The sequence below is a fragment of the Pristiophorus japonicus genome, chromosome 1, assembly GCF_044704955.1.
Source record: "Pristiophorus japonicus isolate sPriJap1 chromosome 1, sPriJap1.hap1, whole genome shotgun sequence".
NCBI lineage: Eukaryota > Metazoa > Chordata > Chondrichthyes > Pristiophoridae > Pristiophorus > Pristiophorus japonicus.
In genome coordinates this window covers 225966343-226238114 of record NC_091977.1, presented here as the reverse complement: position 1 = coordinate 226238114, position 271772 = coordinate 225966343, and the positions used below count along the sequence as shown (strand labels likewise).

The 271772-nt window shown below is 45.0% G+C and overlaps 1 protein-coding gene and 1 pseudogene across 2 annotated transcripts; both read right to left on the bottom strand.

The window, feature by feature from the left end:
• Positions 1–42344: 42344 nt before the first annotated feature.
• Positions 42345–249314, bottom strand: pip5k1ba (phosphatidylinositol-4-phosphate 5-kinase, type I, beta a). 2 transcript variants are annotated; one of them, XM_070887204.1, is made up of 16 exons: positions 249202–249314; positions 148086–148165; positions 144319–144408; positions 143255–143385; positions 138793–138910; positions 136944–137096; positions 125516–125815; positions 120457–120668; positions 109452–109535; positions 108337–108385; positions 105499–105583; positions 104263–104421; positions 95934–96078; positions 69181–69298; positions 66516–66620; positions 42345–43540 (listed from the first exon to the last, which is right to left on the bottom strand). In XM_070887204.1, the coding sequence occupies exons 3-15, from the start codon at positions 144406–144408 to the stop codon at positions 66558–66560; spliced, it is 1707 nt and encodes a 568-aa protein (XP_070743305.1). In that variant the 5' UTR covers positions 148086–148165; positions 249202–249314; the 3' UTR covers positions 42345–43540; positions 66516–66557. The 2 variants fall into 2 exon arrangements, with proteins under 2 accessions (XP_070743305.1, XP_070743310.1); XM_070887209.1 differs by lacking the exon at positions 66516–66620.
• Positions 249315–257622: 8308 nt separating this feature from the next.
• Positions 257623–257861, bottom strand: LOC139279357 (U2 spliceosomal RNA; annotated as a pseudogene).
• Positions 257862–271772: the final 13911 nt, after the last annotated feature.

The following is a 271772-nucleotide window of genomic DNA, read 5'->3' as shown; positions in this document are numbered from 1 at the left end:
TTGGTTAAAAATCTATCTGTGACTTGAATACATTCAATGAGCTAGCCTCAACTGCTTCCTTGGGCAGAGAATTCCACAGATTGACAACCCTGTGGGAGAAGAAATTCCTTCTCAACTTGGTTTTAAATTGGCTCCCCCGTATTTTGAGGCTGTGCCCCCTAGTTCTAGTCTCCCCGACCAGTGGAAACAACCTCTCTGCCTCTATCTTGTCTATCCCTTTCATTATTTTAAATGTTTCTATAAGATCACCCCTCATCCTTCTGAACTCCAACGAGTAATGACACAGTCTACTCAATCTATCATCATAAGGTAACCCCCTCATCTCCGGAATCAGCCTAGTGAATCGTCTCTGTACCCCTTCCAAAGCCAGTATATCCTTCCTTAAGTAAGGTGACCAAAACTGCACGCAGTACTGCAGGTGCGGCCTCACCAATAACCTGTACAGTTGCAGCAGGACCTCCCTGCTTTTTTTGTACTCCATCCCTCTCGCAATGAAGGCCAACATTCCATTCGCCTTCCTGATTACCTGCTGCACCTGCAAACTAAATTTTTGGGATTCATGCACAAAAGGCGGAGTGCATCATCACGCCCGGCAACCAAATTTTAATTTGATTTTACGTTTTAAAGTTTAATTTGTTTTAATTGCCGGTGCTTTTAGTGTCCCCTTCCCTTTTATAGGGGGCACTGGGGAAAAATTGTGATTTTAGTGCCCAAAAAAAAAACAAAAAAAAAAAAAAAGAAAAAACACAAAAAAAAAAACACAAAAAAGGGGGAAAAAAAAAAGGGCCTTGTAAATGTCTGGAGTGTCACCCAGGTCGGGTGGCACCGTTTAATGTTTTATGTTTTCACAGATAAACTCAAAAGAGTTTCATGCACAAAAGGCGGAGTGCATCATCACGCCCGGCAACCAAATTTTAATTTGATTTTACGTTTTAAAGTTTAATTTGTTTTAATTGCCGGTGCTTTTAGTGTCCCCCTTCCCTTTTATAGGGGGCACTGGGGAAAATTGTGATTTTAGTGCCCAAAAAAAAAACCAAAAAAAAAAAAAGAAAAACACAAAAAAAAACCAAAAAAAAAAAAAGGGGGGAAAAAAAGGGCCTTGAAAATGTCTGGAGTGTCACCCAGGTCGGGTGGCACCGTTTATTGTTTTTATGTTTTCACAGGTGAACTCAAAAGAGTTTCATGCACAAAAGGTCCAAAAGAGTTTCATGCACAAAAGGAGCACGACCCATCTCCTCTATCTGGGAGTCTACCTTAGCCACGACGAGGAAGCCTGGCCGGCGAACTGACAGGAGCTGGGGGCCAAGGTCGCCGCTCGCCTAGGGCGCTGGACAGGACTGCTCCGAGTGCTGTCCTACAGGGGTCGAGCGTTAGTCATAAACCAGCTGGTGGCCGCAATGCTGTGGTACCGGCTGGTCACTTTGACCCCTCCCCCTGCGTTTGTCGCCAAGATACAGAAGAAGCTGGTGGACTTCTTCTGGAACAACAGGAAGCACTGGGTCTCTTCTGCGGTCTTGAGTCTCCCGCTTGAGGAGGGCGGTCAGTCGTTGGTGTGCGTCAGCGCCCAGCTCGCGACTTTCCGTCTTCAGACCCTGCAGAGATACCTTTACGTCGAGCCCCCTCCTAGGTGGTGTGCTCTGGCGAGGTATTTCTTCCGCCAGCAGCTCGACCTCAATTATGACACGCAGCTCCTGTTTGTGAACTTGGGGGGTGCCAGGACCGCCCTCCGGGAGCTGCCTGTCTTTTACAGGGAACTCATCAGGGTCTGGAACAAAGTCTCCACCAAGCGCAGCTCTCCGCCGGCTGGAGTGGCGGCCGTCCTGCAGGAACCGCTGCTCGGGAATCCGTACCTCCACGGCCGAGGCTTTATGTGGCGGTCGGAAGAGAGGGCTGTGGCTGGTGAGGTGACCAGGGTCAGGGACCTGCTCGATGGCGGAGGAGCGGGCTGGATGGCGCCAGACACGCTGGCGCGGCGCCTAAATTCTGCCAACGTCCGCCACGCGGCCGATGCCATCGAGTCGCTAAAAACAGCTCTGGGCCCTGACTCCGTTAGGTGCATCGAGGAGGCTCAAGCACGTGGGGAGATCCCGTCCGAACTGACCCCCGTCCGGACGGAATTCCTCATCGGCGCCAAACCCCGGAACCTCCCTCGGGGGCCGGCGCCTCACAACTTGAGCCGCCTCGGGGAAATCCCCTCCGTGCCTTTCAGTTCCGCGCGGAGGGGTTTCCTGTACGGGCTGCTCCTGCACACCCTCAACTTTGCCATCCTCGCCGGCCGTCCGGACACGCCATGGCGTACCATCTTGCCGTCCGGAGGAGGCGGGGGTCCCCGATGGAGGGCACTCTACGCAGGGGTCCTCCCACTATTCATCGGGGACTTGGCCTGGAGGGTGGTGCACGGAGCAGTGCCGTGCAACAAATTTTTAAGCCGGTTCACGGACTCCCAGGCCGCCTGCAATTTCTGCGGTCTGGAGGAGTCCGTGTTCCATGTTTTTATTGAGTGCACAAGGTTGCAGCCCCTGTTCCATTATTTGAAGGGGCTGCTCCTGAAATTCTGGCTGCACTTCAGTCCCACTCTCCTGATCTTTGGGCACCCTGTGCGGAGGGGAGCGGGTAGGTCCGAAGGCCTCCTCGTAGGACTGCTCCTGGGCACGGCCAAGGGTGCCATCAGCCGGTCCAGGCAGCGGGCGGTCGAGGGGGTCGTTCAACCTGACTGCCTGCCTCTCTTCCGCTCTTACATCCGGTCCAGGGTGTCCTTGGAGATGGAGCACGCGGTGTCCACCGGTACGCTCGCGGCCTTCCGCGAGAGGTGGGCACCGGAGGGACTGGAGTGCATCATCACGCCCGGCAACCAAATTTTAATTTGATTTTACGTTTTAAAGTTAATTTGTTTTAATTGCCGGTGCTTTTAGTGTCCCCTTCCCTTTTATAGGGGGCACTGGGAAAAAATTGTGATTTTAGTGCCCAAAAAAAAAAAAAACAAAAAACAAAAAAAAAACACAAAAAAAAAACCACAAAAAAGGGGGGGAAAAAAAAAAGGGCCTTGTAAATGTCTGGAGTGTCACCCAGGTCGGGTGTTTTATGTTTTCACAGATAAACTCAAAAGAGTTTCATGCACAAAAGGCGGAGTGCATCATCACGCCCGGCAACCAAATTTTAATTTGATTTTACGTTTTAAAGTTTAATTTGTTTTAATTGCCGGTGCTTTTAGTGTCCCCCTTCCCTTTTATAGGGGGCACTGGGGAAAATTGTGATTTTAGTGCCCAAAAAAAAAACCAAAAAAAAAAGAAAAACACAAAAAAAAACCAAAAAAAAAAAAAGGGGGGAAAAAAAGGGCCTTGAAAATGTCTGGAGTGTCACCCAGGTCGGGTGGCACCGTTTATTGTTTTTATGTTTTCACAGGTGAACTCAAAAGAGTTTCATGCACAAAAGGTCCAAAAGAGTTTCATGCACAAAAGGAGCACGACCCATCTCCTCTATCTGGGAGTCTACCTTAGCCACGACGAGGAAGCCTGGCCGGCGAACTGACAGGAGCTGGGGGCCAAGGTCGCCGCTCGCCTAGGGCGCTGGACAGGACTGCTCCGAGTGCTGTCCTACAGGGGTCGAGCGTTAGTCATAAACCAGCTGGTGGCCGCAATGTTGTGGTACCGGCTGGTCACTTTGACCCCTGCCCCTGCGTTTATCGCCAAGATACAGAAGAAGCTGGTGGACTTCTTCTGGAACAACAGGAAGCACTGGGTCTCTGCTGCGGTCTTGAGTCTCCCGCTTGAGGAGGGCGGTCAGTCGTTGGTGTGCGTCAGCGCCCGGCTCGCGACTTTCCGTCTTCAGACCCTGCAGTGATACCTTTACGTCGAGCCCCCTCCTAGGTGGTGTGCTCTGGCGACGTATTTCTTCCGCAAGCAGCGCGATCTCAATTACGACACGCAGCTCCTGTTTGTGAACTTGGGGGGTGTCAGGACCGTCCTCCAGGAGCTGCCTGTCTTTTACAAGGAACTCATCAGGGTCTGGAACAAAGTCTGCACCAAGCGCAGCTCTCCACCGGCTGGAGTGGCGGCGTCCTGCAGGAGCCGCTGCTCGGGAATCCGTACCTCCACGACCAAGGTTTTAGGTGGCGGTCGGACGAGAGGGCTGTGGCTGGTGAGGTGACCAGGGTCGGGGACCTGCTCGATGGCGGAGGAGCGGGCTGGATGGCGCTAGACACGCTGGCGCGGCGCCTAAATTCTGCCAACGTCCGCCAGGCGGCCGATGCCATCGAGTTGCTAAAAAGAGCTCTGGGCCCCGACTCTGTTAGGTGCACCGAGGAGGCTCAAGCACGTGGGGTGATCCCGTCCGAACTGACCCCCATCCGGACGGAATTCCCCATCGGCGCCAAACCCCGGAACCTCCCTCGGGGGCCGGCGCCTCACAACTTGAGCCGCCTCGAGGAGATCCCTTCCGTGCCTTTCAGTTCCGCGCGGAGGGGTTTCCTGTACGGGCTGCTCCTGCACAATCTCAACTTTGCCATCCTCGCCTGCCATCCGGACACGCCATGGTGTACCATCTTGCCGTCCGGAGGAGGCGGGGGTCCCCGATGGAGGGCATTCTACGCGGGAGTCCTCCCAGTATTTATTGGGGACTTGGCCTGGAGGGTGGTGCACGGAGCAGTGCCGTGCAATAAATTTTTAAGCCGGTTCACTGGCTCCCAGGCCGCCTGCAATTTCTGCGGTCTGGAAGAGTCCGTGTTCCATGTTTTTATGGAATGCACGAGGTTGCAGCCCCTGTTTTATTATTTCAAGGGGCTGCTCCTGAAATTCTGGCTGCACTTCAGTCCCACTCTCCTGATCTTTGGGCACCCTGTGCGGAGGGGAGCGGGTACGTCCGAGGGCCTCCTCGTAGGACTGCTCCTGGGCACGGCCAAGGGTGCCATCAGCCGGTCCAGGCAGCGGGCGGTCGAGGGGGTCGTTCAACCTGACTGCCTGCCTCTCTTCCGCGCGTACATCCGGTCCAGGGTGTCCTTGGAGATGGAGCACGCGGTGTCCACCGGTACGCTCGAGGCCTTCCGCTAGAGGTGGGCACCGGAGGAACTGGAGTGCATCGTCACGCCCGGCAACCAAATTTTAATTTGATTTTATGTTTTTAAGTTAATTTGTTTTAATTGCCGGTGCTTTCAGTGTCCCCCTCCCCTTTTATAGGAGGCACTTGGAAAAAAAAAATTCAATTCTGTGCCAAAAAAAAAAAAAAAATGGCATTGTAAATGTTGGTGTTTCCCCCAGATCGGGGGGCACGGTTTAATGTTTCTCTGTTAACTCCTAAAAGAGTTTCATGCACAAAAGGCGCACGACCCATTTCCTCTATCTGGGAGTCTACCTTAGCCACGACGAGGAAGCCTGGCCGGCGAACTGGCAGGAGCTGGAGGCCAAGGTCGCCGCTCGCCTAGGGCGCTGGACAGGACTGCTCCGAGTGCTGACCTACAGGGGTCGAGCGCTAGTCATAAACCAGCTGGTGGCCGCAATGTTGTGGTACCGGCTGGTCACTTTGACCCCTCCCCCTGCGTTTGTCGCCAAGATAGAGAAGAAGCTGGTGGACTTCTTCTGGAACAACAGGAAGCACTGGGTCTCTGCCGCGGTCTTGAGTCTCCCGCTGGAGGAGGGCGGTCAGTCGTTGGTGTGCGTCATCGCCCGGCTCGCGACTTTCCATCTTCAGACCCTGCAGAGATACCTTTACGTCGAGCCCCCTCCTAGGTGGTGTGCTCTGGCGACGTATTTCTTCCGCCAGCAGCGCGACCTCAATTACGACACGCAGCTCCTGTTTGTGAACTTGGGGGGTGTCAGGACCGCCCTCCAGGAGCTGCCTGTCTTTTACAAGGAACTCATCAGGGTCTGGAACAAAGTCTCCACCAAGCGCAGCTCTCCGCCGGCTGGAGTGGCGGCTGTCCTGCAGGAGCCGCTGCTCGGTAATCCGTACCTCCACGACCGAGGTTTTATGTGGCGGTCGGAAGAGAGGGCTGTGGCTGGTGAGGTGACCAGGGTCAGGGACCTGCTCGATGGCGGAGGAGCGGGCTGGATGGCGCCAGGCATGCTGGCGCGGCGCCTAAATTCAGCCAACGTCCGCCGCGCGGCCGAAGCCATCGAGTCGCAAAAAACAGCTTTGGGCCCTGACTCTGTTAGGTGCATCGAGGAGGCTCAAGCACGTGGGGTGATCCCGTCCGAACTGACCCCCGTCCGGACGGAATTCCCCATCGGCGCCAAACCCCGGACCCTCCCTCGGGGGCCGGCGCCTCACAACTTGAGCCGCCTCGGGGAAATCCCCTCCGTGCCTTTCAGTTCCGCGCGGAGGGGTTTCCTGTACGGGCTGCTCCTGCATTCTTTCAACTTTGCCATCTTCGCCGGCCGTCCGGACACGTCATGGCGTACCATCTTGCCGTCCGGAGGAGGCGGGGGTCCCCGATGGAGGGCACTCTATGCGGGAGTCCTCCCACTATTCATCGGGGACTTGGCCTGGAGGGTGGTGCACGGAGCAGTGCCGTGCAACAAATTTTTAAGCCGGTTCACGGACTCCCAGGCCGCCTGCAATTTCTGCGGTCTGGAGGAGTCCGTGTTCCATGTTTTTATTGAGTGCACGAGGTTGCAGCCCCTGTTTTATTATTTAAAGGGGCTGCTCCTGAAATTCTGGCTGCACTTCAGTCCCACTCTCCTGATCTTTGGGCACCCTGTGCGGAGGGGAGCGGGTAGGTCCGAGGGCCTCCTCGTAGGACTGCTCCTGGGCACGGCCAAGGGTGCCATCAGCCGGTCCAGGCAGCGGGCGGTCGAGGGGGTCGTTCAACCTGACTGCCTGCCTCTCTTCCGCTCTTACATCCGGTCCAGGGTGTCCTTGGAGATGGAGCATGCGGTGTCCACCGGTACGCTCGCGGCCTTCCGCGAGAGGTGGGCACCGGAGGGACTGGAGTGCATCATCACGCCCGGCAACCAAATTTTAATTTGATTTTATGTTTTTAAGTTAATTTGTTTTAATTGCCGGTGCTTTTAGTGTCCCCCTCCCCTTTTATAGGGGGCACTTGGAGAAAAAATGTTTTTTGTGCCAAAAAACCCCCCCCAAAAATACCACAAAAAAAAAGGGCATTGTAAATGTTGGTGTTTCCCCCAGATTGGGGGGCACGGTTTAATGTTTTTTGTTTACTCCTAAAAGAGTTTCATGCACAAGGGCCAATGGTAGAGCTTTGGAGGAGTGGCCTAAACAGTTGGAGCCTGGGGCAGTGAGGGAAGGAGCTACCTGCTTTTGCTCCTGTTTGGAAGGCCTTGAGAGCCCTGAGACCAGCCCAGGAAGAGGAGGAAAGAGCTGGCTTACTACAATTCAACTTCCAGAGGGAGAGGTGGAGAGCTGAACAATTATCATTTACTACAACTACAGAGAGTTGGAGAGAGGGGGAAAACAGCAACAATCTGTGTGGAAGGAGGGAGATTCTACAACATTCTACAGGTGGGTGTTGGTGCATTCCCCGAAAGACATTGTTGTATCGGTGGGGAGAGGAAAGAAGATCTTTTGAGGGCCGGAACATCGCGGGGGGTGTGTGTGTGTGGAAGTGTGTGTGGGGGTCTTGCTTACAACTAGGCCCCACACACCACTGAAGCACCCCTCCCCCATTGCCTAGCCTGGGATAGCTGGAGCTACCTGGCTGAAAACTATTAATCACCCTATTAAAGATCATTGGGAGTGTGTGCCTGGGTGGCTCCAGCTACCCCAGGTGAAGACATCTTCTCCCCCCACCCGAAGACCATTCTTAAAAGACTTTTTTTTGCCATCTGGGGAGTGCACTCCAAGAAGCACCCACCCATTGCTGTGAGGGTAGACCTGCCCTCGCAGCCTCCCTCTTTCCCACACCCCCTCACTCTATCTCTCTCTCTGTCTCTCCCCTCTCTCTCTGAGAGCCCTTTCCTCCTAATTTTTTAAAAAACAATTAAGACAACTGAGCAGAGGGAGCAAGGCCCCTCCCCAATTGCCAACTAGGGGAGAGGTGAGCCTCTTTCAGAGCTCCCTCTGTTCAAATATTAAACGAGGCCATTTAAGACCATTAAGGCCTGTGACTTTGGGGTGGGTGTAGCCCTTAAAGGGACCCCGTGATGGCGACCCCATCCACGCCGGTGGCAGGGCCAGCAAGGACATATACGCAGGCGGCGTCCACATCCACGGCACCTCCTGCGCCACCTGCTGCCCTGCCACCTTTCAGACTGATCACGAAAAAACACGGGGTCAAGAGCTACACTCACCCCACAATGAGCATTGAGGAGTGCATGCGGGCGATGGCTGGGGTAGTCGGCCCCTCGGCCATTGTCGCAGCCTCCAAGATGTCTGGGAAGGCCGTGTTCTTCCTGGGGTCGGAGCGGGCGGTGTCCCTGGCCATTGAAAAGGGGCTCACGGTGGGCGGGGCATTCCTGCCGGTGGACCCTCTCGAGGCCACCGCGCAGAGGGTCATCATTTCAAACGTCCCGCCCTTTGTTCCCGCTGAGCTCCTCCTCCCTCACCTACACCAACTGGGGGAGGTAAGGTCGGGGATCAACCCCATACCGCTTGGCCTCAGGGAGAACAGCCTGCGCCATGTGTTCTCCTTCCGCCGCCAGCTCTTTGTCCGGCTGGCGCGGGAGGAGACGACGGAGGGAAATTTTAATGTGGTGCACGAGGGGACTGCCTACCGCGTCTTTTGGACGTCGGACGGCGTGCGGTGCCATGCCTGCAGGGAGGTGGGGCACGTTCGCAAGAACTGCCCCGCCTCCAAAGCCGCCAAACCACCGAGGGCGGCCAAGGCTGGCGCCGCCGCCACCCCTCCCCCTAGTAGCGTCCGCGTGCCGGGAGCTGTGGGTGCGCGGGCATCGTCGGGGGCCTTTGTTTTCACGGCCTCCGGCGGGGGGGAGGGAGAGCGTCCGGCCGGAAAGAAGGCGCGGAAGAAGACGAAACATCTAGAGGCGGGTCCCCTCGGTGCGCCAGACAAGCTGTTTACCGCGCTCGGCCCAACCCCGTCACCGGCGAGCGCGGGGTGCCCTGAGCCCGTGCCCGAGCCCTTGACTAGTATCACAGAGCGGCAAGATAAGAAAAAGGGGGGGGTGGAGCGGGAGGCCTCGGCAGACATGGAGGTCTCCCTGCCTCCGCGCACCCCCAGGAACAAAAGGAGGCGCCACTCCAATGAGGCGGAGGGGGAACAACATCCCTCCGGGGAGGAGTCGGTGCCCGCCGCGTGTCCCGCGTCCCCCACCGGCGCCCCCAAACCGCGCCATAGGCGCGAGGAATCTGTCCCCGGGGAGGGTGAGGCAGTCGAGGCTGCCCAGCCGCTGCCTCCCTGGAATGGCGTGAAAGATCTGCCTGTCGTGGGGGGCGTGGGGCCAGCGGAGGAATGCGTTGCCGCCGGGTCGAGCATCCCGGGGACTGAGGCGGGCGGGCCCGAAAAGGCCGTACCTGAGACCGTCCAGCTATTGTCCAACTTCCCCCGGGTGTCGCTCGGCCCGGAAGAAACGGCAATGAATGATTTTAACGAGTCTGTACACGCTGGGCCGGGGAGTGGCGGCGGGGAGGAGGAAGAACAACAACCCTCGCCCCCTACTTTGGAGCTGGGGTACTTGGTGGACCTGGAACATTACTTTGACCAGGTCTCTCCGTGTTCCCCGGTTCCTGGGGCGGAGGAGGAACCCCTTCCGCTGTCGCTTCCCAACCCAGCACCAATTTTAAAAGAGCCCAGTGGGGACTCCTCTGCCGACGATCCTGGGGGTGGGATCGGGGCGGAGCCAGGGCCAGATGGAGCGGCCGGGCCGTTTGCCGTACCTCGTGCGGTCGACGAGCCGGCTGCTAGCGGCGACCTCCCGGAGGAGGACGGGGACTCGGTGGAGGACGCGGGTGAAGATCTCGAGTCCATCGCCAGTGAGGCGGTGGATCTCCTCGTGCCCGCCGCTGAGTCCCCCCTCATTCCCGTAGAGGATCTCCGGGACTTTTTGGTCCAGAGCCAGGGTCGCTGCAACCGAACCCATCTGGCCCGGGAAAGATGGCCTGAGCCGGGGCTGCTCATCGCTTCCGTCCGCGCCGCCGCTAAAACTATGGCCGCGGGCGGGCTATTATCAAAGGCGCAAGGACTTGAGCTGCGCCGGCTCAAAAAGTTCCTCGCTGGGCTGCTGAAGGAGTGGAGGTCAACAAACGACTCCACTCCCGCCCCCACAATAGGTTAGGTAGAGGTTGCACTATGCTTTTCCCGCCCCCACAATAGGTTAGGTAGAGGTTGCACTATGCTTTTGTCATGAAGATAACCATAGCCAGCCTCAACATCAACGGCAGCAGAGAGGCACACCGTAGATTTAACAATTTTTCGCTCCTGCGGGAGGGGAAATATGCGGCGTGCTTCCTGCAAGAAACCCACACCGTTCCAGGAGACGAAGCCACGTGGCTCCTGGAATCGCAAGGAGAGGTCCGCATGAGCCACCTCACCGCCACTTCTAGTGGGGTGGCCATCTTGCTGGCCCCGCATTTTCAGCCGGAGATCTTGGGGGTCGAGGAGCCCGTGCCAGGCCGCTTGCTGCACGTAACGCTTCGCCTGGGGGACGTGCCGCTCCATCTCGTGAACGTGTACGCCCCTCAGCCCGGCCCGCAGCAGACGCGCTTCTTCGAAGAGGTGTCCGCTCTTCTTGGCTCCGTCGACGTCGGCGACTGCATTGTCCTCGGGGGGGATTTTAACTGCACCCTCGAGGCGAGGGACCGCTCCGGTGCCCCGCAGAGCATGACGGCGATGGGGAAGTTGAGGGACCTGGTCGGGTCCTTCGACTTGGTGGACGTCTGGCGAAATCTCCATCCCGACTCCAGCGCCTTTACTTGGGTGAGGCCTGTAGTAGGATGGTCCAGAACGACCGCCTTTACGTGTCTCGGGCGTACGTTTCCTGCGTCCCGGCGGCCTCCATGCGGCCGGTGCCGTGTTCGGACCACCACCTGGTGTGGGCGGAGCTCGCTTTGCTCCGCGCGAGGGCGGGGTCCGCGTACTGGCATTTTAACAACCGGCTGCTGGAGGACGTGCGGTTCCAGGACTTGTTCCGTCGTTTCTGGGCCGACTGGAGAAGGAAGCAGGGGGGCTTCCCCTCCTTGAGGCTATGGTGGGACGTGGGCAAGGCTCACGTCCGCGTCTTCTGTCAAGAGTACGCGAGGGGATCGACCAAGAGGCGGGCGGCCAGGGTCGGGCGCCTAGAAAAAGAGGTGCTCGACTTGGAGTCCCGTCTCGGTCAAGTCGTCCGGGACCCGGCCCTGCGGACGGTGTACAAAGCAAAGAAGGTCGCGCTGAAGGGCCTGCAGCTCGTCGGGTCCCGAGGCGCGTTCGTGAGGTCGCGGATCCGGTTCCTGCGGGATCTGGACCGCGGCTCCCCCTTCTTCTACTCGCTGGAAAAAAGACAGGGTGTCCGTAAGCAGCCGACGACGGCTCTCTCGTCTCGGATCCGGAGGGCGTCAACAACAGAGCCCGTGAATATTACGGGGCCCTGTTCTCTCCGGAGCCGTCCAGCGAGGAAGCGTGTAAAGTTTTGTGGGAGGACCCTGCCGAAGGTCAGCCCGGAGGGCGCCGAAAATCTGGAAGCTCCGCTAAGCATGGCGGAGCTGACCGGCGCCCTCGACCGGCTCTCGAGGGGAAAAGCCCAGGGGCTGGACGGGCTGACCGTGGAGTTCCACAGGGCGTTCTGGGACGTCCTGGGGAGCGACTATGCGCGGGTCCTGGGGGAAAGTCTGGCGACCGGGGAGATGCCCCTCTCTTGGCGCAGGGCAGTCATCGTCCTGCTGCCTAAGAAGGGCGATCTCCGCCTCCTTAAGAACTGGCGCCCGGTCTCCCTTCTTAGCACGGACTACAAAATCTTCGCCAGGGCGATGTGTGCTCGCCTTGGTGCTGTGCTGGACCACATGATCCACCCCGACCAGTCCTACATGGTCCCGGGCCGGACAATCCACGATAACATCCATCTGATCCGGGACCTCATCCATTATTCCATTGGTCTGTCGGTTGCCTTCCTATCCCTCGACCAAGAGAAGGTGTTCGACAGGGTGGATCACGACTATCTGCTCGGAACTCTGCGCGCTTTCGGGTTCGGGACGCATTTCGTCGCCCGGATCCGACTATTGTACGCCGCCGCGGAGTGTCTGATTAAGGTTAATGGGTCCTTGACGGCGCCCCATCGCTTTGGGAGAGGGGTGCGCCAGGGATGCTCCATGTCCGGCCAGTTATATGCCGTCTGCGTGGAGCCTTTCCTGCGCCTCCTGCGGACGAGGTTGACGGGACTGGCTCTGCAAGGGCCGGGCGTGGAGGTCGTCCTCTCGGCTTACGCCGATGACGTGCTCCTCGCGGTAGAGGATCCCGCTGACCTGTGGAGGATGCGTGAGTGCCAGGAGATTTACTCGGCCGCATCCTCCGCCAGAATCAACTGGGAAAAATGTTCCGGACTCCTGGTGGGTCAGTGGCGGGTGGACTCCCTGCCGGAGGAGCTCAGGCCTTTTGCCTGGAGCACAACCCATCTCCTCGATCTGGGAGTCTACCTTAGCCCCGACGAGGGAGCCTGGCCGGCGAATTGGCAAGAACTGGAGGCCAAGGTCACCGCTCGCCTCGGGCGCTGGACAGGACTGCTCCGAGTGCTGTCCTACAGGGGTTCAGCGCTAGTCATAAACCAGCTGGTGGCCGCAATGTTGTGGTACCGGCTGGTCACTTTGACCCCTCCCCCTGCGTTTGTCGCCAAGATAGAGAAGAAGCTGGTGGACTTCTTCTGGAACAACAGGAAGCACTGGGTCTCTGCCGCGGTCTTGAGACTCCCGCTTGGGGAGGGCGGTCAGTCGTTGGTGTGCGTCAGCACCCAGCTCGCGACTTTCCGTCTTCAGATCGTGCAGAGATACCTTTACGTTGAGCCCCCTCCTAGGTGGCGTGCTCTGGCGAGGTATTTCTTCCGCCAACAGTACAGCCTCAACTACGACACGCAGCTCCTGTTTGTGAGTGTCGGGGGCGTCAGGACCGCCCTCCGGGAGCTGCCTGTCTTTTACAAGGAACTCATCAGGGTCTGGAACAAAGTCTCCACCAAGCGCAGCTCTCCACCGGCTGGAGTGGCGGCTGTCCTGCAGGAGCCGCTGCTCGGGAATCCGTACCTCCACGACCGAGGTTTCAGGTGGCGGTCGGAAGAGAGGGCTGTGGCTGGTGAGGTGACCAGGGTCAGGGACCTGCTCGGTGGCGGAGGAGCGGGCTGGATGGTGCCAGACATGCTGGCGCGGCGCCTAAATTCCGCCAACATCCGTCGTGCGGCCGATGCCATCGAGTCGCGAAAGACAGCTCTGGGCCCCGACTCTGTTAGGTGCATCGAGGAGGCTCAAGCACGTGGGGAGATCCCGTCCGAACTGACCCCCGTCCAGACGGAATTCCTCATTGGCGGCAAACCCCGGAACCTCCCTCGGGAGCCGGCGCCTCACAACTCGAGCCGCCTCGAGGAAATCCCCTCCGTGCCTTTCAGTTCCGCGCGGAGGGGTTTCCTGTACGGGCTGCTCCTGCACACTCTCAACTTTGCCATCCTCGCCTACCGTCCGGACACGCCATGGTGTACCATCTTGCCGTCCGGAGGAGCCGGGGGTCCCCGATGGAGGGCACTCTACGCGGGAGTCCTCCCAGTATTTATCGGGGACTTGGCCTGGAGGGTGGTGCACGGAGCAGTGCCGTGCAATAAATTTTTAAGCCGGTTCACGGAGTCCCAGGCCGCCTGCAATTTCTGCGGTCTGGAAGAGTCCGTGTTCCATGTTTTTATGGAATGCACGAGGTTGCAGCCCCTGTTTTATTATTTAAAGGGGCTGCTCCTGAAATTCTGGCTGCACTTCAGTCCCACACTCCTGATCTTTGGACACCCTGTGCGGAGGGGAGCGGGTAGGTCCGAGGGCCTCCTCGTAGGACTGCTCCTGGGCACGGCCAAGGGTGCCATCAGCCGGTCTAGGCAGCGGGCGGTCGAGGGGGTCGTTCAACCTGACTGCCTGCCTCTCTTCCGCGCGTACATCCGCGCCAGGGTGTCCTTGGAGATGGAGCACGCGGTGTCCACTGGTACGCTCGCGGCCTTCCGCGAGAGGTGGGCACCGGAGGTACTGGAGTGCATCATCTCGCCCGGCAACCAAATTTTAATTTGATTTTATGTTTTTTTAAGTTAATTTGTTTTAATTGCCAGTGCTTTTAGTGTCCCCCTCCCCTTTTATAGGGGGCACTTGGAAAAAAAAATGTGATTCTGTGCCAAAAAAAAAAAAAATTTGATTCTGTGCCAAAAAAAAAAGGCATTGTAAATGTTGGTGTTTCCCCCAGATCAGGGGGCACGGTTTAATGTTTTTCTGTTTACTCCTAAAAGAGTTTCATGCACAAGGACCCCCAGGTCCCTCTGCACCGCAGCATGTTGTAATTTCTCCCCATTCAAATAATATTCCCTTTTACTGTTTTTTACCCAAGGTGGATGACCTCACACTTTCCGACATTGTATTCCATCTGCCAAACCTTAGCCCATTCGCTTAACCTATCTAAATCTCTTTGCAGCCTTTCTGTGTCCTCTACAAACCCGCTTTCCCACTAGTCTTTGTGTCATCTGCAAATTTTGTTACAGTACACTCTGTCCCCTCTTCCAGGTCATCTATGTATATTGTAAACAGTTGTGTCGGGATTGTTTCTTAGAACAGTATGTTACAGAACCTACAAGAGAGCACGCTATCTTAGATCTGGTCCTGTGTAATGAGACAGGAATAATAAACGATCTACTAGCAAAAGATCCTCTCGGAATGAGTGATCACAGTCTGGTTGAATTTGTAATACAGATTGAGGGTGAGGAAGTAGTGTCTCAAACGAGCGTACCATGCACTATAATGGGTCGAGGGCAGAGTTGGCTAAAGTAGACTGGAAACACAGACTAAACGGTGGCACAATCGAGGAACAGTGGAGCAGTAATTCCAGAGCTTAGGGCCTTGGTGGCTGAAGGCAGGTGGAGCGATTATAATTGGGGATGCGCAAGAGGACAGAATTTGAGCAGCAAAGCTATTTCGGAGGGAGGTTGTAGAGACTGGAGGAGATTAGAAATGGGGAGTTGTGAGGACATGAGGGATTTGAAAATAAGGATGAGAATTTTGAAATCAAGGCATTACTTAACCGGGAGCCAATGTATGTCAGTGAGCACAGGGGTGATGGATGAACGCAGGCGGAGGATGGTGACAAACCTTTGAGGGCAGCCAAATCAGAGGAGGACGCTCCCTAATCCCTCACGGTTGACAGTGTCAAAGGCCTTTATGAGGTCAAAGAAGGCCGTGTACAGGGGTTGGTGCTGCTTCCTGCATTTCTCTTGTATTTGCCACGTGGTGAAGATCATGTCTATTGTGGCCCTTAGTGGGTGGAACCCGCATTGTGACTCTGGGAGGAGCTCTTCAGCCACAGGGAGAAGGCAATTGAGGAGGATTCTTGCGATGACTTTCCCTGTGGTCGACAGCAGGGAGACTCCTCTGTAGTTACCGCAGTCGGACTTGTCACCCTTCTTGAAGATGGTCATGATTACTGCGTCTCTGAGATCTCCTGGCACGCTCCCTTCCGGATAAGAGAAATGAGGTAATGAATTCGCACCAATAGTGCTTCCACGCCATGTTTTAGTGCTTCGGCAGGGATTCCATTGGTTCCTGATGCCCTGTTATTCTTCACTTGACGGATGGCCTTTTCTACCTTGTGCTGGGTTGGGGTTGTGCTGAGATGGTGGCGGGTGGGATGCTGCGGGATGGAGTCGAGGACTCTCACATCAAAGACAGAGTCTTGGTTAAAGAGGTCTTCGAAGTGCTCCTTCCAGCGGGCACTGACTGCTCTCTGTCCTTGATGAGCACCTCTCTGTTCTTGGCCAGCAGTGGGGTAGGGCTTTGGGTGCTTGGGCCATAGGTGGTCTTGACTGCGCTAAAGAATCCTTCGCCGTCGTGGTTGTCGGCTAGCTGCTGGATCTCCTGTGCTTTCTCCACCTAAGTTGGACGGGCCACATCGTGTGCATGTCTGACACGAGACTCCCAAAACAAGCACTCTACTCGGAGCTTCAACACAGCAAGCGAGCCTCAGGTGGGCAGAGGAAACGCTTCAAGGACACTCTCAAGCCTCCTTGAAAAAGTGCATCATCCCCACCGACACCTGGGAAAAGGGCTCAGCAGTTCGGGGAGTCGTTGAGTCAGCGAGAGGCCTACTGGTGCAGCTGCAGCAGTGAAGCAAAAAAGAATTGGAAGAAATCGAAAGGTGACGTCACAGCCAAGGGGGTAAGTGATTGGCTGGTAATTGGTAAGTAGTTTTTCTTTTTCTTTTCTATATCAGTAAGTAACCTTTCGCATTATTGTTGCCAAATTAAGTTTATCTAAGGTTTAAGTCATGGCAGGAGAGCTCGAACACGTGTTATGCTCCTCCTGTACTATGTGGAAAGTCAGGGACGCTTCCAGTGTCCAGTGTCCCTGACGACTACATGTGTGAGAAGTGTATCCACCTCCAGCTCCTGACGGACCGCATTGCGGCACTGGAGCTGCAGGTGGATTCACTCTGGAGCATCCACGAGGCTGAGAATGACGTGAATAGGACGTTTAGCGAGTTGGTCTTACCGCAGGTAACGGGTACACAGCCAGATAGGGAATGGATGACCAACAGGAAGAGCAGTGGAAGGAAGGCCCCCTGCAAAACAGATACACTGCTTTGGGTACTGTTGAGGGGGATGACTCATCAGGGGAGAGCAGCAGCAGCCAAACCCATGGCACCGTGGGTGGCTCTGCTGCACAGGAGGGCAGGAAAAAGAGGGGGAGAGCGATAGTGATAGGAGATTCAATTGTAAGGGGAATAGATAGACGTTTCCGCAGCCGCAACCGAGACTCCAGGATGGTATGTTGCCTCCTTGGTGCAAGGGTCAAGGATGTCTCGGAGCGGGTGCAGGACATTCTAAAAAGGGAGGGTGAACAGCCAGTTGTCATGGTACATATAGGTACCAACGATATCGGTAAAAAACGGGATGAGGTCCAACGAGACGAATTTAGGGAGCTAGGAGCTAAATTTAAAAAGTAGGACCTCAAAAATAATAATTTCAGGATGGCTACCAGTGCCACGTGCTAGTCAGAGTAGGAATCGCAGGATAGCTCAGATGAATACGTGGCTTGAACAGTGGTGCAGAAGGGAGGGATTCAAATTCCTGGGGCATTGGAACCGGTTCTAAGGGAGGTGGGACCAGTACAAACCGGACGGTCTGCACCTGGGCAGGACCGGAACCAATGTGCTGTTTGGGAGGAGTTAAACTAATATGGTAGGGGGATGGGAACCTATGCAGGGAGACAGAGGGAAATAAAATGGAGACAGAAGAAAAAGATAGAAAGGAGAATAGTAAAAGTGGAGGGCAGAGAAACCCAAGGCAAAAAACAAAAAGGGCCACTTTGCAGCAAAATTCTAAAGGGTCAAAGTGTGTTAAAAAGACAAGCCTGAAGGCTCTCTGCATCAATGCGAGGAGTATTCGGAATAAGGTGAACGAATTAACTGCGCAGATAGCAGTTAACGGATATGATGTAATTGGCATCACGGAGAGATGGCTCCAGGGTGACCAAGGCTGGGAACTCAACATCCAAGGGTATTCAACATTTAGGAAGGATAGACAGAAAGGAAAAGGAGGCAGGGTGGCGTTGCTGGTTAAAGAGGAAATTAATGCAATTGTAAGGAAGGACATTAGCTTGGATGATGTGGAATCGGTATGGGTGGAGCTATGGAATACCAAAGAGCAGAAAACACTAGTGAGAGTTGTGTACAGGCCTCCAAATAGTAGTAGTGAGGTTGGGGGCAGCATCAAACAAGAAATAAAGGATGTGTGCAATAAAGGTACAGCAGTTATCATGGGCGACTTTAATCTATATATTGATTGGGCTAACCTAACTGGTAGCAATGCGGTGGAGGAGGATTTCCTGGAGTGTATTAGGGATGGGTTTCCAGACCAATATGTCGAGGAACCAACCAGAGAGCTGGCCATCCTAGGCTGGGTGATGTGAAATGAGAAGGGACTAATTAGCAATCTTGTTGTGCAAGGCCCCTTGGGGAAGAGTGACCATAATATGGTAGAATTCTTTATTAAGATGGAGAATGACAAAGTTAATTCAGAAACTAGGGTCCTGAATTTAAGGAAAGGTAACTTTGACGATATGAGGCACGAATTGGCTAGATTAGACTGGCAAATGATACTTAAAGGGTTGACGGTGGATAGGCAATGGCAAACCTTTAAAGATCATATGGATGAACTTCAACAATTGTACATCCTTATCTGGAGTAAAAATAAAACGGGGAAGGTGGCTCAACTGTGGTTAACAAGGAAAATTAAGGATAATATTAAATCCAAGGAAGAGGCATACAAATTAGCCAGAAAAAGCAGTAACCCGGAGGACCGGGAGAAATTTAGATTTCAGCAGAGGAAGACAAAAAGTTTAATTAAGAGCGGGAAAATAGAGTACGAGAGGAAGCTTGCCGGAAACATAAAAACTGACTGCAAAAGCTTCTATAAATATTTGAAGAGAAAAAGATTAGTGAAGACAAACGTAGGTCCCTTGCAATCGGATTTGGGTGAATTTATAATGGGGAGCAAAGAAATGGCAGACCAATTGAACAAGTACTTCGGTTCTGTCTTCACAAAGGAAGACACAAATAACCTTCCGGATGTACTAGGGGACCGAGGGTCTAGTGAGAAGGAGGAACTGAAGGATAAAAAGGGAGGGAGAACAGCCAGTTATCGTGGTGCACATTGGTACCAACGACATAGGTAAAAAAAGGGATGAGGTCCGACGAGACGAATTTAAGGAGCTAGGAGCTAAATTAAAAAGTAGGACCTCAAAAGTAGTAATCTCGGGATTGCTACCAGTGCCACGTGCTAGTCAGAGTAGGAATCGCAGGAAAGTGCAGATGAATACGTGGCTTGAGCAGTGGTGCAGCAGGGAGGGATTCAAATTCCTGGGGCATTGGAACAGGTTCTGGGCGAGGTGGGACCAGTACAAACCGGACAGTCTCCACCTGGGCAGGACCGGAACCAATGTTGTTGGGGGAGTGTTTGCTAGTGCTGTTGGGGAGGAGTTAAACTAATATGGCAGGGGGATGGGACCAATGCAGGGAAACAGAGGGAAACAAAAAGGAGACAAAAGCAAAAGACAGAAAGGAGATGAGTAAAAGTGGAGGGCAGAGAAACCCAAAGCAAAAAACAAAAAGGGCCACTGAATATAAACGGGCTGCAGGAGGAGTCAAAACTAAAAATCATGGTTTAAAAACTAGGATTAAAACACTCTACCTAAACGCACGCAACATTCGAAATTAAGTAAATGAGTTGACGGCACAAATCATTACAAATGGGTATGATTTGGTGGCCATTACAGAAACATGGTTGCAGGGTGGCCAAGACTGGGAATTAAACATACAGGGGTATCTGACGATTCGGAAAGATAGACAAGAAGGGAAAGGAGGTGGGATAGCTCTGTTAATAAAGGATGATATCAGGGCAGTTGTGAGAGACGATATTGGCTCTAATGAACAAAATGTTGAATCATTGTGGGTGGAGATTAGAGATAGTAAGGGGAAAAAGTCACTGGTGGGCGTAGTTTATAGGCCCCCAAATAATAACTTCACTGTGGGACGGGCAATAATCAAGGGAATAATGGAAGCATGTTAAAAAGGAACGGCAGTAGTCAAGGAGGATTTTAACCTACATATCGATTGGTCAACTCAAATCGCACGGGGTTTATGTAAATGTAGATTCTTTTCTCTCAATCTGGTTCAGTAAAATTACTGAGTCGAATACCTCTTGTGCTTTGAACAAAGCAGTCTTTATTTTACCGGCCGGCAAGACTTATCAGACAGAAGATATACTTTCTCGATCGAGCGTACACACTCCCTACGGATAAGTGACCTTACATTGTCAAGGCACAATGGTTATACATTTTCGGCAAAAGATAACAAGATAGGGCTAGAGTGACATCCCAGCTCAGCCCATCTCTTTTGATCCCTCCTTCCCTTTGTCCACTCATAAGCCGACTCAAGCATGGTCCGATTTTAAACGAAGACTTTCTGTCAATGTTTCAGGTTAATAACATGATTTAATAAGACCTTGAGGTTTTTCTGCAAGCTGTGGGTTTTGTTTCAATATGTGTTAGTGTTGTAACATTTCGCAGTCTCGAGTCTGAGATGTCATGGCTATTCCTCCATGAATTGTTTGTTAGCTTATACTGTCCCTATACAATTCCCACGTTCTCAACTTCAATGTCTCTATACATTTTTAAACATTCACATTCCCCCCTTTTATCATTCCATGATAACACTTAGGATCATTCTAGGAGTAAAATGTATAGGGAACGTGAACACACCCAACATCCAGAAAAGTTCCCATTTTGCGCATAAACATAAGACATGTAGCTCTCGTCTCTGTCTCCCCTCCCATGCGCCGAAACTGTCATATATCAACAATATTATACAGACTGTGGCATACAGACAGTTTCATCTTATGGCTCAAGATTCAGATAAATAGTCCAATTATTTTGCTGATTAAAAGAGTTCAGTTTTCCCGTCTCTCTTCTCAGGTCACCGTCGGTGTAGCTGGCTGTCTATCACTACGGGTAAAAGTTCAAACTGGTCCACGTTCCAATTAGGATGCCAACGGCCTTGTTCAGCTATGGAGAAGAGGAAGTCTGGAACAGAAACAGGAATTAGAATAACCAGCAAAATAGGTTCGTTAGGGGGTGGTGAGATTGCAGTGGTGCAGGTGAACCCAGGCACTTTTCCCCTCAACCTTGGCTGCAGTGGGGGTAGTGAGTAACACCTGAAAAGGCCCCTCCCATTGTGGCTCTAATCCCTTCCGAATCCATACTTCCCTGGTGCCACGAGGGACAATTCGGGTAAAACTGGGAGGTCGAGGTGAGCATCTTGAACCTGGTTGTGAACTAGTCGCAGAGCCTGAGTCAGAGAAAGAACATAGGTGGTCATCAGTCGAGCTGAGATACCTTATCTAGGAACAATTTCCCTCATTAACACCTTAACAACAGTTTGAGCCTTATTGTCCAGGGTAGGGTAGGCTTCAATCCATCTGCTAAACACATCTACTATTACTAACACATATTTGTAACACTGAACTTTTTGCAACTCAATGTAGTCCAACTGAAATGTCTCAAAGGGACCTTCAGGTAGGGGCGTTTTACCCCAATCACAGGGGACTCCCTTCCCTGGATTATGTTGCTGGCAAACCAGGCAACGACTACTGATGTTCTGGGTGAGCGCCTGGAGTCTAGGGTGCCACCAAGTAGCCAAAAGTGTATCACTCGTGGTTCTTGCTCCACAATGAGTAGCAAAATGCATACAATCAATAACCCATAGAGCCAACTCGTCAGACATGCAAGTCTGTTCCGCGGGAGTGGTCCAGAGTTTAGAAACATTGTCATAAGTACATCCATAATATTTCCACAACAGTTTATCTTTTTCAGGAGCGTCCTCCTGTGCTTTTATAACATTTTGGATGGTTGGCATTGGTTTTTCCGAGGCTAACTTATCCTTCGCAGGATTTTTAGTCTGACTCATAATTTTGGGCACTACCATCTGTTGGTCACGAGAGGCCTGTTTGGCCTTTTGGTCAGCACAACGATTCCCTATATCAACCAGAGAATTTCCGGTAGTGTGGGCGGTACATTTGACAATGGCAATGCGTTTGGGGAACATGAGGGCTTGCAACAAATCAGATACTAGCTGTTTATGAGATATCTCATTCCCCTGTGAGGTTAGGAATCCCCTATAATTGTCCGAAATCATGGGCCACCCCAAAGGCATACCTAGAGTCGGTATAGATATTGACTTTGAGGTCTTTGGCCAAGATACAGGCTCGGGTGAGGGCGAATAGTTCAGCTTGTTGAGCAGAATAGGCAGTTTCAAAAGCGGCAGATTCCAAGACCTGATTCTCCTGGTTTACTATGGCATATCCTGAGATTCGTGTACCTTCTGGATTAATTCCGTCAACATACATAATACAGTCTGGATCTTCAATTGGTACATCAACAAAATCTTCCCTGACTGATGTGGCCTCTTAAATTAAAGATAAACAATCATGACTGGGTTCTTCCTCATCTTGGGGTGGCTCAGTAAGAAAACAGGCCGGATTAATTGCAGTACAGTGCCGAAAGGTCAGCTTAGGATTGTTTAGTAAGTAGATCTCATATCTGCTTTGCCTGGCCATGGTAAGGTGTTGAGTCTGCAGTTGGCCCAGGAGGGCAGCTACGGAGTAAGACAACGGTAGCACAGTCTTTCAGAATTGTACAATACAGTTGAAAGGGCCGGTCATAGAGGGGCCGGCCCAAAGCCGGAGCTTGCAGCAGGGCTGTCTTTAGTTCCTTAAAGGCTTGGACGTCTACGGTTTCTATTTCAAAGCTGCCTTACTTATTTGTATATGGGGTGAGGTGCTTAGTCATCAGGGCAACATTAGGGATCCAGGATCTGCAGTAATTGATCATCCCCAAACACTGTTGCATTTGTTTAGCCGTGCTAGGGACTGGAAACTGGCAAATTGGTTTGACTCGGCTAGCCTCCAAAGCTCGGTGGATACTCGGTATTGCCTGTGATAACCCACTTGGGAGGGGTCCTCTGCCCACACATGAGGAACCACATAGTCAGGTATGTCAGAGCCAGTATGATGCTGCAGAGTCGTTAAGACCTTCTCGGGGTCCCCGTGGAATTTGCACATCCCGGCTGGTAGGGTCAGCCTCGTCTATTGCCTGGTGCATCATAACTCCCAAATCTTTAGCGTGGTGGGGAGGTAATACTTAGAGTAATATGTGGTGCCACCATTGGGGGCTGTCCATTTCCACAAAATCTGCCTTCCCTTCCGGTCCAGTCACTCTAGCCCTTAATAGAATTTCCTTCACTTCCCCTTCGTGATCCTGATAAAAGTTCTGCAGGTCCTGATTCTTTCCACTGGGATCGTATGCTAGGGTCACGTGATAGGGTGCCTGCGGCAGGTCCAGAGACCACCACTGAGGGGTTCTAGTGGTATAATACTGCCGCTTAAGGGTTCCTTGTTTTACAATAATCCCATCATTTCCACACTCCAAATGCAACTGGAATTTGCAGAGGAGGTCTCTAGCCATCAAGTTACAGTCCAGATTGGTTGTGATAACAACTCGATGTTCCACCGATTCTTCCTGGTAACCCATTTTAACCGGTTCTGACACTGGGAATGTCGAGATTTGTCCCAGGAATCCTGAAAGTTCCTGTGTTTCAGTAGAGGCAGGGAGTTTAAGCTTTGATTGTACAGAAGACATGAAGGCTCCCGTATCTATCAAAAAGGGTTGCCGCTCTTTCAGAATTTTTAACAATATCATTGGTTCGTCGTCCGGGGAGGATCCCTGCACAATCAAGCTGCGTAGTCAATCGGGGGACAATTGACCAAAGGGGTTGTTCTGGGAAAAGTTAGTGTAAGATCCTCCTTTCCCCCCTTGCCCCCCTCCTCTTCCTCCTCTTCTTTTTCCATGCTGACGGTAGGGGCAATTTTTATTCCAATGTCCTTCCTGCCCACAATTAAAACAGTCAATTCCTCTTACCCAGTCCCGGCCTCTTCCCATACCATGCCGGGGACAATAGGGAGGTTTATTAGCAGGGCTCGGGCCGTTTGGTTGTTTAGTATAACCGTATCCTTGCTTATCCATCCAATCCTGTATGCAACACTGCGGTTCTATTGATCCTTCCTCCCGAGATGGCTTTTCCTTTCTAGTCACGTATTCAGTCTTGACCCGGGTTGGGGGCGCACCTCCCCCCTCCCCTTTCTTTTCCTGCCAATAATATCTAACTGCCCTTTCCATTTGTCCGGATAGCGTGAGCAATCAAATAGTTGTTCGAAGATCACATAGACATCGAAAGTGGGGTGGTCTGCAGCTTGTTGTACATCAGGGTTTGGCATTGGTCTGACAGGGAATTGGTGTCAGGATTTTGGGATCTTGGAAATCATTCCTAGGTCGGAGGATGTTTCGGAGCTGTCTGACTGCTTGACAGTTCTGCGTCTCGATCGGCGGGGGTGTTTGCTATGTCTTTCACAACTTGGACTGGTAGATTGACTAGAAGATTTACGGGACTGTCTGTGATATCGAGTGTGAGATCTGGTCCTTTCGGCTATATTGCTTGTGAACTGGGGATCCGAATCGCTATCAGAGGATGAGGAGTCAGTTTGGGTTTGTTGCTTTGGTGGTATGGGGTTATTTTTAACTCCTCTCGCCAGAGTGTAAGGTGGAGGGTGTTGGGAAGAGGACTGGAGCAAGGGGCCAGGGGGTGCGGGAGGCGCTGTTGGGCGCTGAGTCAGTGATCACTCATCAATTTCATCATCAGCCTCGGTTAACACAAAGCCAGCCATTTTACTACGTAGTCGGTCAATACCTTTCTCAGAGGTCCCAGAGGATCTCTTAGTAAGTTTCTCGTGCGCACATTCTTTTTTTTAAGACGTCGACAGTTTTAACATGTGTTCCCTCAGTCAATGAAAGTCCTAATTTAATAGCATTTATTTGCCAACTTGACAGAAGTGATGCATCTTTTAATTTTTTTTTTTGACAATCCCTGTGCTTTTTTTTTACTACCTCTACGCTTCTAGTGCCACCGAGAGGCCATTGGTCATCTCCTAATAATTTGTTCAGGGCTCCTGATAATTTTCTAAAGTCTTCAGCTCTTTCAGGGAATTCCTCACATAACTTTTGTAGCGGACTATCAGCATCCGTTGTTTTATCCAACTGATTACCCATTTTCACGCTGTCCCTCGTATTACCATGTCGTTACGCGTTCACGTCGTCGTGCGATTTGAACAAACTTAAAACAAACAGACTTTACTAAAACTAACACAAAGCCGCATCACCCCGCGGCTTGCAACGTCACGCAATTCAAAACACTTGAAGTAAACAGACTTAACAGACTTTACTAAACTAACACAAAGCCGCGTCGCCTCGCGGCTCGCGTCGCAGCGCGATTCAAAACACTTGAAGTAAACAGACTTAACAGACTTACTAAACTAACACAAAGCCGCGTCGCCCCGCCGCGCGATTCAAAGTTGAACAGACTTAACAAACTTACTAAACTAACACAAAGCCGCGTCGCCCCGCGGCTCGCGTCGCCGCGCGATTCAATATAACAGACTTAACAAACTTACAATAAACGGACTTACAAAAATCAGCACTGACTTGATATTATTTCGTGGTTCGCGTCGCTGCGCGTTCGCGTCGGCCCACGTTCACTCGGGCGCGCACTCGCGCCGCTGCACGTCTCGCGTCACCACGCGTTAGCGCCGCTGCGCGTCTGCGTCAGCCCTCCTCCACTCGGCTGCCCGCTCGCGCCGCTGCACGTCTCGCGTCGCTGCGCGTTCGCGTCGGCCCTACCTTCTGAGTTGCTGCGTGATTTAAATTCAATCAGTGCCTAGACGGGCCAAGTGATATACGAGGTCGATGTCACACCTGATTTGAACACCTATCCTCTATTTAATTCCCCATAAGCCTTACTTAATTCCCTGTGAGCCTAATTTTCTAAATTTGATTTCTTATGAGCCTTATTTAATTTCTTTTAGTCTCCATATTTCCCTATCCTTTCGCGTCACTGCGCAGTTTAAATCCAATCAGTCAATGAAAGCCCTAATTTAGTACGTTACTTTTTTTTTGTCTTTTCCATAACTAGAGAGAAGTCTGGCACGTAGGCTGTGGACTGCTTTTCGTTATCTCAGTTGTTCCAGCCTCAAGGTTGTGTTATTTAATATAATATTTTTTTTTGAATCCTTTTGAATCCATCTCAGTTGTTTTGCTGTGCCTTCACTGAATGTTTTCTTTCGACAATTTTTTTCTTTTTTTTTTACTCAACAAACCTATCCTTTGTGCATTTCCTGGCTCTGTAACTTATCATCCTAATATACGTAATTCAATAAGGTTCACACTCTTAAACTTCCCACATACAGGACAACACTACGAAGGGTTAAAAAAAACTTTCATGGATGGTCTGTTTGAAAAAGTAGGTGGAGATAAAACAAACCACAACTCCCCGTTTTTTTTTACAGTAAAAATCACAGAAGCATTTCTCATTTAAACAGACGTTCACAAGAGTCTCTTTTCTTTCCTATTAATTTTTAGATCCATGATTGATCATCTATCCCTATCTAGCTCTAACTATAACCTATCTTTCCAAGTCGCCGCTTGGTTTGCGTCATCGCGCAATTTCCCTATCTCTATCCCTATTCTAAGTTTGAAAGGTATTCACCAGATTGTCCTGGATCTCGTTTAGACACTACCTGAGAACCAGCGATTGGCTAAACTTTCCTCAGACTTTTGAAACCGGGGGAAACTGGAGCAGTATTGAAATCATACTCACTCCAGTGGCCACTTTCTCCTTGTCTCGTCCAAGGCTAGTCTGGCTCTTAATTCGCAAGTTTTCGGCAGTCGTCCGTTGAGATCCCACTTCTGACACCAAATGTAAATGTAGATTCTTTTCTCTCAATCTGGTTCAGTAAAATTACTGAGTCGAATACCTCTTGTGCTTTGAACAAAGCAGTCTTTATTTTACCGTCCGGCAAGACTTATCAGACAGAGGATATACATTCTCGATCGAGCGTACACACTCCCTACGGATAAGTGACCTTACATTGTCAAGGCACGATGGTTATACATTTTCGGCAAAAGATAACAAGATAGGGCTAGAGTGACATCCCAGCTCAGCCCATCACTTTTGATCCCTCCTTCCCTTTGTCCACTCATAAGCCGACTCAAGCATGGTCCGATTTTAAACAAAGACCTTCTGTCAATGTTTCAGGTTAATAACATGATTTAATAAGATCTTGAGGTTTTTCTGCAAGCTGTGGGTTTTGTTTCAATATGTGTTAGTGTTGTAACATTTCGCAGTCTCGAGTCTGAGATGTCATGGCTATTCCTCCATGAATTGTTTGTTAGCTTATACTGTCCCTATACAATTCCCACGTTCTCAACTTCAATGTCTCTATACATTTTTAAACATTCACAGCCTGGAATTCATAGAATGCATATGGGATTGTTTCTTAGAACAGTATGTTACAGAACTTACAAGGGAGCAAGCTATCTTAGATCTGGTCCTGTGTAATGAGACAGGAAAAATAAACGATCTCCTAGTAAAAGATCCTCTCGAAATGAGTGATCACAGTATGGTTGAATTTGTAATACAGATTGAGGGTGAGGAAGTTGTGTCAGAAACGAGCGTACTATGCTTAAACAAAGGGGACTACAGTGGGATGAGGGCAGAGTTGGCTAAAGTAGACTGGAAACACAGACTAAACGGTGGCACAATTGAGGAACAGTGGAGGACTTTTAAGGAGCTCTTTCATAGTGCGCAACAAAAATATATTCCAGTGAAAAAGAAGGGTGGTAAGAGAAGGGATAACCAGCCGTGGATAACCAAGGAAACAAAGGAGAGTATCAAATCAAAGACCAATGCGTATAAGGTGGCCAAGGTTAGTGGGATACTAGAAGATTGGGAAAATTTTAAACAACAGCAAAGAATGACTAAAGCAATAAAGAAAGGAAAGATAGATTACGAAGGTAAACTTGCGCAAAACATAAAAACAGATAGTAAAAGCTTTTACAGATATATAAAACGGAAAAGAGTGACTAAAGTAAATGTTGGTCCCTTAGAAGATGAGAAGGGGGATTTAATAATGGGAAATGTGGAAATGGCTGAGACTTTAAACAATTATTTTGCTTCGGTCTTCACAATGGAAGACACAAAAACCATGCCAAAAATTGCCGGTCATAGGAATGTGGAAAGGGAGGACCTTGAGACAATCACTATCACTAGGGGGGTAGTGCTGGACAGGCTAATGGGACTCAAGGTAGACAAGTCCCCTGGTCCTGATGAAATGCATCCCAGGGTATTAAAAGAGATGGCGGAAGTTATAGCAGATGCATTCGTTATAATCTACCAAAATTCTCTGGACTCTGGGGAGGTACCAGCGGATTGGAAAGCAGCTAATGTAACACCTTTGTTTAAAAATGGGGGCAGACAAAAGGCAGGTAACTACAGGCCGGTTAGTTTAACATCTGTCATGGGGAAAATGCTTGAAACTATCATTAAGGAAGAAATAGCGGGACATCTAGATAGGAATAGTGCAATCAAGGAGACGCAGCATGGATTCATGAAGGTGAAATCATGTTTAACTAATTTACTGGAATTCTTTGAGGATATAACGAGCATGGTGGATAGAGGTGTACCGATAGATGTGGTGTATTTAGATTTCCAAAAGGCATTCGATAAGGTGACACACAAAAGGTTACTGCAGAAGATAGAGGTACACGGAGTCAGAGGAAATGTATTAGCATGGATAGAGAATTGGCTGGCGAACAGAAAGCAGAGAGTCGGGATAAATGGGTCCTTTTCAGGTTGGAAATCGGTGGTTAGTGGTGTGCCACAGGAATCGGTGCTGGGACCACAACTGTTTACAATATACATAGATGACCTGGAAGAGGGGACAGAGTGTAGTGTAACAAAATTTGCAGATGACACAAAGATTAGTGGGATCTTATTGAATGGCGGAGCAGGCTCGAGGGGCTAGATGGCCTACTCCTGTTCCTAATTCTTATGTTTTTATGTTCTTATGATATCCTTAATAGGTGGGAAATTGTGTTAGGGAAATTGATGGGATTGAAGGCCGATAAATCCCCAGGGCCTGATAGTCTACATCCCAGAGTACTTAAGGAAGTGGCCCTAGAAATAGTGGATGCATTGGTGATAATTTTCCAGCAGTCTATCGATTCTGGATCAGTTCCGATGGACTGAAGGGTTGCTAATCTAACACCACTTTTTAAAAAAGGAGAGAGAGAGAGAAATGGGTAATTATAGACCGGTTAGCCTGACATCAGTAATGGGGAAAATGTTGGAATCAATCATTAAGGATGAAATAGCAGCGCATTTGGAAAGCCGTGATAGGATTGGTCCAAGTCAGCATAGATTTATGAAAGGGAAATCATGCTTGACAAATCTTCTGGAATTTTTTGAGGATGTAACTAGTAGAGTGGACAAGGGAGAACCAGTGGATGTGGTGCATTTGGACTTTCAAAAGGCTTTTGACAAGGTCCCACACAAGAGATTGGTGTGCAAAATCAAAACACATGGTATTGGGGGTAATGTACTGACGTGGATAGAGAACTGGTTGGCAGACAGGAAGCAGAGAGTCGGGATAAACGGGTCCTTTTCAGAATGGCAGGCAGTGACTAGTGGAGTGCCGCAGGGCTCAGTGCTGGGACCCCAGCTCTTTACAATATATATTAATGATTTAGATGATGGAATTGAGTATAATATCTCCAAGTTTGCGGATGACACTAAACTGGGTGGCGGTGTGAGCTGTGAGTATGATGCTAAGAGGCTGCAGGATGACTTGGACAGGTTAGGCGAGTGGGCAAATACATGGCAGATGCAGTATATTGTGGATAAATATGAGGTTATCCACTTTGGGGGCAAAAACAAGAAGGCAGAATATTATCTGAATGGCGGCAGATTAGGAAAAAGGGAGGTGCAACAAGACCTGGGTGTCATGGTTCATCAGTCACAAAGTTGGCATGCAGGTACAGCAGGCGGTGAAGAAGGCAAATGGTATGTTGGCCTTCATAGCTAGGGGATTTGAATACAGGAGCAGGGAGGTCTTACTGCAGTTGTACAGGGCCTTAGTGAGGCCTCTCCTGGAATATTGTGTTCAATTTTAGTCTCCTAATCTGAGGAAGGATGTTCTTGCTATTGAGGGAGTGCAGCGAAGGTTCACCAGACTAATTCCCGGGATGGCTGGACTGTCATGAGGAGAGACTGGATCAACTGGGCCTTTATTCACTGGAGCTTAGAAGGATGAGAGGGGATCTCACAGAAACATATAAGATTCTGACAAGACTGGACAGGTTAGATGCAGGAAGAACGTTCCCGATGTTGGGGAAGTCCAGAACCAGGGGACATAGTCTTAGGATAAGGGATAGACCATTTAGGACTGAGATGAGGAGAAACTTCTTCACTCAGAGAGTTGTTAACCTATGGAATTCCCTGCCGCAGAGAGTTGTTGATGCCAGTTCACTGGATATATTCAAGAAGGAGTTAGATATGGCCCTTACGGCTAAGGGGATCAAGGGGTATGGAGAGAAAGCAGGAGAAGGGTACTGATGGAATGATCAGCCATGATCTTATTGAATGGCGGTGCAGGCTCGAATGGCCTACTCCTGCACCTATTTTCTATGTTTCTATCCCTGGCCCAAGACCGCTGGAGGAAAAGCATCCGGGAAGGTGCTGAACACCTAGAGTCTCTTCGCTGAGAGCAAGCTGAAGCCAAGCGTAGACAGCGGAAGGAGCACGCGGCAACCCAGGCACCCCAACCTCCTGTTCCTTCAACCATCTGCCCCCACCTATGACAGAGACTGTAAGTGCTGCATTGGACTCTTTAGTTATCTGAGAACTCCAAGGGACTGCCTAAGAGAGAGAGAAGAGATGGGTGAACGGGACTTGGTGCGAGTTAGGACATGGGCACCCAAGGTTTGTATGATTTCAAATTTACGTAGGGTAGAATGTGAGAGGCCAGCAAGGAGTGCATTGGAATCATCAAGTTTAGAGGTAGCAATGGCATGGATAAGGGTTTCAGCAGCAGATGAGATGGGACGGAGATCGGCGGTCTTAGTTATGCCGTGGATATGTGGTTTGATGCTCATTTCAGGGTCAGATATGACACCAAGATTGCGAACAGAGTGGTCTAGCCTCAGGCAGATGTTAGGGAGAGGGATAGAGTCAGTGGCGATGGAATGGAGTTTGTGGCGGGGGCCGAAGACACTGGCTTCAGTCTTCCCAATTTTCAATTGGAGAGCATTTCTGTTCATCCAGAACTGAATGTTGGACAAGCAGTCTTAAAGTTTAGAGACCGTGGAAGGGTCTAGAGAAGTGGTGGTGAGGTAGAGCTGGGTGTCGTTAGCGTACATGTGGAAACTGACACCATATTTTCGGATGATGTCGCCAAGGGGCAACATGTAGATGAGAATAAGGAGGGGACCAAGGATAGATCCTTGGGGGACACCAGAGGTAACAATGCAGGAGCAGGAAGAGAAGCTGTTGCAGGTGATTCTATGGCAACAATTAGATAAGAATGGAACCAGGCGAGTGCAGTCCCACCCAGCTCAACGATGGTGGAGAGGTGTTGGAGAAGGAAAGAGTGGTCAACCGTGTAAAAGGCTGCAGACAAGTCAAGAAGGACAAGGAGGGATAGTTTTACTTTTTTTGCAGTCACAAAGGCTATCATTTGTGACTTTGAGAGCCGTTTTGGTACTGTGGCGGGGCGGAAACCTGATTGCAGGGATTCAAACATGGAGCTGCGCGAAAGATGGTCACGGATTTCGGTGGTGACAACACGTTCAAGGACTTTGGAGGAAAGGGAGGTTGGAGATGGGGCAGTAGCTTGCAATGACGGTGGGGTCAAGGGTTGTTTTTTTGAGGAGAGGTGATGATGGCAGATTTGAGGGAGAGGGGGACAGTACCTGTCGAGAGAACACTGTTAATAATGTCAGCTAACATGGGAGCCAGAAAAGAAAGTTGGGTGGTCAGTTTGCTGGGAATAGGGGCCAGGGAATAGGAAGTGGGTCTCATGAACAGGATAAGCTCAAGAGAGATCCTGAGGGGAGATCAGAGAGAAACTGGAGAAAGATGTGAGTTCAGGGCTAGGGCAGGGGGAACCTTAGAGGAAGTTTGGCGCGGTGGGCTAGGGGAAGGAAGGGAAGTGGCTGAGGCAACTGAACGGATGGTCTCAATCTTGGAGACAAAATATTCCATGAGCTCCTTACTTGTTGTCGGAGGTGACTGTGGAGACAGGAGAGAGGGGTTCAAGAAGACGGTTAGCAGTGGAGACTAGAAGCTGGGGTTTATCTTGCATTCCAGAATGATTCTGGAATAGTGTGAAATTTTGGCAGACGAGAACAGGACCTGATAATTCTATAAGTGGTTGAGCGAGATCTGGCGGTGCAATTCAACTGAACAGGAAGAAATTAGGGTCTGAATGCCGAGCTTGCATTTCTATCGCGCAATTCACATCCTCAGGGCATCCTAAAGTGCTTTACAGCCAAACAAGTACTTTTTGAAGTGTAGTCACTGTTGTAATGTGGGAAATGCAGGAGCCAATTTGTGCACAGCAAACCTCACAAACAGCAATGTGATAATGACCAGGTAATCTGTTTGTGATGTTTGTTGAATAAATATTGGCCCAGTACACCGGAAGAACTCCCCTGCTCTTCGCTGAATTGTGGCTGTGGGATCTTTCGCGTCCAACTGAGAGGGGCACCCTTGGTTTAATGTCTCATCGGAAAGACGGCACCTCCAGCAGTGCAGCGCTCCTTCAGTACTGCACTTTTGTGCCCAAGTTTCTGGAGTGGTACTTGAACCCACAATCTTCTATGGTGCAAGACCATTGTGCTACCAGATCAGCCAAGCTGACACATTGGGGTAGATTTTAACATAGGCCCGGGTATTAATCAAACAGGAGTGGCTTTTAGTGGAAGATTGTGCATGGTGTAAAATGGGTGGTTGATCCGTTACCCCATGTTTCCCAACCCATGGTAAGTTTAAAAATGACCTTTTTAGTTAAATTACTTTTCACCGTCTGTTTACTTTTTGTAAATTTACAGGTACTCAATCAAAAAGGACAGCCTGGTCCAAAACACTACTTAGGGCTGTGAGTTTCGTAAAACATTACTTTTGTTTTTCTGCATCATGTGGTCTTCTGTCTGAAAGAATGATCTACTTAGTCTTATTCCCCTACGCATACTCTTTTTTTTTGTTTTCAAATATTTAAAAGCTATCCATTTTGGATTCTGCTTCCATCAGGTAGGGTATTCTATGTTCTCACAATTCTCCATGTAAAAGCAATCTCCTACCCTCTCCCATTGTTCTTTTATTCATCTTAAATTCATGCCTTCTAAGCTACCATCACCAGCCAATTGAAATAGTTTATCCCAAATCCACTAAAAGTTCTGAAAGACACCAACAGAGTTCCCCAGTTTCTCTAGTGCCTCTTCATAACTAAAGCTTCTAATCCTTGCTATCAATTTAGTGAATGTGGTGTATGTAGCACACAAATCACTGACTCCACACGGTCTGGTGTAAATCTAACTGCTGTGACCTTCGTCCTTTATTGTTCAGCTCCAGAGTGCCTCTCAGGTGTGGTGGTCAGCCTTATATAGCACCTGTTGCAGGTACTACCAGGGTTTCCCACCACAGCACCCTCTGTGGTGTGGCATAGTGCTTACATTACATTTAAGATACCAGGACGATACATACATCATTACATAACATCACCTTCCCCCCCCCCCACCAGGACGCAGGACAATGATACACACATCATTACATAACATCACACTTGTCCAACGGAAGGCAGGTGGGCATAGACAGTTAGCGTTAGTATGGTACATATTATCAGGTACATTAACTGGTTATTGACTGGTAACGGATCTTTGATTTCCTTGTTAGCCGTTATCATTAATTGTACTTCCTCCATTATTTTACACAAATACAGTGGCCATTCAGCATTAAAAAAAGTAATTCTTATTATAAATTCACTATCTCACATTAACATAGCTCATTTTAGACTCGCTCTGCCTTACAGAAGTCCTTTGTGGGGACCACCTCTTGGTAAGGCCCTTTTAAGATTCCCGGGTGCATTTCCTTTTTAAGGCACCATCTCTGATGCAGGAGGATTCCACGAGGCTTCTCCTTGGGCGCCGCCATCTTTGATGCTCTGCTGCTCCGACACGATGCCGCCGCCATCTTCTTCTCTGCCGCTCCGGATGCCCTCCGCCGTCGCAGCCTCCGCTCCCCTCCGCTGCCACCTGACTTGCCGCCTCTCCTGCAGCCGTCGTGGCCTCTTCAGCGGTCGCACTTGCCATGGCCTCCGTAGCCCCCGACCTCCAGCTGCTGCCGCCCGACGCTAGCAGCTCCTCGGCGGGGCTCTTCTGAACCGCTGGCCATCCTGGATCCCTCGCACCCCGCCGGCTCACTCCCCCCCCCCACTAAGCCCCTTTGTGCAGGGCTGCTTGCCTGTGGCGGCTGAGGCTGCGGGACCTGTGTGTGAGGTCCGGGGCTGGGGCTTGCTTGTGGGGGCTGGGGCTGCAGGATCTCTGTGTGAGATCCGGGTCTGGGGCTTGCCTGTGAGTGGATTGAGACTGCAGCTCCAGCTCGGTCGGCGCTGGTCTCTGGGGACCCAGGGCAGCAGCCTGTGGAGTGATGAAGTCTTCCCAGTTCCCACGGACCGTCCGCATCCAACTCCGGCCGAGGAGCGTCGGCCCATCGCCTGCAATGACCCACAGAGGTAAAGCATGCGTCTTGTCCCCGTGGGATACCTGCACCATCGCTCTGCCAAGAACAGGTATTAGTTCCCTGGTGTAGGTACGCAGCTTCGCCGTGACCGGGACCAGCCAGGGTCGTGCAGCTGGGTTAATCCACAGTTTATCAAAAGTTCTCCGACTCATCAACGACGGACCCGAGCCCGTGTCCACTTCCATACTCACTGGGACTCCGTTGATTTTTACTTCCCTTATCACTGGGGGCGAATTGTCAGTGCACGTATACAGTCCAAACACCTCATCTTCTTCTACCTGCTCCTCGCTGAACAGTGGATCATCCCCCATCTCCTCAGCCACATGGTGAGTCTGATTTCTTTTACACATACGCTGAAGGTGGCCTTTAACGTGGCAGGTATCGCACGTGTACTCCGCAAACCTGCACCGGTGAGCCCCATGGCTTCCTCCACAACGCCAGCATGGTGCTGCTTGATTGGCCCCCCTCAGCGGACTCTGAGTTCCAGGACCCCGAGGTCCGTGCTCTCTGCCCCGGGCAGAACCACGTTCTGCAGTTTTGTCCGTGGTGGGCGCTATCCTGTGGACAGTGCCTGCCGGGTTCGAGACTGTGTGGATCATTTGCTTGGTGCTGCAAGTCGAGGTCATATATGCCCGGCTGATGGCGATGGCCTTTGTCAGAGTGACTGTGGGTTCCATGGCCAGCAGCTTGTGAAGGAGGCCCTCGTGGCCAATCCCCATAACAAAAACGTCCTGCAAAGCCTCGTCAAGGTGTGCCCCAAAATCACACAGCGCCGCGAGTCTCCTGAGGTCCGCAGCATATTTGGTGATATCCTGGCCCTCAGATCTGCAGTGATGGTAAAATTTGTATCTGGCCGTGAGGATGCTCTCCTTCGGTTTCAACTGGTCACGAATGAATTCAGTCAGCTCCTCGTATGACTTGTCCCTGGCGTTCCCAGGTGCCAGCAAATCCCTGATGAGACAGAAAACCTCATCTCCACAACTGGAAAGCAATATCGCCTTACGCTTCTCTCTCATTGCGTATGTGTCCTCCGTCAGGTCGTTTGCTGTGAAGTAGTACTCGAGCCTTTCCGTAAAGGCCTCCCAATCATTGCCCACGGTAAAATCCTTTAGCGAGCCCAGAGTAGCCATGGTTGCGTGGAGTTTGTCCGCTTCCTCGTTGCCAATGTGGTGTATGTAGCCCACAAATCACTGACTCCACACGGTCTGGTGTAAATCTAACTGCTGTGACCTTCGTCCTTTATTGTTCAGCTCCAGAGTGCCTCTCAGGTGTGGTGGTCAGCCTTATATAGCACCTGTTGCAGGTACTACCAGGGTTTCCCACCACAGCACCCTCTGCTGCACCCTCTCCATGGCCTTCATTACCACCTTACTAAAGTATACTTGGGTTACGTAGGATCATAGGAACAGGAGCCAGCCCTGTTCCGCCAACATTTAATTAATCATGGCTGATCTGTATTGCAACTTCATTTACCCTTGGTTCCGTAATAGGCTTGCCTAACAAAAATCTATCAATCACTGGGTTTAAATTTTCAATTGCCCTCCAGCCTCAACAGCTTAACTTTTAACTGGCCACCATTTTTATCAGCAGCTTAACCCTCTTTTGCGCTCTGTACCCCTCTTTATAAAACTACTAAAAAAAAAGCTTTATCAACTGGTCCTCTCACTTTAAAGACCTCTCAGTCACTCTGCTCCATTAGTCCTTTTTATCATTTAGTGTAACTTCCTCTCATTCTTCCAACAGATTAAATATCATCTTGTCTATCTAGCCAGTCTATTAGCCTGTTTAGATGCCCACCTAAACAGCTGCACACTTGTGATCACTTTAAAAAAAACAAGTGACTGTCATTCTCAATGGCTGCTACAAATGCAAAATATTGCGGATGCTGGAAAGCAGAAATGTGGCTGATGTTTTTGATCCTCTTGACGGAATTCCAGGCCAGCCGGTTACTTTGACACCTGAACTTAGGAGGGCCAGCAGCAGCAGTGAATGGGTTTGAGAGGTGGAAAAGGAGCATCGATGTGTCAGTTATAATTAATTAATGACGCTTACTTGTTTTTGTTTTAAAAATGTGACCTATTTTGATATGTACATTCAGAAAAGTAAACCGATCCCGCATATTTAAATGAGTTCAAAAAAGAGTAGATCATTACTAATACTGACTGTGAAGATCACTCCTAACATTACAGCGATATTTGGTAGCAGTTGGCACACCACCCATTCAAACCACAAAGAGTTCTCCTCCGTATCAGTATCCTAGTTTGCGACTCTTTGAGAATGGCAATACGTTGTTGTATATCCTGCAGGATGTTGCTCTCGTACTCTCTTATTCCCTGAAGAAGATTAAAAAATTACTTGTTCAGAACCAGCACATCATTCGTCTGCTTTCTCGGTGAGCTGACGGGTTCTTCAAAGTGATCCAAACTCAGTCTGGAACCCTGTTTGTGAACGTTTGTATCCCGCCAAATTCAGTTCAGGGTGGGCTGCCCTGCATCTGGTGGTACTTGATAAAGAATCTTAACTTTCTTTCCTGGAAATCTAAGCTCAACCTAGGTGGGGTGTCTCGTGAGTGTGGCCCAGTACGAGGCATTCTGCGCAAATGCTGTTACCGTTATTTCTGAGAAACTGTGCCACGCTTTGAAACGACAGTGCATATTAAAACAAAATGTTGCAGAGCTACTCCGAAATATGTTGCTGAACTAGTAATCCCAAGGCCCGGACTAATAATCCATTGAACACGGGTTCAAATCCCATCCTCATGGTCTGAAAATTTGAACTCCGCTTAAAAAAAAAGTTGGATACAATAGGCCGATACCAGTAAAAGTGACTATGAAGTTGTCGGATTGTCAACCCCAACTGGTTCACTGTCATTTTAGGGAAGAAAACCTACCGTCCTTATCCAATCAGATTGCCCTCTGAAGTGACCGTGCAAGCCATTCTGTTGCATCAGGATAACTGGGATGAACAATAAATAAGGCCATTTAAAAAAAAAAGCAAACCAAGCACCAGGGTTCATTTCTGGAGGGATGGAATTGTAAAGCCGAGACATTATGTTAAATTTGATTAGACCACGCTTGGAGTACTGTGCACAGTTCTAGTGAGGGTGCAAAAAAGATTCACAAGGATGCTATTAGAGCTGAAAGGATAAACTTATCAGAAAAGGGATGAACAGGCTGAGGCTATTTTCTCTAGAAAAGAGAAGGCTGAGGGGTGACCTGATAGAGGTCTTGTGTGTGTGTGTGTGTGTGTGTGTGTGTGGGCGCGGGGGGCAGAATTAGGAGCCACACGTATAAGATAGTCACTAATAAATCCAATAGAGAATTCAGGAGAAACTTCTTTATCCAGAGAGTGGTTAGAATGTGAAATGTGCTACCACAAGGAGTGGTTGAGGCGAAAAGCATAGATGCATTCAAGGGGAAACTAGATAAGCACATGAGGGAGAAAGGACTAGAAGGATATACTGATAGGGTGAGATGAAGTAGTGTGGGGAGGCAGTTCATGTAGAGCATAAAGCACGGCATAGATCAATTTGGCAGAATGGCCTATGTCTGTGCTGTAGACTCTAAACATTGACCTTGCCAGCAATGCCCACATCCGAAGTATTTTAATAAAAAATCATCTCATAAGGCTTACCATGCCTTCAGGGCAGTGGCCCAGAGGCTTAAACTCAAATCTCCAGTATGCCTTAAGATATCCAGTTAAAGTTATCTCTTAAATAGAGTATCAGTTCAGGGGTTATTTCAAATACAAAGAACCACAACTATTTTGGGTGTCATTGACATGGGACAAGGCAGTATGGTTATAAAGCTAGACAGAATATCCAATTTGTCGTCACAAAGAATCTTGCTTGCTCTTTATGCTTATTATTAATGAACCTATTGAAAAGATGAGACTTCAATGAATTTACTTGCTTCTGTACAGCAATAATGCCATTCCAGCTTATCTACCACCTCCAAACTGCGGCGGTGGGTAGTCTTGTACGTTGTAGAATTTAGTTTAGACAGCATGGTGGTCCCAGATGATTGGCAAGAGTCATCAATCAGCAGAGAAGATTCCTGTTCCCAAGAGCTGCACTAAAGATTTAATTGGTATAAGGTCATCAATTTGTTTATGGGGTTCACTTACAAGGCAATATACTAATATGTGGAAGCTTTTGTGCTCCCAAGATATGGTAGGATGTGGGAAGGCGATAATCGTGGAATGGCTTCTCCCAAGTCATTGAGGATTTTATCTTATGCTGGATGTTGAACCTCTCAAAGTTCCTTTACAGAGTCTGATAATGAATACTTTATCTATTTGTGATCAACTTTTTAAATCAGCATTAAACATACCTTTGGCTGTCTTAATGACTCAAAATGGGGAAGGTTCTCCTCCATATATTACCATCCAACAAAGGAAAATGTGGCAGGAGATTCTCCTGCTGAATCCCCGCTCCTAAAATTGGGCCGCTCTAATAAAAGCCGCCATATGTTGCCCGTCCTGCTGCATACAATGATTGCGAGGGGACAGGGCTCAATAACGCAGTAGATGTCACCCTGCCTCTGCATTTTCAATGGAAGGGAAGACCAAAAGGGGGAATGGTGATGGTGGACACCAGGGGCCATTCATGAAGATGCCAGCAGGTTCTCTCATCCTTTCAGCTGCTTTCTGCTCCTCCACATGAAAATTCCTTGCAGCAGGATTAAAAATGTGCTTGGTTTCTCTGCACTTATTAGCCATGCAGTTGTTGGTTGATCCCTTTAAGCTGCTGCAGCAAAGGCAATGCTACAACAGTACACCAATTCCCTGCCCTGCAGTGGAGGACTGCTGTTTCAAGGATGGCTAAATGGACATGCAGCTGCAGGAGATGGCAGCAGGATCAGCACTGTGCACAGTACCTGCAGGGCCTGGGACCAGATTGGGAAGATAGTATACTAAGAAATCTGGCTAGGAAACCATACCTTGCAGTATCATGTGTCTAGTCCAAGCCAAAAGGTTGCCACAACGTGTAGCATAAGAACATAAGATATAGAAGCTAGTCAGCCATTTGGCCCTACGAACCTGTTTCGCCATTCAACAAGATCAGATCTCATCTACCTCATCTCCACCTTCCTACACTATCTCCATATCCCTTAATTCCCAGAAATTTAAATGGACCTTTGTCTAGAATATACTCAACGACTGAGCATCTACAGCACCCTGGAGTAGAGAACGCCAAAGATTCACAACCCTTTGTGTGAAAACATCTCATCTCAGTCCTAAATGGCCGACCCATTATTCTGAGACTGTGACCCTGCATTCTAGATTTCCCAGCCCGTGGAAACATTTTCTCAGCATTAGTCCCATAAACCCCCTTAAGAATTTTATGTTTCAATTAAGTCACCTCTCATTCTTCTGAACTTTAGGAACTATGGGCCCAACAGTGCCCAACCCCTTTTTTCAGTGCACTGACCTGAAGCGCACTGACTTTATACCAGAAAAAAGGGCCCCCATCCTGGCCACTCTTCGGAGTCCCCGGCGTTGTGACGTGGCGTGGAGGCTGGAGGAGGGGGCGGAGCAGCAGGCCAGCACACAAAGCACTGCCGGCACCTGCTTGGTGAGAGCTGTGCTTATGCTCCTGCCCTCCAAGCACGTCCTGTGGGCTATGTGCAGGACCCGATGCTTGCAGCCCCAATCCCTGGCCGAGTGGACTCCTGCACCGGCCGGCCAGCCCGTTGAGTTCCCGGGCAGGTAAGGACTTTGTATTTATTTATTATTTAGTGGCTGTGCTTGAAACTTTTGACTGGGAGAAGGAGAGTTATTTTTTTTGGGGGGGGATGGATGAGGAGAGGTTTTTTTTTGGGGGGGGGGGGGGAAGAGAAGAGGAGGAGAAGTTTTTTTTGGAGGGGGGGGGGGGGGGTGGAGGAGAAAGAAAAGAGATGTGACTTCCAGACCCACAAGCTGTGATTCTTCCGGTTGCTCAGCCTGCCCCGGTGCAAGTCTTCCCTTCCCTATCCCAGGCCGCATGGCTTCACGCACAGGCCAGCCCAGCCCGCTGCCTTTCCTGGGCAGACTTTAAAGATAAGGTGGAATTAACTTTTTTTATTGTATTTTAATGGTTTGAGCTTTTCCTTAATGTTTGCTGCTTGGTCATCTCCAGTTCCCTTCCCTCCCCTATCCCTGCCTTAATGTCTGCCAAATGTGCGCTGCTTTTTCTTAACTGCCTGCAAGGTTTTTCAGAGCTGGCCACATACACTGACCTAAGTGGATTTGGAGTACGTTTTTTGCTGGCTAAAGTGGCATAAATGGCCAAAACTGGTGTAAGTGTCTGGGAACACCCCCTTTTGGAAAAAAAAATTGACTTACTCTGGAGCAAATTTTTTGGGGAAAATGGCATTTTCAAATTTCACCAGAAAAAACTTACTCCAAAAAATTGATGCAAGTCATGACCAATGTTGGGCCCTATAGACTTAGTCTACTCAATCTCTCCTCACAGAGCAAGCCATTCATCACAGGAAGCAGTCTAGTGAACCTTTGTTGCATTCCCTCTAAGGCAAGTATGTCTTTCCTTAGGTAAGGAGGCCAGAACTATACACAGTGGATATAACCTATGCCACATCTACTCTACACCCATACCAAAGGCAGATGCAAACTTCCAGCTTGGACTTTGCAGCTCATACCTACCCTGTCTCAGAATGGTACACCTTCAGGACACAGTGTAGAATTAGAATCTTTGCCACACATGTTCGAAGCCATTTTAGAACAGCCTACCTTGTATGATGCAATGACTTAGTGAACTTTGACTAAGTGACTTGTTAGACATGGGGAGAACCTGTATGTCACTGAGCATGCGCTTGTTCAACTTCCAACCTCTGGAGACAATATTCTGCTGGGACATCCAGATGCCACTTTGAGAGCAATCTTCCTTGTCGAATCTCTTGCGGCATGCCCAGGAAGGTCCCGTGAGATCTATGGATCACCATACCTGGGTATTGATGTGTCTGTGTCACTATCTCGGGTACAAGCAGACTTAGGACATCCATTTGACGAATCCTCTTGAAATCCTTCTCGTCCTCCTGCTCCCAGATTGCAAGATAAATCCCAAAGCAATGTCCATTGTATCAGCATAGACTGTTACATATGACTGAGACTCTTGATTGGTATGTGGCAAATAAAACAGTAAATGGAACTGAAAAAAGACCAAAGTAAAAGTTTGCTTCAAAAGTCAAACAAAGAAAGCCCACAAAATATATCCAATGGCAATACAACTTTAAGAAGCACTTTGGCCTAGAAGTTCGATGGTGCGATGCCAGCATGAAATGGCACCCAAGGGTCCTATATTGCACTTAGCATGAAACATGCTAATTCAATGCTGCTTGCCCTATTGGTTAGGGCTGCTCAGCAGACGTCCAGGGCATGTGCTTGAAATGGGAGTTAGGTGCCCAATTTGCATATGCAATGGGCCTAACTCCCGTTTCAGACCTTTTGCCAAACTGCCTGCAAATAGACAGCAATACGTGGCATGCATATTGTGGTCAGTTTCTTCAGGTACAGCCAAACCAGGGACAGGTGGAGGCTGCCACCCAAAGGCAAGTTTAACGCTAAACGTACCTTATTGTGGAACACAGTAAAATGCACAGCCGACCAGTGCTGGTTCCCCCTCCCGATTGCCTCCCCAGGATGTGTTTGCTTCAATGGTGCAAAGCAGCGCAGTCTCCTACGACGCAACCTGCCTTCGGATTGCCCCAAGGCTAGTGACACGGCGTGGTGGAAGCCTCTTTTCCCCTATTTTTCAGTCGAAGAACTAGCACAGGTGTTAAAATCCTGACCTTTTTCACTCGACGATAAGCAGCACAATTTCAGGCTCTTAATAGTATAATGGCGCATGACGTGGCTGTTGACAATGTACTGGATTCTCTCTGACTCATAACAAGGACATTATGTAGTGGGTTAAAGGGCACACCTAATCATTAGAGGAAAGCAAGCATAGCAGGTTACAAATCAGCAAATTTTCTAAAATCAAGTTCAACTTTCTTTTATTAGTTCTCTGCTGGTGGTTTCTTTCTAAGTGCTTTCTATTTGATTCAAAATATTGGTCGACAAAACTGAAATTCAGATTGCCCTAGATGCTGTGCAGTGCTTTATAAACCATGTCCACCAGGGGATGCCAAACATCTCCCCATTTCATAAATTCTGTCCTTAAAGAATGGCTGCAGCAAGACATAATTTAAATAAACGTAGAGGCTCAAAAATTATGTAACATTTAAATAATCTGAACATGATTGCTTAAAGAAAAATTTACAGGTGATTCTGCTTCAGAATGGCAGCAAAACCCAAGTCCTATACAATCTACATACATAATATGCAGCATAAATTTTAGCAGGCCATTTGACTTATATTATACATCTCAAAAGAACATAATTTTGTCAGATAATTCCTGTACAATACTTCTGTTAAGTGGACATTTAAGTTATCGGAAGCATCTTTCAAGCAAACTCCTTACAATTTTAAAGATATTTATTTACAGAGACCTTTAAGACCATCCCAGATAGAGTTCATTAAAATAGACCTTTTGTCATTTTTAAAATAGATATCGAGATGAAGTACACACATTTCTGTAAACTTTTTTTTTTAAACTGACAGGTAAGCAAAATGAAGGTTTCTCGAGTCTGTTAATGTAGTCATGTGCAAACATTGCAATTCAATGCAAGTACAAAGTTGACAATTTTATCCATAGGCTGGTTAAAAGACTGCTTAAGAAATTTAGCAAAATAGAATGATTAACCTTTATGTTTTAGGCATAAGTGTTTTTTGGCATCTGAAAAAAAAAATTTTACATTTTTTTTTAAACTGCCAGATACTGAAATGTATGCAATCAAAACTACCAAAAGTAACAAAATAGAAATCTGGTAGAATTTCAGAACCAGTAAAAATGACAAACTCTTTTCCGTTGATCAGGTGGGATCACAAAAAATAAACAGCCATTTGTACAGCAAGCAATACAGACTTGGTGCTGAAGTGTGAAATGTTCCTTGTGAACCCTGTATTGTTCAGTGTCTGTTGACAAAGTCCATGGCATGTACCAGAGTTTATACAATCCGCTGATTACGAAAACAGGACTCCCATTTTAATTCTTCATGAGCCGGAGTGTAGAAAGTATCCTTCATTTCCAGGTGAAGGAATGTTCAAGCTGAATTTAGTCTTCCTCTGCCACCATCTGTTTAACTAATTTTTCAAGTTGATTTACTAGGTAAAAAGAAAAATCTTGAGTTTGCAAAGGAAGGCAGTTGTATTAAAGATTGTAATGTTGCAATAACCTTCATTGGATGCAGTTCTGTACAAGTTAAAAAAATACACATTTTAGCATCTTAAAATAATTCATTATAGGAATATACTTTGCAGATCCCTAGACCAAGAAATGCCAACGTAACACTTGAAAAGACAAGACCGAGGGGTGACCTAGTAGAGGTCTTTAAAATGTTTGGATAGAGTAGACGCAGAGTGTCCGCTTGTGGGAAAGAGCAAAATTCGAGGCCATTAATACAAGATAGTCACCAAGAAATCTTTACGCAAGAGTGGCGAGAACATGGAGTAGTTGAGGTGAGTAATATAGATGCATTTAAGGGGAAGCTAGATAAGCATGAGGGAGAACATAACATAAGAAATAGGAGGAGTAGGCCATTCAGCCTCTCGAGCCTGCTCCGCCATTTAATACGATCATGGACTCAGGTCCACTTTCCTGCCCGCTCCCCATAACCCATTAACTGGCCAGTATACCGCGGCTGGCAGTTCAACCCATTCTGCGGTCGAAAATATAACAGTCGAAAACTTCATAACACAAGAAAACTTCTTCTCGGACAATGGAACGTTCACACACTCAGACAGAGCTGACACTACAAAACCGGAAAGAAGGACTGCCTTTATTACAAGAGAGCTGCAGCGTTATAACATCGATATAGCGGCTTTGAGTGAGACAAGGCTTGCAGAAGAGGGCTGCGTGAGTGAACAAGGTAGCGGCTACACCTTCTATTGGAAAGGCAAGGCAGAGAATGAGAATAGGATCCATGGAGTTGGCATAGCAGTGAAGACTTCTCTTATGCAACAGTTTCCGAATCTGCCTGAAGGGATTAATGAAAGACTTGTGAAACTGCATTTCCCCCTGAATGCCAAACGCCATGTCACCATTATAAGTGCTTATGCACCCACCCCTCCAAGCACCGATGAGATGAAAGAGAGGTTCTATGAAGATCTAGACAGACAGGTCAAGTCCACACCTGCTGGGGACAAGTTGATTATCTTGGGTGATTTCAACTCACGAGTGAGTTGGAAAAGACAGCAAGCACTGGAAGTGAGTTATTGGACAGTACAGTACAGGAAAATTAAACAGTAATGGCCTCCTCCTCTTGAGGTATGTGCGCGGAGAACGACTTGACTATCACAAATATTGTATTCAGGCAGACCGACAAGTACAAAACAACTTGGATGCACCCAGGCCTAAGCAATGGCACATGATAGACCATGTCATTGTAAGGCGGCGAGACATCAAGGATGTAAAAATCACAAGAGCCATGCGGGGAGCAGAATACTGGACAGATCACAGTCTAGTCAGATCCACTCTCCAGCTGTACATTGCTCCACTTCAGCGCAAGCGTCCAAAACCGAGCACAAGTGCCTTTAATACAGCTAGGCTGAAACATCAGTGCTACCGTGAGCAGTTCCAGGATGACCTCGATAACAGGCTGATGTCTCACGGACCGCTCATCAGCAACACCACACAGAAGTGGACAAAGCTCAAACAGATGGCGACAGACTCAGCAAAGACAACTCTTGGACTTAAAAAGAAGGTACACCAAGACTGGTTCGATGAAAACAATGTTGAGATCTGCAAGACGCTGAATGAAAAGAAAAAAAACATACCTAGAATGGCAAAATGACCCTCCCTCAATTTCCAAGAGGGACCACTACAGACACATGCAGAGCAAAGCACAAAGAGACCTTCGCCAGATGCAAGATAAATGGTGGCAGACGAAAGCAGAGGAAGTGGAACATTATGCTGAAACTCTCAATACCAAGATGTTCTTCAGCTCCATCAAGTCAGTCTATGGACCATCAAAACCCAGCACTACTCCACTCCTTTCAGCAGATGGCAGCACTTTGATCAAAGACAGGACTGGCATAAATGAGAGGTGGAGAGAACACTTCAGTAATCTTCTGAATCGACCTTCAACAGTGAACGAAGAAACACTTGACTCCATACCCCAACAACCTATCAAAGATGCTCTGATCTTCCTCCCAGCACGGACGAAGTAAAGAAAGCCATCAACCAGATGAGTACTGGAAAGGTTCCAGGAAAGGATGGAATCCCTGCCGAAATCTACAAGGCAGTAGGCCCAACTCTCGAGGCCTTTCATGACATAATAACTAGTATATGGGAAGATGAAGACATGCCACAGGACTTCTGTGACGCTATGATTGTTGCCCTTGTTCTTGTAGAGGGAAACTAAGCAGACTGTGGCAACTACAAGGGAATATCGCTTCTGTCCATTGCTGGGAAAATCATTGCCCGCATAGTATTGAATCTACTCATAGCTAGTGTCGCAGAAGTAAATCTTCCAGAAACACAATGTGGCTTTCGACCTGGTCGGAGCACAGCGGACATGATCTTTGCACTCAGACAAGTGCAGAAGAACTGCATTGAACAGAACATGGACCTGTACGTTGTATTTATTGACCTTACCAAAGCCTTTGATACAGTCAACAGAGCAGCGCTGTGGTCAATCTTGACGAAACTTGGGTGCCCAAGGAAGTTTGTCCACATCATCGAGCTGTTTCATGACAACATGACAGGTGAAGTGCTCTCAGACGGCACAACCACGGCCCCATTTGCCATCTCAAATAGAGTGAAACAAGGTTGTGTACTCGCTCCAGTTCTGTTCAACCTATTCTTTACCTGCATCTTGAACTATGCCATAAAAGACTTGGAGTTTGGGGTCTACCTGAAATAGCGTTTAGATGGTTCAGTTCGACCTCCGCCGCCTTGCTGAAAAGACCAAAGTACGGAAACAACTCATCCTAGAGGCACTCTTTGCTGACGACTGCGCCCTTATGGCACACAAGAAGAGTGACCTACAATTCATGCTCAGCAAATTTGCGGAGGCAACAGAATTGTTTGGCCTAACCATCAGCCTTAGTAAAACCGAGGTTCTCCATGAGCCTGCCCCTGGCACCACAGCATCTGCTCCCACAGTCTTCATCGGCAGTATACAACTAAAGTCAAAGGACAGCTTCATGTACCTTAGCAGCACCATATCAAGTGATGGGTCCTTGGACAAGGAGATAGATGCCAGGATCTGTAAAGCCAGCCAGGCACTTGGTCGCTTGCGCACTAAAGTGTTGAGTCACCACCACATCTCACTGTCAACTAAACTGTTGGTGTATAGAGCAGTCGTTCTCTCATCTCCTTTTTGATGTGAGACCTGGACACCCTACAGGCGTCACATCAAAAAGTTGGAAGCTTTCCATATGCGCAGTCTCAGATCTATACTCCACATACGCTGACAAGACCGGATGTCAAACTTTGAGGTTCTGGAGAGAGCACAATCAACTAGCATCGAGGTGATGATCATGCGAGCCCAGTTCCGCTGGGCTGGACATGTCATCTGCATGGATGAGTCAAGGATCCTCACGGCGAGCTCTGTGAAGGTCGAAGACACCAGGGGCGCCCCCGCAAGCGCTACAAAGATTGCATCAAGGCTAACCTCCAGTACTGTGGCATCCGACCAAAGGGCCTCGAGAATACAGCAGCTAATAAAATCCAGTGGCGAACCCTCACGAAGACTGCCTGCCAGACCTTCGAAGAAAGCCGATGTCAACGCCTGTGGGACACTAGAGATAGACGACATCAGGTGGCAGTACTGCCAACATCAAGCACATCGAACTTCTCTTGTCCGACGTGCAAGAGACTATGTGCATCCAGAATTGGCCTATACAGCCACTTGAAGACACATGCCATTGATGATTAGCTCATCAACGTCTTTGTTGGATATGACAGACTACCAAGAGGGACTCGGGTCCACTTTCCTGCCCGCTCCCCATAACCCCTTATCGGTTAAGAAACTTGTCTATCTCGGTCTTAAATTTATTCAATGACCCAGCTTCCACAGCTCTATGAGACAGCGAATTCCACAGATTTACAACCCTCAGAAGAAATTCCTCCTCATCTCAGTTTTAAATGGGCAGCTCCTTATTTTAAGATTATACCCCCTAGTTCTAGTCTCCCCTATCAGTGGAAACATCCTCTCTGTATCCACCTTGTCAAGCCCCCTCATGATCTTATACATTTCGATAAGATCACCTCTCATTCTTCTGAATTCCAATGAGAGGCCCAACCTTCTCTCATAAGTCAACCCTCTCATCTCCGGTAGTAGAGTTATGATGATAGAGTTAGATGAAGGGGCTCAAATGGAGCATAAACGGCATGGACTGGTTGGGCCGACTGATCTGTTTCTGTGCTGTATATTCTATGTAACATTTGTGGAATTTGGGTATGATACAAAGTTCATTTTTTTAAAAATTTAAAAAGACATTTTTCTTCAAAGCCAAGTTTGACCAGTTAGATTTTTGTAATTTTAATGAAACTGTAAACACTTTGGATACCATTTTTGGAGCATCCTCATATCTCAAATACGGTGGGTGATAACTGAGGTGAGGCTATAGCTAGGTGGAAAACTGCAGCTGCAGTATATAGCCATGCTACTCTGCTTGGTTTCAATTTAAAATATACTTTATGCATTTGGTAGCTTGTTGTTGGCAGAATCAGATTAATAGCTCCCTAACTAACAAATACAGACCATAAGAAAGTTACAGTTCTAAAAGAAATTAAAATAACCATTCCATTTTAATACAAAATTAGATATAAAAATATTCATTTATAGTAAAATAATTCTCATCATATCTCCGAGTGCAATTACAATTTGAGTATTATGCTTCTTTTACTTATTCCACGTTAAGAACAAAGTAACAGAAGCCAGTGTTTCCAGTCACGACACCTTGAATCGCGATCGGCACACTGACCGATTCCCTTCAATTGTTATTTATTTTAAAATAGGACAGTTTCAAGGTGAGGCTCACAATCTGAACCTAATAAATGAAGCACATTCTTCAATTCAAAAAATGGACTTCCTAATTAAATAGTGAAGCTGCAGTGATTTCAGAAAGACCTGACTCTACTGCAGCTGAATCGGCTTCTTTGCCCATTTCATCAAATTGTCAGTTGCCTTAAAATATCAGTGTGTCTGGACTCAATCCAACTTTTGCCAAGAATCCCACTATACGACATAATTCTGAACAAGAACTTTTGCAACCACTACGCAGTTTTGTTATTGGGGGAGGGGCGGATCATTACCCTATTAAAAAATAAATTAACCTCCATCTCAGCTCCAACTGTCTGAACATCTACGACCAAGAGAGTAGGCATCTTTTCTCTTGTCTCTGAAGTAATTGCCAGGTAGATAAGTGACAGTAGAGGGTCATCTCTCCCTCCCAGATAGCCTTTACTCAGACCCCTCTCCAAAGCAACGCATCGAGTCAAGCAGTCTGGAGTGGAGGCTATTCCGCCATTGTTAAGCTTCACGTTGGTGTTCTAGAATGCTGCAGCAGTTTGCTGCCCTAACCACATTATTCTTGGAATAAGTTATCTATGGGCAAACCACATCATTCTTTATCATGCATTGCATTATGTAACTTGCTTTGCACAATGTATTGGCTGCCAAGTTTCCTACATTACAAGTGACTACACTTCAAAAGTACTTCATTGGATGTAAAACGCTTTGGGAAGTCCTGTGGTCGTGAAAGACGCAATATAAATTAAAGAATGGTTACAGTATAGGAGGCGGTCATTTGGCCCTTCGAGTCCGTGCCGGCTTTCTGCAAGAACACTGCAGCTAGTCCCATTCCCAGTAGCCCTGAAATTTTTTTTCCCCTTCAGATATTTATTCAATTCCCTTTTGAAAGCCACAATTGAATCTGCCTCCACCACCTTTTCAGGCAGTGTATTCCAGATCCCAACCACTCTGTAAAAAAACGGTTTCCCTCATGTCACCTTTGGTTCTTCTGCCAATCACCTTAAATCCGTGTCCTCTGGTTCTCGACCCTTCCGCCGATGGGAACAGTCTCTCTATCCTACTCTGTCTCGACCCCTCATGATTTTCAACATCTCTATCAAATCTCCTCTCGACCTTCTCTGCTCTAAGGAGAATAATCCCAGCTTCTCCAGTCTATCCACATAACTGAAGTCTCTCATCCCTGGAACCATTCTTGTAAATCTTTTCTGCACCCTCGTCAAGACCTTCAAATCCTTCTTAAAGTGCGGTGCCCAGAATTGAACACAATACACCAGTTGAGGCCAAACCAGTATTTTATAAAAAGGTACATCATAACTTCCTTGTTTTTGTACTCTATGCCTCTATTTATGAAGCCCACGATCCCATATGTTTAACCGCTTTCTGAACCGGCCCTTCAATGTTCCTGCTTCCCCTTTAGAATTGTACCCTTTAGTTTATATTGTCTCTCTTCATTTTTCCTACCAAAATGTAGTTTTTCTGTGTTAAATTTCATCTGCTATGTGTCCGTCCATTTCATCAGTCTGTCTATGTCTTCCTGACATCTATCACTATCCTCCTCAGTTTATTGTGCTTCCAAGTTTTCCGTCATCTGCAAATTTTGAAATTGTGCCCAGCCCACCTGAGACTAAGTTATTAATATACATCAAGAAAAACAGCGGTCCTAGTACCAACCCCTGGGGAACCCCACTGTACCTTCCTCCAGTCTGAAAAACAATCGTTCACCACTACTCCGTTTCCTGTTACTTAGCCAATTTTGTATTCATGATGCCACTGTCCTTTTTATTCCATAGGTTTCAACTTTGTTGGCAAGCCTATTATATGGCACTTTATCAAATGCCTTTTGAAGGTCCATGTAATCCACATCAACCGCATTGCCATCATTAACCTCCTCTGTTTCCTCATCAGATAATGAAGCAGTCCATGCTCAAATGCTGCAAGACCTGGATGACATTCAGGCTTGGGCTGATAAGTAGCAAGTAAGATTCGCATCACACAGGTGCCAGGCAATGATGATCGCCAACAAGTGAGTGTCTAACCACCGTCCCTTGACATTTAATAGCATTACCATCTCCAATCCGCCACCATCAACATCCTGGGAATCAGCATTGACCAGAAACTAAGCTGGACCCGCCACATAAATACTGTGACTACAAGAGCAGGTCAGGGGCTGTGTATTCTGCGGAGAGTGTCTCACCTCATGACGCCCCAAAGCCTTTTCACCAACTACAAGGCTCAAGTCAGGAGTGTGCTGGAATACTCTCCACTTGCCTGCAGCTCCAGCACTCAAGAAGCTTGACACTCGCCAGGACAAAGCAGCCCACTTGATTGGCACCCCATCCATTACCTTAAACATTCACTCCCTGCACCACTGACGCACCGTGGCTGCAGTGTGTACAGTTTACAAGATGCACTGCAGCAACTCGTCAAGGCTTCTTCGGGAGCACCTCCCAAACCCACGACCTCTACCATCTAGAAGGACAAAGGCAACAGGTGCATGGGAGCACAATCACCTGCAAGTTCCCCTCCAAGTTACACACCATCCTGACTTGGAAATATATTGCAGTTCCTTCATTGTCGCTGGGTCAAAATCCTGGAACTCCCCAATAGCACTGTGGGAGTACCTTCACCACAAGGACTGCAGCAGTTCAAGGCAGCAGCTCACCACCATCTTCTCAAGGGCAATTAGGGATGGGCAATAAATGCAGGCCTTGCCAGCGATGCCCACATCCCAGGAACGAATAAATTAAAAAAAAACTCAATCAAGTTAGTTAAACATGATTTGCCTTTGCCTTTCTATAATTAATCCACACTTGTCCAAGTGACTTAATTTTGTCCTGGTTATTGTTTCTAAAAGCTTCCCCACTACCAAGGTTGAACTGATTGGCCTGTAGTTGCTGGGTTTATCTTTACACCCTTTTTTGCACAAGGGTGTAATATTTGAAATTCTCCAGTCCTCTGGCACCATCCCATATCTAAGGAGGATTGGAAGAGAGCCAGTACCTTCGCAATTTCCACCTTGGCCTCCCTCAGCATCCTAGGATGCATCCCACCCAGTCCTGGTGACTTACCTACTTTAAAGTACAGCCAGCCTTTCTAGTACATCCTCTTTACAAGTTTTATCTCATCCAGCATCTCAATTACCTCCTCTTTCACTATGACTTTGGCAGCAGCATCTTCCTTGGTAAAGACAGATGCGAAGTACTCATTTAGTATCTCGGCCATGCCCTCTGCCTCCATGCATAGGTCTCCTTTTTGGTCTAATAAATGCAAGTCTTTAAAAAGCAAAATGATCTTAAACTTAAATTACAGTACACGGTACTGGATATGCAAAAGGGACTTTAGTTTTAGAAATGAACAGCACGCGAATACATTTGTGTCCGAATTGTACCAAATTCAGGTCTTTGTACAGTGAAATGAACTAACTGAACTTTTGCTACTCAGTTTAATTTGATTGGCCTTAAACGGTGATTTTATTACAATTGACTAGTGTAAAAGGAGAGTCTTAAATAATAGTTTATGGTGTTGATCTTAATTTTCAACTGTTGCATTAGGAGAGTTGTGCTCTTTCGCGAGAGCTACATTATCAGCCAGCCATTTTTAGCCCCCATCCGTGCTATTTGCCTTGGGCGGGCAGGGAAATACTGCGCATGTGCGAGAGAAATGAACCACCCAGGATTGCGACAATTAGAAACAGTCCCGAAACAGCTGCCTTTTCAGACCTTGAGTGAACCAGGGCGAGAAATGTCCTAAGTGGACCTTTTTGAGTAGAAAGTGCAATGATTAGTGATTCCTGCAAAATCATCAATATGATTTGGCCACCTGTCTCTAGACTTTCATTCCCTCACAAATTCCTAACATTTATAGTTCTTGGTTTTAACTTTGCACACAATACATGCAACCCTGAGAGTATTTGTCCAAGTATTCAGACACTTGTGACTTCCAAAACTTCAGTGCATTTCAGGTTGTTGCAACATGTAAATTGGACAAACAGCACTTTCAGTATTCATTTTATGGGTTTTGTGGGTTAGAATTTTAATTTATTTTTCCCTCTTCAAACAGCAGTTGTGGAATCACAAACCTAATTTGGTTTATCTCCTGTATCACTTCTCTAGCGGTTAAGATGAACGGAAAGATTAGTAGTAAAGAAGGAAAACAAAATCAAAATAGGTTGTGGGTCCATGTTCCACTCCAGAGACTTGAGCACATAATCCAGGCCAACATTCCAGTACAGTACTGAAGGGCTGCACTGTCAGAGTGACGTTAAACCAAGGTTCTGCCTGCCCCTAGGTGGAAGTGAAAGATCCCATGGCACTATTTCGAAGAGCAGCAGGTGAGTTGTCCCCAGTGTTCTGACCAATATTTATCCCTATACCAACATCACTAAATACAGATTATCTGGTCATTATCACTTTGCTGTTTGTGGGCAAAAGTAGTTGCCACATTTCGTGCATCAAAGCACAGTGACTACACTTCAAAAGTAATTCATTGGCTATGAAGTGCTTTGGGACAACCAGAGATAATGAAAGGTGCTATATAAATGCAAGTTATTTTCTTTCAGCACAGAAGAACATGTGTTCTGGAGGGAATCCTTAACAGTATGTGCTGAAACATCACTATTTACCAGATCGCCATTGACAAATTTAAACATTTTAACTGCATTTTTATTTTCTACAGGCACTCCTGATAGTCACAGTGAAATACTACTCAAATACTCAACAAGGAAATGACCTTATTGTTGCATGTAAACCTATAAATTTCCCCCATAAACACAACTGCCTAAACAGTCCACCGTAACATATTTAAAAGGCACTTATTTACTGGGAAAAAAAATTCTCGTCTCAGGAGAGGAGCAAGCCACTGTGTGCTTTGCTCCGCATTTTGCATGTGGGTGCTATGCTCCAATGGAGACCTGATTGCTTGAGTGTAAACACCTTGCTGCAGCACAAATCCTCAAGTCTGACAGCATATTTATACACCCAAATTTCTGCAGCTGATAACAGGGGAACCGCCATCAGAAAAAGCACCTAAAGAGGACATGCAAAATGGGATATTAATGCATCTGGCTTAGTGTGGCTATCTGAAGTTGGACTTAGCATAATTTGCACTGATTTAGACAATTATCCCATTTATACCAGGGGTGGCAGGTTGGAAAATTGTAGTCACTATTTTCTTCACCTACCCAGTCCCTGCGACACATGGACCAGCCCAAAAGAGGGCGCGGAGAAGTGAAAAATTCTGCACCCGAACAAGCACTATTCACATTCGCGCAAACACATTATTTGTGCATGCATAGCTTGGTTTCCTTTTGGTTTGTTCAGCTGGACCTCATACAGCAGTCAAGTTTAGTAGGTAGGATCTGACATGGGAATGTAAACTAGCTACCTGTGCAAAGAAATGGTCAATGAAATACTGGCCTGGTTTCCAAAAGATGCAAGATTCAGAAAGGAAGGCTGAATGTCATTACTGAATGACAGAACAGTTTCAGGTCTCAAGTGTACCCAGATGTACTTGAAGTCATGGCAGAATTCAATACATGTGGTATAAAGTTGTGCACTGGTTGCTCTTTAATCTGTTAATCATTGCTTATTTGTCATATAAAAACATTGGCTCTGAAATTATGCTGTGGGAGACTAGTGTACAAATACACATGGTCATCTGTATAATGTGGGGAAATGTGAAATCATCCACTTTGGTAGGAAGAACAGTAAAGCAACATTTTTTTTTTAAAAAAGGTGAGAAACTAATAAATGTTAGGATTCAGATGGACGTGAGTCGTGTTCCTTATACACAAATCACAAACTTAACATGCAGTTACGGAAGCAATTCGGAAGGCTAATGGTAGGTTAGGCTTCAATGCAAGGGGATTGGAGTACAAGAGTAAGGAAGTCTTGCCGCAATTATATAGGGCTTTGGCAAGACCACACCTGGAGTACAGTTTTGGTCTCCTTACCCAAGGAAGGATATAGTTGTCTTAGAGGGTGTGCAATAGAGGTTCACGAGATTGATTCCTGGAATGGGAGGGTTGTCCTCTTTGGAGAGATCAAATAGAATGGGCCTAAGAATGAGGTGTGATCTCATTGAAATGTCTAAAATTCTTAGAAGACTTGACGGGGTAGATGCTAAGAGGCGGTTTCCCTTGTGTGGGGAGTTTAGAATAGGGGGCATTATTTCAAGATAAGGGATCGGCCATTTAGGACTTAGAGGAGGAGAAATTGCATCACTCAGAGGGTTGTGAATTTTTGGAATTCTCTACCCGTGCATTATTGATGTTCAGTTGTTGAGTATATTCAAAACTGAGATCGAGAGTATTTTTGACACGAAGGGAATCAAGGGATATGGATATTGGGTGGGAATTCTAAAAGGAGAAAGTGTTTTAAAAAAAAGCCTGAAGGCTCTGTCTCTCAATGCGAGGAGCATTTGTAATAAGGTGGATGAATTAACTCCGCAGATAGCTGTTAACAGATATGATGTAATTGGGATTAAGGAGACATGGCTCCAGGGTGACCAAGGCTGGGAACTCAACATCCAGGGGTATTCAATATTCAGGAAGGATAGACAGAAAGGAAAGGGAGGTGGGGTAGCGTTGCTGGTTAAAGAGGAAATTACCGCAATAGTAAGGAAGGACATGAGCTTGGATGATGAACCTTTGTGGGTAGAGCTGCGGAACACCAAAGGGCAGAAAACGCTAGTGGGAGTTATGTACAGACCACCAAACAGTAGTAATGAGGTTGGGGACAGCATCAAACAGGAAATTAGGGATGTGTGCAATAAAGGTACAGCAGTTATCATGGGTGACTTTAATCTATATATAGATTGGGCTAACCAAACTGGTAGCAATATGGTTGAGGAGGATTTCCTGGAGTATATAAGGGATGGTTTTCTAGACCAATATGTCGAGGAACCAACTAGAGAGCTGGCCATCCGAAACTGGGTGATGTGCAATGAGGATTAATTAGCAATCTTGTGCGAGGCCCCTTGGGGAAGAGTGACCATAATATAGTAGAATTCTTCATTAAGATGGAGAGTGACAGTTAATTCAAAGTCTAGGGTCCTGAACTTAAAGGTAACTTCGATGGTACGAGACGTGAATTGGCTAGGATAGACTGGCAAATGATACTAAAAGGGTTGACGGTGGATAGGCAATGGCAGACATTTAAAGATCACATGGATGAACTTCAACAATTGAAAATCCCTGTCTGGCGTAACAATAAAACGAGGAAGGTGGCTCAACCATGGCTAACAAGGGAAATTAAGGATAGTGTTAAATCCAAGGAAGAGGCATATAAATTGGCCAGAAAAAGCAGCAAACCTGAGGACTGGGAGAAATTTAGAATTCAGCAGAGGAAGGACTAAGGGTTTAATTAGGAGGGGGAAAATAGAGTATGAGTGTAAGATTGTAGGGAACATAAAAACTGACTGCAAAAGCTTCTATAGATAGGTGAAGAGAGAAAGATTAGTAAAAACAAATGTAGGTCCCTTGCAGTCAGAATCAGGTGAATTCATAATGGGGAACAAAGAAATGGCAGACCAATTGAACAAATACTTTGGTTCGGTCTTCACTAAGGAAGACACAAATAACCTTTCGGAAATACTAGGGGACCGAGGGTCGAGCGAGAAGGAGGAACTGAAGGAAATCATTATTAGTCAGGAAATTGTGTTAGGGAAACTGATGGGATTGAAGGCCAATAAATTCCCAGGGCCTGATAGTCTGCATCCCAGAGTACTTAAGGAAGTGGCCCTAAAAATAGTGGATGCATTGGTAATCATTTTCCAATATTCTATAGATTCTGAATCAGTTCCTATGGATTGGAGGGTAGCTAATGTAGCCCCACTTTTTAAAAAAAGGAGGGAGAGAGAAAACAGGGAATTAGCCTGACATCGGTAGTGAGTAAAATGTTCGAATCAGTTATTAAAGATGTAATAGCAGCGCATTTGGAAAGCAGTGACAGGATCGGTCCAAGTCAGCATGGATATACGAAAGGGAAATCATGCTCGACAAATCATCTAGAATTTTTTGAGGATGTAACTAGCAGAGTGGACAAGGGAGAAGAACCAGTGGATGTGGTGTATTTGGACTTTCAAAAGGCTTTTGACAAGGTCCCACACAAGAGATTAGTATGCAGAATTAAAAGGTATTGGGGGTAATGTATTGATATGGATAGAGAACTGGTTGGCAGACAGGAAGCAAAGAATAGGAATAAATGGATCCTTTTCAGAATGGCAGGCAGTGACTCGTGGGGTATCGTAAGATTCAGTGCTGGGACCCCAGCTATTTACAATATACATTAATGATTTGGACGAAGGAATTAAATGTAACAGCTCCAAATTTGCAGATGACACTAAGCAGGATGCCAAGAGGCTGCAGGGTCACCTGGACAGGTTAGGTGAGTGGGAAAATGCATGGCAGATGGAGTATTATGTAGATAAATATGAGGTTATTCACTTTGGTGGCAAAAACACAAAGGCAGAATATTATCTGAATGGTGACAGATTAGGAAAAGGGGAGGTGCAATGAGACCTGGGTGTCATGGTACGTCAGTCATTGAAAGTTGGCATGCAGGTGCAGCAGGCAGTGAAGGCGGCATGTTGGCCTTCATAGCGAGGGGATTTGAGTACAGGAGCAGACTGCAGTTGTACAGGGCCTTGGTGAGGCCACACCTTGAGTATTGTGTACAGTTTTGGTCTCCTAATCTGAGGAAGGACATTCTTGCTATTGAGGGAGTGCAGCAAAAGTTCACCAGACTGATTCCCGGGATGGCACGACTGACATAAGAAAGACTGGATCAACTAGGCTTATATTCACAGGAATTTAGATGAATGAGAGGGGATCTCATCGAAACATAAAATTCTGACGAGATTGGACAAGTAAGATGCAGGAAGAATGTTCCCGATGTTGGGGAAGTCCAGAACCAGGAGTCACAGTCCAAGGATAAGGGGTAAGCCATTTAGGACCGAGATGAGAAACTTCCTCACTCAGTGAATGGTGAACCTGTGGAATTCTCTACCACAAAGTTGTTGATGCCAGTTCGTTAGATATATTCACAATGTAGTTAGATGTGGCCCTTACGGCTAAAGGGATCAAGGGGTATGAAGATAAAGCAGGAATGGGGTACTGAAGTGGCATGATCAGCCATGATTATATTGAATAGTGGTGCAGGCTCGAATGGCCTACTCCTGCACCTATTTTCTAGGTTTCTATGAAAATGGAGTTGCGGAAGATCAGTCATGATCTTATTGAATGGCGGAGCAGGCTCGGGGCGGCCGATGGCCTACACTTGCTCCTATTTCTTATGTTCTTAAACTGATTTCTTTTATATTTTAGCAGAGGCACTAACCCATTTCATTGAATCATACAGCACAAAAGAGACCATTCGGCCCATCGTGCCCGTGCTGGCTCTTTGAAAGAGCTATCCAATTAGTCCCACTTGCCTGCTCTTTCCCCATAGCCCTGCAAATGTTGCATTTTCATGTAAATATCCAATTCCCTTTTGAAAGTTACTATTGAATTTGCTCATCCCGCCTTTCAGGCCGTGTATTCCAGGTCACGACAACTTGCTGCGTAGAACAATGTCGACTCATCTCCCCCAGCTTCGTTTGCCAATTACCTTAAATCTGTGTCCTCGGATTACCTGCCCTTCTGCCACTGGAAATAGTTTCTCCCTCCCTACTTTATCAAAACCTTTCATCAATTTGAACACTTCTGTTAAATCTCCCTTTAATCTTCTCTGCTCTGAGTACAATGTCAATGTAGACTTAAAATAAAAGGAATGGAATTTCGATAATACATTAAACCTTTTTATGTTAGTATGCCACAATGAAATTTCAGGACCATTGTTTCTTGCAACAGATAAGAACATGAGAACATAAGAATTAGGAACAGGATTAGGCCATCTAGCCCTTTGAGCCTGCTCCGCCATTCAACAAGATCATGGCTGATCTGGCCGTGGACTCAGCTCCACTTACCCGCCCGCTCCCCATAACCCTTAATTCCCTTATTGGTTAAAAATCTATCTATCTGTGATTTGAATACATTCAATGAGCTAGCCTCAACTGCTTCCTTGGGCAGAGAATTCCAGAGATTCACAACCCTCTGGGAAAAGAAATTCCTTCTTAACTCGGTTTTAAATTGGCTCCCCCGTATTTTGAGGCTGTGCCCCCTAGTTCTTGTCTTCTCGACCAGTGGAAACAACCTCTCTGCCTCTATCTTGTCGATCCCTTTCATTATTTTAAATGTTTCTATAAGATCACCCCTCATCCTTCTGAACTCCAACAAGTAAAGACCCAGTCTACTCAATCTATCATCATAACGTAACCCCCCTCATCTCCGGTATCAGTCTAGTGAATCGTCTCTGTACCCCCTCCAAAGCTAGTATATCCTTCCTTAAGTAAGGTGACCAAAACTGCACGCAGTACTCCAGGTGCGTCCTCACCAATACCCTGTACAGTTGCAGCAGGACCTCCCTGCTTTTGTACTCCATCCCTCTCGCAATGAAGGCCAACATTCCATTCGCCTTCCTGATTACCTGCTGCACCTGCAAACTAACTTTTTGGGATTCATGCACAAGGACCCCCAGGTCCCTTTGCACCGCAGCATGTTGTAATTTCTCCCCATTCAAATAATATTCCCTTTTACTGTTTTTTTCCCCCCCCAAGGTGGATGACCTCACACTTTCCGACATTGTATTCCATCTGCCAAACCTTAGCCCATTCGCTTAACCTATCTAAATCTCTTTGCAGCCTCTGTGTCCTCTACACAACCCGCTTTCCCACTAATCTTTGTCATCTGCAAATTTTGTTACACTACACTCTGTCCCCTCTTCCAGGTCATCGATGTATATTGTAAACAGTTGTGGTCCCAGCACCGATCCCTGTGGCACACCACTAACCACCGATTTCCAACCCGAAAAGGACCCATTTATCCCGACTCTCTGCTTTCTGTTAGCCAGCCAATTCTCTATCCATGCTAATACATTTCCTCTGACTCCGCGTACCTTTTTCTTCTTAGTAACCTTGTGTGGCACCTTATCGAAGGCCTTTTGTAAATCTAAATACACCACGTACATCGGTACACCTCTATCCACCATGCTAGTTATATCCTCAAAGAATTCCAGTAAATTAGTTAAACATGATTTCCCCTTCATGAATCCATGTTGCGTCTGCTCGATTGCACTATTCCTATCTCTATGTCCCGCTATTTCTTCCTTAATGATAGTTTCAAGCATTTTCCCCACGACAGATGTTAAACTAACCGGCCTATAGTTACCTGCCTTTTGTCTGACCCCTTTTTTTTTTTAAAAACAGAGGCGTTACATTAGCTGCTTTCCAATCCGCTGGTACCTCCCCAGAGTCCAGAGAATTTTGGTAGATTATAACAAATGCATCTGCTATAACTTCTGCCATCTCTTAATACCCTGGGATGCATTTTCTCAGGACCAGGGGACCTGTCTACCTTGAGTCCCATTAGCCTATCCAGCACTACCTCCTTAGTGATTGTCTCAAGGTCCTCCCTTCCCACATTCCCATGACCAGCAAATTTTGGCATGGTTTTTGTGTCTTCCACTGTGAAGACCAAAGCAAAATAATTGTTCAAGGTCTCAGCCATTTCCACATTTCCCATTATCAAATCCCCCTTCTCATCTTCTAAGGGACCAACATTTACTTTAGTCACTCTCTTCCGTTTTATATAAATCGGTAAAAGCTTTTACTATCTGTTTTTATGTTTTGCGCAAGTTTACTTTCGTAATCTATCTTTCCTTTCTTTATTGCTTTCTTAGTCATTCTTTGCTGTCGTTTAAAATTTTCCCAATCTTCTAGTTTCCCACTAACCTTGACCACCTTATACGCATTGGTTTTTAATTTGATACTCTCCTTTATTTCCTTGGTTATCCACGGTTGGTTATCCCTTCTCTTACCGCCCTTCTTTTTCACTGGAATATATTTTTATTGAGCACTATGAAAGAGCTCCTTAAAAGTCCTCCACTGTTCCTCAATTGTGCCACCGTTTAGTCTGTGTTTCCAGTCTACTTTAGCCAACTCTGCCCTCATCCCACTGTAGTCCCCTTTGTTTAAGCACAGTACGCTCGTTTGAGACACTACTTCCTCACACCCTCAATCTGTATTACAAATTCAACCATACTGTGATCACTCATTCCGAGAGGATCTTTTACTAGGAGATCGTTTATTATTCCCGTCTCATTACACAGGACCAGATCTAAGATAGCTTGCTCCCTTGTAGGTTCTGTAACATACTGTTCTAAGAAACAATCCCGTATGCATTCTATGAATTCCTCCTCCAGGCTACACCGTGCGATTTGATTTGACCAATCGATATGTAGGTTAAAATCCCCCATGATTACTGCCGTTCCTTTTTCACATGTCTCCATTATTCCCTTGATTATTGTCCGCCCCACCGAGAAGTTATTATTTGGGGGCCTATAAACTACGCCCACCAGTGACTTTTTCCCCTTACTATCTCTAATCCCCACCCACAATGATTCAACATTTTGTTCATTAGAGCCAATATCGTCTCACAACTGCCCTGATATTATCCTTTATTAATAGAGCTACCCCACCTCCTTTGCCTTCTTGTCTATCTTTCCGAATTGTCAGATACCCCTGTATGTTTAATTCCCAGTCTTGGCCACCCTGCAACCACGTTTCTGTAATGGCCGCCAAATCATACCCATTTGTAATGATTTGTGCCGTCAACTCATTTACTTTGTTTCGAATGCTGCGTGCGTTTAGGTAAAGTGTTTTAATACTAGTTTTTAAACCATGATTTTTAGTTTTGACCCCTCCTGCAGCCCCTTTATATTCATACATATTGTCCCTTCCTATCACCTTGTGGTTTACACTTACCCCAGTGCTACTCTGCTCTGTTGCCTCCTGCCTTTTGCATTCTTTCTTGGGGTTCTGTTCATCTGAGCTCTCACCCACTCTAACTAGCTCAGAGCTCTCTCCTGGGTTCTCATCCCCCTGCCAAGCTAGTTTAAAGCCCTCCCAACCGTACTATCAAAACCACCCGCGAGATAGTAATTCATCAACAGCTGTAGCATATCCTATTATCGTAAGGAGGTAGCATCTTTAAATAGGCCTCTCTGTCACATGCAGTTTGAACTTTGCACTGTTTATGCATGTGACTCGTTATTCTCTATCATACTCAGGTGCCTGGATCCTCAGGTCCAAAGGTCATACTGGTTAGTCTTTTGCCATATTTCTGTTTGCTCATTATTATGCTAGTTTTGTTGATGTGTACTAATAAAAAAAGGTTTCCTGCAAAGATCGCACAGTCTTTCTTTGGGTTCATAGAATCATAGAAAAATTACATAGAAACATAGACATAGAAAATAGGTGGAGTAGGCCATTCGGCCCTTCGAGCCTGCACTGCCATTCAATGAGTTCATGGTTGAACATGCAACTTCAGTATCCCATTCCTGCTTTCTCGCCATATCCCTTGATCCCCCTAGTAGTAAGGACTACATCGAACTCCTTTTTGAATATATTTAGTGAATTGGCCTCAACAACTTTCTGTGGCACAGGATTCCACAGATTCACCACTCTCTGGGTGAAGAAGTTTCTCCTCATCTCGGTCCTAAATGGCTTACCCCTTATCCTTAGACTGTGACCCCTGGTTCTGGACTTCCCCAACATTGGGAACATTCTTCCTGCATCTAACCTGTCTAAATCCGTCAGAATTTTAAACGTTTCTATGAGATCCCCTCTCATTCTTCTGAACTCCAGTGAATACAAGCCCAGTTGATCCAGTCTTTCTTGATAGGTCAGTCCCGCCATCCCGGGAATCAGTCTGGTGAACCTTCGCTGCACTCCCTCAATAGCAAGAATGTCCTTCCTCAGGTTAGGAGACCAAAACTGTACACAATACTCCAGGTGTGGCCTCACCAAGGCCCTGTACAACTGTAGCAACACCTCCCTGCCCCTATACTCAAATCCCCTCGCTATGAAAGCCAACATGCCATTTGCTTTCTTAACCGCCTGCTGTACCTCCATGCCAACCTTCAATGATTGATGTACCATGACACCCAGGTCTCGTTGCACCTCCCCTTTTCCTAATCTGTCACCATTCAGATAATAGTCCGTCTCTCTGTTTTTACCACTAAAGTGGATAAGCTCACATTTATCCACATTATACTTCATCTGCCATGCATTTGCCCACTCACCTAACCTATCCAAGTCATTCTGCAGCTTCATAGCATCCTCCTCGCAGCTCACACTGCCACCAAACTTAGTGTCATCCGCAAATTTGGAGATACTACATTTAATCTCCTCGTCTAAATCATTAATGTACAATGTAAACAGTTGGGGCCCCAGCACAGAACCTTGCGGTACCCCACTAGTCACTGCCTGCCATTCTGAAAAGTACCCATTTACTCCTACTCTTTGCTTCCTGTCTGCCAACCAGTTCTCAATCCACGTCAGCACACTACCCCCAATCCCATGTGCTTTAACTTTGCACATTAATCTCTTGTGTGGTACCTTGTCGAAAGCCTTCTGAAAGTCCAAATACACATCAACTGGTTCTCCCTTGTCCACTCTACTGGAAACATCCTCAAAAAATTCCAGAAGATTTGTCAAGCATGATTTCCCTTTCACACATCCATGCTGACTTGGACCTATCATGTCACCTCTTTCCAAATGCGCTGCTATGACATCCTTAATAATTGATTCCATCATTTTACCCACTACCGATGTCAGGCTGACCGGTCTATCATTCCGTGTTTTCTCTCCCTCCTTTTTTAAAAAGTGGGGTTACATTGGCTACCCACCACTCGATAGGAACTGATCCAGAGTCAATGGAATGTTGGAAAATGACTGTCAATGCATCCGCTATTTCCAAGGCCGCCTCCTTAAGTACTCTGGGATATAGACCATCAGGCCCTGGGGATTTATCAGCCTTCAATCCCATCAATTTCCCCAACACAATTTCCCGACTAATAAGGATTTCCCTCAGTTCCTCCTTCTTACTAGACCCTCTGACCCCTTTTATATCCGGAAAGTTGTTTGTGTCCTCCTTAGTGAATACCGAACCAAAGTACTTGTTCAATTGGTCTGCCATTTCTTTGTTCCCCGTTATGACTTCCCCTGATTCTGACTGCAGGGGACCTACGTTTGTCTTCACTAACCTTTTTCTCTTTACATATCTATAGAAGCTTTTGCAGTCCGTCTTAATGTTCCCTGCAAGCTTCCTCTCGTACTCTATTTTCCCTGCCCTAATCAAACCCTTTGTCCTCCTCTGCTGAGTTCTAAATTTCTCCTAGTCCCCGGATTCGCTGCTATTTCTGGCCAATTTGTATGCCACTTCCTTGGCTTTCATACTATCCCTGATTTCCCTTGATAGCCATTGTTGAGCCACCTTCCCTTTTTTATTTTTCCACCAGACAAGGATGTACAATTGTTGTAGTTCATCCATGCAGTCTCTAAATGTTTGCCATTGCCCATCTACTGTCAACTCCTTAAGTATCATTCGCCAATCTATCCTAGCCAATTCACGCCTCATTCCTTCAAAGTTACCCTTCTTTAAGTTCTGGACCACGGTCTCTGAATTAACTGTTTCATTCTCCATCCTAATGTAGAATTCCACCAGATTATGGTCACTCTTCCCCAAGGGGCCTCGCACAATGAGATTGCTAATTAATCCTCTCTCATTACACAACACCCAGTCTAAGATGGCCTCCCCCCTAGTTGGTTCCTCGACATATTGGTCTAGAAAACCATCCCTTATGCACTCCAGGAAATCCTCCTCCACCGTATTGCTTCCAGTTTGGTTAGCCCAATCTATATGCATACTAAAGTCACCCATGATAACTGCTGCACCTTTATTGCTTGCACCCCTAATTTCCTGTTTGATGCCCTCCCCAACATCACTACTACTGTTTGGAGGTCTGTACACAACTCCCACTAACGTTTTCTGCCCTTTGATCTTCTGCAGCTCTACCCATATAGATTCCACATCATCCAAGCTAATGTCCTTCCTAACTATTGCATTAATCTCCTCTTTAACCAGCAATGCTACCCCACCTCCTTTTCCTTTTATTCTATCCTTCCTGAATGTTGAATACCCTTGGATGTTGAGTTCCCAGCCCTGATGATCCTGGAGCCACGTCTCCGTAATCCCAATCACATCATATCTGTTAACATCTATTTGCACAGTTAATTCATCCACTTTATTACGGATACTCCTTGCATTAAGACACAAAGCCTTCAGGCTTGTTTTTTTTTTTAAAAACACCCTTTGTCCTTTTACAATTATGATGCAGTGTGGCCCTTTTTGTTTCTTGCCTTTGTTTACTCGGCCTTCCACTGTTGCTTTTTACCTTTCTACCATCTGTTTCTGACTCCATATTACTTCGCCCTGTCTCGCTGCATAGGTTCCCATCCCCCTGCCATATTAGTTTAAATACTCCCGAACTGCATTAGCAAATGTTACCCCCAGGACATCAGTTCCAGTCCTGCCCAAGTGCAGACCGTCCCTTTTGTACAGGTCCCACTTCCCCCAGAACTGGTTCCAATATCCCAGAAATTTGAATCCCTCCCTCTTGCACCACTGCTCAAGCCACATATTTATTCTAACTATCCTGCTCCCTCTACTCTGATTAGCATGTGGCATTGGTAGCAATCCAGAGATCCTACTTTTTAATTTAACTCCTAGCTCCCTAAATTCAGCTTGTAGGACCTCTTCCCGCTTCTTACCTATATCGTTGGTACCTACATGTATCACGACAACTGGCTGTTCACCCTCCCTCTCTAGAATGCTCTGCAGCCGCTCCAAAACATTCTTGACCCTTGCACCAGGGAGGTAACATACCATCCTGTTGCAGCCGCAGAAACTCCTATCTATTCCCCTTATAATAGAGTCTCCTATCACTATAGCTCTCCCACTCTTTTTCCCGCCCTTCTGTGCAGCAGAGCCACCCATGGTGCCATGAACCTCGCTGCTGGTGCCTTTCCCTGGTAAGTCATCTCCCCCAACAGTATCCAAAACGTTATATCTGTTGGAGGGAGATGACCGCAGGGGATTCCTGCACTACCTTCCTGCTCTTGCCTTGTCGCTTGGTCACCCATTCACTATCTGTCCTAACCCTTACCTGTGGTGTGACCAACTCACTAAATGTGCTATCCATAACATTCTCAGCATCGCGCATGCCCCAGAGTGAGTCCATCCGCAGCTCCAGTGCTGTCGTGCAGTCTGTCAGGAGCTGCAGCTGGACACACATCCCGCACACATTGTAGTCTTCCAGTGTCCCTGACTTCCCACATAGCACAGGACGAGCATGACATGGGTCAGAGCTCTCCTGCCATGACTTAACCCTTAAATTAATTTACTTATTAAATTTACTTCAACACCAAACAGCTACTTAGTAGTTCGCTGCCAATTAAACCAATCTAAGTCAGTCTAAAAGAGAGTTAATACTTACCAGTCGAACAGCCAACCACTTACCAGCTTGGCTGTGACTTTACAACACAGGAGGCCGCCATTTGGCCCATCGTGTCCATGCCGGTTGCTGAAGTAGTCTTTCACAAGTTAGGATAGGTGGTCCCCAAGAGTGTGCCAATATTTGAAGATTGTCCCTTCAAATAAAGCTTGAAAACCATTACGTCAGGCTCAGTAGGTAGCATTCTCGCCTTGGAGTCGGAAGGTCATGGGTTCAAGTCCTCATTCCAGAGGCTTGAGCATAAAGTCCACTCTAGTGCAGTAATAAAGGAGCGCTGCACTGTCGGAGGTGTTGTCTTTCGGAAGAGACGTTAAACCAAGGCCTCGTCTGCTCTTGCCGCTAGGTGTAAAAGATCCCATAGCACTATTTCGAAGAAGAGCAGGGGAGTTTTCCCTGGTGTCCTGACAATATTAATCCCTCAATCAACATCACATTGCTGGTTGTAGGAACTAGCTGAGTGCAATTTGGGTGTCGTGTTTCCTATATGTATGCTATATGAATGCAAATCTTTTCTTTCTTTCTAAACGGCAAAATTAAGGCTCATTAGAGTCAGTGCCATAACTGAGAACAAAACAAATTAAATTCTGTATCTCATGGAAACACAAGCTGAAGCAGCAAATAAAAAGCAAAACAATATTGGTGAATTACCATAAAATCCAAATTCTAAATCCCAGTGTACAAGTCGTTCCCCTACTTTACGGTCGATGTTTCAGTAAAAATTCCAGGAGTCACATTCATGAATAAGCTGTTCCCCTATATTTGCAGGACATAAAAATATGCATGAAGGTGTGACTTATACACCAGATTTTATACTGCATAAAAGCATGCAAATATATCAGAATTTATGCGCTTATGACTAATGTAGAAACAGGCCACTCAATGTAAAAAAGTTAATCATTCAACAAGCACTTTCTCTAAAGTTTGAAGAAAATCAAGAGGCTGCAGAGTACACATCTTCATGCAATTTTGAATCAGACTGCTTTCAATTACATAGATTTTTCATGCACAAGTGAAAAAGGTTTCTGAACATTTTATGGGGTCGATTTCATTTCTTCATTACTTTTAGGAAACATTTAAAAAAGAGAATATTGAATGTGGCACACTTCTAATAGTGGCTGTGCACTGTTTTGAACACTGACATCATGTGAGATTCCATGGTGACTATTTAAAGACCACAATTCTACAAGATGTCTCTGTTCATATTTATGAAATCTGATTTTTGTCATGATCACATCACCCTTTGGAGATGCAGTGCTGCATCACATTGACACAGCTACAAATTGCACCCACAGAGATAGGACACAAGTTGTCCATCTGACCAGTTTGAGCACAAGCCAGAAGAAATTAAAAGGTAAAAAAATCAAGTCATTCAGACTGATGCAAGGAGAAATGCAACCTCAAGATCAATAGCAGTTGAGGTGTGCAAGTGGGTTTCTATTCACCTGTACCAGATCTCTCTCTCTGACTGTGTGTTAAAACTCTCATCTAGCTCGAGTTCCAGTTCTGACTGACAGGATAACTAAAAAAGATCCAAATGAAACTGAGACACAACTGGGTAGAGAAAGTTCCTCTTCATCTGTGCATCCTGGTAGGTCACCAGGAGCTAGTGCTAGAGGTGCCCATACCTTAGCCCTTCCTTCCATTCTGATCAGAGAATAGCATTCATAAACAGGGATAAAGAACACAGAAGTGTGTGTCACACACATCAAACTCACGTACAAATATTCGCATAAATGATTAGCGAAAGAACATTTTTATTCCCAATGGGCCATTGGTTATGCCATAACCGGGACACCATTATTTGCAGTATTTTTTGTCAAAAATTATGTGCTGTTTTCAGCACACTTGTGACAATACTCTGAAAGACATATGGAAAATATCAATTTCCATGCAAGCTGTATTAAAGGATTAAAGTATTATGCATGACAAGTACTTTAGGTGTCAGCCGTGGCTCAGTGTGTAGCACTCTCGCCTGAAGCAGGTGGTCATGGGTTCAAGTCCCACTCGAGACTGGAGCATAAAATCTAGGCTGACACTCCCAGGGAAGTGCCGTCTTTTAGATGGGATGTTAAACAGAGGTCCCATCTGCCCCCTCAGGTGATCGCACGGGAATATTTCGAAGAGGAGCAGGGGAGTTATCCCCGGTGTCCTGGCCAATATTTATCTCTTAACCTACATCACTGCAACAGATAATCTGGTCATTATCTCATTATTGGTTGTGGGAGCATACTATGCACAAATTGGCCACCGTGCTTCCTACATAAACAACAGTGACTACACTTCAAAAGTGCTTTGGGACATCTGGAGATTGTGAATGGCGTTATATAACTAAGTTCTTTCTTTACTTGCAGTCATACATAATTTTCTTAGAATGTGAAAAGCCACTGACATTGGTCTGTTTACAGGACAATGATGAGCAGCTTTCTTCTCTCGGTACTTGCTTTGTGTTAAGACTTGTACGCTCAACATTTTGTGTTATAGAATATTGTTGAGCTCCATTAAAAGGAAAAAAGATTTTCCAAGGCAACACACTGAAAACCAAAAGTCATTTGAAACTGAGCAGTTTCTTCTCAAAACAGGCACTCTTCTCCTAATTGAGAGAGTTTACAATATGAAATAAAATCAAACTAAACTAGAGCTGCAGTAAGCTTCTCACAACATTTTAAACTAATCCTGAATTTTTCATATTTGTGGAAGTTGTAGAAACTTGACATTGTACTTAACTGTAAATAGCTTTCTTTTCTCCCCCATTACTCTGAAAAGTCACTTCTCCATCACCGTTCACGCTATGTGTTTAATGTATTTGCTCATAGGAGCTGAATTAAGTCAAAACAATTCATTAGTGTTCCAGTATTTTCAAAGTGTTTTATTCTAATTTACCACCTGCCTGGCAAAACGGGTCAGGATTCACTGGGGCAGAAGTAGAGTTGCTAAGTGCCTGCGCTGGCACTGATTCAAACTGGTTGACTTGGCAGTGAAATAAAATAACTTAAAAAAACACATCTCAAATTGATCCATTAATCTTAGTTCACTTTTCATAATTATTCATACACAGGAGGAAAATAAACAGTGGTCTGTGTACATGTCATTTACCTCAAATATTTTGTAAATGAAGATCATTTGACCAAATTATGAATTCCATGAAGAATGGATTTGTAAACAAGTCATTTATCATTGTGAATTACAAAGATAAAGCAGCACTTTAATAATTATTGGCACAGAGGTATCATTTGTGATTCAATCATGCGATCATGCTGCAGTAAAAAAGCCACTGTTCCTGTTGAATAGGACATTCCTGTTCATAGGTACTTACCAAATGAATGTCAAATTCAGAATCATCATCATTTTCTATTTCCAGTGTACTTTGCTCCAATGTCAGACAGATTGCACTGTCTTCCAAAGTCACGGTGGAGCTTGTCGGGTTCCCTTCCCTGAAATTACATTTTTTTTAAATTAAGATAGCTTGCCAGTAACATATTTAAGAAATTTTGAGTTTGCACCTGATGTTGCACAAAAGATTTCTGCATATTCTATAAACCAACCGCATTTGATGCTGGGTGAATATCAATATTGGTTTGCAGAAAAGGAGGACATGCATGAAGTATCTGAAGCTGTACAGTATTTGAACCGGCTCAAAAGGACAAGAATGGAAGTAGGTTTTAAAGCAACAAGATTTAGAGGCGCTAAATATTTTCCCAAGTACTAAGTGGAATATATATTGGTAAGAGAATGTGTGCTAATGTAGCAGACATAACAACTAACATTTCCTCAAATATAATATTTATCTGGAACATACAAATTTAGTTACAGGGGTGTTTGATTGAGGCGCATTAGAACAGAAACCTGGTTAGGAAAAACACTTCAAATAAAAGATCAAGCTTTGAATTGACTACCGTCATTGTGTGCAGTTCTCAACATTTGTTCATTGTGTAAAAATTACAGTGTACTAAGGCTAACGAACAATATACTTTAAAAACAGTAAACAGGACTTGCACAGCGACAAAGTACAAAAACAAAGTTGAAATAGTAGATAATCATCTGAACCAACAAATAAATTGTTCATTTTGAAATGATTCCAGTATATCTACTTTTTTGTCCAACCTTTGCTAATTACTACTGACTGAAACCTGCTGAATCCAAACAAATGGATTTTGAGAACACTGGATGGGGGCATTTGACAGAACGCAAAATCTCTGTCCGCACACATTTTTAAATTTATTGAATGTGTTGCCATAGAAGATGATGTTGTAGAAATTACATCATGGAGTAACTGTAGCAATAAAGTCATTGTGGTTTCCTTCACCAGCTGGGACCACACTCTTTCCCCCACCACCCCCAACCACACCTGGCTGGAGATTTTGTGAATGCTCCCTTCTACTTTTGTATACCCAACACAAGGATCGCATAGCCCCTCTTTCAATCTGCAGACTAATTCAACACCAACACAAAACCAAAATTGCATCACTTGCTCATTTCAGGAAGCCTTCGATAGTTTTGAAAAACTGAATAGCTCTTCATCCAAGTGGGCACATAAGATTTTGTTCTAAACTAGTCTTCTTTATCTTATAATTGAATGGGTGAGCCTGCAAACTCCACACTTAATTACTCCCTCCAAGTAGTGAACGCTGAAACCCAACAGATGATTCTTTGTATCACTGTAGCAGCTGCCTTCAGAAACAAACCGAGCATCGGGAATTTCTGTTTGGTATCAGAATACCAAAGTAATGCCAACATCTATGTGTAATTGCAAGTCACGAGCGAGTAGAAACAATAGGGAAGTACCATTGCAAATCGGAAAGGAGTTACTGTGACCTAGTAAATGCAACGAGCGGCAAAACTGGGGGCGGGGGGAAACTTACAGAACCCTTTGAGCATTGAATCTTGTAAAGAAAGTTACAGTATTCATATGTAAAATATCATTTTTGAGCCACTTTGAAACAAAAGATGTACACATTCTACAGAAGCACGAGTGCAATAAGAATTAGTAACAGGATATCATAGTCCTTAGTTACCACAATTCTTAGCTTTTTTTTGTTTAAAACAACAGCTCCACCGAGTTTGCAATTGTTCTCATGTTCGCATGAAAGGCAGAAACCTCGATAACGTGGAATTCCTTCAAACAAGCCACATAGGACAATCTCCTGGGATGCAAAGATCAGTTTCAGCTCCTATTAAAAACTTAATGCCTCAAGGAACAACTAACTGCCTGTTAAGAAGATGCAAATTATGACAGTGCTTTCCCAAATATCAAAATTATCTTAAGGAAAGAGTCTCACCATTAGGTCCCCTTTAAGGATTAAACAAAGTAAATTAGGATTAAGCATTAGGATTTACTGCAACATTCTATATTCTCTGCCCTATCCCAAGTCAACTGTTACTGACACCAACACTGGATCAAAGCAGAATTATTGAAGACAGTCATTAACTCAGTGTGCGTCAATAGTCTTATTTTAAATGGTGAGCATACTATACAACAACTTTTATTTATATAGCGGCTTTAACATAGTGAAATGTTCCAAGGCACTTCACAGGAGTATTATGATATAAAAAAATCTGACACCAAGCCACATAAGAAGAAATTAGGGCAGGTGAGCAAAAGCTTGGTCAAAGAGGTAGATTTTAAGGAGCGTCTTGAAGGAGGAGAGAGGCGGAGAGGTTTAAGCAAGAAATTTCAGAGCTTAGGGCCTTGGCAACAGAAGGCACGGCCAACAATGTTTGAACGATTATAATCAGCAATGCTCAAGAGGGCAAAATTAGAGTAGTCCAGACATCTCTGGGGTGGGGGGCAGGGTTGTGGCACTGGAGGAGATTTACAGCGATAGGGAGGGGCGAGGCTATCAAGGGATTTGTAAACAAGTATGAGAATTTTGAAATCGAGGCGTTGCTTAACCATGAGCCAATGTAGGTCAGCGAGCACAGGGATGGTGAATGACCGGGACTTGGTGCGAGTTAGGACACGGACAGCCGAGTTTTGGATCACCACTAGTTTACGTAGGGTAGAATGTGGGAGACCAGCCAGGAGTACATTGGAATAGTCAAGTCTAAAAGGTAACAAAGGCACGGATGGAAGGCTTCAACAGTGGATGAGCTAAGGCAAGGGCAGAGACCGGCGATGTTACGGAGGTGGAAATAGGTAGTCATAATTATGCTACGGAAATCTGGTCTAAAGCTCATTTCAGGATCAAATATGACACCAAGATTGCGAACAGTCTGGTTCGGCCTCAGACAGAAGTTGGGGAGAAGGATGGAATCAGTAGCTAGGGAACGGAGTTTGTGGCGGGAACTGAAAACAATGGCTTCGTTCTTCCCAATATTCAATTGGAGAAAATTTCTGCTCATCCAGAACTGGATGTCGGACAAGCAGTCTGACAATTTAGAGACTGAGGAGGGGTCGAGAGAAGTGGTAGTGAGCTGGAGCTGGCTGTCATCAGCATACATGTGGAAACTGACGCAGTGTTTTTGGATGATGTCGCCAAGGGGCAACATGTAGATGAGAAATAGGAGCGGGCCAAGGATAGATCCTTGGGGGACACCACAGGTAATGATGCAGGGGCGAGAAGAGAAGCCATTGCAGATGATTCTCTGGCTATGATTAGATAAATAAGAATGGAACCAGGCGAGTGCTGTCCTACCCAGCTGGACAACGGTGGAGAGACTTTGAAGGAGGATCAAGTGGTCAACCATGTCAAAGGCTGCAGACAGGTCAAGGAGGACGAGGAGGGATAGTTTGCCTTTGTCAGTCACAAAAAAGCCATTTGTGACTTTGATGAGGGCCATTTCGGTACTGTGGCAGGTGTGGAAACTGGATTGGAGGGATTCAAACATGGAATTGTGGGATAGATGGGCACGGATTTGGGAAGCGACAACTCGTTCAAGAACATGAGAGGAAAAGGAGGTTGGAGATGGGGTGGTTGTTTGCAAGGTCGAGGGTTGATTGTTTTGAGGAGAGGAGTGATGATGGCAGATTTGGGGGAGAGGGGGACAGTACCTGAGAGAGAACTGTTCACAATGTCAGCTAGATGGGAGCCAGAAAAGGAAGTTGGGTGGTCAGCAGTTTGGTGGGAATAGGGTCAAGGGAGCAGGAAATGGGTCTCATGGACAGGATGAGCTCGGAAAGGTCATGAGGAGCGATCTGAAAGAAAGTGGAGAAAGATGCGAGGTCAGTGCTAGGGCAGGGAGGATGCGTAGAGGAAGTTTGGCCCAGTGGGCTAGGGGAAGGAAGGGAAGAGGCAGAGGTGGTCAAACGGATGGTCTGAATCTTAGAAACAAAGAAGTCCATGAGCTCCTCACATTTATTGTTGGAAGTGGGGAGAGGGGTTCAAAAAGATGGTTTGTCAGTGGAGAATAGAAGCGGAGGTTTATCTTTACATTCCAGAATGATTTTGGCAGAGGAGTGTAGGACCCGATAATGCTTTGTGGTCCAGCCAGATCTGGTCCCCTTAAAATACCTTTTTGGTTCTGCCTCTCAGCCCTTCTGCTGAAGTCTGCCTTTTCCTGATGTTTGGGGTGGATGTTTGGGCGAGTGGCGAGCTCAGAGGGCTTGCTGGTCACATCTTCCAGGGGCGAGTAAAGTGTGAACTGCAGCTCTCGGTGGCTCGCGTCAGTCACTCCCCATCACACATACATCCCCAGGTCTCTCAGCTGAATCACATCTCCTACCCCTTCAGTTGTCCCCCATCTTCTCAACCTCTTCCTACCAGCTGATTGCTCCTACTACTACCCCTATAAACTACCCACTGAACTCCTGTATCCTCCCCTCACCCTTGGTGCCCAGTTACCCAAGCCAGTATTTGGATAGGATATCATAGATTCATGGAATGACACAGGACAGGTGGTGGTCATTTGGCCCATCGTATGTGCAGAAGATGTCTGAAGAATAGCAAAACTTTACGTTAAAGAAGTGCGACAGCCAAACGTAACACATACTTTAACATTGGGAGGGTGACGGCAATGTTGATACTTCATACATGTTGACATGCATCATCTGCAGTCCCTCGAAATCGAAGAAGACTTGTTTCCACTTTGAGTTCTCGGGTGACTGAACAGTCCAATACGGGAATTAGAGTCGGTCACAGGTGGGACAGACAGTCGTTGGAGGATAGGGTGGGTGGGGAGTCTGGTTTGCCGCACGCTCCTTCTGCTGCTGCGCTTGTTTTCTGCATGCTCTCGGCGATGAGACTCGAGGTGCTTAGCGCCCTCCCGGATGCTCTTCCTCCACTTAGGGCAGTTTTATGGCCAGGGACTCCCAGGTGTCAGTGAGGATGTTGCACTTTATCAAGGAAGCTTTGAGGGTGTCCTTGAAACATTTCCTCTGTCCACCTGGGGTTCGCTTGCCGTGTAGGAGTTCTGAGTAGAGCGTTTGCTTTGGGAGTCTTGTGTCGGGCATAGAAAAATAGAAAGTAGGTGCAGGAGTAGGCCATTCGATCCTGCACCACCATTCAATAAGATCATGGCTAATCATTCACCTCAGTACCCCTTTCCTGCTTTCTCTCCATACCCCTTGATCCCTTTAGCCGTTAAGGCCCATATCTAACTCCCTTCTGAATATATCCAATGAACTGGCATCAACAACTCTCTGCGGTAGGAAATACCACAGGTTAACAACTCTGAGTGAAGAAGTTTCTCCTCATCTCAGTCCTAAATGGCTTACCCCTTATCCTTAGACTATGTCCCCTGGTTCTGGACTTCCCCAACATCGGGAACATTCTTCCTGCATCTAACCTGTCCAGTTCCGTCAGAATTTTATATGTTTCTATGAGATCCCCTCTCATCCTTCTAAACTCCAGTGAATACAGGGCCAGTCGATCCAGTCTCTCCTCATATGTCAGTCCTGCCATCCCAGGAATCAGTCTGGTGAACCTTCGCTGCACTCCCTCAATAGCAAGAACGTCTTTCCTCAGATTAGGAGACCAAAACTAAACACAATATTCCAGGTGAGGCCTCACTAAGGCCCTGTACAACTGCATTAAGACTTCCCTGCTCCTATACTCAAATCCCCTAGCTATGAAGGCCAACATATCATTTGTCTTCACTGCCTGCCGTACCTGCATGCCAACTTTCAATGACTGATGTACCATGACACCCAGGTCTCATTGCACCTCCCCTTTTCCTAATTTGCCACCATTCAGATAATATTCTGCCTTCGTGTTTTTGCCACCAAAGTGGATAACCTCACATGTATCCATATTATACTGCATCTGCCACTCGTTTGCTCACTCACCTAACCTGTCCAAGTCACCCTGCAGCCTTTTAGCGTCCTCCCCACAGCTCACACCGCCACCCAACTTAGTGTCATCTGCAAACTTGGAGATATTACACTCCATTCCCTCATCCAAATCATTAATGTATATTGTAAATAGCTGGGGTCCCAGCACTGAGCCCTGCACACCCCACTAGTCACTGCCTGCCATTCTGGAAAGGACCCGTTTATCCCAACTCTCCGCTTCCCGTCTGCCAACCAGTTCTCTATCCACATCAGTACATTACCCCCAATACCATGTGCACACCAATCTCTATGTGGGACCTTGTCAAAAGCCTTTTGAAAGTCCAAATACACCACATCCACCGGTTCTCCCTTGTCCACTCTACCAGTTACATCCTCAAAAAATTCTAGATGTGTCAAGCAGGATTTCCTTTTCATAAATCCATGCTGACTTGGACCGATCCCGTCACTGCTTTCCAAATGTGCAGCTATTTCATCTTTAATAATTGATTCCAACATTTTCCCCACTACTGATGTGAGGCTAACCGGTCTATAATTACCAGTCTTCTCTCTCCCTCCCTTCCTTCTTAAAAAGTGGTGTTACATTAGCTACCCTCCATGCGAACAATGTGGCCCGCCCAACAGAGCTGGTGAAGTGTGGTCAGTGCTTCGATGCTGGGGATGTTGGCCTGATTGAGAACACAGACATTGGTTTGTCAATCCTCCCAAGGAATTTGAAGGATCTTGCGGAGTCATCGTTGGTGGGATTTCTCCAGAAATTTGAGGTGTCTACTGATATGGTCCCGTCTCTGAGCCATACAGAAGGGCGAGTATCACTACAGCCCTGTAGACCATAAGCTTCGTGCCAGATTTGGGGACCTGATCTTTGAACATTCTCTTCCTCAGGCGACTGAAGGCTGCGCTGGCGCATTGGAGGCGGTGTTGAACCTCGTCGTCGATGTCTGCCCTTGCTGATAATAGGCTCTCGAGGTATGGAAAGTGGTCCACGTCGTCCAAGGCCACACCGTGGATCTTGATTTTGGGGAGGGGGGGGGCGGCAGATTGGTGGAGGAACTTCGTCCTACGGATGTTTAGTGTAAGGCCTATGCTTTTGTACGCCTCGGTGAAGATGTTGGCGATGGCTTGGAGTTCAGCCTCAATGTATGCAGACGCAAGCATCATCCACGTACTATAGTTCGACGACAGAGGATGGGATGGTCTTGGATCGGGCCTCGAGGCGATGAAGGTTGAACAGGTTTTCATTGGTTCTATAGTTTAGTTCCACTCCAGCGGGGAGCTTGTTGAGCATGAGGTGGAGCATTGCAGCGAGGAAGATCGAGGAGAGAGATGGCGCGATGACGCAGCCCTGTTTGACCCCGGTCCAGACGTGGATTGGATCTGTGGTGGATCCGTTGGTCAGGATCACTGCTTGCATGTCGTCGTGGAGCAGGTGGAGGATGGCGACAAACCTTTGGGGGCAGCCAGGAGGATGCTCCATAGTGCCTCACCGTTAACAGTGTCAAAGGCCTTTGTAAGTTTAAAGGCGGCCATGTACAGGGCTGGTGCTGTTCCCTGCATTTCTTTTGCAGTTGTCACACCGTAAAGATCATGTCCATTGTACCCCATAGTGGACAGAATCCGCACTGTGACTCCGGGAGGAGCTCCTCAGCCACAGGGAGAAGACGGTTGAGGAGGATTCTAGCGATGACTTTCCCAGTGCCAACAGGGAGATTTCTGTCGTTGCCGCAGTCAGCCTTGTCCCCTTTTTTAAAGATGGTCACGATCACTGCATCGGAGATCTCCTGGTATGCTCTCCTCCTTCCAGATGAGAGAGATGAGATCATGCATTTGTGCCAATAGTGCCTCTCTGCCATACTTTAGTGCCTCAGCAGGGATTCCATCTGCTTCCGTTGCTTTGTTGATGTCAAGCTCGCGGATGGCCTTTTCTACCTCGTGCAGGGCTGAGGTTTTGCGGAGATTGCTGCGGGATGGAGTCCAGGACACTCGTATCAAAGGCAGAGTCTGTATTAAGGAAATCTTCGGAGTGCTCCTTCCAGCGGGCCCTGACTGCCTCGGTGTCATTGATGAGTGTCTCCCCATTCTTGGCCAGCAGTGGGGCAGTGCCTTGGGTGCTTGGGCCACAGGTGGACTTGACTGCACTAAAGAATCCTCGCACATCATGGCTGTCAGTCAGCAGCTGAATCGCCTGTGCTTTCTCCACCCACCATCTATTCTTTAGGTCGTGGGTTTTTTGTTGGACCTCAGCCTTAAGCAGTCTGTAAAGCTGCTTTGCTGCTCCAGAGTTGGGTTGTTGTTTTAGTTTCAGAAATGCCCTGCGCTTGCGATTTCTTAGCTCTTGGATCTCCTGGTCCTTCTGATCAAACCAGTACTGATGTTTCCTGGTTGAGTGACCGAGCATCTCTTCGCAGGCACTGGTTATGGTGACCTGGAGGGCAGACCAAGCGCTGTGGGCACTCTGCGTCTCAGGGTCATCGGTTAGCATAAGGTGCTGGCTGTATAGGGCTCTCTTAGCTGGGTCTTTGAATGCCCCGGCAGTGATTATTCTGCGGCACTGCTTCTGTTGCTGTCGTCACTTTGGGGCTATATTGATGTTGATGACGGAACGGATTAGGCAGTGGTCCGTCCAGCAGTCGTTGGCTCCAGTCATGGCGCAGGTGATGCGCACGTACTTGTGATCCCTGGCTCGAACGATGACGTAGTCGAGCAGGTGCCAGTGTGTGGAGCGAGGGTGTTGCCACGATGCCTTGTACTTGTCCCTCTGGCGGAACAAGGTGGTGGTGATGACGACAAGATCGTGTTCTAAGGCATTTTATCAGGAGCAGCAGAGCATTACTCAAAGATCATGACACTGGAAGTAAGTTTAGAGCGCACAGGGAGTGCACACCACACACAACTCTCAATATCAAGAAATTTTAGAGCCAAAAATTCTCCTGCTGTGACAGCCCTCCTGTGGTGGAAATCAGCTGCTGAAGCTGGGATATCTGATGGGACTTGCTCAGAATCACACCAATTACAAACTTACATAGGGACCTGGAGATGATGGAACATCCATCTGCCCCGATATCGAAAAGAGGGAATTCCCACACCTGGAATTTCCTTGGCTTCAGCCTCTCTGCCGCAACGCGAGCTTGGACATTGGGATGAAGCCAGCGTAAAGGTAGTTTGAGCAGGTAGGGCCCACCTGGGGGTCCGGGCCTCCCGATCGGAGTGCCAGAAGCAGTGGAAAGGTTTTGAAGTGCTGTCTTGCCTGTGCACTAGAGGGATCATGTCGCTGCTGGAAATAGCATTTGCCCTAGTTCTGGAGCCCCCAATGTATTTGCATGAAGGTGTACCTGACTCGAAGCCGATGCGGAGGTCGGGGAAAGGCTTTGGTTTTCTTGCAGCAGCCGGTCGCAAAGGGATTGGCTACCTATAAGGAAGGTGGTCTTCCAGGAAAGAGGCCCTAATTGTCCCCATTGCTTTGTTCTTGTGTCAGGCCTTGGAACATAGCAACACAAGGCGGCCATTCAGCCCCTCGAGTCTGTTCGCCATTCAACTCCAACATGGCTGATTTGTATCTTAATTCCATCTATCCACAGCCCTTTGCAAAAATCTATCAGTGTTGAAATTGTCAATTGACTCCCAACCTCAACAGCTTCTTTGATTGCGGGGAGGGGGCGGGATGAGGAAAGAGTTCATAGAATCATAGAAATTTACAGCATGGAAGGAGGCTATTTCAGTCCATCATGTCGACCAAGAGCTATCCAGCCTAATCCCACTTTCCTGCTCTTGGTCCGTAGCCCTTTAGGTTACGCCACTTTAAGTACACATCTTTTAAATGTGGAGGGTTTCTGCCTTTACCATCCTTTCAGGCAGTGAGTTCCAGATCCCCACCATCCTCTGGGAGAAGAAATTTCCCTTCATATCTCCTCTAAACCTCCCCCCAATTAATTTAAATCTATGCCCCCTGGTTGTTGACCCCTCTGCCAAGGGAAACAGGTCCTTCCTATCCATTCTATTCAGGCCCCTGATAATTTTATACACTTCAATCAGGTCTCCTCTTAGCCTCCTCTGTGCAAAAGAAAACAGACCCAGCGTCTCCAATCTTTCCTCAGCCAAAATTCACCAGTCCAGGCAACATTTTTGTAAATCTCCTCTGCACACTTTCCAGTGCAATCACATCTTTCCTGTAATGTGGTGACCAGAACTGCACACAGTACTCCAGCTGTGGCCTAACCAGTGTTTTATACAGTTCAAGCATAACTTCCTTGCTCTTGTATTCGATGCCTCGACTTATAAATTACAAGTATTCTGTATAACTTCTTAACCACCTTATCTACCTGGCCTACCTTCAGAAATCTGTGGACCTGCACTTCAAGGTTCCTGTGTTCCTCTATACTTTTCAATGTCATACCATTTAATGTGTATTCCCTTGCCTTGTGACCTCCCCAAATGCAGTACCTTACACTTATCCGGATTGAATTCCATTTGCCATTGTTCTGCCCACCTGACCAATTCATTGATATCTTCCTGCAGTCCGCAGCTTTCTTCTGCATTATCAACCATGAAGCCTATTTTAGTGTCATCTGCAAACTTCTTAATCATACCTCCAACATTCAAGTCCAAGTCATTGATATATACCACAAAAAGCAATGGACCCAGCACTGAGCCCTACAGAACCCCACTTGATTCCAGTCACAAAAACACCCATCAACCATTACCCTTTGCTTCCTGCCTCCGAGCCAATTTTGGATCCAACTTGCCATTTTTCCCTGGATTTCATGGGCTATTACTTTCATAAGAACATAAGAAATAGGAGCAGGAGTAGGCCATTTGGCCCCTCGAACCTGCTCCGCCATTCAATAAGATCATGGCTGATCTGATCATGGACTCAGCTCCACTTCCCTACCCGCTCCCCATAACCCTTTACTCTCATCGCTTAAAAATCTGTATCTCTGTCTTAAAAATATTCAATGACCCAGCCTCCACAGCTCTCTGGGGCAGAGAATTCATAGATTTACAACCCTCAAGAAATTCCTCATCAGTTTTAAATAGGCAGACCCTTATTCTGAGACTATGTCCCCTAGTTTTAGTTTCCCCTATGAGTGGAAATATCCTCTCTGCATCCACCTTGTCGAACCCCCTCATTATCTTATATGTTTCAATAAGATCACCTCTCATTCTTCTGAACTCCAATGTGTATAGGCCTACCCTACCCTCATAAGTCAACCCCCTCATCCCCGGAATCAACCTAGTGAATCTTCTCTGAATAGCCTCCAATGGAAGTATATCCCTCCTTAAATATGGAGGCCAATACTGTACGCAGTACTTCAGGTCTGGCCCTACCAATACCCTGTACATTTGTAGGACTTCCCTACATTTATGCTCCATCCCCCTTGCAATAAAGGCCAACATTCCATTTGCCTTCCTAATCAGGAACTTGCTGTACCTGCATACTAACTGTTTTATGCACAAGGATCCCCAGGCCCCTCTGTACTGAAGCACTTTGTATAATTTAAATGGAGAAAAATTGCAGTGTCCAAAATCTGGAGTTCCGGAATCCGGGACGATCCGTGGCACAGTTGTCCGGAATCCGTAAAATGTTCCGGAATCCAGACCAGACGACCCTGCTGACTTCGGGGCTTCGCCTTGCTGCCCTTACCTCGAGGCCTCCTCGCCAGCCTGCCAGAACAACCCCTCGGTAGGGCCCTGCCTGAATAGCACCACGACGGCGGAGCCCGACCGAACAGCACCACGGCGGCGGAGCCCAACCGACGACATCCTTGGTGGGGCCCCGCCCAACGACCTCCTGGACAGGGCCGGCGACCCAAACAGCTCCTTGGAGAGCAACCATCCCTCCTTTGACATTCCGAAATCCAGAAATACCCGAACCTGGGCACGAAGTCCGGAAAAACATGAAAACCGGCTCAGCCTCAGTTGCCGGATTCGGAATGCTCAACCTGTAATTTGCTTTTCTATTATTTCTGCTGAAGTGGATAACCTCACATTTTCCCACATTATACTCCATCTCCCAAATTTTTACCCACTCACTTAGCCTGTCTATATCCCTTTGCAGATTTTGTGTCTCCTCCTCACAATTTGCTTTCCCACCCATCTTTGGATCATCAGCAAGCTTGGCTACATTAGTTGGTCCCTTCATCCACATCATTCATATTTCGTGACTAGTCTGCCATGTGGGACCTTATCAGAAGCTTTGCTAAAATCCATATACACTACCCCATAAGCACTGCCCTCATCAACTCTCCTGGTTCCATCCTCGAAAACTTCAATCAAGTCAGTCAGTCATGACCTTCCCTTGACAAATTCATGTCATTGATTAATCCATGCCTTTCCAAATGATTTTCACTACCTATCTGCAGCCACTTGCTTCTGTGGCTGGTCAACACTGCACTCTCTAGCCAGATGGCATCCCAGTTGTGGTAATACTGGAGAACCATATGCATACCCACACACTTTAAATAACCTAACTCTGGGAATTCTGACTGGGTCAGGCGCTTAAACGTTATTGTCTGGATATCGTGGACTTTCAGCCTCTGTCTTTATAACAAATACCTTGGGACGTTTTACTACGTTAAAAGGCACTATATAAGTGCAAGCTGATATTGGCATGCCAAAACTTACTAAGGACAGTTGTTTTGCAGTGAATGGAGTTGTGATCTCAGTTACTGGAAAAGTAAGAATTGTGCAAAACTAAGCAGCTTGAGGGGCACACATGAAGTAGCACCTTTTTAAATTGCAGTACCTTACGAAAAATGTAGGAACACCAGTTATAATGGAACAAATTTTACATAACTGCAAGTAATTTCATAAAGTTTGGTACAAATGTATTTTGTTCAAATACAGTAGGCATGCAGGTACAGCAGGCAGTAAAGAAAGCAAATGGCATGTTGGCCTTCATAGCAAGAGGATTTGAGTATAGGAGCAGGGAGGTCTTACTGTAGTTGCACAGGGCCTTGATGAGATCACACCTTGAGTAGTGTGTGCAGTTTTGGCCTCCTAATCTGAGGAAGGACATTCTTGCTATTGAGGGAGTGGAGTGAAGGTTCACCAGACTGATTCCCAGGATGGCAGGACTGACATAAGACAACAGACTGGATCGGCTAGGCTTATAGTCACTGGAATTTAGAAGAATGAGAGGGGATCTCATAGAAGCATATAAAATTCTGATGGGACTGGACAGGATAGATGCAGGAAGAATGTTCCTGATGTTGGGGAAGTACAGAACCAGGGGACACAGTCCAAGGATAAGGACTGAGATGAGGAGAAACTTCTTCACTCAAGAAGAGCAAGGGAAGGCAGGGTCCCCTGCAGTCACCTCCCTCCAACATAGATACACCATTTTGGGTACTGTTGAGGGAGGTGGCTCATCAGGGGAAGGCAGCAGCAGTTAAGTCCATGGCACCAGGGGTGGCTCTGCTGCACAGCAGGGCAGGAAAAAAGGAGTGGGAGAGCTATAGTGATAGGGGATTGTATTGTAAGGGGAATAGATAGGCGTTTCTGCGGCCGCAAATGAGACTCCAGGATGGTATGTTGCCTCCCTGGTGCAAGGGTCAAGGATGTCTCGGAGCGGCTGCAGCGCATTCTGAAGGCGGAGGGTGAACAGCCAGCTGTCGTGGTGCATATAGGCACCAACGATATAGGTAAAAAAAATGGGATGAGGTCCTCCTAGCTGAATTTAGGGAGCTAGGAGTTGAGTTAAATTAAAAAGTAGGACCTCAAAAGGTAGTAATCTCATGATTGCTACCAATGCCACGTGCTAATCAGAGCAGGAATCGCAGGATAGCTCAGATGAATACGTGGCTTCAGGAATGGTGCAAGTGGGAGGGATTCAAATTCCTGGGACATTGGAACCAGTTCTGGGGGAGGTGGAACCAGTACAAACCGGACGGTCTGCACCTGGGCAGGACTGGAACCAATGTCCTAGGTGGAGTGTTTGCAAGTGCTGTTGGGGAGGGTTTAAACTAATATGGCAGGAGGATGGGAATCTATGTAGGGAGGCAGAGGGAAGTAAAAAGGGGGCAGAAGCAAAAAGTAGGAAGGAGAAAACCAAGAGTGGAGAGCAGAGAAATCAAGGGCAAAAATCAAAAAGGGCCACTTTACAACTTAATTCTAAAAGGACAAAGAGTGTTAAAAAAACAAGCCTGACGTCTCAAGAGTTTCAATGCGAGGAGCATTCGTAATAAGGTGGATGAATTAACTGCGCAGATAGCTGTTAACGAATATGTCATTGGGATTACGGAGACATGGTTCCAGGGTAACCAAGGCTGGGAACTCAACATCCAGGGATATTCAATATTCAGGAAGGAAAAGGAGGTGGTGTAGCGTTACTGGTTAAAGAGATTAACGCAATAGTAAGGAATGACATTAACGTGGATGATGTGGAAACTGTATGGGTAGAGTTGCGAAACACCAAAGGGCAGAAAATGTTCGTGGGAGTTGTGTACAGACCACCAAACAGTAGTAGGAAGTTGGGGACGACATCAAACAGGAAATTAGGGATGCGTGCAATAAGGGTACAGCAGTATCATGGGTGACTTTAATCTACATATTGATTGGGCTAACCAAACTGGTAGCAATACTGTGGAGGAGTTGTTCCTGGAGTGCATTAGGGATGGTTTTCTAGACCAATATGTCGAGGAACCAATTAGAGAGCAGACCATCCTAGACTGGGTCTTGTGCAACGAGAGGGGATTAATTAGCAATCTGGTTGTGCGAGGCCCCTTGGGGAAGAGTGACCATAATATGGTAGAATTCTTCATTAAGATGGAGAGTGACAGAGTTAATTCAAAGACTAGGGTCCTGAACTTAATGAAAGGTAACTTCGATGGTGTGAGACGTGAATTGGCTAGGATAGACTGGCGAATGATACTTAAAGGGTTGACGGTGGATAGGCAATGGCAGACATTTAAAGATCACATGGATGAAGTACAACAATTTTACATCTCTGTGGCGTAAAAATAAAAAAAGGGAAGGTGGCTCAACCATGGCTAACAAGGGAAATTAGGGATAGTGTTAAATCCAAGGAAGAGGCATATAAGTTAGCCAGAAAAAGCAGCAAACCTGAGGACTGGGAGAAATTTAGAATTCAGCAGAGGAGGATTAAGGGTTTAATTAGGAGAGGGAAAATAGAGTGAGAGTAAGCTTGCAGGGAACATAAAAACTGACTGCAAAATCTTCTATAGATATGTGAAGAAAAGAAGATTAGTGAAAACTAATGTAGGCCCCTTGCAGTCAGAATGAGATGAATTCATAATGAGGAACAAGGAAATGACAGACCAATTGAATAAATACTTTGGTTCTGTCTTCACTAAGGAAAACACGAATAACCTCCCAAAAATACTAGGGGACCGAGGGTCTAGCGAGAAGGGGGAACTGAGGGAAATCCTGGTCAGTCAGCAAATGGTGTTAGGGAAATTGAAGGGACTGGAGGCCGATAAATCCCCAGGGTCTGATGGTCTGCATCCCAGAGTACTTAAGAAACTGGCCTTAGAAATAGTAGATGCAATTTTCCAACATTCCATGGACTCTGGATCAGTTCCTATTGATTGGAGGGTAGTAATGTAACCTCACCTTTTAAAAAAGGAGGGAGAGAGAAAACAGGGAATTATAGGCCAGTTAGCCTGACATCGGTGGTGGGGAAAATGCTGGAGTCAATTATTAAAGATGTAATAGCAGCGCATTTGGAAAGCAGTGACAGGATCGGTCTAAATCAGCATGGATTTATGAAAGGGAAATCATGCTTGGCAAATCTTCGAGTTTTTTGAGGATGTAACTAGTGAGTGGATAAGGGAGAACCAGTAGATGTGGTGCATTTGGACTTTCCAAAGGCTTTTAACAAGGTCCCACACAAGAGATTAGTGTGCAAAATTAAGGCACATGGTATTGGGGGTTATGTATTGACGTGGATAGAGAACTGGTTGACAGACAGGAAGAGTGGGAATAAACGAGTCCTTTTCAGAATAGCAGGCAGTGACTGGTGGGGTGCCACAGGGTTCAGTGCTGGGACCCCAGCTATTTACAATGTACATTAATGATTTAGATGAAGGAATTGAATGTAATATCTCGAAGTTTGCAGATGACACTAAGCTGGGTGGCAGTGCGAGCTGCGAGGAGGATGCCAAGAGGCTGCAGGGGGACTTGGACAGGTTAGTGAATGGGCAAATGCAGTATAATGTGGATAAATGTGAGGTAATCCACTTTGGTGGCAAAAACAGGAAGGCAGATTATCTGAATGGTGACAGATTAGTAAAAGGGGAGGTGCAACAAGACCTGGGTGTCATGGTACATCAGTCATTAAAGGTAGGCATGCAGGCACAGCAGGCGGTGAAGGCAGCAAATGGCATGCTGGCCTTCATAGTGAGGGGATGAGAGTATAGGAGCAGAGAGGTCTTGCTGCAGTTGTATAGGGCCTTGGTGAGACCACACCTCGAGTATGGTGTGCAGTTTTGGTCTCCTAATCTGAGGAAGGACGTGCTTGCTATTGAGGGAGTGCAGCGAAGGTTCACCAGACTGATTCCTGGGATGGGAGGACTGACATATGAGGAAAGACTGGATCGGCTAGGCTTATACTCACTGGAATTCAGATGAATGAGAGGGGATCTCATAGAAACGTATAAAATTCTGACAGGACTGGACAGGTTAGATGCAAGAAGAATGTTCCCGATGTTGGGGAAGTCCAGAACCAGGGGACACAGTCTAAAGATAAGGGGTAAGCCATATAGGATGGAAATGAGGAGAAACTTTTTCACCCAGAGAGTTGTGAACCTCTGGAATTCTCTCCCAAAGAAAGTTGCTGAGTCCAGTTCGTTGGACATATTCAAAAGGGAGTTAGATGTGGCCCTTATGGCTAAAAGTATCAAGGGGTATGGAGAGAAGGCAGTGGTGGGATACGGAGGTTGAATGATCAGCCATGATCATATTGAATGGCGATGCAGGCTCGAAGGGCCGAATGGCCTACTCCTGCACCTATTTTCTATGTTTCTCTGTTTCCAAGTCTTTCTTTCTTGCCTCCAAAAAAATATATATGTAGAGGAATTCCGAATGGAAAACCCGAAGTGACACTATGACAACAGGAAGAGGGGGGGAAAGCATGACACCATAGCATTAGCCACAAAGGCCTTCTTGACAGAATAAAGTTTCAGCAATGGCACTGTAGCATGGCATGTGTCTTGAACAAACTTCCATATCAAGCTCAGCAATCCTGAATGTTCGCTTTATATGAATGTGTACAGGAAAGAGTGCAAAATGGATGGAAGTGAGCAAAACATGCATGGCTAACATCTTGATTTTATTACGTAATTATTTGCATGTATCCCCAAACTGGTGGATGTTTTCTGCACCAATTAAAATCTCAATTAGAAAATTGGAATACGTACAAAATGGGCAGAGATCTGTCAGAATGGATCTCTGCCTAATTGTCCATTCAGGAATGCCCCACTTTATACTCTAAAATGGGGTGTTTTTGAATGCACCAGTGCTTCAACACCATAGAGACAAAATACTTTAAAAGGCATAAAGACTACAAAAAACAAATCAGCCTTTGTGTTTAAATATTTTTTGAACAAAAACAAAATTGCTGATTTAAGATCTAAATTGAGGGTCGACCCAATTGAACATTTAAGAATGATTTTAATGACAGCAACAAAGTAGCAGTTAATAAAAGCTTAGAGTCATTAAAAATAGCACCATGTCCCCAAAAACAAGTGAATGGCGTCATGTTTGTGGCAACCCAACCACAATTGTCAAATTTCTAAGGGTTGGTATAGAAACATGGGCTCAATCTTCACCAGTGGGCACTGGTTTTTTTGAGCAATTTTGATTTTACAACTTTCCTCAAAGTTTGTACACCAGTGGCAACTGTTGGCGCCGGATGTTTTGTATGCCGGATTTTTTGGCGCAGGTCTGGGTGAAAACTGATTTCCGCACCGTTTTTGGCCATGTAAGGGATTTTCCACAACACTGATTTTTTAAAAAAAACAGGACGGTGCTGAGTGGCCTTAAGTACCGATCAGAAAAGCCCCATGTTAAGAAAATCGTCGCGCAGGTCTGTATCAGAGCTATTTCTTTGCAGTTTAGTCTTGTTCATAAAGTTTATAATGATTATGTTTAGTGTTATATATGTGGACTTGTATTTACTCTGTACAGCCACCAGAGGGCTCATTCCTCGGAGTCCCAAGGGATCCCATAATCCCTTGGGAGCACAGGTATTTAAGGCGGCTTCACAGGTTGGAGGCGCACACTGGAGACCTGCAATAAAAGACCAAGATCACACTTTACTTTGAGCTCACAGTGTTCAGCCTGACTCCTTCTCCACACACAATATTTAGTACGTTCCTTGCATCTCTTTACATTAAAGATTGTTCTGGTGTTTGGCCCCATCGCTCCCGACCCCACTGCAATCCCGGGCCGATCTCCTTCAGCCCACAACGCCCTCTCTTTTCTTCCACCTCCCCACCACTCTCCCAGAGATGTCTGCGCTCCTCTAATTCTTCCCTCTTGAACATCCCTGATTGTAATCGCTCAACCATTGGTGGCCGTGCCTTCTGTTGCCTCGGCCCCAAGCTCTGGAACTCCCTGCCTAAACCTCACCGCCTCTCTACCTCTCATTCCACCTTCAAAACACTCCTTAAAACCTACCTCTTTGACTAAACTTTTGGTCACCTGCGGCTGTGTGTCAAATTTCTTCATCTCACAGTATTTGTGAAGCGCCTCGGGACGCATCAATACGTTAAAGGCGTTCTATAAATACAAGTTTTATCAGACAATATTTGACACCAAGCCACACAAGGAGGCATTAGGACAGATGACCAAAAGCTTGTTTAGAGAGATATCATTTTAAGACATTCCTTAAAACCTGAGGTGTAGAGTACAAACTTTGCTACAGCAGAAAAAAGTAGATTCAAACTCCAAAAGAGCACTATGGAAACTTGTATGTGTAGGGTATCCATATAAAAAGCACATTGGCCCAGATTTTGCGATCAGCGGTGAGTGAATGGTGTTTGTTGTTTATTACACTTGCCCACAGACATTTTGCGCGGCTACACGAGATCGGGAACCTATGAACAGGGCAAGCAATGGCATGTCTCCTCAACCAATAAACAATGGCGAGAACTTTAATTCTCATTGGAAAAATTGGACCTGCAATACAAAATGCAACACGGCTAAAGGAACAAGAATTTTTACAGGATGAAGGAGGCACTAGTTACTGTGATTGAGGTCAGATGGCACAAGCTGGACACCAGCAGAAGTCATAAAAGTTCCATCTAAAAGAAGAAACACTGGAACCAACTTGCAGTGGAATGGTGACTACCCTGAGGTCTGGAGGCCAGTGCAAAAAGTGGCAGGACCTTGGTCAAGTAGGTAGTGCAAGTGATATTTTCACTTTTCAATGAAATTGCAATTGTAAATATGTGACCATCTGTATATGTCCCACCCAGCAGAAAGACACCCTCTCTAAAAAGTTATATTTTCATCTTTGCAGAGGAAAGTGGCACATAACAAACAAGAAAGAACTCGAACAGGAGGAGGCTCGACAAATCTGTACCACCGACACCCTTGCTGTTTTGATGGGGTCCTGCCTGGAGAAAAGCAACCACCACTGCACATGCCGTCGAGGGAGAGGGCAAGTCCTGCAAATTCCAGACCGGCTTTCCTAAATGTTAAGCCATGCTTCGGTTCATGGGGATGTCTGTCAGCTACGCTTCGGTTGATGCAATGTGCTATCATTCATCATGGCCCTTCAAATCAGCCTGCTGCCTGCACTGCGAGATCCTGTGTTGTGTTATATTTTGCAGAACTTGAGGCCAACCCTGATGATGCAAAAGATTATTCAGATGAAGACGAGCCTGAAGAGGAGAACATCTTCCAATCCCATCTTCCAGACTAAGAGCATAGGGGTGAGGGGGAGGGGATGGATGAAGTCTCCACTGTTGTAATCACTTTGGAGGAGGTGCAGGTGCCAGCCTCTTCCCCAAGTAGTGGTTTGAGTGTTGGTGGGACATCCCATGGTTTCCCACCGTCCGAGGCTGCAGGTCCCAGTGAGGTGCAGCGAGGCACACCCAGGAGCCCACCGTCCAAGGCTGTTTGTCCCAGTGGGATGCAGCAAGGCACACCCAGGGTGAGGAGGGGAAGGAGAGCTCGACAACGCTCTCTTGAGGTGCAGGATCTAACAGATGTGGTTCAGATGATGGCAATGAGTGCGGAGAGCATTGACCTTACACGATCACTCATGGACACCATCAGTGGGGGGGTGGGGGGGGGTGATGAGGCATCGATCTGTTGGGAGAAATAACTACACGGTCACAAAAAATGGGGATGATGTTCGGGACCATGAGGGAGGGAATATCTCAGTCAGCTGAAACCATGAAGGTGCACGAGGGAGGGAATGTCACAGGTAGCTGAGGCACATGAGGGAGGGAATTTTGGAGTTAGCTGCTGCAATAAGGGAACACGTCCAGACCCCACGCACATTGACAGAATCAACTGCCGCTCCCACTTCAATCCTCAGACCAGCTTCTGAAGAGGCCCAAGCTGGCCTTCCACATTACCACCTGCTCCACACCCCCCCACCGAGAAGTACGCATTACCCTAGATGTTCGAAAGAATAAGCTTGGCGCCAACCCGAGAAATGCTGCGCCACCGCGTGTGGGCAGGGGTGGAGTCAATAAGACCAATAGCAGCGGGCGGTCTTAGAATAAGGTGGAGGAGAGATGGGTGAAGCCTTTCTTTGCTGTTATTATTGCTACTGTTCTCAAATTAAAAGTTTTTTGTAAGTTATGTAAATTTACAAGTTTAAAAGTTTGTAAGTGATCTTAAGTGAAAACTTTAAAGTTTGATACAAGAATACGTTTACTGAAGTTAAGTACAAACAAATATTCGTTAAACTTTTGAATAAAATATATTTTAAATTATAACTGAATCATTTCCATTATTTGTTCCATTAACACCACAACTTTTGAAGTAAACAAGAATCAATTCCATCATTTGTTCCATTAACACAACACAACATTACGGATCAGGTCCAAATAGTAAACATGGTCCATTTGGAATAGTTGCCGCTGAGCCTTCAGGCAGCAAAGCGTTCACGGATGAGCTGCTGGTGCAAGGCTCAAGCAATCGTTAAAGCGGCAGGATGGTCCGCCCTCCTCTGCCGTTGTGCTCCAGGTTCAGCTAGTTGCTTGGCTTCCTCATCCTCCTCCTCCTAGTCATCTGCATCTTCATTATCAGCCACTCTCACCTCAGGTGGGACTACTTCTACCATCTGCTGCTGCCTCATGATGGTCCAGGCATCGGAAACGCTGTTTCAAGATGCCAATGGTCCTCTCAATGATGCTGCGTGTCGCAATGTGCGACATGTTGTATTCCCGGTCAGCTTCCATCCGGGTTACGCGCGGGGACGTCATGAGCCAGGTGGCGAGGCCATACCCTTTGTCTCCCAGTAGCCAGCTCTGCCATTCTGGCTGCTGCTGAAACGTGGCTGATATAAAACAGTCTCGCGTAGGATGAACGCATCATGGGTGCTCCCGGGATATCTTGCATCAACTGACATGATGCGATGTATGTCGTCACACACGAGCTGCACATTAATGGAGTGGAAGCCTTTTCTGTTCCTGTACATCTCGGAATCCTCCAAAAAGGTGTTTGCAAGGTGATGTGGGTACAGTCAATGCAGCCCTGTACCTTTGGGAAGTCAGCAATCCTGGAGAAGCCCACAGCCTAGTCATGCATTGCCTGGGCAGTAATGGGGAACTTTATGTAGTCATTCTTCCGGGCATATAATGCAGCAGTCACCTGCTGAATGCAGACATGTATTGCATGTTGAGAAATGGTGCACACATCCTCAGATGTAGCTTGGAATGATCTGGATGCATAGAATGAAAGTGCAGCTGTAACCTTCACTTCAACTTACAAAGCAGTCCTCCTGATGCTTCTAGGTTGCAGGTCTGCTTTCACCAACTCACAGATGTGAGTTACAATTTCTTTGCGACAACACAGCCTTCTGACACAGTCTGCATCAGTCAGGTGCAGGTACGAACGCCTGTCTCGATATACCCGATGTGAGTAAGGCCTCCTGCCCATCACCCTACGGGCTCTGAGGTTCCTCATGTGATAACGCCGAAACAATTGTCTCCTCCGCAGCACCACCATGCAAAAGGCATGCACAAGGTATGAAATTTTCAACATTGCCCCCATGCTTATATTTTATCTTTGCAAGAAGCTCAAACTGGCAGGCAGGCAGGACCAGGTTCTTCGTTCTCTCTCCCCACAGGTCTGCACGGACGACACCCAGGTCTAAACAGGCGCAGTGATCGGGAACCCTCCCTCCGGCTACATTTGATGCGTAGAGCAGTCTTGTGATGCCTTTCGATCGCGTTCCACAGCACAGCCCCCCACCCACCCAGGCTTGATTTAATGGGTGGTACAGTCTTGTGATGTCTTCCGATCATATTCCAACCCCCACCTCCTCCTCCGGACTTCTTTTGCAGCCGAGCCCGTGTCCGGGCTTGGGACGTATTCTGCTGGCCAACGCTTCGACCCTCCAGCCCTGTTTGCAGATGTTCGGTGGTGGAGTCAGTTGAAAAGATATAAAAGCTTACGGCATTCCATCAAACTTCCATTTACTTACAGAATTCCATCAAACTTCCATTTACTATATTATAAAAAAGGTAAAAAAAAATTAATCTTTATTATGCATATTTACGTCTTTTTGACTCCCTCCAAAACTTTGCTGGCTGAAAAACAATAGCATCTTTTGGTGCCGATTTTTCAATGTGCGCTGCTTTTTAAAAAAAAACTCACCAGAAGGTTTTTCGGGAGTGGTCACATACACTGACCTAGGAGAAAATTTTTTGGGGCAAATTTCCATAATTGACAAAACTGGCGCAGACATCAAGTTATGACGTAAAACAAAAAGCTAACCTAAAAAAATCATAACTAACTGAGTTACACTAGCATACATTCCTTGGGGAAACTTTAATTTTTTTAAACTTACGCCCAAAAAATAGCACAAATCACTGGGGAAAATGGAGCCCATTGAGAGGGGAAAAAGATTGGATTAAGAGAGAGAGATTAAAAGGCAAAGAAAAAATTAAAAAAAATATATATACTTAAAAAATCTCCAACAATAATTAAAATTTGAAGGAATGAGACCACACGTAAAATTTAATTTTCAGTGCCAAAGGTTGTTTGGTAGTAATTAAGACTGACCACGCCGTTAAAATCTCACTTTTACTTGAAATGGAGCAGCCCCAACTTTTTCTGGTGTGGTTTAGTGGGCAAGTACCATCTATCGGTGAGGTACCGGTGTAGGGAAACTTGCAGAGGAGCAAGGCAACTCGGACAGCAATTTCCAGATTTCCGTGTTTAACTATGAATGTGCGGTCGCCGGAAGTTGCTGTCCGATTTACTCCTGAATAAACGATGAATGCCAATGGCCTCACCGTTATCCCGACCGCAAAATCAAGCCCCTCATGTGTTTGTCAAATTCTCTTGATGTGCTTAAATTAGATAAGATATTTGGGTACCTTCAGCAAAACTAATGTACCGGGACCTGAAGCAATCAGGTTTTTAAAAAAGAAATTGTGCAAAACATGATTTTATATCAAAGTTTGAGATAATTGGGACTTAAATAAATGAAAACATATACAGAAGTACAAAAACCCTGCATCCAATTGATATGGCTTTTAATTTTTTTTTAAAGTCCCAGCGAGCAATATGAACAGCAACTTTAAAAGAATACAATATGCAACAGATATTTAATCATAAAACAAATAGTTACTGAAGAATTTAGAACACAATGGTGCTTCAATTTTCAATCAGATGATACTGTCTGTGCAACACACTTTTGTCCATATAGATGATGCAATAGGAGCCAATTAGTACTCGACGACTTCTTTAAAAAGTGTTCAGTACCTGGCAGTTGGAGGCAGATTCCGAACCAATTGATTTGAAGAACTTTAGTTAATTATGCATTTTGATAGTTTCTTGAATGTTGACTTGTTTGGGATTTAGTCGTGAAGCACTGAAGTGTTATTTTAGGGAATGAATCCCAGTTTTGATTGTCATTCAAGCTCCATCACCCTCAGAATGAAAAACTGATAGTTCTTTGGGTGAAACAAATAAATTGCACTCATGCACTCACTAGTGGACTGTTGAACTATCCTGACATGCGTGTGTGTCCTGGAGCGAAGGTGGGAGTGGGAAAGCTTTAATACAAGACATCTAGTAGCTGTCCGAGTCGCCTTGCTCCTCTGCAATTTTCCCTACACCGGTACATCACTGATAGATGGTACTTGCCCACTAAACCACACCAGAAAAAGTTGGGGCTGCTCTATTTCAAGTAAAAGTGAGATTTTAACGGCGTGGTCAGTCTTAATTACTACCAAACAACCTTTGGCACTGAAAATTAAATTTTACGTGTGGTCTCATTCCATCAAATTTTAATTATTGTTGGAGATTGTTTTAAGTATATATTTTTTTATTGCCTAGAGAAGATTGTTAGGGTATAAATATTTTAGTGCGATGCCAGCTAGACATCGACATATACCGGCCCAGTGTTGGAGTCTTCTGGTCCCAGTTCTAAGTGTCTAATATCCATCTCCCCCTTTCTTTGCCGACATTGTATCTATGGGAGCTCCAACCCTACCAGCTGAGGTTAACACCAAACCCTGAAGGAGATGCGACAGAAAGCTCTACTGTTGGTGGAAAATGTTACTTGCCAGCCAGCAATCAATGTGCTTACCCCTGCAGTTTTTCTTCTTCATATTGAAATTCAAGTAACTCGTCTCAGATTGGAAAGTTAATTGAAGCTAGGTAAGATTCCTAGTCAGCAAGAAGCAAGTCATTCAAGCATTTCACAGCACTGATTATTGGCCACTATTTAGGCTGATCACAAAATGTCTCCAATTGCATTTTTAACGCTGTATGTTCCCCCACAGAAACTACCGATTTCTTCTTTGCAAGTCCAGGACAATGGTACACAACAGGATTGGTTTATGTGATTGCCAGAATTCACTCAAATCCAGGTCTCTTAAAAGGAAAGAAACGTTTGGAGGGGGATGTCTCTTTTTGGTTTTCCGTTACATGGAGCTTGACTTCCTGAATCCCTTCCTGGGATTTGATGAGGAATAGAAAGAGATACTGCTATTCACGGTCTAAAGATTACAATGTTGCATTGGTACCTACATTTCATTGGTGTAACTGTACATTACCTTGACTACTGGTGCACATTCGTTCTGGCTGTTCTCTGGATTTTAGCTGACAGATTCCTTCATCCCAGCTTGCTGCCTTGATCCTGGGTTATCTTTTATGTTAACCTATGACTTACCAACATCACCCAAGCGCTTCTTCGTATTCTGGCTTAAGACTTTTAGAGCCTGCTTATCCCAGGATTTGGGCTGATTTCAGGTGGTAAGGTTCCCTCCAACGGTTGGTATATGCATTTCAAAGTAGACTAATCTTTTCTTTGTCCTTCTCCTCCATCATTCTGTTTCTTGTGGCAATCTGTGTCCAATTCTTCTGGTTTGCAGAGGTGTTATTGTTACTGTGATTGCTGCCCAGGCCTGTGCCAACTCTATACCAATTTAAATTAGGCAGCCTAATGTAATATTTCGTGCTCATGTAGGTAACTTTCCATCGAGTATCAAGCACATCAGGTAGAGTAAATCTTCCTCTGCATTACCTCAGCACATGCCTTAACCATAACCAGAGATCAGCAACACCTGTTTCATCTGATACATTCCCCACACCAAACATTATTGTGGCATCTTTCGGTGTGAATGACAATTGAGTGCTAAATTAAGGGCACTTTCGTGCTGTGGAGGCGCTCCAGATCCTCACAGAACAATGAGTTAGACCTCTGTGCCACCCAGTGTCTCAGTGTTTGATACCATTGAAGAGCTCCATTTTGGCTTTTCCCTTCACATTCCCAGTTGCTACATTTGTGATAAACTTTTGTATCAGCATGCAGAACCTGATTACTGGATAGAAGATGTGTTTTATTCTTTTTTTATATAAAAAAAATGTACTTTGGCAAGCTAAACACAAAGCATGCTGAGTGATTGTGAAGTTATAATTGCGCACTTATAATTGTCAATAAGTGACCAGGCAATATCTAAAGCACCCCAACAGTTCCAGTATAGTACACATCATCACAGGCCATTTTATACATTATTTGTTGATTTTGAATATTTAAGTTTTAAAGAAAAAGGCTGCAAGGCACAAAATGCAGGCCATTGCCAAGCCAATCCTGTTATATGGGGGGGGGGGGGGGGGCGGGGGGGGAAAGTATTATTAGCAATCCAAACAGAAAATCCAACAAAGTCCCTGTTCTTTTGATATGGTTAGTTAACGTGTGAAATTATTGATTTTGAAATTCTTACTGGATATAATCCATCACATCAAGGAGGGCACTTACAGAACAGTGAAATATAGTACATATTTCTCTGCTACTACCAGCTTTCAATCTCAAGAGAGTCAGGAGGAATGGCAGCAGAAACAAAATACACAATAAAATGTACTGATCTGTTATCTTCTCCCTGCTCGGCAAGAGGGAAGAATATATCAGTGTCAAATATATACCCTGCGGGGTTTCACATCAATGTGCCACTTCAAAGCAATGTGGCGTACTCATTGCCATCTATAGCAGCATCAATATTGGAGCCCACATTAAACAGTCTGGTAATATTTGTAAAGATATGTTGGAGGAGGATTTCTTTAAAACCAGACATGAGGATTCCATATCAATGCAATACTTGTAGATTCAATTTTTGTATATTCTACATCCTAACAATCTAGAGTACAATATTCAACAGCCAAGATACTCTACAAAGTAATGAGACTCCTACTTGTATGAAGAATCTGCTGTTCCTTCAGATGGCGTCTGTTCATTCAGAAATAATGAAGTAGAGGAAAGTGTTGTTGCTAAGGAGGCCGCTTCAAATAAAGATATAGTGCTGGGGAGCAGGTCTGGTCGTCTACGATATCCTATTGCTAAAAGCAAGAAAACAAAAGTTATTCCAAAAGTTTCATTTTATTTTAAATTAAATGATTGAGTACCCGATCAGGCCTCAATTTTAAAATTCACATCCTCATTTTCACGTCCATCAATGGCCTCCCCCCTCCCCATCTCTAACCTCTTCTAGCACTATGACCCTCCAAGATCGCTGCGCTCTTCCAATTCTGGCCTCCCCAATGTCCTTTGCTGCGCCATTGGTGGCCTTGCCTTCAACTGCCTAGGCTCTTAGCTCTGGGATTCCCTCCCTAAACCTCTCCGCCTCTCTCTCTCTCTCTCTCTCCTCCTTTAAGATGCTCCATAAAATCTACCTCTTTGACCAAGCTTTTGGTCACTTGTCCTTGTGGCTCAGTGTCAAATTTTGTTTGCCAACGCTCCTGTGAAGCGCCTTGGGACATTTTACTGTGCAGGTGGTTGTTGAGTAAGTAAACACACTGCTGTGACAAATCACTGATGCGATACAGAGCCATACTGACCAGGAAAATTTCATGTTTGTTCCCTAGCCTTTGTAGAGTTATCTGATGTCAGCCAGGGATGTGCATGGTTACATGACAATGCTCCTTAGCAATGAGGGAGGGGACAAGAAGCCAAGGTATTCTCACGTGATTAATGACCAGTGACTCCCAGCAGCGAACTGGTAATGGACAGAATCAGACCATTATGGAACACCTTGTTCCCTTTGCTTGGCCTGCTGCACAAAACTTTCTCATCTCAAGATTTGCATCTGCGCAGAATTGCTAACTCTGGTTGGACATATTCCTGGGAGGTTGTATCACACCTCCAACCACCCCATCCGGTTATACAGCCTTTCTCCCCCGCTCCCATCTCTAATAATGTAACAAAAAATTCAAAGAAAAATGAAAAACACACCTTTTTTTGTAAGGCCCCTATAATTTTTCTGCCCTGTTGCTTTCGGCAGTGACCAGGAGATTATTCTTTAATTTATGGAGATTCCAGGACAACCCTGGAAGATTGGCAACCCTACCTCTGTGTGAGGTACCGGATGGCAGCCAGCACCGCAGGAACTGTAGGGCTGCACAACTCATCATTTTCTGTGGGGGAGGGAAAGAAGGGGAGAGAGACTGAACACAAGTATTTGGTGGTTGATTTTGGATCAAATGAATTCAACTCCCCTCCCTCAAAACACAACTGTAGGAGGAAGAGAAATGATTCTGGTCTCAGATATTTTACTTGGTTGAGCCCCCTGACTAGGGAATGCATTAAGGCTGGTCATTATTTTGAGTCCTTGCCTTGGATCCCAGCACTTGGGCCGACATCCAGGACCAACAAGAACCTAGATGCAGATTGTTGCTCATCCTTATCAGCAGACAGCTGAAGTTGGACTGGGCAGATATATAGGCACTGAATGAGTCTGTGTCAGTGGAGAAACTCAACATTGTGAATCTCTCAAGACTACTCGCAGACCCATCCCCAATTGAATTGTCAGGAAGGAAATGCAGAAAAATAAGTAAAACAAAAGAATTATTTTGGTGGGTGGGTGGGGTGGGGGCAGAATCACTTAACATTAAAAATACATCTGTTCTCCCAAACTCATCGGAACCGGAGTAGGTCATTCAGCCCCTCAAGCCTGTTCTGCCATCCAATTTAATTTTAAAACTTTCACCATGTTCAAATCCCTCCATGGCCCTTGCCCCTCCCCATCTCTATAACCTCCTCCAGGCCTCAGATCTCTGCGCTCTTCCAATTCTGGCCTCCTGTTCATCCCGGATTTTAATTGCTAAACTATTGGCAGCCGTGCCTTCAGCTGCCTAGGCCCTGAGATTTGAAACTCCTTCCGGCAACCCCTCTCGCCTCCTTTAAGATGCTCCTTTAAACCTACATCTTTGACCAAGCACTTGCCCCAATATCTCCTTATGTGGCTCAGTGCCAAATTTTGTTTGATAACGCTCTTGAAGTGCTGGGCAACATTTTACTATGTGAAAGGCACTATATAAATACAAGTTGTTATTGTGATAGACCATGGCTGACTTGTACCTTAACTCCATCCACCCACCTTGGCTCCACATTCTTTAAACCCCTGCGTGACAAAATTCTATCAATCCCAGGTTTAATTGACCCCCAGTAGCTTTTTTTTTGGGGGGGGGGGGGGGGGGGTGGAAGTGGTGTGGAGAAGAGAGAGAGAGAGAGAGAGAGCACGAGAGAGAGAGTGTTCCAGATCCTGTGTGTGAAGAGTCATGTTCCTCTCAAACAAAAGTTTTGTGCTTTAGGATGTTATCAATTTACCACATGAATGCAGAGTTGTTGGAGCATGGAATTGAAGCTGAAACGAAAAATCTTGTGCGAAAAATGGATGAAACATTTTAGGCATTGGAAGACACAAGTTGTAGGGGAGGTGCTGGCGCAGTGGAATTAGTTTTGCACTGATTAGTTCAGCAAGTAACCAGCGCAGACATGATGTGCTGAATGGCCTCCTAATGTATCCAGTAATTGCGATGGTGCCATCTGGGTCTTTTCAATAAACAGCCTTTTGATGAAGCAGGAAAACTAATTTTAGCTGCACGATTAGGCGATACAAATGTGCACTGAAATAGTAATTGCAAACTAAAAACAAATGTTCATCATCTTAAGCACATGTGCTGACATTAATCTTTCAAGTGTAGTTTGCCACCATGTCTTTAGATTAGCTGGATAGTCACAGGATGGTCATCTAAATATTTAAGCCTATTTAACAGAGTTTGATTCAATATGAAAGGATTGTAGATTCAGAGGCAGAACTTTCAGCTTTTTTGGGGGCATAAAACGGGCGATAGCGGATTGGGCACTCACTCTATATCCCATCTGATTCTCCTTCCACTGAAGCCGATGGGGAGAGGGTATAACAGGCCCACTACTGCCAGAGTTACACCCCCTGCTCAAGTAACAACTTCCATCAGAGTTTGTTTAAAAAAAATGCTAACATTTATAACAAACCAACTGTGGCCTTTTACTGACATGGGATACTCACATTTTTGAAGTATTTGACATTATTACATAGAATATACAAGCACATGGCCCAACAGGTCTATGCCGGTGTTTATGCTCCACACGAGCCTCCTACCCCTCTTCATCCCTCCCTATCAGCATATTCTTCTATTCCTTTCTCCCTCGTGTTTATCTAGCTTCCCCTGAAGTGCATCTATACCATTCGCCTCAACTACTCCCTGTGGTAGCGAGTTCCACATTCTCACCACTCTCTGGATAAAGAGGTTTCTCCTGAATTCCCTATTGGATTTTTTGGTAACTATCTTATATTTATGGCCTCTAGTTTTGGATGCTCCCACAAGTAGAATCATCTCTACATCTACCCGACTGAACCCCTTCATAATTTTAAAGACCTCCATCAGGTCACCTCTCATCCTCCTCCTCTTTTCTAGAGAAAAGAACCCCACCCAGCCTGTTCAGTCTTTTATTAATTTGCTTTCCACTGACTTGATTATACATTTTAAATTAAAATCATTATTTTTCTCAATATCATGCTGCAGTTTTCAAGTTTGTTTTTGAAATCAATTATTAAAAGACATTCCCAAGTATCATAATAGACTCGGAGCATAATTGAAATCCGTGGGATTAAAGGGGCAGTGGCAGCATTAATATGAAATTGGCTAAGGGATAGAAAGCAGAGTGTCGTGGTGAGTGGTTGGTTTTCATAGTGAGGGGGGGGGGGAGTACACAGTGGCGTTCCCCAGGTGTTGGGATCACTGCTCTTTTCGATATATATTAATGACCTGTACTAAGTTTGCAGCTGACACAAATCTTGGAAATGCAGTAAACAGTGAGAAGGATAGTAATAGACTTCAGGAGGACATAAGACAGACTGGTGAAATGGGCAGACATATGGCACATGACATTTAACGCAGAGAAGTGTGAAGTGATTCATTTTGGTAGGAAGAATGAGGAGAGGCAATATAAACTAAAGGGTACAATCCTAAAGCGGGCGCAGAAACAGAGATCTGGGGGTATATGTGCCCAAGTCTTTGACGATGGCAGGATAAGTTGAAAAAGCTGTTTTAAAAAAAAAAAGCATACGGAATCTTTGGCTTTACAATTAGAGGCATAGGGCCCAAATTTGCCCAGGAGTTGCAGTTTTTTTTTTGGAGCAACTTGCTTTTTCTGCAGTATCTTAAAAATCCCCATTCTGCACATTTAATTTGCGCCAATGAGTTAGGATTTTTTTTAAAGTTTATTTTTTTTCCCCCCCCAAAAGGAGGCGTTACAGCCACCTATGCCTGTTTTGGCCATTTAAGCCAGTTTGGACAGCTAATAGTTTCTCCAAACTAACTTAGGCCAGCGTATGTTGCCACACAGAAAACCCTTGGGGAGTTAAGAAATCAGCGCAGGTAACGGTGGGGGGGGGGGGGGGGGGGGGGGGGAAAGGAAGCGGAGAGGACCTTGCAAAGCACTAAACACCTTCACAACAACATTCAAAGAAGCATAAAAACCATCAATAATAAATTAAAAATAAAACTTAAGTCCTACCTTCATAAGTTAGCGGCCTGCCGGTGTGAGAGGCCACTCGGCCTGGGATAGGTGCGGGTGGGAGGGACACCCGAGCGGGAGAGCGCCTGCAGGAAACTGGCCACACACAACACACAGCAGGCTGGGCTCGCAGAACACGGAGGCTACAGGAACCAGCCAGTGCGAGAGGCCACTCTATTGGGGATAGGTGTGGGTGGGTGGGACGCCCGGGCGGGAGAACGCGTGCAGGTAACAACACACAGCAGGCTGGACTCGCAGAACGCAGAGGCTGCAGGAGTCAACTCTGATGGGTGGACTTCCCCCTCCAAGGGTCCGGTGGACTTCTCTCGTGACGCCACTCGGCCTGGGATAGGGACGGGACATTGGGTCTCACGCTGCAGAGGAGCTACTGCACATGGGCGAAACCTCTAGTGCGCATGCGTTGAGTGGTCTCCTTTTGTGCCGTAAACATTTATGATTGAGTTTATTTGCAGACAGCATCACTCAGGTTCTCGACTCTCTCAAGGAGCTGACAACAACTTACTGTGCAAAGCAACTGCCTCGCTTGTACATGAAACAAGAGATTATGGGATTCAATTCTTAAGTGGACTGCATTTGAAGAAAGGGAAATTTTAATTAAAAAATGTAAAGTAATTGTGTAATGACCATTTCAAAGCAGGATAGTAAGATGAATACAACACACAAGTGCTGGGAAGAGCTATAGTCAAGTGTTGTCCGCAGGTATGGCTCCATAACCAATGCATGAAGCACGTCAATAGCTGCATGTGGCTCCTATGTACTGTTATCCATTTGCAATGGGTGCAATTGGCTATTCTTCTCCTATTGGTGGCGTTGCTTGATTTCCAAACTGGTCTTTTTTCTGGCTGTAGAGTTATGGCTTTGACATATCCAGCCCAATGAACTGCATCTGTACAACCAGGACTGCAGTGCCAATTATGTTACATGCTGCAGGCACTTTCGTGTTTATCATTCTGTCTTGCCATTTAATTTTCCTGAAAAGTTGTACGAGTCTTCAGTGGATTCCATGCTGATGGTAAAGAATTACAGAATGTACAGCACGGAAACAGGTCAGTTGGCCCAACTGGCCCTTATGCTCCACACCAGCCTCTTCACACCCCTCTTCATCTCCACCTATGAACATATCCTTTTAATGAGTCCAGGTTTTGCAGCCGTATGCACGTATAATGCGCACAATCGCAGTCTACATCTACAGCCTAGCGTTGAATTGCACTGGCTCCAAACACGATGGTGCAAACAGCCATTAATTTAATTGTTGTAGCTGTTGATTTTCTGCTCCAGCCACAGATCGAGTCCAAGTACGCAGCTAAATTTGTCCGTGGCATTTAGCTTTGTGGCCCTATCGTGATCTTGAACTGACTGCAAGGCTAACTCCAGTGCAGTCTCCTGCATGACTTCAACCCTTTTCTTTCTAAGCTGATGATCAGTCCTCAACAGAAGTCCAACTGAACAAGCAATCAATAGCGTTTTGTGGATCAGCTTCAAAATGAGCTGCCATAAGCAAATAAAAGCTGGCAAATTGTTGCCTTCATCTTAGTTTTGGCCTTTAATTTACTGATTGTTGAAAATGCTGCTATCCGTTTGGAATTGCCTTTGGGTAGCCTTGTTTAAATCTGTTGCACCATCATCCAGGTTGCAGCACTGCTTCACACCATGTGTCATAGGGATGCCCCTTTAGTAATTACTGCACATTCGTGGAATTGCTTGATTATTTTAACGATCGGATCAAGGATCTCAAACTTGCTCAACAGCTGGCCATGTCCTTTTCTATTAACCAAGGCAAAGGTCTTTGTGACGTCAATGAATATTAAGATCAAGGTTTCTCATTTTCCTAGACTCTTCTCCCACGGTCTTGCCATATTGAACGGCAGGACTGGATTTAAATTTTTGAAACAGGTTTCCCGGCCGCAGTCAGCCAGATTGAGAGGTTGGATGGCTGTCAGGTGGGCAGATGGAGAGCTGGACACGGCGGTTGGGTGGGGGGGGGTCGGACATCAGGTGTTAGATCGCCGGGAATTTTATAGGTTTTCTTGCAGGGTCCAGGGTGGTGGTTGTGGGTGTGAGGGAAGCACTCCTGCTCCTCATGGCCTACAAACAGTGCTTGAAAAGGTTCTTTGCCTGCTCCATCCAGCCATTCTCACTTACCTTCAGCTGCCAGATTTCCCCAAGGCCTGGAAATCTTAGCGCCCCCCCCCCCCCCCAGGAGTTAAAAGCCAAATTTGAGGCAAGCAGCTACATTAAAATTTTTTACAAACGGACCCACCTCTGGAAAGCAAGTCAGTTGCTCCCCTCCCCCGCATCCCGCCTCTGCTAAGATCAGAACTGAGCACGTTGGAGGCAGGCTGGCCCTTTAAAACATTTTTTAAAGCCCCACCCACCTGCCCTTGGGGTTTAGAATTCCTCCCCCTGCCCCACAGTATCAGGATGAAACATTCCCAGTTGCAGAATAAAGCTCCCTCTGACCCATGTCATTTCACATTGGACCTTTACAGTCTATAAATCCATTCTGGATACAGACACTGACCCCAGATGACGAAAGAGCAGTGTTGTAAGCCACTGTGCCACCTAGCCGCTGAGAAATATAGGACTGGAATTTCGGTTGTCGGCAAAAATGGTAGCTTTGCGCCAGATTACCGTTTTTAGGCCTAAATTTCAGTCTTTACGTCTCGGCAGAGTCGGCGTTGAACAAGGATTCGCGGTACAAACCATGTGTTTCGGCAACTTTAGTCTGAGGCCAGTAGCGCTGGAGGGGCGCCTTTGGGCGGGGGGAAACAAAAAAAAAATTGCAAAACACATTCACAAAACCCTTACCTACTAAATCACTGAAAAAGAATGAATAAAAACTTGAACTTACCTTTTTAGCAGGTCTTCATACTTACCGCTGCTGGCAGGGCTGCATCGACAGGTTTGCCTGTCGGTATTCTGGGCGTGGCGGAGTACCGAAAGTACGCCGGTTACACAATCTGCGCCATTTCTGGTCAGCGCACTTCTCCGCCGTACTTGGAAGCACCGCCGCAAAAAGGTGCCCGGAGGGTCAAATCGCGGCAAAAACCCGGGCGCAAAGTCACTGGAATTCTAGCCCATAAAGTTTTACGTTGAAGTCGCAACTTATTTCCGTCCGAAGTCAATGGACACATACTCACAAACATGTACAGGAGTTTGACCTCACCAAATACCATGGAGACCTTTTATATGAGGAAGCTCATTTCCAAGCTCAGTAAGGTTACAAGCTAGTGTTCAAATATAAAATGTTTACAGGCACATGGCTTAAAGCAGTTATACATCGTAGAATACAAGTTTTCAAAATGAACCCAGAAAATGAGAAAGAAAATCAGCTACCACATTGTATGAAAATCCAAAATGGATATTAAAATGATTGATATGTGACTGCTTCATACAGGTATGTAGCAGGTGGGACAGCTCCAAGCATACCCACTGTTTAAACTAAAAGGAAAGTTTGATTAAAAACCTACTGAATATTTTAAGACTAAGGCTGCTATGCTCCCACATCAACAATTTCATAATCTAAATTCTAGTGGAAAGGAGGATTAAACAGCCAGAATCTCCCATTTAATTTGGGAGAGCAACTGCACATTACCCTTAGACCAATTAAGCTCTGGATAACAATGAATATCAAGCTGAAGTTAAACACAAGTACCATGCATTACCTTCATCATCAAGGCTACAATAGCTCCTGGTTCCAGTTAGCATCTCGTTCTTCCCTTCAGTTGGATCCTGTATCGGTCCAGAGGCTGGAACTTCCTGTCCTATATATTTAACAACCGGAATGGAATTACGAGCCTTCTTCGAAGGAGATGATCGCAAAGCTGTGTCAATGAAAACAGGACAACTATACAATTTCATCTGAAAGACGACACATAAAATACTTAGTCATTCCAATCTATGGCAGCATTGATGACTTCCCTCAGAGAAGGCAGCAGTTCTCAATGCTACCATATAGTTGTACTAACTTATGCAGGGTACAGTTCCACATGCCTTTTTTTTGTAAAATTTGATTCAGAATGAATGTACAAGACTTTCTTTCCACAAGTAGCAGTACAATTGCAATCTAACCACACGCAGGTTTGAAACGGGAGCAGTCATTGAATGATCGCCCAAGAGTAACCCTGCGTCGTTGCTGACAATTTCTCTGCATGTGAGAATGAAAAAAAGTTAGTGTTCCCTTCCTTTCAAACTCGTCGTAACCATCACAAGCTCTCAGAAGAGTATCGCTTACTGTGCCACTGTGATGCTTCCATTTCAAGGTGAAACAACCTCTATTCCTGTGATACATCAATCCTGTAAAGCCTCGACTGGACTGAACCCATCAAATGGTGACTTCTTTCAAAATAGTGGATAACAATAAAACTATCTTGTGAAATAACTTCAGTTATGTGGAGAGACGAGAGAAACTGGGATTGTGCTCCTTAGAGCAAAGAAGGTTAAGAGATTTAATAGAGGTGTTCAAAATTATGAAGGGTTTTGATAGAGTAAATAAGGAGAAATTGTTTCCTGTGTTAGTAGGGTTGGTAACCAGAGGGGACAGATTTATGGTAATTGGCAAAAGAACTAGAGGGGAGTCGAGGAGATTTTTTAAAAAATGCAGCGTGTTGTTCTGATCGGGAACGCATTGCCTGAAAAGGTGGAAGCAGAATCAATAGTTACTTTCAAAAGGGAATTGGACAAATACTTGAAGGAAGCATTTGCAGGGCTATGGGGAAAGAGCAGTGGAGTGGGACTAATCGGATAGCTCTTTCAAAGAGCCGGCACAAGCATGATGGGCCGAATGGCCGCCTCCTGTGCTGCATGATTCTATGAAAAAGCATCCAAATACATTCAGCAGTTATCAGCATATTTAAACAAGCAGGCACTAGCAAAATATCAACAATTTTCCTGATACTCACACAAGGTCTTCTTAAATACTCTACTGCTCATGAATTTCAAGAACCGATCAGCATAGAATCCTGGCCGATGGACTGAGACAGAGTCCTATGAAAAGATAAACGGGACGTGTAAATAATTCATGACCCATGTTCCACCATACAATGGCTCAGCAAAATAGTGCCCTGAGGAGCTTATGGCCGGAAAATAAACTGCATACCATGATGGCACAGGGATCCAAATAGACATTATTCTGTTTCATTTCTCTTAACATTGCTACTGTGTAATGATCACATAGGGACATTCTTGCTTGTTGTGCAATTTGCCCTCCCTCCTCCTCCAACTAAGTCATTTTTTCAGTCTGCTTGGCTTCATGCTTTTGCTTGGCTTGCACTAGACATCTGCTGAAGCCTTTTTTGGGGGAAAAAGCAAGAAATACCATCGAGACAGAACATGCCAGTTCAGTTTCCCCTGCTCTTTGCAAGATGCTGCCACAGCCTCCCGTTTCCACAGCAGAGATCAGGAGTAGGGTGGGGTGGGGCAAATTGAACCCATGTCCTCCAATTTGTAGAAATATATTTTTATCTAAGCTGATACCACACGGTATTTTTGTGCCCTTTGCAATATATAACAAAATGGAGTCCTGGTCCTTCCAGAAATTTCTGCATAAAGCAGTCGGCTTGCATAAACAGCTAAACCTGGCTTGAAATGGCTGATAACCACCAGACAAGCTAGGAGGCAAGGCCTGCTGAGACAAGTACTCCCCATGGTGCTCTCCTATTGTCTATACAACACCAGTTGCACTCCACCCCACCCTTTTCGAAGTACTCAAACCACCAGCCATTATCTCTTGTAGAGACCTCATCCATTTGATGCAAATAGATAACTGACCAGGAAACTGGACCATCCTGACACAATACAAGGCAGATAATAGCTCATTACCACATTCTCATCGAGTAATGGCCGGCTGGCCAACTAATAACCCTGACAAAAGGAAATATCTGGAAACCACGTCAGGACAAGGATGTAGTAATTAACTCTTTATCTGTATTCACTGACTGCGAGACAGAGCTAATACACAGGGAGAGGCCATAACTTGGGTTTTACTGTATAAATATCTCTTGAAACTGTACCATTTCGAAGGTGTTCACTTAGCCATTGACTGAGTGTGACCTTTCCCTTGCTAGCAAGTAAATTAAAGAAACTTCTGCCAGAGCGGAAGGTGTCTGAGTCATTTATCGGAGGTCAAGATTTCGACAAATTCCATGATGCTGTGTGTTTGTGTTTCAGTGCCAAAGAGCTTCACTCGCCAAAGAATCGGCACATCTGGATGGTTAGACTCTAGTGCCAAACTCAAACAAATAATGCAGTTTGGAGAGATGTAGTGCTATGAATTGCTTTAAATGATGGTCTTAAACAGATTACATCAGTAAATACCATTATACTCCTGCTGTCAGACTATATGAATGTCAATAGTCTTCCATTCTCAATCTGTGTACATATATACCATCATAGCCCAAGAAAATATTTCCACTCACAATGTCATCACTTGTACTGATTGGAACTAATTCCTTACTAGTTTCTTAATCTCAATCGCCTTCATTGGAGTCATGGAGCTAGTTTAAAATTCTAGTTACCATTTATTAAATTGCCCTCTTGATAGAACGAGAGAGTAACTACTCCACATTTCAATGAAGGCCACTTTGTCTGCAATGAATGGAGTACATTGAGAATGGCCTCCACTGATGTACCATATTTGGACTTGGAACAGGAGAGTAGAAATTCTGATCGGTGAAGTTCATATACAAACACTTAACACGCTCGTATTACTTCTCCAAATGGGCTATTTTTATACAGATGGTTAACCAGTTTATTTTAAATGGGTTAACACCTGAATATAAATAATGCAGGCTTGAATGTATGAGTGCATTGAGCTTGCTGATAGTGAAAGCAGCAAGAGTGGTATATCATAAGCATCTCAATATTTAAAGAAATATGGTGGTGAAGTTTCTGTGGTTGATCATTTTGATGAAAAAGTTGGCGAGTACGATGAAGGATCCCACTTTATATTCATGCCAATTTATTCCACTAGCGTCTTTGAAGATGTCGGTTGGTCATAATCAGGAAGAGGTAAAAGACAGCTTGCATGACATTATGAACAATTGGTAAATGACTGTTATCCTCGCAAACCACCATTACAAAGACTGCAGATTAGAAAACAGCAAACTGGTCGATATAAATATATATACACATGCGTTAAAAAGATCCACACACAATGCTAGCTAGAACTTAATCATTACACCTCTCAGCTCATCCCCTCCCCCCCACCCTTCCCCAAGCAAGAAACAATGTTGCTCATGGGTCATAAATAAAAGATAGTCACTAATAAATTCAATAGGGAATTCAAGAGAAACTTGTTTACCCAGAGTGCTGAGAATGTGTAACTTTCTGCCACAGAGGCGAATATCATAGATGCATTTAAAAGGGGAAGCTAGGTAAGTATATGAGGAAGAAAGGAATAAAAAGGATTGGCTGATAGGGAGAGATGAAGTAGGGTGGGAAGAGGCTCATGTGGAATATAGACCAGTTGGGCTGAAATGTGCTGTAGATTCTATGTAAGGTAGTTGTACATCTAGCTCATTTGTGGAATAAATCCATATACGGCTCGGAGTTTGAATATTTTCATATTCTTACAATTTTACGCAGAATTACAATAATGAAAATATGCTGACTGTTTCCTCCTACTTTCCCATTCTCCGTGGGCCACTTTCCTTTTGTCTCTGCTGTTAAGTACATTTAGTAATTACATCCTTTCAGTTATTGCTTCTTTGGTCATAAAGATTAATGAAATGCAAACGTACTCCATCATAGACAAGTGCTTTCCAAGAGTGTTCTAGCTTCTTGATGAACCTTTTGGGGGAAAAGAAAAAAGTAATCAGTTAAGTATTTGAAAAATTAATTGCAATTACGGCTCACTGGTTTGAATTTATATATTAAAAAAAATTAATGTCAGATATTGCACCAGAGATTTAACATTGGAGTATTGTCATTTGAAAACGTGAAAGCTCGATCTTTTTTCCCCCCCAAAGTGAATTTTTGTGCTCAAGTTGAGGAATACAAACATCTTCCCATTTCAGGCATCCAGTGTTATTATTAAACACTTCCACGTCAGCACACATAGCAAAGGTCCCCTTTTTCTGCCCCTATTATACTTCAATCTCGGAGGAACACGTCCCTTCCCTAGTGCAGCAGTGTGAATGTTCTCTCGGTTGGCCACAACAGGCACCCTTTTGCATGTGGGGATGAAATGGCCAATTTGGTCCCATTTAGCAGGTTGATGCTGAACCCTGTGTGGGGAGTGGTCTATTTGCTGGCCCCAAATGCCAAATAGTCCAGCCCCAGAGGTCTTGGCAACTCAACGCCATTAGCATTCTTATTTCTTATCGGCTGACTTGTCTTGCTTGAATTTTTGTTGGCCTCATTTCCCTGCTGGATAAATCCCATTAGGAACTCCGGCATCTGCGTGTCAGCAATTTGAGATAGATGTGCAAATTAAATGGAAAGAGTCATTTAATCATTATAGGTGGCCCCCATGGTTCTAGGTTGCCCCCAGTGAGAGCTACTAAGGAAGAGCTTGGACACCCCTACCGTAAACCAGTAGAAACTAGAAGCATCCAGGATATGTACAGTTATGGTGGAGGAGGGGGGGGTGGGGAAAAAGAGGAAAGAGGGGGGAAAAGGTCTGCATGCGGTCAGTATGTACCAGATTCAAACACTAGTGATCAAAAGGGTGTTCTCATCCAATGTGCATCCATTTGCCAAGTGAAACCTTTGAGAGAAAGGCACTGGCCAACTCACGGCTAAGCTACACATGGAACCCCCATTACTCTTGCTGGTGTGAACAGCCAGCCTGGGACAGTGAAAATACGAACAATTTCCCATGAAACAAAAATAATTACACTCATGCAGTCAATACCTGTAGGACTGTAGAATATCAATAATGGCCATATAAAGTAGGAGTCTCTCTCCTTTACTATTTTTGGCTGGTATGCCACCCATTCTATAAAAAGAAAAGAAAAATAAGTAATGTGAAAAAATAATAATGGCTAAAAATAATTAACAAGGAAGGGTGGTAGGAGAAATAAGGGAACCAATTTTAACTTTGGCAGATATCGAATTGGCCACCAGATTTACATCCCACCGGTGTACAAATCAGACACGGTGTATAATGGGCGGCTAACTCAATATTGCCCAATGTTAAAGTTATATCCCAGGAGTCCTAGGATCTACAATAACTACCAGAAAAGCACTGAACTCCTGGTTAAATACATTCAGCAGTAGTTTATTTTTGAAAATAGTGTGGTCTCAAAAATGTTTCAGCATATGGTTCTAAAGGCTTGCTTGGTTAAAGCTGGCGACTGTTGAAGTTTTCTCCGGCACCACTTTTGTTCTAAATCCTAACATTAATATCCCCCCCACCCCTGCCGTTCTCTTGTCCACTCTACCAACCTTTCTCACTCCCCTCCTCCCATCAGACAATCCACCACCATCTCCGCAGTTACTCCCATCCCCATCAATCCCCAATGCACTGAATTCAAAATCCTTGTCCGGATCTATAATCTGCCCTGACCCCCTCCATGATATCCAGCATATGGTTCCAAAGACTAATGCAAGACAGGCAAGGCAGTGCCTCCCAAATATTTCATACAGCAAGTCCTTTGCAAGCTAACGGCAACTGCAGTTTGCTCCATCGCTGCCATTGTTCTAAATGCTGAATGTGGTGTTGCACAAACACTTTCTCCACTATTTGAACAGTTGTACATCAATTCAGTCAATTGCCAGGTTCTACCATTCATCACCACTCACGGAACAATGGGGCAGGTTATGGCTTGTGTGTTTTTATAACGTGCATAGTTAAATACAGTACAAAATTAGCAGTTCCCAGAGACTTATTTCTCATGTGCCTCGGGAATGGAACAATTTCTGCTTTTGCACATCAGCCATGATCTGATTGAATGGCAGAATAAGCGTGAGGAGCTGAATGGCCAACCCCTGATCCCATGTTCCTTTGAACCCAGTGTCAGTATGAAACATTCCCATCTTGGGTATAACAATAACTTGTGTTATACGGTGCCTTTAAAGTAATAAATAAACCAAGGCGCTGCACATAGGAGAAAACCGATGCCAAACAGTGATGGAAGACAGTGCAAAATACAGATTTTGAAGAGCCTTTTAATAGGCAGGCACAGTCTTCCAAGGTGGAAGGGTTTAGGGAAGGAGTTTGAGGGATTGGGCCAAGATGGCTGAAGGTTTGGTCATTGATGGTGCAGTGGAGGAGATGCACAGGAGATTAGAGGGGTACGGTAGCATAGTAGTTATGTTATTGGACTAATAATCCAGAGGCCTGGGCTAATGATCTGGAGACACGAGTTCACATCCCACCACACCAGCTGGGGAATTTAAATTCAATTAAATAAATCTGGAATAAAAAGTATAAAAACCATGAAATGATTGTCATAAAAACCCACCTGGTTTACTAATGTCCTTTAGGGAAGGAAATCTGCCGTCCTTACCCAATCTGGCCTATTTGCGACTCGAGACTCTCAGCTATGTGGTTGACTCTTAACTGCCCTCTGAAATGGCCTCGCAAGCCACTCAGTTGTATTCAAGGTGGCTCAACATCACTCTCGAGTACAATTAGCGATGGGAAATAAATGCGGGCCTTGCCAGCGACATCCTCATCCAATGAATGATTTAAGAGTTGGAAGACCAAAGGGCTGGAGGATATTGCAGAGGTATGGTAGGATAAGGCCATGCAGAAGACTTTGAATTCAATAATTTGGGAGACAGAAAGCCAGGAGGTAGTAACTGTTGGAAGATGATGGACTAGCAGGACTTAATCTAAGCAAGTTGGGGGTCTGTCCAGGAATAGAACTTGGGAGACTGATGAGTACAGGCTTGGGAGGACAGTAAAGTAGGTACCGTATTGCACAAGTTATTGTCTCTAGATCCATGAGGGGCAAGGCAGAGACTGTTAAATGATTTCATGCAACATCCCCAAAGCGAAGAGGCGGAGTTTCATCCCATCAGCTGTGACCGGATTCTAATGTAGATCCAAAGTGTGTTAGCCCACCGTACCTCTTTGTAAGGCAACTTTGAGGGGAGGTATATTCTGCTGAATTACCACCTCATTTTTAAATGTTATAAAAAGAGAGAGATATAACTATTCTTAATCATAGTTCTCCATTGCCTCTTGCTACCATTCTTTAAAACTAAAAGTATTTATACTAAGTTTTCTCTTTCTCTTGCAGAACTTCCCCATGTGAAAGGAAGTGCCACTCTGATGACATGAATGGGAATGATGGGTAATGGGTAGCATCCCTATTCACATCAGAAAACTGATTTAAGTATGTTAACCTCTCGAGGACGGGACACTCGCACAACACAAAATCCGGGCGCCTCCATGGTGGGTTAGGGACGCATTTCTTTTTTTATTTTCACTATTTATTCCCCGTCCCAGACCCTCTCCCTTCCATCATATAGGGTGGGTGGGTGGGGGGCGGGGTTTAAAAATCGAGGCCCTCAGCTTTGCTGCCCCCTCCTTCAAAAAGGACATTAACTTCCTGATGCCATGTTCTGGGAGCTCCACACCAACTACGTGGTCCACCTTGAGTAGTCTCCTCTTCATTCTTTAAATGCATTTCAACCCACATGTACAAATGTACAGGTGGTCATCTGAATGAATTGGATAAATAATTGAAGGGGAAAAATTGTTGGGCTATGGGGAAAGAGCAGGGGGGAGGTTGGGATTAATTGGATAGCTCTTTCAAAGAGCCGGCACAGGCACGATGGGCTGAATTACCTCCTTCTGTGCTGTAAGATATGAACAGTTTGGCATCATATGAAAGCCATCCCAGCACATTCCTGCAATGTGGCCTGTCGAGGGCAAAGACTTTCTAGTTTCACAGTTCTGTCCTTTTGAAAGAGGGGCCCAGCAGAGATAGGGCCTCCAAAACCTCCCTCTTCCCTTTCTAACCCCCCCCCCCCCACCCCCGACAGGAGGGAGAAGGTCGGGGGTGGGGAATAAATTGAAAAGCAGGGAATGCGTCCCCAATCCAGCATGGAGGCGCCTGGGTTTCATGTTTGGGTTTCCTGTCCGAGGTGTAGGACACTTCATTAACATACGAAGGGTCATCGACCTGAAATTTTTTTTTTTATTCGTTGCCAATCTTTCCAATTCTTTGTCAGATCACAAACGCCAGAGGTCACCTTGCACACATCAAGGATCACCCTGCGCCAATGCTCTTAGCCAAAAGGCCTAGAGCCCAAGCACCGTTCCTGGAAGTACTGCAATACCAGGTTCGTGCCATGGAGGTGGATGGGTCAGGCCCCCCACACACCTGGAAGTATTGCAATACCAGGTTCGTGCCATGGAGGTGGATGGGTCAGGCCCCCCACACACCTCCGTGGAGGGTCAAGCCACCCCACCCACCACCTATTTCCAAAAAGCACAGGAGAATCACCTTCCTGATCCAGGGAGAACCACGTTGGGGTCATGGTTACTCCCCTGTCAGGTCAGTTACGCATGATCTTAGCCCTCGACCTGAAATGTTAACTCTGCTTCCTCTCCACAGGTGCTGAGATTTCCAGCATTTTCTGTTTTTACTTCATTAACATACTTAAATCGGGTTCCCACAGTGCAAGGCTTGGGAAACCCGCCAGTGAAAAGGATGCGGGAGCTGCCGGCTCCAGAAGGGAAGGGCCTTTTACAGCACGCTGTGGGTGGAGTGGAGCAGGAGTGCTTCCCCACCCCCCTGGTCCTTCAGGGAAACCTTCGGCCTCCCCTCTGCCGTTCGAAGCCTCGCTCCTCACCCCCTGACCCCGCCCCCATGATCGCAGTCACCCACACAAGCCCTGATCTCTCGCTCCCTCGCCCCTCCCGGGGATTGTTCCCAAGGGTTCCTGAATGCACCTCATGCCATTGGCTTTCCCCTCTTGTAGCCAACCAGCCTGTCAATCTGGCCGGCGGGAAAGGGAAGAAAAAATTATAATGAGGTCCTGCGGTTAGACCCAACCTTGCTGGGTTTCCCCCACACCCTCCCCATAAATATCGGGGCCAATGCATTAATGCATAAAAATTAAAGCAGCTCCTAATGCTTTAGTGAAATACTTTTGCTGCATCGGCTAAACTAAATCCAAAGAGTAAGAAAATACATGCCAAAAAAAAAGTAATGTCCTCTTTCATTAGTTTAATCGCCACAAAAATTATTCCAAAATAATAAGAAAAACAAGTTAATGTTAAGGCTGACTTAGAAACTCCAAGGACATCGATTTTAATCAAGGTACGTTTGTAAAATCAGACTGTTCCATGTAACCACCTGGACGATAAGAATTAAGAGAAGCTTTTTGTACATTATGTCCATGTCATGGGCCATAATCACTCATGGAAAAAAAAAGGAAAAAAAAATGCTCATCCTTCCAGCTCTATAGCTTGCCCAGCCCATCATCTAACTGCCTTTTGAATGCCCTCAACGTTTGGAATAATCCATCAAGTAAGGCGAGTAGAATCAAATGTTTATTACCTTTGTGTAAATCTATGCATCACAAATTTACTTTATATTAATTTAAAACTCTTGCTTGACTTATTTTTTTTTAAGCATCATTTTGGGGTCACCTTATCTATACCATTTAATACTTGATACACCTGCCTCCACTTAAACTTTCTCCTTTCTAGATTTATAGACCAGAGTTTCTCTAATCTTCCTCATAGCCCATCTTCTTCAGATAGGGATCATGTGTGTTTGTATTGGATAATGTGTGTAGAAAATAATCAGGTACTTATTGTGCTATATACCTTTTGAAACTATCAGGGACCTCTAGGTCCTCGATCAGCTGAGGAATAATGAGATCTGTGCTACAAGTCATCGAGCAATAGGCTTGCAATCAGTATAAATGATATGAAACAGAACAATTAACTGTTTAGACTAGCCACTGGCCTTGGCTTTATCTGGACTGAAAGACAAAGTTCCACGAACAAATGATAAAGAAATCATATAGAGCTGGTAACATTTCAGTACCATATTTTCCCCAATCCAAATTTGAGATATCATTTAAAAAAAACAATGTTGTCCCGTTCTATCTCAATAACAAATACAAGATGAATCTGCCAGCAGGGTACGGAGCTCGTTAATTTTGCAAGTAGAAATATTGAAGAGTCGGAAAATTGACGCAGATAAAGGTCTTTAAAATTCTGAATGGGTTTGATAGGGTAGACAAAGAAAATGATTCCACTTGTGGAGTGTCCAAAACTAGGGGCCATAAATATAAGACAGTCACCAATGTTCCTGCTAATTTTTTTTTGTACTGAAAGGGCCATGATCTCCTTTGAGTGTAACTTTATTGTCCGTGGTCAAATTTTACAACAGCTTTAATAACGACGACAACTTAAAAAGCATATATACAGTAATGCCATGTTGCCACCCCACCGTCTCAAATCATGAGACAATTTGAGTGGGCTGTGTTATCTCCCAACAGGTCACAGCTCTTACAAAACTATATGTTACATGTGTCGCGTGTTAGCATTTGCTCTGTCAGGTGCCCCATCAAAGTTGATCAAAACATCGCGGGGTCATTGTCCCATTAGGATATGCTAATATTGGAGATTAGTTGGGGCAATGGAGTAGGACGAAACAGACTGGTCAGCAACATCCCACGTGAGGGGTAATGGAGGCACCGAAGCTAACACATTAACTATCTGAGATTGTCCAGGTTCCTTTGTAAATGCAAACAGAAACATCAGGTTAAATTGATTAGTAGTTAAACCATAGATGCCGATTATGTCAAGGTCTGGAAGTTTGATGAGAAGGAATCTTGCTTCAATATACATTCTGGACAAAGTCTCACACGTCTCATGCTACCATATCAGGTCAGACAGACATGATTTACCTTTAACCGAAACGGTTCTCAAAGTCACAAGTGACATCCTTTGTGACTGTGACAAAGGCAGACTATCCCTCCTCGCCCTTCTTGACATGTCTGCAGCCTTTGACACGGTTGACCACTCTATCCTTCTCCAACGCTTCTCCTCAGTCATCCAGCTGGGTGGGACAGCACTCGCCTGGTTCCATTCTCATCTAACTGTAGCCAGAGAATCACCTGCAACGGCTTCTCTTCCCGCCCCCACATCATTACCTCTGGTGATCCCCAAGGATCTATCCTTGGTCCCCTCCTATTTTTCATCTACATGCTGCTCCTTGTCGACATCATCCGGAAACAGCATCAGTTTCCACATGTACGCTGATAACTCCCGCTCTACCTTACTACCATTTCTCTCGATCCCTCCACGGTCTGTAAATTGTCAGACTGCTTGACCGAGATCCAGTTCTAGAGGAGCAGAAATTTTCTCCAATTGAATTGTGAAGACTGAAGCCATTGTTTTCGGTCCCCACCACAAACTTCGTTCCCTAGACACTGACTCCATCCCTCTCTCCAATTCCTGTCTGAGGTTGAACCAGACTGTTCGTAACCTTGGTGTCATATTTGACCCTGAAATGAACTTTCGACTACATGTCTGCAGTATAACTAAGACCACCTATTTCCACCTCCGTATCACCCGTCTCCGCCCTTGCCTCAACTCATCCGCTGCTGAAGTCCTCGTCCATGCCTTTGTTACCTCTAGTCTAGACTATTCCAATGCACTCCTGGCTGGCCTTCCACATTTCACCCTACGTAAACTAGAGGTGATCCAAAACTCAGCTGCCCGTGTCCTAACTCGCACCAAGTCCCGCTCACCTATGCTCGATATCTACACTGGTTTCCGGTTAATCAATGCCTTGATTTCAAAATTCTCATCCTTATTTTCAAATTCCTCCATGGCCTCACCCCTCCAGCCCCACCCCCCCCCCCCCAAGATGTCTGCGCTCCTCCAATTCTGCCCTCCTGAACATCCCCGATTGTAATCGCTCAACCATTGGTGGCCGTGACTTCTGTTGCCTTGGCCCCAAGCTCTAACTCCCTGCCTAAACTTCTCTGCCTCTCCTTCCTCCTTCATGATGCTCCTTAAAACCTACCTCTTTGACCAAGCTTTTGGTCACCTACGCTAATATCTACTTATGCGACTCGGTGTCAAATTCTTATCGCATAATACTCTTGAAGCGCCTTGGGACGTTTTACTACGTTAAAAGGCGCTATATAAATACAAGTTGTTGTTGTTGTTAACAAATCCATGCTGGCTGTCCCTTATTAATCCATCTGAACCATAGCAGCAGATTTAATGGGCCCAAAATTCAGTACCGCTGAAAAGCCGGTTCTCCCTCCCACCTTTTTGTGGCCACGAGCACCAACATTTTTTCATGGCTGGGCCACCCCATATTCAGCTCCAAAGAAAGTGAAAAAAATGGGTTCCCAGTGCTAATGAACCCTTCCAAAGTGGATTTTTCAGCACTGTAGCGGTCTTAATTTGAGCATTATCACCACTGAGAAATTTAGCATACAGATAAGGGTTTCTAATGAAGGCAGCTGCTCCGTGGCCTTTTTAAAGCTCAGGATTTGCAGCAAGGCTTTGGGGGGGGGGGGGGGGGGAAAGGATGGCTGGTTTAAGAGGTACAAGGAAAGCCAACAGGTTTACTGATTATGGAGCTGGAGACACTGATGGACGGTGTGGAGGACAGATTAAGAATACTGTTTCCTGATGTGGGGAGACAAGCAGTACATAATACATGGAGGAAGATTGCAGGGGAAGTGTCAGGCACCTCCATATATGTGTAAGGACGCATCCATGGCCAGTCTGCAACCCAGCCCTTTCAGGCCCAGAGGTGTTCCAGGACCTCCCAGAAGGACAGCTGTAGGGCCCAGACAACAACCACAGCAGCTTTCCCAGACCCATGACGCAGCCACTGGGTTGACAATTAGGCTTTGTGTTAGGGTAGGCACACACAAAAGGTGTTAAGGCAATGCACAAGGGTAAAAAATGATTACAGTATTATATTGTTCTTTGTGTTTTGTTTTTGCAGTGATTTGGATAAATCTTTATTTTTGGCACCTATATTTGGCCAGGTGTTTCATTTGGGAGTGGGCAATTCTGCCTTAAGGCACTCATTGCGATGGCCATTGAAAGTGGGATCTGAAGGGTCATGTGTGGATGGGATTATCTGAAGAGAGCAACTATGAGACGCAGCTGCATCTCCGTTCCAGGGTTGCGATAGGGAAGACGTCTTCTAGCTCTGGGGTGATGGGGATCCTCTTCCTCATTCTCTGGCTCCTGTGCAGGCTCTTGCTGGAAAGGCTCCGCTCCCAGTATTTGGACAGTGGTGGCAGCATCCCTCACCCTCCTCCTGATGCCATTTCCCTCCTGGCCCACCCTCTTTAGCTGCAGGTCTGCGCACATCTGTACGCCCTTCTCGATTGTGCAGCCATGGCTGCTGCCTCCCTTGCTCGCTGCCTCTCTGCACAATGCTGACGGCGACGCCTTCTCAAACCTGTCAAAATCTCTGAGCAGCACTCAGCAGATTTAATAGAGCCAAAACAATTAATACAACTTATTGCACTTTGAATTCAAATGAAAAATGTTCGTACCAAAAGGGCCCCGATCGCGGCAAAACTCCAGCGGTGTAGTGTTCGAGCGCCGACTCGAATACCTCACGCGGGCACTGCCTGAAGAAATCCTGTTTTTGTAGGTGAAAATCGCTGTGGTGGCCGTTTTCCAGTGGCTCACCCGCTGTAGCTTCACCCCCCCCCGAGCTGAATATGGCTTGGGGAGGGAAAAACACGCGTCGGTGGTGACCGATCAATTTTTTTCGATCGACCGCCCAAACCGCGCAGTAGCCGTCCCTTCGGGGACGGTGAATTTCAGCCCCAATGTCTCATCCCAAAAACAAAGACTGGATAGTGTTGGTGGAAGGAAAACAATTCATCAACCAAATGGCTTGTTCTGTAAATTTTCTTATTACACCAGACATTTGCTTCCAACATTTGTTGGGAGATGGTGAGAAACTAAAGCTGGAGTTAACATGTACTCAGTGCAAACATAAACCTGTGCAAAACTCGTGCCTCACAAGCCTATAGTAGCCTAAATTATCTCTTTGGTTATGTCACCACTGTTTCATTGAAGTGGGCTCAAAACCATTTTCCATGGGAGCAAAATGCTTGTAGAACTGCAGCCTAATTTAAGATGAAAAAGTGCTTCCCTCCCCCTCCCACCTTGGTATTGCCCAGCTTTAATCAGACGCTCATCATCATCAACGTTTCCAGTTCAGGACCGTCTTCTTGTGTTACACATCCACAGCTCACCGTTGTCTGCATTACATCGCATGAATTGAAACGTGAAACAAAAAAAGATGCTTGCCTGAAGAGAGACACCGTCAAGAGATCAGGATAATTTATTTAAAAAAAAATCAAATCACTGCTCCAGCGCCTCCCCCATCCTACCCACCGCTTCCTGGTTTCTTCACCCGTTTCCACCAAGTCCGACTCGGTTTCTCTCCTTTGGGAATGCACCGCGGCCCTGGGGAGCATGCGCACACTCAGCAGGCAAATCGGCGCAGTGGATAGACCGGTTACTGGGGCGCAGAAAATCAAGAGTCCTGCGGCCGCCATTGGTCACCACCTGTACGAGACAACGTTCGGTGGATTCCAGGGCTCTGTATCTTACCAAACGCCGTTCCAACTTGGATCAGCTCTATGAGGCCCAAAACGACTCTCCCTGGGAGGAGTCCCAGGCCATTCCCTCATCGCTATGGACTTTTTCTCGCTTGTTGGATTTTGGGCCCCTTCCCCCTGTTGTCTAATTCACTGTATGGCTTGTGAATTTAAGTGCACAGGACCTTGCAGATCGGTGCGCGGCTGCGCACCTTACAGGGAACATAGGTTACCAATAAGTACTATATGAAATTAAGGAGGAGCATCTTTATCCAGAGAGTGGTGAGAATGTGGAACTCGGCACCTCAGGGAACAGTTGAGGTGAATAGCATAGAAGTATTTAAGGGGGAGCTAAATAAACATGAGGGAGAAAGGAATAGAAGGTTACTTGTGTGGAGCATAAATGCCGGTATTGACCAGTTGGTCCGAATGGCCTGTTTCTGTGCTGCGACTTCTACATAGTTACATGCTTGCAGAAAAACTAATTTCAAATCTGTATGGGTGTTACTGTAGAGGACTGAACTGAAGTTATATTAGCTAATTGAGACGAGGAGGAATTTCTTCTCAGAGGGTTGTAAATCTGTGGGTGTGGAATTCTTTGGCCCAGAGAGCTGTGGAGGCTGGGTCATTGAATATATTTAAGGTGGAGATAGACAGATTTTTGAGTGATAAGGGAATAAAGGGTTATGGGGAACGGGCAGGGAAGTGGAACTGAGCCCAAGGTCAGATCAGCCATGATCTTATAGAATGGCGGAGCAGGCTCGAGGGGCTGAATGGCCTACTCCCAGTTCCTGTGTTCCTAATTTCAATGCTGCAATACCATTAAAATCCCATAACATGCAAGCACAGTTCATATAGGTCCTTTTCGTGACAGGCTGGCATTTATTGCCATTTCTAGTCGCCCCAAGTTGGTGGTAATGGGCCACCTTCTTGTGGTTTGATACAACCAAGGGGCTTGCCAGGCCACTTCACAGGGCAGTTAAATCACGGAGAGAGACCGGGCAAGAATGGCAGCTTTCCTCCCATTTAGTTTATGCGACAATCTAACTGCTTCATGGTCATTTTATTTAAAAAAACATGAAACCAGCCTTTTATTCCAAGATTTAAAACACAATTCAAATTGCCATGGTGATATTTGAACTCACCCTCTCTGGATCATTAGTCAAGATCACTAGGTTACTAGTGCAATAACAGCCATTATGGCACTGTACCATTACTGTACATTCATATATTCTAATGGAAAGCAAAATAGTTAAACTACAAGCCCATGATTCAACTGCTTAAAAACAGTAATTCATTTCATCTTGGAGAACACTGAGCAACCAGAATACTTTGACATGACTTACGTATCATCTGTGCCAACAGATTCCCCTGATTTTGTAGCACCCTGTATGGATTCCAAGGCCGTGGAATACAAGACCTTCTGCCCTCCTGGGCGTTTCCCATCTGGGGCAGTCTGGAGATTCTCTACCTCCTTTTCTTTTTCTTTGTTGACTAGGTCCAAGTTATGGATCCCCAACAACAGGCTGTAATCCATGATTTTGAAACTTTCCAATACCTAATGGTATACAAATGGGCCAGTTATCATCTAGCTGCAGAAAGAATCAATAATAATTTCATATTTGGTCTAATTCATTTAGTCACACAAGTTCCAAATCACTGGGTTAGTGGCATTATTAGATTGGATCCAAACAAATATGATTCAGTTCCTAAGGGGGAAATGAAAACAGAGGACAGGAAGAAGAAAATGGTAATAATATCCAGATATATTTACAACAACTTGCATTTAAATAGTGCTTTTAATGTAGTAAAATGTCCCATGGTGCTTCATAGGAACGTTATCAAACAAATGTGACACCGAGCCACATGAGATATTATGACAGGTGACCAAAAGCTTCAAAGAGGTAGGTTTTAAGGAGTGTCTTAAAGGAGAGGGGCGGAGAGATTTAGAGGGGGAATTCCAGAGATGATGGGTGAATGGGACTTAATAGAGTTAGGCTACTACGGGCAGCAGGGTTTTGGTCACGCTCAAGTTTACAGAGGGTGCAAGGTGGGAGGCCGGTCAGGACAGCATTGGAATCGTCGAGTCTAGAAGTAACAAATGAATGGATGAGGGTTTCAGCAGCGATGAGCTGAGGCACAGGCAAAGGCAGGCGATGTTACGGAGGTGAAAGTAACATTTAAGTAGAAAATGTCCTTTCATATCTGTGCCTTGGATTGATTTCATAAAATATTTATTGTGCAGTGAACATCTCCTTGGATTGCTTAGGAGAGTACCAGCACCACCTCCCGTAGACACAGACAAGACCAAGTGTCTCCAAAGTGGTTAGCAATCCTTTTTCTTAAAAAAACAATGATTCCTTTCCTTCCATCTGTTCCCTCGGGCACATTTACAATAGTTTTCGCACGTCATGGTCATCATCTCTCCTTCAATACACTTCTTAAAACCTCTTTGCTTCTGGTTGCCTGTCCCAATATCTCATGTGGCTTGGTGTCAAATTGGCTCTGATAATGCTCCTGTGAAGCTCCTTGGGATGTTTTATCATGTTAAAGGTGCTATATAAATGCAAGCTGTTGCTTTCTATGTCCTGAAATATGGACCGTGGTCCTTAAGATTTTTCAATAAATGTTTTTAAAAAAGTGTAAGAATTGAATGTGGAGAACCAGTAATCAACAGTCCCTTTAGTTAAATGAAGGGAATGTCTAATTAATTTAATCCCTATATGCCGAGTTCCACACCTACACTATGCAGGCTATTTAGGCCAAGCCAATGACTAAAATGTCTTTAGGATAAAGTGCCCAACATATTCATCGAGTGCCAAGCATGCTCATGGTTGCAAGATGTTCGCGTTTTAACAAAGTAATCAAAGAAAACTCGCAAACACCATCTCGTAAAAAAAAAATCCTTCATAAAAGGACCCAATCGCATCCCTGAAAATGTTGCCAGAGTTGCTTCCCCACCATAAACAGGTTAAAAGTTCAATATTTCTGTAAATAAAAGGTCACAAAGCATATCCATTGTATTACCCTTTCCATTATCTCCCAACAACTTTCTTCTGCACTGCTTCCCCTCTTTCAGGAGGCTTGGGATAGCTTCTACTCCATTCCCAGGGTTGGGATTGTTAAGCTGGCTCTTCCTACTAATGTTTTTGCTGCTTCGAGTCTGCTGAAATGCAGTGCCACTCATAGATGGTTTTTACCGCTATCTACATCGGTGCCAGCTTTTCTGCCCATCTTATCCTCTAAGCCCTGGTGTCATTCAAGTGAATCTGCACTGCAGCCCCTCCAAGGACAATACCCTTTGAGATTCAGTGCCCAGAACTGAATACAGGACTCCAGATGTGGTCTAACCAGAGCTCTGTACAACTGACAAGTATTGAAGATTGAGGGGTGATCTGATCAAGATGTTTAAAATGTTAAAAGGATTAGATAGAGTAGATACGGAGAAACTAGTCCCTCTGGTGGAGAATCAAGAACAAGAGGACAAACCCTAGCACTGATTAGTATGATCTTAGCAATGCCATGCCCAGTCCTCCCCATCTCCCTCAATGCTTGGGCCCCAACCTCTTGCTCTCTTCCATGCACTTGACATGGGTGTGTTTGGCATCTTGTTCCCTTCTGATTTGTTGCCTAAGAGAATCAACCAGAATATAGAAACAGAAAATGAGAAGCAATGATACATTAGAAGTGACTACAGCCAATGAAGTACTTTTTGAAGTGTAAAGTGGTTTTGGATGTCCTGAGGTCATGACAGGTGCTATATAAATGCAAGTTATTTTTATAAAGAAAGGGGGGGGGGGGGGGGAGAAGGGAGGAGTGAAAGCCATGGGAAAGAGGAGCAGAAAGATGGAGAACATAAAACAGCCATGATAGAAAAGGATGAGTGAAAGGGAAAAAGATGAGAAAGAAAAATAATCTAAATAAAGTAGAGAGGCAAAGGGTCATTGGAGGAGTGGAAGGTTGAGAAAATAAATTAAAGAATTACTGACAGTGGAAGGAACACAGAGGCAGTTAAGGCAAATGATTATAAAATAATTTTCTGTGAACATTATAAATCTATAGAATATTTACTGAAGTAAACATCTTAAAATATGTCAGCATCTTGCCCTAATGGCGATGTTAAGGTCCAGGAACAAGGAGAGGCAAGAGATTGGTCCACACATGTTAGTGAGCAATGGCACAGTAAATCAGTTTAACACAATCTGTTACTTTCGTCACATCAAATCAAAATAAATTTAAACCGTTACCTTCCTTCATCTTTGCAGAAGGCAGGAACTACCATCAAGAAAATGTAAATGTAAATGTTGCATTTATTTGGAATTCATCGGCAATTAAATATACTTTTCTTTCAACGCCTTTTAGTTTTCTTAGTTGTATCGCTGCATTTCCTCACAAAATGTAGAAGTGGTAGCTGGTCCTTAATATTTAATAGTTCAAAGACGATTGTTGTGCTAAAGTTATACTACATCATTCATTTTTTTTTGTGTCTGCATGTTCAACAAATGTTTAAAAGTGTGCATTCCGGTCTGCTGCAGATCTTGTGCGACTTATCAACCTGAATATTCTACCTGAATTAAGCTGCTCTCAAACAGGCAAGCAATTGTTTGCAGGCAGACAGGAACATAATACTAGTCTCCCCCTCTCCCAGTTTCCATGACCTGAACTCTTTCCTGGTACTTTGTGCATTGTTAGACAGGCACAGTCTTTTTGTTTCATTTCACAGGCATCACATTTGACAAGCAAATCCATCATTCAGAATGGCCACAACAGATGTAATACACACTGACTGATATACTAAAACCTGCACAGTTCTCATTCAAAATTGCAAATCTATAAGAAAACCAATTATTCCAAAGCACTGGAGTTGACTTTCCATATTGGGTGCTCGAGTGGAAGAAATGGTACACAGGAAAATGCCCTGCAGGAAAATTCCAACCCAAACTGCTATGCCGAGCTCCTGTAGCGGGGTCGCTAACCTTGCACGATTGTGCTGGAGCCTCCAAGAATTGAAGATTAATCTCCAGGACAATGCTAATGCTGCGATTTCCAACATCTGCAGTATTTTGCTTCTGAAAATATAGGAGTTGGGCAGAAAGAGACTGTTTGATAGTCAAGAATTATCTAACTGAGTCATGAAGTGTTCGCTTTCCAATTGGCATAGGAAGATGGGGAGGATAGGCGTGTTGACTGACCAATGGCGGGAGTGTGAAAGCAGAGCAGTGGGAGGTGGGATGTCATGTGACGAAACCTCTAGGAATACGTCCAACCAGAGTTGGCAACCCTACCCTGAAGTGGAATGAAGACCCTGGGAGCTGACCGAATGGGGTTTGGAGAACAGACCTTCTGGCACTGCTGCAGCAACATAGCAGGGATATTGCAACTGCTTAAAGTGGTCACTTAAAAGGGCAATGTTTGGGCGGGGGGGGGGGGGGGGGCGGAAAGAGAAAGAGATGATGCCCGAGGCCTTCCCGAAGTTCTGAGATGGCATCATCACATCTTTCAAATTGATACAGGATCCTAATCCACATCAGTTGATAAACAGAGCGAGGAGATTTTGTTTTTTTGGGTGGTGCATCGCACCAAAGATGGTGGTGCAGGACTTGGGTCGCCAACCTTCCAGGATTATCCTGGAATCTGCAGGAATTAAAAATTAATTCCCAGGACACGGCAGCGAGCAACACACAGGAAAAAAGTCATTGGGGTATTAAAAACTTGCTTTTTATTCCCATTTTCTTTTGACCACATTTATTAGTTAGAAAAATATTGATGGCGGGATAAAGATTGTTTTGACCCATATCCAATCGGCATGGCAATGCGGTGCACTGTGAGGAAGGAGGGGTGGGTAACCAATGACTGGAGCGTGAGAGCAGGGCAGTTAAAGGCAGGTCATATATGAAACCTCCAGGAATTCATTCAACCAAAGTTACCAAACCATGCAGAACTACCAACACAGTTGGCAATGAATGAATAGGGTGTCAATTTTAACTGTTCTCACCGGGCGGGACAGCTGCCTGCTTTAGACCCCACCCAATTTTCCTTTCCATGGAAATAAAACTCGGACGGGATGTAAAAAGGCATTCCATCCCTTTCTCGCCTGGTGGGAACAGTTAAAGTCAAACCCTTTAGTCTGTCAGAGATTCTGATAAATTCCCCTCTGGACAGAATTAGGCCATTAAATAGCATGTGCAGCACAGAAACAGGCCATTCAGCCCAACTTGTCTTAATGTAAAGCAATTCTTTTAACATTTGTTTGTGTTAAAATTCTTAACTAAGATTGGGCATGGAGCAGAATTTGAATGTTTAAAATCTCCTACTTTATCCAATTCATATTGTCCCCAAGATGCACATCAGCATGCTTCTGACAACAAAGGGCAACACCAGTTACTGCATCAAGTTCCTACATACCCGACAATCCCTCTGCAGTGTTTTAATCAATGCATTATATGTTTCAGCATCAAAAAAGAGACCATCTGGTGTGTCCTGTATAAAGTCCAAGTCTTTGAATATGGGTATATCTTTTTCTCGCTCTTTCCTCGAGGCCCTCCGCTTGTACGTCGAGCCCTTCAAATCGTACTTGTGATGCATCCGCACGGATCGTGGCAGCACATTGTTCATAACCACAATTCTTATGTTAGTGCCTCCCGACTGCATACAGTACAGTCCATAAAACTTTGGCAAAAGTGTCCTAGGGTTCTGGTTTAAATTCTGCAAACAGAAACATGGATTAAAATAAACTTGCAAATGCTGTGTGGCCGCACTTAAACGATGGCAGGAATAGTCCTAATTCTGCACAACAACGATGAAAGGCAATTTGAGCATTTACATAGCAGTCAATGAGAACGATACAGTTGATTTTAATTAACTGCAGATGTGAAACTTGACATGAAATTCATTATACATTAGGTATAAATGTAATCCCAAGAACATGGCCAATACATTAGCTTTGAACCTTCTGTCATGTTGACTAATTAAAGCTGTATTCCTGCTTGTAGAACAGTAGTGGAGATTGGGCCTATTATAAAATGTGCGTTTGTACAGATTATACATCAACCATGATGTTTAGCATCACATCTCCCTTCAACAAAACCCTTTCAAGCTCTCTCTGGATTTTGTCTGGCATTGAATTTGGCTCAGCAATTCCGTGCTGCTGTCAAATGCACTTCCCGAATGCTTATTTCTGTTTACCAGACTCAAAGACCTCTCAATTCTTTTCGCTGCAATCATCAATCAACTAAAGGCTCAAATTCTGCACCGTCTCCCAGCCAAAAAGATAGACCTGTATTGATATAGAACTTGAACACATGTCTCACAAAAATCTTTAAAAAGTGCAAAGATATTTACCCACATGAAGAGCTGAGATTTTTTACATCAGGTGAATATGATAGCCATTTTGTGCTCAGTAAAAGATGAATGACCAATCAATGATGTTTCTGGTGGGGTTGGCAGAGGTCGGAGCTGGGTCTCGGAGACTATTTCCACCGCTGTATCACCACCAGACTCTGCCCCGCCTCAACCTATCTGCAGCTGAAACCCTCATCCATGCCTTTGTTACCTCTAGACATGACTATTCCAACTCACTCCTGGCTGGCCTCCCACGTTCTACACTACGTAAACTTGTCATCCTAAACTCTGCTGCCCATGTGCACTAAGTCCCGTTCACCAATCAACTGTGCTTGCTGACTTACATTGGCTCCCCTTTAAGCAACGCCTTGATTTTAAAATACTCATCCTTGTTTTCAAATTCCTCCATGCCTCGCCTCCTCCCCATCACTAATCTCCTCCAGCCCTAAAACCTTCCGAGATATCCGCGCTCCTCCAATTCCGGCCCCTTGAGCACCCATATTGGCGGCCATGTCTTCAGCTGCCAAAGCCCCAAGCTCTGGAATTCCCTCCTTAAACCTCTCTGCCTCTCTTTCCTCTTTGAATCCTATCCATCTGCCCCAATATCTCCTTGTGTGGCTCGGTGTCAAATTTTGTTTGACAACGCTCCTGTGAAGTGCCTTGGGATGTTTTATGTTAAAAGAGCTATATAAATGAAAGTTCTTGTTGTTTTAAACAATCACCTAAATCTCCAGACAGGCATACTCAGCTTCACATCAACTGAGGGACAAGAGATTGAATGAGAGAAATCTGTGCTCCCCATAACTTATCTAGGTGAATAGCTGGGACACACAGTTCTGGAAGTCTCCAGGTTCAATCCGCATTCGAATCAGCGGGTTTGAAATGGGTAAATAGTAAGGCACTTACTTTAGGAGTGGATAATTGGTCAAGAGTTTGTGCAACTCATGGTTATCTTGCCACCCCCGCCAAAAGTGCATGTGTGGACATTGGGCAAGGACAGGATCAAGTCAGCTATATCCCCATTGTTGAATAGCTTGTTGACCATCAAGATTCTTACATGAACAATAGCCACTTGGGCAAGGCACACGAGAACATTCCATCAAGGAATCAATGTCTCAACAAAAAGAAAATAGGCATGGAAATATTAAAAATAAAAGATACTTGTGATACCAAAATTAACATGCCCCAATTACACAATTCCAAATGTTAGTGCACTGAAATTGTCTCAGCTCTGTATCAGAAAAATGCACATTGGAGGAAACAAACAGTATTTCTACAACTTTGCAGTTACCACTGCGAAAAAATTAGGTTTGATTAATTTAAATTTGAATTTAGTTTTAGGCTTGAAATATAATCCATTCATTGTCCCCCATTTCCTTCAATCAAAGGAAAGGGAAATTGCCTTGGACTTCCTTGAACTGTGGACACCTCAAATGCCAGGGCAGGCAATGCTTCAGTTCTGTGGAGGCATTAGAGAAGCCAGGATTGTTTTTAGAGCAGAGTGTGTTAAGGGGGAGATTTAAAATAATGCGCGGTTTTGATGGAGTAAATAAGGAGGAACTGTAAAAGCTTCTATAGGTATATAAAAAGGAAAAGATTAGCAAAAGTAAATGTGGGCCCCTTACATGGAGAGGAAAAATTATAATGGGGAGTAAGAAAATGGCAGAAAAATTAAACAAATACTTTGTGTCGGTTTTCACAGTAATGTAACCCCGCTATTTAAGAAAGGAGGGAGAGAGAAAATGGGGAACAGACCGACCAGTTAGCCTGACATCAGTAAGAGAGAAAATGCTAGATTCTATTAAGGATGTAGCAACAGGGCACTTAGAAAATAATATTAGGATTGGGCAGGGTCAACACTGATTTATGAAAGGGAAATCATGTTTGATGAATCTGTTGAGATTTTTGAAGTTGTAACGAGCAGGATAAGGGAGAACCAGTGGATGTGGTGTATTTGGATTTTTCAGAGGGCGTTCAATAAGGTCTCAAGAGGTTATTAAACAAAATTAGATCTCATGGGATTCTGGGTAATATACTAGCATGGATTGAGGATTGGTTAACGGACAGAAAACAGACGAGGAACACACGGGTCATTTTAGGGTTGGCATACTAACTAATGGGGTACCACAAGGATCAGTGCTTGGGCCTCAGCTATTCACAATCTATATCAATGATTTGGATTATGGGATCAAATGTAGTATATCCATGTTTGCTGAAGATACAAAGCTAAGTGGGAATGTAAGTTGTGAGGAGGATGCAAAGAGACTTCAAGGGGATATAGACAGGATAAGTGAGTGGGCAAGAACATGGCAAATGGAATATAATGTGGAGAAATGTGAAGTTATCCACTTTGGTAGGAAAAATAGAAGAGCAGAGTATTTTTTAAACGGGAGAGATTGGGAAATGTTCAGAGACCCCTGAGTCTCCTTGTACACTAATCACTGAACGTTTCAATTCCTGGGTAAGAGGGAGCTGTTCTGTTGCGACAGGCTTCACTTGAACCATGCTGGGATTAGTGTCATGGCGAATCGAATAACTAGGGCTGTAGAGAGGGATTTAAACTAAATAGTTTTTTTTTTTTGGGGGGGGGGGAGGGGGGGGGAGGGAAGGGAAAGAGGAAAGAGGTGTACCAAGTGAGCAGAAATTTAAAAAGTCAGAGAGAAAGGAGAAGGCAATTGAGCAGGGTAGCAATTGGGGATATGATAGCCAGAGTGTGACAGGAAGGGACAGAATGTATAAAAAGAGTGCATCAGAAAGTGGGGTCAAAGCAGGGGAAATGGTAAAAAGATAAAATTAAAAGCTCTTTATCTGAATGCACGCTGCATTCGTAACAAAATAAAATGAGTTGATGGCACAAATAGATATAAATGGGTATGATCTAATAGCCATTACAGAGATGTGGCTGCAAGGTAACCAAGGCTGGGAATTAAATATTCAGGGGTATTTGACAATTCAGAAGAAGAAAGGGTTGGAGGCAGTTCAGAGAAGGTTCACTAGGTTGATTCTAGAGATGAGGGGGTTGACTTATGAGGAAAGGTTGAGTAGGTTGGGCCCCTACTCATTGGAATTCAGATGAGAGGTGATCTTATCAAAACGTATAAGATTATGAGGGGGCTTGACAAGGTGGATGCAGAGAGGATGTTGAAATATAGACAATAGATGCAGGAGTAGGCCATTCAGCCCTTCGAACCTGCACCATCATTCAATATGATCATGGCTGATCATGATGGGGGAGACTAGAACTAGAGGGCATGAATAAGGGGCCGCCCATTTAAAACAGACGAGGAGAAATTTCTTGAGGATTGTTAATCTGTAGAATTCGCTGCCTCAGAGAGCTGTGGAAGCTGGGACATTGAATAAACTTAAGACAGAAAAGGACAGTTTCTTCAACGATAAAGGAGATAAGCAATTATGGGGAGCGGGCGGGAAAGTGGAGCCGAGTCCAAGATTAGATCAGCCATGATCTTATTGAATGGCGGAGCAGGCTCGAGGGGCCGTATGGCCTACTCCTGTTCCTATTTCTTATGTTCTTATGAAAAAGGAGCTGGGGTAGCACTGCTAATAAAGGATGAGATCAGTGCATTAGTGAGAAACAATATTGGCTCAGAAGATCAAGATGTAGAATCAATTTGGGTGGAGATAAGAAATAACAAGGGGTAGAAGTCACTGGTGGGTGTAGTCTATAGGCCCCTAACAGTAGCTACACTGTTGGACAGAATATAAATCAAGAAATAATGAAGGCTTGTAAGAAAGGTACAGCAATCATCATAGGCGATTTAAATCTTCATGCTGACTGGACAAATCAAATTGGCCACGGGAGCCTTGAAGAAGAGTTCATAGAGTGTATCCAGGATGGTTTCCTTGAACAGTACGTTGTGAAACCAACCAGGGAGCAGACTATCTTAGATCTGCTACTGAATAATGAGACACGATTAATTAATGATCTCATAGTAAAGGATCCTCTAGGAAAGAGTGATCATAGCATGGCTGAATTTCAAATTCAGTTTGAGGGTGAGAAAGTTGAGTCTCAAACCACTGTCCTGATCTTAAATAAAGGTGATTAAAGATATGATGGCAGAGTTGGCTAAAGTGGATTGGGAAAATAAATTAAAAAGAATAAAACGGTTGATAAGCAATGGCACACATTTAACACAACAAAAATATATTCCAGTGAGAAAGAAAGACTAAGAAGGGAGAACCACCCTTGGCTACCTAAGGAAGTAAAGGATGGTATCAAATTGAAAACAAATGCATACAATGTTGCCAATATTAGTAGGAGGCCAGAGGATTGAGAAATTTTTAAAAACCATTCAAGGATGACTTAAATAAATGAGAGAAGATGGATTATGAGAGTAAACTAGCAAGAAATATAAAAACAGTTAGTAAGAGCTTCTACAGGTATACAAGAAGAAAGTAGGGTAACTAAAGTAAACGTTGGTCCCTTAGAGGGTGAAACTGGGGAATTAATAATGGGGAACAGGGAAATGGCAGAGACTTTGAACAAATATTTTGTGTCGGTCTTCACGGTAGAAGACACTAAAGACATCCCTATAAGATAATCAAGGGCTATAGGGAGGGGGGAAACTTAAAACAATCACTAAAGAAAAAGTACTCGGTAAAATAATGGCCTCAATTTTGGCATAGCCCATTTTTCGGCGCACTTACCGGAGTTGTGCCACTTTTCTCCATTCCAAAGTGCGCAGAAAAATTTCCTTCCCACTTTGGCAGCCGTCCGGCCTCTTTCCTGTAGTCACACAGCGTGGAGAGTCCAGTCGGGGGTGGAGCCAGCGTTCTGCGCCGAAAACTGTGCCGGGATGTCTGCACGTGCACAGTGGAGTGTCCATGGATGCGCAGTAGCTCCTCATGCCCCAGCCTCTCCGTGTCTTGCTGCAGCCGCTCTGTGGGACCTGATGCTGGCCACTGGAATCGCTCCCGCCCCTAGCCCAGGCCGAGTGGCCTCCTGGTGCGATTTCTAATGATCCAGAAATCATCCAGGCAGGAGCACCAACAGTTCTCCTGCCCGCCCGCCCCTACCCCTGGCCGAGTGGCCTCCCGCACCGGCTGGTCCGCTGCCTTCCCGGCCGAGTTTGATGATGAAGGTAGGACTTACTTCAATTTTTTATTTCTTATTGAATTCTTATTACTTTTTGTTTGCAAGATTTGGTGGTTTATATGGCTTCGTGGTTTAGGTGCAGGCAGGTCCTCTCCGCTTCCCGCCCCTATCCCAGGCCGAATGGCCTCTGATGTACCTACTTCTAACTCTCCACAAGGGTTTTCTGAAGTGGCCACATACGCTGGCCTAAGTAGATTTGGAGTAACTATTATCTGGCCAAAGTTGCCTAAATGGGCAGAACTGGCATAGGTGGCTGGTAACACCCCTTTTGAGAAAAAAACACGAAAAAAATAGTAACCAACTCAGTTACACTGGTGCAAATTGATTGGGGAAAATGGGGATTTTTAAGTTATGCCAGAAAAACCAAGTTACTCCAAAAAAAATGGAGCAACTCCTGGCCAAAATTGAGCCCAATGGAACTAAACATAGAAAATAGGTGCAGGAGTAGGCCATTCGACTCTGCACCACCATTCAATAAGATCATGGCTGATCATTCACCTCAGTACCCTTTCCTGCTTTCTCTCCATATCCCTTGATCCCTTTAGCCGTAAGGGCCACATCTAACTCCCTCTTGAATATATCCAATGAACTGGCTTCAACACTCTGTGGTAGAGAATTCCACAGGTTAACAACTCTGAGTGAAGAAGTTTCTCCTCATCCAAGTCCTAAATGGCTTACCCCTTATCCTAAGACTGTGTCCCCTGGTTCTGGACTTCCCCAACATCAGGAACATTCTTCCTGCATCTAACCTGTCCAGTCCCGTCAGAATTTTATACGTTTCTATGAGAACCCCTCATCCTTCGAAACTCCAGTGAATACAGGCCCAGTCGATCCAATCTCTCCTCATAGGTCAGTCCTGCCATCCCGGGAATCGGTCTGGTGAACCTTCGCTGCACTCCCTCAACAGCAAGAACGTCCTTTCTCAGATTAGGAGACCAAAACTGAACACAATATTCCAGGTGAGGCCTCACCAAGGCCCTGTACACTGCAGTAAGACCTCCCTGCTCCAATACTCAAATCCCCTAGCTATGAAGGCCAACATACCATTTGCCTTCACCGCCTGCTGTACCTGCATGCCAACATTCAATGACTAATGTACCATGACACCCAGGTCTCGTTGCACCTCCCCTTTTCCTAATTTGCCGCCATTCAGATAATATTCTGCCTTCCTGTTTTTGCTACCACATTATATTGCATCTGCCATGCATTTGCCCACTCACCTAACCTGTCCAAGTAAGTCCCCTGGACCTGATGGTCTGCATCCTAGGGTCTTAAAAGTGGCTGCAGAGATAGTGGATGCATTGGTTGCAATTTACCAAAATTCCCTGGTCTGGAGAACCCAGCGGATTGGAAAACCACAACAGTAACGCCCCTATTTAAAAAAAGGAGGCAGACAGAAAGCAGGAAACTATAGACCAGTTGGCCTAATATCTGTCATTGGGAAAATGCCGGAGTCCATTATTAAGGAAGCAGTAGCAGGACAGTTAGAAATCATAATGCAGTCAAGCAGAGTCAGCATGGTTTTATGAAAGGGAAATCATGTTTAACAAATTTGCTGGAATTCTTTGAGATGCAACGAATAGGGTGGAAAAGGGGGAACAAGTGGATGTGGTGTATTTGGATTTCCAGAAGGCATGCAATAAGGTGCCACATAAAAGGTTACTGCACAAAATAAGAGCTCACAGGGTTGAGGGTAATATTAGTATGGATAGCAAATTGGCTAACGAACAGAAAACAGAGAGTCAGGATAAATGGGTAATTTTTCAATTGGCAAACGGTAACTAGTGGGGTGCCACAGGGATCGATGCAGTGGCCTCAATTATTTACAATCTATATTAATGACTTGGATGAATGGACCAAGTGTAATGTAGCCAAGTTTGCTGATGTTAAAGATGGGTGGGAAAGCAAATTGTGAGGAGGATACACAGAATCTGCAATGGGATATGGACAGGCTAAGTGAGTGGGCAAAAATTTGGCAAATGGAGTATAATGTGGGAAAATGAGAGGTTATCCACTTTGGCAGAAAAATTTAAAAAGCAAATTATTATTTAAATGGAGTGTGATTACAAAATGCTGCAGTAACAGGGGGACCTGGGGGGTCCTCGTGTATGAAACATAAAAAGTTAATATGCAGGTACAGTAAGTAATCATGAAGGCAGTGGAGAGAAGAAATTTCTTCGACGGTCGTAAATCTGTGGAATTCTTTGCCCCGGAGAGCTGTGGAGACTGGGTCATTGAATATATTGAAGGTGGAGATACAGATTTTTGAATGATAATGGAGTGAAGGGTTATGGGGAGCGGGCAGGGAAGTGGAGCTGAGCCCAGGATCAGATCAGCTGTGATCTTATTAAATGGCAGAGCAGGCTCGAGGGGCCAATGGCCTACTCCTGCTCCTATTATGTTCTTATGTTCTTAACATGCAAGTACAGCAAGCAATTAAGAAAGCAAATGGTATGTTGGCCTTTATTACAAGAGGATTTGAGTATTAGAGTAAAGATGTCTTACTGCAATTATATCGGGTCCCAGTGAGACCACACCTGGAGTATTGTGTACAGTTTTGGGGGCTGAAATTGCCCCCACCGATAAGTCCTCTTGTCACCTGAAAGCAGCAGCCATGGGGTGGCGTAGAATGGCCGCCGACTCTCTGCAGAGTGGCCGCCATTTTGTAAATTGCCCTTGAGTTTTGGAGCGGCGACCGCTCCGCCCATTTTCCCGCTGTGGCGTGCAGGCGCCGACCCCTTACAAACTGGCGGGGACCCCCTCACGAAATTGCCCCTTTCCCGGTGTTGCCCTGCGGAAACCAACCCGCTGCCGATCGGTGTTCCCCCACCGACAGCTTTTGTTATCGGTGCACACTGTGGCATAGCAGCCCGACCGCCCTCGAAGGGTAGGGCACACTGCCGCGGTCGGCATGATTGTGTGTGTGTCGGCCCAACAATTATGCCCCCGGGTTTGGTTGGGCCGCCGACAGGCAGCCTGGTACCCCCCCTTCTGGGTGCCAGGCCGGTAGCCCGGCCGAAACCCTCCCTGGTGGCCCAGTGGACCCAACTTAAATGTATGCAGAGCTTGCAGCGGCTCCCCCCTTTAACTGAAGAGACGTGACGCGTCAGCGCGGCACTTGAGTGGTTGGGGCGACGGACTTGCTGCAAGGGCACTTCCGTCCCTCAGCTGTCACAACTTCCCACCCAGAGCCAAAAAAGTACTACAAAATACCGAATATCGACGGCAACTCCGCCGCATGCGTTGCAGTGGTGGAAAACTTCAAAAAAAAGGTGTGCCCCGTTTCGGGCGGAGGTCAACTTTTACCTATTGGTCTTCTTACCCAAGGAAGGATATACTTGCCATAGAGGGAGTGCAACGAAGGTTCACCAAACAGATTCCTGGGATGGGGGTGATTGTCCTATGAGGAGATTGAATAGACTAGGCCTATATTTTCTAGAATTTATAAGAAGAAGAGATGATCTCATTGAAACATACAAAATTCTTACAGGGCTCGACAGGGTAGATGCAGGGTTGATGTTTCCCCAGGTTGGGGAGTCGAGAACCATGAGTCACAGTTTCAGAATAAGGGGTCGGCCATTTAGTACTGAGACGAGGAGAAATTTCTTCACTCAGATGATCGGGAATCTTTGGAATTCTCTACCCCAGAGAGCTGTGGATGTTGAGTCTTTGAGTATATTCAAGGCAGAGATTGATAGATTTTTGAATAATAAAGGAATCAAGGGATTTGGGGATAGTGCAGGAAAGTGGAGTTGAGGTAGAAGATTAGCCATGATCTTATTGAATGCGAGAGCAGACTCGATGGGCTGAATGGCCTACTCCTTTTCCTATTTCTTATATTCTAAACTGTTTCCATTGGCAGGATTGTTGGTAACCAGGAAACACAGATTTAAGGTAATTGACAAAAAGAACCAGAGGGAAGAGGAGGAGAGTTGTGATCGGGACTGCACTACCTGAAAAGGGCGGTGGAAGCAGATCCAATAGTAACTTTGAAAAGGAAATTGGATAAATACTTGAAGGGGAAAAATTTGCAGGGCTATGGGGAAAGAGCAGGGGAGTGGGACTAATTGTATCATTCTTTCAAAGAGCTGACACAATGACCTCCTTCTGTGTTGTAGGATTCTACGATGATGCATATAAACCATTAATAAATTGAAATGCAACAGTCACAATGGGGACAACGCCAAATTAAAAAAAAACAGCAGCAACACTCACTCACTTCCAAGGCTACAGAATATAGTACAATACTGAGCAAAGTGTGAACAGAGCTCCCACATTGAATACATTGCAGTATGAAGATTCAGAGGGGAAATGATCATACAGAATAAATCGTGACCTTGTGCAGACAACAAAAACTTCAGCTATTTGTGCACATCGCCGTGCTCTAAATCGAGTAGATGCCAAGCTGCAGTTAGTAGGCAATGTCCCACTTGCTATTCACAATCGAGAACATAAATAGCAATTTTTGCAGTGTTCTCAAAAGATATCATAAGCGAGCTTATGTCCCCAAACTACTTTGCAAGTTATCCTTCTTTGTTGCAAAACAATCTTCTCCAAGGCCCTAAGCTCTGGAATTCCCTCCCTAAACCTCTCCACCTCTTTACCTCACTCTCCTTTAAATATTGGGAAGACCGAAGCCATTATCTAATGTAGCCATTACGTAATGTAAGCCATTACCTCACAATCCCACAAGATATCTGCGCTCCTCAAATTCTGGCCTCTTGAACATCACTCATTATAACTGCTCAACCATCGGTGGGACGTGCCTTCAACTGCCTGGGCCCTAAGCTCTAGAACTCCCTCCCTAAACCTCCACGCCTCTCTACCTCCTTTAAGACGTTCATTAAAACCTACCACTAAACAAATTTTTGATCATCTGCCTTAATTGCTTCTGTGGCTCGGTGTCAAATTTATCCATTTGTCTGTAACACCGTTTGCCTTTTGCCTTGGGAGGTTTTACTACGTTAAAGGCGCTATATAAATGCAGATAGAATTATGGAATAGTAAGCACAGGAGGCGGCCATTTGGCCCATCGAGTCTGTGCCGGCTCTTTCGAAGTGCAATCCAGTTAGTCCCACTCTCCCGCTCTTTCCCCCATAATCCTGCAAATTATCCTCCTCCCCTTTGACAGCTACTACTGAATCTGTATCCAACCCATATCATACAGTGCCTATGCATAGTTATCAACATAAAATATCTGATCAGCCTTACAATATAGTTTAATATATATTTTTAGTTTTCAGTCGCTACAAATTTTTAAATCCAATTTCATATGATTTTAAATGATCTGTTAAAATACCCATTCTGCCATTTGAACAGAACATTGAATAAGGATTAGTTGCACTAAGTTTAGAAAGCTCTAATTATTTCATGGCTTACCATATAATAACCTGGTAACAGCTTCTGTAAGAATTCTGCTTCTTTATGCTGCACAGTCTTTATGATGAATTCGTCGTCGCTTGTGACATAAAATAAGGACCCACTAGCACCAGGATTGGAAAGCTCGATCAGCGGTTCATTGCACAAGGAAAACTGGCAAGAAAGCAAAGAGAATTCAAAAAAGTAATTAACTCATCAAGCTTTTCTAAAACACTTGCAATATAATTTCATACACCGAAATTTAAATTTTTTTCCACATATCTACAATATCATTGTTGATGAACAAAACACACAACTATAATTGATAACAAGCATAGTATTGAGAAAACAAGCAGCATCCCTTCTAATACAAACAGATCGGAGACCATCAAGCTCGAATTAAATCACTATTCCAATAATATTGTAGAGTTCACAAAGAACGGTACACATTTTCCTTGCATTATGGAGGCAAGAGCATCTTTTTCAATCCAATAAACATTTAACAAGAGAAACTTTCTGTTTACATAGACATTTGTGGTACAAATGAAAACATTTATTTTTAAAATGGGCTGGATGACTTCGAACTATATATGGTGCTACAATACAAAAGCAAAATACTGCAGATATTATATTATATATATGGTGCTAATCTGGTTTGTGATAGGTACGTGCGTGGCACATCTGGAATGCATATACAAGCTCAAAATGAGAGTTGACATATAGATCGACAATCAAGTATTTGGGAGAGTGTAAAAGTTACTGAACTAATATTGATTGCTGTTATAATTTCCCTTGCATCACAAATTTTGAAAGGCGACCTTTTGTTCCCACTCAACTTGGTGCAACAGAAGGACAAAACGAATTGTAATTACACCCTGTTCTGACAGTCAGTCAGATTTTTATCATGGCCCAGATCTTGCTGGAGCAGAACATCTCACAGCATGCCCTGTGCATTAGACCATTTCCTGCACCCATCCAGCTCAAAATTCTTTGCGCTGTAACTTGAAGTACAAGCAGATAATGCGCAGCGAGTGTAATGGGGCATCTGGGACCTCTGAACAATGGGATCGACATTCTATCTCCTTAACCTATGAGATGTAAGGATCGAGAAAGATAGGGCAAATTCTCCACTCCACTCTTAGCCTCTTACACCATTCCAACAAAGCTCAATGCAAACTCGAGGGACAGCACCTCACCTTTTGATTAGGCACTTTACAGCCTTCTGACTCGAAATAGAGTTCAACAATTTCAGACCATAAACCTCTGCCCCTATATTTTCACATGGCAGCTGGTGATTCTGCTAGTCCCATTTACACCTCTTCTAGACCCATCTTTTGTTTCTTTACTTGTCCCATTACCATCTCCTTTTGCCTTGCACAATCATACCTTTTGTCATTAATCTCTCCTGCCTTCCACCCCATCACAGACCTTCCCTTTTGTTCTTTCCTCCCCTCCCCCTGCACTTGCTTAAAATCTGTTACATCTCTAACTTTTTCCAGTTTTGATGAAACATCAACTCTGTTTCCCTCTCCACAAATGCCGTCTGACCTGCTGAGCATTTCTAGCATTTTCTGTTTTTATTTCTAATATCTCCATATGTGGGCTCGGTTTTAGATTATCGCTCGTGAAACACCATGGGATGTTTGACTATGTTAAAGACACGATATAAATGCAAGTTGCTGCTCACCTCTGTACCCCTTTATGGCAATAATATCCCATGATTAATTGGCCAGAATTACAGTAGTTCTGCATAGAATTTTCCAAATGCAGTCTGATCTTTGCCAAACGACCAATTAAATCACTTTCCATGTGACCTTTTATAAAATAAAATTATTGGGTTACAAAAGATGCAACAAAAAAGAAAACTCACCAAATAATCATCTGGCCTTATATGAAAGAGTTCTCGGAAATAGCGGAATGCTAGTGGAGCGTACGTCTTGAACCTGAAGTCTGGATAGCGGTGTGCGGGTGTAAGATTGCTTCCTTCACTGAAAATCATTGTGAAGAAGTAAGTGATTAATAGTAACTTTAAAAAAAAATTCATCTTAAAAATTGAGGATTTAAAAGAAAACAATTCATTCACAGGATGTGGACATCGCTGGCAAGGCCAACATTTATTGCCCATCCCTAATTGCCCTCGAGAAGGTGGTGGTGAGCCACCTTCTTGAACCGCTGTAGTCTGTGTGGTGTAGGTACTCCCACAGTGCTGTTAGAGAGGGAGTTCCAGGATTTTGGCCCAGTGACAATGAAGGAATGGCGATATATTTCCACGTCAGGATGGTGTGTGACTTGGAGGGGACCTTGGATGTGATGGTGTTTCCATGCGCCTGCTGCTCTTGTCCTTTTAGGTGGTAGAAGTCGCGGGTTTGGGAGGTGCTGGCGAAGAAGCCTTGGGTAAGTTGCTGCAGTGCATCTCGTCGATGGTACACACTGCAGCCACGGTGCGCCGGTGGTGGAAGGAGTGAATGTTTAAGGTAGCAGATGGGATGCCAATTTTGTAATATAACCACAGTACAAGTAATTCCAGCAAAAGCCAGAGCAGCTTGGAATACATATTTTTCTGAGTTCCTCTAATGGGCACTGTGCTTACATTGAACTGGCACATCCACAAATTTCCCCCATCTTCCTTTGTTTAACACTAAAGTTTGTTCACATGCTAGTGTAATTCACCCTGGAGTGTAGGTCAATGTTACATTGCACAAGTTTTAAAAACAATTACCCCAATGGTTCCTCCTTATGGCCCAATAGGTGTGTGCAACAGACCTGGGGAAACCAGTGTCTAAATTGAGCAAACTCGATGGTTGTAGAAAAAATGCGTTTTGCTCATTTTGGGGTGGGGGTGGGCGGGGCGGGGTGTGAAGAGGTTGGAAAGCACAAGGAATTTGAGGCACAAATGTGGTCATTGTTCAATTGGTCTGTTCTTTCTACCTTACCATCTCGCTTTCTAAAACGCCCACACTTTTGGTTCCCCGCAGCCTAACCCGCTCCACTGTCTCCCTTCCCCCCCCTCCTGCTTGGCATCAATTGTTCCGTCCTTTTAATATAAAGAACTAATGGGACATCTTACTATACTAGCAATGCAACTGAAAGATGTTATTGTTGAAACAAGAGCCCAGCCACTGATCCCAAGGCCAATTCTCCTTTATCAATAAATATTAAGTACTCTCGGAAAGAGAAGATAAATCTTCCTTACATGCTCCTGTCCAAGTCAAACGGCACTAATCTAGGCTGACACTCTCCTGGAGTACGGAGTTTGTGTGCAGATTGCCACATTTCCTATCATTCATAGGCAGTCCCTCGAAATCGAGGAAGACTTGCTTCCACTCCTAAAATGAGTTCTTTGGTGGCTGAACAGTCTGAGAGCCACAGACCGTCATAGGTGGGACAGATACTCATCGGGGAAAGGGCGAGGGGGATGGCACCGATTTACCACATGCTCCTTCCACTGCCTGCACCTGATCGCTTCACGCTCACAGCGTTAAGATTCGAAGAGCTCAACACCCTCCTGGATGCACTTTCTCCATTTAGGGCGGTCTTCGGCCAGGGTCTCCCAGGTGTCAGTGGTGATGTCGCACTTCACCAGGGACACTTTGAGGGTGTCCTTGTAACGTTTCCGCTGCCCACCTTTGGCTTGTTTGCCATGAAGGAGCTCCGCATATAGTAGTTGTTTAGGGAGTCTCGTGTCTGGCATGCAAATTAAGTGGCCTGCCCAACGAAGCTGATCAAGTGTGGTTAGTGCTTCAATGCTGGTGATGTTAGCCTGGGCAAGGACACTGATGTTGGTGTGTCTGTGCTCCCAGGGGATTTGCAGGATGTTGCGGAGACATCATTGGTGATATATCTCCGGCGACTTGATGTATCTTCTGTAAGTAGTCCATGCCTCTGACCCATATAGGAGGGCAGGAATTACTACAGCCCTGTAGACCATGAGCTTGGTGGTAGGTTTGAGGGCTTGGTCTTCGAACACTTCCTCAGGCGGCCGAAGGCTGCACTGGAGGCGATGTTGAATCTCCACATCAATGTCTGCCTTTGTTGACGAGAGGTTCCCGAGGTATGGGAAGTGGTCCATGTTGTTGAGAGCCGTGCTGTGAATCTTGATGACTGGGGGGCAGTGCTGTGCGGCGAGGACAGGTTGATGTAGGACCTTTGTCTTACGGATGTTAAGCGTAAGGCCCATGCTTTCATATGCCTCGGTGAAGACATTGACTATATCCTGGAGTTCAGTCTCTAAATGTACGCAGACACAGTCCGCGTACTACAGCTCAACGACAGAGGTTTGGTGGTCTGGACCTGGCCTGGAGGCGGCGTAGGTTAAACAGCTATTTTAACCTACAGTAGGTAGGTTTAGCAGTAGGTTAAACACATTTCCTATATTACAACAGTGACTACACTTCAACTATTTCATTTGCTGTAAAGCACTTGGGATGTCCCGAGATCATGATAGGTGCTGTACAAATGCAAGTCTTTGTTTTTCTTTGCCACAGTTTTTGGATTTTCTCTGCCCTTCGTTACTCTAGGTTTTTTTTTCCAGCTCTGATATCTTAGATCATCTTTTATTATCCAGGTAAAACAATCAGTGATGCAGCAAAAACACTAAACAGAAACTCCAGGCATGTCAAATATTTTTAAAATACTGTAATTTTATTATGTCTCCATGCCTTCAGCCCTCGACAAGCAGCAGACATCACACCAGACCTTGATTAAGTTTTAAAATATTAAAACAAATTAAACAATGAATAAGTGAATATGTACACATTTGTCACATACGCATTTATTTTTCTGTCAAAATTGTATTGATCATCTTAAAGGGGAAGAGAAAAAAAAAGTTTTCAAATGTAAATGCTAAACTGCATCTCTAAAAACAACAGTTTACGTTGATATAGTACCTTTTAACATAGAAAAGCTTCACACAAGCATGATCAGACAAAAATGGATGACGAGCCAAAGAGAGGATATATTCGGAGGGGTGACCAAAATCTTGGTTGAAGAGGTAGGTATTAGGGTGCACCAAAAAGCAACGTTTATCCACATTGCTCCTTCTCTGCTGGTCTTCATTTTTATTAGCTGCGGGTTCTAGCCAAAATCAATGCATCTCTCCAAGATCTCAGTTTCTTTGATTTTCAAAGGTTTGATATGAAAATGGAAAAGGAGTGGGATCAAAGATAAAGGCACTCGACTGAACAAGGCTAGTACAAGAGGTGTAGCAATCAGAAAGGATAATTACGACAAGGAAATAATGGCTTTTTAAAAAATGGTGAAAAATCGTTAAAAAAAAGGCATAAATCCCAGAATGCTGAAGGAAGATGGGAAGGAAATAATAGACGCTCCTTGGATATGCAAGTTGTGCCAGAGGACTGGCAGTTGTTCATAACATTTCTGTTCAAGGGAGAAAAGGAATAAACCAGATTGATTGTATAGACCAGTTACCCTATCAGTAGTGGGTAAGCCTCTGGAGCCCTCAATATGGGATTAAATCAATACTTACCTGGAAAAGTGGAAGGAAATATTGATAAAGCCTTCAAAAAAAAAAAAAAAGTGGTGTATGAGAATTTTGTAAGTCAAGCTTCCTTGCCTTCATTTGAATAGACTTCCTGTGCATTGAAGGCATGGGCAGAGAATCAGGCTTGGAACTGGGTTGTCTACAAGTCAACTGGTGAGCTGGCAACTCTTGAAGGGCTGCTGCTGCTCACTTTTAAAGAGGGGAGTCACCTACACTTGTGAAGGCAACAGATTTATTTGGAATCAGTGTGTGCTGCAATTAGAGTGGTGCCAACTATTTCTGTCTCCAGTGAAGGCTCACGTTTTGCTGAAGTGAAGGAATGGCTCTGTTTGATGCCAATGGGCAGCCACCTGGAAAACCTTCCGCAGCACGCATCTGAGTAACCAATGTACTTTTATTATTGTGTTCACTGTAGGCAAGGATATGTGGGATTAGGACGACTAGTCATGTGGAGGATATACACCAACATGGACTTGTTGGACCAAATGGCCCATCTCCAGGTTGTAATTTCTATGCAATGCAATATAACCCAATTGAGCTTAACGAGTTTGGACAAGACTGCTTCTGTGCTCATTATTAATAATAAGCAAAACTAATGCAATGATTTATGGATGATATTTTCACAAAGTACAAATGAATTCTGAGTCATAAGCAAGATGCATTTACTAAGTCAGTAAATCTGTATCACTATTTGCAAAATAAAACAAAGCAAATTCATAATTCATCTTCAGTTTCCTCATAGTGAAGATATGTTGTACTAACACATTGGCAATTTCAGAGTTAAAAGTGGAAATGTCTCGAGATAAATAGTTTTAAGAAAATAAAACCCAACCTTGGTAGAAAGACACTTTCCACAACATAGAAATCTTGCATCAACACATCTCGGCCTGGTTTTGAAGTGAGGTTCCCAACTGCGTATCCAATTCCAAGTTGGATTGAGCCTTGAAGTGCAGATGATGGTGTCTGAAACAAAAATAAAAAATGCATGGTTTCAGTACTATATTTGTAAGCTACTCTGTGCACAAGTCAAGGCTGTATAAAACAAGATCTACAAATCAGAACCAATCACAAAGTCCCTGCAACAAAAAAAAACACAGAACATTCCGGTCACACAACTGCGATAAAGGAGGAAGCTGAACCATAGCAATGATGTGCTGATCTTGAACATTCTACTCATTGTTCAACAGAAACTTAAATGCCCCAATTCCCCCTTCAAATCCCAATCTTAAAGAAAAATTATACATGCACATTGACAGGGTTCATGCTGAGAGGATGGTTCCCCTGGCTGGAGTGTCGAGAACTAGGGGCCATAGTCTCAAAATAAGGGGTTGGCCATTTAAGACTGAGATGAGGAAGAATTTCTTCACTCAAAGGATTGTGAATTTTTGGAATTCTCTACCCCAGAGGGCTGTGGACACTGAATCGTTGAGTATATTCAAAGGCTGAGGTAGATAGATTTTTGGACTCTAAGGAAATCGAGGGATATGGAGATTGGGTGGGAAAGTGGATTTAAGGTCGAAGATCAGCCATGATCTTATTGAATGGCAGAGCAGGCTTGAAGGGCCGTATGGCCTACTCCTGCTCCTAATTTTTATGTTTTTTTTAATAAAACAAAAACATAAAACAAGTGCTAAATATTTTACATTCAAAATACTTACCCAGAGAATTAACCATCTCCTTTGCAATTATCCTTCTAATGTTGCAAAGTAACTCGGTTACCACCATATACAAGTGAACATTCATTTCAGAGTGAGAGCAAATGATGCCGTTGATCCCTCATCATATTGATCTGAGCAGGCATGGCAATTCATACACATTTCATGGTTGAAATTAATTTCAACACCTGACTCCAAGTGCCAGATGAGCATGTTACAAAGGTTGGGACTGAACATTTACCTTTTTGTAAATCTTCTCCCGAGAGTTGCCTTCACCACTGTGCCCATTTTGCCGAACAGCAGTATTTCGGTTTTCTGTAGTGGAAGTCATCTAGAAAACAATAATTTAACTTTTGTTGTTTTTTTAAATTTAAAGCTGAAGAAAATTACATACAAATATTTATGTAAAGTTTTATTAATTGGCATATAAAAAGAGAAGTGAGTTAATTAGGAGGCCCCAGTTTCCACGGCCAGCCATGGGCTATGAGGGCAGAACAGATTATTCCCTAAAGTTGGGCTGCCTAGTCATAGAGACCAAGAGTGGGGCATTTGAGCCTTTACGTCTGGTGGGCTAAAACGTAATCGAGGTGTATTCATGGGTTCTTGCCTAATCATAGAAACTTGGAGAAACATTGGTCAAGCTCTTGGAATTAATTAAACTAGTAGCTTCTAAAACAGGTAAACAACACAAAGTGGTACATTCATTATGGCTCTTACCCTTCCTAGGACTGATTGGAGTGGGTACTTCCATTGTCTAAATCTGCTTGAATGCTGGCCTAGGATGGGGATTGGCGGCAGTGGGGGGGGGGGGGGGAAAAAGAGGAAAGAGAATCTGAGGTTCGGGGTTATCACCCTTGGGTATTTGAAGCCCAGCTCTAACCACCACAAAGGGCATGACTCATGGACATGTCTGGGGAATCTTGCCTAAGGGACATGCCCTTGGTTTTATATCAGAAGAGTTGACCAAATTCTATGCTCATTTGGAAGATCCTGGGGGATGATTCGGTAGGGTTTAGTTACATTGGGCTCAATTTTCCCCAGTATTTGTACCGTTTGTTTTGGAGTAGGCTGCTTTTTTTGGCCTAATTTAAAAATCCCCAGTTTCCCCAATCAATTTGCACCAGCGTAACTGACTTAGCTACGTTTTTTTTTTAATGCAAGTTTGTTTTTCTCAAAAGGGGGAGTTACCAGCCACCTACACCAATTCTGCCAATTTAGGAAACTTTGGCCAGCTAATAATTATTCCATTTCTACTTAGGCCAGCATATGTAGCCTCTCGAGAAAACCCTTGGAGAGTTAAACAAATCGACGCAGGTAAAGAAATCAGCGCAGGTAAGTGCAGCAGATGCCCAGACAGCAGCAGCAGGGGAGGTAAGAGAGGTGGAGGAGGGGAGCCTTTGACTGGAAGGGAGGAGATCACTTGGCTTGGGCTCGGGGCAGGAGAACTCACTGGCAGGAAAATGCACTAGCAAGCCCTTCGGCTAGGGCTAGGGGTGGGGGAACACACCGGCAAGAGAATCGAACCGGTGGGGACCGAGAATGGGACTGGACCAGCAAGCCCTTCCGGCAGAGTTGGAGGTAAGTTGCTATTATGTGTTTTTCAATTATTTTAAAGTGTTGAGAGGTGGCTGTATGCTTATGTCCCTGATTACCATAGCTGCCCGATCTTTTTGGCACAGATCAAGACTCCACCCAAAATGGGTTAGGCCACGCCAAAATGGAGAGATCCTAAGGGGAAACTTACAACACTTTTTTTTGGCGTACTCGAGCCTTTTTAAAAAAAAAAATCGGGCTTAGCTCCAAGTACGCCAAGAAAATGCTTTGGGGAAAACAGAGCCCATAGTGTCAAGTGCCCGAGCACAGTAAGCAAGACTTCCTGTCCTACCTGGCCATTATACATGGTCGCTTGACTGAGAGTGTTGGCATTCTATTCAACCACGAGGGAGGGGCAGTATGGCCGAGCCGGATTCTTTCAGCAGGAGTCAGTGCAAGGGAACTCAGTCATGGAAACCAAGGCCTAGTTTCCCCTTCCTAATTCAGGAGCACGGAGACCAAGTTTGAAGCCCCTCCTGCCTCTAATGGGGATTAGGTACTTTAGCACAAACTAGGAACTGAGCCAGGCCTGAATGGCTCAGTTACGAAAGGCCTTTAATGTTGGAGGAGAGAGGGATGGAATATACGACAAACAGAAAACTTTTAATAAAATAAAAATCTAGGCAGAGCCCTCAGATTAACAATTACATTTATAGAGTGCATTTAATGTAGCAAAATGTCCCAAGGCGCTTAACAAGAGCGATATCAATAAAAACATTGACACCGAGCCACAGGAGGAGATATCCCGACAGATGACCAACAGCTTGGTCAAAGAGGTAGGTTTTAAGAAGCAGCTTAAAAAGGAGGGAGAGCGAGAGGGGTTTAAGGAGGGAATTCCAGAGCGTGGGGCCTCAGCAGCTGAAGGCATGGCTGCCAACGGTGGAGTGATTGAAATCTGGGATGCTCAAGAGGCCAGAATTAGAGGCACGCAGAGATCTGAGGGTTGGAGGGCGGGAGGAGATTACACTGCTCTCAAACAAGAGCATGTAATATAAACTAAATACATCACATTGAGGGTTCTGATACAGGGTCTTCATCTGAAATATTAATCCATCTTTTTTCTTTACAGATGTCAATGAATCTGTTGGGTATTTCCAGCATTTTGTTTTTATTTCATATTGTGGGTTTGGGGGAATTTACACACAAGTATAAAATGAATATTTGAATCCAAGGCCTTTATCTCACGCCTGTAAAATCAAAGCCTCTCTGGTGGTAAATTGAGAAAACTGCATTAGAAAGTACTGTTTATTACAGAGAACATAAATGAAGCTCAAAGCAATGAAGGTGTCAACCGTGGCTCTGTTGGTAGCACTCTCATCTGAGTCACAAGGTCGTGGGTTCAAGTCCCACTCAAGGTTTGAATACAATCTAGGCCGACATGTCCAGTGCAGTACTAAGGGAGCGCTGCACTGTCGGAGGTCCCGTCTTTCGAGTGTGATGTTAAACCGAGGCCCCGCCTGGCCCCTCAGGTGGACCCAAGATATCCCATGGCCACTATTTCAAAGAAGAGCAGGGGGGGTTATCCCCGATGCCCTGGCTAATATTTATCCCTCGATCAACGTTACTAAACAGACAGATTATCTGGTCATTAATACATTGCTGTTTGAGAGAGCTTGCTGTGCGCAATTGGCTGCTGCATTACCCATGTTACAAAAGTTACAGGCATTAAAACAATTGTGTGCTTTTAAAAAATATATATTCCAACACATTAGGTTGGAGGTGGGACAAAGGGCTGTTTAAGTTGAGAATCATCCAATTGGATAATTACAGCATAGGTGGAGGGAGAGGGTGTGCTCAGGATGTTCAAACATACCCTGAAATTTCTGTGAATGCTTTTTAATTGGACCAATCCTTCTTTTGAAAGAACGTGCCTTGGATCTCTTGACCGAAACAAATAAATGTTCTCCCAGAGCTGGTCAGTTCTTCAATTCGACCGGTGAAAACTGATTAGTTGGGTTTGCGCTGTGACATGTTCACTGGGATATTGCAATGAATAGTAGCAAAGCTACCAACAGATTAAAGGCACATAACTGGGCACTTGGACTGCACGCTTTAGAGATTTTGTCCAACAAAACTGCCTTTTCTTTCCATTTGCTCAGTTGAATTGTTAGATGAGCAGATGTAACAACATTTCTATTTGAACCTTATTGCGAAATTCCCATTTGAGAAATTGACCTTTTGAAGTGGTTTGGTTTGGCTCATACCCAAACACTTCTCCGTAAATCAATCCGGCTTTATGTCACTGTCACAGTGTGGCAAGTTTCCACAAGGAGTTTCTATTATAAATGTGGACATAGATATTTATAATGGAAAAAGTTTGCAGGAAATGCATGCAAATATTAAGGTTTTTTGAATGCATTAGATATATGTATTTCCTCAATTCCAGACCCCAGAATATATACCGTCTCATGTTACCTTTCTTGACAATAGGGTTACAAGTCATCTGCAGATCATGACAACGAGCTCCTGCATTTACACTATGTATAGTTCAACACCTGTTGATCAAAATGAAACGTATGAGAATTGGCACAAAATCTATACACAACTTGCATTCTAGAACACCTTTAATGTAGCAAAACGTCCCAAGGAGCTTCACAGGAACATGAACAAAATTTGACATTGAGCCACATAAGGCGATTAGGATATTAGGAGATGACAAACAGCTTGATTTTAAGGAGGGTCTTAAAAGGAGGAGAGATGCAGAGTGATTTGAGGAGGGAATTCAAGCTTTGAACCTAGGCAGCTGAAGGCATGACCACTAATGGTGGAGTGATGGAAGTGGGGATGTGCAAGAGGCCACAATTGGAAGAGCGCAGATGTCTCAGATGTTTGTAAAGCTGGTGGAGGTTAGGGATAGGGAGGGGCAAGGCCATGGAGCAGTTGAAAACAAAGGATGCGAATTTTAAATGCGAGGTGTTGCTGGACCAGGGACCAATGTAGTTCAGTGAGCACAGGGGTGATGGGTGAACGGGACGTGGTGTAGGTTAGGACACGGGCAGCAGAGTTTTAATGAGTTGAATATAGGGAATATGATTAAGAAGTTTGCAGACAACACTAAAATTGGCTGTGTGGTTGATAGAGGAAAGTCATGGGCTGCAGGAGGATATCAATCTACTGGTCAGGTAGGCAGAGCAGTAGCAAATGGAATTTAATTCAGAGAAGTAGGAGATGGTGCACTTTGGGAGGGCTAATAAGGAAAGGGTATACACATTAAGCGGTAGGCCACTTTAGTGTAGATGAACAAAGGGACCTTGGATGCTTGTCCACAGATCCCTAAAAGTAGCAGGCCAGGTGGATAAGGTGGTTAAGAAGGCGCATGGAATGCTTGTATTCTATGCCCCGGCCAATAAAGGCAAGAGCAGGGAGGTTATGTTTAAATTGTACAATATTTTGGATAGGCCACAGCTGGAGTACTGCATGCAATTCTGGTTGCCGTATTATAGGAAGGACATGATTGCACTAGAGAGGATGCAGAGGAGATTTACTAGGACGCTGCCTGGAATGGAGAATCTTAGTTATGAGGACAGATCGGATAGGCTGGGTTTGTTCTCATTGGAACAGAGGAGGGAGAGGAGACCTCATTGAGGTGTACAAAATATTGAGGGGCCTGGACATAGTGGATAGTAAGGGTCTATTGCCATTGGTGGAGGGGTCTGTTACGAGGGGGCATAGTTTTAGGGTGATTGATGGAAGGTTTAGAGGGGATTTGAGGGGGGACGTGGGGATCTGGAACTCGCTGCCTGGAAGAGTGGTGGATGCAGAAACCCTCACCACTTGAGATGGTTGGATGGACACTTGAAGTGCAGTAACCTGCAGGATTACGGACCTAGAGCTGGTAGTTGGGATTCGACTGGATGACCCTTTGTTGGACGGCGCAGATATAACTGCTAAGTACTGCAGGGAATAGAATACGGATAGGGTAATCTCCTGGACTAGTTTCGATCGCCTGGATGGGTCGGAGAGAAATTTCCCCAGATTTTTCTCTCCCTAAATTGGCCTGGGTTTTTAATCTGGTTTTTGCCTCTCCCAGGTGATCACATGGCTCCGGTTGGGGTGGAGTATCGATGTTTTCAGTATAAGCGGCGTTGCAGTTGTGTGAGGCGGACTGGTTGGGCTGGGTACTCTTTGCCTTTCCGTCATTGTTCATAAGTTTATATATAATCTTTAGGGCTGCTGATCAAGGGCCGTGCGGCTCTTTGTCAGCCGGCGTGGACACGACGGGCCGAAATGGCTGCCTTCTGCACTGTAAATTTCTATGTTTCTACGTTTACGGAGGGTAGAATGTGGGAGGCCGGCCAGGAGAGCGTTGGAGTAGTCAAGTCTAGAGGTAACAAAGGCATCGATTTTACTGAGCAAATGGTTACCACTATGTAAGCTCCTGCAGGAGACATTTATTTTCAGTAAGTTCTAACACATCCTGATTATTTACTCCTCTGCCTTGACATTTTTGTCAAAAGGTAAAAGAATTTCTAGAGAACTCAGGTCACATCTGAAAATGTCATCCCTCCTCAAGAAAAGATGCAATGATTGAATTATGCTTGAAAGGGAAATGGTTGAAAGGCAATGAAATGGCAGTAGTCAATATCAAAGTATGATCACAGCATGCTGCCCCCTCTGAGGGATTTCCAATATTTCCACAATAAAATTCAAGGATTCACATGACACATCCTAGAGTAGAAACTGGAACACAAATTAATTGTGTAGAGACAACAAAGCAAATTTAATGTTTGTTTTGATTCTAATCTTTGAATTATTGTTCGAGCAATGAATTAAAAAACAGGGTAGAAAAACATTTAGAAATAAATTCATCAAATATACAATGTGAGCCAATGTTACATTTGGCAATAGGACAGAAGTAGGACTTTCTGGAATTCATGTGGAAGTCTAAAATTTATGATTTTAGTTTAGCTTTAGTATACCACCACATCCCGTTCCCCTCCAAGTCACACACCATCCTGACTTGGAAGTATATTGTTGTTCTTTCATAGTCGTTGGGTCAAAATCTTGGAACTCTCTTCCCTAACAGCACTGTGGGAGTACCTTCACCACAAGGACTGCAGCAGTTCAAGAAGGTGGCACACCACCACCTATTCAAGGGGAAATTAGGGATGGGCAATAAATGTTGGTCTCATCAGCAACACCCACATCCCATGAACAAATGAAAAAAAATTCTGCAAAGGAATACAAGTCAAGAAACAGATTTTTCAATTGCCCTGTTCAGGATTGTTTAAAAAAAAATAGGGAAATGTGATACATTTTAAATCTCTATCTTTAATATCTATATTTGAGATTTGCCTGGTCATTTATCTTACTGCAATTGTTAGTTCATCTGAAACATCCAGATAGTCACGAGTTATATCGATGACCTTTCACATTCCCTTGGGAGACAGGGCATTATTTATATGAAAATACATTTTCATAAAAGCCAAATAGAGAAGAACCAATATTTTGATCAACAATACTCCAGGTTGAACATAGAGTACAGGAGAATGCACCAGGCAGCATGCTTCATCAAGACAGCTACCTTAGACTGTAATGGTGGATGGACAAAACCCTCACACATAAGCTTGCATTACTGATGGGGACCTCGGTTCAGTAATATTAGAATTAGCTACTGTTGCGGTTTGGTGGTATTTTTTAACCAAAATGATTTGAGTGCTATTAAATGAAATCGGCTACATTGATTTTCCACTACTGTTTACTTTTAATAAAAAGACAGTAGTTTACGTTTAATACCTTTTGCCATTCTGACCCCCCGACCCCTCAAAGGTCTGAGTGTCTTCACTCTTCTGCTGTCTGAAGACAAGAATCTAGAACTTGCCGATATGAACTGGTTGGGCCGATTGGCCTATGTGCCGTATATCCTATGTAAACGAGAGGTTCATGTTATATATGTATGTAAACCTCACCAATATGCAAGACTTGCCACCAGGGGGCACACCTGTGGGAGACCCATGAGTCACCTGTGCACCCTGGGCAAGCAGGTATAAAAGGTAATCTACCATGCTGCTTCCTCACTCTGGAGTCACATTAGAGAGACCAAGGTCACAACAGTTTGAGCTTACAATACAGTCTTGGAGTTATTCTGAACACCTCAGTGGGCTAATTACAGGGACAAGGATTACTGCGGGGAAACATTATGTCACTAGATATTGTGTATATTATCTCGCACAATGGTTCTCAGAGTGCAGGCTAATTTGAGAGAACGATATATATATTTGGTGAAGCCATTAAATTGCAACAGGACGTCAAGCTGAACAAAGGGAATGTGAATAGGTCATGCTGTCATGATGAAAGGGCAAACCCACAAAGTAAAAAAAAATGGCCACCACGATGAAAACTTCTAAATTCAATAAACCTCTTCAATTCTTTAACAAATGAAGACAAATCACTGAGCTCCAGCAGGGAATAAAATCCCCAAATAACTGCCCCCAACAAAAAATACGTTAAATGTGCAAAACAAATACAGAACTACAGATTTGTGCACTAACAGCATGCAATTGTATTCTTACAGAACCTACTGTAAAAATGTATCTTTTAGATCAGACCCGCATTCTTTGAAATTATGGAAAATAAAACATTACATTATGCACTTGATAAAATTAAGATCTAAAATTGACAATTTACTGTCCTAAATGGAAGGGTAACAGAAGAAAATCCTACTTCAAATCCAGAGACTGTAAGCCATCAAATGATCTATGCTGGTCAGCAAGTAGTAAAGTTGCAATCAAGTTTCAAAATAGTTGGACACTATTTCGATGAGTTGGGGAGTTCTCCCTGGTGTCCTAACCAATATTTAGCCCTCAACAATCATCAAACAGATCATTTTGAGCATTCGGTTTTCCTGTAGATTGTTCCGTCCCGCAAAGTTCTATCCAGCAGTAAACAATTTGTCTAAAATACTTCATGAGCACATTTAGTCTAATATAAGACTGAATCATCTAACTATGAAGAGCAAATTGTATGATTTACAGCTGTTGTGCAACATTAAAGACATTTACTGATTAAGATGCCAAGTCCCTCCAACAATTTATGGTAAAAAGTACAAAGGTGCCTTGATGCAGTCACACAATCATTAACAAGTTTCTAAAGGAGCAGTACAAACTGAAGTAACTTCACAAGAGTTTTATATTAATGTACATCTAAATAAAATAAAGACATACTCGTACAAGTTGTTCAGTCCATCATAGTTCTCAAAAACTGATGTTCCTTTTCTGTCATACTACATCTGCAAATATTTTCTATTAATTTAAAATCAGGACAAAATAATGTGAAGATTCTCTTACAGGATTGGCTCTTTGTGAGTGACAACGGCAACAGAAATAATTACTTTAGTACTTCTACCATCATATTTTAAGATAAAAGTAACCCACCTACAGGTTTTAAAATATCGAAAGGGAAGGTGCAAGTCTCTGTCCAGGATAAGTTTAATGGGCGTGTTCTACAATAGGAACTCAAGTCATTTGTGAATTGTGCAACACGTTTTTCCTTCCCCTCGAGATATTTGGGACATAGGCCAGGCCACTTTTAATGCCCATCCCTAGTTGCGCAGAGCGCGTGGTGATTGGGCCTTCTCCTTGAACTGCTGTGGTCCTTGTGCTGATGGTTCTCCCATGATGGTGACGAGTCATTTTCAGGATTTTGACCCAGCAACGGTGAAGGAACGGCAGTTCGAGTCCAAGTCAAGATGGTGTGCGACTTAGGAGAATTTTGGGAGGTGGTGGTGTTCCCAGGACATTGCTGTTCTTTAGCGGTAAAGGTCACAGGGTTGGGGAGATGCTGGTGAAGCAAGTCTGGCTAGATGCTGTAATGTATCCTGTAGAGATAGTGCACACTGTAGCCACAGTGAGTCAATGGTGGATATGGAGTTCTGTGGCAAGCTTCTGATCAAGTGAACTGCTTTGGCTTGGAGGGTGCCGAGCTTCTTCACTGTTGTGGCAAGTTCGGATTTCCTACAGATTCCTGACTCGAGCTTGACTATCATGGGGAGGAATTTAGGCATCAGGAGGTTAGACACTCGTCGCAGAGTACCCACATTCTGCCCTGCTCTTGCAGCAACTTAGAAACAGAAATTTACAGCGCAGAAGGTGGCCATTTTGGCCCATCGTGTCTGCGCCGGCCGACAAAGTGCCGCCTGGCCCTCTGTCAGCAGCCCTGAAGGTTACATATAACCCTACGAACAATGAAGGAAAGGTAAAGAGCACCCAGCCCAACCCGCCCGTCCCACACAACTGCGACACCCCTTACACTGAAACATTCTACACTCCACCCCGGCCGGAGCCATGTGATTTCCTGAGAGGGGCAAAAACCAGGCCGATTTGGGGGGGGGGGGGGGGGGGGGTGCGGGGGGAAATATCTGGGAAAATTCCTCCCCGACCCATCCAGGCGATCGAAACTAGTCTAGGAGATCACCTTGGCTGCATTCGATTCCCTGCAGTACTTAACCATCATATCTCTGCTTTCCAACAAGAGCTTATCCAGTCTAATCCCACTTACCAGCTCTAGGTCCATAACCCTGTAGGTTATGGCACTTTAAGTGCCCATCCAACCATCTTTAAAATGTGGTGAGGGTTTCTGCATCCACCACTCTTCCAGGCAGTGAGTTCCAGATTCCCACAACCCTGTGTAAAGAAGCCCCCTTCAAACTCCCTTTGAACCTTCCACTACCCACCTTAAAGCTATGCCCCCTCATAAATCGACCCCTCCACCAATGGAAATAGGCTCTTGCTATCCACTATGTTCAGACCCCTCAAAGAGGTCTCCTCTCAACCTCCTGTTCCAATGAGAACAAACCCAGCCTATCCAATCTGTCCTCATAACTAAGATTCTCCATTCCAGGTAGCATTCTAGTAAATCATCTCTGCACCCTCTCGAGTGCAATCACGTCCTTCTGTAACACGGCAACCAGAACTTCATGCAGTACTCCAGCTGTGGCCTAACCAAAGTATTATACAACTTGTTGGTATTGGTGGTGCAGTTAAGCTTCTGATCAATGATGACCTCCTGACAGTCAATGGTTGAGCTTCTTTTCCATGTTGCCGATGACCATTGCGTTGCACTAATGCACTTTGCCATGTGTCAACTTAATCTGGATGGTTCCAGGTCCTGCTGTAGGCTGGCATGTGGATTTTGAGTGTTTATGTCCTGCACATTCCCTTGAAAACACATTTTCAAAAGGGAAAACTTTGCATGTGGGATCAGAGGTGATGTCATCTCTTGTGTATGACTAGCGTCTGACTGGATACTGTGAGCTCAAAGTAAAAAGTGACCGTAGCCTTTTATTGCAGGTCTTCAGAGTGCCTCTCCAGCCAGTGAGGCCTCCTTAAGTACCTGTGCTCCCAAGGGATTGTGGGATCTCTTGGGACTCCAGGGGATGAGCCCCCTGGTGGCTGTACAAGGTATATACACGTTTATATACATAACAATCTCCATGACATGGAATGCATTACACAGAAGTAATATTAATAACTTGATATCAAGACAAAGAACAACAACTATCTTTGAAATACAGTCACTGGTCAGCCATGGCTCAGTTGATAGCACCCTCGCCCAAGTCAGAAGGCTGTGGGTTCAAGTCCCACTCCGGTGACTTGAGCACATAACCTAGGCTGACACTCCAGAGCAGTACTGAGGGAGTGCTGCACTGTCAGATATATCGTTTTTTGGATGAGATGTTAAATCGAGGATCTTTCTGCTCTCAGGTGGACGTAAAAGATTCCATGGCACTACTTTGAATAGCAGGGGAATTCCCCCGGTGTTCTGGCCAATATTTATCCCTCAACCAACATCACAAACAGATTATCTGGTCATGGTCACATTGCTGTTTATGGGAGCTTGCTGTGTGCAAATTGGCTGCCGTGTTTCTTACATTACAACAGTGACTACACTTAAAAAGTATTTAATTGGCTGTAAAGTGCTTTGGGGCATCCTGAGGTCGTGAAAGGCGCTGTATAAATGCAAGTCTTTCTTTAATCACATCAGACAGTTATAGATGCCGCGAATGGAAAGAGTCTATTGTCAATGTCAAGACGACCAAGTTATGTCAATTTCCACAAACGTGTTTGTAATCACTCTCCCTGTTCTAAGTGTTTAACTGCTTGACTCGGTAATCCTTTATGATCTACACTGGAATAAACAAAATGGGGTAAAAATCAACAAACTTTTATTTATACACTGCTTTTCCTGACCTCAGGACATCCCAAAATACTTCCCAGCCAATGAAGTATTTTGAAGCGTGGTCACTGCTGTAATGCACGGAAACACGGCAGGCTAATTTGGTCTCTCCCGTAAGCAGTCTGAGCAACTTATGTCCCGAAGTGTGCCCGTACTGTCCATTATCTAATTATAGATATACACTATACAATATTATAGAATTATAGAATAGTACAACATGGATAGAACAATAGGAGCTCCTTGTGCCTTCAATGTGCTTCTCCAGTCTTTCTGAAATTCGACTGAGACACGTAGCGAGATGAAGCCATGTTGCTAAATCACATCTAAGAGAAAGAAAATCAATCACATGCTGATTTTCTGAAGTGCACCATCAAAAATACCTACAGCTGCACTCTGCTCCATGACTTACATAAGAGAGATAATGATATATGGTGCTGGACTGTGCTCAGCTCAGCAATGTGCATTCCAATCAGTGTATAGCAAACTGGCCAAGAGTCTTATTTTATCTTTAAAGTAGGTACCAACGCTCCAAATCCCAACGTGACAGGCTCACAAACATCATCTTTTAAATCCAGTATTCGATATTTAACTACCCATCATGATATCCAACACCATCTACATTTCACATTCATTATGCATGAAGCACTTTAAAAACCAGCAAAGATTTAGCACCGATAGAATTTGCAATAGGCCTAATGTTTCCAGAAGGTGCAGCTTGATTTTCTCTTTTAAAAGGCAAGTCTGAAAGTACCCTAAATGCTGCTGGTCCCACCTTGTTCAATCCCATCTCCGAAATGCAGAGTGACAACAGCAGTATGTTTACTGCCATATCTTGGGGAAATTGGGCCTTCTCACATTCCGTGGGAATATGCCACTGCTGCTCTTGTGGGATTGGGGATTGTACATGACTTTTTTGATAGATTGTTAATGTTAAAATGTATGAATAATGATACAACAAACAATGCGAATTACAGATCTTAATAAAAAGCATAGCATGCCTCAAGAACAACATGATGCAAATACTTTCTGATCTGTGTTCATCATTTGTTTTTGGCAAGGAGTGAAAACTACTTGTACATATGAAATTGGCAATTAAGGGTTGACAACATAACATTATTAGTGCTTAACCAGTGGGAACCTGGTCAACCTGCGCCATCTCCAGGCCAGGTCCAATACCACCCTAACCTCGGTCGTCGAGCTACAGTACGCGGACGCCGCCTGCATTTGCGCACAGAGGCTGAACTCCAGGACATAGGCGACGTATTTACTGAGACGTACGAAAGCATGGGCCTTACGCTAAACATCAGTAAGACAAAGGTCCTCCACCAGCCTGTCCTCACTGCACAGCACTGCCCCCCCCAGTCATCAAGATCCACGGCACGGCCCTGGACACCGTGGACCACTTCCCATATCTCGGGAGCCTTCTATCAAGAGCAGGCATCGACGATGAGATCCAACACTGCCTCCAGTGCGGCCTTCGGCCACCTGAGGGAGAGTGTGTTTGAAGACCAGGCCCTCAAAACTGCCAGCAAGCTCATGGTCTATAGGGCTGCAGTAATACCTGCCCTCCTGTATGGCTCAGAGATATGGACCATGTACAGCAGACACCAAGTTGCTGGAGAAATATCACCAACAATGTCTCTGCAAGATCCTACAAATCCCCTTGGAGGATAGGCGCACCAGTATCAGCATCCTCAACCAGGCCAACATCCCCAGCATTGAAGCACTGACCATACTCGATCAGCTCCACTGGGCAGGCCACGTGTCTGGCATGCAAACTGAGACTCCCAAAGCAAGTGCTCTAGTCGGAGATCCTTCATGGCAAATGAGCCAAAAGTGAGCAGCGGAAATGCTACATGGACACCCTCAAAGCCTCCCTGATAAAGTGCGACATCCCCACTGACACCTGGGAGTCCCTGGCCCAAGACCGCCCTAAGTGGAGGAAGTGCATCAGAGAGGGCGCTGAGCACCTCGAGTCTCAATGCCAAGAGCATACAGAAATCAAGCGCAGGCAGCAGAAAGAGCGTGCGGCAAACCAGTCCCACACACCCCTTCCCTCAACGATTCTGTCCCACCTGTGAGTCTGTGGCTCTCGTATTGGACTGTTCAGCCACCAAAGGACTCACTTCAGGAGTGGAAGCAAGTCTTCCTCGATTCAGAGGGACTGCCTATGATGATGATTAGTGCAAGTACTAATATAAAATGTTTATTAAAACCAACTTGCATTTATACATAGTCTTTAAAAACGGTTCACGGCATTTAACAGGAGCGATCAAACACAATTTGACACCGAACCACACAAGGAGATATTAGGACAGGTTGTTCAGAGTTAGGTTTTAAGGAGCCTCTTAAACAAGTAGAGGGAGAGAGAGGTTTAGGGAGGGAATTCCAGAGGTTAGGGTCTCAGCAGATGAAGGCACGGCCACCAACAATGGGGATGAAGGGAGTTGGGGATTTACAAGGACCAGTATTGATGGAGCAGAGATCCCAGAGGGTTGTAGGCTAGAGGAAGTTACAGTAATTTGGAGGGGCGCGGCCATGGAGGGATTTGAAGACAAGGATGAGAATTTTCTTTTAAACCGAGGCGTTGTTGGACTGGGAGCCAAAGTAGGTCAGCGAGCAGAGGCGGTGATGAGTGAAGGGGACTTGGAGAGAGGTAGGATACAGGCAGCAGAGTTTTGGGAGAATGAACAGAGACAGATAATGGAGATCCAGAGCTCCCAGAACTTGCTTTTACTTATTCTGACCCCATCTAAATTTTCTAGTTCACAACTGTATTTGAAATGCTTAATCCTATCCTAATCTGACCCCATGGTTATCTATAAGTATCTTCCAAAGTTCTGAGGTCAATAACCAGGAGGGATCAATTTAAAGTAATTGATTGAAAGATTAGCAGCGAGTCTAGGAGAAACGTTTTCATCAGGAGGGTGGTGGGGGTCTGGAATTCAGTGCCCGAAAGGTCGAGGCAGAAACCTTCATTGCATTTAAAAAGTACTTGGATATACGTGAAGTGTCGTAACCTACAGGGCTACGGACCAAGAGCTGAAAAGTGGGATTAGACTGGATAGCTCTTTTTCGGCCGCCATGGACACAATGGGCCAAATGGCCTCCTCCTCTGCCATAAATTTCTATGGTTCTATGATAAAGGAAAACTCTAAGAAGCATTTATGAAGTGTATCCATTTAGGTCTAACTTTAGTTACAATATTCAGGGCTCCGAGAGAAACTGAGCAAAAATATCTTTGAAGTGAAAAGGGCAATTTAAATATTTTACGGTGGCAGTAAACAAATTCACAAAATGTTTTAGATGCTTTTGGATGGAGACTCTTGTATTTTATCTTTGCATACATCAAAAGGGTAAAGGCCATTGAAACACAGGACACGTCATTACATAGAATTTACAGCACAGAAACAGGCCCTTTGGCCCATACTTTCTAGACCAGTTTATGGCTCACACGATGCTCCTCCCACCCTACTTCATCTCGCTTGAACAAAATATCCGACTATGTTTTTCTAGTTTCCCCTTAAATGTGTCTGTACTATTCGTCTCAACTACTCCATGGTAGCGAGTTCCACATTCTCACCACTCTCTGGGCAAAGAGGTTTCTCCTGAATTCCCTATTTGATTTATTAGTGACTATCTTGTATTTATTATGACCCTTTAGTTCTGGATTTCCGCACAAGCAGAAACATTTTCTTTACGTCTACCCTATTGAACCCCTTCATAATTTTACAGACCTCTATCAGGTCACCCCTCAGCTTTCTCTTTTCTAGAGAGAAAAAAATGAGCCCCAGCCTGTTCAGTCTTGCAGTCATGACAAACACATCTGAAATTATTTTAAGGAGGGGGGATTTAAGGTCTTAGTTGAAAAAGATAGAAGTAGCATTACAAAAATAAGCTACAAGATACTTTAAACCAAAATGGAAAGGTCATTTGTCCAAATGAAAGCTTCCAAGCCAATTAATCCTCATCCCTTGTACAAACAAGCTTGTCTGTATGTGTGAATATGCCCAATAGCCACATTCTCTTCCTTTTTGTATGTAGCATGGCTAACATTAAGGAAATGTTCCATACAGACTCACCCCTCCTGTTCACAACAAGTTGCATTTATATAGCACCTTTAATGTAGTGACTCAAAACAAGAGAACTGTATCTGCCAATGTGAAAAAGTTGGTGGTGTATAAAACTGTCCAGTGATGCCAGTTGTCATTAGCCCTGAAACCCCTGTCGGAGGCTTTCCCCGGGTGTTTGCGTGAAAAGAAGAGAAAAGGGTGCGCAATTACCTTTAGCTCAGGCGCCCACCAGCGATTGCAGTTTTAGGCTCAAGAGGCATGCGCATCGGAGTGCGCGCACGTCTGAATAGATGTAGAGCCGGAGCCATGTGGACCTGGACATCCAATCAAGGTAAAGTATTTTCTCATTCACAATAATGGGAACTCTAAGTAGGAGTTCTCATTACAAGAACCCCCCCCACCTCCCACCCACCCAACACAATTTTTAAAAAAATCCCACATATTTAAATTAAAGTTAATAAATGTGTTAAATAAAAATTGGAAAAATATTTTTTGTTCGTAAGTTTTGTAATTATAGTTTAAAATAAACTTACCTTAGTGGGCAGGGTTTTTACACGAGTTTTTAAATTTTATTTTTATATGTTTTAAAACTCTTAAGCTGGTAAAAGTATGCTATGCACCTGCTTTTACCAGGCACAAGAGTTTTAAGGACATTTGCTGGGCAAGAGATAGGCAAATACAGCAATTTTGCCCATGCAAATGTCCTTGCTGCCGAGATGCGTGCGATCTGCCAAGCTAGAGCTCGACAGATTGGAAAACCAGCTTTGCGATGCCTTCCGAGGTTCCCTCACACTCCGTATGGAGGCCGGAATTTCAGGGCCATTAAGTCATGTGAAATACTGACTATTTATAGAACTGCACTCTCTAATCAACAGAGGGCTAATATGGAACTTCAAGTTTCAACCATGGCTCAGTCGGTAACCATCTCGCTGCTGAGTCAGACGATTGTGGGTTCAAGCCTCACTCCAGGGCCTTGAGCACAGCATCTGGGCCGACACTCCCAGTGCAGTACTGAGGGAGCACGCCACTGTCAGAGGTGCCATCTTTCGGATGGGTCATTAAACCACTCAGATGGGTGTAAAAGATCCTAAGGCACTATTGTGAAAAGGAGCTGGGGAATTCTCCCTGGTGTTCTAGCCAATATTTTTCCCTCAACCAATATCACAAACAGATACTGTTTAAATCTGAGTAGCCACATCACTAAAATGGATTATCTGGTCATTATCACATTGCTGCTCGAGAGCACTTGCTATGCGCAAATTGGCTGCCGCGTTTCCTGCATTACAACAGTGACTACTGTTTTTTTTTTAAAAAGTACTGTAATATTTTATTGCCTGTAAAGTGCTTGGGACATCCCTATATAATACAAGTCTTTCTTTTCTTTCAAGTGATTCCAACTTTAATTTCTATGGACAACTCTAAGTTGTATGAAAATACCATACAAATCACAAAGAGAGATGTTAGGACGTAGGATAGCTGCTTAAGTTTGAACTAGTTCAGGTGAATCACCACTACAGGAGTTTGCTAGATAGGGTCTTAGGTTTCCTTCCTTTACAGTGGTCCCGTGACCTTGGCGAATAACCTAGATGTATTCAAGGAGAAGCTAGATAAACACGAGGGGAAAAGGGAGAAAGGATCTGGTGATGGGATGAGATGAAGTGGGGTGGGAGGAGGCTCGTGTGGATCATCATCATCATCATAGGCAGTCCCTCAAAATCAAGGACGATTTGCTTTCACTGAGTTCTCAGGTGACTGTACAGTCCAAAACAGGGAATTACAGTCTCCGTCACAGGTGGGACAGACAGTGGTTGAAGGAAAGGGTGGGTGGGGAGTCTGGTTTCCGCGCGCTCCTTTCGCTGTCTGCGCTTGGTTTCTGCATGCTCTCGGCGGCGAGACTCGAGGTGCTTAGCGCCTCCCGGATGCTCTTCCTCCACTTAGGCCAGTCTTGGGCCAGGGACTCCCAGGTGCCGGTGGAGATGTTGCACTTTATCAAGGAGGCTTTGAGGGTGTCTTTGAAACGTTTTCTTTGCCCACCTGTGGCTCGCTTGCCATGTCGGACTTCCGAGTAGAGTGCTTGCTTGGAGAGTCTCGTGGACCATTTGCAAGGGCAGATATCGTCAACGAGGTCCAACACTGCCTCCAGTATGCCAGCGCAGCCCTCAGTCACCTGAGGAAGAGAGTGTTTGAAGACCAGGCCCTCAAATCTGGCACCATGCTTATTGTCTGCAGGGCAGTAGTGATACCCGCCCTCCTATATGGCCCAGACACGTGGACCATATTTAGTAGACACCTCAAAGTGCTGGAGAAGTACCATCACGATGCCTCCGCAAGATCCTGCAAATCCACTGGGAGGATAGACGCACGGTCAGTATCCTCGCTCAGGCCAACATCCCCAGCATAGAAGCATTGACCACTCAACCAGCTCCGTTGGGCGGGCCATATTGTCCGCATGCCCGACCAGAGACTCCCAAAGCAAGCGCCCGTGTGGAGCATAAACATCAACACATACCTGTTGGGCCGAATGGTCTGTTCCTACGCTGTAAAATTCTTTGTAATTCTATGTTTTAAAAAAACACAAACCCAGGTAGACAGTAATTGTATGTTGTAAATTTTTACATGTACATGGAACTGTTAGTCCGTAAAATTCATCTCTGTTCTAGTTTATTACATAGCAATTTAAGTGGGATTCAAGTGATTGGCCAACAGCCACTACTCAGCAGGAGGCCTTTGCCTCTATAATAAAAGAAGGTTAATCTAAGCCCTACTACACTAATTTACTAGTTGTCAAATTATCAAGCAGAGTTGTATAAAGAAATTAAACATTGCTAATGCCAATAGCAATCCCATCCCTTTTCATTTGATGAGTCTGATTCACTGAAATGTACCATTAAATTTAGTCCAGTTTCCAAAATGGGTTCCCCTTCCTTCCCTTGAGGAAATGTGGATCGTCACATCCAGTATTCCTTGCCTCTTGATGACACTAAATGTCGTCTCTAGTTTAAAGCATCTTGCAACCACTACTGTATCAAATGGCACGTTATTGATTGGGATACTGTGAATGCTAACTGAGCGCAATACAATAGATTTCTTCAAAGAAAAATGGAAATGTGAGATGGTCACTCGGCAATAATACCATTTATCATCGCTTAAAACAAAAAAATCCATATCAAAAACAATACAATTTTATATTAAAAGTTAAACAGCTCGTTTAGTGCACTAAATGCACACAGATCACCACCTTATCTGTTATCCAGAACTGAAAATAAGCTATTTTCACTGTAAGCTATGCTGAACATCTTCAAACTTATAGCAAATTTACAGGCATGCTGTAAAGGGAGAGCTATCGATTCCAAAATTATTTCTTCTTTTCTACTCTCAAAAAATATGAAAACTGACGAATAAACTATATCTATCCCAGCACAATATCTGCTCAGCAGCAAGTGAACGTCTTGGAGGCAATATCAGATAATTAAGCAGGAGGAGTTCATACTGATTCACTATTGGAATCAACTCTGGTCATATTATTGTAGTACTGTAATGACAAAGGTGACCAGTCTGAAGCAGATTGAAAGAGCTGGTCAGATTTAGGTCAGCACAACAAAATTGCAGAATGGTGCATAAGGCCGTCAGGTAAAAAGGCCATTGGGACCATAGGACCAGAGAACACAGATGGAGGCCATTTGGCCCATTGTGCCTGTGTCGGCTCTTTGAAAGAGCTCTCCAATTAGTCCTCCCGCCCCCCCGACCCCCGACCACCATAGCCCTGCAATTTTGTTTTCCCCTTTAAATATTTACCCAATTCCCTTTTGAAAGTTACTATTGAATCTGCTTCCACTGCCCTTTCAGGCAATGCATTCCAAATCATTGCTCGCTGTGTTAAAAAAAAAAAAAAATTCTCCCCTTCTGGTTCTTTTGCCAATTACCTTAAATTTGTATCGTCTGGTTACCGACCCTCCTGCCACTGGAAAGTTTCTCCTCATTTACTCTACTAAAGCCCCATCAATTGAGTTATTGCCTCATGTGTAAAACATCTTGGGACAACGCACACATTATTTTGTTCCAAAGAGTATTTTTTTTTAAACCTTGAAATCAACTGAAAATGCTATAAAACACAAGTAACAGTTCACGAACAGTGACGCATTTTATTCCATATTCAATCCAAAGTAAATAATTGTTAATATAGATACACATGTTCAATGACACAGCAGTTTCTAAATTTTAAATATATCTTTTAAAGCACGTGTGTTACTCAGCAGTAGGCGCTAGAGGGTGAGAGAAAGAAAGAGAGACAAGAGAGAGAGGAAGAGAGAGAAAGAGGAGAGAGAAAAAAAGAGAAAAAAGAGAGGAGAGAGAGGAGAGAGAGGAGAGAGAGGAGAGAGAGGAGAGGAGAGAGAGAGGAGAGAGAGGAAACGAGAGAAAGAGGAGAGAGAGAGAGAAAGAGAGAGAGAGAAGAGGAAGAGAAGAGAGAAGAGAGAAGAGAGAGGAAGAGAAGAGAGAGGAGAGCGAGGAAGAGAAAAGAGAGAGGAAGAGAAAGAGAACAGAAAGAAACAACATGTCCCAAAGCACTTTACAACCATGGAGTATTTTTGAAGTGTAGTCACTGTTGTAATGTGCAGCCAATTCACGCACAGCAAGCTCCCACAAACAGCAATGTGATAAATGACCAGATATTCAGGGATGAATATTGGCCAGGACACCAGGGAGAATTCATCTGCTCTTCAAAATAATGGTTGTGGGATCTTTTCCATCCAGAGGGAGCTTCGGTTTAACGTCTCCTCCAAAAGACGACACCTCCAGACATTGTAGAACTCAGTTAAATTAGGTGCACAGGTTGCATAAATATGGTTTGTATTCCCTTGAGTTTAGAAGTTTGAGGGATGATCTGATCAAGGTGTTTATAATTATAGAATTCAATGAGAGAGAGAGAGAGAGAGAGAGAGAGAGAGAGAGAGAGAGAGAGAGAGAGAGAGAATCAGGAAGCACTTTTTCCACACAGTGGTAATCTGGAACTCTTCCCCCGTCCCCCCACCCAAAAAAAGCTGTGGATGCTGGGGCTGGGGTGGGGGTGTCAATTGAAATTTTTAAGACAGATCAGTATATATTTATTGGGTAAGAACAGCGAGGGATATCGATTAAAGGCAGGTAAATGGTCTTGAGATACAGATCAACGATGATTTAACTGAATGGCAGAAGAGTTGAGGGGCTGAATGGCCTACTCCTGTTCCTATGAGAAATATCCATCTACTCATTATTTCTATCCTTCAGCTATCCCTTTTCTGAATCTTTGTTAACTACTCTGTTCCCTGGGCCATAACAAGCATGATGTTTTGGATTTTACGCTCAGCTGTGTATTTATAACTGTCTTTGGAAGCCTAGTAGCTGCCCACATTTAACAAAGTGGAAAATCAGCAGCAGCAATATCACGACCCATTACAGTCACCGTCAATGATAGAAAACATGCCACACATCACCTACAAATATTGGTTAAATCAGATGAATGGTGAAGCATGGATGGAATGAAGATTATTGGAACTAAATTCATAACTTTGAACACCTCTACTAAATCTCCCCTTTACCTTCTCTGCTCAAAGGAGAACAATCCCAGCTTTTCTATCTCCCCACATAACTGAGGTCCATTTCTGGTACCATTCCTAGTAAAGTCTTCTCTGCACCAATGTCCCCCGTAGGCCGCACTGCCTCCTACTCAGCCTGCCTTCCCCAATGAGTGGCAGATTTTTGCACAATGTAAAAGCCAGCGAGCGGCCTTGCAAGGGACCTTGCAGATGACTGCGTGGCTGCGCAACTTAGCAGGAACATTGCTCTGCACCCTCTCGAAGGCCTTGACATCCTTCCTAATGGGTGGTGTCCAGAATTGGACAATAATTCAGTTGGCAAAGCAGGTAGCTATTTTCATAGGTGGTATTTTCATAAAGCAAATAAGATATTTCTATTCTCTAGCCAACCACATCACTTCCTGCATTTAGTCTTCTAAAACTTCTGAAGAACCAGGAGGTTATACCCACTGGAAAAGATTGAACACACATGGTCTTTTTTCTCTAGAAAAGAGAAGACTGAGGGCTGACCTAAGAGGTCTTTAAGATTAGGAAAGGGTTTGATAGGGTAGATGCAAAGATGTTTCCACTTGAGACCAGAAGCAGGTACTATCAATATAAGATGCCATCACTTACAAATCCAATAGGGAATTCAGGAGAAACTGCTTTACCCAGAGAGTGATTAGAATGTGGAACCCGCTACCACAAGGAGTGAAAGAGGCGAATGGCAGAGATGCATTTAAGTGGAAGCTAGATAAGTACATAGAGAAAGAAATAGAAGGATATGTTGATATGAGATGAAGAAGGGTGGGAAGGAGGCTGGTGTGGAGCCTAAACAATGGCACGGACTAGTTGGGCCAACTGGCCTGTTTATGTGCTGTAAATACTTTGCAATATCATCACTAACTGGGAATGGCAACAGCTGAGGCCTAACCAGGGATTTATAAAGATTTACCATAACTTCCTTGCTTTTGTACTCTATGCCTCCATTTATAAAAGGCAAGGATCCTGTATGCTTTATTAATTTTGTGTTAATCCTCCCCACCTCGCCTGCTCCTTGAACTATTCTGGAAATCTCAAGAAATCTAGGGTTTTCTGACTTGGATACATAAAGAAAACATCTCAAAAGGGACAACAATGAATATAAATGTTAAGTAGAAGATGCAAGGAATCTTCCAGTTCGATTTCGAGGAGGTGGGGGGAAAGAGGGAGGATTGAAGCGGAATAAAAACATACGGCATGATTCGGTCCGAGTGGGAACAAAAGCCATCTGGAAGGGTATGACAGCTGTTCCTTGAAGAGCCCCCAGTTACTTTAGACCATCACAATCTCCTGTGGGGATTCATTACATCTCTGAGATGAAGGCAACATACTAAATGGTGGTGAAGAAAGGTATAATTAAAATAGAAAATTGCCACAATGGTGTAAAAATAGAACCCCTGCTGGCCATCCTCCAAGAAATCTGACCCAATTATAACAACTGGGCTTTTCCAAACAGATAAACACAATCATTCTACCGCTCCATCATCGAAAGTTGGATGACCAACTGCATTTCAAGGGAGAATTCAATGGATGCAATGAAAACACTAAAATAAGTGTATATTGATAACATGCACATCAGTAAAATTACAGATTTGGCAAAAGAATAGATTTTTAAAATATTAATACGAGCTTCGAAACCCAAGCTAGACACCACCTGATCACAATCTGACTACTCATAAGAAATAGAAGCAGGAATAGGCCATACGGCCCCTCTAGCCTGCTCCGCCATTTAATATCATGGACGATCCGATCATGGACTCAGGTCCACTTCCCTGCCCACTCTCCAGAACGCCTTATTCCCTAATTGTTTAAGAAACTGTCTTAAATTTATTCAATGTCCCAGCTTCCACAGATCCACAACCCTCAGAAGAAATTTCTCATCTCAGTTTTAAATGGGAGGCCCCTTATTCTAAGATCATGCCCTCTAGTTCTAGTCTCCCCCATCAACATCCTCTCTGCATCCACCTGGTCAAGCCCCCTCATAATCTTAAGTTTCGATAAGATCACCTCTACTCATTGGAATTCAGAAGAATGAGGGGTCCAACCTACTCAACCTTTCCTCATAAGTCAACCCCCTCATCTCCGGAATCAATCTAGTGTACCTTCTCTGAACTGCCTCCAAAGCAAGTATATCCTTTTGTAAATATGGAAACCAAAACTGCACACAGTATTCCAGGTGTGGCCTCACCAATACCCTGTACAACTGTAGCAAGACTTCCCTGCTTTTATACTCCATCCCTTTGGCAATTAAGGCCAAGATTCCATTGGCCTTCCTTATCACTTGCTGTACCTGCATATTAACCTTTTGTGTTTCATGCACAAGTATCCCCAGGTCTTTCAGTACTGCAGCACTTTGCAACCTTTCTCCATTTAAATAACTTCCTCTTTGATTTTTGTTCTGCCAAAGTGCATGACCTCGCACTTTCCAACATTGTACTCCATCTGCCAAATTTTTGCCCACTCACTTAGCCTAGGTCCTTTTGCATATTGTGTGTCCTCTTCACACATTGCTTTTCCTCCCATCTTTGTATAGTCAGCAAACGTGACTACGTTACATCCTTCCTCCAAGTTGTTAATATAGATTGTAAATAGTTGAGGTCCCAGCACGGATCCCTGCGGCACCCCACTAGTTACTGATTGCCAACCCGAGAATGAACCATTTATCCTGACTATTTTCTGTTTATTAGCCAATCCTCTATCCATGCCAATATATTACCCCCAGTCCCGTGAACTTTTATCTTGTGCAGTAAACCTTTTATGTGGCACCTTGTCAAATGCCTTCTGGAAATCCGAATACACCACATCCACTGGTTCCCCTTTATCCACCTTGTTTTGTTACATCCACCAAAGAATTCTAGCAAATTCGTCAAACATGACTTCCCCTTCATAAATCCATCCTGACTCTGCCTGACCGAATTTTGCTTTTCCAAATGTCCTGCTACTGCTTCTTTAAAAATGGACTCCAACATCTTCCCAACCACAAATGTTAGGCTAACTGGTCTATAGTTTCCTGCTTTTTGACTGCCTCCTTTTAAAAAAAAAATAGGGGCGTTACATTTGCAGTTTTCCAATCTGCTGGGACCTCCCCAGAATCCAGGGAATTTTGGTAAATTACAACCAATGCATCCACTATCCCTGCCGCTACTTCTCTTAAGACCCTAGGATGCAGGCCATCATGTCCAGGGGATTTATCCGCCTTTAGTCCCATTATCTTACTGAGTACCACCTCCTTAGTGATTGTGATTCCTCCCCTACTATAGCCCCTTGTCTAACTACTGTTGGAATATTGTTAGTGTCCGCTATCGTTAAGACTAATTCTCAAAATCTTTGTTCAGTTTCTGCCATCTCCATGTTCCCCATTACTAATTCCCTGGTCTCGTCCTCTAAGAGACCAACATTTACTCTAGCCACTCGCTTCCTTTTTATATATCTATAGAAACTCTTGCTGGCTGTTTTTATATTTCCTACCTTTCCAGACCTTGGTGCCGCCCTGCACTATGGCCTTTGACCTAGGTTTCTCAGCAGTCAAAGGAGGTGAGAACACATGACCAAATATGTAAAGCAGATCCCAAGCAGAATGTACAGAAATGCACGCACCATTGGTTACGGCTGGAAAGTCAGATTAGGTTTCACCAATGTGACAGGAAGCTTAGGGTTCTCAACTCTGGTTGTGTGTATTCCTGGAAGTTTCATCAGGTGACCTTCCACCACAAACCACCCTGCCCCCACACATCCAGCCATTGCTCCATCATCCAGGCACACTGCCTTCCTACAGCCAATTGGAAAGAGAACACACCCTTTTTGTTATTTGGATTAATCTTGACCAGGGGTGGGCAAAATACAGCCCGTGGGCCGTATCTTGCCCGCCAATTCATTCTATCTGGTCCACTGGAGCTCAAACTGCAGTCCTTTGAATATGGAGGCCCCCCCCGCCCCACCCCAAAAGGAGAGCTCGCTCAGGGATACTGCAGCCTGGGCTGCGACCCTAAACTCTTTTTTTTTTTAAATAAAGCCGGGACTGCTGCCATATGTCTGCTGATCAGCTTCTGGCGTCAGAGCCGGCCCAACGTCTGTCTGTGGCTTTCCCGTTCTGGCTCCGTGAACCACTTTCCGAATACCCGCCACTCATCACGGGCTGGTGGGGGCCCCCGCTGCTGTGCATGTGCACTGGGGGCTCTTCCTCCGTCAAGTTATGTTTGTTCATCTCGACAACTCTTCATTTTACCGAAGAGGCCGGCACAGCATCTTTCCTCTCCAACACAGATAAGGATTTACTACATGTATACTCAAGTTTCTTGACAAATTAATCCAATAAAATAGTAAACTGCAAAAAAATTTGATGCGTTAACATAGTGATAGAGAATTCAAACAGGCTGCATTTAGACAGGCTGTGAAAATTCACAGACACCAAGTCAGAGATGCTACGTGAGTGGGAGCATGTTGCATTAAGTCATCAACTTGACATTTTAGGACCTTGGGTAGCAAGCCAATTAAAAGACTATTAATTGAGCCAATAAGGTCAAAGGAGGAGAGTTCTTTTCTGTAAATTGAACCCGGTATAAATACAGCCATTTTGACCATGTGATATCAGAAGGACAAAGACCTGGCTTAAAGCCAAGAGCTTGTTGCTGTCTGCTAAAATAAAGTGACATTAAAACTACAATCGGAGTTCGTATTTCATTGTAAATTAAGAGATCTAACAATTTTGGCGTCACAAACAGGATCGCTGAGGAAAGAAACTGAATTTTGGACATCGGACCTACATACTGAGGTATGGACGACTCTTTATAAAAGTCCTCGGTCAAAAGTCTAAATTTGCCTCTCCTTCTACGCGATTCCGAAAGCCTCCGGTTAGCGAACCCTCCGGTTACTAATCGGCTCGAGGTCCCATAGACGTCTAACTTCGGCGGTGTGTTAGTTAATTAATCACCGAACTATTGATCGGCTAGAAAGCCTATGACTCGAGACCCCAGTAAAGAAATCAGTATTATGGCAGCAGGAGAGAAGAGCAAAGAATTGCCTACAATTGTTAAAGGCGGGCAGGCACCACCTGAGGTTTCGATAGATGAGATTCTCGAACAGTTGAAAGAATACATACAGCAACAATTCAACTTATCTAAAACCTATTAAGATCGAACAAAAGTATGGAACCTCCAAAGGACAGTGGTCCTTGGATGAGATTAAAAGGGTCTGGGGAAAAATGACCCGTATGAGAAATAAAGAGTGAATCAGATGGCCCCTAGCGGTTATGGGACAGATTCGAAAGCGGAATGAAATTATAATGCGTTCCCAACATGATCGAGAACTGACCAGTACAAAGGACCAATTGCAAGCTGTTTGTGCACAGCTGCGACAGAAAAAGCTTGAACTTGAAAAGCTGGAAGCGGAAGTTAAAGATCTTAAAGGTGAAATTAAAGAATGGAAAAAATCATGAAGTCAAGAGACAGTAATAGGAAAAGGTAAATGTATCGGTCAATTCCCAGGGTACCCATGTTTGGATAAATTAAAAGCGCAAACCCGAAGACACGACCGAGGAATAGATATGGATTCTGAATCCTCCGACGATACAGGGAACATTGATAAATGGTCCAAGGAGTTGCCCAATCCAAAGAAAGGGGGAGTAAAAACGTGGGACCAATTGGACCGCTTAAGAAATATATATCAACTTCATCCCTGGGACGGAGTGCAAATTTTGACCATAATGGTGCCAAAAACACAGGAAAGAAAATTGCACAAGGTAGAAGCAGCTTTGGGGCAGGATGAGCAAGAATTAGATGCAGGATGGTAGGCGATTAAACATTGGCTGCAAGCCTTCAGTCCAGCTAAGACAGACTGGGGAAAAATTGCAGCCTGCCAACAGAAAGGAACAGAGGAGGTCCTGGAATATGACGAGCGGTTTAGATGCACGTGGCTAGAACATTCGGGTATGAATAATACGGATGAGGAAATGGATGAACAAATGTTTGGACCCCTGAAAGCAGCTTTCGTGGCAGGTCTAAAGCCAGAACTGTCCAAAATGCTTAAGGTAGTGTTACCGGACTGGGAAGGTAGAGGAACTACCTTTGCAGAGTTGGTGGATCGATGTAACCAATTAGATCGGGATATGGGAGCTAAAGTCCGAGCTGTACAGGCTATGGGATGGAAATCCCAGGATTCCGATAAACAGTCATTAGGAAAATTACCCGGAAAATGTCATTATTATGGGAAAAAAGGTCACTGGGCCAAGACGTACAGGGCAAAACTGCAAAGGTCTTGTGTAAGGATTACATTCCCCAAAGGGGAGTCCAGAGTAGCATTGACTCATATCAGGGAACACACTTCACAGGTGCTGTCTGCCAAGAAGTCTGTAGGTTACTGAACATTACGTGGGATTTACACTGTCCTTATCATCCACAATCATCAGGACAAGTAGAACGAATGAATCGAACTCTGAAACAACGGCTTGCCAAATATCACCAAGAAGGAACACCATGGCCCCAGGCACTACCAATAGTGCTATGTAGCATTAGGGCAACCCCGAACAGAACTACAGGTGTAAGCCCATTTGAAATTATAACAGGAAGACCCATGTCGCTGCCAGGAACCATCAATTTACGGAAAGCTGATGTTCACTTAATGAGTGACACTTTGTTATCATACTGTCAGAACTTAACCAATGCTATTAGTTCTGTTTCCCGACAGGTATCGGCAGCTTGGGGTAATCCACCCGAAGGAGGACACGACTTCATCCCGGGAGTCTGGGTGTATGTGAAAAAGTTGCATAAAGAACCTTTGGGTGCCAAGTGGGAGGGACCTTATCAAGTGTTATTGACCACCCAGGCAGCTGTTAAAGTCCAAGGAAAGAAAGCCTGGATCCACCCTTCACACGTTAAACGAGCACCCGTAACTGAAGCTGAAATCGAATAAGGACAATTACTTTTTGCCAAAATGTATAAATTTACTGTATTACTGATTGTAGGTATTCTAGGCATAGGCCTACTTCTTACTAGCCGACCCTCTGCACCAAAGGGAAAGAGTAGGGTAGCAAGGGAATTACATGTAAATACTTTTTTATATATGTCATACATTTATGCCAAACAAGGTAACATTTCTAGTTGTTGGGTGTGTGCGCATATTCCTATTCACTCAAAGGGAGGGATTCCCTTGAGGCCAGTTCCCTTGAATATCTCGGAAATGGTTGAGTGGATAATTAATCAAAACAAAACAGGCAATGCGTTTCAGGATACGGAAAACTGGGCACGTAAATGGAAGTCAGCAGGTTACAATCTGACTACCTTTGAAGGGGGATACCAACCGTGGTACAATAATTCCAAACGGCCCCCATTTTTTGTGATCACTAATACAACGGGAATAGAAAGACCGGGGGAATCAGTCTGTCTGATTAGAAACATCAAAGGCCACCAAAATATGGGGTATAGTAACTGGAATTATAATATAATCAAGCCACGGAACCGTCCAAACTGGGCCGATGTGGGAATTCTTAACGGGGATTCTGAATAAAACAGATGGAAAAGCCTGGACAGGCCCCGGAGTGTTGCTGACAAAGAAACAGTTAACATTCATTGCCTATAATGGCACCTATTGGGTGTGTGGCCACAAGGCCTACCCTTGGCTGCCCCAGAATTGGACAGGATCCTGCTATTTAGCCTACATTGTGCCTTATATGTATCTCATAAAGTCACTGTCGGAACATTTACACCGTCCTAAGGGAGCTATCACAGAAACAGAGGGGTTCTTTGCCATTCTGATCCCAAGGTATGGGACCGCCAGACTGGCAAGGGAATCCATTAACATGGCATCCGTTGTGGAACAGGTAGCCAATGATACCTCAGAGGCTCTAGTTAAAATCAATGCAGAAATGGTAGCAATCAGCACAGTAGCCCTACAGAATAGACTGGCCCTTGATTACATCCTGGCTGAAAAGGGAGGTACTTGCACCCTACTCGGAACTGAATGTTGCAAATATATCCCAGATAGCTCCGAAAAAATTACCCACTTAGCGGAGCATATCCAAAAGGAGGTAGAAAAACTTAAACAACCCCCATCATTCACTTTGTGGAGCGGAGCCACTGAATGGCTAGGTTCAATAGGAACTTCATTGGTGGAAGGTTTAATTCTATTTGTTGTAATTGTTTTACTTTTATATTGTTTGTTTGTTGATTAAATGTTGTTGTGACCAGGCGGCTGTAGCTGCTGTCCCGCAAGTGAGACACCTTGCAGATCCCAGCAGACCGTCTGTACGTGGCACAGGGGTATGTTATGCTTAAGGGAAGGTTGTTTACTGGTTGAATTAAGATATTGATTTGGATTAAATTGGAATAAGGTTAATTAACCTACTAAAACCAGACTCCCATTGTGGCCACAATGGAACTCAGGTTGGTGTAAATTTGTGTGGAAGCTACTAGTCCGGACATGTGGCGAAACACCAACAAATTTTTAGAAGGAAACTCTATTAACATATATGAAATTATTTTGTAGAATGTTTAACCAGTGATAGCTGATGTTTTATGATTCAGTTTGTGAAAGAATCAAAGGGGGGATTGATAGAAAATTCAAACAGGCTGCATTTAGACAGGCTGTGAAAATTCACAGACACCAAGTCAGAGATGCTAGGTGAGTGGGAGCATGTTGCATTAAGTCATCAATCAACTTGACATTTTAGGACCTTGGGTAGCGAGCCAATTAAAAGGTTAAAAGATTAATTGAGCCAACAAGGTCAAAGGAGAGTTCTTTTCTGTAAAGTGAACCCGGTATAAATACAGCCATTTTGGCCATGTGATATCAGAAGGACAAAGACCTGGCTTAAAGCCAAGAGCTTGTTACTGCTGCTAAAATAAAGTGACATTAAAACGACAATCGGAGTTTGTATTTCATTGGAAATTAAGAGATCTAACACACAGGTTGCAGAAAACAAACGTTGCATCATATCTGCACCAATCACCCAGTCTTTAAAGGCTTCAAATGGAAGGCAATAACTTGCAAATGTGAGCACAGTTCTTTTTCAAATATGAATAAAATTACATTGTCAGTTTAAATTATGTGATGTAAACCTACAAGTGAGACAAAATCCTGCCATTCTGATTATATAATGCTAGCTCTATTACTGTAGGAGAGTTTAAAATATATCATTGTAGCAATACATTTTCAAACAAGGTCAGCTGTGGCTCAGTGGGTAGCACACCCCTCTGAGTCAGAAAGTTGTAGGTTCAAGTCCCACTCCAATAAATTGAGGCGGACACTCCAGTGCAGTGCTTAGGGAGTGCTGCACTGTTGGAGGTGCCGTCATTCAGATGAAACGTTAAACCAAGGCCCCGGCTGCCCTCTCAGGTGGATGAAAAAGATCCTATGGCACTATTTCGAAGAGCAAGGGACTTATCCCCAATGTCCTGGCCAATATTTATCCCTCAATCAACATAATAACAGATAATCTAGTCATTATCACATTGCTATTTGCAAGAGCTTGCTGTGTGCAAATTGGCTGCCACATTGATGGAGTGTAGTCACTGTTCATGACCAAGTACTTCATTGGCTGTAAAGTGCTTTGAGACATCCAGTGGTCATGAAAGGCACTATATAAATGCAAGTCTTTCTTTTATTTCCAATTACATATACAGTACTATATAGATACCAAACAGAATGGTTTGCTCTACTTCCGGTGTGATATCTTCAGTACCACCTCACAAAAACACAGGCTCCAAGATGGCTGGTAACTTCAGGAACCTGTCAGGTGACCTGTTCCCCCTCTATTGTTGTAAACAGCAATGGCTGCATTACCATAGTAGTCCACTGGGTGGAGACACATACACAATTACTTCATTAAGGAGGGAGAAGTGTGTGTATTTTATATAACTTGCATGGTTTATATATAACAAAAGGATATGGACTTATTTTGCCATATTTACAAATCAACCTTAACCACTTGTATTCTGTTTCGAAGATGAAACCTTCGCTCATGAACAGAACCGTCCAACATGGCTCGAACGTAAGACTCATTCTAGGCTGATCCTGAGGAAATCTTCCTCTAAGGGATGTCCTTGATTTACATTTGCACTCTCTACAACTTCAGACTGTTTGTTTGCCTGACTTGGACTCGAGACTTAAATTCCGACTTTCTTTTGGAATTGTTTTCAGTACATTTGATGTAGGATATGCTACCGGTACTCTACTTGTATGAAAACTATCTGATGAGTCAGAAATAATCGAATCATTCCAACTTTCAATTCCTTCCACATCTCTGGGTAAATTATCAATATGAACAAACCTAACCTGTCCATGATCAAACACCTTGACCAAATATGCGAGGACCACATATCTTCATCACTCTTCCTGGTAACCACTTGAACCATTTATGGTGATGGTTCTTCACTCTCACTTTGATTTAATTTCACACTTCTCTCTTTTCCTCTACCTCTATCACGATTCTCTTTGTCTTAATGGTGTCTCTTCTACAGACTGTGCCAAGTTTTGCTTGAACAACAAAAATCTGGTTTGTGGCTGTCGTTTGAGAACCAACTCTGCTGGTGTTCTACCAGTAGTTGTATTAGGAGTATTAGGACACAGAATTAGAAAATTAGCCAATTTGTGGTCCAATGACAACTGTCGTTTCTTTGGATTTGGATCCAACATCTGTTTGATAAGGGCACATTTTACAATTTGTACAGTGCAATCTGCTGCACCATTTAAAGCAGGGTGGTACAATGGAACCTTGGTATGTTTCACACCATTTTTAAATTGTGAACTGTGCAAATTCTTCTGAACAAAATTGTGGTCCATTATCAAACACAATTTCATCTGGGAGGCCAAATGAAGGAAATCTTCGCAAAATGTCTAATGTTTTAATGTTATTTTTCGCATTGAAAACACTTCGACCCACTTCAAATGGCCATCACACTAAACAATTGCTGTCCTTCTAACTCAGCAAAATCGATATGTAATCTTTGCTATACCCTGGGAGGCCATTTCCATGGCTGTAATGGTACTGATAGTTTCTTGCTTACCGATTGACATGTTGTACACGGACTAATGAGGTACACTATATCTTTATTTAGACCTGACCACCACAAGTAACTGCGTGCAAAATTCTTGGTCAAGCACATTCCCAGGTGCTGGTCATGGAGGTCTCCTAATAATTTGGGCCTGAATTTATTTGGTATAACCATTCTTGCACCCAACATGATACAATCTTTATCGACTGATAATTCATTCCTACGAATGAAGAATGGATGAATATCTTTGTCTGTTACCTGGTTTGGCCAGCCATTTGCTATGCAATCATACACGTTTATCATAACTGGGTCACATTTGGTTGCTCCACCAGTCTCTTCAGCTGTGACTGGCAGTTCATCAATGTATGAAAAATAGAACACTTCCCTATTCGGTGTAACTTGTGATGGGGAAGGCAAGCATCAGCATTACTTGATCAGCTGATCGTCTGTATTCAAGATCATATATACTGAAAATCAATGCCCATCTCTGCATTCGGGCTGTAGCTAATGTTGGAACTGGGGACTTTTGATGGAGGATTGCTGTTAGGGGCTTATGGTCTAACGATGGCAAACTTATGACCATACAAGTATTTGTGGCACTTCTTGACCCCAAAAGTTAATGGCAAAGCTTCCTTTTTGATTTGTGCATAACACTCACTGGTACTGAGAATGTGTGAAGCAAAAGCAATTGGTCTCTCCTCTCCATTATGTAGTAGATGAGAGATCACTGTCCCAACTCCATATGGAGAGGAGTCACATGCTAGCTTGATCTCCTTCGATGTGTCAGTGAACTAACATGGTGCTCTCCACCAATTGGCTTTTACACTCCTTGAATGCTGTGTAGCATTCTTCCGGCCACTTTCAATGGACCTGTTTTTGCAACAGCTCATTCAGTGGATGTAACACTGTAGCCAAATTTGGTAGGAACTTCCATAGTTCAAAAGACCCAAAAATGATCGAAGTTCAGTGACATTCTTGGGAGTGGGTGCATTTCTAATTGCATCTGGCTTTCCCTGGATTGGATGTAAACCATCTTTGTCTACTCTGTACCCTAAGTACTCCACTGAATTTTGAAATAACTCACTTGCGAGCAGTCACTCGTACTCTGCTTCTCTAGTTGTTTGAGGACTTCATTCAATGGGTTATTATGGATTTGCCGGCTTGTTGCTGAAATGAGTATGTCATCTAAATAACATACTACCCCTTCAATACCTTGCAAAATCTGGTTCATCACCCCGTGGAATATGGTGGGCGTGGAAGACAGTCCAAATGGTAGCCTATTAAATTGATATAGGCCTAGATGAGTATTTATAGTCAAGCATGACTTGGACTCTTCATCTACTTCAAGTTGTGAGTAGGCATTTGAGATCTAACCAAGATCTGACCACTTGTCAACATTGTGAACAAATCTTCTACATTTGGCAATGTATTGGGGAGATTACCCTCTAGAACCTGGTTTACGGTTACTTTATAATCACCACACAATCTTACCTTACCATCGGACTTAGGTACAACAACAATGGGTGTAGCCCAATTACATCAATCTATCTTACAAATAATGTTCAGTCTCTCGTCTTTTGACAACTTTCTCCGAGTGCATATGGTTCGGGTCGTAGCTTGCAGTAAACTGGTCTAGCATCCATCCGTATCCTGACACACGCCTTGAATCAGACTGCCTGTTTCGCAGAACACCTTCGGATACTTCTCGATGACATCATCCTTCGATGCAAATCTCGTTTCAACACGAAAAATCTCATTCCAATCCAGCTTCTGTGATCCCAACCAATTTCTTCCTAGTAAAGCAGGCTTGTCTCCTGCCACTACTAAGAGGCAAGCTCTGAAATTGATCCTTGTATTTCATTGGTACGGCGATATGACCTACCACAGGGATTTTCTCTCCTCGAGTAGCCTCGTAGCTGTATTTTGGATTTCTTCAATGGGAAATCATGCAATTTGCCGAGATATAGCGATTCCGGTACTACGCTCACGGATGCACCACTGTCGATTTCCAAGGGTATCTTAATTCCTGCAACATCTACATGGATGATGATGCATTTCAAATCACTGTTAGATACCCTTGTGCTCCTGATGTGTATCTCTTCATCCCGTTGCTTTTATTCTACGCTATGTAGTCGCTGGTGAAAGTTGACTTACTGTTCAGTTGGCATGCCTTTGCAAGATGCTCAGTTTTCATGCAGAAGAAATACTCTGCCTTCACATATGGACAACTTTGAGCAATGTGTTGTCCCAGGCACCGATAGCATGACTTCAATGCTCTGTTACTATTGCCAGTTGCTGAGACCTTGGAGCCCAACTACATTTTACTTTTAACCTGCAGGCAATTTGCCTCGGTTGTTTGATGACTGGAAATAGTACGAAATTCTCAGGAATATTGGTTGGTCATATCCATCGACATAAGAGTGGTCAATAACTTTCTTCTGATCGCATCATTTTTCATCCAACAAATAGAGCGGTCACGCAATGCTTGGTCCTGAAAGTTTCCAAAATGACAGCTTCTTTAATGCTCCATTGTACTCTGATACTTTCATCAATAAATTGATCCAATCCGAAACGATAACTTTCAGCAATTTCCACGGGCTCAGGACTGTAGTGCTGTTCTAACTGCTTAAGTGATGTGTCCTTTGGCTTGACAGGTACAAGCAAATTTTTCAGGGCGTCATACACCTTGGGCCCTGCTTCAGTTAAGAAAATAGCCAATTTTCTTTCCACCACCACCCGGTTATGGTTTATCATCGGGGACTTCGATTATACTATTTGCGGTGAAAAACATTTCTAGCCACTCCACATACGCTCCGAAAGTCTCACGGTCGCATTGAAACTCACCCAAGCGCCCCATTATTCCCATAGGCGTAGCCATCTGGACTGTGGCAGTTCAGCCAAGTGTGCTTGTAATTTACCTTGGATTTTTAGCTGTTAATCTAAACAAAGAAGCCCTCAAAGTCTCTGATTGGCTGAATCATCCACCAACAAAAATTTCAGCTAGGTTATCCAGAAATCCTATCCTTTGTCACGAATGTGATATCTTCTGACGGCAGGGGAGTTCTCATCATCACCTTAGACACGAGTGTGAATCCCAGAGCATGACATGCGATTGTACTTCAGGTCTTGCACAGCCTCATGCTCCAGTACTCAGCACACTAAAAAAAAAAGAAAACCTCTTGCATCGGAGGCCCCGCAGTCTTGAGCCATATAGACTTTCAGTAAAACATCGATCAATCATTCATTTAATTCCTTTAACAACGGAAGATTCTACTATTTTACAATACATTGTGTATTTAAGGTAGTATCAGACTACTATCTGAATTTGTGCTTCTGCAATATTCCCTAATTTCGTTTTCATGTGCGGTCCCTTTAAATTTACATGCACCATATCTCTTCCAGTGGCTGGTGAGCGACCTGCACGGGACTTCCTGATTGGTGCGCTGCCACGCACCTTAGGGGGAACATTGGTGTGCGGCCCTCAACAGCTCACCAGAACTTAAGTGGCCCTCCAGCCCAAATAATTGCCCACCCGTGACCTTGACTGTTAGTGAAACAGCCATTTTCCCCCCATCTCCAAAATTTTTATAACTAATAAATGAAAGTGCTCAAAGAAAATCAAAGACAACTGTGTTTAATATCCATGTGATTTTTCTTCCTGGTTTCTTGCAACTGTGTCCTAGAGATTAATCCTTAATTCCTGGACACTCCAGGACAATCCTCATAGGACAGACAACTGGAGATCAGCTGATTTGCCTAGCGCCGTTTCCACAGCCTCCAAAAACACAAAGCAAAGCAGCAGAATCAAGCATTCAGGGACCAGTTGAACTGCTTGGCCAGATATTAACAGAGTGCACGCACCCTCTTAAACCTTGGACTGACAGTTTACAGCATTCTTCTGTGCCCCCAACCCCAGAGACCTATGATGCTCCCCTGGCCAAACACAAAACGGAGGACAACAGCAAAGAAGCTACCCCCCTTCTTCCTTGGTTTGAAGTGTCTCTCTGTGTGCTTCCTATATCTCAAGCTTAGGTGCATCAAGGCTTAGAGGCCTCCAAGTGTGCCATGGGGTAACTGTTAGGAGTTTTAAACTAACTAAAAATGAAGCATAAGAAATTAACCTCGCAAAAAAAACTAGAGACCACAGCGACCACTGTTGAAAACTCCAGGGTCAACATATCCCAGTCATCCTCCACTGGAAACCATTCTGCACAGCCATGCAGAAACATACATACACTCTTGACAGTCCTCCAGCACTCAGCATCATGACGTTTTAGGAATGTGCATGGATCCCACAAACCAAGGCCCAGATCCCTCCACCATGCCAATTCAAACTAGCACTTAAAAAGTGGGAAAATAAACAGTAACTTGCAAAAACAAGGTTCCAGGTATCCGAGGTGGACATGCTAGAAGAAACAGAGTCCATTACAAGTAGGAAAGAACACTGGATCAGGGGCTTCCGTTTTACATTTATATCAACACACAGAATTTAAAAGAAAAAAAAAGTTATTTGGCCAAGTAGCCAGGATGAAAACAGCCGCAGCGATTTCAGATTCAGAGCGCAACAATTGAGTGTTTTACAGGCGTCTATACCTATAAGCAATTAACATTCAAAAGAAGTGTTAATGGAAAACCACAACTTTGGAAAAACTTTCATACATCAAATGCCATCGCTTGAAAGGCAACATCTAATGGAGATTGCACAATTGCAAAATATTCAACATGCTGTTAGTGCGATTGCAAATTGCTACAGCTATATTTACATCTTCCGACTGAAGAGTAATGGGATCAATTTGTAAAGATCAAAATTTCACAAACTGCTCGCCATTGTTCTGTAGGCATTAGGTCTTAAAGCTCGATAGTCCCACTTGTTAGATCTAAATCTCATTTGGTTTGCTTACCAAAAGGCATTTATATAACTTAACATATTGAACTGACCAAGACACTTCACAGAAGAATTGGATGGCAAACAATACCAGTTGAAGGTGTGGTCGGAGAGAGGATTTGAGCAGGCTTTTAACAACGGAGGAAGATGAAGCACGGCGTACACAAGAGTGATGGAGCAAGATCGTGTCCTACACAAAGGAGGGAGCAGGTCACGGAAGTAGGTTAAGGGTAGGGTATTGCAGGGATTTGGAAACATGGTCAAGGATTTTTGACTTCATGCATTTGGGGTTGGGAACCAATGGTAGTCAGAAAGCACAGGTGTGATAGTGAGTGGAAAAAGGTGCAGTTGGTGGAATTTAGGACGAGTTGGAGTTTATGTAGAATGGAGCTTGTCGGCTGATGAGAGCGTTGGAAAAGTTAAGCCTGATGGTCACAAAAACAAGGATAAAGATTTCAGCTGGGGGTGGGTGTTAAGAGGCAAAGGTAGTGGCAGACACAGCAGAAAACCATCTTTGTGATGGATCGGACATGATTAGGAACTCGGGCAAGATTAAGCCTGAGCCAGCAACCAAGGAGGGAGATGGAATTGTGGACTAAGAGAGAGATTTTGGCAGGAACTAAACAGAAGCTTCTGCTTCATCCACAAATTGGATGTCAGACAAGAAAGTGGATGGTACGATGGTGGTTGAGGTCGAGGTTGGTGGTACACCTGGGCATGATTTGCATATGTTGGAAGCTTATGCAGTGCCTGTGGATAAATGTCATCAAGTGGAAATTTGGAGACATAGATTAGGAGCCCCCCCCCCCCCCAGATTCCAGAGGTGATTGAGTGGGAGGGAAGGAGAAGCCATCGCAAATGCTAGTATTTCGGGATGGATAAGAATGGAACCAAGAGAGTGGTGCTACAGAAGTAGATTGTGGAGAACAGGGGTTAGAGGAGGAATGGAGTGACAAAACACAGCAAAGCAAACAAGGACATCTTTGGTGATTTTGACCAGGCAGTCTTAGTTTTATGGGCAAGTCAAAAACAGGATTTATGGGATTTGAACAAAGAATTGGAAAAGCAGAGTGGTGACGACATATTCAAGAACTTAAGACAGAGGGTTTTTTCTCTTTTTACAACATTTTTTGATCTCAAGATGGGGTTGACAAGGGCAAGGCTGCATTTATTGCTCGTCTCTAATTGCCGAGGTGGTGGTGATGGGATCTCTCCTTTAAATCTACTGAAATCGGTGTGGAAATGGTGCTCTGACAATGTTAAAGACTTGCATTTCTATAGCACCTTTATAACCTCAGACTGTCCCAAACCACTTTACAGTCAATGAAGTACTTTGAGTATAATCACAGTTGTAATGTAGGAAACGCAGCAGCCAATTTGCACACAGCAAGCTCCCACGAACAGCAATGTGATAATGACCAGATAAACTGTTTTTAGTGATGTTGATTGAGGGATAAATATTGGCCAGGATATTAGGTTAGAAATTCCAGGGCTTTGAAACATGGGGTGATGAAGGAAAGGCGATGCAATTCCAGATCAGGATGGGGAGAGACTTGGGAGGTGATGTTCCCACAACATTGCTTCTCTTGTCTTTCTTTGTGGTAGAGGTCACGGAGGATGGAGCTGCTACAAAGTCATTGTTGCCGAGCAGCCTAGCGATCGTATATACTGCACCCAGCTTGCCAGTGATGGAGAGGGTGGTTATTGAGTGACTGGTGGCAGGAGCACAGATCAAATGAACTGCTCTATCCTGAGTTCTGGCTGGTGCTCCCATGCAGACGGGTGGAGAGTATTCCATCAGACTCCTGGCATGAGCCTTGTAAATGGTGGAGGTGCTTTGAGGGGTTAGGAGGTGCGGCACTCATTAGAGCACCTAACTCCTGCCCTGCATTTGTGGCCAGTTCTATGAATCCAGCCCCTGGAGGCAGTCTCCCTTGACCCTCATTGACCTCAGACTTGCTAAGGGTCCTTGCATGCCATACTCCGTAAAATGTAGCCTTGATAACAAGCTACCACTGCTTCTCCTCTAGTATTCAACTCAAGTCCATGTCCGGTCTGGATCTGGAGCCAAAGCTTGAACGTGATGGCACTATTGGGGGGGGGGGGGGGGGGGAAAACAAGAGAGAAAGAGTGCAGGGAAAGAGAGAGAAAAAAAGAGAGAAAAAAGGAGGGGTAAAAGGGAAAGAGAGGGAGAGGAAAAAAGAGGGAGAGGAAAAAAGAGGGAGAGGGAGAGGAAAGGAAGGAAGGAAGGAGGATGTAGGGAGTGGTTGAGACAAATAGCATGGATGCATTTAAGAGGAGGCTAGACAAGCATGAGGGAGAAGGGAAGAGAGGGTTATGCTGATAGAGTTAAATGAGGAAAGATGGTAGGAACATAAACACCGGCATGGATTGGTTGGACCAAATGGCCTGTTTCTGTGCTGTATATCCTATGTAATCCTAGGAGGTGAGGAAGAATTGTCTGAAAAAGTCCATGGGCTTTCCACATGTTGTGAAAATGGAGGAGGGGAGAAGCAGGCTAGTAACGGAGGAGAAATCTTACAATTTCCCACCAGTTTCTCCAGTAATTCTAATTCTAATTTTTTTTTTTAAATAAAAGCTTTCCCCAACACATTACGTAATAATGTGTTCTAGATAGTTCCATTCATAGTTAACATTTAAATCCGTCCATTTGCATTTCACTTTGAAAACATTTAATGAGCTGTCACACTTTGCACCGGATCAATTGTTGTCCCAGTCCATTCAACATGCCCATTAAAAAAGCTATTTATAATGAATTCCACATCATTGCAGCAAACTGAAAACTTGCTCATTAATTGTTCAGGAATCATCCTACATCATGAACAATGGTAACCAAGTAAAATAATAATTTATCTGATTTGATTTTGTCCTCGAGCTCTTTTTTTAAAAAAATCACATTTTGCCAGTTGTACTCTATCCAGCAGCGGGAGACACAGCTCCAGGACATCTCCTGCCATTTATAGAATGATACCACACAGAGCGGTCATTCGGCCCATCATGCCTATGCCAGCTCCTTGAAAGAGCTATCCAGTGAGTCCCATTACTCTGCCTTTTCCCCTGCAGCCCAGTAATTTTTTTTCCCTTAAACTATTTATTAGTAGGAATAAGAGAGAACACTTTGTTATATGGGGAAGTCAAGGCTGCTGGAAATATATATTTATATAGAGAGATATATAGAGATATATTGTGCACTGGTCTCAGAGGGGGAGTAGTTAAACACAAGGTGGGGAGGATTAAAATCAGTCTTCAATGCCCTGAAAATACTCTCTGGAGTCACGTCAGAACCAGACTCCGAGATTAGCACTGTAGCTTTCCCACCCCAACAAAGTAGAAACATTCACTAATTTACAGAAACTGTCATTATAGAATTTGGAAGGCTGCATTTATTCCACAGTTCTCAAATTCAATTATGTACTTTGCCCATCATTTTTTTCACCTTTGAATTTCCCAGAGTCCAGAGGAGCCAGGAATGGAATAGCTTGCAGTTTACTTCCTGCTATGCAATGAGCATTTGATAAACAAATGCTCTACTCGAGAATATTGCAGGCAAATAATGCTGCAAGTAGTTCCAGTGCACTGGAAATGCCAAATCATGTGTTGTGGGCGTATCCCATTACACAATGATATCTACAAATGCCTGTCTGCTTCTGGCATTTAACAATTTCCTTCCCAGATATTTTTTTTTAAAAAGAGGAAACAAAAAACAGAGAAAATAACTTGCAATTATATAGTGCTTTTCACAACCTCTGGCCAACCCAAGGAACTTTATAGGCAATTATGTACTTTTTGAAGTGTTATAATGTAGGGAAATGCAGCAGCAAATTTGTGCACAGCAAGGTGATAATGACCTGATAATCTTTTTGTATAGAAATGTTGGTTGAGATATAAATATTGGCTCTCTGACAGTGTAGAGTTCCCTCAGTATTGGACATGTCAGCCTGGATTGTGTGCTCAAGTCTCGAGTGGGACTCGAACCCACGGCCTTTTGACTCAGGAGGAGAGATTGCCGTGTCCACTGAGTCACAACAGACTCAAGGAAAGGAAAGGGGGGGGGGGGGGCGGGGAGAAAGAGAGAGAGAAAAAAAAGAAGTGTGAAATTTACATTGAAATGACACATACCTCTGTCCCCTGGTGCTCAAGTTCCCCATTAACAAATGCTCAGGTCAGAAATACTGAAATTGTAAAATATAAAACTTCAAAATGAATAGATCATCATCTGTAATTGTTCTGAATTGGAAATATATTGTCGTTGCTTCATCATCGCTGGGTCAAAAACCTGGAACTCCCTTCCCTTCAGCACTGCGGGAGTACCTTCACCACATGGACTGCAGCTGTGGCTCACCATCACCTTAGAGGGCAATAAGTGCTGGCCTTGCCAGCGATGCCCACATCCCATGAATGAATTTTTTTAAATTGTTGCTTTAGAGTATATATAGTATTGGGAGAGACTGGCACTATTTATCATTCAAATCTCCAGTGATAGACCCAACAAGTGGTCCCACGATTGTGAAACAAATATTTCAAATGACTGCTTGTACAATAATGGTTAGTCAATCATAGCAGCCAACAGAAATAGCAGTCAAAGCACAAACATGGTGTGCATTGTTAGAAAAATAGCATGAAAAAATAATTTATACATTAGGCTTGAAGTGCTTACCTTAAAAGATCACTAACAAGTAAAAATGACAGTTCATCATTTAATATTTTGATTTAGTTACGTCAGGGATAATAAACCGAGGTACAAAGTTCAACACTCACTTAAATTGGCAAACAGCAGCTTTCAGGAGTGTACCAAGTTACAGACTGCCGGTAGCTTTAAAAAAAAATTAAGCTGTTGAGGTTTCTCACTTAATGTGGGATTCTTCAAATTTGAAGCAGTTTAGTTTTTTTTGTGTTAGTTTTTAATATTTTAAAAAATGGGAATGGTTTGAGGTTTGCTGAAATTTATATATATTTACTATAAAAACTGTACATTAAAAAGAAAACAAAAAGAGAGTTATGATCTGGAAGCAGATTCAATAGTAACTTTCATGAGGGACTTGGAAAGGAAAATTTGGCAGGGCTATGGGGAAAGAGGAGGGGGGAGTGGGACTAATTGGATAGCTCTTTCAGAGAGCCGGCATAGGCACAATGGGCCGAACGGCCTCCTTCTGTACTGTGATTCTAGGATTCTATAAATGCTCAAAGCAAGAGGATGAATCACAATGGTGATCAACATACACTAGAAAATAGGTAAACTAAAAAAGGGTCCGAGTCCAACCCAATTGGATTAACAAAATAAATGTACAAAAATGACAATTTACGTTGGAAGATACTTTTAAAGTGTGCGGTTTGGAAAAGGAAGGTCCAACAACATGGTACTGCTAGATATGGTGGCAAGAGATGATTGAAAAACAGAGTCTTAAGCAACATGCTATCTGCACTACAGGAAATACAGATAGCAAGTGGTGATCCTATCATTTCTGTAGGTACCATTATCTTCAACTATTACAAAATATAACACATTATTTCCGGTTCCCAGTAGTTTGTATTTTTATATAGTTTTATTTTCAACTTGAATAAATAGATGAGTCAGACCAGATATTACACTAATTATACAGTTTAGATTCCACACCCAATTCAGGAGTTTCTATTTAAATATTTTTACTTCTGCCTTCACCCATTGCTAATCAGAAAGAAAAACAGTGGTCGAACAGTTCGTTATAGCCCGATTTGAGGCGGTGAGACAGCCTGGGTGCTAATTATAGTGCCAGGCGATGTTTACCACCTCGAACCGGGATATTCACTATTAAGCACCCCAAGAGGGGAGTGGAGCGCTAAAGGAAGGGTACTCTTAGGGCGCTATGGGATGGTAGTGCTGCAGAGATAATGAAATTCTGGTGCTAGAAAACCGGCATCCTCATGCCTAAAGGGGAAGTCAGCTGGGCGACCCGAAAATGAGAAAGTTGAAGGGAGCATTGGAAACATCAGCAGCAATATGTCAGACCTCTCAGAATCTCAGCAATGTTAAAAGATTTTACACTGAACACCCACCAGCTCCTGCTTTATATCATCACCCCAGGAGCTTCCACAGGCGCCTGCTCTCCCTGTCGGCGACAGTGCCAGGTGCTACGGCAGGCGACAGGAGTGAAGTTCGGGATCGCGGCGTTAATGTGGCGTTGCACACTCATGTCACTAAGTGGGTGGCTCTAGAGTGCACAGCACTAACTGATAGAGCCGCCACTAAACTACCAATGACGTTCATGGCAGACAACAACAGCACGGCGCTTGGGCGGTAAACGCTTAGAGGCCTGTTAACGCCCCTCCCAGGCGCTAACAGGTGGCGCAAAGCAACCGAATTTCTATCGCAATATTGATTTTAGTTGGATCATTTTTCCTTGGATGCAAATAATTCTCAGCTAACTAGTGGAAAGTCACAAGAGAAAGGACAGAAAACAAATTAAAACTTGCAGTTGTATAGCACCTCATTATTATATCTCAAACACATCCAAGCCCTTCACATACAACAAAATACTTAGTGCAGCTATGGTTGCAACGCTGGTTAGATGCATTCCTGGAGGTTTCATCACAGGACCTCCCACCTCCAAATGCCCCTCCCCCAACACTTCAATCCTCGCAGCGTTTCGCCTTCCAACAGCCAATCAGGTAAGCGAACAGACTCAGTTATCCAATTGGATGATTCTTAACCCTCAAACAGTCTATTTTCCCCTCCCCCCCGCCACCCAAAACCTTCATATTCTTATGGAAATCTCAGTGGGTCAGGCAGCATCTGTGGAGAGAAAAACAGTTAACGTTTCAGTCTATGCCCCTTCGTCAGAACTGGCAAATGTTTGAAGAGAACATTAAAGAGCACAGAAAGGGGGAGGGGAATAAAGAACAAAAGGGAAGGACTGTGATAGGGTGGGTGGCAGGAGAGATTAGAGACACAATATGGGCCGAATTAAAATGCTAATGACCAGAGTTAGAAAAAGGTTAATCTAAATAAGGTGTGAATGGCGGAACAATGACCAGCTGCCATTGGGGGGGGGGGGGGGAGGAAAGAGAGAAAAAACACAAAATTGGGGGGGGGGGGGGGGGGAAAGGGAGCCAAAAATGGGCAGAGGTTATGATCTGAAATTGTTGGATTTAATGTCGAGTCCAGAAGGCTGTAAAGTGCCTAAATGAAAGATGAGGTGCTGTTCCTCAAGCTTGTGTTGAGCTTCATTGGAACAGTGTAGGAGGCAGAGGATGGAGATGTCAGAGTGGGAGTGGATCGGGGAATTAAAGTGACAGGGAACTGGAAGCTCGGTCACATTTGTGGACTGAATGGAGGTGTTCCGCAAAGCAGTCACCCAATCTGTGTTTGTTCTCCCCAATGTAGAGACCACCACATAATGAGCAGCGAATACAGTATACTAAATTGAAAGCAGTACAAGTAAATCGCTGTTTCATCTGGAAGGAGTATTTGGGGCCCTGGACAGTGGGAAAGGAGGAGGTAAAAAGGCAGGTGTTGGATCTCCTGTGCTTGCACGGGAAGGTGTTGTGGGAAGGGGAGGGGGTGCTGGGGCTGACTGTGGAATGGACCAGGATGTCGCTGAGGGAGCGGTCCCTTCGGAATGCTGAGAGGGGAAGATGTAATTGGTGGTGGGATCACATTGGAGGTGGTGGAAATGGCCCCAAGTGTTACCCTGAGCTTCCGATCGCCTGTCATTTTAATTTCCCGCTCCACTCCCATTCCGATATCTCTGTCCTCTGTCTCCTACATGGTTCTAATGAAGCTCAACGCAAGCTCAAGGAATAGCACCTCATCTTTCATTTAGGCACTTTACAGCATTCTGGACTCAACAATTTCAGATAACCCCTGCCCATTTTTGTTCTTTCCCTCCCCTCCACCCCCCCCCCAGTAATTATTCCGTCATTCACACCCTATCTAGATTAACCTTTTTCTAACTCTGGCCATTACCATTTCAATTCAGCCCATCATCCCTTTTGTCTCGAATCTCTCCTGCCTTCCACCCTATGGAGAGAAAGCAGGAATGGGATACTGAAGTTGCATGATCATATTGAATGGTGGTGCAGGCTCAAAGAGCCGAATGGCCTACTCCTGCACCTATTTTTTATATTTCTATGTTTCTATCACAGACCTTCCCTTTTGTTCCTTATTCCCCTCTCCCTTTCAGTGCTTAAGAATCTGTTCTTTTTGAACATTTGCCAGTTCTGAAGAAGGGTCATCGACCTGAAACGTTAACTATTTTTCTCGCCACAGATGCTGCTTGAACTGCTGAGATTTCCAACATTTTGTGTTTTTATTTCAGATTCCAGCATCTGCCATATTTTGCTTTTGTTCAATAGTCTTATAACAAATGAAATCGTTCAAAGAAAATGGAAATAAAAAACAATTGTGTTTAATGCTCCGATGATTTTTCTCCCAGATGCTATTTGTAATGTCCTTACTCAATGGCACAAAACCCACACGAGGCACATTCTATGGACAATGTCACTATGACCTGAACCTTTATTCACAGGACCAAGAAGTGATGACCCTGCGTGGGACCTCCCTTCATATACCTGGATGACCATGTGAGGAGTGTCTCCCACAAGTTCACCCCGTGGTCAAGGTGTGCATTGCTTAAGTATATACAGTATTGCAGTGGTGTTACATACATGACACTACTCACAGCAGTGTGCTGGAGATTATTCAATTCCTGGAGACTCGACAACACCTCAAGTACAACCAATTTATGCAGAACAAATGTGAATGCGAAAAATGTCAAGTTAACCTGTTTTTTGGGGGGTACTGATGAAGGAGTAATGATGGCCATGCCACTGGAAGGTATCCCAGCTTTATTTCCAACTAGTCACAGGATCTTTAACATCCACCTGAACAGGCCCTTGGTTTAACATCTCACTTGCAGGACATCTTATTTTCCCTGCACCCCGGAAAAAAATTTATACCATAGCTTGCTGGAAGTGCGAGGGCAACAGAGTATCTGGAACTTCAGTGAATGACGGAACCAACAGTCTATCTCCATAACCAATGAGATTCTAGGATTGAGAAAGAAACAGAGGGACGAGAGAGAAGGGAACGGGGCGAATTAGAGTCAAATCAGGTAGAGAGAGAGAAAAAAAGAGGAGAGGAAAAGAAAGATTTGATTGAGAAAAAAAAGACAAAGGGAAATTTTTTTTTAAAAATGAATTTAAAAAATCTAACAATTATCACATTGTTAAAAGGATACTTACAATCTTAATTACTAGACTTAACTTTTTGCAATAAGTTTAATGGACAACAAATGTGCAAATCCAGCAAATTCTTAAAAACAACAGAGACTCAAGGAGAGATGTTGTTTGTGCGAAGTAAATGGCAGAGTGTCATAAAACGACAATCAAGCTCTGCAGATTCGCAACTCACGCATATCTCTTCATCCCCTGAACCCACTGGCCGATTTATTAATTACTAACAGCATGCGTTGTTAACACACCATTATTTTTCCAGCAAGATCCAACTCTATATATATTCTTTACTAGCATTGACTCATCCCGATCTTGACTGGCATGCTACTTTGTCAGATCACCTGATGGTTTCACACACACTCCCAAAGCACCCCAAGAGACCCAGTGTCTTTTTAATGAACAGTTGGTAGTGAAAGTAGCAACTCGTTGACAGCTCAGATTACTATTCTAAGGGCCAAAATTCATATTACCACCCACAAATGCAAATTTGATCAAAAAAATTACTGCCCACATTCCTGCTGGCTGGAAATCCATCAGATATTTACCGCCAGTCCATACTGTCTTGCCCATTGGAGAAGGCCCAAAATTTGATCACCAAGATGCATTTACTGCCAGGCCTAAACACCGTCCTGAAAAGTAAGGTCTTACCTCATCTTAGCCGATCTTAAGTGGACAGTAGTAGTGTACCATGGGCAGCAACCCCCTCCCCCCAGCTTTGCCTGCCCACTGTATGGAACCCTCATGACTGTTACCATTCATTGGGTTCGTTGTTGAAGGGATCAATACGATGTTTAAGAAAACCAAAACAGCCAGAAATAACATTGATTACTTTTTCATAAGATATATTTTGCTAAGACAGCCAATGTCCATTTTATTGGACAGCAGGTAGACTTTAATGTCTGCTCCTGGGTTGGCCTCAGCACTTTCCCTGGTTTCCTGGGCTGTGCTCCATTCCTCCACTGATTCCTGGGATCCTCTCTGCTCCTCTCCTGGATCGACCAGTGCTCCTTCAGTGGTTCCCGAACTGGGCTTAGCTTTCTCCGCTAGCTGCTGGACTGTTTCCTCCTTGTATCAGCCTACATAAGTTTAAAAAAAAATTGCGCATGCGCAGAACTCTGCCTCCAATCTTTGCAAAGTCTAATGGCCTGCACCTCCCGCCAACAGCAGCTATACCCCGCTCTTGCTGCTGCCTGCTACATTACCATTAAATACATGCTGGAGGATCTCAACGGCAGCGAGCTGTAAAAAATGAAGGGATGCCCGAATACTGCCGAGAAACAGGCGGTAGGGGGACATCAATTTCGGGCCTCAAGTCACTCACATCTTGCTTTCACCCCCTTCAGTCAGTCCTCAGCCATTTCGATTCACGCCACGTAATATCAAGCAGCAACTGAGCACACTGGATACAGCAAAGGCTATGGGCCCTGACAACATCCTGGCTGTCGTGCTGAAGACTTGTGCTCCAGAACTAGCCGCGCCTCTAGCCAAGCTGATCCAGTACAGCTACAACACTGGCACCTACCAGACAATGCAGAAAACTGCCCAGGTATGTCCTGTCCTCAAAAAGCAGGGCAAATCCAATCCGGCCAATTACCGCCCTATCAGTTTACTCTCAATCAGCAGCAAAAAGTGACGGAAGGTGTTGTCGACAGTGCTATCAAGCAGCAATTGCTCACCAATAACCTGCTCACTGATGCCTAGTTTGGGTTCCGCCAGGACCGCTTGGCTCCAAACCTCATTACAGGCTGAATTCCAGAGGTGAGGAGTGACTGACTGCCCTTGACATCAAGGCAGCATTTGACCGAATGTGGCATCAAGGAGCCCCAAGTAAAACTGAAGTCAATGTGAATCAGGGGGAAAACTCTCCACTGGCTGGAGTCATACCTAGTACAAAGGAAGATGGTTGTGGTTGTTGGAGGTCAATTATCACAGCCCCAGGACATCGCTGCAGGGGTCTCTCAGGGCAGTGTCCTAGGCCCAACCATTTTCAGCTGCTTCATCAATGACCTGCCCTCCATCATAAGGTCAGAAGTGGGGATGATCACTGATGATTGCAGATGGTTGCAGTGTTCAGTTCCATTCGTAACTCCTCAGATAATGGAGCAGTCCATGCCCACATGCAGCAAGACCTGGACGACATTCAGGCTTGGGCTAATAAGTGGCAAGTAACATTCGTGCCACACAAGTGCCAGGCAATGACTATCTCCAGCAAGCGTCTATCCACCGCCCCTTGACATTCAATGGCATTACCATCGCCGAATCCCGCACCATCAACATCCTGGGGATCATCATTCACCAGACACTTAACTGGACCAGCCACATAAATACTGTGGCAACAAGAGCAGGTCAGTGGCGAGTGTCTCACCTCCTGACTCCCAAAAGCCTTTCCACCATCTACAAGGCACAAGTCAGGAGTGTCATGGAATACTCTCCACTTGCCTGGATGAGTGCAGCTCCAACACTCAAGAAGCTCGACAACATCCAGGACAAAGCAGCCCGCTTGATTGGCACCCCATCCACCACCTTCAACATTCACTTCCTCCACCACTGGCATACCGTGGCTGCAGTATGTACCATCTACAAGATGCGCTGCAGCAACTCGCCAAGGCTTCTTCAGCATCACCTCCAAAATCTGCGACCTATACCACCTAGAAGAACAAGGGCAGCAGGCGCATGGGAACACCATCACCTTCAGGTTCCCCTTCATGTCACACACCATCCAGACTTGAAAATATATTGGCGTTCCTTCATCATCAATGGGTCAAAGTCCTGGAACTCTCTCCCTAACAGCATTATGGGAGTACCTTCACCACAAGGACTGCAATGGTTCAAGGCAGCAGCTCACCACCATCTTCTCAAGGGCAATTAGGGATGGGCAATAAATACTGGCCTTGCCAGCAACACCCACATCCTATAAAAGAATTTACAAAAGTCTTCCACCTGAACCCCAAGATTACTGTCCCGCATGCACAAAATAATCTGGTTCGCCGCCAATGGCTTTCATTTACCTTTGTTGAATCAGTTTTGAGATTGAATCTCAAATTATGGAGATTCCTACTAGAATGAGCCAGTTAGTAATACAGATGTTAAATTTTGACCGCAGACATTTGATGTTAAAATTGAAACCAATCTGCAAAGCTACACAACTTTGGGACCAGAAATTGGCAAAGATATATTTGATACAAAAGCAAAATACTGCAGATGCTGGAAATCTGAAATCTGACCTGAAATATTAACTCTGTTTCTCTCTCCACAGATGCTGCCTGACCTGCTGAGCATTTTCCAGCATTTTCTGTTTTTTTTTTAGAAACACGATAGCCAAACAGAATATCCTGTTCTTCATGCGAACATGTCTGATCAAGTGGAACGAACTGCTAAGTCATAGATTGATCAACATCTTCTGTTACAAAGTTAGATCCACTGGGAACCTGAAGGCATTTGTACTGATCAGATTTCACACATGATCAAGTGACCTTTTACTCAAAATCATATTTCTGGCTTCAAAAGCAGGCTGAAATTGGTCTTCATTTTCACCGACTAGTTAAATGCCAAAACAGGTACTAGAAATCTGTAACAAGAGAATGTTGGAAACATAAGATCAGTCAGCATCATTGTTATTGGTTTGGGGGTCCCTCTTCAGAAGTTAGATTTGTTACTGCCAGTTTAAACGGGTCTAGTACAGGAAATGGCAATTATAATCAATGAACCTGGTAAAAGACACAGTATTGGTAATTGAAATAAACCATATTATACAGTAACCAAATCCAGTAAAAAGACTTAAGTTGGCATTTTTATTCACAAACACCAACAAAGTAAAGAAGCACAAGGTACCAAAGGCTTTGCTATTTTGCCCCGACTGCTGTAGCCTTGTGATTTGATGAATGACATGGGGTGAGCGAGGAGAGTACACAAAATAAATTGGATGCTAAAACCAAACTTTTAACAGTGGAACAAGTCACACTGGACATGGCCATTACAAGAGAATTAGACATGGAACGGCCATTCAGTCCATTTAAATGTATCCATCCAGAGAGATCCCAATGGCCCCTCAATGTAGCAACCAATTGTTTCTTACATGATTCCAGGGTTGTTGCCTCCACTACACCTATCTGGAAGCTTATTGCAAATGTTGATCACTGTGTGCGAAGAATTGCCTGATAGCCATTCTAAAATAACCCTTTGTACTGGTTTGAGCCAGTGTTCCTTAGTTGTACTCCCACTTTAATATTCCAAGTTAACTTTTTCTATACCCTTACAATCTAATATCACCTCACAGATGCCTCCTTTTTGGGGTTCTGTGCTTTTTATCCACTTAGTGAATTTAAATAAATAATAAAATATATATATACTGTCACAAGATATCCCATTGAAGTTTCAAATAGTGTTAAAGTATTAACGTATTAATACTCAGCGCTGTGAAATAATCTGATCTGTGCATGGTCAGAGCTTTTAAAATTTGGATCAGTTCAGTCAAACTACCATGAATAGCGCAATTTGTTTCAGGAGATGATGATGTTTCGGCAACTCCAAGAGAGACTTTGAACAAATATTAAGCATCGGTCTTCATGGTAGAAGACACAAAAAACATCCCAATAACTGATAATCAAGGAGCAAGACGAGGCTGGGGGGGGGGGGGCGAGAAAACTTAAAACAATCACTATCACTAGAGATAAAGTACTAGGCAAACTAATGGTACTAAAAGTGGACAAGTCCCCTGGACCCGATGTCCTGCATCCTAGGGTATTAAAAGAAATGACTGTAGAGATAGTGGATGCATTGGTTGTGATCTACTAAAATTCCCTGGATTCTGGAGAGGATCCAGCAGACTGGAAAACCACAAATGTAATACCCCTATTTAAAAAAGGAGGGAGACAGAAAGCAGGAAACTATAGACCAGTTAGTCTAATATTTGGGACATTGGATGCCAGCATTTTCCCATCATTAAGGAAATAGTAGCAAGACATTTAGAAAATAAAAATGCAGTCAAGCAGAGTCAGCATGGTTTTATGAAAAGGTACATCACGTTTGACAAACTTGCTGGAAGTCTTCGAGACTGTATCGAGCAAGGTGGATGTGGGGGGGGAAAACCAGTGGCTGTGGTGTATTTGGATTTCCAGAAAGTATTAGTTAAGGTGCCACATAAGAGGTTACAGCACAAGATAAGAGCTCACAGGCTTGGGGGTAATATATTAGCATGGATAAAGGATTGGCTAACTAACAAAACAGAGAGTCAGGATAAAGGGTCATTTTCAGGTTGGCAAACTGTAACTAGTTTGCATCCTAGGGTCTTAAGTAGCAGCAGGGATTGTGGATGCATTGGTTGTAATTTACCAAAATTCCCTGGATTCTGGGGAGGTCGCAGCAGATTGGAAAATTGCAAATGTAACGCCCCTATTTAAAAAAGGAGGCAGACAAAAAGCAAGAAACTATAGACCAGTTAGCCCAACATCTGTGGTTGGGAAGATGTTGGAATCCATTATTAAAGCAGTAGCAGGGCATTTGGAAAAGCAAAATTCGGTCAGGCAGAGTCAGCATGGATTTATGAAGGGGAAGTCGTGTTTGACAAATTTGCTGGAGTTCTTTGAGGATGTAACAAACAGGGTGGATAAAGGGGAACGAGTAGAAGTGATGTATTTGGACTTCCAGAAGGCATTTGACAAGGTGTCACATAAAAGGTTACTGCACAAGATAAAAGTTAATGGGGTTGGGGGTAATATATTAGCATGGATAGAGGATTGGCTAGCTAACAGAAAAGAGTAGGGATAAATGGTTCATTCTCTGGTTGGCAATCAGTAACCAGTGGGGTGCCGCAGGGATCAGTGCTGGGACCCCAGTTATTTACAATCTATATTAACGACTTGGAGGAAGGGACCGAGTGTAACGTAGCCAAGTCTGCCGACGATACAAAGATGGGAGGAAAAGCAATGCGAGCGCAAAAATTTGGCAGATGGGGTATAATGCTGGAACATGTGAGGTCATGCATTTTGGCAGAAAAAAATCAAAGAGCAAGTTATTATTTAAATGGAGAAAGATTACAAAGTGCTGCAGTACAGCAGGACCTGGGAGTACTTGTGCATGAAACACAAAAGGATAGTATGCAGGTACAGCAAGTGATCAGGAAAGCCAATGGAATCTTGGCCTTTACTGCAAAGGGGATGGAGTATAAAAGCAAGGAAGTCTTGCTACAGTTATACAGGGTATTGGTGAGGACACACCTGGAATACTGCGTGCAGTTTTGGTTTCCATATTTACGAAAGGATATACTTGCTTTGGAGGCAGTTCAGAGAAAGTTCACTAGGTTGATTCCGGAGATGAGAGGGTTGACTTGAGGAAAGGTGGAGTAGATTGGGCCTCTACTCATTGAAATTCAGAAGAACGGAGGTAATCTTATCGAAACATAAGATTATGAGGGGGCTCGACAAGGTGGATGCAGAGAGGATGTTTCCACTGATAGGGGAGACTAGAACAAGGGGCCACCCATTTAAAACTGAGATTTCTTCTCAGAGGGTTGTAAATCTGTGGAATTCGCTGCCTCAGAGCTGTGGAAGCTGGGTCATTGACTAAATTTAAGATATATATACTTTCTTAACCAAAAAGGGAATAAGGGGTTATGGGGAATAGGCAGGGAAGTAGACCAGAGTCCATGATCGAATCAGCAATGATCATATTAAATGGCAGAGCAGGCTTGAGGGGCCATCTGGCCTACTTCTGCTCCTATGTCTCATGTTCTTATGACACCGTGGATTGCAGAGCAGGATTGGCAACGGTTCCACACATTGATAGGTACATACAGGAGACTGGTGGAGAACGCTGATCGATGCCATCTGAGCTCAACAGTCATTTTGTTGTAAGACATTAGGGGTGCCCGATGCAAAATAAATAGTTCTATATCATACCTCATTGATGACAAGGCAGCATTGTGTGTTTTGCGTGCTCAAGGGGTCGTACACCATCTCGGGGAAAAAAAGCAAGGTCCACAGTGGAGGAAGATTGCTCTCGCTAGACTGCTGTGATGCAGACAGGGATATAAAACTGTAAAGTCCTTGTAAACCAATTAACCATAAGGGAATTAAGGGTTACGGGGAGCGGGCGGGTAAGTGGAGCTGAGTCCACGGCCAGATCAGCCATGATCTTATTGAATGGCGGAGCAGGCTCGAGGGGCTAGATGGCCTACTCCCGTTCCTAATTCTTATGTTTCTTATGTAAAGCTTTCATCCACTATGCAGGCCTATTTCTGCCAAGCAGTTCACCAATGCAGCAAACCGCAACAAGATTAAAGTGCTGGGGGGGCGGGGGGCGTTGGAGATTAGTTGCAGGATGATTTTTAAGGCAAGAGTATTAAGGGGTATGGAATCAAAGCAGATAGATGGAGTTAAGATACAGATCAGCCACGATCTAATTGGATTACAGAACAGGCTCGTGGGGCTGAACGGCCCACTCCTGTTCCTAAGGAGGACGCGTGCTTTTACTTAAAAGACTTACTGATCCAAATAGAAATGCACATATCCGTGTGCCAGAACAAGTTCCTGTCAAGATCACAAGCATTGCTTCAGTGGCAACAGGGGAAGAACTACTTTGGAGGTGGTGGTGGTGGTGGGGGTGTGGTTGGAGAAGGAAAAGAAGATGCCAAAACTAAGAAAGCAGAGTTCAGGCATGTAAAATATATATATATATTTATTTTTTAAAGTGCAGCTTAAAACTGATGACAGTAGTTGTAATTTTAATAATGGAGTAGTCCCCAGGTCAGAGAGAAAGACAGACATCTAGTCAAGGGACATATAGATTTGGATGAGTCAGGATATATACTCAAGTTCATATCAGAAATTTCCATATGCCCAAAATGTCTAGTCGTCACATATTTAAGATAATTGGCAAAAGAGAGAGAGGATGATGAGATTTATGCAACTAACTGTTATGATCTTGAATGCACTGCCTGAAAGGGTGGTGGAAGCAGATTTAAATCGCAACTTACAAAAGGGAATTGGATAAATACTTGAAATGGGCTATAGGGAAAGATCGGGGGAGTGGAATGCATTGCCTCTTTCAAAGAGCTGGTACAGGCAGGATGGGTCAAATGGCCTCCTTTTGTGCTCTATGATTCTATTTTAACTACACACAAACTTACAGGCTCTTGTTGCATACTCTCCGCATTAAGCTGCTCGAAATGCAGGTTTGGTATCAAACACAACCAAGTCACTGATGTTTCCACAATTCCAGAAAGACAAATTTGAGAGTTTTGTCACACATGCCCATCCTTTGCCCTACCCCAAACACTTTAAAGACTTATATTTATATAGCACCTTTCATGATCACCAGACGTTTCAAAGCGCTTTACAGCCAATTAAGTGCTTTTAGAGTGTAGTCACTGTTGTAATGTGGGAAATGCGACATCCAATTTGCGCATAGCAAGCTCCCACAAACAGCAGTGTGACGACCAGATAAACTTTTTTAGTTATGTTGATTGAGGGATAAATATTGACCAGGACATCAGGGATAACTCCGCTGCTCCTCTTCAAAATAGTGTCATGGGATCTTTTACATCCACTTGAGAGCAGAGACAGGGCCTCAGCTTAACATCTCATCCGAAAGACGGTACCTCTGACAGTGCAACACTCCGTCAGTACTGCACTGGATTGGAGTATCAGCTGAGATTTTTTTTGTGTTCAAGTTCCTGGAGTGGGACTTGAACCCACAACCTTCTGACTCAGGAGAGTGTGTTGCCCACTGAGCCACAACAGCACCTCCAATGGAGAAGATCTTTTTTTTTAAAAAAGCTAATGGAATACTGAGTCTTATGGCCAGAGGTGTGGAATTTAAAAGTAGCAATGTATCAAGATATCTGCGCTCCTCCAATTCTGGCCTATTGCGCATCCCCGATTTTAAAATCGTTCCACCATTGGCGGCCGTGCCTTCAGCTGTCTAGGCCCCAAGCTCTGGAACTCCATCCTAAATCTCTCAGTCTCTCTTTCCTCCTTGAAGACTGTTATTGATGAGGTTTACATACTTAAGACTTGCCACCAGGGCGCACACCTGTGGGAGACCCAAGGGTCACTTGGGCAAGTATAAAATGTAATCCTACCATGCTGCTTTTTCACTCTGGAGTCACATTGGAGAGACCAAGGTCACAACAGTTTGAGCTTAAAATACAATCTTGGGAGTTATTCTGAATATAACAATTGGCGACGAGTAACGGATCGCGAACTTTCACATGGTAAAGACTGCCGTTGGTATTCTTGAGAGATTTGTTGAGGGTGATGATTGGGAAGCCTTCATTGAGCGCCTCGACCAGTACTTCGTAGCCAACAAACTGGACAAGGCCGAGATGGCGGTCAAGTGCAAGGCGATTCTCCTCACCGTATACAGGTCTTCGATATATGGCCTCCTCAAAAATCAGACAAACCAACAGACAAGACTTACATAGAGCTGTGTATGCTGGTTCGGGAACACCTCAAGCCGAAGGAGAGCATCTTAATTGCCAGGTATCGCTTTTACACGCTCCATCGCTCTGAGGGCCAGAACGTAGCGAGCTTTGTTGCCAACCTAAGACGCCTTGTGGGACAGTGCGAATTTGCCGGATCTTTGGGGGAAATGTTGCGGGACTTTTTCGTGCCTGGAATCAGCCACGAGGTCATTCTTCGCAAACTGCTGTCTGCCGAATCCCTAGATCTGAGCAAGGCCACCACGATAGCCCAGGCCTTCATATCCACGAGTGACAACACGAAACAGATATCTTCACAGCATTGAAGCTCACCGGCAAGTACTGTGCATAAAATAATGCTTTCAGCAGGTAGAACTGTACATGGCAGGGCCTACACGACCGCAGAGGCCAGACCTAGGCCTAGGGTGACTCAGTCCGCCGTGGGGTGTGAATGCGAATCCATTAACACCATGTTGGTGCTGCGGGGGGCAGTCATAAAGCCCATCAATGTCGATTCAAGCAGTGTGTGTGCGCAAGGGCTGTGGAACAATGGGGCACCTCCAGCGAATGTGCAAACGAATTGTGACTCATCACTTGGCAGAGTCAGGAGACGATCTAGCGAGGATCATGATGAACGAGCAAGAGGCAAGAGGAAGTATATGGGATACACACCATCACCACCAAAAGCCCTCCGATAATGTTAAAAGTTAAACTCAACAGCACTCTAGTCTCCATGGAATTGGACACGAGGCGAGTCAATCAATAATGAGCCAGAAGGCATTTGGGAGGTTGTGGGGTGACAGAGCACAATGACCCAAGTTGATCCCGATTCAGGCAAAGCTGCACACCTACACCAAGGAACTGATACCAGTTATTGGTAGTGCGGACATAAGAGTATCCCATGAGGGAGCGGTGCACGCTTTACCACTGTGGATTGTTTCAGGTGATGGGCCAATGCTGCTTGGTAGCAGGTGGATGGGGAAGATTCGATGGAACTGGGAAGACCTGTGTACCACACCTTCGACGAACGACGTCTCCCTTGCTCAAAGGCTGAGCAAGTCCCCACCTACAGCTGAACCAGACATTGAAGTGCAGATCCCTGAGGCACAGACCGCTCATCACGACCATGAGGAGGTAAAGATCAACCGAGCAGTGGTACAGGTGCAGTACCCACCACCCAAAGCGGACTACCTCTGCAACGATGGAAGAGGCTCCAGGTTGACCATGCAGAGTGGGACTCCGGCCTCAATGATCCGAATGAGTCTTCCCGACGCCAGAGGCAAAATCCCTGGGGAGGAAGATCGCGGCAGTCTGCATCACGGACACGAACGAGTGCGCGTCCAGACCACGGAACGAAAGAGCGTCCAGACCACGAGATGTCGCTGCAATGAAACAGAGGCATGCGTTTCCAAGCAAGGAAGATGACTGTGCTTGGGGCAAAGGTAAAGAGGCGGCCACTGAGGTCAGGAACCCACTACGTTCCAATAAGTTGTCTGCACTGTGTAAGCCATGTGAGCGATCTTTCGCGGCTAATGAAGAGTCATATGGGGTCAGGGGTACCTTACAAGAAGCCAAAGTAATGGGCGAACACCAACCGGTCGTATATGTATCTAACAAAGTACTTGTAGCAAATGATGTGCTATCACACGGGGTCGGGAGTGTTGTACAGCAAGCCAAAATAGCGGGCGAGCCCCAATCAGTTGTACATGTATCCAATAAGTTAACCAAGGCAGTAGCTGCGTTCACGGGACAAGAGAGACGTACCAAAGTATCCCAATATTTGCTCAAGTCAGACAAGCTGCCAATCTCAGTTTTTGAGTGCAGAGGCACTATTATCAATGCTTTGTTTCGAATATGTCGAACACTGTCTGCACTGTAACATAATCCACCACGGGCCAGGCACTGAGAACGGCGCTGATGTCCTCAGTTGGCTACCGTTGCCCACCACTGGGGTGGAAACGGCACAGCCCGCAGACCTGCTCGCTGTTATGGAAGTGTTAGAGAGCGAGGGATCAAGTGTAACTGCTCCCCAGTTTAGGACCTGGACCAGCCAGGATCCCACATTACCGCCTACTAACGGCGAACCGCTAGACGGGATGTTGCAGTTTATCCGTCTCAAAGACGAAATGCTCACCCCATCAGATTGCCACCGCAACCCTGCAATGGTGCAAAGAAAGGCAGGGAGGCTACACACTGAAAGGGCCTCCCACCACTACTGAAAGTCTCAAGGCCATATCGGCCATCCTTGGCTTGCCAGACCTTAGGGTCAGCGACAATAGTCCGGAGCGGGCAGCCCAAATCATAAAGCCAAGCACCACACGCGTCACTGTAGACTCCCTGCAGACGCGGCTATCTCGGGTGCTATGCAGTCACTGGACAGAATCACTCAGAACCGAGCCTTCCGTATGTTATCAGCAGAGAATGTACCATGATTGCACAGCTCCTCCACGCGACATCAGAATAAATGTAGACCATGTTCATGGCCCCAGATGGGTTGCTAGCACTGTACTAGCCAAAGAGGGGAATGGAGTGCTTGTGATGAAAATGGAGTATTTGTGAAACCATGTAATGGGCAAACGCCGAAGGCATTTGAACCAGACCAAACTGCAAACTACAGGTAACCAGAAACTACTGTGAAAGGACCTGGCCCCCAGTGACCCACTAACACAATCGACCTCACTGTCAACCACGAGGATGAACCCACCATGTCAGTCAGTCCGATCAGAGAATGTACAATGATTGCACGGCTCCTCCACGCGACATCAGAATAAATTATGTAGACCATGTTCATGGCCCCAGATGGGTTGCTAGCTGGGTGGCGGTGTGTGCTGTGAGGAGGACACAGAGGCTGCAGGGTGATTTGGACAGATTAGGCGAGTGGGCAAATACATGGCAGATGCAGTATAATGTGGATAAATGTGAGGTTATCCACTTTGGGGGCAAAAACACAAAGGCAGAATATTATCTGAATGGCGGCAGATTAGGAAAAGGGGAGGTGCAGCGAGACCTGGGTGTCGTTGGTCATCAGTCAAAGCAGGCGGTGAAGGCAGCAAATGGTATGTTGGCCTACATAGCAAGGGGATTTGAGTATAGGAGCAGGGAAGTCTTACTGCAGTTGTACAGGGCCTTGGTGAGGCCCCACCTGGAATATAGTGTTCAGTTTTGGTCTTCTAATCTGAGGAAGGACGTTCTTGCTATTGAGGGAGTGCAGCGAAGGTTCACCAGACTGATTCCAGGGATGGCTGGACTGACATATGAGGAGAGACTGGATCAACTGGACCTTTATAAACTGGAGTTTAGAAGGATGAAAGGGGATCTCCTAGAAACATACAAGATTCTGACTGGACTGGACAGGTTAGATGCGGGAAGAATGTTTCCGGTGTTGGGGAAGTCCAGAATCAGGGGACACAGTCTTAGAATAAGGGGCAGGCCATTTAGGACTGAGATGAGGAGAAACTTCTTCATTGAGAGTTGTTAACCTGTGGAATTCCCTGCCGCAGACAGTTGTTGATGCGAGTTCATTGGATATATTCAAGAAGGAGTTAGATATGGCCCTTGCGACTAAAGGGATCAAGGGGTATGGAGAGTAAGCAGGAAAGGGGCACTGAAGGAATGATCAGCCATGATCTTATTGAATGGTGGTGCAGGCTCAAAGGGCTAGATGGCCTACTCCTGCACCTATTTTCTAAGTTTCTGACCAGCCGCGCAGCAATAATCCGACCAACTCACCCATGCCAGGACTTCAACTCAAGCAATCGACCCGGGAACGCAGAGCACTAGATCGCCTCAACTTGCAAATGACTTGTACATAAGACTTTTTTGGGGGGGGGGGGCGGGTGGAAAGTGATGTTATGTATGTATGTAAACCTCACCAATATGTAAGACTTGCCACCAGGGGGCACACCTGTGGGAGACCCAAGAGTCACCTGTGCACCCTGGGCAAGCAGGTATAAAAGGTAATCTACCATGCTGCTTCCTCACTCTGGAGTCACATTAGAGAGACCAAGGTCACAACAGTTTGAGCTTACAATACAGTCTTGGAGTTATTCTGAACATAACAAAGACACTCCTTAAAACCTACCTCTTTGACCAACCGAATATCTCCTTATGGAGCTCGGTGTCCAATGTTATTTGATAATCACTCCTGCGAAGTGCCTTGGCAATGAAGTACTTTAGAAGTGTAGTCACTTGTAATGTGGGAAACGTGGCAGCCAATTTGCTCACAGCAAGGTGTCTCAAACAGCAATGTGATAATGACCAGATAAACTGTTTTGTTATGTTGATTGAGGGATAAATATTTGCCAGGACACCGGGGATAACTCCCCCGCTCTTCTTCGAAATAGTGCCGTGGGATCTTTTACGTCCACCTGAGGTCAGACATCCGTTCTTAGTACAATAGTTCCAATCCTGAGCCACATTTGAGTCCGTTAACCAGAGGTGCCACAGAGATATGAAGTTGGAATAATGAGGAAATGTAAACATTTACAGGAAATGGTACAAAGCCCCAAGCTACATATCAAAGTGGTTGAACAACATTTAAAAAAAACAGACCAAAGCTATTGTCGTTAATTTCTTTTCATTTGGCCAACCTCCACAACAAGTGGATTATACCAAAGCTTTGCATAAGGTGGAGGAGAAACTCCGACTTGAAAATATTAAATGCGAGCTTGGAAGACGGTTGTACCAAGGCACCCATCATGAGCTGTCCAATCAAAACATTAATGTTTACTGAAAGCATAAAAAGTTGCTCAAGTAGTAGCTGCCTTACAGGAAGATGTCGAGAGAAACTATCTAAAATATTCCTCATAAAAATGCCCATAGCATGAACAGTTTGGGTTCCAACTTTCCCCAATCGTTCCTGAATGGGGTTGCCAACCCTCCAGGATTGGCCTGGAGTCTCCAGGAATTGAAGACAAATCCCCTGGACATTGCTGCGAGCAACACCCAGGTGAAAATTCATAGGGACATTCAGCAAAATTGAGAGAATTTTAAAATTTTCTTTTGAACATTAACAGTATTGGAGGCGGGATAAAAAGGCTGTTTGACGGAGAGTCTGTTTGCTTTGCAATTGGCGGGGTACTGCAAGGATGGACGTGTTGGGTGACCAATGGCGTGTGCATGTGTCTCTCTCCTGTCCCAATATCCCATGTGGCTCGGTGTCAAAATAGTGTTTGATTGCGCTCCTGTGAAGCAGCTGAGGACATTTTACTGCATTAAAAAAGGTGCTATATAAATGCAAGCCGTTGTTTCTGAATATTTTCACAGGCAAGCCCATACTTCCTATGAATGGAAACTTAAATGCATAAAGTTGTCTGGGAGACAGCAGGACGTACGTGAATAACCTGGTTTATTGTTGCTATGCATGCTGCAAACAGTAACTCAAAGACCTTTCTAACTAATGCACAAACAGTGCCATATATCTCTCAGGCTACAACTACACATTTTGTTTACAAAAAAATAAAGTTAGCAGAGCAACTGAACAATAGGAAATAAATAAATCAGTGTTCAGAGAAACAGCTGCAAAACAAAAAAAGTGTCTTGCAGCCCTGCCCATTTGATGTAGCATTTTGGACCAACATCAATGATGCTTAATTGACAGACCAAACTCAAGATTGAACTCTCATGGAATCCTTGGTTAGCCTCCGCCCCCGATATCAGTTAGGTGGGCTCAGAGACTATGCTGTCAATCCACAATTGTATCGTACCCAACAGACTCACCACTCAGATCAGCAATCCCCAAAGATTCGGTGCGTCCTATGAGAGATCGAGTAGAATGGGCCTATATTCTCTGGAGTTTAGAAGAATGAGGTGTGATCTCATTGAAACATACAACATCCTGAGAGGGCTGGACAGGGTAGATGCTGAGCGGTTGTTTCCCCTGGCTGGAGAGTCTAGAACTAGGGGGCATAGTCTCAGGATAAGGAGTCGGCCATTAGGGACTAAGATGAGGAGAAATTTCTTCACTCAGAGGGCTATGAATCTTTGGAATTCTCTAACCCAGAGGACTATGGATGCTCAGTTGTTGAGTATATTCAAGACAGAGATCGATAGATTTTTGGATATTAAGGAAATCAAGGGCTATGGGGATTGGGCAGGGAAATGGAGTTAAGGTAGAAGATCAGCCGTGTCCTTATTAAATGGCGGAGCAGGCTCGGGGGGCCATATGGCCTACTCCTGCTCCTAGTTTTTATGTTTGTATGTCTTCCCCTAGTAAACTGGTAATCAAATTTGTAAGCAATTTTTGCAGTGTACGAACAGCTTTCAGTTACTTTACTATCCCTCAACTTGTCAGAATAAATGCATGGTGTGTTCGTTGCACTCATCTCTGGTATTGCCTTGTAAATATTAACGGTAAGACAGCTTACACCTTCCATAGCTTGAGGAAAGTCATGCATAGTTTCCTCCAAAACAAAGACGGAAGAAAAAGAAAGTCTATTATATAGCTATCAGCCGGAGGTAGGGGTTGCCAACTCTGGTTGGACATATTCCTGGAGGTTTCATCACATGACCCTGCCTCCAACTGCCCCACCCCAACACATCCATCCTCACGGCGCCCTGCCTTCCCACAGCCAATTGGAAAGAAAACAGCTTCTTCGCTACCCGATTGGATGATTCATGGCAGTTAGACAGCCTTTCTCCACCGCCCTCCAATTTTCTTTTTAAAAAAAAAACAAATTAAAAAAATTATTCAAAGAAATTATTAGAAAAAAGATGATTGTTTCATGCCCCAATGATTTTTCTCCCAGGTGTTGCTTGCAGCAGCGTCCTGGAGATCAGCCCTGGAGGGTTGGCAATCCGAGCCAGAGATAGCAGAAGTCCTGAAGATAATATTCTATCTTACTTGCGCACTACAGTGACCCATTTAAAAAGTGACTAGTGTACAGGTACAGCTATCCCCACCTCAATCCCCACCAAATCCAACACCGAAGCTAATTCAATACGTTCGATGACTATGAATTAGTTTAGTAGTAAAGCACAGAAGGCAGCCATTCGGCCTATTGAGTCTGCGTCGGCTCTTTCGAAGAGCAATCCAGTTAGTCCCATTCCCGCGCAATTCTTTTCTCCAAATATTTAGCCAATTCCTTTTGAAGGCTACAATTTAATCTGTATCCGCCACCCTTTCGGGTAGTGCGTTCCAAATCCTAACCACTCACTACGTAAAAGATTTTCCCCGTGTTGTCTTTGCTTCTTTTGTCAATCACCTTAAATCTGTGCCCTCTCGTTATTGACCCTTTAGCCATTGGAAACTGGTTATTTTACTTTATCGAAACCTTTATGGTTAATTGATCTAAAAAGATATCTTCCCAGACCAGAGTTGGCAAATGTAACATTCTATAAAGCTCTAGACACTGCAACAGGTCTGTATTTCTTTTCCCCTGGTACTACTAAAGGTTTCTGCAGAATATCCTCCAAACACAACTCAAGCAACAACAATTGCCAAACAAGATGGGGCGGGTCACGCAATCACAAGACTGTGCAAAGTATAAAGTTCACTAAACCAGCGTGTTTAAATATGAACAGGCCACTAGTCTTAAATGCATGGAATTTAGTGCCATAAAAACCCCATATCAGTCAGACATACATTTGTTTAAATGCCCAAGTTCAAATCTCAAATAGGATGTCAACTGCGGGACAAATAGTTTAAAATCCTACACATTTCACACGTCTGGATTCCTGTGTGTTCAGCTGAATGTCCCGTCAAGCACAGACAGCACACTGCAACAGGGATCAAAGAAATGCTCAGAACTGGTTACCAGACCCCAATTCACATCAGTAAATAAGGCAAGAAAGGTGGAATGCAACACCTCAATGCACTGTAATCTAGGCTTCAACAATGAATTAACCCACATCATTACAACAGAGACTACATTTCAAATGTACTTCACTGGCTGTAAAGCACTTTAGGACATCCAGAGGTCATGAAAGGCATTATACAAGGCCAAGTCTTTTTTTTTGGTGGGGGGGGGGGGTTGAGGAAAGAGAGGCTCAGAATAAATTCAAACTTTCCAGTACTCTTTGGGAACTGAAAAAGCAAGAAAACCTTGAGTTTTCCACCAAACCACCTCTAGGGCCAAATGTTCTTTGGAAAAAAAAAAGACACCAACTTTCGCCCTCACTTAACCACGCAAGAAGGTATAGCCCCACCGGTCTGAAAACTACAAAGTGTGAGTAATCTACTAACAAGGGATTAGACTGTACTTCTGCAGTTCTCAATCTGGCCATGTCCATTGGAAATAGCAGCCCTAGCAGGGCAGTTGGAGCAAGCTTGCAAACCTGCAAACAAGACATTCGGCCCAACTAGTCCAGGTTGGTGTTTATTGTCCACGAGCAGAAATCCTAACCCCATGTCCCTACTCTGTTCCCCTTTCCTTCAAACTATTCTTAATTGTTAACATGACTGCTGCTTCAATAGGCAAATCAGGTAGTCCATTCCACAGCCTCACATTCCTCTCCTGCTTTTTGTCCTACATCTCTATCTAATTTTATATCCATGTCCCCTTGTTCTCTACCACTTAACCACTGGAAACAGTCTGTTTCAATCTACTGTTTCATCTAGTCATAATTTTAAACATCTCTCATCATATCACCCTTTAATCTCATCTATTCTAATGAAAGTAGCCCTACTTTTCCAAACATTTTCTCATTTGTATTACATCATAGAGCAGCAATCCAGTGAATCTGCATTGCAAACTCTCTATTGTCTCAACATCGTTGTTAAAGTGTGGAGCCAAAGCTACACCCAGTCCTCTAATTAAAATCTTAGAGTCACAGTTACAACAACTGTATACTGCATTTATACAGTGCCTTTAATGTAGTAAAACATCCCAAGACACTTCCCAGGAGTGATCAACAAATAACATTGGACACCGAGCTACATAAGGAGATAGGAGGGTCAAAGAGGTAGGTTTCAAGGAGGAGAGTGTTCGAGAGGAGGAGAGATTTAGGACGGAGCTCCAGAGCTTAGGGCCTAGGTAGCTGAAGGCACGGCCGCCAGTGGAGGAGCGATGAAAATCAGGGATGTGCAAGAGGCCAGAATTGGAGGAGCGCAGAGATCTTGATACACCTCTACTTTTAAATTCTACACGTCTGGCCATAAAACTCAATATTCCATTAGTTTATTTAATTTTTAAATGGCCTTCTCCATGGGAGGTGCTACTGTGGCTCAGTGGTTAACACACTCGCCTCAGTCAGAAGGTTGTGGGTTCAAGGACATGAGCACAAAAAAAGTCTAAGTTGACACTCCAATGCAGTGCTGATGGGAGTGCTGCACTGTCAGAGGTGCCATCTTTCGAATGAGATGTTAAACTGAGGCCCTGTCTGCTCTCTCAAGGTGAACGTAAAAGATCCCAAGACACTATTTCGAAGAGGAGCAGGGGAGTTATCCCTGGTGTCCTGGCCAATATTTATCCCTCAAAATCAACATAAAAAATGATTATCTGGTCATCAATACATTGCTGTTTGTGGGAGCTTGCTTTGCGCAAATTGGCTGCCGCATTTCCCACATGACAAAAGTGACTACACTCTAAAAGCACTTCATTGGCTGTAAATTGCTTTGAGATGTCCAGTGGTCGTGAAAGGCGCTATATAAATCCAAGTCTTTTTTTCTTAATGTGAATCCAAAACCCTAAATGTCTCTGATTTCCCACTTCAGCCAGCTGTCTCTCCAAAGTATAGGGTACAACTATTACTTTCACTTAAAAAAAATGAAAACCCACCTCCTCACATTTACTGAAATTAAATTCGACCTGCCACATTTGTGGCCCATCTCATCATTTTATCAATATAATTTTCCTTTGGTCCTCAGCAATTATTTACAATACATTCTGTTTTTAGTATCGTCCCAATGTTTGGATACCACTCCTGTTGTGTCCTTCGATGCTCTAGTAATGACTCCACGAGGCAAGTGTTGTACTTGAACTGTAGTGATCTTAGTCCCTTATTAGTTAACTCAAGAGTGAGGATCACATCTGGTGGCCTGCCTTTTATACCAGGCCAGGCACACCTGTACAGGTAACCTACAAGTCTCCCACTGCTGTGCCCTCTGGTGGCACACCTTGTGATGGTACCAACAGTAGCCATGTAGGATACATGACATCACTCTCCCCTGAGCCTTTAGTACAAATCGCCTCTGCATTGATTGTGCTCTGTCTGGTTGACCCTTGGCAGGTCGTTTCAATCTTGGCTGAGTGGTTGGTGCAGTACAGTGTTGCTGGTGGTTGCTGTTTCTGTGTGTGTCCCTGACCACTCCATTCTCTCTCCTCTCCTCTCTTTCTCTCCCCCACATTGATTATGGCAGGGGCTCCTAGTATTCATGTACATTTACATTCACGTTCAGGAAAGTGGGTTTTGCATTATTTTTGTGGTTCTGTGGTGCGACAAGTACGTTAGATGCCTTATCGATGCAGTGACCGGTGCGCGAGGACGAGCTAGTTCCGGAGCTGCTGGGTTGTGTCCCTGCAGTCTGGTGGTCCGGTGCTGGCAGTGGGAACCCGGTTGGCTCGCGTAGCGCCTGCTCTCGGGGCTGTTGCCGTGGTCCCTAGCGTCGGGCCGGTTCACAGATGCCTATGACCTCCCCGTTCTTTGTTTGCGCCCTAGGTCACAGCTACTCCCCGAGGAGCTGTTGTATAGCAGTGCACGGGGAACTGCTGACTCACTGGCCTGAGCGTAGTTTGGTTTGGGATCCTGGCTGGTGCCCGTTTCCTGTGGGGGAAACTGTGGCTGGTGACCCTACATCTACTGGTATGGCCTTGGTGGTGATGGGGTCTGGGGACTGCGCCTTAGTACAGTCTGCTCCTTCAGGCTCGTGGCAGTTGGTGCCATCAGGTGCCTAAGAGGTGGAACCGATCAGGAACATGGTATCGATACCGGTGCCGTTGCCCTACTGAGGTCGCTTGTTCTGCAGCGTGTGTGTGTCGGCTGCTTGTGGCCACACTCCATGGTGCATGACTCTGGTCCCTGGGACGCAGGCTACAGCATTGGTTAGCTCGCTGGACCGGTGTGCCCCCGATGGTGTCTGCCCACTGCATTGGCTGCGTGCAGTTGAAACCCTGCATTGCCCAACTTTTCATTACTTATGCTGGACACACTATGGGTCCAAATGCGATCGCGCAATTTTTCCTCGCTGGTTCAGATCATTTGCACATTTTACATGATCAATTACACTTTTTTCCTCTGACTTACAATTACTGTTACATTGCTTAAGTGTGTGGAACTGTCCCTTTAATTGTGGTGGGTTGTCAGCCTCCTTTAAGAGAGCCTTGCTTTCTTTACCCCAATTCGCTTCTCCGTTTGGTGCCACGTGTTGCTCCATCAGCGCTGCACCTCGTGGTCTGGTCGCGGCCAACTTTGTCTTCAGCGCCTCATCTCGTGGCTTGGGCGCCATCTTTCCTTCATTCACAGATGTCAACTGTGGTGATTCTCTTCTGCCGGGTTCTGCCTCCGAAGCTGGGAAGTCGCCTTTGGATCCGATTTTCTTCCTCCGGAGTCCCGTCACTGGAGCCTGAAAGGTGCATTCGGGTCGTCTCAGCTGGATCATCTCCACACAGTCGTGCTGAGCGATCTATGTCCCGGGTGCCGTGCGGGATCCAACCTCAGGTGAGGGCTTGCTTTGCCTCTGAGTGCAGAGGGCTTCGATCACAGGAGGGGTGAAGTCTTCCCATTTCCAGTAGATCTTCTCCATCCACCTTCTGCTGAGCAGAGTTGGTCTATCACCTGCAACCACCCACAGGAGGTAACTTGTGCACCGCGCAATCATGGAGTACATTTACATTTGCGCTACCAACGACTGGGATGATTTCAATCGGTGTAGGTGCGCAGCTTTGCCTGAACCAGAACCAACTCAGGTCGTTCAGCTTGATTGTCCCATAGCCTCTCAAAGGCTTCTTGATTCATCACTGACTGGCTCGCCCCCGTGTCCACTTCCATGAAGACTGGAACTCCCTCTATCGCGACTTCCATCTTCAGCAGGGAACACTTGGTGGTGCTGGTAAACATGCAATGTACCTCCCCTTGGGACTGGGCTGCCTCTGCCTAATTGATTCATAATCTGCACTGGATTCATGGCCATCTGCAGCCTCATCGACAGAGTCATATTTCTCTTGCACATTCACTGGAGGTGGCCCTTTGTGCTGCAGCTTTTGCATACAGTCTTTAAAACGGCACTGGCGAGATCTGTAATTCCCTTCGCAATGCCAGCATGGTGCTACTCGATTAGCCCCCCTCGGGAGACTCTGAGTTAAGGGACTCGGGGGCCTGTTCTCTCTTCCTTGAGGGCTCGCGCTCTACAGTCCAGCTCCTGAACAGCACCACTCTGTGCACAGTACCTGCCGAGTTTGTCCTGAGGGTGAGACATCTGCCGAGAGCTGCAGGTTGAGGTCATGAATGACCTTCTGCAGTGTGACTGTGGTATCTGCCGACAGTAGCTTGTGAAGGTCCTCATGGCCAATTCCAATGATAAAAAAGTGTCCCGCAGCACTTCGCTGAAATGGGTGCTGAACTCGCATGGTGCCGCCAGCCTCCTGGAGGTATGCGGCGTATTTCGCGATTTCCTGGCCTTCGAGCCGTCGTGGGTGTAGAACTGGTGTCTGGCTGTGAGGATGCTCTCCTTGGGCTTGAGTTGCTCATGGATCAGGGTTACGAGCTCCTTGTACGTCTTGGTCGTTGTCTTCGCTGGTGCCAGCAAGTCCCTGACGAGGCCACAGACGGTGGGCCCACAACTGGTTAGCAGGACAGCTCCGCACTTATCAGCCAGTGTGGCCGGGTCGTCTCCTGTCAGGTCGTTTGCTGTGAAGGAATGTTCTAGCCTCTCCACAAAGGCGTCCTGATCATCACCATCGGCGAACTGCTGCAACATACCAAGGGTAGCCATTTCCGCATGAAAGTTCGTAATCTCGTCGCCAATTTTTGTGTCCTTAGATGCTCTAGTAATGACTCCACAAGGCAATGTGTTGTACTTGAACTGTAGTGACCTTAGTCCTTTATTCATTAACTCCAGAGTGAGGATCACACCTGGTGGCCTGCCTTTTATATCAGGCAGGCCAGGCACACCTGTACAGGTAACCTATAAGTCTCCCACTGCTGTGCCCTCTGGTGGCACACCTGGAGATAGTACCAACAGTAGCCATGTAGGATACATGACAACTCCAATGTCCAAATATTGATGTAAACTGAAAAGCAGTCCCAGAACAGAAACCTGTGGATCACCACCACCCACTTCCAACTCCTACACTGCTTCCTCGGTCAATAGGTTTTTCAACCAATTACCTACCCTCCCTAAAATGCAGGGGGTTGCCAACTCTGGTTGGACTTGTTCCTGGAGGTTTCATCACATGAACCTTCCATCACCCACTGCCCCACCCCCACACACGCCCACCATTGGTCACTCAAGATATCCATCCTTGCGGCACCCCACCTTCCCACGGTCAAACTGAAAGCAGACAGATAGTTTCTCACTTGATTGACGGTCAAAAACTGTCCAAACAGCCTTTTTGCCCCCCAGCTCCAATATTTTAATAAACTAAAAGAACATTGATTTTTTTCCGGGATTGTTTGCAGCAGCCTGCTGGAGATTAACCTGAAGGCTCCCTACTATAATTCCGTACCCCTCAATCTTTAATATTTTCCTGTGTGGTTTCTCAAAGTCCACCTGCACTTCCCCCATCCACCACATCTATCACCTCCCCTGGCCAAATACAATCGGTTTCTCCCAAATCAGGCCACATTGTCTGCATGCCAGACACAAGATTCCCAAAGCAAGCGCTCTGCTCGGAACTCCTTCACGGCAAATGAGCCAAAGGTGGGCAGAGGATATGTTACAAGGACACCCTCAAAGCCTCCCTGATACTTGGGAGTCCCTGGCCAAAGACCACCCCAAGTGGAAGAAGCACATCCGGGAGGGCGCCGAGCACCTAGAGTCTCATCGCTGAGAGCATGCAGAAATCAAGCGCAGGCAGCGGAAAGAGTGTGGCAAACCAGTCCCACCCACCCCTTCCCTCAACGACCATGTCCCACCTGTGACAGGGATTGTGGTTCTTGTATTGGACTGTTCAGCCACCTATGGACTCATTTTAAGAGTGGAAGTAAGTCTTCCTCGATTCCAACGGACTGCCTATGATGATGATGGCTGCTTCTAATGATTACATTTTATTTTAAAAATGAATTTTCAAGCACATTAAGTTTCATATTAATTTTAAAGGTGCCAAAGAGTGAGGGGTTACTGATATTCTGCCAATGAATACAGCCCCCTTAAAAATTGAGGTAGCTTGTAGAACTGTGGCAAGACAAGTCACAAATTTGGGATCTCATGACACACTCCATTTTTAATAAGAGCATGCTTCATGCAATCTCAAATATCGTGATTCTGCTCGTAATAGATTCTGCCCATGGAATACTAATCCTCAAATTCTGTGCAACATTTGGTCTCCATTTTTCAGGCAGTGTACAACACAGGATGTGATGACAGCACTATAGCTGATCCAGGTACAGAGTGAAATCCAATGGGACAGATTGGATTTTTGAGGGTGCACTAATTTAACTTAATACAATTTCAATTATTTTTTTTACATTTATTGAAATGCTTTGGCAGCTACATTTTTTTTTATATAAAAAAAGGGACATTTATCTCCTTGCCTGGATGCCAACACCACATTTCCCGACTTTAAAAAAAAACTGATTCTGCTTTTACTGTTAAGTTGGGTTACTCTTCACATCATGTTTGACATACAATTTTCTTAGCTTAGGTCATAATTTTTTTTTTTAAAAACAGCAGAGTGCTTCCGGCCTAGGCAACGTCAGTATGTGCCTTTAAAATTATTATCCAATTAGTAAAAAGAATTTGCCAAAGGCATACAAAACCTTTAATATTGCAAACATATGTATTGACATCAAATGTCAAGAATCTTTAGGTGTACATTGGAGTTACTAATTATTTACAAATAATGCATTCAAACCACTAAAATGTTTGCTGCCCAAAACTAAAAATTAATGTTAGTAGTTTGAATGCAATACTTTTTGTATGTAATAATTAGTACCTCTGCCCCATGTCATTTTAGACAAATATGTTTACTGCTAGTACTGCAAAGTATTATTTACTTAATGATGTGGGGAGGAGGTACTGATTATTACAAGAACTTGCATTTATACAGTGCCCTTGACGTAGTAAAACATCCCAAGGCGCTTCACAGATAGATGGTCTCAATCTTGGAGACAAGGAAGTCCATGAGCTCCTCACACTTATGTCGGAGGTGAGGGTGGAGACTGGGGAGAGGGGTTTAAAAAGGCAGTTTGCAGTGGAGAATAGAAGCCGGGATTTATCTTTACATTCCAGAATGATAGTGAGCGATTTTGGCAGGTGAGAGCAGGACTCAATAGTGCTTTATGTGGTCCAGACATATCTGGCGGTAAATGGCTAAAGCAGTTGTCCGTCATATCTGCGTCCCTTGGACTTTATGGGAGGGAAGATCAGGGGGAACGGCCAGGGAGAGTGTGCAAGTGTTTTAACAGGGACTAGGGCATCAAAGGTGGTAGTTGTCAGACTGCTTGTCCGACATCCAATTCTGGATGAGCAGAACTTTTCTTCAATTGAATATTGGGAAGACCGAAGCCATTGTTTTCGGTTCCCACCACAAACTCCGTTCCCTAGCCACTGACTCCATCTCTCTTCCCAACTTCTGTCTGAGGCTGAACCAGACCGTTCACAACCTTGGTGTCATATTTGACCCTGAAATGAGCTTCCGACCACATATCCACAGCATAACTAAGAACGCCTATTTCCACCTCCGTAACATCGCCCGTCTCCACCTTTGCCTCACCTCATCCATCCTCTCGCTCTTTCTCTCTGGTGGCAGTGCTTTGTGTTACCTAGGCCCTGGAACTCCCTGCCTAAACTTCTCTGCCTCTCTTTCCTCCATTAAGACGTTCTTTAAAACCTACCACTAATTTCTACTTGTGTGGCTCGGTGTCAATTTTTTTTTCTCAATAATCCTGTGAAGAGCCTGAGATATTTCACTATGCTAAAGACGCTATACAAATACAAGTTGTTGTTGTTACCAAACTGAATTTGACACCGAGCTACATGAGATATTAGGACAGGTGGTCAGAGGTAGGTTTTAAGGAGCGTCTTAAAAGCACAAGAGGAGAGGCGTGGAGGGATTTAGGGAAGGAATTCCACAGCTTAGTGCAGAGCTGAAGGCACAACTGTCAATGGTGGAGCAATGAAAATCCGTGATGTGCAAGAGGTTAGAATTGAATGAGTGCAGAGATCTCAGAGGGTTGTAGGGCTGGAGGAGGTTAGAGATAGGGACTGCAGGGGGGCCGGTGCAGAAAAAAAAAAAGAGGCCACGGAGGGAATTTCAAAACAAGGATGAGAACTTTAAAAATTGAGGTGTTGCCAGACCGGGAGCCAATTAGTGAGCACTGGGATGATGAGTGAACAGGATTTAGAGAGTTAGGATATGTTTTGGATGAAGTCAAGATTATGTACAATGGAAGGTGGGAGGCTAGCCAGGAGAGCATTGAAAGTGTCAATTCTGGAGGTCACAAAGGCATGGATGAGGGTTTCAGCAGATGAGCTGAGGTAGGGCTGGAGTTGGATGATTTTGCAGAGGTTGCTCTCAAAGCACTAACATTAATTTGTAGTATTAGGCGGTAATCAAATTTGTCTACGATCATGTGGGAAGTATTTGAAGGTCAAATTTAATTTTGCTGTTTGATGAACACAAAAGTGTGTGTGTTCTGGTTCATCTATTACCCTAAAAAAAAATAATCTCAATCTGTAAAACCTATGCAAAATATGAGACGAAACAGATCTTGGGAGTTTCAAACATAATATTCTGAGAAATATGTTGTATTTCAGAAAATAATTTCTGTTTCCAAATTCTCTGTTTATAATTCATTAAAACTATGAACAAACAGAGAAGCAATACAGAACCAAATTTTGAAAGAGTTTCTGATACAAAAAGGGCACTGGGGGTGAAATTGCCCCGCACCCGGTTTGGAGGTAGCAATCTTCCGGGGTCGGGACATTTATTGCCCGTCCCAGAAGTTCCGCCCCCGGCGCAGAATTCGGCCCTTCCGCCCCTCAACGGAGCTGGAGCGCTAACAGAGATGCTCCGCGTCCGTGGACGGGTACTCCCGGGGCAGTGGCGTGTCAACACCGCACTCGAGCCCAGCACCCTGCCGGCAACATCAGTTCTACAAAGCGCTCACGTGGAAGAACGCCCCTCCCCTTCAGTTAAAGGGGAGGGCCGCTGCATTCTCTGCAGTCCCTTTGACAGCCACCACTGGGCGAGGGCCGCCACCGTCAAGCCAACAGGATATGGCGGCGGCCCATGGTACAAATGACCTTCCCTTTAAGGGGTGCCCCGGTGGTGAATGTCCAACAGGTTCATAACCCACGGAGCTGTAATAATCTTTTTGCTTGGCATTAGAGCCCTCCGGAGGAGTTAATGGGGCTAAAAAAAAAAGGTAATTTTGCCCCCTGCATGTTTCATAGTGGTATTATTTTTGTCCCTTGATGTGAATTTAATCTGCACAGAGCCAGAAGTATTGAAATGTTATGCTAGTGTTGTTTTTTAAATTTATTTTGTGTGAACCTTAGGCTATCTGAAAAAGGAATAGAAAATTATCTACTAATTCATGAAATATACCAAAATATGCTCAGGAAAAGAAGAGAGCCAGTTTTCTTGGACGGATTAACTTTTATTTCCCCTTGACAAATTCTTCACCAGATACAATATTTTCTATGTCGCTGGGTGGGGAGAGTTTGAGCAGGATAGAGAGTAAGGCAGGGTGGGGAGAGGAGCGGTAGAGACTCTGCTTACATGGTCTTTGGTGATGAAGCAAGTTATTTTTGCAGAACTTTCCCTCAGAAGATTAGTGAGTCCATGATCCCAGTTCCAGAGTGGATGGAAGGATTGTGGGGACACAGAAAACTTTGTTTTAAAATTCAAAGTAAAATATACATATTAAATACTATAGAATTTTGAAAAAAAAAAGATAAGAACAGAGGAAGTTTATTTTGAAACTTAATTCTCTATAGTTTAAATATGGCAGTGAATAAAAGTTGCTCTTATTTCTGTGGTTCCTTTGTAATTAGAAGATTTAAAAAAATATATATTTTCAGCCTCAGTGAGCCAGCTGAATCGTGGTCAGCCCAAATGTAGAGTACGCGGAAGTAGTTAAAGTTTGAGAGAGAGTTAGGTCACAGATCAGTCATGATCTACCTCATTGAATGGCGGAACAGGCTCGAGGGGCTGAATGGGCAGGTCTTCCGAGCAGGTCTTTTTTCTAAAATCCAAACTCAAGATTCTGCTGAAAAAGTTAGATAAACTATATGCACATAACATTTTGGAGTTGGACGAAATCCCCACCTTGACAAGTTTCTCCTCAAAAAAGACACTTTCTAAAGAAAATAGACCAGGTTACTCCCATATGGCCCAATAGCAGAACATCCATTTGATTCTGGAAGTACTAATACTATAATTAGTAACCAACATTTACACAACATATCGCACGTAAACATAATTAGTAATGAATAGTTACACAACATCTCATACACACATACAATGTGTAGCCAAACAGAGGGTGGAGTAAGAGAAGGCAGATGCAAACTTATGACCTAGATAATTATTTAATCTTCACTGGTATGTCAATATTTAATCTAACAACTGAATGCCTGCATTCTTTTTTTGTTAAAATGTGAAACTTCTGATCAAATCATTTGAACAGAAATCATAAAAATCTAACTACTTGTATTTAACAAAGTGTTGGCCATTGCAGTGCCAGAGCAATTTCACATCCACTTAAGTTATGTTCCTTTTATGTTCGCACTTAACACTACATTTTGGCATCTTCACTTGGAAGAATTGGAAATATGTAATTCCTACATGTTCCAAATAAATCCTCAAAAACTGCAGCTGGTCATCTGGAACTCTGTTCTTAATCATTTTCACCACCTTGACCTGGAAAAGATCCTGCATTTTCAGCTGGTAAACTTCAGGGTTAGGCTTTAGCATTCAAAAACTAGCACATTTTAAAATGAAGGATGGGGGGGGAGGGAAGGTACAAGTATTTCAAAAAGACCATAGAATTACATGTTGTATGCTGGAACTGTATAAAACAACACTAGTTAGACCACAGCTGGAGCACTGTGTGCAGTTCTGGTCACCACATTACAGGAAAGATGTGATTGCACTGGAGAGAGTGCAGAGGAGATTTACGAGGATGTTGCCAGGACTGGAACATTTTAACTATGAGGAAAGATTGAAGATGCTGGGTCTGTTTTCTTTGGAACAGAGGAGGCCGAGGGGAGATTTAACTGAGGTGCATAAAATAATGCCGGGCCTAGATAGAGCGGATAGGAAGAACCCGTTTCCCTTAGCAGAGGAGTCAATAACCAGGGGACATAGATTTAAAGTAGTTGGTAGAAAGATTAGAAAAAAAAAGACAGACGCATTTATACAGCACCATTCACGACCACCGGACATCTCAAAGTGCTTTACAGTCAATGAAGTACTTTTTGAAGTGTAGTCACTGTTGTAATGTGGGAAACGCGGCAGCAAATTTGCACATAGCATGTCCCACAAACAGCAATGTGATAATGACTAGACAATGTTTGTTATATTAGGTATAAATATTGGTCAGGACACCGGTGATAACTCCTCTGCTCTTCTTCGAAATAGGATCTTTTACATCCACAGATGAGAGCGCAGATGGGGCCTTGGTTTAACGTCTCCTCCGAAAGATGGCACCTCAGACAGTGCAGCACTCCCTCTGTTCTGGCACTGTAGTGTCAGCCTAGATTTATTGCTCAAGTTGCTGGAGTGGGACTTGAACCCACAACCTTCTTAGAGGAGAGAGGAGGAAAGTGTTTTCATCCAGAGGGTGGTGGGGGATAAAGTGCAACATCCCCACTGACAACTGGGAGTCCCTGGCCAAAGACCGTCCTAAGTGGAGGAAGCACATCCGGGAGGGCGCTGAGCACCTAGAGTCTCATCGCCGAGAGCATTCAGAAATCAAGTGCAGGCAGCAGAAAGAGCGTGCAGCAAACCAGTCCCACCCACCCCTTCCCTCAACGACTATCTGTCCCACCTTTGACAGACTGTACAGCCGCCTAAACATAGAAAATAGGTGCAGGAGTAGGCCATTCGGCCCTTCGAGTCTGCACCTCCATTCAATAAGATCATGACTGATCATTCCCTCAGTAGCCTTTTCCTGCTTTCTCTCCATATTCCTAACTCCCTCTTGAATATATCTCATGTGAAGAGTGGAAGCAAGTCTTCCTCGATTCCGAGGGACTGCCTATGATGATGATGATGATGATGGTGGTGGTGGGGGGGTGGGGGGTCTAGAACTCAATGCCTGAAAGGGTGGTAGAGGCAGAAACCCTCATTACATTTACAAAGTACTTGGATGTGTGCTTAAAGAACCGTGACCTACAGGGCTACGGACCTAGGGCTCAATTTCCCCCAGTGATTTACACTTTTTTTTGGCCCAAGTTAAAAAATACAAGTTTCCCCAATCAATTTTCACCAGCGTAACTCAGTTAGTTACAATTTTTAATGTTTTCTTTTTCCCCCCCCAGTCGAAGGGGGCGTAACCTGCCACCCACGCCAATTCTGGTCAGCTCAGAGTTACTCCAGTTCTTTAGGCCAGCGTATGTGGCGTCTGTAGACAAACCTTCTGGTGAGTTAAGGAAATTGGTGCAGGTATGCAAATCAGTGCAGCAGATGCCCAGACAGCAGCAGCAAGAAAGAGAAAGAGAAAGAAAAAAGAGAGAAAAAAAAAAGAGAAAAGAGAAAAAAAAAGAGAAAAAAAAGAGAAAAAGTGTGGGGGGGGAAGCCTTTCGGTATAGTTGGGTGCGGGGACTGGGAGGGAGGAGGCCATTCGGCCTGGGATAGGTGCTAGGAGCGGTGACCGACATCAGGAGGCCCTTCGGCCTGGGATAGGAGCAGGGACCAGTATCGGAGGGGCGGGGACTTTAATAATTTAATGAAGGTAAGTTGCTGCAATACAATGTGCTTGTGCAGGTTGCGAGCTGGCTGTATGTTTCACTTTGCATTGTGTCCCTCGTTACCGTGGCAACCCGATCTTTTTGGTACAGATCAAGGCTCTACCCCCAAAACTAAACAGGCTAGGTGGCGCCAAAATGAAAAAAATCAAACGGGGAAACTTGGAAGATTTTTTTTTGCCGTACTTGGGCCCCAAAAAAACAGGCGTAACTCCAAGCATGCCAATAAACAGCTTTGGGGAAAATTGAGCCCCAATGCTGGAAGGTGGGATTAGGCTGGGTAGCTCTTTTTCGGCCAACACTGACACAATGGGCCAAATGGCCTCCTTCTGTGTCATAATTTTTTATGGTTCTATTCTATGTATTTACACTATGCACATTGCTGGTCTCCATATTACAAAAAGGACATAGAAGCACTGGAGCAGGTGCAAAAAAAAAAAAAATTCACAGGGATGATACCAGAACTGAGGGGATATTCTTCGCAGGAAAGGCGGAACAGGCTGGGGCTCTATTCTCCAGACAAGAGAAGACTGAGGGGTGACCTGATAGAGGTCTTTAAAATTATGAAAGTGTTTGATAGGGTAGATGTAGAGAATATGTTTCCACTTGTGGAGGAGACCAAAACTAGGGGCCATAAATATGAAAGTCACCAATAAGGAATTCAGGAGAAACTTCCACTCAGAGTGGAGAGAATGTGGAACTCGCTACCACATGGAGTAATTGAGGCGAATAGCACAGATGCATTTAAGGGGTAGATAAACACGAGGGAGAAAGGAATAGGATATGTTGAAACATTAATAGAGTAGGAGGAGGCTGGTGTGGAGCATAAACTTCGACATGGACAAGTTGGGCCAAGTGGCCTGTGTCTGTGCTGTAGGTTCGATGTAATTGATCTTTAGCCGCTACTTCAAAACTTCTTTAACATTCAGTCTTCCACTTGAGAGCCCATATGGTCCAGACAAGTAAAAATTGGCAATTAATTGCCTTATGGGCAAGAGTGAGAGAGTAAAGTTAATGTCATCCACCATATGGTTATTATAAAGCACTAGAACCAAATACATGTGATAGGTCACTCAATGGGCAGAATTTTCCAGTTATTCTAAAGGCTTTACAAAAAGAAAGGTTTCCATGTGTCACTGTATTTGCATTCTCAAGTATTAAACACTTCAAAACCGAGATTGACAGATTTTTGTTAATCTGTTAAGCAACAGAGCCAAGGCAGGTAAATGGAGTTGAGATCAGCCATGATTTGATTGAATCGCAGATCAGGCTCAAGGGGCTGAGTGGTCTCCTCCTGCTCCTATGTTCCTAGTACACAAACCTTAACCTGTCAAAGTCATCCTCAGATGACTAAGTTATTGTGACATTAATATGTTCACGCAAGCACCTATCCTTGCCAACGTGGTTTCGAGTCACCTAGCAGGAAGCTTGTAAAAAAAAACTGCTTTCTAACTCCAAAATCAGAAACTTATACCCTCCAAGAGTTAAATGTAACTGGGGCTCCTCCCAACAAGGAAATACAAATTCAAACAGTAGAATGCTGTGTTGAGAACAGACTCAAGTTACGGATTGAGCAACTTATTTGTCACCATAGAAAGCAAGTTTATTCCACACCCTCAAAAGAAATGGGATCGCACTCGATAAAAATCAACACAGAATTTTTAAAAAAATGAACAGATAACCAACAGCTAGGAGCACTCCATCCACTTGCCTGAAGCTTGTTACTGAAAACACACTTAAAAGATGTACTGACATTAATCACCATTTGCCAGTGTGCATCAGGCAACCAGTAGCAAGCATGCCTCAGGGCTACAGGCCCAAGTACTTCAAATAAAAATGGTGAAGCCATTTGTTGCCAAGGATACTTCTGACAAAGGCTATGTGTTTTAGTAATAATTAAGCACAAGTTCATCTGTATTATGCTGCTCCAAATTACAGTGAAACTCAAGGAGTGATGGCTTTCTGAAACTTTCAATGCACCTAGACAGAACTGAACTCAAAGTTTGAAGAAAGAAAGCAAGTTAAAGTTTAGCCAATGTTTTGGATTCAACCACCTGAGCTGTGAGAAACTTCCCAAAACATTTATCATATTTCTGTTTCCAGTAACGGGAGGGTCAGTAACCAGATTTAAAGTAACTGGGAAAAGAGACAGAAGGGAGGGGAGGAGAATTTTTATACAAACGAGTGGTCATGATCTGGAATGCACTTCTGACAGGGCGGTGGAAGCAGATTCAATAGTAACTTTCAAAAAGGGGAATTGAATAAATACTTGAAGGGGAAGAAATTGCGGGACTTATGGGAAAAGAGTGGGAGAGTAGGACTAATTGGACAGCTATTTCAAAGAGCTGGCACAGGCATGATGGGCTGAATGGTCCCTTCTGTGCTATATCTTTCTATGACTCCATGTAATACACTGGAGTACTTACTGTGCATTAACCCTGAATGTGAATTAGAGAATTGTACAGTTTTTTTTCTATTAATTTTCTCACCCTGCCTCATTTTAAAATTCAATTTAAAAAAAATGTTATCCATTTTATATTTCCTCTGGCCATTATCATTTATCAGCCTCCAGGTTAGGCCAGAGGTCCTAGGTTTTTGCCAATGATACTCTGAAGTCAACTCATAAGATGGGCTAAAGAGTGGGCCAGAACAATACTCCTATTCTCCCATTGGGAACATCTTTGCCTCCACATATCATTTCCCCCAGCATCACAGACAGTTTTTAAAATTTGTTTGGAGCATCAATCACAGGCTGGATCACTTCAGTGAGGCAAAGTCCACAGGGCAGCTCTTACAGATGGGTTACAAAACGCAAATCATACTGAATCTTATTCAAAAGAAAGAACTTGCATTTAAACAGAATCTTTCAGATATCACATACCCCTCCCAATCCTCCTCAAATACAAATACACAGACAATGGATCAGAAAAAGATCGAAGAATAAAATAAATAAAACTGATAAAAGATCTTGTTTTTCTGTCGGTAATAGTAAGGAACTATCCTTTGTTGGCCCATTTTCTTATGGGTTACACTTTTCTGCAACTGAGCAAAGCACTTCTCCCCACAGGAAACTTAATTCACTTTGAACTTGAAGCAACCTCAGGGATTACTCAACACTTACAAAATCTGAAACACAATTAACATATGGAAGAGCTAATGATCTTCAAACAAATATTAACAGTTCAACATTTTTTGTACAAAAGGTCCTCTTCCCCCAGTATTATTTTGACTATGCACTGTGCTATTACTGTTATGAATTATCCCAAATATATGTCTAAAATGAATTGCAGTATGGCTTTACTCTGAACTGTGTCAATTTAGTCCTCACAGTACATTTTAATATTTTGAGTTAGTGAGTTGAATTTGTATTCAAAAGTACCTTTCATTAAAAAAAACAGAAATCTGAATCTACACTTCAAAAAATTATTGCCCAAATTGGATAGTTTCTCTTTTCTTGAGAACTATTCCACTACCAGATACACTGAATGGAAGTGTCAAATTCATGGTTAAAATTAACTAGTGACATCAAGTGACACACCAGCATTTTAGTGTCTTTAATGTAGTAAAACATCCCAAGACACTTCACAGGAGTGTTATCAAATCAAAATTTGACATCGAGAGACATAAGGAGATATTAGGACAGGTGACCAAAAGCTCAAAAAGAGGTAGGTTTCAAGGAGCGTCTTAAAGAGAGAGAGTGAGAGAGAGAGAGAGAGAGAGAGAGAGAGAGAGAGAGAGAATTTAGGGCCTTGGCAGCTGAAAGCAAGGCCACCAATGGTGGAGTGATGAAAATCGGGGATGCGCAAGAGGCCAGAATTGGAGGAGTGCAGAGATCTCTGAGGTTTGTAGGGTTGCAGGAAGTTAGAGATTGGGAGGGGTGAAGCCATGGAGGGATTTGAAAACAAGGATGAGAATTTTTTTAATTGAGTCGTCGAGGGAAAGAAAACCAAAACAACTATTTAAGCTGAACATAATTTATAAGGAGATTCCTTACCAGAGTTCTAAAGGCTTACCATCAACATACACATTACTCTATTCAAGATAGATGGACAGTTCATTTGACAGGAATTCTTTTGCCTTGAATTAGCATACAATGGAGCTATTCAACACCAATCACCTAGCATAATCATATGCAAGTTTGATAATGTGATTGCTACAATTACAATAGCAAAAAAAGAGCTTTCTGTTACGAAAATAAATTATGTGGAACATAACTCATTAAGAGTGATTGAGATTCACCCACGATATAAAATCCTTGTGATTCACCCGGAATGGTTAAGGTTACCATACACGGCCTTTCGAAATGAATTAAACAGTCTCCAACATCATAGGTGAGCTTCTATTTTTAGATCACTTACTTTATTTGACTTGCATTGAAATAATCACTGAAAGCCCTGTAGTCACGATGTGATTGTCCCGGTTGGGGTGGAGTGTAGAATGTTTCAGTATATGGGGCGGACTGGTTGGGCTGGTGCTCTTTGCCTTTCCGTCATTGTTCGTAGGTTTATATGTAACCTTTAGGGCTGCTGACTAGGGACCGTGCGGCTCTGTTGTCGGCCGGCCTGGTCACGATGGGCTGAAATGGCTGCCTTCTGCGCGGTAAATTTCTATGTTTCTATTTAAAGTTAAGGTGCATCACTACAACAACTTGCATTTATATAGTTCCTTTAAACAAAAACAAAAAATCCCCCAAAACATATTATAACTAAGAAAATAATTTGGACCCTGAACCAAAAAGGACATATTCAGAGGAGTGACTGAAAACTTGGTAGGTTATGAAAGGAGAGAAGACTTGGTTTTGGGGAATGAGGGGGGGGGGGGGGAGGGTGGGGGGCAGGTGGAAGGGGTATCAGTGAGAGAGCATTTTGGCGCTAGTGATCATAATTCAGTAGGATTTAGGGTAGTTATGGAAAAGGACAAAGGTGGACCAGGAAAAAAGTTCTCAAATGGGGTAAAGCCAATTTTGCTGAGCTGAGATGGGATTTGGCCACGGTGGACTGGAAACAGTGACTTGATGGTAAATCAGTGTCAGAGCAGTGGGAGGCATTCAAGGAGATCCTGAGGGTACAGAGCAAGTATGTTCGCTTAAAAAAAAAGGTTGGGGCTAACAAATCTAGAGCCCCCTGAATAACATACAGGGTAAGATAAAGAAAATAATAGGGAAGCTTGACAGATTCCGAGAACTCAATACTGAGAGATAAGTGCAGAGGTGCAATTAAAAAAGATATCAGGAAAGCAAAGAGAGCATGAAAGAATGTTGGCAAGTAAAATTAGGGAAAACTCAAAGATGTTATTGCATTCCTAACAGATGAGACTGCACACAGGGAGGTTAAAGTAACAGTGACCTCAGTCTTTATTAAGACACTCCAGAGAGGAACAGGCCTTAGAGGCCAGCTTATATACAGTGCTCCCAAGGGATGCTAGGATCCCTTGGGAGTTTAGGGGATGCGCTCCCTGGTGGCGGAACATGGGAGTGCATGCTTTACAGATACACATCATCACTTTCCCCCCCCCCGCCCCCAAAGTCAAAGTGAAAACTATTTACAAGGTGAGGCGGTCGGGAGCCTTTCTTTACCTGCTGGACTGCCTCGGTACAAATGTCTGTTCTGGTGTGTTGGCTGTGCCCTCGCTGGGCTGGAATGTTGTTGGCCCTGCAGGGCTGCTGGGTGACCTTGGCCTTGCTGGGCGTGATGGGTTCAATTTCCTGGTCTGGGGTGGTGTCGTTGATCCTTTGGGTATGTGTTGTGGGCTTGAAAAAGGTGGTGTCTGCTGTGGGTTGTTCAGGGCAGTCTGTGAACCGCAGCCTCGTTTGGTCCAGGTGCTTTCTGCAAATGTGTCCATTGTCTAGTTTGACGACAAACACCCTACTTCCTTCTTTAACTATCACCGTGCCCACGATCCACTTGGGACCATGTCCATAGTTTAGCACATACACAGGGTCATTCAGATCAATTTCCCGTGACACAGTGGCGCGACCAACGTTTACATTTTGTTGTTGCCGCCTGCTCTCTACCTGATCATGCAGCTTGGGGTGAACTAGCGAGAGTCTGGTTTTAAGTGTCCTTTTCATGAGTAGCTCAGCCGGGGGCACCCCTGTGAGCGAGTGGGGTCTCGTGCGGTAGCTCAGCAGTACTCAGGACAGGCGGGTTTGGAGTGAGCCTTCTGTGACTCCTTTAAGGCTCTGTTTGATGGTGTGTACTACCCGCTCTGCCTGCCCATTGGAGGCTGGTTTAAACGGGGCCGAGATGACCTATTTGATCCCATTGCGGGTCATGAATTCTTTAAATTCGGCACTGGTGAAATATGGCCAGTTATCACTGACCAGTATGTCAGGCAGTCCGTGGGTGGCAAACATGGCCCTCAGGCTTTCAATGGTGGTGCTGGCGGTGCTTCCCGACATTATTTCACATTCAATCCATTTTGAAAAAGCATCCACCACCACCAGGAACATTTTACCCACATGGTCGACATGGATCCTCGACCATGGTCTGGAGGGCCAGGACCACAAACTTGGTGTTGCCTCTCTGGGCGTGTTGCTCAACTGAGCACACAAGACTCTAAGTCAGAGTCGATACCTGGCCACCACACATGGGATCTGGCTATTGCTTTCATCATATACCCAGGTGTGTGCTGTGGAGATCAGAGATGAACGTCTCCCTACCGTTTTTGGGTAGCACTACGCGGTTACCCCACAACAGGCAGTCTCTGCCTGAATGAACAGCTCGTCCTTTTGTTACTGGAACGGCTTGATTAGCTCTTGCATTTCAACGGGGATGCTGGCCCAGCTCCCATGCAGTACAGTTTACTAGGGACAGCAGAGGATCTTGGCTGGTCCAAGTCCTAATCTGGCGGGCTGTGACAGGGGATTTATCATTTTCAAACGCTTCCATGACCATCAACAAGTCTGCGGGCTGCGCCACCATCAACAAGTTTGCAGGCTGCACCATATCCACCCCCATGGTGGGCAATGGTAGCTGACTGAGAGCATCCGCACAGTTCTCGGTGCCTGGCCTGTGGCGGATGGTATAGTTATACGCTGATAGCCTGCATACAAACGTGGGCACTCGCGCTGAGGAATTAGTATTTATCCCCTTGTTTTCAGCGAAGAGTGATATGAGGGGCTTGTGATCGGTTTCCAGCTCGAATTGGAGGCCAAACAAGTACTGATGCATTTTCTTTACCCCGAACACACACGCTAATGTCTCTTTCTCAATCATGCTGTAGACCCTCTCGGCCTTAGACAAGCTCCTGGAGGCATAGGCGATCGGTTGCAACTTCCCCGCAACGTTCGCTTGTTGTAATACACACCCAACTCCGTACGATGATGCATCACATGCTAACACAAGTCTTTTACACGGGTTATACAATACAAGCAGCTTGTCGGAGCATAAAATGTTTCTGGCTTTCTCAATAGCAATTACTTGTTTTTTTCCCCCCCAATACCCAGTTCTCATCTTTATACAATAGCACATGTCGGGGCTCTAAAAGGGTGCTTAACCCCAGTAGGAAGTTACCAAAATAGTTGGAGTCCCAGGAACGACCGCAGCTCCATGACGTTGTGTGGCCTGGGCACGTTCCCGATAGCCTGTGGGCCGAATGCTGTCCGCCGCGATCTTTCTCCCCAAAAACTCCACTTCTGTTGCCAAGAAGACGCATTTCAACCTCTTCAGCCGCAGCCCTACGCGATCCAGTCGCTGGAGGACCTCCTCCAGGTTTTGTCGGTGCTCGACGGTGTCCTGACCCGTGACCAATATGGCGTCCTGAAAAACCACCGTGCGTGGTACCGACTTGAGTAGGCTCTCCATGTTTCTCTGGAAGATCGCTGCAGCCGACCGAATTCCAAACGGGCATCTATTGTAGATGAACAGTCCCTTGTGCGTGTTGATGCAGGTGAGGCCCTTCGAAGACTCCTCCAGCTCCTGCGTCACGTAGGCCGAAGTCAGGTCGAGCTTGCTGAACGCCTTGCCTCCTGCCAGCGTCGCAAATAGGTCATCTGCCTTAGGTAGTGGGTATTGGTCCTGTAGCGAGAAACGATTAATAGTTACTTTATAATCACTGCAAATCCTGACCGTGCCATCACTTTTGAGTACTGGAACAATCGGGCTAGCCCACTCGCTGAATTCCACTGGGGAGATGATGCCCTCGCGTTGCAGCCTGTCCAGCTCAATTTCCACTCTCTCCCTCATCATGTGAGGTACCGCTTGTGCCTTGTGGTGAATGGGTCGTGCCTCTGGGACCAAGTGGATCCACACCTTCGCCCTGGAAAAATTTCCAATGCTTGGCTCAAAAAGGGAAGGAAATTTGTTAAGAACCTGGGTACATGAGGCCTCATCAACATGTGATAATGCTCGGATGTCATCCCAGTTCCAGCGGATATTGCCCAGCCAGCTCCTTCCAAGCAGTGTTGGGCCATCGCTCGGGACAATCCAGAGTGGCAGTTCGTGCACCGTGCCCTCGTAGGTGACCTTGACCATGGCGCTGCCCAGGTCAGTGATGAGCTCTTTGGTGTACATTCTCAGTTTCGTGTGGATGGGGCTCAGGGCTGGTCTGAATGCCTTGTTGCACCACAGTCTCTCAAACATCTTTCTACTCATGATGGATTGGCTCGCGCCAGTGTCCAGTTCCATGGCTATGGGTAAGCCATTCAATTTTACATTTAGCATTATAGGTGGACATTTAGTCGAAAATGTGTGCGCCCAGTGTACTTCAGCATCTGCCTCTTCTGAGGCTCGAAATTGCTTTGACCCACCATGGACCGATCTTCCTCTGCCACGTGGTGGTTAACAGGTTTTGCAGAGCTTGCAGCTCGTTGGAGGTGCCCCATTGTTCCACAGCTCTTGCAAACATACCCTTTGAAGCGGCATGAATAGGCTGAATGGAAGCCTCCACAACGCCAACAAGGTGTGAAATGCCTTGCATTCATCCTTTGTTGCAGACTCTGAGTCATCTGGGTCACCTGAGGCCAGCTGGCAGTTGCAGACTCGTGGTTTCTACCCTGTACATTTCTGCTCGCAAACACAGTTCCAGTTAATTTATGGACATTGCTAGCACTTGTGTGCTGAGAGATTTGTTTGGTTTTATCACTGGTGGACATAAAAGCCTGCACTATCACAATGGCCTTACTGAGGGTCGGTGTCTCTACAGTTAAAAGTTTTCGTAGGATGGTCTCGTGGCCAATGCCCAGTTCAAAAAAGTCTGAGCATCTGCTCCAGGTAGCCATCAAACTCACATTATCCTGCAATTCGCCTTAGCGCGGTGACATAGTTCGCCACTTCATGACCTTCAGATCGCTGGCACGTGTAGAACCGATACCTCGCCATCAGCATGTCTCCCTCAGGTCATGATGCTCCCGAACCAGTGTACACAGCTCCTCATAAGACTTATCTGTGGGTTTCACCGGAGCCAGAAGATTCTTCATGAGGCTGTAGGTCGGTGCCCCACAGACCGTGAGGAGGACCGCTCTCCTTTTTGCAGCACTTCCTTCTCCGTCCAGCTCGTTGGCTACAAAGTACTGGTCTAGCCATTCGACATAGGCTTCCCAGTCCTCACCCTCCGAGAACTTCTCCAGGATGCCCACAATTTGCTGCATCTTTGCGTTGGATTCGTATACTCGTCGCCAGTTATTGTGTTCCTAATACAGATGAGACTGCACACAGGGAGGTTAAAGTAACAGTGACCTCAGTCTTTATTAAGACACTCCAGAGAGGAACAGGCCTTTGGGGCCGGCTTATATACAGTGCTCCCAAGGGATGCTGGGATCCCTTGGGACTCCAGGGGATGCGCTCCCTGATGGCGGAACTTGGGAGTGCATGCTTTACAGATACACAACAGATGTTTTATAAATACATTAAGAACAAAAGGATAACTAAAGAGTAGTGCCTATTAGAGACCAAAAAGGAAATCTGTGTGTGGAGGCAGAAGACATGAGTATGATTCTTAATGAATACTTTGCATCTGTTTTCACAAAAGAGAGGGGCGATGCAGACTTTGCAATGAGGGAGAAGGAGTAATAAGAGATGAGATAAACAGAGAGCGAGGAAGTATTCAGGGGCTTAGCAGCTTTGAAAGTGGATACATCCTCAGGCCAGGATGAAATGTATCCCAGGTTAAGAGAAGCAAAAGAGGAAACAGCAGAGGCTCTGACCATCATATTCCAGTCCTCTTTGGCTACAGGTGTGATGCCAGAGGACTGTTAATGTCGTTCAGGTACCTTTGTTTAAAAAGGGAGAAAGGGATAGACCAAGTAATTACAGGCCAGTCGGCCTAACCTCAGTGGTGGGAAAATTATTGAAAAAAAAATCTTCATTTAGAAAGACACGGATCAATCAAGGACAGTTGGCATGAATGTGTTAAGGGAAGTTCATGTCTGACTAATTTGAATGAATTTTGCGAGGAGGTAACCAGGAGGGTCGATGAGGGCAGTGCTATTGATGTAGTGTATATAGATTTTAGCAAAGCTTTTAATAAGGTTCCACATGGCAGACTGGTCACAAAAGTAAAAGTAAAAGCCCATGGGATCCAGGGCAAAGTGGCAAGTTGGATCCAAAATTGGCTCAGAGGCAGGAAGCAAAGGGTAATGGCTGATGGGTGTTTTTGTGACGGGAAGGCTGTATCCAGTGGGGTTCCGCAGGGCTCGGTCCCTTGCTTTTTTTGGTATATTTCAGTGACTTGGACTTGAATGTTGGGGATATGATTAAAAAGTTTGTGGATGACACTAAAATAGCTGTGTGGTTGATAAAGAAGGAAGCTGCAGATTGCAGGAAGATATCAATGTACTGGCCAGGCGGGCGCAACAGTGGTAAATGGAATTCAGTCCGGATAATGCATTTGGGGAGGTCTAACAAGGCAAGGTGTTATATATGTAAACTTGTATTTACTTTGGACAGCCACCAGAGGGCTCATCCCCTGGAGTCACAAGGGATCCCATAATCCCTTGGGAGCACAGGTATTTAAGGAGGCTTCACAGGTTGGAGAGGCACTCTGGAGACCTGCAATAAAAGACTAAGGTCACACTTTACTTTGACCTCAGTGTTCAGTTTGATTCTTTCTGCAATACACTACACAAGGGAATACACATTAAATGGTACGACGCTGAAAAGTGTAGCGGAAGATACCTTGGAGTGCAGGTCCACAGATCCCTAAAGGTAGCAGGCCAGGTAGATAAGGGGTTAAGGCGGCATATGGAATACAGGTAATTGCCTTTATTAGTCGAGGCATGGAATACAAGAACAAGGTGGTTATGCTTTAACTGTATAAAACATTGGTTAGGCCGTAGCTGGGAGTACTGCGTGCAGTTCTGGTAACCACATTACAGGAAAGATGTGATTGCACTGGAAAGGGCACAGAGGAGATTTACAAGAATATTGCCTGGACTGGTGAATTTTGGCTATGAGGAAAGAGTGGAGATGTTTTCTTTGGAACAGAGGAGGCTGAGGGAAGACCTGATTGAGGTGTATAAAATTATGAGGGGCCTGGATAGAGTGGATAGGAAAGACCGGTTTCCCTTGGCAGAGGGGTCAACAACCAGGGGACATAGATTTAAAGTAATTGGGGGCAGGTTTAGAGGAGATACGAGGGGAAATTTCTTCACCCAGAGTGTGGTGGGGGTCTGGAAATCACTGCCTGAAAGGGTGGTAGAGGCAGAAACCCTCACCATATTTAAAAAATATTTGGATGTGTACTTAAAGTGCCGTAACATACAGGGCTACAGACCAAGAGCTGGAAAGTGGGATAAGGCTGGATGGCCCTTGGTCGGCCGGTGCGGACACGATGGGCCGAAATGGCCTCCTTCCGTGCTGTAAATTTCTATGATTCTAAGAGGGATGTGTAGAGGCCTGCTATTCAAGAAAGGTGGGAGAGAATAAACAGGGAACTACAGGCCCATCAGTCATCGGGAAAATGGTGGAATCCATCCTCATGGAAGTGGTAACGGAGCACTTATAAAACCATCATTGATTAGACAGAGTCAACATGGATTTATGAAAGGGAAATAGTGTTTACAAAATTTAATTAATTAAGAGTTTTGTGAGGATGTAACTAGCATAAAGGAAACCAGTGGATGTAGTATATTTGGATTTCCAAAAGGCATTTGATAAGATGCAATGCAAGATAAGGGCTCATGGGGTTGGGATAATATACAAGCATGGATAGAGGATTGGTTAACAGAGAGAAAACAGAGATTAGGGATAAGAACATAAGAATTAGGAACAGGAGTAGGCCATCTAGCCCGTCGAGCCTGCTCCGCCATTCAATAAGATCATGGCTGATCTGGCCGTGGACTCAGCTCCACTTACCCGCCCTCTCCCCGTAACCCTTAATTCCCTTATTGGTTAAAAAAGTAATTTTCAGGTTTGCAGGCTGTAACTAGTGGGGTGCCTCAAGGATCAGTGTTTGTGCCTCAGCTATTTACAATCTATATTAATGACTTGGATGAAGGGACCAACTGTAATGTATCCACATTTGCTGCGGGGAGGACACAGAGCCTCTGAAAGGAATATAGACAGGTTAAGAGGGCAATAGGTGGTAGACGGAGTATAATGTGGGGAAATGTGAGGTTATACTTTGGTAAGGATAGAAAAACAGAATATTTTTTAAATGGTGAGAAACTATTAAATGTTGGTGTCCTCATACAGGAAACACAGCATGCAGGGACAGACAGCAAGCAATCCAAAAGACAAATAGCATGTTGGCCTTTATTGCAAAGGGATTAGAGTACGAGAGTAAGGCTATCTTGCTACAATTGTACTGTACAATTTTGGTCTCATCGGAGGAAGGATATTCTTGCCTTAGAGGCGGTGCAACGGAGGATCACTAGATTGATTCCTGGGAAGAGAGGGTTGTCCTAGGAGGAGAGATGGAGTAGATTGGGCCTATATTCTCTGGCGTTGAGGAGCAACCTCACTGAAACACCCAATCCCCTTATCCCTTGATTCCCATAGTGTCCAAAATCTATCGATCTCAGCCTTGAATATACTCAATGACTGAGCATCCACAGCCCTCTGGGGTCAAGAATTCCAAAGATTCAGAACCCTCAGTGCATGTTGTATATTTTTTGACTTATAAAAAAGTAAAAATATAAAATATCAGAGAGAAAGGCGTTAACATTGGCATTTGTCCATAGGTAGCATAGACAGCAGTAGATGAATACTATGCAAACAATGTGATCCTGTGGTGGTGAGCATAATGAGATTTCCCCCATCCCCCTGCCACAATGCAGTTTCACTAGAAGCAACTTTGGACTTTCCACCCCCGCCTTCATTGATCTCTGTGCCCTCACTCATGTCTTGGCCAAGATTAGCTAAGCTCAATAGAGACTAGAAAGTCAGCTTTGCATGGTCTGTAACAGCTCAATAGCACTCAATGCAGTGCATGAGACATAAAGGAAAATCAGTCCCGCCTTCCAGACAATGCTTTAAACAAAATGCACAAATATTTCCAATCCTTTGTGCAATTGCTTTGAGGCAAGAGTGAAGTATTAGGAGCGACACTGGTTTGGTTGTAGTTTGGACTCGCTGGTGATGAGACCCAAGAATAGTTATCATCCCGATGCAGAAATTGTGTTTCCTGGCGACCACTCATGTATCAAGAAATATTTCAGTATCAGGATTGACATTTGCTTTGCTTGTTTTTAAAATGGATTAATGCAGGAGGGAGGGGGGAAAGCTGTACAGTTTTCTCCCTTTTGTTACCCAAAAGCTGAGCATTTTTATGAAAGGTAATGAGATTTATAAGACTGGAGATGAATACTTGCTCACTGGACCACTAGTGGTTTTAGTACTGGACCTGTTGCACAATGGCAGTGACAATTCCACTGAATGCATTCAGACAGCAACAACACGCTCATGGCATTGAGCTTACACAGGGGAAATTTCTAGTGCAGGCCATTTCCAAAGAGCCTCGTACAACATCAACAGTAGAAGATTATAAGCAATACTTTGGTAATTTCTTTCACATTTGATTGCAGTTAGCCATCTTCCCTATGGCTTTCATTTTGCATCCGAATTTGTATTAATTATGCTCATTGCAAACTAGTATCTGTTCCTTCAACTCAAAACAAACTGCACAAATTACATTATGATTTGGAGGATAGATTGTCTGTTCTTATAAAAAAACATGACCAATGGATGCAAATTTGAGGAAAGACAGGAGGAAGCTCAAGTGGAGCATAAACAACGGCCTGTTTCGGTGCCTGTAATCCTATGTAAATGAGAACCGATCTGCATTCATACCAGAGCAATACCAAACAGACAGAGTCACAGGAGGTAATGAAATGCTGCATTTAGAAAAATTATAATGATTATGTTACTAACATTAATTGGACCCAATGCCACCAATGGATTAGGTACATTAGAAAATAGATTTTTCACTGTAATTTAAAAGAGTTATTGTTACACAAGTAAATTAACCCTGGTGTTGAGCTATTTCATCCTTCCATAGACATCTATGGTCTCCTAATCACAACTGCTTCTTGAAAGACTCCAGTCTTTGCCTCCTCTACCCTACCCAAAAATAAAGCCTGGCTGTGCATTAAGCAATGTGATGAATAACTTAAGCAATGCTTTGATTTTAAAATTCTCATCCTGGGTTTTCAAATCCCTCCCTATCTCTAACCTCCTCCAGTCCTACAACCCTCCCAGATCACTGTGCTCCTCCAATTCTCGCCTTGCACATGCCTGATTTTTATCACGTCCCCATTGGCAGCCATGCCTTCAGCTGCCTGGGCCTCAAGCTCTGAAATTCCCTCCCTAAACCCCTCCCCCTCTCTTTCCTCCTTTAAGACACTCCTTAAAGCCTACCTCTTTGACCAAGTCCTAATGGGACTGAAATTCTGGCCTCACCGGGTCTGTACGAAGTGCGGACGGACCTGGCAAGGCCTCGCAAAAGCCGGTTTCCGGGGCACGATGTGCATGCACCGAAAATCGGCTTTTCCGATCGGTCAAGATTTCTCGTGACAGATCCTCCGCATCCCCGGGAGAAGGACAGTTGCACGGCCGAGATTGGGCTATTTTGGTCCAACTCATGCTCAGTGAATGCCCTTCAAACTCTTACGCCTGGTGAAAACAGGTGCATAGCCTACTTTTACCAGCATGAGTTTTAAAACGTATACAAATTCAATTAAAAAACACATTGGGCTAGAAATTCCATTGGCTTACCGCCCAGAAGGGTATTGGTCATTGTGGGCGATAACCAGGTCAGTGAGAAATTGCCCAGCTGAGTTATGCCGGCAGTTGAGGTACCGTTGGGGAACGGGCTGCCAGCATGCACGGTCCTCAGATTGCCCTGGCACGATATTTGGCTCAGCGGTGACCCACAGGCAAGTATGAAAAAAAAAATCGGCCACTAGAATCAGCGGATTTTTTTTCTTTTTGGGGGGGGGGGGGTGGGGGAGTTTTCGCCGGCGATAATCTTGGGAATCATAGCGGTTCTTTGGGTGCCAATCGGGTCGTTAGGAAATTCTAGCCCCATTAAGGCAAGTTTATTTTAAACCGTATTAAAACAAAGATGTAAAAAAATATTTCTCAAACATTAACTTTAATTTCAATTAATTTTAAATATGTGAAGTGTTTGTTTATTTTGTGTTTGGGCGTTTTTCTCAATGACAGTAACGGGAACTCTGAGAAACAGAGCTCCAGCTTGGACTTGCGTACCTTGAAGATAGGTCCCCATGCAAAGCGCAGTGTATCTAGGCCTCCCTCCGGGATCCTACGTTTCTCCGGGACCAACAGGTAGATTCGTAGATTTTGTTTTAGGATCGGAGGAGTTCGTACGAAGGAAGCCTCCGACCGGAAATTTAGCCCCAATATCTCATGTGGCTTGGTGTCAAATTTTGTTTGATAACGCTGTGAAGTGCCCTGGGATGTTTTACATTAAAGGCACTGTATAAATGCAAGTTGTTGTTGTATTAATCCTGAACTTGCTTTTTACTGCTTTGTACCTACCTTTCCTGTACAATCATTTCAATTTGAAATTATTTATCCTAGAATCATAGAACCCTACAGCACAGGAGGCGGCCATTCGGCCCATTGTGCCTGTGCATTAAGAGAGCTATCCAATTAATCCACCCCCGCGCCCCACCCCCCTGCCAACCTGTAATTTTTTCTTTTTCACGTATATATCCAATTGCCTTTTGAAAGTTACGATCACATTTTCTTTTCCACTTTAATATTTTATATACCCCTATAAAGGCTCCCCTTTTCAGAGCTGAAAAGTAGGAATTTTCTAATCTTTTCTTGTAACTCAAGACATCAGGGATGCATTTGCAGTCCTTCCCTGCAACACTTTCAGGACTTGGATGTTCCCCTTGAACTGAAATGATTCAAAGGATGCAGCCTTACTAGACCACTGTAGCTCTGTGATGCCTTCAGACCCGCACTGTGTTGACCTGGCAATACAGCGCAACATTCTTTTCACTTTGATTGCCCAGATTTATTTCAGTCTTTCCTCTAGCCTGTGTGACACCATTGATTAGGGGTCTCTCTCTCTCTCGCTCTCTGTTTTGCTGTGTAAAGTTTCATCAAGAGGGTCTCAATTAAGCTGTGCAAAGGGCATGATTTATCACGCCAAGAATCAGGAAAATAGCTACCCGCTTTATCACAGAATCTTACAGCACAGAAGGAGGCCATTTGCCCATCGTGCCTGCTCTTTGAAAGAGCTATCCAATTGGTCCCACTCCTCCACTCTTTCCCCATAGCTCTACAAATGATTCCTTTTAAAGCATATCAAACTACCTTTTGAAAGTTATTATTGAATCTGCTTTCATCATCCTTTCAGGCAGCGCATTTCAGATCCTAACAACTTGCTGCATAAAAACATTTCTCCTTATCTTGTTTTCTTTTTGCAAATTATTTTAATTGTCCCCTCTGGTTACCGACACTCCTGCCAGTGGAAACAACCACACCCTATCAAAATCCCTCCTAATTTTGAGCATCTCCCCTTTACCTTCTCTGCAACAGCCAGGAGTTATTAACAAGTTTCGATTTTACAAATCAACTTTGCATAGTTACACACACACACAAAATATCCGTTAACAGCTTGTTGCAACAGCTGAAAAATAAACACACATTTAGGGTCTGAAACTTCTAATACCATGAATGAGAAACACCTCCAAACACTACACAAGACATTAAAAACACACCTCACATAAATACACTAAAAAACATTTATATCAACTTTAATTTCTATAGAAAAAAATTCTGATTTAAAAAAGTTTTAATTATGGTTAAAAATAAATGTAACGTAGTGGGCAGGGTTTTTAAAAATAAGGTTTTTTTTCAATTTAATTTAATTATAATTTTGCATGTTTTTAAACTCTTACACCTGTAAAAGTAGGCAATGCGCCTGCTTTTATCAGGCGCAAGAGTTTTGAGGACATTTGCTGGGCAAGATATGCATAAATCCTGCAATCTTGCCCTGGCAAATGTCCTCGCTCCCGAGATATGGAGGATCTGTCAAGCCAGAAACTTGACAGATCAGGAAAGCCGGTTTTCAGCCCATTGCACGCTGAAAGCCAGCTTTTCCGGTGCCTTCCCGGGTCCGTAGAAACTTCGTACCGATCCGGGGAGGCCGCAGTTTCTGGGCTATTATGGAGATTAATACAACTTTTTCCTAGGTAACAGAAAGCTCCCACATTTGATAAACAAGTCAGTTGGTTAGTGTGCTTTAAAAAAAAAAAATCACTTGCACAGGAAATATTTGAAGGTTCATCTGCACTAAACATTTCTGAAGCAGTCTAACCCTTGCCATCTGGTAATGTAATGCTTTGCAGTGTTTGCCACTGGAATTTGTATTTTGGGTTAAAAAGCGGTGTGTGCTGGATGGAGTGTGCAATACAAATAGGCTCAAATAGATCATTTTCAGCATTACTTGTCCAGAACCACTATCTACTAGTCCGGATTCCCCCAGACTTAATGGTCAACATACAGGATAGTCCGGCAAGCATACAGGACAGTCTGTCACTTATTTCTAAAGGAAGGGAGTAAGAGAAACAAAGATTGAGTAATTACTGGGAATTAACAATATTAAAATTATAATCTATTGAAGTTATGTTTTTCCCCTCACCCTTGTGAATAATGTGAAAGTCATGCGTTCAAGCAGCGTCTTTCACAAACTCGGGATGTCCCAAAGCACTTGCAGCCAATGAAGTACTTTTGAAGTGTAGTAACTGTTGTAAAGTAGGAAACACGGCAGACAATTTGCACATAGCAAGCTCCCACAAACAGCAATGTGATTAAAAAAAAATGATCTGATCATTAAGTGATGTTGATTGAGAGATAAATATTGGGCAGAACACCGAGGCTAACTACCTAGTTCTTCTTTGAAATAGTGCCATGGGATCTTTTACATCCACTTGAGGAGAGCAGCTAGGGGATCGGTTTCATAGAATGGCCGCCTTCCGTGTTCATTCAGTCTGGACCATTCAGTCCATCGAGCCTGTGCCAGTTTAACCTCTCATCTGAATGACGGTGATCAGAGCAGAACATGTGTGGAAAATCTACCTCATAGACCTCACAGACATCTGACCTGCCCAAACATTGGGTCAGGAGACAGAATATTGGCATGACGGACTTAGGCACCAGTGATCAGAGCAGAAACAACATTTTATGGTGTGGTAAATGATTTTATATAAAAAGCTTGTGGGATGAAATCAAATCAGAGAAAATTCAATTAAGAAAAGCAATTAGAAGTCAACAAAACAGAAAACATCTGGATCATAAGAAAAAGAGGGGGAAAAACACACCAGACACACAAGCTCTAAGGAAGAACATGAAAACAAAAATTGAGTGGAATTGGAGGGAATCAGAAATGGCAGACTAAATGGTTGAAAAAAAACCCAAAAAGGTTGTTTACAGAGTTGTTTAAAATCAGGAAGGGTTTTGATAAGAGTAAATAAAGATAAATTGTTTCCAATGACTGAAGGGTCGATAACAAGAGGGCAGAGATTTAAGGTGATTGGCAAAGAACCAGAGGCAACAAGAGGAAAACCTTTTCTTTTACACAACGAGTAGTTAGGATGTGGAATGCACTGCCTGATTTTCAGGGGAGGGAGGGAGGGAGGGAGAGGGGGAAAGTGGATACAGATTGAATAGCAGTTTTTAAAAAAGGGAATTGGATAAATACTTGGAGAAAACATTTGCAGGGACATGGGGAAAGAGCAGGGGTGTGGGACTAACTGGATAGCTCTTCCAAAGAGCCGGCACAGACCCGATGGTCTGAATGGCTCTCTCCTGTGTCGTACTAGTCAATGAAACATATTAGATTCAGGAGGAGCAAGAAAAACAAGGAGCACTTTCTATGTATATTAAAAATGGTGGGGTTTGAATGAAAAACAGACTCCTGCATTCTTGAACTGTTGTGAAAACACAACTGCTACAACCAAGAGAACATTAAAGCAGTTGATAAAAATAAAAACTGAAACACGATATGAAAAAATATTTATTCGCTAAACTCAACCTATAGGCTACCCATAGGATGCATGGTTTAAAACAAGTCGTTTGAACCATTTTTCTCCATCGATAAAAAATTCTCCATCTCCAAGAGAGTTTTGTTGCCTCTCCCAGGAGATTACACGGCTTTTAGTTGGGGTGGAGTGTGTATATATTGTGATGCACAAGACATCACAATTGCGTGGGACAGGCTGCATGGATCAAAAGGTCTTTTCCTGACTGTCGCAAGCCTAATGGGTCACATGCATTTGTAATGGGTTTCAGTGATGGATTGAAACACTCCCAACATCTAAACTTCCCTCACCATAATGTTACCTGAATCAGGCCATGTCAGCCGTGGCTCAGTGAGTCGTACTCTCGCCTCAGAAGTTCGTGGGTTCAAGTCCCAATCCAGAGACCCAAGCTCATAATCCAGGGCAACAATCCCAAGACAGTACTGAGGGAGTGCTGCACTGTTGGAAGTGCCGTCTTTCGGACGAGAAGTGAGGACCTCTCGTGTGGATGTAAAAGATCCCATGGCACTATCGTGAAGAGCAGGGGAGCTCTCCCCAGTATCCTGGCCAACAATTATCTCAACCAGCATCACTAAAACTGATCACATTGCTGTTTGTGGGACCTTGCTGTGCACAAATTGGTTGCCAGGTTTCCTAAATTACAGCAGTGACTACACTTCAAAAAAGTACTTATTGGCTGTAAAGCGCTTTAGGATGTCCTGAGATCATGAAAGGCACTGCATAAATGAAAGTCTTTCTTTCATCAAATTCTTCCTCTCTTCACAGCTCCCCAATCCCTGATCACTTCGCTAGCTGCAATATATACCAAGTTTCAAGGAGCTGTAATTGTCATCCAGTTGGAAGCAGAAATGGATCATGTGGCCAGGTAAATAATGAATGATACATTCCCCAGTTACAGCACCTAATTATACAGCCTTTCAATATCCAACACCCAGTCCAAAGTACAGGAGGAGGGGCAAGTCAACATTGAGTGTGCAGGCTATTGGAGTGCATTTTATGTTATTCAATACATCTAATTTCCCCAATTGATTCATGCACAAGAACTCATTTCCTTTTCAAACTCAGTTCACAGAAGTAGGGACAAATTAAGTTTTACAAAACTCCCCCAGGATTGGAAAAGATCAAGTGGACAGATTAAACATGAGAAAAGGGTATGTGTTCCTGTTACTAGTATGGCCACATGCAAACATTGATATCTTCATTTGAATTGTTCTGAACCACAGGGGCAAGAGTTCCTTCTGGCGCGTTAGCCTTTCCTACCGAACCCTTGTCTGTCTGCATTCATCAACTCTCAAATGCAAGCAACTGATGCCACTGAACTAGGTATCTGCAGCAGACCCAGGCTCGTTAACATTCTTGTTTTGGGATAATCAGGTCATAATTTTTTTTTTTTTTTAAACTTTTTTTTTCTCCATTCATTCATGGGATGTGGGTGTCGCTGACAAATCCAGCATTTATTGCCCATCCTTCAGTGCCCTTGAGAAGGTAATGATGAGCCGCCTTGAACCGCTGCAGTCCGTGTGGTGAAGGTACTCCCACAGTGACTTTTTCTATAACTGAGTGACTTGCTTGGCCATTTCAAAGGGCAGTTTAAGAGTCAGCCACATTGCTGTGGGTTTGGAGTCACATAGGCCAGATCAGGTAAGGAAGACAGATTTCCTTCCCTAAAAGCCATTAATGAACCAGATGGGTTTTAACGATAATCCGGTAGTTTCATGGTCACTACTACTGACACTAGCTTTTTTTATATTTCAGATTTATTTAATTAACTGAATTTAAATCCCCCAGCTGCCATGGTGGGATTTGAACTCATGTCTCTGGATCAGAACTCATCTTCCCCCTCGCAGAGAGTTAACATAAGGATCAAAAGATTCTACAGTTCACATGGACTGTTAGATGCCTCCAAATTAGACTTGGCCTGCTCCAGGCTGCAATACATATACAACAACAACCTGCATTTATATAGGGCCTTTAACATGATAAAACATCTCAAGGTGCTTCACAGGAGCATAATCAGACAACATTTGACACTGACAGCATCCTGAGGGTTTATATAGTTCCTGATCATAACTAAACAGGGCTTCCTTTCAGAGTTGCCATCTTTTGGATAAGACGTTACACAGAGCTCCTGACTGCCCTCTCAGTTGGACATAAGAGTAGGGGAGCGCTCCCCGGTGTCCTAGGCCACTATTGATCCCACAGCCAATGTCACAAAGGATTGTCAGTCCATCATCACCTTGCTATTTTTGGGACCTTGCCCTGTGCAAATTTAGCTGCCACATTTCCCACATAACAGTGACTACACATTAAAAATTGTCTGTAAAATGCTTTGGGATTGCACATCAAAAACATGCGGGGCACCTCCGCACCGCTTCCACGCCCACCCCCCTTCCATCTCCCCCCCACCTGCACCACTTGTGCCGAACCCCTTCCACATGCCCCCGCACCCCTTCCACCTCCTCCATCCCAGCATTTTGTTTGATAATGCTCTTGTGAAGTGCCTTGGAATGTTTTACTACGTCATCATCATCATAGGCAGTCCCTCGGGAATCGAGGGAGACTTGCTTCCACTCTTAGTAAGAGTTCTTTAGGTGGCTGTACAGTCCAATAGGAGAATCACAGTCTCTGTCACAGGTGGGACAGACAGTGGTTGTAGGGAAGGGGTGGGCAGGAAGTCTGGTTTGCCACACGCTCTTTCCGCCGTCTGCGCTTGATTTCTGCATGCTCTCGAGGAGTTCAGCGCCCTCCCGGATGCACTTCCTCCACTTGGGGCAGTCTTTGGCCAGGAACTCCCAGGTGTCAGTGGGGATGTCGCACTTTATCAGGGATGCTTTGAGGGTGTCCTTGTGACGTTTCTGCTGCCCACCTTTGGCTCGTTTGCCATGGACGAGTTCAGAGTAGAGCGCTTGCTTTGGGAGTCTAGTGTCTGGCATGCAAACTATGTGGTCTGCCCAGTGCGGTCAGTGCTTCAATGCTGGGGATGATGGCCTGGACGAGGACGCTAATGTTGGTGCGTCTGTCCTCCGAGGGGATTTGTAGGAACTTGCGGAGACATCCTTGGTGGTATTTCTCCAGCGACGAGGTGTCTACTGTACATGGTCCACATCTGAGCCATACAAGAGGGCAGGTATTACTTCGGCCCTGTAGATCATGAGCTTGGTGACAGTTTTGAGGGCCTGGTCTTCAAACACTTTTCCTCAGGCAGCTGAAGGCTGCACTGGCGCACTGGAAGCAGGTGTTGGATCTTGTCGTCAAAGCTTGCTCTTGTTGCTAGGAGGCTCCCGAAATAAGGGAAGTGGTCCACGTAGTCCAGGGCCATGTCGTGGATCTTGATGTCTGGGGGGCAGTGCTGTGCAGTGAGGACAGACTGATGGAGGACCTTTGTCTTACTGATGTTTAGCGTAAGGCCCATGATTTCATACGCCTCAGTAAATACGTCGACTATGTCCTGGAGTTCAACCTGTGTGCACAGACGCAGGCGTCATCCGCGTACTGTAGCTTGACGACAGAGGTTGAGGTGGTCTTGGAACTGCCCTGGAGGTGGCGAAGGTTGAACAGGTTCCCACTGGTTCTGTAGTTTAGTTCCTCTCCAGCGGGGAGCTTGTCAACTGTGAGGTGGAGCATGGCAGCGAGAAAGATTGAGAAGAGGGTTGGGGCAATGACGCAGCCCTGTTTGACATTGGTCTGGACGTGGATTGGGTCTGTAATGGATCCGTCGGTAAGGATCATGGCCTGCATGTCATTATGGAGCAGGCGGAGGATGATGATGATCAAAAGTACATCACCATCCTCTACCTACTCCACGACGACATGCACGCCGTGATCCTTACCGACGGATCCATCACTACGTCAAAGGCACTATATAAATACAAGTTGTTGTTGTTGGTGGTGGTGATGACATACGTATTTTTGCCATTCATTTATTTTTTTTCTGCTTAACATCCCACACTGTTTCCCCATCAAGCTGGGTAAGTAGCTTGCACCCAGGCGTTTGCCTCACCCCTCTACAATCAGCAGACAGGAACGGCACACGAAAGCACCTTGTAAAGATTTTTTCTTTCATTCTCATTTCTGCTCCCTTGTATCCCAGAGCAGGGCTGTACGACTTGCTCAAAATCCACATTCTTCACCCATTCTGCAGAGCAACTTATTGCATCCCTGGGACATGTATAAAAATGCACACAAAATTCAATGAAATAACATAATGTGTGAATTTAAGTCATGAATTTTGAAGAGCCAGCAATCAACTATATCCTGAAAATTGAATGTCAGAATATATTCAAAAACATGCAAAGCCTCAGTAAAGACTAAAGTTACTAATACTTTGCTTACAAAGTCTTGCAATTTCAAAGGCCAAAACCTCATTCCCCATTTAAAACTTTCCATAGAATTAGAGGGAATTAAAATCTATCTTACTTTTGCTGGGAAGAGATGAAGAATGCGATCAAGCCATACTCCACTGAGGGCAGGTTGGACTTAATGGGCCAGAGACACTTCCATATCGCTTTATCATCATCAGCTGTCAGCCAATTTGGAGCAAGTCATTAGCCAATATCTTAGTTTTAACCTTCCACCACCCTATCACAATGGAGAACTCTCAATAGTCAATCCAAGAACTTCATACACAACACTGGGAGGTGATTTAAGCAACAGGCAACTACTTGTGTTCCTATTATTTCAATTTAAAAGTAATTTAGCATAATAAATTGGAACTCAAGGAACATGCAGAAGCAAACTACATTAGCCTTCAATAGCACAATTGGGGCTATTATGTATGCAAGTAAGTTTATTCCACGACGGAAAAATAATGCTCATTTGGATGATATTTAATAATGAAATTAGCAATGAGAAATGTGGGTTTGGCGCACACACACACATACACGTACGCACAACCCTTATTTCCTTCTCGTCATCGATCCGAATCCAGAACACACACACGGAGGACAGGACCAAATAAAATACACAAAAAAGGTTACACCCTTTATTAGCCGAGGCACAGGCCACAACAGCAGGGAGGTTATGTTTGAACTGTATAAAACACTAGTTAGGTCACAGCTAGAGTACTGCATACAGTTCTGGTCACCACGTTACAGGAAAGATGCGATTGCACTAGAGAGGGTAGAGGAGATTTACGAGGATGTTGCCTGGACTGGAGAATTTTAGCTATGAGAAAAGATTGGATAGGCTGGGGTTGTTTTCTTTTGAACAGAGGAGGCTGAGGGAAGACCTTATTGAGGTATATAAAATTGTGAGGGGCCTAGATAGAGTGGATAGGATTGACCAGTTTCCCTTAGCAGAGGGGTCAATAACCAGGGGGCATAGATTTAAAGTAATTGGTAGGAAGATTAGAGGAGTTGAGCAGAAATCTTTTCATCCAGAGGGTGGTGGGGGGTTGAACCCCCATCACATTTAATGTGCTTGGATGTGCACCTGAAGTGCCATAACCTACAGACCAAGAACTGGAAAGTGGGATTAGGCTGCATAGCTCTATTTCGGCCAGCACAGGCATGATGGACCGAATAGCCACCTTCTGTGCCACAAGTTTCTACTATTCTACAATTCTCAGTCTGTGCTAATAAAATGCAGTTTCAAAATTAATCAATCACGGTTGAAACTGGATTCTTCCCTTTCTTGACAAAATATCTCCTCCCCCCTATCCCCAAGACGTCAGCTGCAATAGTTCTGGTCTAGCCATGAAGTTATATTATTGCAGAGCACTACAGCCTTTTTTAAAAAAAGTAGATCCATCTTGAAACGGATCTAGAAAGTCACTTACCAAAGTGCAATGCCAGTCCAGCTCTGAAGCAGTTAAAAATGCCCATGATATTATTTGAAACTCTTAAAAGTTATATTTAAATAAATTCAAATCTAACTACAACTGCATGCAACCTTAGTGACAAATTTAAACAAACAAACATTCTGCTGGGTCTTTACATGCATTTGGGAGTCAACATGATTACAACACCAGGTGCTACATTTACAAGTTCAGTTAATAAGCAAAATTTAACAGACTACAATTTCCAAATTGAAAAAAGATTCCTTATGGTTCAAGTTTAAATAACAAAAAGTATCTGATAGTATAGAGGTCTATATATGGTTCAGCTACTGTACAACAGACATGGAATGGTGTCTAAGCAAATGTTAGCAGTTTTACTCGAATATGCCTAAAGGCTACCTCTGACTTTAACTGGTTACACACATACCTCGTGAAGGTGACAGGATTAGAAGTCACATGATGTAATTGGCAAAGCATGCGAACATTAACCTACATTTGCCACCAGCCAAAAACATGCACTTTGTGAGATAATATTTATTTCATACCTGTGAAGTTCACCTTCAACAACTTCTTTCCCCTCACCATTACCTGATCTTTGTTCCATAATGCTACTCCAGAAGCCATCTGTAAGCATGTATCACTACAGGGCAGCACTGCTCCTGGTACTTTTTCTGTCCAGGAGTTCTATTCAGTCACCCAGCCAAGAGTCAGCAAAATTCAGACCTGACCAACATTGGCTCCCATTCCAGCAATGCCTCGATTAAAAAATTCTCATCCTTGTTTTTAAATCCCTTCCTAGCCTCGCCCCCAACTTCTGTGTAACTTCCAGCAGCCCAATAACTCAAGATCTCTGTACTCGCCCAATTCTGGCCTCTTGCACATCCCCCATTGGCAGCCGTGCCTTCAGCGGCCTAGGCCTCAAGCTTCAGAATGTTTTCCCTATACCGCTCGCTCTCCTCCTTTAAGACACTCCTTAAAACTAACTCTTTGACCAAGCTTTTGGTCACCTGCCCTAAAAGCTCCTTATGTGGCTCAGTATCAAATGTGTCTGACAACACCTATAACAAAACACCTTGGGATCACTATATAAATGCAAGTTGTTGTTGAGGGGCAATGATTTTGCCATCTTGGGAGTCTAGTTCTCTACCCTACATCCCCCATCTGATGACTTTACAAACACAAGATATATCAAATCATTCTTGATATTCAGTATTTTAATTTTTTTTAAACTTCAATTGTGAAAATGACCCACTGTAGAATGTAAACTAATTTAATCCTGGGACCATTATGAGGATCTGTTTACACCATATTGCAAACTGAGATATGTGGAGCAATTCTGTATACAAACACCAGCCTGCTGTTTTCAAACATGCACAACTCCTAAAAAAAAATAACGGTTGCACTTTTGACATTTTATAAAAAGGCAGTGGATTTGCACATCCATCCACTCCTGTTTCAGATATGGCCAACTAACAGCTGCATTTATTGCCAAAAAACCTGCCATGCTGGACTGAAGCTCTTGATAAGGTACCTTTAATAGCTTATTTGGCACAAATATTCAGGAGTGTGGAACGAGAATGTGTAAGTCACCTCTAGGTCTGCTTTATAACATTCACATACTCAAATCTGTTGATAAGATAAATGCTCCCACATTGCCAAAATAAAAAGTCAAATGAGCAGATCGGAAGAGGTGGAGAGTCTCACTTTTGAAAGCAATGAGAGAATTATATAGCAACAATTCATTTTAAAGTTACATTTAAAGAAAAACTCAATTTCAGATTAAACATGCTCCCTGTAAACACTGCATAAACACATATGCTTGATTAATAACTAGCTCCATGAAATGCAACAAGTAAACAGTATAGTTAAAAGATGTTGCTATTCTTTAGCAATAGCTAACCACAAAAAACAGGAGGGAATCACTGCTCCCTAAACTTTACTGCTATTTAGAAACAGGGCAATGGGACAAAACTTGACAGCAAAAGGCATCAAAGGCTTGGGGGAAGTGAAAAGAGGAATAAAAAATATGAACCACATATAAAAATATTCTTCTTGATTAGACAACTTTTTAAAAATATGAATTATAATTAGGAACAAATATCAAAACTGCCCCCTTTTATTTATATAATCACATTTATACATTATATACATACACATACTCAAAACAAACTCAGGAAGTCATTTCAACTGTGTCTAGTACATTAAAACTCGGACAAGGCGGGTTTGTTTTAATATGAAACCAATTATTTAATTAAAAAAATAAATATTTGGCTAACGCAATAACTGATGAAAAATTAGTAGCAAAGGCCTTTGATGTTTTTCTTGTCAAAGGGCACACACTGTTCCCTAACAATCAGGCAACACGGGATGGCTTTACCTCCCCCGTTGGGCTTCTAAACTGCTGGCCCTGATAGCTGAATATAAAACCAAAAACTGTCCCCCAACAGGTCAACTTCAAAACCAAACCCCGTGGAAGAGCCTGACACACAAACCCATGCACCACTGAACACGGCCTCGGTTTGCAAGACGCTGTACCCAGTACCCAGGGGTGCGCATGTTCAGTTTTATTATGTGACATTTTCAGAAACCGCTGCACAAAAACAGGACCTTTCCCAACATAAGTTTTTTAAAAAGCAAGCTTTGCTCTGTGCACCTGCAAGAGAAAGTGCAGCCTCAGTCATGATCTGACAGAGCACAAACAGCATATTCCATCCCCACACACTTGACAAAAAGGTACATACACATCTCCCTCCCTCTTCATTTCTCTCAACTCCCTTTCTCTCTTTCCTCCCTCCTCTCTTCCACTATTTCCCTCCATTTATCTCTCTCCTCGCTCTATTTCTCCCTCCCTCTATATTTCTCCCCTTTTCTGTATATCTCCCATCTCTTCTCCCCCCGTGTAGCAGGGCCGTGTTGGTGAAGCCAGTGCTTACCTGCAGTGATGTGTGCCAGGTGAGTGAGTGGGGCTCCGGCCGCTCTCAGTGCGCCGGGTGCAGCAGGTGAGGCGAGCAGGTCGCTCCCATTGGCCGCGCACTGCCCGCTTGTCTCAGTCTGCCGGAATGTAGCAGTCAGCGGGGGCGCGCCCTCCGCCTGTGCCCGAGCAGCGTGCGCTCGCTCGCTGTCGTGCTCGCGCACGCCCCCTGGAGCACGCGCGTCACTATTGTTGTTTGCTCCAAACTGCCCCACTTCCCACCAGTGCACAGAAAGAGCCCAGCAATCCCCCCCCCCCCCCCCCTCTTTATCCCCGCTGCTAAACCACCGAAAATAAAACGTGACAATTCAGGCTGAGGCTTGCATGCATCTAGCTGCATTGATGATATTGCACTTGTCTGGAATCTTAAAGCTGGTTGGTTTGTTTGTTTGTTTATTTATTTATTTTCTTTCTTTCCCCTCCTTGTTTGGTTCCCCAGGGAATATGGGCGAAATTAGAAAGAGGTCTCCCCAGTGTATACTCCTTGAAATTGCAGTGATTACTCCCGCCCCTTCCCTTCATTAATGCAAGGTCAATTTCCAGATTTAGCAATGTAATTTCATTTGTACATCTCGTTTCCTCCTCTGTGGAATAAATCCTGATTATAAATTAACCCACCCATTTTGTACCATGAATGCATTTTAATTATATTTTAGGCAGGATGATTTCCTCTCCTCCCCCCCCCCCCCCCCATGACTAGATGTGGACAAAGGAGGGAAATTAATTTACAATCAGTAAGCGTGACACAAATTTGCAAACCCATTTTAAACATATGCAGAGCTGTATTTACTATTTTTAAAGCAACATGCATTAAAATAGGTCACATTTTAAATCAGGGGATGCCACGTTCCTTTCTGAGAGGTCTGTTTCACACCTCCAGAATGTTTTTCTCGCTTGCCAGGTTGAAGACTCACTTTAAAATTGAATGGGGGATTCTCGTCCTCTGCTTCGCGCAGAAGTTCCTATTTCCCATTGAGCTATTAACAGGACACACAAGGAAAGGCTCTTCGCCGCAATAGGGGAATGTATGTGAGCAATTTGGCCGCTCAGGACACCGCCTAGTGGCTACTTTCAGAGTGCCATAGCCCAGCTGCAGTTTACCTCAGCCAGAAAATCATAGATTGGGGCAGCACAGAAGGAGGCCATTCGGCCCATCGTGCCTGTGCCGGCTCTTTGAAAGAACTATCCAATTAGTCCCACTCCCCTGTTCTTTCCCCATAGCCCTGGAATGTTTTCCTTCTCGAGTATATTCCCTACATTAAAACTTCAAAAATGTACTTAATTGTCTGTAAAGTGTGTTGGGGTGTGAAAGGTGCTCCAAGGAATGCAAGTTCTTTCTTGTATATCAAATTCCCCTTTGAATGTTACGATTGAATCTGCTTCCACCAACCTTTCAGGCAGCACATTCCAGACCATAACAACTCACTGCTTAAAAACAATTCTCTTCATCTCCTCTCTGGTTCTTTTGCCAATTACCTTAACTCTGTGTCCTCTGGTTACCAACCCTCCCGCCAGTGGAAACAGTTTCTCCTTATCGACTCTATCAAATTCCTTCATGAGTTACAAACCAAAAAAAATGATGAGAGGTGAAGGGAGGAACAATATACTTTTAAGAGGTTAGCTTTTTACAACTCATAGAAACATAGAAAATAGGTGCAGGAGTAGGCCATTCGGCCCTTCGAGCCTGCACCGCCATTCAATATGATCATGGCTAATCATGCAACTTCAGTACCCCACCCCACCTTCTCTCCATACCCCCTGACCCCTTTAGCCGTAAGAGCCACATCTAACTCCCTCTTGAATATATCCAATGTATTGGACTCAACAATTTTCTGTGGTAGAGAATTCCATAGGGTCACCACTCTCTAGGTAATAAAGTTTCTCCTCATCTCGGTCCTATATGGCTTACCTCTTATCCTTCGACTGTGACCCCTGGTTCTGGACTTCCCCAACATCGGGAACATTCTTCCTGCATCTAACCAGTCCAGGCCCGTCATAATTTTATATGTTTCTATGAGATCCCCTCACATCCTTCTAAACTCCAGCGAGCATGAGCCCAGCAGATTCAGTCTCTCCTCATATGTCAGTTCTGCCATCCCGGGAATTAGTCTGGTGAACCTTCGCTGCACTCCCCTAATAGCAAGCACGTCCTTCCTCAGATTAGGAGAACAAAACTGCACACAATACTCAAGGTGTGGTCCCATCAAGGCCCTGCACAACTGCAGCAAGACCTCCCTGCTCCTATACTCAAATCCCCTTGCCACGAAGCCAGCATGCCACCCACGTTCTTTACTCCCTGCTGTACCTGCATGCCCACCCTCAGCGACTGATACATCATGACACCCAGGTCTCGCTGCACCTCCCCTTTTACTAATCTGTCACTATTTAGATAATAATCTGCCTTACTGTTTTTTCCACCAAAGTAGATAACCTCACATTTATCCACATTATACTGCATCTGCCATGCATCTGCCTACCCACCCAACCCGTCCAAGTCACCCCGCAGCCTCCCAGCATCCTCCCCACAGCTCACACCGCCACACAGCTTAGTGTCATCTGCAAACCCGGAGACACTCCACTCAATTCCCTCGTCCAAATCACCAATATACACTGTAAACAGCTGGAGCCCCAGCAATGAACCTTGCGGCACCCCACCAGTCACTGCCTACCATTCCGAAAAGGACCCGTTCATTCCCACTCTTTGCTTCCTGTCTGCCAACCAGTTCTCCATCCACGCCAATACACCACCCCCAATACCATGTGCTCCAATTCTGTACACTAATCTCTCATGTGGGACCCCGTCAAAAGCCCCCTGAAAGTCCAAACACACCACATCCACCGGCTTTCCCCCATCCACCTTACTCGCCACATCCTCCAAAAACTCCAGAAGGCTTGCCAAGCATGACTTCCCCCCCACAAATCCACGCTGACCCGGACCGATCCTGTCACTGCTTCCCAAATGCGCTGCTATTACATCTTCAGTAATTGACTCCAGCATTTTCTCCACCACCGATGTCAGGCCAACTGGTCTACAATTCCCTGCTTTCTCTCCCCCTCCCCTTCCAAAAAGTGCGGCTACATTAGCTACCCCCCAATCCACAGGTACTGATCCAGAGACCATGGAATCTTTGAAAATGACCATCCAATGCATCCACCATCTCTTGGGCCACTTCCCCAAGTACTCTGGGATGAAGACCATCAGGCCCTGGGGACTTATCGGCCTTCAGTCCCATCAGTTTCTCTAACACTATTTCCTGACTAATAAGGATTTCCCTCAGTTCGTCCTTCTCGCTAGACCCTCGGTCCCCCAGTATTTTCGGGAGGTTATTCGTGTCTTCCTTAGTGAAGACAGAACCAAAGTATTTGTTCAATTGGTCTGCCATTTCCTTGTTCCCCATTATGAATTCACCTGATTCTGACTCATGAGTACTAAAGATTTGTGATAAGCTTTGTCAGAATCCATAAATTTTCTCCTTAATTGGTTAAGTCCTTACACTTTTCTTTTGTTATTCCCTGATCATATTGCACAAAACTTTTATTCCTCCAATTTTTTTATTTGTCCATGGAATGTAGGTGTTTCTGCCAAGGCCAGCATTTATTGCCTATCTCTAATTGCCCTTGAGAAGGTGATGGTGAGCCGCCTTCTTAAACCATTGCAGTCCGTGTGGTAAAGGTACTCCCACAGTGCTGTTAGGGAGGGAGTTCCAGGATTTTGACGCAGCAATAATAAAAGAACGGCGATATATTTCCAAGTCAGAATGGTGTGTGACTTGGAGGGGAACTTGGAGGTGGGGATGTTCCCATGCACCTGCTATCCTCGTTCTTCTAGGTGGTAGAGGTCGCGGGTTTGGAAATTGTTTCTACCCAATCGAACTGCAGCAGAAAATATCTCTGAGCAACAGCCAACATGACCTCCCCAATTTTAATCGCTCAACTATTGTTGCCCCATCAGCTGCCTAGGCCTTAAGCTCTGGAATTCCCAGCCTAAACCTCTCCACCTATCTAACCCTCTCTCCTCCTTAACATGCTCCTTAAAACCTACCTCTTTGAGTTGGTGATTGGAGCGTGGGCAGATACAGCAGGAGCGACGAGAGACTGTGGAGGGATGTGATCGATGCCCAGGAGAGGCGTGAGTTCAGGGCCAGGGGCCCAGGGGCAGCATGGGGCAGCCCACACTGCGATGTATATGTGCACTAGGTCCGTGCAGCAGAGCAGGTCTCCAGTCATCTTGGATACTCCTTGCCACTGGACCAAGACCTAGCTCTGTCAAGCCCGATGTGCAACGGCCACCATACGTTAAAAAAATCCACACACAGGCATCTTCCACCCTTCAGGATGTAGTTCAGGACCTGGAATATTCATTGAAACACCTGTGAACTCATCCTTTTTTGGCGTGGAAGCAAGTCATCTTCATTTTGAGGGACTGCCTATGATGATGATGAGGAGATTCACTATTGATATAAAACTCTGAATATATTTTAATGTTAATTTTTTTTAAAGTTTCCCACGACACTACTTCGAAGAAGAGAAAAGGAGTTCTCCCCTGGCCAATATTTATTTCTCAACCAACATCACTAAACAGATTATCTGGTCATTATCACATTGCTGTTTGTGGGACCTTGCTGTGCGCAAATTGGCTGCCATGTTTTCTACATTGCAACAGTGACTACATTTCTAAAGGTATGCTGCAAAGCGCTTTAGAATGTCTTGAGATTGTGAAACCGCTGTTATAAATGCAAGTCTTTTTTTCTTAATGATAGATTTTCTTAATTATAAGAACATAAGAATTAGGAACAGGAGTAGGCCATCTAGCCCCTCGAGCCTGCTCCGCCATTCAACAAGATCATGGCTGATCTGGCCGTGGACTCAGCTCCACTTACCCGCCCGCTCCCCGTAACCCTTAATTCCCTTATTGGTTAAAAATATATCTATCTGTGGCTTGAAGCCTCAACGCTTCCTTGGGCAGAGAATTCCACAGGTTCACAACCCTCTGGGAGAAGAAATTCCTTCTCAACTCGGTTTTAAATTGGCTCCCCCGTATTTTGAGGCTGTGCCCCCTAGTTCTCGTCTCCCCGACCAGTGGAAACAACCTCTCTGCCTCGATCTTGTCTATCCCTTTCATTATTTTAAATGTTTCTATAAGATCACCCCTTATCCTTTTGAACTCCAACGAGTAAAGACCCAGTCTACTCAATCTATCATCATAAGGTAACCACCTCATCTCCGGAATCAGCCTAGTGAATCATCTCTGTACCCCCTCCAGAGCCAGTATATCCTTCCTTAAGTAAGGTGACCAAAACTGCACGCCGTACTCCAGGTGCAGCCTCACCAATACCCTATACAGTTGTAGCAGGACCTCCCTGCTTTTGTACTCCATCCCTCTCGCAATGAAGGCCAACATTCCATTCGCCTTCCTGATTACCTGCTGCACCTGCAAACTAACTTTTTGCGATTCATGCACAAGGACCCCCAGGTCCCTCTGCACCTCAGCATGTTGTAATTTCTCCCCATTCAAATAATATTCCCTTTTACTGTTTTTTTTCCCAAGGTGGATGACCTCACACTTTCCGACATTGTATTCCATCTGCCAAACCTTAGCCCATTCGCTTAACCTATCCAAATCTCTTTGCAGCCTCTCTGTGTCCTCTACACAACCCGCTTTCCCACTAATCTTTGTGTCATCTGCAAATTTTGTTGCACTACACTCTGTCCCCTCTTCCAGGTCATCTATGTATATTGTAAACAGTTGTGGTCCCAGCACCGATCCCTGTGGCACACCACTAACCACCGATTTCCAACCCGAAAAGGACCCATTTATCCTGACTCTCTGCTTTCTGTATTAACCCTATATAAGAAGGGTACGATGATAAGAATTTTTTTTTTCTTGGCTGTATAAATATCTGGCCATTTAGTTTGCTGGTGTAGGCAGGTTTTAGCGATTACCATCGATTAACTGTTCTCAACATTCTAAACATATTGGCCATTTTCTTTCAGTGTATATTATTAAAAAAATGAACAGCCAATGCATTGCTGGTTCAAACTGTGAACTGTCAGCCATCAGTAATACGTACAAACCCTGCTGGATCTGTGAAGAGCTGTCGAGCTGTCAACCCTTTTGTATGAGTTATGACTGAAGTAATTGCAGATTAATGGGAGCATAAAAGGAAATAGTCCTAGTTCCTGAAGCTGAACAGATTATGTAAATATGCTCAATGAAACATTAAAAATATGACACAGCTACAGTCCCACTGTAGAATATACTCCAATACCGAGATAAACCTCTGGAGTAGCTGGGACATGTACTAGATTATGGAAGCTCAAGTACAACATTTCTGTTACAGTTCCACTATTGGAGATTGCTCCTATTATGGTTTCCCTAGGTTGATAATGGGCATCACAAGTGGGATTGGATTGTATACATCATCATTTCTTCTGGACAGACAAACAGATCAACTGATCGATTGCTAGGTAGATAGAAAGAAAGACTTGCATTTATATAGCACCTTTCAGGACGTCCGAAAGCGCTTTACAGCCAATGAAGTACTTTTGAAGTGTAGTCACTGTGCTTTGATATTGGAACGTGACTGCCAATTTTCACACAGCAAGCCCTCATTAACAGCAATGTGTTAAAGACCAGATAATCCGTTTTAGTGATGTTGATTGAAAGATAAATACTGGCAAGGACACCGGAGATAATTCCCCTGCTCTTCTTCAAAATAGTGGCCGTGGGATCTTTTACGTCCACCTGAGAGAGCAGATGGGGCCTTGGTTTAATGTTTCATCTGAAAGACGACACTTCTGACAATGCAGCCCTTTCTCAGTACTGCACTGGGAGTGTCAGCCTGGATTTTTGTGCTCAAGTCTCTGGAGGTAGATAGATAGGATTTGACCTTTGATCCCAGAACCATGCAGTAGTTTCAGTCACTTCATAATTTTGTGTATCATATGAGTATTGTTATAGCGCGTTGGGATATTTTACCATGTTAAAGGCGCTACATAAATGTAAGTTGTTGTTATCGCTTCTCAGTCAGATAACTGACTGCATTGAAAATAAAGTCAATACTGTAATACATGAAGGAGAATGATCCCATAATTAATTTGATAGGTGACATGCTGTAGTTCAGATATATTGAGATCAATGAGGTCCTAGAGAGGATATCCTCTCAAGATTTTTCTTTTAAAACTACTGTTTGAGCACAGAAAAAATAATGACACCTTAAACAGTAATGCTGGAAGTTAAAACAGAAAGTATTGAAAATACGCACTACGTCCATCAATGGAAAGAGAAAAACCTTCATCAAAGCTTGGAGAAACAAAGAAAGAAAATGGGTTTATCACCAACAAGAAACACTTTTAATAAGGGTATCTGATCCTTCACCTGTGAGTAGCCTGATTTAAAATCACTGACAATGATTTTTAAAAAACTATGCTGAACTATTTAATGGTTTAAGCAGTGTGCATCAATGTTCCCCCTAAGGTGCGCAACCATAACCAATCGCAAGATCCCGCGCAGGCTGCTCACAAGCTGCTGTCGCTGGGAAAGATCGGCAGCGGCCACGGAGCAAATTTAAAGGGACCGCTCAGGGGGAAAAAAATAAAGGGTACACTGGTCAATTTCGTGGTAAATTAAATATTTTTTGACATGAAAAGACTTTGAAAATGTGCCTCCTAGTGCCTGTGCGCCTGTAAGAAGCTGAGCGCAATTTGAAGAGCCTTCCCGAACCAGCGGCATCGGCGGAATCTCACAATGTCCACCTGGGGGCGGGGCCAGTTTTGTGGGCGGGGCCTGATCTGGGCAAATGGAATCTTGAACCAGCGTAAAAGATCGCGGAAAACACGAGCGAAAGCGGTTTTGGGCGTAACTCACCTGCGTTTAAAACTCCCCGATCTCTTGCGCTGGTTTGACCGATTCTGCCCGGATTGTGCAGATATAACGAGTGGAAACAAGTGAACTTGACCCCCCTTATTGCTTCAGCTTCTTTAAGCTGAGAACTGTGTGGGAAAACATTAAAAATATCTACAATTTTTTTTTACAGCTATCACAGTTGCACACTACTGATTATTCTAGCCCATGTTTAGAGATACGAGATAGCCTAGGGTTGCACAGCAATGGAATTCCAACCTGATAGGGATGTGAATGAAGTCTGAAGACTGCTTTTCACTCTCCCAGCTGCAAGGACTGTTATTAGATGTTGCCATGGTGGCTTTGTGGCTTACTTTCTCAAAGTGAATCGTACCATGTTGGAATGGAACAAAAAATAACTTTTTTTTTTGGAAATTCGTAGCCAATCATTCCAATTCTTTGTCAAATCACAAACGCCAGAGGTCACCTTGCACACGCCAAGGATCACTCTGCGCCAATGCTCTTAGCCAAAAGGCCTAGAGCCACTGCACCTTTCCTGGAAGTACTGCAATACCAGGTTCGTGCCATGGAGGTGGATGGGTCAGGTCCCCCACACACCTCCGTGGAGGTGGATGGGTCAAGCCACCCCACCCACCTCCTGTTTCCAAAAAAGCAAGCATATACCTTCCTGATCCAGGGAGAACCACCCGGAGGTCATGGTGGCTACTCCCCTGTCAGGTCAGTTACGCATGATCTTAGCCAAAAGGCCGAGAAGTGATAGCTGGAATAGTCCATCATAGCTTACTTTCGCTGGCAACTTGACATCTTCTGGGATGATTAGCAGTGACAGTGGAGGAGTCTGCATTCTTGACTGATGATGACTGCAGACAGAGATAGAGTATAGAGATGGTTCATAGGAAAACAAATTGGTTTAAAAAAGAATTTCTTAGGTACTCCTAATTTTCCAATGTAAGCAGGGTGTTCCTGAAACTAAGGATAACTTGTATTGAGGCTGTTTACAAATTTACATATTCCAAGGAAGATATAGAAGCACTGGAGAACGTGCAAAAAAGATTTACAAGGATGTTGCCAGAACTGAGAGGTTGCAACAAACAGGCTGGGCCTCTTTTCTCTAGAAAAGAGAAGACTGAGATTATGAAGGGTTTCTATAGGATGGACAGAGAGTTGATGTTTCTACTCCTGGGCGAGTCCAAAACTAGGGGCCGTCAATATAAAATTGTAATAAATCCAATAGGGGATTCAGGAGAAACTTCTTCGCCCAGGGAGTGGTGAGAATGTGGAACTCGCTGCCACAGGAAGTGGTTGAGGCGAATAGCATGGATGCATTTAAGGGGAAGCTCGATAAACGCATGAGGGGGAAAGGAATAGAAGGATACATTAATAGGGTGAGATGAAGTAGGGTGGGAGGAGGCTCATGTGGAGTATAGACACCGGCATAGACCTGTTTCTGCACTATAAATTGGGTGTCATTTTATGTTATTTCTCTGATCTAATGTAAGAACACGCTGTTATTTACCAACCTCATTGAAGTGAATATGCTGCTTTTCCCATTCTAAAAATGCTTTAAAACAGGTTATTCAGAAAAGCAGCGAATTCAAGGAATGTTTTATGATAGTGTTCGTGCTGTTGAAATTGTTAAAACTATAATGAAACGCTGCTCTTAATGGAAGCAAAATGATAAATACCCATTCTTGCTACAGCTTTAGTAGTAATGGGGGGATTGTCCTATGAGGAGAGATTGAGTAGACAGGCCTATATTCCCGAGAGTTTAGAAGAATGCGAGGCAATCTCATTGAAATGTATAAAATTCTTAAGGACCTTGACAGAATAGATACTGGGAGGATGTTTCCCCTGGCTGCAGAATCTAGAACTAGCGGGGCACTGTCTCAGAATAAGGGGTCGGCCATTTAGGACTGAGATGAGGAGAAATTAATTTTCTCAGAGGGTGGTGAATCTTTGGAATTCTCTACCCCAGAGAGCTGTGGATGATCAGTCATTGAGTATATTCAATACAGAGATCGATAGATTTTGGGATACTAAGGGAATCAAGGGATATGGGGATGGGGCGGGAAGGTGGAGTTGAGGTAGAAGATCAGCCATGATCTTATTGACTGGCGGAGCAGGGTCGAGGGGCCGAATGGCCTACTACTGCTTCTATTTGTTATGTTCTTTAGGCATTAAATATTGAGGTCATGCAGTATGATGTGGAACAAAAAAGGAGTCCCATTCACAAAAGGATATTATGCTGATTTCTATTTTTTGAATAAATGCTTAAAATATCCCAAGGAGCCATGACTTTAATCAATTGGACCTAACAAGTAAAGTGATAATCTAATTATCTACAGACTCTCTAGTATTGTAATCTGGTAATCAACATTCGAGAGAAGGAAAATTCAATCAGTATTTAATAATACATTTCACATGGTTTTCAGATATATGTTAATAAGCAAAAGATTATGTTGAGGTAGCGCCTACCACATTTGAATTATGTCATAATAAGAAAGCTGCGTTATCAAATCATAACTTATATCGATTTATATAGTATTTACAGCACAGAAACAGGCCATTCGGCCCAACTGGCTTTTGCTGGTGTTTATGCTCCACATGAGCCTCCTCCTACCCTACTGACCAGTGTCAGCTGTGGCTCAGTGGGTAGCACACTCTCCTCTGAATTAGAAGGTTGTGGGTTCAAGTCCCACTCCAGGGACTTGAGCACAAAAAAAACCTCTAGGCTGAGGGAGTGCTACACTGTCGGTGGTGCAGTCTTTCAGATGTGATGTTAAACTAAGGTCTGTTCTCTCAAGTGGAAGTTGTTACGTTTAGAATACCGCCACAAGACTGTACATCTTAAGCTCATTCCCCCCCCAAAGTCTTATGTTCAAGTTATTTACAAGTTGAGGCGATCCGGTGCTCTGTGTTCCTGGGTTGATCGCCTGAGTTGAAGTCCTGGCATGGGTGAGTCAGTCAGATCATTGCTGCACTGCGGTGTGGCTGGTCTGATCGGACTGTCGGGCATGGTGGGTTCATCCTCGTGGTTGACCACGAGGTCAATTGCTGGTTGGGTGTGTGTGGGTGGATCATTGATGGTAATGTCCTCTTCAAACTGTTCTTGGTTGTCAGTGAATCGCAGTTTGGTCAGATCCAAGTGTTTTCTGCACGTTTGTCCATTCAAAAGTTTGACAACAAACACTCTATTCCCTTCCTTGGCTATCACAGTGCCAGCAACCCATTTGGGACCATGACCATAATTAAGACCAAACACAGGGTCATTGACCTCAATGTCACGTGATACAGCCGTGCGATCGTGGTACACGTTATGCCGGTGATGCCGGGTTTCTACATGATCATTGAGATCCGGGTGGACTAAGGAGAGCCTGGTTTTGAGTGCTCTCTTCATTAGCACTTCTGCAGGGAGTGGGGTTGCGTGCGGTAACTGAACAGAATCCAAGATAACCGGGTCTGCAGGGAACCATCCGTCATGCGTTTCAAGCTCTGCTTGATGGTTTGAACTGCCCGTTCTGCTTCACCATTGGATGTAGGCTTAAACAGTGCAGACCTGAAATGCTTGATGCCATTGCGGGTCATGAACTCATGGAATTCTGAGCTGGTGAAGCATGGCCCATTGTCACGAACAAGGATGTCGGGCAAACCATGGGTGGCGAACATGGCCCGGAGGTTTTCAATGGCGGCAGTGGACGTACATGACGAAATTATTATACATTCAATCCATTTAGAGTAAGCGTCCACTGCTACTAGGAACATCTTTTTTAGAAAGGGGCCAGCGAAATCTACGTGGACCCTTGACCACGGTTTGGAGGGCCATGACCACAGACTCAGTGGGGCCTCCCTTGGTGCATTGCTCAACTGTGAGCAAGTGTTACATTGGTGTTGCATGACTCCAATTCCGAGTCAATGCTGGGCTACCAAATGGGACCTGGCGATAGCCTTCATCATGACTATGCCTGGGTGGGTACTGTGAAGGTCGCATATAAACATTTCCCTGCCTTTTTTTGGCAAAATAACACGATTCCCCATAGGAGGCAGTCCAAATGGATGGACATTTCATCCTTGCGTCGGTGGAACGGCTTAATTTCGTCTTGCGTTTCCCCTGGGACCGCCGACCAGCTCCCATTGAGGACGCAGCTTTTTACTTGTAATAGCACAGGGTCCTGGCTAGTCCAGGTCCTGATCTGGCAAGCTGTGACGGGTGACCCCTCACTCTCAAAAGCATCCATTACAAAGAGCAAGTCTGTGGGTTGTGCCATTTCCACCCTGGTGGTGGGCAATGCTAGCCGACTGAGGGCATCCACACAGCTCTCAGTGCCTGGTCTGTGGAGGATTACATAATCAGATGCAGATAACGTTAGTGCCCATCTTTGGATGCGGGCATTGGTGTTAATACCTTTGTTTTTGGAATGAGCAGCTTGTGGTCGGTTTCAAGCTCGAACCGGAGCCCAAATAGGTATTGGTGGATTTTCTTAACCCCGTTTGCTAATGCTTCTTTCTCACCCAGACTGTAGGCTCTTTCAGCCTTAGATAAGCTTCTGCACGCATATGCAATCGGTTTCAGTTTGCCTCACCCATTGGTTTGCTGTAAATCACAACCAACCCCGTACTAGCTAGTACTAAACATTTACATGGGTCAAACAATACAAGTAACTTGTTAGAACATAGCAGGTTTCTGGCCTTGTTAAAGACTATATCTTGAGATTTACCCCAAACCCAGTCGTCACCCTTGCATAGCAACAAACGCAATGGTTCCAGCAAAGTGCTCAACCGTGGTAGAAAGTTACCAAAATAGTTGAGGAGTCCCAAGAACGAACCCAGCTCCGTTACATTCTGTGGTCTGGGTGCATTCTTGATGGCTTCCATCTTGGAGTCCGTGGGTCTGATGCCGTCCGTCGCAATCTTTCTCCCCAGAAATTCGAACTCTGGCGCCAGGAAAACACACTTGGAGTGTTTTAGCTTGAGTCCAACTCTGTCCAGTCGCTTGAGAACCTCTTCCAGGTTGTGCAACGTTGGTGGTGTTGCGGCCAGTGATCAAGATGTCGTCTTGTAACACCACGGTGCGCGGAACCGATTTCAGCAGACTCTCCTTGTTCCTCTGGAAGATGGCCGTCACCGAGTGAATCCCAAAGGTGCATCTGTGGTATATGAACAGTCCTTTGTGCGTGTTGATGCACGTCAATTTTTTCGAAGGTTCAGCTAGCTCCTTTGTCATGTAAGCAGAGGTTAGATCCAGCTTGGTGAACGACTTCCCCCCCTGCTAGTGTTGCAAACAGGTCATCTGCTTTGGGTAGTGGGTACTGGTCCTGTAATGAGACTCGGTTGATCGTTATCTTGTAATCCCCGCAGATTCTGACCGTCCCATCACTCTTCAATACCGGCACAATTGGATTGGCCCACTCGTTGAACTCGACTTGCGATATGATCCCCTCTCATTGAAGTCTGTCCAGCTCAATGTCGACATTCTCTCGCATCATGTATGGAACCACTCGGGCCTTGTGATGAATGGGACGTGCATCAGGGATTAGATAGATCTGCACTTTGGCGCCAGTGAAGTTGCCGATGCCTGGCTCGAATAATGACGGGAATTTGTTTAGCACTTGGGCACATGAGGCGTCATCCTCCGAAGACAGTGCTTTGATGTCGTCTGTAGAATTTACCAATATTTCGCAAAGATTCCTGGTACCTTTCCCCTGCAGAGGAGAAGAATCCCTTTCTCGACTTTTAAAATGGAAGGAAAAACTTCGGGACACAAATGAGTTTAAAGGGGCAGACGAGGCCTGCAGGGGATAAAAGTGGATACATTCATGGAGAACCCCCCCCCCCAGTGTTTGGACTCATAGGAAAGGGAATTTAATTTGGAACTATCTACCAGAAAGTTTGAAATCCTAAAGTGCACATGGAAGAAACTACGAACTTTAATCGAATTTGGGATTTTTAAAAGGTGAATGTTGGGTCTGCAAGAAAAGGGGTGAGGTCAATCTCTAAAGGGCCAGTTTGGACATTGGAGCTAATCAAATTGTCTGGGAACTGTTTACCCTCAATACCTGTCCCTCGAAGACATTTACATTTTAACAATCGACCACGGAAGAAACATTATCCACTCCACCCAGAGGACCCAAATGTCACATACATATTTCAACACCTTTTCAACAGGCATAGAAATATCTGACTCAGGCCAGACTATCACAATGGACAAGACTCATCAACTCAGAAAAGCCTATCAACGCCAGATTAAAACCATTTAATCAAGTTTCAGTTAGCTGGGCTGCAAAATTGAAACAAAGAGCTGGGCCAGATTTGGTGGGAGATAAGGAAGCCTTTTTGGGGTATATCTATTCCCAGTTTTACAAGGAAATTAAAACACTCAAGTAGCCGGAGGTGGGGAGTGAAGAAATGGAGTAGTGAAGAAAACTACAAGAAATCATCAAGGACTGACTGAGCACGAGGCCCACGAAACGGAAGGTTGTCAGCAACCAAATTGACAACCCGGGCCACCACAACCAGCGAAATGACCAACTGAAACCAATTCATCAAGAACCGAAGAATCGACATTTATTTCTACTCTACAATTTACTTCTGAAAGACCAACGGGTGAGAAATTACCAAAAATGACTAATTAAAACTATTCCTAACCAAAGAAAGTGGATACTTACTCCATACATCCAAAACGCAACTTACCGCATCAACGGACTCACCCCAACTGAAGACTGCGCAGTCCGAAATCCTCTCCTCCGTCCGGGGTACGGCTCGCCTAGAAGGCCAAGTACAGCGAACCCCGAAACCGCGATGCACCGGCAACTGTCAAAAGGGATTGTTGAGCATAGCCCCTGAACCCCCCCCCCCCCCCCAGAGCTATAACTTAGTTAGTTAGGGGAATTGGGAGGAGGAGGCTGGGATAACTTGTGTAAATGTATCTGCATTCTCCTCTTTACCCCATTTAGAGTTTAAGCTGTATTCTTTTCCCCACAGGCTGTGTGTTGACAATTTATTCAACGTGTTGTACCCCTCAGTGTCTATTGGTATTACTATTCTGTGTGTGTTATTAAAGATGTGTCTTTTACTTCCTTTTAAACACAATAAAGCCATACCTGCTTCCTACCTTGAAACTGATTGTCTGTCCAAGTCTGTCACAGTCCCTTCATAATTCCAAAGTCTAGAACCAAGGGTGTGGGGGCGATTCGAAAGCGCTCATATAAGGTCAGAAGGGAAAGCTGACCCCCCGAGAAACCACCCCTTATGTAATGGCGATCATGAAGGGACACTGGTACAAGGGACGTGATAAGAGAGAGACTGGTTTCAGGAAAAGAAGCAAAATGGATGAGGGGATTTCCTCGTATGTGTTTAAGAGGGTAAATGTGGCTAAGGAGTGGGTACTCGATCTATTATATGCTGAGCGTCCAGAAGATGCTGCAGCTCAATGGACCGAGAGCAAGGACCATAAAAGATCGATAGAGAAGGTCATTTGGCCAATTTGCCTTCAGCAACAGATCCGTCTTTTAGATGAGGAGAATGAGAAATTAAAGGGAGTATTGAGTCAGGCAGAAGAGAGGTCCAGTGCAAGGGCCACAGTCGGGGAAAGGCTGTGTACAGAGGTGGGGCAGTTAAAGGAAAGTAGAGAGCTCACTAAAGAAAGACACAAAACCCAACTGGACCTTTTACAGTGTCAGATTATTGAAGCCAAGAATAGCGAACTGGCGTTGCGGGAAGAGAATTCTTGCCTCGCCAAGCAAGTTAACGAGTACGGGGAGAGGGTGCAAGACATTCAGGTAGCCTATAAGGTAGCCAGTACCAGGGAATTTGAGGCAGGAGACCATGGCCCCTGCCAGCAGCAGATCCAAAACTTGAACCTTGGTCTATCCCGGGCTAAAGGCATGGTGTGCCTGATAAACCCGGGTTTAGCCCAGGAACACCTGGTAGAGCAAGGAGAAACCTCTCAGTCACCGCCTGCAGCTCCCGGGAACGGCCCGGAACAGCAGGAGTGTCAGCCAGAGTGTGGGGCAGGCAAGGATTGCGAACTACCAACACCGGCGGCCCCGAGTTATAACTCGGCTTGGCAGCAGGGGGAAGCGGGTGAGCCAATACAAGTAGGGCCGGAACCAGGGCCAATGCACCCGGTCCAGATGTTTGGCCCGCCTGGCGCCAATGGGGCAGCAGGACCCCTAGAAAGCAACTTCGTAGTCCCCCACGACACCCAAAAACTGAGGGCTATGATAGGCCACCTAAGTAAGCTCATCCAACAGGGGGATCCCTCGGTACACTTCCTGGAAGTGGAACACACAGGGGATATTAATGGGCACGATGATTCGGAGCAGGCTAAGCTGTTGTTCTTCTCGCTAGACACCAAGTTGTGCCATTCCCTCTCTGCAGACAGCAGAAAGGGGCGAAACACGTATGCTACGGTTAAGGAGGAGGTTCTAGAGGCCATGGGTATGAACGACGGAAGTCCTTTCTCCCGAGTGGAGAAAACAGTGCAGCTCTATGGGGAGACTCCACAGGTTTTTGCTGATAGGTTGTGGCCGGTCTACGAAAGGGCCTGTAGTGGGGTTCTTGATTGGGCCCACCTGGCCCCTAATGAGCTGGCTCACTGGCTCCGCAGCCTGGTGGCAAACAGCTTACCTGGATCAAGGCAAAAGCGGAGGTCTGGTTCGATCCAAGAGATCCCAGAACCACCGAGGAGACAGTGGTCAGACAGTTGACCCTGGCTTACCGGAACGGTGGAGGGACAGAGGAGCCCTCCTCTAAAGGGAAGGTCCATGAGATTAAACCCAGCCAAGGCAAGAGAGAGTGGCATCAGGAAGGTGGGAACCCTTCCCACAAAGGGGCCGAGTGTTTTGGGTGTGGGAAAAGTGGGCACTGGAGGAAAGACTGTAGGAATCCCTATAAAGAGACTAAGGGAAAGGCCACTCCAGCCCCAGCCCATAAGGCCAGGACAGGAATACCCGACTCATATGAGACACTCGTAGCCGCCCTACAGACACTTATAAACGGACAGGGAGCAGTAGCTACCGCAACCGGTACAGTAGCAGGTATGGTAAAACCTGTCATGTATCTTACATTATTATATATAACTGTATCCTAACATGCTATACATGACTGTAATAAGATATGACCTGTAACCACCAGTATACCTTACCACCAGGGGTGCACTTGCAAGAGATAGGTATATAAGGACAGGTCTCAGGCAAGTGCAGCATTCCAGAGCTGTGAAATAAAGGTGCAGGTCCAGAGTGACCTTGACTTCACTACATGCCTCGTGTGAATCTGTACTGAGGGGACAAGACTTTATAGTGGCGACGAGTTACGGGATTACAGAATCCACAGAATGGCGAACAACGGATCAGATGAAAAGTACAATGCGGGAGACAATTGGGAGGACTTTATCGAAAGGCTCCAGTAAAGCTTTGTAACCAAAGACTGATTAGGCGATGATAAGGCAGACAAGAAAAGTGCCCATCTCTTGACCAGCTGTGGCTCGAAAACATACGCTTTAATGAAGGATCTGTTGGCACCCGAGAAACCAGCAAGCAAGTTATTTGAAGAATTGAGCACACTGGTAAGAGACCACCTGTAGCCAGTGAGCAGCCTACACATGGCCAGACACAGGTTCTACAACGACAGACACTGTGTGGGCCGGAGCATACCTGACTTCGTGGCGGAACTTCGGAGGTTGGCTAGTTTATGTGAGTTCTCCGATGAACTGAGGAGAGAAATGCTGAGAGACTTTTTCATTGAAGGAATAGGCCACGCAGGCATATTCCGAAAGCTCATAGAGACCAAGAACCTGACCTTAGAGGCAGCAGCACTGGTTGCACAGACATTCTTGGTAGGGGAAGAAGAAACGAGGTTGATTTACAATGCAGGTACGACAACTAACGAAATATCGGAACAAGAAGTTCACAGCACTAAACAAGCTGCTACCCCTACACACAGACAAAACCAGGAGAACAGGCTCGCGACAGCAGGCAGAAGCCATCAAGGGCCACAGGAACGGCCGTTCACACCTCATCAACCCACAATGCGAGCAATCAACTACAAACTGAGAGAAGCTCAAGAGAGATCAGCCAGGCGCAGCTCATTCTTTGGGAACACTTTGAACAATTGTCTCCCGCATTGTACTTTTCATCTGATACATTGTTCGCCATTCTGTGAATCCCGTAATCCCGTAACTCGTCGCCACTGTAAAGTCCTGTCCCCTCAGTACAGATTCACACGAGGCATGTAGTGAAGTCAAGGTCACTCTGGACCTGCACCTTTATTTCACAGCTCTGGAATGCTGCACTTGGCTGAGACCCGTGCTGGAGATGTGGGGGTGGGCACTCGTCAAGGGGATGTCGATTTCAGCAGGCTGTTTGCAGAAATTGTGAATATACAGGGCATTTGGCCCGCATGTGCAAAAAAATGGCAGCTCGGCTGGTATACAAATCGGATGGGTCGGAAAGCGGACCAGAAGATGGTGGGGACAGTACCCGGGACACTGATGTACTGCGGGTCAACACGATCAATGGCCGCTACTCCTACAACAGGACACCTCCTATAATGATGAGGGTCCTACTCAACGGGATATCTGTCAACATGGTGCTGGATACGGGAGTGAGCCAATCTCTCATGGGCGCTCAACAATTTGAACAACTGTGGCTGCATAAAAGAGACAGACCAAAACTCACAAGGGTCACCAAACTAAGGACCCATACCAAAGAAATCGTACCAGCCCTCAGCAACGTCATGCTCTCTGTCACACACAAAGGGACAGTGAACCGTGTGGATTGTCCCCGGAGACCCCCCAGCATTGCTGGGGAGAAGCTGGCTGGCAAAACTAAACTGGAAATGGGATGATGTCCATGCCATGTCATCAGAGGAACGGACCACCTGCTCAACAGTTATAACGCGATTTGAACATCTCTTTCAGCCAGGTGTGGGCACTTTCATAGGGGCCAAAGTTAAAATCTACATCACACAGGATGCTAGACCGGTCCATCACAAGGCCAGAGCTGTATCCTATGTGATGAGGGAAAAGATTGAACACGAACTAGACAGGCTTCTGCAGGAAGGCATTATATCACCTGTGGAATTTAGTGACTGGGCAAGTCCCATCGTCCCAGTCATGAAGCCTGATGGATCCGTACGAATCTGTGGGGACTACAAATCTACCATAAACAGAGTCTCCCTGCAGGACCAGTACCCGCTGCCCAGAGCGGAGGACTTATTTGCCACATTGGCTGGTGGTAAACTTTTCTCAAAATTAGACCTCACATCTGCGTATATGACGCAAGAATTGACCGAGGAATCCAAGCTACTCACCACCATCAACACACATCGAGGCCTTTTCATGTACAATCGATGCCCATTCAGCATCAGGTCGGCAGCTGCCATATTCCAGCGCAACATGGAGAGTCTGCTCAAGTCCATCCTGGGGACGGTTGTATTTCAAGACGACATACTTATCACGGGCAGGGACACTGACTCCCACCTCCGTAATTTGGAGGAAGTACTAAAGCGGTTGGATCGGGTCGGCCTACGAGTCAAGAAATCCAAGTGCCTGTTTCTCGCACCCGAAGTTGAATTTTTGGGCAGAAGGATTGCCGCTGATGGAATCCACCCAACAGAGTCCAAAACAGAAGCAATTCGCCTGGCACCCAGGCCCCGGAATGTCTCAGAACTGCGCGCCTTTCTCGGGCTACTCAATTATTTTGGGAACTTTATACAGAACTTAAGCACGCTGCTGGAGCCTCTCCACGTGCTACTCAGAAAGGGGTGTGATTGGTTTTGGGGGGACGCCCAGGAACGCGCCTTCAATAAGGCACGCAACCTTCTGTGTTCCAACAGTGTTTTGACTTTCTTTGACCCAGGTAAAAAGCTAGTTCTCACATGCGATGCGTCAGCGTATGGGGTCGGGTGCATTTTGCAACATGTCAATAGTGCGGGCAAATTACAACCCATAGCTTATGCCTCCAGGTCAATTTCGCGGGTGGAGCGCGGGTACGGAATGGTAGAGAAGGAGGCACTCGCGTGCATGTACGGTGTCAAAAAGATACACCAATAACTTTTCAGTTAGAAACCGACCACAAGCCCCTCACGTCCCTCCTATCCGAGAGCAAGGCAATAGATGCCAACGCCTCGGCGCGAATTCAACGGTGGGCACTCATGCTGGCGTTCTACGACTATACCATAAGGCACAGACCAGGCACAGACAACTGTGCCGACGCACTCAGCAGGCTACCCTTGGTGACCACGGAAGGGTCTGACGAACAGCACTGTGAGATAGTCATGGCAATCAATGCCTTTGAGTCCACAGGTTCGCCCATGACGGCTTGCCAAATCAGAGCCTGGACGGCCAGCGACCCCACGTTATCCTTAGTAAAAAGATGTGTCCTAACCGGTGACTGGGCAGAGGCTCGTGATGCCTGCCCCGAGGAATTAAAACTCTTTCACAGGCGCATGCACGAGCTATCACTACAAGCAGACTACCTGATGTGGGGCAGCCGAGTAGTCATGCCTCTGCGAGGCAGAGAGACATTTGTCCGGGAGCTCCTCTGCGAGCACCCGGTGATCGTTCTCATGAAGGCCATAGTCAGATCCCACGTTTGGTGGCCTGGAGCTCTGCATCCGAAGGTGCACCATTTGTGCCCAACTCAGCAATGCCCCCAGGGAGGCTCCACTGAGCCCTTGGCCCTGGCCTACCAAGCCGAGGTCGTGGGTGCACGTAGACTATGCGGGCCCATTCATGGGCAAAATGTTCCTTGTAGTTGTAGATGCATTTTGAAAGTGGATCGAATGCACCATTTTAAACTCGAGCACAACCTCCACCACTGTGGAGAGCCTCGCAACCATGTTTGCAATGCACGGAATCCCTGACATATTGGTCAGTGACAATGGTCCGTGCTTCACCAGTGCAGAATTCCAAGACTTTATAATTGACCATGGCATAAATCACGTCAAGATGGCACCGTTCAAGCCGGCCTCCAACGGCCAGGCGGAGAGAGCAGTGCAAATCATTAAACAAGGCATGCTTAAAATCCAAGGTCCCATGCTGCAGGGTCGCATGTCGCGACTGCTGCTGGCATAAAGATCTCGTCCGCACTCACTGACTGGGATCCCCCCCCGCGCAACTGTTGATGAAAAGGACTTTAAAAACAAGGCTCTCATTAATCCTCCCAGACATGCACGAAATCGTTGAGGCAAAGCGCCGTAAGCTGACTGAGTACCATGACAGAAATTCGAGGGGGAGATGGAATGAGATGAGGGACAAAGTGTTTGTACTAAACTATGGCAGAGGTCCCAAATGGCTTGCAGGGACAGTAACGGGCAAGGAAGGAAACGGGCTGCTGGTAGTACAAATGGACAATGGCAAAACCTGCCGGAGGCATGTAGACCAAGTCAAAAGCAGATTTACCAACAACACTGCGGAACCAGAGGCAGACTACAATGTGGAACTCGCACCACACCTGGTGGACAGACAGAGGGAACAACCTGAGGAAAGGGCAATCCCAACAGGCAGCCCAGGCGAGTCAACAACAATCACCAATCGAAACAGACAGCCCAGGTGAGATACCAGCAACCACACCCAAAGAAAAACAGACACCAAGGCAAACAACTGAACCACAACTCAGACGCTCCACACGAGAGTGTCGACCACCTGAGAGACTGAACCTATAAAGACAATAAGACCTTGGGGGAGAGTGATGTCATGTATCTTACATGACTGTAATAAGATATGACCTGTAACCACCAGCATACCTTACCACCAGGGGTGCACTTGCAAGAGACAGGTATATAAGGACAGGTCTCAGGCAAGTGCAGCATTCCAGAGCTGTGAAATAAAGGTGCAGGTCCAGAGTGACCTTGACTTCACTACATGCCTCGTGTGAATCTGTACTAAGGGGACAGGACTTTACAAAACCCTCTGCTCCAACCCACCCAGATTTATGACCACAGCCAGCGCAGCCTGTGCACCTGTGTTTCCTAGAGTACGATGCCTGGAAGAGACCATGCGTTACGATGGAGGTGGAGAAAGTGAAAGGGACCTACCTGCTAGATACTGGTGCTTCCAGCACCCTTGTATATGCAGATAACCCAGCTACCTCACCTCTATCGAACGGGGTCCCGTACAGTCTAGTGGGGTTCACAGGCAATGAGCAAACTGGTTCATTTTCCATTCCGCTCACCATTCAGTTAGGGACACTCAAAATCAAATGGAAGTGTGTCCTGATGAAATGGGATCAGGAGGGAAAAGAGATCCTGGGGGCTGATTTTATCATTGGACACCAGATCCTAGTGGATCTCAGGAACCACTGTCTATGGGGAGCCATAGTGACTGACAGGGAAGGTGAGGTGGCGGTGATCCCAGAAAAAGGGGCCAAGGGAACGTTGTATACCATGAAGCCAAAGGAGGGTTATGACTTGGAATTACTGGTCAGTAACACCCCAGTGGAGTACCAGGCATATGTACGGGCACATCTTGCAGCCTTCGTCACCCACAAACATGACTGTGGTAGGGTAACGGGGGTGGAAGTTAGTATAGTAGGGGACCCCATGACCCGACCACAGAAGCAATATAACTTCCCCAGGGAGGCAGAGGCAGACCTGACAATGGCGCTGGGATCACTGGTAGAGCAAGGGGTGTTAAGACCGATAGCAACCCATGTGAACTCGCCACTGTGGCC

What these genes read in the sequence shown, in the direction of transcription:
- pip5k1ba (XM_070887204.1), bottom strand. Translation starts at nt 144,408, where the DNA reads ATGACTTCCACTACAGAAAACCGAAATACTGCTGTTCGGCAAAATGGG. An exon ending in GATATTCTACAGTCCTACAG is followed by an intron (nt 108,386 to 109,451) that starts GTATTGACTGCA and finishes TTCCCCCAAAAG; the next exon opens with GTTCATCAAGAAGCTAGAAC. An exon ending in ACAGCAGATTCTTCATACAA is followed by an intron (nt 69,299 to 95,933) that starts GTAGGAGTCTCA and finishes ATGTAATTTCAG; the next exon opens with GGAAGGGAACCCGACAAGCT.